General features: G+C 37.6%; 3 protein-coding genes across 8 annotated transcripts; 1 reads left to right on the top strand and 2 right to left on the bottom strand.

Moving 5' to 3' along the window:
• Nucleotides 1–1263: 1263 nt before the first annotated feature.
• Nucleotides 1264–117742, top strand: RIMBP2 (RIMS binding protein 2). Of its 5 annotated transcripts, XM_075168123.1 has the most exons (24): nt 1264–1395; nt 46841–46930; nt 52270–52392; nt 58891–58995; nt 63113–63163; nt 69120–69324; nt 75091–75242; nt 78375–78451; nt 79393–79502; nt 80508–81317; nt 85560–85711; nt 86086–86553; nt 88688–88837; nt 92584–92742; nt 95784–96515; nt 98205–98322; nt 101437–101589; nt 104536–104720; nt 106963–107131; nt 109224–109289; nt 110677–110780; nt 112366–112437; nt 113594–113728; nt 114325–115412. In XM_075168123.1, the coding sequence occupies exons 4-24, from the start codon at nt 58894–58896 to the stop codon at nt 114349–114351; spliced, it is 4197 nt and encodes a 1398-aa protein (XP_075024224.1). In that variant the 5' UTR covers nt 1264–1395; nt 46841–46930; nt 52270–52392; nt 58891–58893; the 3' UTR covers nt 114352–115412. The 5 variants fall into 5 exon arrangements, with proteins under 5 accessions (XP_075024224.1, XP_075024225.1, XP_075024226.1 ...); XM_075168124.1 differs by lacking the exons at nt 1264–1395; nt 46841–46930; nt 52270–52392; nt 109224–109289; nt 114325–115412 and adding an exon at nt 116145–117742; XM_075168125.1 differs by lacking the exons at nt 1264–1395; nt 46841–46930; nt 52270–52392; nt 101437–101589; nt 109224–109289 and having other exon boundaries at nt 58894–58995.
• Nucleotides 117743–119834: 2092 nt separating this feature from the next.
• Nucleotides 119835–139879, bottom strand: PIWIL1 (piwi like RNA-mediated gene silencing 1). Of its 2 annotated transcripts, none has more exons than XM_075168129.1 (20): nt 139808–139879; nt 136786–136883; nt 135880–136034; nt 134086–134300; nt 132866–132987; nt 132118–132198; nt 130981–131178; nt 130512–130623; nt 128108–128228; nt 127358–127475; nt 127079–127193; nt 125905–126092; nt 125231–125303; nt 124691–124891; nt 124288–124391; nt 123704–123774; nt 123018–123171; nt 121975–122100; nt 120707–120854; nt 119835–119951 (listed from the first exon to the last, which is right to left on the bottom strand). In XM_075168129.1, the coding sequence occupies exons 1-20, from the start codon at nt 139877–139879 to the stop codon at nt 119835–119837; spliced, it is 2589 nt and encodes an 862-aa protein (XP_075024230.1). The 2 variants fall into 2 exon arrangements, with proteins under 2 accessions (XP_075024230.1, XP_075024229.1); XM_075168128.1 differs by having other exon boundaries at nt 135880–136016; nt 136771–136892; nt 139799–139879.
• Nucleotides 139880–223136: 83257 nt separating this feature from the next.
• Nucleotides 223137–227870, bottom strand: FZD10 (frizzled class receptor 10). Its single transcript, XM_075167112.1, has one exon. The coding sequence runs from the start codon at nt 225175–225177 to the stop codon at nt 223420–223422; it is 1758 nt and encodes a 585-aa protein (XP_075023213.1). The 5' UTR covers nt 225178–227870; the 3' UTR covers nt 223137–223419.
• Between the last annotated feature and the right edge of the window lie 49495 nt (nt 227871–277365).

A 277365-nucleotide genomic window follows, 5' to 3' on the forward strand; every position in this document is an offset into this window, starting at 1 on the left:
GTCCATGAAGTGGACAATCACATAGGTATCTTTATATGTAATCATCTTACTGATTTGCTAAGCTGCTTCTGGGAATAGGAAGAACGAGTTAATTGCATTTCATACTAGACTTTACAGCAAACTGATTCATTTTCAACTGTCACAATGCTGATGCTATGTTACATTATTTTTTAAATCCTTTTTAATTTTTAAAAAACTTTTTCATAATTTTTCAGGTTTCCTGAAGAAGCAGCTTAAAATGCATAGGATTCTTACTTGCTGTAGGTGGTATTAAAATTGATTGACTTATGGTGTAAGGAAGAGAAGCTGATTTTGCCCGAGGGGAGAACTGCTTTATTGGATCTTTTCTTGGGTTATGAAACTAAACTATAAACAATTAGGAGCTTACCCAAAGATCAGTGTGAGTTTTTCCATTGCTTTCAGTGACTTTGGGTTGTGCCTATCTCAATAATGTATGGTCTTTATTGAGTCATTTTGCAAAAGGTGTTTGATTGTTGGCCAGAACAGAAAATGCTAAGCAAAGAATTAAGTGGTTTTAACTATCCCAAAATCAGGATCTTCTAAGGTTCCTCAGAAACATGTGCATTTCAAATTATATTTACATGAAAATATAGTGTATTTGAGGTGGTTGTTCCCAAACCTTCTTTAAAAAGGAATTTGAGAATGTTGCTGACTCCATCCAAAAAAATTTGAAGTATCAAACCTAATGATCCCTCTTAAGCTAGGGAACACTGTGAGTTGTGTGAGTGAGCTGGCAAAACCCCCCAGGATTTCTAATGGTACTTTGTATAAGCTTTGCTGGAACTTTGTTGTTAATATAAAGAGATATTCTGACAAACTTGCAGACTCTAATGATAAATATTAGTCAGAATTTTTCTGCTTAGTTCTGTGTCCTTACATTTTATAGAGAAAATATTGAAACTGAATTTTTTTGTTTACCCTCTGAAATTAATTTCCTGCAAGGGACCAATGACCATACTATTTAAGTCTTGTTTTGGAGGTTTGTTGGACTTCAGTCTTGTTGCCTGCCCTGACAAAATGTTTATTCAGCCAGGCTGAATTTATTAGTTTAGATTGGCTTCTATTGTATGTAATGTATATTTAACCATCACTTCAAAGCAGCTTTGTGGGGCACATGCAATGAAAAACATGTTAGTGAAACATGCTGTGTTATAGGAAGAGCAAGTGCTAGTCAGCTAGTACAAATGCAGTTTTAACAAACTGGTCGCTTGACTTGTTTTGTATTATTCTACACAGTTTGGAAATGCTCCATCAAGTCTGCAGCCTGCAGCATCACAGAAAATATTTGATCAGACCCGGTTTTTAGAAGAGACCCAGATTTCTAAGTCTCATGTCACCACCTTAAATCAAGAGCATCATCACTGGCAGTTTTTAGTAAGTCCTGTCTTTGTTTTTACTATTGTACGGCAACTGATGAATTTAAAGATAAGTCTAGTTTTGCAGTCCATGCTGCTTCTTTTGTTTGTTTGGTTGGTTTGTTTGGGTTTTTTTGTTTGCATGTGCATTAACATCAGGCAGTTGGGGTTTTCTGAGGGGGAGTATTTGGGACAAGGAGGGTCTAGCTCCACAATCTTTATAGCAGTAGATTTTGTATCGATTTCTTTGAATCTTATAGAATGGTAGTAGTACTTAAATAATATATATATGTACTTGGGACATAATTTAAGCATGAAATGAGAGTTTATTAAACAAAAATGTGATGTAAATAGTAATTCCAATGCTTTGTTCTGGATGCATGAATACAAAAGCGCAGGATCCAGTGCTTAATGGTTATGATCAGCACATTCCAATCTGTTTTGGTGTATACATCCTGGCACTTGATTCTGAACGTTAGCAGATTTTTTCCAGTTGGATTTCTGTGTGTTTGCATGCGTTCTGATTTTCAGGCACCTTTTGCAGTCACAGAAGAACCTTTTAGAAGGGTCCTTTGAATATAAAAGCTAACACAGGATAATATTAGTGTACCTGAAAACGACTTCCAGAGAGGAATATGTATGCCAATGAGGTGCCTTGAATTCTTACTTTTAGATAAAGTACTTTCACTCAAGTACAAAGACATTTGAATACATAAATGGACAAATTTCTGTTTCTTTTTAGAATCAGAGTTGCAGATGGAACACTACATTTTGTTTCCTATAATTAATAGCTGTTTTATCTGCTTTTGCTTTCATTACACCAAGGAATTTACTTCTTTTTGGACTGTGAAATTATAATAGGTGTGATTTATTTTCTTTTTTGTTTTTGTTTTTTTTTAAACTTGGCAATGAAAACAAAAATATTGTGAAGAAGGACGACAAGCTTTTGGAAGTTTTTGGAGAAACTAGATTGAACTAGTTGTCTTGAGTTGAATTTTGGAGTCAATTTTCAGCAGTAAAAGCAGTTCAATGAGTAGAGGAGGAGATCTACTGTGTACAGGGTTATCCTCTAAAAACTTGCCAGTTGCCCGAGATAGCTAAGCCATAATTTCACGGTTTTCCTTTTCATAGAAGTGCCTGCTTAATCAAGCTACTTCTCCCCCTGCCCACCCCAGCATTATTTTTAGCACAGATCAGTTCCTCATGCAATTCCTTCTACAGCTGCAGAAGCACTTGTAATGGCACATTTAGAAAGTGTAGCATGCCTATGGGGAGTGAGCGATGGCCAGGTGACTGGTGCTCGTGCTACTGCCAGCAGAAACAAATCCTAGCACTTAATAGTGCATAATAATACCGGGTCATGAGAATCCTTGTATGAACTTCTAGAACTGCAGAAACTGTCTATATTTTATCATTTCAGAAACACTGAAAAAAACACAACTGACTGACTCGATTCAATAATGATAGTGAAGCAAGTAATATTGATAAGTTTGGAACTCTCCATTGCCTTTATTTGTTGCTTATTATTTAGTCCTAGTAGAAGGAGAACAGTTGCTTCTGAATGTAAAAAAAAAGTCAAAACTTCATGGCTTGGCAAGGGAACATCTGTCTATCATCTGTTAGCAGTGAACCAAATTGTGTTAAAAACTTGTTCTTTCCTTATCAAGAGGAAAGCATCCGAAATTGTGTTTAGACTTACTAGTTCAAGATGAAGTAGCATAAGCCATTTCTGTTGTCTGAGTTCAGAATTACCTGAAACAGAGTAAACTACAAGTTCCAGAGCTTCCATTTAGATACCAACTTCAGGGCTTTGTTTCTCAACCTAGTGCTGTTTTACAGGGAAATATTATTTTCAAATGAGATAGAATAACATTACTCTCCAGTGCTAAAACAATTATATTTTTAAAAATTCCGTTTATAAAGCAAAACCTCAAAGTTGAAATGTGCTCCCTAGACCTCTTTATGTCCCATCATTTGCAGCTATTGCTCTGAATTCTCCTTGCCAAAGATACAGATGATTTTATCAGTCTTAAGGTACTCTTTATTTTAGCAAATATGTTTACTACGGTGGTACTTCTTTGAGTGATGTGTAAGTATTAGATCTAAGGGAAAAAAAAATCTTTAAAATTAGGGTGGTCAAACACCAGCGCATTTTGCAGAGAGGTTGTAGAATTTCCTTCCTTGGAGAGATGGAAATCTCAACTGGTGAAAGCCCTGAGCAAACTGATCCAGCTCTGAAGTTGGCCCTGCTTTGAGCAGGAAGTTGGACTAAGTGACCTCCAGAGTCCTCCAACCTAAATTATCCTATGATTATTTAAATACGAATGGATGCTTGCTTACATGCATAAATTTTCCTTATTCATGATTATTGATTATATATACCTGTCCTTACAAAATGGCCCCATTACATTTTTAGTGAGTTCAAACAATAGATTCTTGAAAAGTATACAGCAGGGAATACTAAAATCATGTTTGGTATTGTGTGGTATCCTTCTGTAGATTATCTTAATGATTGTAGGTGATGTTCTTAAATTCTATGGAGAACGTACTGTATTACTTTTAACGTATAAGGAGTTGCTAATAAAGGTTTGTTCTATAAGCATGCTTTATAGCATAGAGTTGACTGCAATTCATTATTGCATAATTGAAGCTATACCTGTATTTAAACAAGACCTGATCTTATAACTAGACCTGCACATATGAATATTTGCTACTACTGTATACTCTCCCATTTAAAAAATGAGCTATTGTGCCATCCTAAAAGCATGTATGTCCACATCTGTGTGAAGAATATGTGCATACTGTAAGTCCTTTAGACCCTTCAGGACTGGCAGGTGTTATGAAAAATAAGATACTGATTTATTTTCCAATGCTAATGTGTTCTGAGGATGTTGGTCAGTTGCTTGACCCACATCTCTTGGTGACTGAGTTACAAGATGTAGTTCATATTTCATTTTGATCTTCAAAGCACTTTGCAACCAATAACTAACAGAATAATTTAAAGAAAATTCATAAAAAGGTACCATTTTTAAACCTAATGTTCTCACTATTCTTACGTTGTACCTCACTGAATTGAGAGTAAAGGCTTAAAACTTTGCTTTAAGAGCCTGATATTTGAAGACTGAGGTTCTAAATTTGGTGCTGGATTTATCCATTTGAAGGATATGAGTTTGATTGCATCAGAAGTAATTATATTTAATATGACAAGAGAAAAGTGCATAAATGTGATATTTTGAACGGCTGTTAATGCCTTCTTTGCATCTCTGCTTTTGAAAAGAATAATTACATAGCTGTGATGTGAACTGAATGTTAAGGTCTCGTGAAAGACATTTCTGGTAAAAAAGTGAAGTCAATCTTCTAACGTTGTGTGTAGAAGTTCCCTTAACAGAAGGCATTTGAGAAGTTAGGTAGTTGTTTGTAGACCCAGACCCAGAACACTTAAAAAAGACCAACTTGAGGCAAAAATGGGATGCCATTGAAATTAGTGGGAATTTTGCTGTTAATTTCATTCACACAAATAATTCATGCTTTCAAGAAGCATGAAGTTGTGCTGTAAAATAAAAAGCAGTAGTTCGGATTAGGGTCTTGAGAATAGAATAGGGAAATGATTATTTGCAGCAGCTCGTTTCAGTCCAGTGTAGACTGTGTCTTTGAGTCCGTTCAGAGTCTGTTCTCACTGCTCGGTTTGTCAATATTTAAGGGGATCTAAGTGGTTGCTGGGCAGTAGCAGCCTTATTATAAAGGGTGAACTTTGGACACCCAATCCAGCCTCTATTTAAAACACTATTGTTTACATAGTGTTGTAGTACGGATAATGAGAGAGCTAGATACTCTGATGCCAGGATGAAAATTTCATAACAAAATATTAAATAATGTTTCTTTCATACTGTAGTTACAGTACTTTGGGGCTAAATTTTAACATACTGTTCACTCCTATTTAATTTTTAATGAATTGCCGCAGCTATATCAGTAACAATAACTTTTAATCATTTACACTGAGGATCAGAAGAAATAAATGCATTTTTTCATTCTGGTACTGTATGTTTCAGCAGTGGTTTTACTGCAAGAGGAAATCCTGTTTTTTAGTAAACAGGGACCAAATTTTTTATCTACAGACAAATGTTCCCTTCGTCTTCTGTCATTAGCTTTCTGTGTATGTAAATATAACAGACTCGCACCAGTTACCTGTTAGTTACCAGGCAACGGCAGCATTTGACACTGCCTGCAGCTGCAGTGAATGACGTGCAGCTCCCTGATTGTAAATTAAAGTGCTCTGAATTCTGAACTGAGGTTGATAAAAAGGACATTAGTGTGAGTATAATGCCACTTTCACCATAGTAGCAACATGTCAGCAGAATGTCTATAACAGCAGTTTGCTGAGATATAGCCCTCTATCACATGTTCATGATGGAAAAATTGTAATTGCTTTAGTCTTTTGCAATACGTGGTTTTCTCTAAAATACACACTGTACACATTTAAGCCTTTTTGCCTCTGTGCAAAACAGGAATCTGTCATGCTTCCCAAACATTCGCTTAGATTCATTGTTTACTGAAGTCAGAGTACTCAATGTTTATAATAATAGGCAAAAACTGGGCCGAAAGGAAAAAAAAATATTTTTTAATTCGTAAGTATTTTGAGTATTGCTTGCTATTCAGAGATGGTTTGCAGTCTCTTAATGATGGCAGAACAATGAGGCTGGACATTAGTGTAATAATCAAGAACATGAATGCTTCTGATACAATACTTAGTACTGTGTTTAGCCTAGATAGCTAGCTCTATGAAAGGAACTTTTTAAGGTGAGCTATCTTTCCTGTGCTCTGTACGTGTATGGGATTTTTAGCAGTGAAAGCAACAATATCTATGGCCAAAACCAGTATCTGGATTTTGATAAATGCTGAAGTTAATCATAATGGATTTGAATTTTTATCATTTTGGGTCTCTTTTGAGCATTTTTAAACATAAAGCACTGAGTGCCAATGAGCTGTTTTAATAGTTTATTTCCTTTTACTATTCCATCATCGATTTTCTTCTCCATATCAATGGAATGACTTATATATCCTTCCATTTCTGATTATATTGTCTAGATTAACTATTGCCTGTGCAAAATGTAGAGTTCTGTTTTGATTTTGTTGATACAGTGCCAGCATAATAAGTGTCTTTCCTATCTGCAGGCTGTGAAAGAACTTTCATCAAAAATAGATATTAATGTGTTTTTAAAAAACATTTTTTTCTAATCAGAGTTCAAGCAGGTTGTTACATTCCTGAATGAGTGAAAGCAGTAAAAGATATTTAAAGCCCCAAACCATGAAACATGTCCAGTATAAGATTGGATTAAATTAATAGCCATGAAAGCAGGCTGACCTTTTTTCTTTCTTCCCTAGAACATAATATTCTTGCTCCCTCCATTTAAAAAGATTGTTGACTTAAAAATGACTTTTAATAAAAACACTCTTGTAACATAGTTTCCATCTTTTTTGTGGACTATTCAGGGCCATAGTCAGGATAGACCAGGAGGGGCACCAGCTAGGAGCAGGTACACTCAAGCACTGTTGCTGTTGCTGCCTGGGGTTGAGTGGTTTACGCGCATGGTGGTGGCTGTTAAGGGAGTTCTGGAGAGATGAGGCATGCTCAGATGTTCAAAAGAGCATAGGTGAGTCAGGCCTTTAGCAGACTCAGGGCAGTTTTGCCTGTGCTGGATGCAATGCTGCCTTGTTATGATTCTGGAAAAAAATGCTATGTATTTTTCAAGTGTTATAGGTCTATAGTTTTGACTTCTCTCATGAATACATCCATTAATCCTGCTGGATTATAAAATTCAAATGTAAGGCCTTCTGATAACCTTTATTGTATATGATATATTCAAACCATGCAGATTCTTACATTAAAAACTAAACTTTCGTTTTTTGTGACTGCAGGTTTAGGAGGCATCCCAAAATGATCTCAGTATAACTGAGGTAACTAAGCAGTGAATCCGATCTAAACAGACAAGAGCAATGAAACATTCTTATCTCTGTTCCTCTATAAGGAACAGAACAAATGAGCTAATTAATGTCTAAAGAAACTCAAAGATAGATTCAGGAACTGAATGCAGATTTTCTTACTCCCAGGTAGTGCTTGCAGGGCATGGTTTTTCTTTTTGGATTTTGTACTCTGCCATTTAAATTCATCTAACCAACAAACAACCAGTGACGCAAACCTTCAAAGGTTCCACCTCCCCTGAAACAATTATTTTCTGAACCTGGGATGTGAGTTGGGATTCTGTTCATGAGACAGTATATATATATTTTTAAATCTTGATTTTGTGTTTATGGATGTAGTCTAGATTTTCATAAATCTCACTACCCGGTGTTCTGTTCATTGCTCTGTGAAAGGACGCCATCTGCATAAGCCTAACTGTGTATATTATCTTTCTCCTAAATGTACTGTCCATTGGCACAGTCCCAGTTTCCTTCTAAATTGCCTCAACAAATGTAATACTTGTATCTGACTAGAAAGCTAAAGAATCGCAGTGTGTTATCAGTAACAGCAAAACAAAAGGCTTACGGAGCAAGGTGATTTATTACTTCATTTTTCTGAAACACATGATAAGATTAAATTTTTTGCTTATACTTTTTCCTATTGTAATTACATTTGCTTCTTGTTCAATCATCTTTAAGACAAAATCGTAGGTCTGAGGAGAGAACGTGATTTAATTAACTTTTGTCCTAATGGATCAGACTGCAGAATTTTGTAGTAGCTTCATTTGCAAGGCTTTTTGTCCAGTAAATTGGTTGGTGACAGACTATTCAGGTGATATGAAAAAATACAGGCCTTAAACTTAAACCCCATACTAAAATCTCTAGGCTCAGTGGTGTTACTACTGAATTCAGAGGTGAATTAGGTGATGGCTATCTGATTTTGGCTTGAGATTTAATTTACAAAGAATTTAGGGGACTGATGATAGACTTTTTATAGGATGCATGAGAATTTATATTTTACCTTCAAATAGTTATTACAACAAACCCAGATGATGAAAATGATAGTGCATATCAAAGCTTTCTCCTGTAGCAACAGCAGTAACAGCTCTGTTGTTGGTTGTTTCATATTCAGGTCTAGAGCTATCTCAGCCTCTCTGCTGAGGCTTCCAAAAAACTAACCATTTAATACTAATTTTGCTCCTGGCTTTAATGTCATGAAACAACTGGTTCTTCAACTTGCAGTTGTCTTCTAGTTCTCGAACTGAACTAGGCTGAATCCTCTAATGCATGTTTAAGAGACTCGTTAGCAGCCTTCATCTGTCCAAAGATTGCAATCACTACTCCAATGAGTGACTGGGTGGCAAAAGAATCTCTGTTCTGTTAAAACTGATGACCTAAAGCCAGAAGGGTCTGTATTACATTTCTAAATATCTGCAAGTCTTTTTGCTAGCGTTGGTGTTCTTCTTTTTTTCACATAATACAGGCCAAATTATGATTACCAGTAGTACCACTGAAGTCAGCAGGGCTAATAATATGAGTAGTGCAAGCAAAATGCAGCCTTACCTCTATATATAATCAAATTGTTCTCTAACAGCATATAAATGTAGACTAGATCATTATTTGACCAAACTTTTCACTCTGTTTCCTGGAGAGGAACTAGTGATTAGATCTGCAGCAAGAAGGCTGCTCAAAGCTACCAGACTTGTAACTGGCTAAAAAACACTGGAAGTGTTGGATCAAAAATCCAGTTTATATAAATGCTGTACAAAGCGTACAGCACTTTGTAAAGGCAGCACAGCTGGGAGAAAGATATTTTAAATGAAATCCCTTTCTGAATATGGTTATTAGAGCCTATGATGAGCCCATGGCTCTGTGGTGTACATCAGAGATAAAAGACGTATTGGCGAAAAGTGTATTGAATGTCAAAAAGATATAGAAAACTGTATTTCTGAGCTGTCCTCTTTCATCAGACATAACCAGAAAACTGAGATGTGTGAACAGGAGCATATTATTGTGTGCTGAAGTTTACAAATTCCTGTCTTAACCTGTGCTTAGTGCTCATGCATGTTTTATATGCACAGATTCTGTATTTGCATCTATGTTTGGGGATCTTAGTACAGATTCCAAATGCAAAGGCGCTTTACTGACAAATGTTTTTTTTTTTTTTTTTAAAAAAAAGTCCCTCTATGAAGAGTTTAAAACTGACAAGATAAGTCATGCAGAATGTTTGTGTTTAGATTAGGAGTAACTACATAACTACAAACTACAGTTCCAGAGTTTTTAATTCTTATGGTAAATTAACCTGAAGTTAAAATTGAAAGTGCTGGAGTCCTCAGCATTGTCCTTCAGCAAACATTCCTGCAACCTGGAATATTCGCTTTATATTGGGGAAATAGTGGAAGTTACTTTCTCAGCATGAAGTACCATGATGAGAATAGAATGAATTTGGGAGTTGAACAAGACCGGTTTACTAAAGGCATAGAAACTTCTGCTTGTCTGTTTAAATGGTTTTGCGACTGCATCTCTGATTTGAAGCAGCAGTTGTGATTCTGTCCTCCAAAGGAGCATTCCGGTTCTGTTTCTAATTGATTAAGATTGGGTGTATGAAGCTCCGAGTGTCTTCAAACACTTGAAAACATCCAGTGCGCATTGGCAGCATGCAAGATTGCAGTTATATAGTGAGGTGTGTGAAAGTATATGCAATACTTAGTTATTATTTTACCACTGTAAGTAATTGGCACAAGCGATTCCACTGATGTTGCAGATAGCTCACAATATACTTCAATAAGCATAAGATTTTGCAGAACAGGGCTCTCAAATTGTGTGTACAGTTGTAGCTAACCTGTGTAAATACCTATTCTGTGTAAAGACATGCTAACTAGCATGGAAGTGTGCCCATCAGCCTTACCATTTTCTGTCATGTTGGGAGAGGGTCAACCACCAGCTATATGCTGGACTGCAAGCTCAGTAACATTTGGCAGCGTGCTCTGTGTAAATGGCCACTTTTTCTCTCATTGGCGAATATATACCAGTATTGGTACACCATTTGGGGCCTTGGTATGGTTTATTTTATTTTGGAGGGCCAGAAATTAACTACATTGGTTAAAACAAACAGTTTTGAAGCAATCATCACTTGGGATGTTCTCTCTTTCCTTATGCAAACAGCTGTCTATAAGGTACCTGCATTGCTCTTGAAGAAACCTTGATAGGTGATTTTCTGTATTTGGGGGAAAGTTGCAATGTAAGTACCTTGCTTCTCAAATCTACTGACAGTGAGATCTCATTTTTGGATTTCACTGAATGTTCCTCCAAAGCAGCTGCACTGGTTAATTTTTTTCCTCCTTAAAAAAAGTAATAGTTTCAGACACATTCAAACCATTAGTTCATCGTTACCTGAGAGGCAGTGGGTGGACGACGGAAATGAGTCGTGCTTAGCATAGCAAGGAGATCATGAGCAATATAAATAATTAGCAACACGTTTTAAAAATACGCTTATATAGAGCCAAAAGTATCTTGGCCTGAATGCATGGTCTCAAAGACGTAATTGAGACTATTCGTTTCAGCAAGGCAAATATGATTTAACTCTTTCTCTATGTGGGTTTTTAGAATTCATAAAATGTGAAATGTAGTCATAAAGGAACAGAGCAAAGCAAAGCACACTATATTAAGACCACTCGTGAATAGATTTTGAAACTTCCTGGTTCCTTCTTTAACAGGAGATGGCATGTTTTGTGTAGTTGCCGTGAAAATTTGCAGATCATTTCTTGTAGTTGAAATTCCAGAAAAAAATGGCATAAGCATCTTCACCTGGAGAAAAATGAATGCAAACACTTGAAATGTACTTTACCAGCTGCATCATTTCAGTTAACAGAAGACAAAATGCAATTCTAGGCACAGCCAGTGCTTCCAAAGAAGACTAGAGAATTCCTTTCAATGGGATTTTATCTTTTACAAAAATCCAAGGCTAATATTATTTATGAAATTTTATTGAGATAAGAAAACAGCTATATCACTGGGTATCTATTAAGAAGGGATGACCCATTATCTCTTTACTAACAGTTTCCTAGTTCCCTGTGGGCAGGCAGGATCTTACTTAGGATCTTACTTGCAGTGGTAGGAGGGTGTCTGAGGAAGCTGTTAGACTCACAGCTATCATCGCACAATGAAACGCTCCTGTTTCTGGCCGCATCACTCTGTTGTATTCATGTAGCCATATGACTAAGCCATGTAGCTCTGTTTTAAGTATTCTGGCTGAGCTACTTTTGGTATTTTAAAATCCTGTGGTTTTATTTGTTTATTAATTTCTATGCTAGCATATTCTCCCTTAATTGCTGACATATTTGTGTGTCATTAAAAAAGGGCCTTTGTTCTTTAAATTTCTAGTTCAGTTTTATAGATTAGGAGTTAGCAGGTGGTTTAGACAAGTGTCTAGGCCTTGTCTTTCAGATGTGACGCTTGCTGCTATACCCTGTATGGTAGATAAGTAAAATCCAAAATAATATTTTCCAATATTTTGGCCACATTGCTAATAAAATATATATTCATTTTCATAAATAATAGTGACAAAATTGGGAGTTACATACATCTATTTTGGGTAGGTTTGTCCTTATCATAGCAACCTGCTGAAGAAAATATCTGTCATTCCTGATGGGACACCCAGCAGATGAGAACCTCTTGCTTTCAGAAGAATGCTGAAGCCAAGTAAGACCCAGTAACTTTACCTCAATGCTTTATTAGATAAATTCATGTAGTCTTTTAACTACAAGCTGAAGATGCGTGTGCTGGCGCTGCTAGATTTAAGGTGTGCTGTGAAGCAGCTCATGGGCAGCAGTCCAATCCCAGAAATGCATTGCTTTCTTTGGTTACTTTCTCTGCTAGTAAAAATAAGAAGCAAGGCCAAGGATATGAGCAGGGAGAGTCAGACTGTGACTTAGAGATGCGATATGTATGTTGGTTTTTTTTCTTTTTCTCTTACGGATTTAAATGGAGATGTACTGGAGGGAAGCTGGCCCAGCTACTGCCCTGACAGTGCCTTGTTTTCTTTGTGGATTAACAGGGAACTCCAATCTGCAAGGCCGTCAGTCTGGCCCCTTTCATCAGCGCTGAATCACTTTAAGAAGAAAAACAGTGCATGTGATTATCAAAAGCATTTCCATTTATAACACACCGTGGCAGTTCAGCTCAGTCACCAGAAAATAAGAACATTATATATTAAAAGGATGTTGAATGTGGAAAATTATGAAAAATATAAATGTGGCAATAAAAGATACATGTGGCTGTCACTTTATGGAGCTGTGAATACCTATTGACACTTTAAATGACAGTGTTCCCTTTACTTAGCTTGCCTGTGATATGTACACATCAGCAAAGACATTAGAGACTGGAGTCCGAAGAAACAGTGATTAGCATATTTTAAAGTTTCCTGCACTGACTGCTTAAATACATTTGCATTAATAGAAAGATGAGACTCTTCATGATGTTCTCTGCGTAACAAAGGCTAAAAATAGTTTTATTAGAACTCTGGCTGCAGTTCTGCTAAATTTTAACAGTTTGGGGGAAAGGAAAACACTTTTGAAAGGTTATAATTAATGTTATGTGTTGTTGTTTTTTTTTAAAGTATACCAAAATAACATGAAGAAATTGGGACAAGCTTGCTGTTTTGTGCCTTTGGCATTTTGATGGTTTGCAGCCTAGCTTCCCACTTGAGATGGGGGCGGGCTTTGCTGTTGCCTGCTCTTAACAGCAAGCCCTCTGCAGCTGTTTAGAAAGGAATTCAGTGTGTAAATTTGAAGATGATTGCACAGAAAGAAAATTCTGTTCTGAATTTACAAAGCAAAGCATTATGCCTACCACTTTCTCATGTTGAAAGGAAATCCAGCATGCTTAACTTTATTTGAGAGAGCGTAACTTGTATTTGAATAGTTGACAGTTTAAAAATTTAGGTCAAGGTCCAGAAAAATTTAAGTTTGAAAACATCCAGTTTGCTGTTGTGATGGGATCAAAAAAAATCACCTGTGGCAATACAGCATGCATATAATGCTAGGCATACTACTGTGGAGAGAAGAGAAACAATCCAGGCTGCAGATGTGTAAGTGAAGAAACCAAGGTTAGATCAGGCACTAAAGTTGTGATGTGTGGAGTGAATTTTTAGGCCTGCTAGTTCCATTAAGTGCTGTCTGGGATGAGAAAAGGGAGTTTAGAAAGTAGCAGTTGCTGTTTTCAATTCACTGCTGTAATTGTAAACGGTATTGTAATGAGCAGGGAAATGATTATTAGAACAATTGTAACAACTGGAGCCCACTAGTATTGTCATTGCCATCATTGCTGCATGCTCTAAGATCTGTACATGTGCTCTGGTAATGTGCAGTTTCTGGATGAGCATAACCATCCTAGCACACACATTGTGTTGACAGAGGAAAGATATAATGCTGTAAAAGAGATTTTAGCATATTTTTTATGAATGAGCATCCTGCTTTTCTGATGAAGTATACACTTATTTGTTAAGATGCTGAGGAGTTTAACAGCCAGTATTCTCAGCCTTTGGAGGCAGGCCCGTACTTAAAGTTCAGAGAATAAATGCCATAATATTTCATAACATGTCCTTGTAACACATGACCTATAGAATTTAAAACAGAATGTGCAGAAACCCTTTAGAAATGGAGTAAAAAAGTAGAGTTTTCTTGCTTCTGAAGAAGTTTTCATGGTATGAGAAACATGTCATTGCAGATGACTAAACAAAGCAGTGTTGTAGAATATATGGGAACAATGCATTTGTTAAGAAAATGATGTATCAGAAGTCCAGTGATCTATACACATGTTAAGGAAATGATTATTAGCTGGTAACTCAGTTGAGTGGATGTGAGGCTAGAGGATTAAAGCTCAGTCTTACAAATAAAACCTAATTAGCCTTTTTAATTAAGGTACAGACAGAGTAATTTTCTCATAACTTTCTGCTTTTAGAATGGATGTGGTCAAATGCTTAATGAGACATTTCTGGATGTCTGACTCCATGTTGCAGTACTCTCAACATGCTCATTAAAGGACTTACTGTCAATTTATATATTGTATGTAAACTCAGCTAAGAAATACTACAGGAAGGACTTACTAGGAATGACAAACTATGATTTAAGACTTTGGCTTTTCTTTCTTTATGGAGATGCATTCTTCAGCTTACCTCCTGTATTTAAACAATTACATTATACAAGTGATCACTACTCAAACATCCACAGTATTACGTTTAACATGCAGTTCATCATGTCTGTGCATTTTGGGTTTTTTTGGGGGGTTGGTTTGGTGTTTCAGAATTCTATTGTTTTACCTTTGGTGCATGCTTGAGTTCTGACAACAGCATCTTCGCTAACCTAAATACTATTACAAGAGTTTGCTATTAGCTAAGATTTTTTTCTTGATACAAGCGATTCAATGAACTTAAGCTTGGTATTTTTTAGACTTGCACTAGATCTTCCCTTAGATGTAAGTTTCATCATTTTTAACCCATGAGTTTCATTTAACCATAAATAGGGAGCGTACTCTTCCGCCACCTGTGCAATATCAGCTTTTGGTGAAGGTGTAGGACTGCATAATGGTCCTGTCTGTACAATTGTGAATGTATCCATGTTCATTTTCATACTTAGGTGTTAAGAACCAAAACTTCTGCATCCATGTTTCTCAAATTCAGTATATAAAGTATCATTCCACATAGTGATGTAGTGCTTCTTTAGAGGTATTGTGTATTATTCTGTTTTGAGATAAATGAGGGGGAAAAGCTTTGAGGTTATTTTTAAAAAAGAAAAAAAAAAAAAAAGAAAAAATGGAAAAAAAAAAAGAAATAAATGGGAAAAAAAGAAAAAAAAAAGCAGTCCTCAGTGCTGCAAGAAGAAGCATTTGGATGTACTAGTAGCATTGTGCCAGATGTGATGTAAATATGGATGGGTGACAGAATGGGAGACATAAGGATTATTCATAATCTTAGAAGGGAAAAAGTAGTAAAATAGGTAAGCTGCTATGATGGTATGGTGTTCAAAGCACTTCTAGGAATTTCCCCCAGGATATTTTGACAACCGATGATAATTTGCAGAGAGTTTGCAATATTTCAGCCCAGCTAAACACCCCATGTGAGAAGCTTATTCATATTTTTTGAAAAGTTTCAGCCTCTGAGATCATTAAAATCTGGCCTTGAAAGCTCAAGAGAATAGTTTTTATCCCCCTATTTCTGGCATAACATTTTCTATTTCAGCACTTAAGCTTTTATTATTCTATCAGTTGGCTTCTAGCAGAAAAAGTGGATTGATTTTATTTTTAAAGATAATCAAGATCTTTTAATTTAAAAATTTTAACAAACAAAATGCTCAGTTCATAGCTAATTTTATCTCAACTGTGATTTTCAAAGTCTTAATCTCTTATTTCCATCTTCATCTGTGCTCCTATGGAAAGAACTGTAATCGTACTGCCCACTGTAAGGAGAATTCTGAATAGAGCTAGAAGAAGCATTTGTGTGTTAAAACCTTTTGTCTTTTTTTATTAACAGTTTTCTATATTTGTGTTATGATTTGAAAAGACAAGAGAGAATGTGTTAGTCACGCACTGGCCTGTATTTACACGCTAATCTTGGTATTCATGCAAATACAGGTCCTTTGGGAGATTTAGCTGGAAGAGAAGGAGATAGTCAAATGTATGCACTGAACTTCAAATCCATGAGCTATAACTTTGTAATGTGAGTAGTAAGCTTGCTAGAGGCAGTTCCTGATTATATGAGAGAGATCTTGGATTTGCTGGATGATGATTACATTATGGATCTCTGAAACCTGTCTTTAGATGCAGCAGGCTCTGGGGCAATATTAGGCTCCAGAGCTCCCTACCAATTTCATAGCAAACTTGATTAAGCCATTAAATTGCAGATCATTGCTGACAGTAAATTAATTTTTAATCCAAGTCCTATTCTGCACTGCATTGGGAGACTTTTGCCAGGAGGCCAGTGGCTTGAAAATGGGTAATTAAATTCTGCTGTAAATACATTTTTATCTGCCCTTCTGCTTGCAGGAGCTGGCAAACAGCGAGAGCCATTAATTAATACCTGTAATTTGGTTTAGTGGAATAATCCCTGCTCCTGTTAGATTCTGAAATGTAAACCAAGGCTGTGAAGTGGGGAGTAAGTAAAAGATAAAGAAAGCTGACAAAAATGTATTCATAAGAGAATCTGTTCTTATTTCTCTGTATATAAAATGTTGGCTAGTTTGAAAATTTGGCAATACTTTGGTCTGAAGTCAATGTAGAAAAGTTAAAAAACCCCTAAATATAGGAAAAGTAACAATAGTGGCAAGATGTATTCTGGGCATTTCTCAATTATGTAATTAATCCCTTATGACCCACCTTTACAACTTCAGGAGGTAATTTTAGCAGGTTGATCATCTCTGGTCCACATGGAGTTGTGCTTTCGTTGTCACACAAGGGTTTTTTTATTGTTTGGATTTGAAGCAAGAAGTATTGTTTGTAGGTTGTATTCAGAAGTATCGGAAGTAAACTAGAACCTTGTTTGCTAGCACTGTATTAACATTATTCTCTTTCCATTCCTCTGAAACAAACTCAGTTTTCCTACTTTCTTGCATAGTTTTTCCATTTCCTTAAAGTCCTGAAAGTTGGACAACTAGGACTCACTCCTTTGTTAAGGAAAGATGCCTCTTAATTCTCATTAAAGAGAGAAGCAAGCTTCTCCACATTATTTGCCTATGATAAATAGCTTCTTATATCTTAAAGAGTTATGAGGTACTTCCAGCTCTCCAAACTGGTTTAAGTTCTTCATAGAGAGTCTGGCTTTCATTTACGGACTCGTAAGGTTCCTATCAGAGGATTGAGGCTCATCCAGGGCTCAAACGGAACGTGATATAGCAAGAGGGAGGTCAAAATTGTGACACATCCTTTTGAAAGGATGGTGTGAGTGACCAAGGGGGAAAGATTCCTAGAGAAGGGATTGCGCATGAGCAGTTGGGTGTGTCCATATCTGAATAGTAGAGGGAACTATCTTCATTGCTTTCTAGTACTCTTAAGATTTTCAACTATTTTGTAGTTGTGTGAATGATTTTCTAGAAAAGAAGGAACAAGAAGCCTGTGGGGATGTTTTAACAGTATTACTGGTGGCTGTCTTCAGCTATGAGTCAATCTGAATTATATTCAAGGTGTCTCTTGGCAACCAAATGACATTAGCCTTAGCAGTGTTGTGGCTAATTTACTCTTTTGTGGTTAACATTGCAGACAGAGCTGAGTTTTTGAAAACAGGTGTTTGGAAACTTCAGAAGGTAAAAGGTTTGCTTGGCAGCAAACATGTCTATCAACTTTATCTGAAATGAGTAGGTCATATAAAATGGAAGATATCTGATAGTGACACCACCAGGAAAATTTCAGTTTTCTGGCAAAAATCATAAGAGAAAGAACCGTAGTACAATAAAAAATAAAGTTGCTATACTTAACCTACTTCTGCTTTCTAAGGTTAATAAACCCAGAACAAGGGTAGAATTAATTTGAAGATCTGGCATATAAAGTTGGGTAAGTTGTTAAAATACAAGTTGGGGAAAAGTCCTAAGAGAGAGCCACAGAGAGACAAGGAGAGAACATAGGTGCAGCTTATCTGTTTTGGGCAATAAATGTTGTATTTAATGATCTCCAGTGCCAATTAAAATTGTAGAATTACAAGGTATTTAACATTTGAGGGAGTAGTAAAAAAAAAAAAAAGGCAAACTAGCTGTTTGGAGAGAAATGCTTTTAAATGGACAAGGTTATTGATAGCTGGCTTTGTACATGAATAAAATAATTCACTTCATGTGAGGTTTTTTGTAATGAGTGCTTTCCATTAGAACTATTAAATATGTAGTGAGCAAGCCTGTTACACCACGATTTCTAGTAGCCTCACCATTCTCCTAACTGACAAAATTCCACAAATTAAAGATGTGATAAGATAGGCTTTTTTAGGGGTCTGTGCAGTTGTTTTTGTTCAAGCCTGTGGAGCCCAAAAGCCTTCTGAGCTTAATCTCTTTTTTACCTTCCGAAAAGCACGATCATGAGATTTTGTTAAGGATATATGCATGAAAACATATGTGTGTATATATATGTTTATATATTTGAGAGAGAGAGAGGATTTCATACATATTTATATAACTAATGTTATATATAAAAACACATATGCATGTAATATTGTGTATGTTTAAAATCCACAGTCTGAGATGATTGCTTTGCTTTCCAGTCTTATTAAAAATTTAACCATATCTCCAGCTGAGACACTTTGTCATTTTGAGAGCAATGTAAGTGTTAATAATTAAAAGCAATTAAAAAATGTGTTAAAAGTCGTGTAATTTTTATAGGCTGGCTGACTGAATAATGGATGTCTCCTAGATTTTCTAGAGTGCCAAAGTGTTATTAAACAAAGCCTTCTCCCATCCTAGAAGTCCTGTAGAAATGAAATAACCTATCTTGTTTATTTGGGAATCCTGCTGAGGTTTTGGACTGAAATTATAAATTGTGATCCCTGATGAGTCACCATGAATCACCATGCTGTGGACTACTCTGAAGGAGCTCTTTCTTTCCATGAATCCAGATACACAGGATTCCAAGCGACAGGTCAAATAAAAGGAATACATGTAAAAAACCATCCTGAATATGTTATGTATTCTGTAGTGACCATAAAGCCTACACTGTAACCACATTTTACAGGGCTCGGTGCTCAGAAGCAAATAGTACATTTCTAGCAAAGAGAAAGTTTGATCTCTTTCTGAAAGAATGATGAAAGAGCTAAGAAAACAAAATGCCTTCTCCCTTCTCTTTTTCTAAAAATAAATCAATAAGTAAATAAAAAAGCCATAGCTGCATGATTGGGTCAAGAGAATTTTACACAAGAATAACAGAATTATTGCGTGGGTCAGGATAGTTGTAGCAGACAGCAGTCCAGCCAGAAGTTTGAAGTCAGTATTTTTTGACTGCACTGGTGTTTTTTAGGGCTAAGCCTTTCAGCATATAGTTTAAGCATAGGCCTTGTGTGAGCCTTAGGTATGTAATCTTTTTACATTTCCTTGAAATCACTGTATGAAGGATACAATATAGGATATAAGTGCTTCTTACTGCTTGTTGCATCATTGTCTGGCACCACTGTCTCTTACAATGAATCTGTGCCCAAGAAACATTGAGTTAAGCCATGTTCCAAAGAGAAGCTCTTAGCTGTCACAACAGGTTCTTCCCTAAAACCTTCCTGTCTCACAGTACTGCATATTTATTACAGTTGCTTCGTGCAAAGAACTGAATAGGACAGCAGGCTGCAATACCACCCATATTAAGGTTAGCACTTTAATCCTGGATTTCCTGTAGTGTAAACATTCTCCAAGCACATTGACATCAGTTCCAGAATCAACATGCAGACTGCCACTGCACTAGGTCCAAAGTTTTATAAAAACGTGAATTTTACTTTATTTACTACTGCAGATATTTTCTAAAATTTCAGATTCTTGAAGCTGTTTTTGAGTAAGAGTGAGACAACTTCTCTAGGACGGAAGTAAATTGGGCTTCTTTGATAAGGAAGAACAGGTGACCTGATGTGTGGCTTATGCATTTCTGTTGCTTGCGAGTTCATATAGCTGTGGAAAAGTCTTCCTCAGATTAGGTTTGTAAGCAGGAATGTTGTCGCAAGTGTCAGTGGCAAAGCACTGACTCTTTAACAATTTCCAGAAAGTGATGTTAAATAGCAGCCCTGATCAATCAGTAAGAGCAGTTTCATTGAGCGTACAGATGGATTATTTACCATGTTCTTGGTTTACATGACCACTGTCTTATGAAGTATCACTGGAGTTGGATTGTTTCAGGCTGTAATTGCTTCTGTTATTTCAAATGAATAAAAAAATCACTTGGTAGTCACCAGTTGTGGAAGGCAATTGGAAAAGAAAGGGTGTTCACTCTGATTTTCTGAACAGAATTGTTGAGTTCTGTGGCCCATTCTCTTCCACTGCTCCTACAGAGTCTTTGGTGTTAGAGGTTGCACACTGGGGAAGGGCCTTTTGGCACATACATTTTGTGTACTTTCTTTGCGATGGTGGGAGAGGACTCGAAGATCTCTGTTGGTCTAGGCAGCATTTTGAAAAAACAGAGTTAATATAAAGGAAAAAGTTGTTTCTTTCTGAATTATTATTCAGGCCTCTGAACCAACCACATTATTATTCTATTGAAACCTCATCGCGTTCATTTGGTAGGATCATTTATATTTTGCAATGCAGCTAAGTGTTACCTTGAAAGAGGAAAGTGTTCTCTTAGCCCTTTACTTACCAAAGGCAAATGACGGAAATTAGTTCAGAAATCTGGCTGGATTTCTTCATGTCCTTGCAATGTCTGCACGCCATGTAAATGCTATCTGTTTTTATGGCTGCAGTGAAACTATTGCCAGCCTCAGAGCTAGAGACTTGTAAATCATGATTTAGGGAACAGAAAAAATTGGTGAATCAAATGCTTGACTTTGCTACTTATTTTTCTGTGAACTGCAATTTATCTTCTGAAGTGTGTTTCTCCTTGGCAGAGAACTGAGGGGAAAAAACTACTTTTGCAAAACATCACCAATATAGAAAATGACTATGAGTTTTCCCCACCCCACTCCCCTTTGCTGCTGTATCAGTGGGGTTTTTTTGTTTGTTTTGTGAGCTTTTTTAACCTTAATTTTGGAATTTAATTTCGGTTCTGTTTCTTGGATTCTAGCCTTGTGAGTGCAGCTTCTTGTCACATGAACCGAGTTACATTGACAGATTAGCTGGGACATACCCTTTACAAGATCTCAACTATTCAGATTCTGGAAATAATTTTCCTGAAATAGGACTGCTATAAAATGAATAAGACTGCAGTCCTCCCATGTAACAGCATTTTTAGCACATTACCATATAATTAAGTTTAAAATCAAGACAACCCCTCAAGTGTGATTGGGAAATCTCTACCTCTGGGAAAAAGTAGACCATATTTAGTAAACTAAAAAAAAATAATAAGGAAGGCACTGTAAAAATTTTGTTAAACCAGGTTTAAGTAGCTGAACACCATGGGGTGTTAGCTAGGTGTGGTATTTATCTAATGTTATAGGGAGTGAAGCCCTTTTTCTTCAGGGTCAATATTAACCATTTGAAACCACTCAGGATTTTAATCTTGCTGTCTTGGGTGGTGCATAAGAAAGTCATCTGTGCTTTAGCACACCAGATATTTTTGGACTGCAGTTCCTCTTACGGAAAGCACAGATTTGGTAATGTCAGAATTTTCTGTGAATTCTTGTCAGAAGGAGGAGTTTGATAGAGCTAACAACTAAAAAAATTCCAAAAACATGTTTAGTCATTGCAAGTTGACAGTGTTTAGTGAAATTTGATGATGTTTGAGTTCAGTGCCAAATTTCATTTGCAGATACTGATTTATACACTTCTGATTTATTTAAAGTAATAGACGTACAATGGTGAATACTGAAGAAAAATATGATGATGACTTTGAAGAAAAGCAGAAGTTCTCTCAAATTTTCATTTTGGCAAATTCAAAATAACTTCTAACTGTTTCGATAATAATTAGAAAAAAAATTTAAAAAAATATTCTGAGTTATCTGAAAATGTATTTAAAGGGCTTAATTTTGGTTGTATACTGCAAATAATACACATGATGTTTTGGGAATCCTGTATTAATGGATACTTGGTACAAAAATTAAATTTAAAAAAAAAAAGCTCCACTGTTCTAAAATACTGATGGAATAAGAAGTCCTGTAATAATGTGTTTATTATAATTTTCCAAGGCCAGGTTGCCAACTGTGATCTGTGAATCATTGTAAGTCCTGTGGGCATGTTGGTGATTTCTCCATCTGGTTTCCATCAGTCATGTCCTTCTCCAAACTTCATAGTTCTAAGAGCGTCTGTCAATGAAGGAGAAGGGAGCTTGTGTCCCGGTCAGCAGTTGCAGAGATCTGATCCAACAGTGAATTGGATGATCACGAAGAAGCTGGGAGGTAGGGGTGGGGTGTTCCATGCAATGGCAGGTGAAACCACTTCAAGTGGTGCCTTAGAAGAAATGTAGAGTGTTCAAACATCAAGTCAGTGAATAAAAGTGAGATGGTTATTTCTTCTAGTGGACAATAGCTTTAATATTTTTCTTTCCCATTTTCTTACCCCAAGGTTCTTATTTTGAATCTTTTCTTTAGAATATGGCAATAAAAGTTCTCAAGCAGGTTTGATTCAAGTGACATTAATGTCTCCCACCCTGCAAATGCCCCTCCTGGTTCCTAAGCAGGCTGGAAAGTCAGAGCCTGAGTTGAGCTGTTAGAACACATGTAGACATCTGTGAAGAAAAATTAGCCTTCCTCACAGACTGCAAGAATAGCGAAAAGAAGAATAATGACGAAAGCTATTGCTGAACAAAACGAATTATTTTTAGAAGCCCTGTTCTCTTAGCTCGCCCAGTTGAAAAGAGAAGCCATTCTGTGCCTATGTATCTGCCTGTCACTGTATAGTGTAGACACACTGAGTATGTGTAACAAAGCTTTTTCAGAATCCCTGTACTACTCTTATACTGTCTGTTCTTTCAAAGAGTCACTGATTAAGGAGCAGTGAATTTTATGTCACAGTAGCCTGCCCTTCTTCACAGATTTAGAAATGGTTGTTCCTGTATTACAACACTGTACCAGCACTTTGTTTCTTTGTTCATGTTTTTGAAAATATAAGAGATTTTGTATCTTATTTAATTTGGAAGCTGGGGCCATATTTAAAATGTAACCTCTTTTTTTGCATAGTCTTCAAAAATCGATCACCATCCTCATCTTTAGATTTTTAGAATACAGGAGCTTTTAAAGATCATAAAGATTCTTATTTCTGAGGATTCAGATAAAGTCTCGTGAAAAAATTTCCAAGAACAAAGATGGATGTTTCATTTTTTCTTTCAATACTGAATTCCTGTGTAGTTTCACTTGTGGACTCCTCTGCAGTGTCACAATATTGCAGTATGTCAGAAAGACAGAGTTCCAGTGCCATAGAAATTAAGTTATTAGATCCCAGGCTATCAGAGATTATTGAGAGCAATAGTGAGACTTGAAGCTCCGAATTAAACCTTATGGGAGCTATGCGGTGTACCTTGTCTTGCTGGCAAACCAAGAAGTTATACCAAATCATGCTGAGAATCCATCTCAATGACAACTTCAGTCTGTAGGAGGAATCTGCTTTGAATCAGAGAAAGCTTGTCTCATGGATGATTAAGGTGCAGTCAGTTCCCTGTATGATAGCAATGACCTCTGGTTAGCTGCCGCTTCGATCAAGAATTACTAAATCTGCAAATGCTTTTGTCACCTTAATCCTTTGTGTGTTGCCTCTCAAACACTTTGTATGGAGTAAGAGCTTTCTGATTCTGCTGCTTTTGTGATTATTTATCCTGTGTGAGGCAATATTTGTTATTCTATGATTCTTTCCCCTTTTCTCTTTCTCTCTATTTTAGAGTGAATTTCAGTCAGATAAGATTAGAGCCATCCCCCAAAATTGAGGAAGAAAAGAAGAGATTGCATTCATCTGGTGGGAAGTTTCAGGCACATACTAATGACCCAATTAAAGATCTTAACTTTTCAGAATTTACTATTTGTAATGGACTGGTGTTAATGCAGATGAATGACACTTGAACGGTCCTTAGGTAGATCCTAATAGAAAAACTTTTTAGTATAGTTAAAAGAAACTCAGGAGCTCAAAACAAAAACAAACAAACAAACAAAGCCAAACCCCATAAGTCCAGCAGATCCTAAACCAAAATGGTCTAATACAGCTCTGACGACTTTATTTATCACAGGATTTTCATATCTAAAAATAACCCTTTCTATATCCCAGCACTGAACAGGAATTCGACAGATTAACAGTTTTGTATATCTATTACAGTTACGGTGGGCACAACGTGATTATGTGGCCTTGGGTTGTTTGTACATACTGATCCTGTAGTCTACAGTCAGATAACAATATTGGTAAATTTTGAAAACAGTGAGGACTAAAGGAAAGAGCTTACTTTAAGTTACACCAGTATTATCTATTTTTTAAACTGAGAAAAAGAGAAAGATTCAGAGGCAGAGTGTTAGGGGTTTTTGTCAAGTTAGTGGCCTGAAGTTTGCAGTGTACTGAATGATTTCCACTTTCTCTTCTCTACCAAAATGTATGAAAAAAAGTGGCTAGTTTGGCAAATGAGATGAAATCAACTGCATGCTTCTTTTGGGGGTGCTAATGAAGAGAGACATACTCAACATGAAGGTTAAGTGGAGGTGTAATCATATCTCCTTTTGTTGAACATATTTTCTTGTGTTTATTTGTGACATCTGTTGAACTCCCTAACACAAAATTACTGTGAATAGTGGGTTTTATTTTAATTTGTTCTATGGATCATTTTGGTAATACTTACATTTACATTGCTCATGAACTGAAATGGATTTAATTCAAAATGAAAAAAAATTGTAGAATTCTACAAAGGCTTGGTCTGTGGTTTTTCATAGTTCTGTGGTAATTTTATTTAAATGAATGCAGTTTCATGATAAACAGAAAAGATCGAAGAAGAGATTTTTGATCGATACTTGTCATATCCTTGATACTTACGTATGGCAATGTGTTGTCTAGGTTTACAAGATCAGATTGTACATATATAGTGCCACAGACCTACAAGTGATATACTGCAATGTTTAAAGCTCTGGTCCAACATAGTAAGAGTTCTCACTAGAAGTGTAAATACTACTATTCTAATCTGTGGTGACATTTTACTGCCATAGCAGATGATCATCCTTGTAAACAACAGTGAATTTTTGAATCTGCAGGACTCAGTTGTAGACTTGCAGGTTTTCTTCCGTATGTTTGTTAACAGTTTTCCTGTTTTCAATGAGAACGCATCAACACCTCAAAAACAGTAAAAGGCATTTTGCCTTTGAAAACTTGCCCATGTATAAAGCAGTGGCTAGCAAGGTGATTGAATCTGCTGAGCAGGTTTATTGTAGGAGACAGGAACTAGTGTGCATATGCACACCGTTAGGAATAGGACTAAATTTTGACCCCTTCTCCTAACAAGGCAGTAATCAAAGGTGACAAAGTACTTTGGGAGTTTGCTGTGCTTTCCACAGAGGCTTCTGCTTATCACTGGTTGGTGGGACACCTTTCTCTCTCAAATTTGTCTGTGATTTCAGTTCACAGACTGGTGTGTGCAGTTTCATTTGGGTTTCACCTCGATTCTTTTTGAATACTTATGAAAATTTATTGGAAATTTGGTTTGCCTTTTTTTTTTCCCCAGCAGGATTGGTGCCCAGTTCTATGAATTGTAAAACCATAGTTTAAATGTGGGATGCGTCTGTCATTGAATGTTTTATTCTGTATTAATTTGTAGAATATCAAACATATGCGAAGCTAAAACTTGTACATGGTAAATGCATGTAGACCATTGCTGATACTTTCTTAATACCAGGAATGATACCAATTAGCTGGTTAGGGATTTGGCAGTGTATTGGAAACTCACATTGTAGGGCTACTGAAAGAGTAATTTAAATTGGCAGATGGCAAACTATTCTGTGGCCAACTTGTTTGCTTGGTTGTTCACTCTAGTCTCTCTCAGATTTTAGAAGCTAAGAATTCAGTCCTCTGAAATTCCTGAAATCAAAGACTTAGTGCTCCCAAGATTCAAGTTGGCAAGGAACTGCTCTAGGGCAGCAGTGTCAGATAGATTGTATTTAAAACAAGAACCTTTCCTTCCTTTCATTTGCACAAAGAAGTTCGAAATGTCAAGTTTTTGTTCAGAATTCTAATAAAACCACAACTGGGAAAGTCAAAATTCTCCACAAAAAGGAATATTACCCCAGATAATTGTATAGTTTTATTTGCAAAGCACTTTGTAACTATGTGTTGGATGACATCTAAGCACTGAATATCATTATTTTGATGGTGTGGTGATACAGAGCAAGCACCAATGAAAACAGTAAACTGCAACAATGGAATTGTACAGCTTCATTTTTTCCAAAGGTTTGGTATTTGTGTTCACTGAAGTCTGAACTGGTGTTTAAAATGAGGACTTGCCTAGAGGAGATTATTTTTTTAGTGTACATTTCACTGGACAGCAAAGCAATTACTTCCTAAATTTAGAAATTATTCTCTACCACATTATAGCAAGATTAGACACATTTTGGCATTTGAGCAACTTTCAACACGCATATTGCGCATAAGAAGAAATAATGCCATTTGACAATCTGGCAGGAAAAAAATGTTCAAAATTTGGATTGTTTTCCAACCTGTCCAGGGAACAGGACAGGGATTTGCAGGTTTTCTATGGCAGAGATGTGGATTGCTGTAACATTCAGTAAAGCCATTTTTAGTCTGCAGAGGCATATCACTTCATTGTGGGCAATTTGGGACCCTCAGGGAAAAATGCTCTTTCAGTTTCTACATGTGGTTCAGCTAGCAATGGTTGGATTAAGAGACTGAGTTAAGGAGACAGCATTAACTTCAATACAGTCATTCTCAAAGAAAGAATAAAGTGATGGTAAGTCATTTGGTTAATTACGTAGTTAAAACCCATTTAAGGTGATGTAGTCTTGGCAGCACCAAGACTGAATCATGTTGAATTATGCTGAAAACAGTAAAGAAAATGCCCAGATTCCGATCCTCTGAATCAGGCATGAAAACTGAATACAAAACATGCTGCCAGTGAGTTTCATTTCCTCTGGGTAAATAAAGCATCATATGAGTGTTTGAGGGCCACAGTAGTTTGCATTTGGTCAAGCTCCTAATCAAGTGGCAGTTTCCATTTTGGCAAGGACTGAAACAGAATCGTAAGTTTGAAGAAATGGAGTTAACAAGCTTCCTTCAGCTGCTGCCTTTTCAGCAGAAAATAAAAGAAGAAACATAACATGGATTCTCTGACTAATTACAGTGTCAGTAAGAGATGTAACTCAAAATTTCTCCCTTGTAGTTCAATTTCATTACACTTTTTTTTTAAACCACCCTAAGGCTGTATATTTTTTCTCGTGACTCATTTTCTGCTTTGGGAAGAGCTTCGCAGGTCTGTTAAGCATAACTAAACTTTGCATAGCTGCGTGAAATCTGAAATGCCTGAGTGAAAGAAATGGATTAAGCAGATAATCTCCTATCATACTTCAAACAATTTGAAGCATAGGGGTTTAAAAAACAACAATTTTATATGGAGAAATTAAAAAAAGAAAAGGAAGGTTATATTCATGACATACTGCCAATAAATAATAATTTTATTTTCTTAAAAATTTTAAAACAGTAAGGGAATGTCTTTACATGTAGGGTTGGCCATAATGAGAAGAATTTATTCTACATCTAATTCAAATGAATGATACTGATTTATTTCTAGTTCTTCTGTCATTCTCCACCATTTGCTAGTATTATTTGTGAAAGAAGGAAATATGTGAGGACTTCGTGCCTTCTGCCACACGCTGGGTGTAGTGCTGTAAAGGGGAAGTAGAAGGGAAAAGAAATCGTCTTTTGTGTAAATATCACTTTTGGCCTTTACAGGTTGTTCCAGATCAAATCTTTTCTTTGAGAATTAGCCAAAGATAGACAGGAAGAATAATCCTCTGAACTATAATAAGCATAATCATCAGAAATTGATCTTAAAAATAATTTCCACCATTAAATGTAGCGTAAATTAAAGGAGAAGAAAATGTCATTAAATCAGGCATGGGAGAGAAAGCCTGTAACATCTTTTTCTATGGAATTCAATTTAGTGTTAATTTGCTGGAAGCTTACAAAATAGATCAACAGTAAAACACTAATGGAGGGAAAGGATTGTGAATGAGATGATGTGCAAAATTAGGAGAAAGTTAAAACACTGTCATTGCTGTTGAGGTAAATGATAAATTAAATGCCAGGTCCTGTATTCACATCCTGCACTCTAGAAGGTTTCATGGAGGGAGAAAGAAAGCGTATGTGTTTCATCTTGCAGGTAGAGACAGGTGTTTGAATTTTGCCTGTGACGTATTTTACAACATAATTGTTGTTAGTTTTTCACAGAATTGCTTTAATTGCAAATTCAATTATTTGCTTTAAGCTGGTAGATACATGACAATTTTTTTCCTTTGTTTACCACTTGCTCTTTCCCTAGCTCTGCCATGAAGAGGTCCTCTTTCCAGTGTTATTTTGCTACTGGGTATGTTGCGTCCTTTAAAGACCCATAGTTTTATGTTGCCGAGGTTCACCTGATTTTAAATACATGACTGTGACTGTCCTGCGACCATATATGCAAGGGAAGATCTTCAAATTGATAAAAAGCTCTTTTTGGTATTATCTTCAGAGACCTGCCATCTCAGATAATGTTTTTCTTGTCGCCTTTATTGTTTTTTAAGGGAAGTCAGGAGAACATATGCAAAAAGGCAATTCATCTGTTTCTAGCTTCTGCAAAAATAAATTATATGACTGACTCGTAAAATGCTTTCACAAGATTTTTACACTCACATAAATGGTGCTAGTCTTTGCAAGTAGGAAAATAGTAATTTATTATGAAAACTGAGTTTGCATTCCTAAAAGCAGATTTTATCCCTGATGTCTATGAGATATGCTTCGCACCAAACTGGCAATAGAGGAGGGAAAGAATTAGCAGGAGTGTCCAAAGTTACCCTTTTATGAGGTGACGGGTAGACTGACTGTCATCGTAACAGAAACTTGTAAAGAAACAGCAAAATTGTGGTTTCCTTTGGATAGGAAGGATAGGTGGTTTCAGAGCTGATCAGCTGTCTGGGCTGTTTTGGCAGTCAAAAGGTAACACGTGTAACAATTCTTTGTCTAGAGTTTTCTTTTTGATTGGCCCAGCAGCAATCTTTAATCTATAAAAACTCTGGAATTGGCAGGTTGATGACTTTCATTGTAGCTGATTTTTGGTTTTCTGAGTGGAGCACATGTGTGTATGGGTGTAGTTTGGCACGGGTATGCAAACGCAAACATACATACTGCCCTCTCCATAACTCACTTTTCTCGGGGTAGGGACTGCTAGTCAGAACATTAAAAAGAGGTCTGTTCAGATTGTAAATGGTACTTTCTGTTACCACCCGATGAACTGTGCTATAGTGGGACAAACTGTGCCCTAAATTACAGTGTGAAATAAACCTGGAATGAGTGAAGATCACAGAGAAGAGTAGAGTAGTGCAGACTTTGGTTTTGTGTGTTGAAATTGCCTCCTGTCATGGGTTCTTTCTTTTGTATATAGATTAAAAAAATCACATCAACATTGTGGAAGAACTTTTCTTTTTAGCAACTGAAAATGCTAAGAAGTTTTCTTACATGCATGTAAACTGAACAAATGAAACTCTACCTTCCCTTTTGCTTGTGTTTATGGTATTTTAGGCTCATTCTTAAGGCCCACGCATGCAGGGAGATAAATAACGTGTTTGTGAGGGCCTCTGTTCGAGAGAGTGGAGCTGAAATAAGTAGTTTACCTATGAAGGGTTGGAGTGTTAAATCAAAACTGAATATATATGATGAAATGTAAAACATTTAATCAAAAGCAGCATGGTTAGCCACTGCTTTTCCTTCAACAGATCATGAGAGTAAGCCCATGATTTTCACATATTTACATCAGATTTTCCACAGCCATGGTTCTTCCATTTTAAAATGCACATCAGTGCTGAAATGATAGTTCACCAAAAGGCAGCCTCCTCGCAAGCGTAGATATCATTTGCAATGAGGTGCTAAGAAATGGTTCTGATAGATGTACGTTCTTGTCAAAATGTTTTTGTGAAAATAGAAGTTAGTTTAGTGCTACAGGCAGTGGAAATACTTTAAATAGCAGTTCCGGGGCTATATATCCTGCATTAGGAAACGTAGGAGAAATATTAATCTTTTATGTGCTATTATGCCTATTAGAATGACAGACATTTTGATTGTCACTGGAGCAGGGGGATCTGTCAAGACACCTCATCTCTGGTACCTCAATGATCTCTAGTAATCATTTTTTTGCAGGCGGGTGTCATTCTTCAGTAGATAGTTGGAAAAAAGTATCAGTGATATGAAATTTATGTCTTAGAAAACTTCATAAATGTGCAGCCATCTGAGGCTATCTTTAATTTTCAGTTTCATTCTTCACTTTGCTGATAGCCATATCAGAGAGAATTCAGTGATGCTCAACTTCATTTAAACCTAGCATCAGTATGATGAGATTTCATCTAGATCTCAAGAAGTGAAAAAGCTTGGCATCATTTGCATTTGACATCCCTACACTACAACATTTAACATGCATGCATAACTATTATCACAGTCTATTTTAAAAATGCAGAGGATAGCTAGCTGCCTTTACTTCTGTGTTAAAGTGACAGATGAAACACCATGCAGCATCCCTTGGAAGCACAGGGGCAGAGTTGATCTTCAGCTAATATTATTGACACTTTTGAATTAATATGTTCAGAAATGCAGCTAAACTATATTCTTTTGAATATTCCCTGCTATTTTGTGGTTTACTTTTATTTTTCCTGAAGTTTCCTGATAGCCATCATATGAACACATACATTCTCACTGTCTTTTTCAGTTCTTCATGTGCCTCATTTCAAAATGTTAATTCATAATGGTAGATAAATTGAACCTCCTCTTTGATTAACCTTCTGTTTTGAAATTCAGCCCTTTGTGATTCAGAAGCATCACTTAAATTTGTTATCTGTTAATATGTAACCAAAACTAATTTATTTTGGCTTTATTAGAGCTAGTTAGTTTGCTTGAGGACTGAAGATCTCTCAGCGTTCCTTGTTACAAATAAATACATCAGGAAAAAGAAACAATAATTGAAAATTACTTCAATAGGAATAAAAAAAAGTTAATTATATTCATAATAGACAGGTAGAAATACAGTTGACAGTATCAGGTCTCAAGTGTCTAAAGTGTTGGAAATTTTAGTGTAGTTTTTAAATGTTCTCCAAGGATTTGTTTTGCACAAAGAATTATAATTACCTTGCGATAAATCCATTTCTTACTTCATGAATAGGTTTTCAGCTGTAGGTTCGTTTTTAATTGATGAGTTGGGAGAGTTCAGAAATTACGCTGATATTGTCTGTGTATGGCTTAGGAGGTTGCTATACGAAGATGAAACATGAGGCTTATTTTAATCAAATATAATCTTTATTTTTTTCTGTTATTTTTCTGTTGATGATTCATGAGGAAACATAATTTTGATAGTTTTAAGAAACACGTGGCAAACAAATTTTATCTTTAATAAATGAAGAGAAATTATTTCTGTTCATTGTTTTCCTCAATTGCACTGATAATGCACAGCATGTGAGGATCAGAAATTGTGAAGTGAAAATAGGTTCAGGTGAAATGAAATGGAACTAATCTACATCTTCCCAGAATTTAAACTGAATTCATTCTTTTTCAGGTTTTGGGATGGTGTATATTACTGTAAGTGTTTTTAAAAACGGGCTTGTCCCTTTCTATGTCTGTGAATGGAAAAAGAAGAAAATTGGTGAAGTAGACAGTACAATGAGTTGGTCTTACTATTTCTGGTATTGATTGCAATCCTAACACATTAAGTTTTATACCAAATCATATCCTTTATTAAACAGAGTAATGATTTCATTAATATATTTCTCAAACTGGTCTTGTACTTGCTTAAAACTTGAAATAAACATGGATACCGGCCTTTTGGCCCAAGCTGTACAGTCTTTGAATTATTTTAAAAGCTCTTCAGTGGCTCAAACCAGATCAGAGGGATGCACTTTATCCGTTATTTACAATTTTAAATTATTTTTTAAAAAATATTATCAATTAAACTTTGTTTGATCAGTTGGTTAATGTTGATACAGTCTCCTGAAAAAACTTGGTCATTTTGAGGTTTCTAGACCAAAGCAGAATGATACCTGAATGGTAGCTGAATGAAGGTATTGTTCAGGTGAAGAGCCATTCAAATGCAGGTATGGAGAATGCTACCATTAAAAGCATCCTAATTTCTGTCACAAAAGAAAGCCCAGAAGCTAGCATTTGAACTGTATTTGTTAGCATATACTAGTTGGCAGTATCTTTCAGTTAGGTTACTGGGAGATTAAAGTCATAATTCATTTAGAAGTAAGTTTTTAAATGCGTAAGTATAGGATCAATTTTTTTGCATTGTTGTGGTGAGTAGCAATTTGAAATAGAGAAAATAAGACATTCTTTGTGACTAGTGCATTGTGTTTTTCAGTATTTCTTCCTCCCACCCCCATCCTCAAAGCCTTTCCTGGGAACTTCCACAAAGCTTTAAATTTGTAGCTGCCACAACAATTGATTTTTATGAACTGAAAAAATTAAATATGCCAAGCCCTAAAGCTAAATATTATTAGCACTGGAGTTATTTTCTTTTTTATCTTTAATTCAACATGAGACATTTTCAACACTTCATTTTGTAAAGTGGGATACTATACTCCAGTAGTAGTAGTAGTAGTAGTAATCCTTTACATTGTCCCACCATTTTCAGAGATTTCCTTGAGTAGGGTTATTTCCACTGTCCAGAGTTGTGTTTGGTTTTTTTTTTTCCCTTTATATGTCATTTGAGTCAAGATTTATTTTCAGTCAGTTCACAAGTCAGAAATATTTTGCATCATTATTCCTCTCCTTTCCATTTCTCTCCTTAAGTAAGATTATTTCCTAATCAACGGGTATTTTATATAGAAGATGAATTCTGTGCTCTGGTTAGACTCTTCTTGGTTGGTTGCCCTAATGGTCTTCAGACTTATGAGCTGTTTTCAGGTTATTTATATTTTAAATATAAAACTTTGATTAAATATCAGCAAATTACAAATCACAACGACAAAGATTGTATATGTTTTTAAGGAGGACATAAAATAATGTGAATTTTATACAAAGTGAGAGCAAGCAAGAGATTTTAAAAGCTATATTCAGGATATGAGTAATGCATGCTTATATTAAAAAGGTTTTATGGGCAAAGAGAAATTGAATTTCCTAGTGCTCAGATTGTTTTGAGTGGCAGAAGGCAAAATTCTTTTGCAGTCTCTAACTATTTTACACATCTCGTTTAATAAATGAGCAAGTAGCAAAAACATAAACTCTGTGGTTCCCTAATGTGTCAAGGTTTTATCTTGGAAATAACTATGAATAAACTTTGGTTATTTAAATGAATACAAATGTCTTAAGTCCCACAATGTCCTAGTCTAGTTCAGGGATATAGTAATAGCAAGCTGGATACAGAAACTGAGTGAAAGCTTACAGAATCTTTCTGTTCAGCCTCAAGCAGTTAATTATCGACTTTTAAAGAATAAATCAAAATGTAAATATTTACTGATGTTACAGATCACAAAAAGCTTCCCTGTTTCAGGTACTTAAGGAAGCAAGCAGCTGAGCATGGCTTTCCAGCCTTCCTTGTATAAATAATATTAATCATACCTTACCAAATTACCCATTTTAATGTGCTTTTGCCTCATCTCATCTGATGGCTGAGAGGTGTCAGGCGCAAGAAGGCCCTCCCCTTGAACAGCCCTCAGGGGAGTGATGTTCTCTTTCCAGGCAGTGGCTAAAAGGTCAGCTTCAGCTAGTAAAGAAGATTAATTTTAATTTAACAGTGATGCGGTACAGCTTGAATGAGCAGAAAGAAACTCTGACTCTTTCTCTTTGCCTGTGTCATTAAGGAGGGAAGATGGATGCAATTGCATATATACAGGACTGCTTTCTGAGTAAGTGGGGGTGAAATACATTTCATTGCTACCACATGTAACTCTTAAGTAATGAAATAATCAATGGTTTAAGACTCAGGGTAATATAAAGCTAATTAGTCACATTGAAGCAAATTTAAGATTAATTGGAGATGCCAAATAATACGTTTGCTAAGACTTGGAACTAGCAAAGAAATAAGTCTGATTGCAACTTTAATGCAGATTTCTAGGTGATGATTTTCTACCCTGTTGAAAGCAGTCAGGACTCTGGGTTCGTGTCAGTTTAATGAAGGGAAGAATACTAGGGGGTTCGGATAAACTGCTCTTAAGCAGTTAGTTCCTTGCCTGAGTTGGGGCCTTGATGATTTAGTTTTCTTTTGATTTTATACTAAGCAGAATAATATATAAATATCTTCCTGGCAGCATTAATTCGATTTAGGAAAGATAAGGAAAAGTAACATGGCAAATACATTGTTTAGATTTTGTGTTGCTTCTTATGATACATTAACACGAAGTATTTTGTCTATGTTCTGCTCTCCTCAAAAATGCCTGGAAAATTGTTCTTACAGACTACAGAGATGTAGAGCAGATTTATGACAGCAAAATAAGAAATTGTGGAAGTTCGTAAAGGCTTAAAGCCTTGTATGTTTTTGTAGTGTGTGATGTACAGGAGGATTTTTGTGTTAGTATCTGTCTCTGACTCTGCTTTCATATTGCTGTTCAGTGCCAGTCAAATCATCTAAGCCCACATTTCCAAAGTGTTCATTGCTGGTGACTGCCCCAGTTTTTCAGGGATGTCTACCATCAGCAGAGGAATCCAACAAACATTTTTCGGTCTTAATTACTGAGTTTCTCTTTGTGAAAAACAGGTATCATGTATTTCTCCCAGGTTTACTGTACAAACTATTGACATCCTCAGCATGTACGTATATCAATATATATAAGTATTATTCTCATGGAGATACTGCTCTCATCCTCTTCATTTGCGCTCTGTCAAATAACCTTTCCAAATGTCATTTTTGTAACTCCAGGCTGCAAAGTGTGTTCAAGCAGCCACTGTTTAAAAACTGTAAAGCTACTTTCCTTTTTCCATATGCAGAGGATTTCTTGCCTCCAAAATTATATATTACTTAGACTTGATTCAAGCCCCTAGTTTGTCTTACGCTTTAAAAAATAAAACATAATATATTTAAGCAGGGACTTTCTTCTAATTGGGTAGTGCCTAATGTGAAGTTTGGTACATTACTGACGTTCAAGGTTGAAATAAAGTTCAAGTAATAAAATAATAATATATTATTTGAAAAAAATAATCATTTTTGTGAATTCTGGTATTTGCTAGCTATTGTATTTCTCCTTGATGTTCTTGCGACAGGACTTTAGATGATATTGAGTAGAAGGATAAGAAACAGCATTGCTTTAGTTAGATGATAGAGCCATCTTCTCTTTTTTGGTACTGAGGAAGGATGAATGCACAGTTCATTCATTGCTTGCCCGAAGACTGTGAGAAATGAATAAATTTCAAATTCTGACTGGCAGACTGTTTAAACTCATTGTTTTGTGATGTATTTTTCCTGAGAATCCTTAGAAAAATAGTACATGTAAGTTTTTCACACCTGTAAATACGCACATAGTAAAACTATTAAGCTTTGTTAAAGTTCTTAGATTTTGCTAAATGGATGGAGAAAATATCTGTATTGTTTACAACAAACGATGTAGATTTAATGTTGTATTATGTAAGAAATCACGTAAAGTTCCATTTTTTTCTAGTTTTCAAATTGTGTTGAAAATGGTTTGAAAACAGCTTTGATTAATAGACTATGATACATCGTGATTTCCCATTGTTTGAGAGCCCTGCAGATGAAAAGGCGGCTTCGTGACTTACCTGCATGTTTGTTCTACCTAAGGAAGGAATGCAAAGTGTTGTTCCGATCTCTGTAAATGGGAGTGAAGTGTGTTGAGTTGGGCGCTTACTTGTAGATAATCTTAGTTAGGGAAGATTTGGTTGGACCATAGAAGGACCAGCATTCAGTTTTGTACAGCTTTTCTTAAAATTCACGTAGGGAAAGCAATGGCCCATAATATTTTAGTTAACTCATAAGTTTGTTTGATGTTTATATATAACATCTTAGCTTAACAGAAGATGAAAAATTGATTGTATAGTCTTACTTGAAGGCTGTAATATTTTCTGTTCTGAAAACAGAACTTTTGGAGCATGAGGAGCTGTTTTTGCATGATGCTTCTGGCATCTAATCCTTAAAATTATTCGGCATATTTTTCTCTTATCTGTCTTGCAATGAAAAATTATCTTCTGTTTTCAAGTCCTTTTTAATTTTTAAAAATTGTGCTAAACTTTGCATAGAGATTTCCAAAATTATGCAACATATCAATATAAATTCTGCCTAATAAAATTACTCTGAGACAACTGAATAATTACTAATGTCACCAGAGTTCACACTTTTTTTTTAACATTTGCCTCTCTAAATGTGTTGCTTAAAAAGATGCCAATCTATGAAAAAACATTTCGCTTGTTCAGCTTTAGTTGATGTTATGCTTAGGTTCAGTACATTTCATCCTTCTTTTTTAGTGCCACAGGACTGAGTTTTTCACCTGCTGGGGCATGATGTTACCATGACAACAGTTGATCTTGTTTGCTATTCTCTCCTCTTTGTGCATGACAAAAAAGAAAGCTTTTTGAGAAATATTTGTGAAAGCTGATCTAACTAATTGCATTTTAATTATCAGTGAAATAGAACAAGAAAGGGCTTGCTCTATTTCAGTAAGAATAAGAAATTTCTGTTAAAAGAAATAGCACAATGAACTTGACAATTTAATCAACGTTGACAAAGTCTCTCCATGAGCTATTCCTATATAAAAGCATCTGCAACTGGTGTGTTAGCAGAATACTAACATAACGTCGTCTTTAGAAGATCCTATAAAGTATTCTACTGAGAAATCTCCAAGTTCACATTGCTGCTCACCCGTCTTGTCTATATGTTCTGTTGATCAGCAAATGGAAACCTTAATGCCTTAGTAGATAATTGAATAGAGGCTTTCTGTTGCAGCCTTATCCCTAATGATCAGAACAACTGGTGATCAGAACAACTTTGTTCATGTTTTTTAGCTGATGGATTTTGTTTGTTCTGCCACAAGTGAAATCCAAGTAAGTGGAAAATGTCGATAGCAAGTTCCTTAGGAATTATCACAAAGTGTGAGTGGAAATTCATGCATGTGCAGAAACCCCTAAAATCACACTATGCATTTTAATTATTTTTAAATATTTGGTGGCATTTGGTTTGACCTACAAAAATAAGGTATATCTTTGGCGCATCCACTGGACTCAAGGCAAAAGAACAATTTACTACCAATTGGAGATGTGAAACAAAAAATACACAGTATGATGGTAAAATAAAAATAAAATATTTGTTAGGGGGAAGTAGGGAATGTCCCCTTCGGACAGTGCCAACTTGATACAAGCATTCAAATGGAGTTAATGTTTAACCCACACTGTGTTTCCTTTGTGCCTTTATACAAGACCAGGGACCTTGTTCACTTCTTTCTCCCTTAGCAGTGGATAATTTAACATTTTTTTTCTTTCCCTTGGGTGTAAGTTGTCCCTGAAGGAACTAGAACTGTGCCATGGTAAATGAGAATTAGACCCTCTGTCTCTCAGATTAATTTATTGTGTTGAGAAGTGAGTGTAAAAATAATTGAAAGAAAAACCCCTGAATAAATATTGATTTTGCTTCAGCCCACAAATCAAATTGATTAACTTTCTAATACTGTCTGAGGGAAAACACTGCTGTAATACTAAGTTTAAGATTAATTCACTACTAAAGGCTGCAGAAATGTATTTTTACTATATCTTTGGCTATGTTTATGTTCCCAGCAGCTGGATGTTATTTGAAAGGTGGAACACAAACGTGCTTCTTTTTTAAGGAAATACTAAATAGTAGTTTGGCTAACCTGAGGTGAGGGGATATCTTCAGGAGGGTAGAATAGAATAGAATAGGATAGAATATTTCAGTTGGAAGGGACCTACAACAATCATCTAGTCCAACTGCCTGACCAATTCAGGGCTGACCAAGTTAAAGCATGTCATCAAGGGCATTGTCCAAATGCCTCTTAAACACTGACAGGCATGCGGCAGTAGCCTGAACAAAAGCTAAAGCACATTGTATCCGTGCTCTGGGTGGCTAAATTAGGAACAGCTGTGTTGGCGGTGGTCAAATTACTTTGGTACGAAGTTTGTTTTAAAACTGATGCCTATCAAAATAATTTTTATATGCTCACTGATGAAAGCAGCTTCAATGTTGCATAATTTTAATTATTGGAACAGCCTTAGACTGAAAGTATTACAGTGTTAACATACATAAATAACTCATTATTGATGAGAATTGACCTCTCCCTTACCCCTTATTTTTCTTTTGAAGTTGATAGGCCTAAAATTACCTTGAATTGATTCTTCAGTTATGAGCTATACATTTGTATACTGCTTTTCCACAACAAGATTATGGATGATTTTGTCATTAAGCAGCTATCCAATAATAACATTTCATTGCAAATGCTGAGAAGGTTTTAAAAGATGATACGGAAACATAAGTTATACAATTGCTGTCTTTGCCTGTTGGAATAGTGTTGTTTGTTTGATACTTTACAAGAAAAAAAGTAATGCCACCTACTGCCAGTGAGAGACTTCATTCTGTCTGTGTTGCGAACGGGAAGTGTGCAAAGACATTTGGTCTTTTGCTTTTGAGTATAGAGTCTATTTGATGCATTCCACATACCTCATGGACGAAGCAAAGCATCATAAAATACAAACATAATAGCAAATACTAAATAATGCTATCATGGGGAATGTCTGCTTTTTTACTGTCTTAATGATTACTTCCTTCAGCCACAGTAGGTATAAAGTCCAAAAGTAATGTCTTGAAGAGATCTTGCATATTTGGTAATTCATTATGAACAGCTGCAGATAGAATGTCTGCCATGTTATTTATTCATGAGTATGGATGCTATAATAAAACCATTGCACTTAGATATATCTAAAGTTATCACTTTATCCATTTTCATTACTAAAAGAGACGAGAGGGTCTTGTCATGTTCATACTGTGCGCCATAGGTGAAGAAAATAAGATGGAGAGTATGATGAACAATTTTCAGTGATGGCCATAGTCTGAGCAGCAGCAAATCAAATATGGTTACATGTGATTCTAAAATAGGGGAGTCTTCCAGAAGTTCAGGTGAACCTGATGTTTGTCTGTCCTTTTCCTCTCTGATCCTGCAAAACATGGCAATGAGTACCTTATCGTGTAAATCAGTGTTATGGGAGTGATGGATTTGAGGTGCTAGAAAAGATTGTATGGACAAGTTATGAGAAACAGTTGCATGAAAAGCTAATACTCCAAAGGGCAAGACAAAAAGAATGTGAATGAAATTAGTTGGTAGCGCAAAGCTTGTTATCTTAAGTCTTACGAAGAGAAAAATAATACCATGCATTAATTGTTTGTGCTTCCTCCATAACATCTGGTCCTGGTCACTGTAGTGCCAAGACACTGATGATTTCCAAGTCTAATAAACTGCTACAGTTCCTGCTTTCCTTATTTAGTAGTGCTTTTTAGGAAGTGCTATTTTTATATAGTGATTCTTATGCTAAATTCAGCCTACTGATTAGAGGAGTAAAGCTGCATTTGTTTTCCTTTATTAGAAGAAAGTACAATTTGCATGGAAAAGTTCCTATTTTTAAAATGAAGAAAATAGAATTGTGAAGTGATTTTGTTTAAAATGCAAGCATTTCTGAGTAGATCATCTTTTGTCTTGATGGTAGTGGAAAAAACTTATGTATGCCTATTAATATTCTCTGTAGAAATTCCTTAGTTTTTAAATGTTAACATAATAAAATGTCAGACTACTTTCCTGTACTACTTGCTAACATACTTCATCATGACAATTGAGAGGAAGAATCAAATGGAAATAGTAAAACACCTCAAAAAAAAAGTCTTTGGTTTGATCATTTTTCACTGCATTTAATAGTTTTCCACTAACTTACATGTTGTTTACTAAAAGTGCAACTTTCTAACTATCAAAGTTGATAAGTGTGGAAGCCAGTACTGGATAGAACTGTACCCTTCATGGGACAGGGAGGGGACATTCAGCGTATTTCAGTGCTTCCTTTGATCCTACTTCTATCTTACTGGTATGCATCCAAAGCTGTCCAATATAATGGAAGTGGTGTCAGAACATTAACTAACGGTAACAGAAAAACAGCATCTCTTGTGAATGCCATTTTTCTCTGCTTGCTTCTGGTTCCACTTTGCTCAGTGCTATATTATAGTGGTTAGAATTATGCAGGACAGCCTGTATTTTTTTTGCATCATCCACGTGCTAATTACAAAGAGAAAATCAGAAAGGTTTTAATGGCAGTTTGTTGTATAGGCTGTGCCTCTCAGCCTAGCTCTGTTAGCTTGTCCGTGTTGAGGTTCTTAAATAGTTCTACTGTGTATTATTCAGGATGAGTCAGCTTTGCCTTTAAAATCTAGCTCTTATAAGAAGAAAAAAATGAATTGGTGGTGATGAACCTGACCTTAGAAGTGAGTCATTTACAGGGCAAAAATACATGAGAAAAGATCAGAAGCTTCTTCATTTTTCTTTTTTCTTTAAGTACCTGTAGACTAGAGGTTTTCACTTTTCTCTTGGATTAATTCTATTCATGTATCATCAAAATAGAGAACTATCACAGGGGATTATAATCAGAGTGTTCTAATACAGTCATTCCAGGTTACTGGCAAAAACAAGTCTCAAAGAAAAAGAGCTACAAATAAACGAATAGTGTATAACATTTTTTTAAACAAAAATAATTGATGGATGAGCAAACTAGCACGCAAGGCAACAGATGCCTTTCTCCAGGCAATGTAGAACCTTGTTACCCAGACAGTGGTGTCAGATTGTATTAAATCTACAGAAGTCATCCTCCTACCGTGAATTTTTAGTCAGTCCTCATATTCATAGGAGAATTTCTACTTTTGCTCTGTTACGAACACAAATTTTTGCCTTCATTTCTGCACTTAAAAAGATGCAACTTATATATAAGGTAACACAATTTATTTTTAATGTCTTTCATTTTTAATTTTTCATGGATGTTCCTTTATTAATCATCTCATGTTTTGTGAAGTATGTACTGGTGTGTGAGCCTTTAAATCTGTGTAGTGCTCTGGACACCCCTTAAAAAATGGCACACCGCAGGACTGCTTGTGTTTATATACGTTCGAGAGGGCTGTCAATTTTCCGATTCAGTTTACTTAGCAGATTCTGCTAAGATCATCCTTAGTATTGTTTTCTTAAATCAAAATGCCTGTCTGAGCTGAGAAGCATTCCTTGCATCCAGCAGGAAATATCCTTGCTGTTTGGAATTTTGTCTGACATGCTAAAGACATTTCAGCTTCTTTTTGCAAATTACGCTACTTATGGTCCTGACATGAATACAGCTCGATTGACATACCACCACATATGTAATATACGTAAGTATGATTTATGCTTCTTGTATTTAACTTGGTAAAAAAGCTTAAGCACGAGCAATCTAAGCTCTGTGCAACTTCTGCTGTCATACATTAGAAAAAGTTTGGGTTTGGTTTGTTGATGCTAATCTGTGACAATACTTTCAATTTTTTCTGGGGGAAGGTGAAATAGTTCTACATACAGCTTCTCTTGTTTCTTTCCGTATCATTAATTTTCCACATTCATTTCTCTGTTTGTAAAATTTTTGGATGCATGCTAGACTAGTAATTAAATTGCTTCAAGTCCTTGATTGTTTTAAATGGGTATTGTGTAGCAACATCATTAGAAAAGGGGTGACAGACTGTTCAACTAATAATTGAAACCCAGTGTCAAGACTCTGGAGACTGGTGAGCTTTTTTGGAAGTATGAAGTACTGCTTCCTTTTTACTTGCATATTAGTCTGCGAACATTTAGTCAGCATTTGCCTTTTAAGTGTGTCTTGGACTAACTGGCTTGATGAGTTCTTAGTCTTCATGCTACTTGTCTTTATTAACAGCTGCAGTGGATTGATTTGCATAGGTTAAATGGTAGACCTCATTTGACTCGAGTAAAATGTTTCTTCTTAGGCACAATTAAATTGTCAGAATTGTTACATGCAGTGAATAAATGAAGAACAGAGGAGAGGGCAGCAGGGGAAAAAAGGACAAAGCTCATTAAATTTGTAAAAAGAAGTCAAAAGCTATTTGTATAAAAAATAGAAAGGGTGAGGGAAGAGTGCATAGTAATGCTTTCCACGGGTTTGTTTTTCGGACTGGTACTGGTTTATTGTCAAGAAGTTTAAAAATCTGAGTCATGTCAAGCTTCGAAATAAATTGCGAAATCCCACAAAATTTTCTTTTAGGTCCAAGCAATTACAGAGTGATGCCTCTTTGGCCTCTTTGCATGTTCCCTTTAGAATTTGGTAGAGTTATTAAACTGAGAGTGGGGAACGCTGTAGCAGAGAACCCCGAGCATTCACAGGCAAGCTGGAGGCAAGAAGTACATATCCAGCCTACTGCCAGTAAGTCTGTCATTTGTGATGGCTGCCCTATGTATTTGCTGACCTCTTCTTTCTGTTCACTTGGAGGTTCTGTTTGGAATTGGCAGTTGTAAGAGCTAAAGTGAGAAGTGTTGCCCTGTTGTTAATGCATTCAGTGCAAGCTGCCAAGTAGAGGAGAGAGAATAGAAAAATACTCTATTTATTTCAGTATAGCATCTTAAAGAAGTGTAGCCTTCCTGTGCGAGAAGAAACATAGCTGGGATTTTCAAAAGGCATCTGTCTCCCTTAAGATGTGTTTGGAGTTTCAAAGCTCTTCCAGGATCCAACCATAAAATCCTAATGAAAACAACTCACAACATAGTAAAATGATAATCAAATGTGTTGGATTCCCTGCCAGATGAAAAACACCCTTTTGTGTGCCACTCTGGCCCCAGTCAAATGGTGGTATGACAGCATTTTTGAAAAGAGCAGCCATGAACTGGCAACTTTCAGAGACTGATTGTGGACCAATAAGAATTTATACTAGAAATTTGAGTTTTCTGGTTTGTACATGGAAGATAACAGTAAATGTCATTTTCCTCTACATGACTTCCGTTCTCTTTTTTGGTATATTAATTGCCTATTCGGTGGAGTTTAGTTGTGGGGTAGCTGGGATTAACTTTGATCTTTTTTGTGGAAGGTTTAGATTTAACTAATCTGAAAAATATTGAGGTGGATATTGTTAGGGACCAAATCACTGAAGTCAATACATTAGACAGAAAATCACAAACTGCAATGATGCGTAACTCATTTGCAAAAATCCAGCTGGTATTTCACAGCCACAAGAGAAGAGGAGATGGTGAGAAGAGGAGATGTATAATGAGTACTGTAAGTGTGTTTCTCCAAGTAAAAGTTAGCATCTGGAAACATTCAACACTGGAGAAACTGGTCATGAGGAATTTTTAGAGAGAACATGACTGTTTGTTGAAGTACTATTCATGTATGCTACACAAGAAACTAGCTCGTGTTCCCCTTTGGGCAGTAGTATGTGCTGCCTCAGTTAACCACATCCCAGGTTACTTTCAGGGACATGACTGATAATACCATGCAGTAGCTAAACTATTGCAGCTGAATCTACCACAATTCTTCTGTCAGAGCCCTTGTTGTAAAGGTTCATTGTTGTTGAGAGATGACTCAAGTCAACAAATGAGTGAAACTAATATTGTGGAAATTTCTGAGTTGACAGTAATTATGATTTGGACCATTTGCAGAAGACATAGCCCAATGAAGGAACTTGGCTAAAATTTACAAGACACTGGTTCGGTTCCTGGCTTTTACTACGTTATTGCTCTGAGACCTTTGATGAGTCATTTATTCTTTGTTCTTTAATGCATTTTCTGAGAGCAAGCAATCTAAATATTTTAAGAGTACATGTATTTATGTCACTTGCAAACACACTGATAATATATACAAATACATTATATACTTATTGCAAGTACTGCAAGTGGAAACTTTGCACCTGAGTTTTAGTTGCTGGGTCTCTACCTGTGTATTTTTTAGGCTAGAAGTGTGCCAGTAATTCCTGCTACTGTTTCAAGTGATTCTTGATCCTTATGAATTTAGTTAGGATGGGGAACATAGGTGATGCTTTATCCTGGCAAATGCGAAAGAATACTGAAAGAAATGGCCATTATGATGAACAGAGATATAAGTGAAAAGAAATAGGCTTATAGCTAAGGACCAATGAAACTGGGATAGTTACTGCCTTATTTCTATTCATCCTTGCAAATAACATGATAAAAGTCTGTTTTTCTTCAGGCAGGACTAACACCCAGCCCAGTTGCTGTGCCATCTTTCATAAACTCTTTTCCATTCTGGAGAATTTAAGTAGGGTGTGAACGATGCTAGCCTAGATTGCCATCAATTACTCCTCCTCTCCTTCCCTGCCCCCACCCCATTTCTGCTTGAATTCCTTTTAATAACATTATTAAAACCTGGTAACTCATTGTCATTTGTTCCCCATTACAGTCAGCTGAGCAATATTGATTTGTAACAAATGCAAATTGATCCATTAAAGTCAATGTCAAATCTGGCTTGACAAAAGCCTGCAGTTGTAAGGGTTTCAGAGCAGGTAGCGTAGCTTATTTTTACCTTGTAAAGTGCAGAATGGACACAGAATGCTTTACAAGTGACTTTAAACAATTAATAGGATGCAATGATTTATTTGCATATCCAAGGAACTGTCCTGTACCGTTTGTTGATATTACAAAAGTATTTACTGATTTAATTCACGCCTTTGAAAATGCAACGTCAGCTACAAAATTCTTCTCATTTTGGCCCTCAGAACTGTCTAGCATCTCACAGAGCCTGACTGCCACTTTTAATTGCACCCTGAACAACAGATTTAACAGACTTGAGAAGTTATAATTGCTGAGCTCCTTATGTGTGAGATGATAGGTATATCTGCAATCAGGAGACTGAATATTCTGCAGTTTGTCGTCTTAGTTTAGTTCAGTGCAGTAGCACTTAGCACTTAGTCAAGAGAACGGCTTCCCACAGATGATGAGATATTCTGGTATTGTACGATGATGGTGCTGCAACATGTCATTACTTACGCTGAACTAGTTTTCACTATCCTTTGTTTATGTTCAAATTTAACTATCAGACTGGCATTCTAGGTGTGGGCAGAAATGCAGTATCTTCTGCGGAATTAATTGATATGTTAAAATCATTGCTACTCAGAATGGCCTTTTCTGTGTGAAATGTTTTATAAAACTGACATTGTATTCTCATTTTCTATGGAAAAAGTTATTCACGTAATCGTACCATCTATTTAGCTGACCCTATAAATTTTGAACCCAGTGGTTAATTTCAATCAGATTTGGATGTCACACCTTCTTAGATATCAATCAAGTAGCCAAGGCAGAAATCTGTAAGCTTCATTAGTGCTGAAGCTCAGGTAATGAAGCTTAGGAAACAATTTAGATAAACAGTTTAACAATTTTTGTTCATTGAAAATGCTAGGTTTTTATTCAAAACATGGATCTTCTGTGCAGAGAGTTTTGAATTTGATTTCAGAAAAGTATGCCTAAAATAGCAAGTTTTTTGCTTCAAGTAGTATGAAAAACATTTAAATATCAGAATCTTTAAATTCCTTTTTTAGGGCTTACATTGGTAAATAAAAAATTGGCAATTTAATTTTTTTTTCATATTGAGAATTTTAAAGAGAAATTGTGATAAAGCATTACTTGAACAATTTTTCTTAAGACCTCAGCAGAATTAGTAGAGAAATCTGCTGATAGTGTGGATTTTAGTGATGCAAAATCATAAATTATTTCAAATCACTCAAAAGTGGGCCCAGTTTTGCCCACCTTAGTATAGTTTTTGGCAAATATAACTGATATTTTCAGAAGATAATGTATAATGCACACTATAGGACAGGAAGATTACAAATTGCCCAGCATGACTGATTGCAACTTTCATAAGGAATTGAATTTAAGATTTGATCTTAGACAACTACCTTTGTGAACTTGTGCAAAAAAGAAATTGTCAGAAATACCAGAGGATGCTGCTGCATTTTCCTACGCTGCATGTATTTTGATTTGTGTGACCTGATAAAGCATTTCTACCTTTCTAGTTTGACCTTTGACCGTATATTTGAGTTTTATTTACTTTTCCTTTTTTCCTCCTTATAGTGCTGTCTAAATAAATAAAAATACATTCCTGAGGCTGTAGTTAATACCTTGATCTTTAGGCATAGATTACTTACCTTTTGACTTCCATCTGCATTCTGATTTGCCTGCCACTGTAGTACATAGACGCTCTACCGGGATTCTAAAAATGTTTGTGTTAGAATGTGTATATATACATATATTATAAGTAGATATACATTATAAGTAAAGTGAAATATGTTAATATAAAAATGACTATACGTTCTGGTTGTTGGCTTTATCCCTCAAAATGCTTTCTGAAGACCTAAGTTTGATAGCATTACTTCTTTTTCCGGGAGCCAAGTCTCTTTTTCTTCCCAGCTCTAAGTGAGGCAGCCGGGTTTGAGTTCTTTGTTACGTCCCCAGGGAAATTTTTTTCATTATTATTTTTATAGGCACCAGGCCTGTGAAGTCAGGTCATCTGTCTTTGCCTCACTTCTTTAATCAGATCATCTACTGAAAACATGTGGGTTTACGGTAGAGCCAACTGTAATTGCAAGCTAATCTGCTGCTTCTGCACCTTCAGTGCCTTTGGCTCTGTGCCTGATATTACTCTTAATAGTTTGTTAATACCAAATAATGCAAAAATATTGCTTCCTTAAGCACTTAATAGGATGTACTGTAATGGAGATAAATGGCCTGTTAACACTCTTTACTTGTGTTTTAGGAAAATGAACTGAAGGATGCTGTGCAAGAAAAGAATCGCCTGAGCCTTCAGTATGCAAGTGTGTCCCACAGAGCACTGCAATATGACCAGGTAACATCATGAGCACAAAACTCATACATTCGTTACAGAAATCAGGCTGCAGAGTGGATAAAAGTGGATTGTATAGTAATTTTTTCTGATTTGCTTGCTTCTACTTGAGAACGTAAAATATTTTAATTAAAAATAAATGTCAAAAATTTATTTTATGAACAAATGTTATTTTCAGGTGAAACTTTAAGACACACTCATAGACTCTAGAGAGGAACAATTCCTCTGATGCATATTTTCTTAGTATTGTAAATTGGTATTAGGTAAAAAGACTTTTTCGGTGATTTTGGTGAGACTTGATTAAAAAATTCTCTTCTTTTTCTGAAAAATACTGATAGAAATAATTGCTCTCTAGTAGGTTTTTTCCCCTATCCTTCTGCATTTTTTCTTTGAATTTTTAAATTTCTCAATAAAATGTTGAAAAGCTCTTGTCCAGCAGCAAATGTCCAAAACTCTATTTAGCAGTTGTTATTTCTCCTGTAGCATGACACATGGCATAATCTCAGCTATTCCAGGTCCTGATATAAAAGCTGTTTTAATAGTAATTATTTTTCTTCAATTCTTTTTTGTGCCTGTTATGGTGCCTTACCTCACCACATATGCATTCAGTGGAAGAAACATCATGAACCAGCCACTTTACAGGGCTACATTTAGCTAAAAATAAAACTCCAATCTGGGATTTCTACAGGGCTTAAGTGAGTTGCTCGGCAACCTCATTCATACCAGAAGAGCTGTAACTCACATAGGCTCCGATGAAAGCCCATCCTCAAAGCTTGCAAAACAGTGGTAGCTGCATGCTTTGATATCTCTGATGTGCATGTGTCACAGAGTAGCCCACTGCTGAATTTCCAAACCAAAGGAGGTCTGATTAAGTCCCTGAGACAATGCAAATTTACTAAAATTCAGAGATGCATGTACTCCACATTTTATATGTAGCACCTGGTATCGAAGCAGACCTGAAATTTCCTGTTGCTGAGGAATTTAAATAGTTTTTATATAAAAAGGCAGTGTAATAATACTTTATGATAGGAGGAAGCCATGTGTATCATAGCATCACTTCATTTTATTCATCCATCTGTCTAGAATTTCTCCCTTTCCTAACGTTTTTCTCTTCTCTTTATTGTTGTTTACACATTGCCTTTACTCTTTACTTCACGAGGCACATAAAGATAAAGTCTTACTTAGGCAGTTTTATATTCTAGCTGGCACAGGAATAGCATGCAGCATTAATGCAGCGAAGGCTCAGTACATTGGTGACACTAAAAGTGCTAGCCCTCTTACTATGAGAAAGTGAAGAACTATGCGGTTAATAATGCTTTATTATAGTGCATGTTAATAATAGTGCATATAATAATCCTTTATTATAATGCATATTATAATGTTTGTCTCTTACAATAGTGAAGAGCTTGCGGTACATTGAAAAACCTAGTAAAAGCAGTTTAAAATATAAAGGTAAAATGTCAACCTTTGACACGTTAGCCACTAAGTTAGTAATAAAATTACCTTTTACTATTGTAGTGTCAGAATTTGTCATCCTATGGGTGTTTGTTTCTTCAAATATATTAAATACTGTGAAAGGCACAATGCAACAATACTAATTTAATAGCACGGTCTCAATAGGATCAAAGACTTGCTTTAAGTGTACCATCTCACTTTTAACAATACGCAATCTTTGCAGTATTCCTTGAATGTTAACAAACCTGGCATTTTCCTTCTTGCGTAACAGGTTTTCTGAGGGAATTACTTGGGTTTTTCTGTTCGGGTTTTTTGTTTGGGTTTTTTTTACCACACACAATGAGGTTGAGGATATATTGTGCAATTTAGATTACATTTTACTGTTCAGAAAGTGTGAAACTATACAACTTTGGATGTGGAGGTTGGAGCAGAATTCTAACAGAGTTAGGGCTCAGCCCTGAGGGAGAAAACCTGCGTAAAATAATTTATTCTTTCTCACCCTTGAGAGCTGGCCTGAAAAACAGGCCAACTTTATACAAGCAAGTGGGGCTGGAGGAATGCTTATGCATTCTGTTATGTAGCACAGATAGAACTACTGCTCATTTTTGCACAGTGCAGTTGCTGAAATTTGACTCTAGAAAGGAGTAGGTACGAGGCTGGCTACCTTTAAATCCCCAAAATAAAGCTAAATTGTACATAACTTACATGTTTGAGCTTTGGTACTCTGTGTAAGAGAAACAAAGTTGCATTCCTGGAGTACTTGTGGAAAGATCTTGTGTCCTTAGGAGTGCTATGACACTGGGCTCTAGCTTGTTTTCGGGCTCATCTGAATACATGTGAGCTAGTGTTTTTATGTAAAAATAGAATAGGCATTATACATTCAGAATTTATTTCCACAATACCTGAAATCATACCATTTTTGTGGTAGTTTCTGAATAATGTTTTCTGAACAATGTAAGTCGTTTAAGAAATTGGCAGGTCACTAAAGTCTAGAATTAAGGCAAATGATGAGTTATAAGGCTGATGGAGCTTTTCACCAGTGAAATAAACTGCTGGTTCATTTTGGTGTGCTGGTTTTCAATAACTAGTTTCTCTTTAAGTGTTCAGGAAGAGGAAGACACTTTAGCCGTATTCTGGCCTTCATAACTGACTCAAATGAGGGCGCATTTAGTTCAGTGTGAAGATATGGGATGAAAATTGGTTGATGTATTGAACAGAGAAACATCATAGACGAAAATGTTTCCTGTTTCTGTCATGAAATTAGAACTGTTTATGATGGCACTCTATTTAGGTCAACTGTTTTTGCCACTGGGAACATTGATGTTTTGATGTGCTCTGTGTGTAATTCAAGTTCATGTATATCCCTTATGTTCTTAAACAGCCTGCTTGGAGAGAGCATTAAATTCACATTTAAGAACAAATGTTGTCTAAACAAAAAAAAAAAGGCAAATAATAGACTCATCAAGTTTTATGCTGCCTTATGGGTTATATAAATGTGTATATCACAGTATTCTGTGTGATACACAATCTTCAGAGGAGAAAGTCCTGGCAAGAATGCCCTCTAGAAATATTAAGTTATCAGTGTTGCTGGAAGTAACAAGAGTAATTATCAGAAGGTGGTTGGTAGATTTGGTTGTGTTCTTTCCAGCCTGCAAAATGAAAATATACGCAGAACTTTGTTCGAAAGCTGATCTGCCAAAAGAGAAAGTAGAGAAATTATCAGAACCATTTGTGTATTCCTGAACTTTAACTAATTTTGGTATGCGCTTTGAGATCCTAAATGAAACATCCTGAGATGTGTAAAATAGCGACAGTTCTACCTGTCTCTAATTCATCTCTTTCCAAAATCACATTTGCAGCCCGATAGGTACCGTGTGTTCTGATAGCCCCTTCACTGCCAGCAGGGAAAAACACACAGCAGAAAGGTACTGGGCTCACTAGTTCCCCAAAATTATTCAGACTATGATGACTAGTAAGTTTTAGAAAATTCTTTACAAAGGTAGTCAGTTGGTATCAATTGTTTTAGAGACAGGGAAAACTAAAGCCTGAGGAAAATAACCTTTTCTTGAAACTTGTTCAAAATATTGTACTTCCATTCATCCTGAGTAAATTAATTGAGAATCACAGACAATAATAAAATCGCATCGTTGATGGTGATACCTCGTTGCTTCCTTTTTCCACTCCATTATTCTTCAACAATATACATTGACTGATCTGAACAATGAAATACAATACAAAGGATGCAGGGAGTTAATAGATTCTGAAAATCCATTGTTTAATAGTTTCCTTAGTTATAAAGAAATGAGGGAAGAGGAAAAGAAAAATCTGTGCACAGAAAAAAAATCCTGAGGTTGACAATAATTGCATCAGTTCTTGTGGAAAACATGATTTGTTCCATTTTCCTCTTTCTTTTTTCTAGTCCACTGCACTCTAAAGAGCCCTCTTACAAAGATGAATACGAGGGTTGGCTGCAACCATTTAGATTGTTTGGTCCATGGCAAAATTTGCAATTTAACAAACTGGAGCCAGAAGGCAAATAGAAAGGCTGAATCAGTTTCCAAAACATCGCTTTAGAAAACGTCCAGGAGATATTCGTGTCAGAGATTGCTTAATGCCATTCATTCTTTAAAAACCCCAAGAAATTACCATAATTAAATTGAAAAAAAAAAAATACTTGTCACTTCCTTAACTGAAGTTAGAAGGAAACATGAGCTGCACCAAGATTAAAGCCTACGCCTTATCCCAATACTTTGTACTGCTTTGCCTTTCCTTAGTCAGTAATCCTGCCAGCATTGTTTGTGCTTCTGTGCTGTGTTGCAGTTAACAAAGGAAAACAGATGCTTCTTGGAACACTGTTCACTGAAAATATTATGGCTCTTTCTTTTGCGTTCTTACCTTCTATCAACATTGCAGGGAAGTGGAAATAGTATGTGAACATTATTTATTTTTTTACCCAGGTGTTTATTGCTGGTGGGTTTTTATTCGTTATGTAAAAATTGTGGTTTCTGATATGATATATGCTGTAACAATCCTATTGTTATACATCAATACAGGACATAAAGTCATAAAATTATCAGCGATAAGAAATCAAATTTTCAGCTGATCTGAATTGAAGAAAGAACTTTTCCATGGCAGGATAAAGTAGTTTAATATTATATTTTCTTATTTTCTATGTGTGTTTATGAAGTAGTCACTATCGCTGATGATTCACAAAATCCTGTATAAGAAGACTTAGTCATACTGAAATGGTTAAGCTAGCACCAAGTAAATTAAATCGGAAAACAAATCCTACTTGATGGGTATGTGATCCTTTAAAAACCTTCTGTATGCAAATATTTTAAGGGAGAGCAAGGGTTTTGTTGCAGAAGAATACCTATTTTTGAATTGTAGAGACATTGATTTCAAATGCTAGCACAGACTAATATTTGAGTTTATTCTGAAGTCAATTTACACTAAAGAATAGTCCAGAAAAATGTACATGTGAGTTTTATACACTGACGTGTATATACGTTAGTTCTCTGTTTCTTTATATAGCACACCCATCTCTAATGCCTCTGAGATCCAGAGAAATTAGGAGTTTTTTGACTGTCATTTATTTTGTACGTTATATAGTATATTTATTTAATTTTGCATAACTTATGCATAACTACAGTTCGGTTGCCAGATTGTAGTCCTTGTTGAAAGAAAATGTGTTTCATGCATGCATGTATATGAAACACACACAATTTCCTCACTGAACATTCCCTTCTGTTTTTTACGCTTCTTTCCTATTTTCTTTGAACTTTTTTTCCTTTTTCCATTTTAACATGCAGAAATGTTTCTGTCAGATACAGTTTTCCCTTCATTAATTAGCTGTTTGGGCAATAATCACGTTTTATTTTTTCTAGGTAAAATCAGACTATGACCACCTTAGAGAAACCCTTCTCAGAGTGACCAAAGAACGAGATTTGGCTGTAAAGGGAAAACACCAGCTCCAAGCCAAGCTGGAGAACTTAGAGCAGGTCCTAAAGGTATGTATAATGCCGTGAAGCCTAATGATCCAGTACTTCTATTGCTTGTTTAATATTCCTGATGCTCATTCAGTGAGTCACAGAAGCATTGCAAACTAGGGGATTGAATGCCCCTGTTAGTTATGATAGAAGGTATGGAATGCAGTAGACCAAGTACCTACAAGGGATCTCAAGCTATCGGAGGAGAGACATCTTTAGAGATCTTTATCTGATACTTTATAAATAATTGGATGTAGGTTCTCACTATAGAGTTATTGGAGGTAAGTCAAGATGAGAAGAAAAGGATGAGAATTGACTATGGTGATGAACGAAATTTGAACAACTGCCAAGATATTTTACTTTAAAGAGGGCTATGTCTGCCAGTCTAACTTGATGCAAAATGTTATTGTGGCCTGTTGGTACCAGCTTGTATTGCCTGTGCAGAATGCATCCCATTGTCAGGACAGGGTTGCAAAAGCTGTTATTGTTTCATTAGCGAGGTCTTATTTAGAAAGAGTTATAGTGCCTGGTACATAACCACCTTTCTTTTAACGTGCTTCTAGAGGAGCTTAGTACGTTGGTGTCTAGCCATGCTTGTTTTCTAGATACACAGTTGTTTTCACATCATCAGTTTGCTGCTTCCTTTTCAACTTAGAAAAATTCAGTAATGCATTTTGAATCATAAGTGTAATCTTCAGTAGAGGTTTCACTGTTTAATTGAAGATGCTGTCCTGCTTCTGTTTTTCTGGTTATCGTGCATAATGCCATGGGACAAACTGATTCTATGAAATAGTGGAATTCACCGGGTGAATCTAACAGAGATGAGATCTAGCTGAGATGATGGGGTAGAGTAAGAGTAAAATTCAGTTGGAAAATGGAATCAACCAAGAGATTATTACTTCCCAGCTAACGCAAGGGGGCAATGATTTATATATGTTGAAACAAAGTGCAAAAAAAGATTCTAGTGGTGGGAAGGAAATAGTGCTTTGCTAGGCAACAGCCAAATTCCTGAAGTGTCATTGATTAAATAAAGATGGAAGTCAGTAACTTGATAAGCTAAACCTGATAGATGAATCAGGAGTAATGGAGAAGGGTCTGAAAGGTCACTTACAGACAATGAGCTGGTGTCCAGTGTGATGGGTAGAGGGAGCCAATGGAAGGAAGCATACGATGTGGTAGAAACACAAAGTGGTTTGAATGGACCACTGTTCCCAGGTTTTCTTAGTTGTAGAAAATATGGAAGTTGTGATGTGGAAAACTGCCACCAAAACATGCCTTCAAGAGGGTTAAGCAGCTAACGTTATTTAAAAAAAAAAAAAAAAAAGAAAAAAGAAAAAAAGAAAAAAAGTCATGCAGTTACAGCTGAATTCTTGAGAGAGAAAACACTTGTAAACACTTGTCTGTACTTCAGATCATTCAGGAAAATGAAGGATGTGCTTGTCTGGTTAGAATGGAGCATTGATCCAATGCTGAAACTTTTTTGACAGACTGCCAAAGAGCTGCTTATTTTTCATCTTCGCAAGTCCAAGGTTTTCCTTTTTCAAACCACTGAAGTGGCTAGTAAAGGAGGGATGGATGCTGTGAGAGTAGGAGGAGATAGAAATGAAAATAAGTGGTCTGAGATCTTAAATTTCGAGCAAGATTTTTCTTTGCAGAATGTTTTAATAATGCTAAGTGGCTTCAGCCAATGCTTTTCATAAGTACAATCACTTATTTGAAATTGGATTTATTAAAGATTTTGACTTGCATCAGACTCAATCTAAAAGGGGAAAAATAGTTTTGTTGTTGGCTAGCCCAAGAACAGATCTGGGCTTTTGGAGATGATCGTAGTGATGAAAATGGCTACCTGTCTGAATTTTGAGAAGGAGAGATTTTACTTTTGGCTTGTTACACTGGTAAATACATTGTTGAAACCCTCTCTCAAGCTTTATTTGATATTGCTCAAGAGGTGAGGAGGTTTTCCAGCTACAGATGGAAATAAAAGGTGGTTATAAGTTATGTCCTTCTTGCTGAGCCTCCGAAAGACTGTGGGGTTATCAAAAGTAAGCTCACTGCTCCGTAAACCAACTTATTCCAGCAGCTTCTGGAAACATGAGCTGTTGAAATCACATACTAGGCAATGCCAAGAGGAGTTAACTGTTACGTGTATTATTATGCAGTGAATTATCAATGTCGTGTTTACCAGTCAGTAGGTAGCACTGATGCAGTAAATCTAGAATTATGTGTAAATAAGAAATACACGTACTGGGAAAGGAAAATTAAACTGCTTAATTGAATAGAAGAGTTATACACTGTTACCTGTCTTTAGACCAATACAACTTTCTCCAGGAACAAGTAGGAAGATTTTCTCTAACGATGGAACATAATTTACTTTTTCTGTTATTTCCTTCCTTTTTTTCTGGGAAATACAGAACTAACAGTTCCACAGACCTTTATCGCTAATTTGCTATTTTACTGCGAGCCATGTGCTAGTACCTATAGAGAGTAGAATCAACACCTAGAAGCTATTTCAACACATATGGCTTGCCTGTGCTCTCTATAGAATGATCATGGGATTCCAGCTTGATAGCTGCAGAAATTCACTTCTTCAAGGACCGCATAGCAGAAAGATAAGAGGAAAAAAGTCTAGAAAAGAAATGAACTGTGAATTCGTGGCTTATAAATCAGCTGAGGATTAGACTTTGCTCTAAGTAAATTGGCATTAATTCTCATTTCATCAAATCAAAATACAAATTATTATTGACTCCTATGCTGCTAAAAAAAAACCACTTTCATGAGCAATAAAAATCCTTGTTCAAATACTGGTTTTGCTAGGCTTGTATGTTTTTGGACACTTGAAAGTCCTCTAATGACGGACTGTGTTTCATTTTCTTAAAACAAATTAAAAAACGTACTTTGGCCATACCAAACAATGTTCATTTCTCCACTGTTTAATTAGGATACCTACTGGCATTTGACATAATGATTCCTCCAAATTTCTTCTGTAGAAGAGCCGAATCTGGTTATTTGACTGATTTTGTTTAACTTCTACTGAAATAATACTTCTAATGCATGTGGGAGAAACATTCTGTAAATCTCACTGTTCTGCTTAAGAACTCCTTCAAAAGTTTTCCTTCACAGAAACAAAAATTACCTGGTGGATATAGAGACCCTGGTTTTTCATGTTCAGTAGTTCTCTCCCTTGAGCAGAACCTTTCTGAGCTGGCAGAGTACCTTGAACAGACTTGAAACCCTAAATCTCCTTTTTAGCATTAAAATATGCCCAAGCAGATGCAGTTAATTGTATATTTCATGTGTGTCCTCATATGCTTGGGAAATTAGTAGCTTGAAGAAATGGTTTGCAGCTTTCCAACCATTGGAAAGTTTTGAGAAATATTTAGCCTAGTTTCCCTGTCAAAAGAGAAATTCAGTTACACTTTCTGTTATCTCAGGATGTATCAACAAAGCAGAAAAGGGAAGATGAAGAACTGCTGAATTAGCTAACTTCTGAGAATCTTCACAGTGCCTCTCACATGGAACAGTTCTGATTTTCTGATGTGTTCAGCCAGCTTTTCCCATTCATTCCACAGTAATGGTGCCTACCCATCTGCAAGCACAGATGACAAGTCCTTTGATCAGAGTACTTGGGTGAGAATTATATTTGCTCCCCATTCAGCATCATGTATGAGTTCTGTCTTATAAACAAGACTTTAGTACTTGAAAGCCATTTGAGTTTGTTCTCGCATTAACCAGTTGCACATTTTAGAACTGTAAAAGTCACTGCTATAAGAAAGAAAGGGTTTCTTTGTTTTATTTGCAGCTGTAGGTAATACAGTGCAACCACTGAAATGGTTGGAGCGAGGATGGGCTATTCATTGTCAAATCCCCCTGCTGCCCATGAGGAAGCTGGAAAAACAAGAACTGTTTGAGCAGGTCCCTTAAGTGCTATTTCAGAAACAGTTTATACTATACAGCTGTCTAGCTCTATAATTTGAAAGAAAACTGAGATATCCACAATGTCCCCAGTTTATTCTCTGCTGCATAGCAGGATTCTTGCCTTTGATCTGAAAGAGACACTGAAAAGGTTCCTTCTTCACACTTTCTTTGAAGGATAGAGCATTATTTGCCAATGGTTTTGAAATATGAAGTCCTTACTGTATTTTTTCTGTGCTCTTTTAGAAGTGGATTTGCTCTCTGATATTAGAGTAACATTATTAGGACCTAGAAAGGGTGCAAAAAGGGAAGTGCAAATTTACATGTTCAGAAAGTTCTGACCTGCCTCACATTGAGGACAGGGATAGCATGGACAAATGGATTGCCGCCACCTACACAAACCATGGCAATGTGATCATTGTGGAAGTCAATCCTGAAGGAAGATGCAGAAAGAATTCAGCAGCTCAGAGCTTTCTCTCTGCTGTTCTTCTAGTGATCTCCGCAGTGCTCCTCCACTGCCCTAACCTATTCCCCTCAGGCGTGGAAGAAGAAATGACAGCAGCTGCTGTGCAGATAGGAAGCACAAGACAGATTTGCAGACAGAACCAATTTGTGAGCAGAGCGGGAGGGTAGGAATTGCTTCTGGTTTGGGGGAGATTTAATTGCTGTGCTAGGGGAGGGACTGATGCTGGGGTGAAGAGATCCTTGCTGCTTTAAATACTAAGTAGATCATGACAATACTAAAATGACTGAGAGATACTTTTAGGTTAATATAGATGACCAAATCTATGAACTGCAGATCATTAAATACATATTTTAGGAAACAGGGAAATTAAAAGCTGTGGAGAATCATAGATCATATATCACAATCTGTTTCTTCATTACATTTTATAGATTCGCTGTATGGTCATGGTATTAATTATTTATTGATCTCTGCAAAGGACTAGAAATGTTCTGTAGTAGCTTTTGTAAAAGGAGTAAGAACTTAACAGTACCAAAATATGCTGTACCAAATCTGGTACTAAATCTTGAGAGAATGAAGTGAGACCTTTGGTTTTTTCTGATAAATAAAGGTTTTAATTAAAGGTGTGAGAATGACTTGATTGCCTCACCATTTCTTGAATATAAGAAATGTGCTGATGCTCCATTGGTGTCAAGTTCTACATAAGACTTGATGGAAGCTGCTGAACTCAGTAAATGTAGCTTCATGCTAATTTAAATCATGAGTAATACTAGTTAGCAAAATAGGTTATGTTCATTCAGATGAGATGAGAATTGGAACCATTATTTTTGGTCATTATTAAATACTGACAATAGATATTACCCACGAACAGATCCATTTAACTTCTGTACAATATGCACAGTTCAGAAATGTCTACAGTCAAAATACTGAATCCTCACGAAACTCCTAGAAAACAAGCTATAGTTGAGGGTCAAAACTGATGAATTGGAAAAATCTTTGATTTTTTTTTTGTTGTTGTTTTTAATCAACACATCAAATGAAAATAAATAAATCCCAAGCAGAGGCCAAACAGAGTATTGGAGACATTTCTGCTTCCTTTGCAAACATACCCGGATTGGGAGAAGTCAGCCTCACTGTGCTGTCCCTCTTTGTTGTGAGTAACATGTAGTAGAGAATAACAGCTCGTTAAAGGTTAGCAATATGCTTGATAAAATTTTCTCTTGTACACAGTAAGAGATATTTTGGCCTGTTCTTGTCAATTGCAGCCACGTATTTCTGTTTCCAAGTGCTGATTCCTAATAGGTTTGTGTGTAATAACTCATGGTGCTGCAGATAAGACATTGCTTTGAGAGTATTATGGGAATATATGTAATTTGGAAAATAAAAATCTTTAATATCAGTTTCACCAGAGAAGAGATCAGAATCTATAAAGAGATCTTTCTTAACTCCCATTTATTAACAGGGTGTTTGAAAGTTATGATGATATTGGGAGAATAATATTAACCTGTAATGAAAAAGATTTCTATCTTGATATTGTTCAGCTTGTGGTCTTCCCAAAAACCTTTCTCATATTGCTTTGAATCATTAGTAGCAACTGTCCTTTAAAAGTTGTTTTTGAGTACTGTATAGTCTTTTTTGTCACAAACCCACCTGTGTTAGTTTTGCTCTGTCTAGTTTGCTATAAATAATAGGCAGAGATTAGCAAAGGTAAGCTATTTCTTCTGGGTCATCATTTGCAAAACAAATCGCAAAACCATATCCTAGATAAAGAGGCATTTAGGGAATTGTCAAGCTAATTTTTTTCCAAGCTTTAATTTTTCAGCACAATGTCACATATAAACATGTGCCTGATGGATAAAATGGATACTGTTCACTTGTGCATCACAGAGGCCACATTGCTGGCAATGACAGAGTTGTGTATCCTAAAAGAGACCGCTGTCAAAATGCCTGAGTTCAGCATTGGCAATATGCCCCTAGGTACTGACCAAATTAAAATCCTATCCAGTTTCCTGCTTGCCTATCAGTGATACCAGCGAGCTTTTATGTTGAGATGAACATCTGCATGCCTGGGAATGGCAGCATGTTTGGCTGCAGGTAGAATATGTTGAAGTCTCCTGACAGTTTTTCTGCTTCCTTTGAAACAGCATATGCGAGAGGCTGCTGAACGGCGGCAACAGCTGGAGTTGGAGCATGAGCAAGCCTTGGCTGTTCTCAACGCCAAACAGCAGGAAATTGAACTCCTGCAGAAGGTAAGTGGAGAAAGGGAAAGTCAGGTGGAAGAGCAAATTGCAGTGACAGAGCACAGGTCATGAAATAGATCTCCCGGTTTAAAGGAATTTAAACCACACCCACTAAACTGGTTCCTGTTCTGGACTGTTCTGCATGATTGCTGATGCAGGTGTAACAAGTGGATGCTTACTGTTGGATTTACATGACTATATTAATCAATTTTTATAAATGTTCATGCCAGTGAAGATTAACCTGAGCAGTATATGCAAGTCCTTGTATTTCCCAATAGGGAGAAAAGTGATAAAAATACATGTATTTCCTTTGTATTTCCATTGCTTCCCTCTATATTTGGCTCAGCAATATTTGTGCATTCCTTAAATGTCAGGAAGGAATCTGGTCTTAATTTCATGATAATCAAAATATAAGGAATCCACCATTTCCTTGTCAGTTTGCTGGAACAGTTAATCATTTTCACGGACATATTAATGTTTTGTTAGGATTTCTTTGGCTTCCTCTTCCAGGCACTGGCAATTCTTACTACCTTTTTCCACTAAATTAGATTAAAGTAAGTTCTTGTGAAGGTACTTAGACATCACAGTTGATCTTCTTTTCCATAAACTAAACGGTTGTTTAAATACCTCATTTCCAAGCTCTTTCTCTACTTCACAAATCACTTTAAGACTTTTTTTTTTTCCACTCTGCAACTTCTCAGTATTCATTATAATATAAAAAACATGGTATTGAGTTTCAGTCTTACCAAAGTCACTTAAAGCTGCATTGTCTCAATACTAATGTTAATTTTTACAATTGCTTGACTAGATCAAAACACAGAAATAATAATGCTGATTATAATTTGGTAGAGAATTGGCATGGAGGGACATTCTCAGCGGAATAAAAAGATGTATCTAAATATAGTTTGCTTGAAATAGAAAGCTTCACTTGACCAAATGAAATCTTCCAGTTAATTTTCTGTTAGCCTTTTGCAATTAATCTATTTAGGCATATTTCAAAATGCCATTTCTAGTTATATTCAGCTGTTACTATTTGAACTTCCACATAAATTTTGGACTTAAATTTCTTGGCAAAGCAAAGAAACCAAAGAAAGGTACAGCTTTTCTTCTTGCTAATTTTTGTTACATTCTTCTAATAAATCCACATTACATGGGTCTTGTTACAGATTGGCAACAGGAGACAAATCTCTGTATTCTCCAGTCATTTTTGCTAAGCTATAGCATGATAGACTTCAAGCACAAATGAGGTTGTATTGTATTTGTTATTTTACTCAATGAGACTAGCTCAGCATCTGTAGCCAGTGATTAAATTCTTGTTCAGTGGACCTGAAGTAGCATGGAATACAAGATCATTTATGTTAAAAATTATTATCTAATAATCATTTACCACTAAGTTTCACTAGAATTTTAGCTTAGAATTCCTATACTGAAATCCACCATAACAATTCATCTATGCATTACTTAGTAGAAGCATTTAAGAAATAATTCATCCTTCTTACTGGTTTCATTCATTAGCCTGAAATACTCCTCCTAGGACGTTGCACAGACAGTCATTTTCACCCTGAAACACCTAATTCTTTATGTGATTAAGTTGCTATTGTGTATTTTTAAATTGTTATTGCCTTTCATGATAAGGATCTGTGACAACTTAAATGAGCATTCTACCCATCACATCTCTTGACAAAATCTGCATGTGATATTCATTCTAGATACTGCTCAAAAGGAAAGAGGACTTTTGTTTTTTAAATTTTGATTTTCAGCCTTTCCAAGCTCAGATTCTTTCCATTGTAACATGTTGGGATCCCAGCTTGGTTGAGATGCTTAGTTGCTTCTGTAATGCTATTATTAATGCTATTGAATAAAAATGAAGACCAGATTAGTACACTGTATGGGTAGAAGAGGTAAAGTGTTCAAAACTTCGAAAGATTTTGGGGGGATGTCTATACTGTGCACTGTTCTACCTTGTAGAGAGATACCCAAGCTGCCTGTAGTTCTCTAGGCATAGTAGTGGAGATAAGCACAGACTAATTTGTCCTGCTTTTAGCCTCTAGATTGCTGGTATCCAACAGATCTCCTTTTCAACATTATAATGCAGTGTATATTGTCAGAAAAACAATTTAAATAAATCTGTTACCTAAGTAACGATAATACTTTGCTTCCATCGTTAAACAGGAATCACTGGCTCACATTTCCTCCAGAGCTGACTTCCCAATGTGCCTAGTACATGTGTGTTAAATTCTTTCTTCCTTTTTTTATTAGTGTTATCTAATTATTTGAAAAAGTACTGTGAAATGAAAGTAGTAACTCCAGGCAGTAACAGTATGACATTTCACAGAATATCTTGTTACTGTTGTAAAGTTGCTGTTAAACCACAGAAATGTGCAGTTTAAAACAAAGCAAGTTACTGGTACAGTCTGATGCATTTGCTGTCACATTTTGATATTATAAATAAAAATTGTCTTTTTAATATATGTACAGATTGATCAGATTTTCAGCCTAAAAGGAAGAATATAATATTGTTCATCAAGGTTTTGTGTTGATAGGGAATCCGATGGTCGTCGTCTCCAAGAAAGCCTTACTACAAGACAGTTCGATGTAAAAGAGAGATAGCTATTGATGCAGGTTTTCTAATCATTTATCAAGAACTCATATTCTGGGTAGATTTTATTAAACTTGTAATGATGGATAACACAAGGCTTTCTATTACCTGTCATCATATGTTTGCTAATGCTCCTGCAGCCAATATTTTATCAGGTGCTAGCAATAAGACTTATTACTGTAGTACAGGAAGAAATATGACTGTGCTTACAGAACCAAAGGAGGTTTTATTACCATGCATGGCAGAGAAGTGTAGTTTGGGTATATGTTTTTGGTTGTGACTTTATGGCCTGTCCCAGCTTCCATTGAAACCGATAAGGGAGTAGAGTAGCCCTCATAGATGAGGAAAATGAAGTTAACATAGCTGTGTCCAGTGTCCATCATGGGAATATCTGGCCCACTAAATTAGAAAGTCTGTGGGGTGTTGCCCTCTGCTAAACTGGAAGGTTTTAAGACTTTTCTCTGATGAGGAATGTGCCGAATGTGGTCTTCGGGTTACAGTAATAAGGAGCTAAGAGGCAAAGTTAGCGCATCACGCTATCAGCCTGATACAATGGTTAATAAAAAGTTTTGCTTATCTTGGGCAAGCTTCAATAAAGAAGATAGTGAAAACTTAGATGGAAATAAAGTGAGGATAACACAAAGTTAGTGAGTACTGGCTTTTTTGCTTTTAAGGTTTAGACTTTTCCCAAGCAAAATTTGATAACTGAATTTCTGAGCTACATAAAATACACTTTTCTGCTCTCATCTCTTTTCTTCTTTGACTCAGTTGATTGGACCCTAAATTGCACTCCTGTTTAGAGACAACCTTTCTTGTGGTTGCCTTGAAGTGTTTTGTGAGCTATTTACTTAGATGATAAATACTGTTGCTGCATGTAAAGAATGAGCTTAATTTTTGTTGCTTTCTCCTAGCTGGTATGTTAGTTTTCTACACTATGAACCTCCTGCAATGTAGAATAACAAGCTCATTTTTCAGTTTTAATTTGGAAGGTTTCAGAGATACTTCTGATGTGTTCTTGCAGTGTGTTGATCATGTTCTTTGTGCTCCAAAATACTGATGCTATTAGGCTTCACTGAGATTCGATCTCCTAAAAATAAGCAGTTATTTCAGTGGTTTGGAACCAAAGCAGTATAGTAATATTGATGGAGTCATCCCTTCAAGACTGTAATTGGCTTTGGATTTGAGTATACAGTATGCCACTTGATGTGGTTAGAGCATACTATGTGTGGCATGACTAATTGATTTTTTTCTTTTCTTTTCTTTCCTTTTTTCTTTTCTTTCCTTTTTTCTTTTCTTTCCTTTTTTCTTTTCTTTCCTTTTTTCTTTTCTTTCCTTTTTTCTTTTCTTTCCTTTTTTCTTTTCTTTCCTTTTTTCTTTTCTTTCCTTTTTTCTTTTCTTTCCTTTTTTCTTTTCTTTCCTTTTTTCTTTTCTTTCCTTTTTTCTTTTCTTTCCTTTTTTCTTTTCTTTCCTTTTTTCTTTTCTTTTCTTTTTTCTTTTCTTTTCTCTTTTCTTAATTATAAAAACAAGGCTCAGGTTGAAGCTAAGAAGGAACATGAAGGAGCGGTTCAATTGCTAGAGGTAAGAAGATATCTTCTGTGTTACCTTTGCTTGTGGAGGTTCCATTCTGAATGTGATAACTTTATATGGTATCATCACTTTTGAAAGTTTCAAGTAATATGTAGGCGAATAGGGTTTTTTTTCTCTTTTAATCTAATTGCATCCTTTAACGATTATAATTCAGTTAGGAGTGCATTAAACTGAGCTGTTGGAAGGGATGTGTGTACCTCAGTTTTTCTTTGTGTAGAATGGAAATTTTAGTACCCTTTTTTTTGTAAAATACTATCATACATAGAAAGAAAGTGATTACTTGTAAGAATTATTATCGTTTAGGCTGGATATACAGCTGCAAATACCAATTACCTAAGGTTCATAATTAAGTACTGTCTAGGAAACATAAAGCAACATGTTAAAGAACCAAAATTTTTAAACCTAATGAAAGAATTTGAATACTTCGAAAAACCTTCAAAGGACGTGGTGGAGAGAGAGAACACTTCATTCTTTTTATTGGAAAACTAGGATCTTTTCAAGGTAATCTGAACTGGGCATTTGAAAATCAAGGGCACCAGAAACACATTCAAATTTTTAATTAGAAACAGAGAATAATTCTGTTTGGAAGGGGCCTCTGGCTATTTGATCCAACTCCCTGCTCAAAGAAGGGCCCTCTTTAAAAAATTACTGTAGGCTGCTCAAGGCTTTGCCCCGTCCATTTTTAAATATCTCTGGGAATGGAGATATGACAACCTCCATGGGCAGCCTCTTTCAGACTTTGAGCGCTTTCATTATAAAGAATATTATTCTTGTATCCTGTCAGAATTTTTCTCTGGATGCTACCCATGTCCGTTGCCTCTAATCCTACTGCTGTGTATCACCAGCAGGGGCCTTTCTTAGCGTTTCCCAACTATGCTGCAGTATGTTTTTAGAATTTGCCAGTGACTATTGTATTTAGTTAAGTAAACACTGTTAAATAAATTAAGTTTAGAGAGGTGATTCAGATGATCAGATTTACTAACTTTTAAGGCACTAAATACCTGCACATACTGACATCATCCATAAAAATACATCAAAAAATCTTAGTATTTTCCTTAGCAATTGCTCAGTTATAAACTTGGCGTGGGGTATTTCCTGTAAATTTGTTAGTAGTTGTGTTTATGGACTTCGCATCGCATTTCAAGCCTTCCTTCAAGTCACCAATCCTAAAGAAAACTCTAGTAATTTAGTCTTCTGTGCCTAAGGATACAGAATTGCTTGTGTCTGTATAGAAGTGACATGAAGAATAGGAGCAAATTCTTACTCCCGTTCGAAAACAGTGAGCTTTGCTGTCGGTTTTAGTTGGAGTAGGGCAAGGTTTGCAAAACCTCTTTGTCTTAAGCTGGAGTGAAATTTTTAGAGATTTTAAACTGGGTCTCTTATAAGAACATGCCTTTGCAGTGGGTACATACAGTCATGGTTAAATTACATATGAAAACACAAAAAATCAAAGGGGTGCTGACAAAACCTTTTATTCCCTTTGCTGTCTGCTGTTTAGAAATGCAGGCTGACCCACAATGTTGTGCAAGATAGGACAAATGACGACAACATGTAGCAGAAATTAAACTCCTATAAGAAGGTTCCTAAAGCAAAAAATTCCTCGCCAGTTTTTCAAAACGAGGCTTAACAGATTCTTTAAGTTCCAATCATATTGTTTGATGTACTTGGATAAGGTAAAGTGTCAGAAAATACAGATGCACAAGTAAATAGCGCGCTAACTGCATCCCGATTTCTTTTTGTTCTTTTTTGTTCTTCATTTTTTCATGCAAAATAGGTTTCCGCTAATAACTACCAAACCAGTTTTTCTGTCTGAGGAAAAGGCATTAAATGGTTATTAAGTCTTAATATACCATACATATCATAAAGAACATGCGATACCATAGATTGATTATAGCAAGTGCATTGTCGACATTTCACTTAGAAATCTGTTTTTAGCAGCAGGTAATTTCTAGTCTTTTTACCTTCTCACAGTAGTTCTGTCTGTGTACTTACTGGTCATGCATTGATGGAAGGTGGCTTTTCTGGTGCATTGATCATCTTAAAAAAATTTTTTTAAATTGCTTATTTATGTCTGTAATATTCCCACAGAAAGTGTTTTACTCATATGCTTTCATTATCATCAGATATATTAAGTTTGGTTTGCCTTTAAGAACATAAGATTAAATTATTTAATGCCTGGTGGAAAGTATATGATGCAGGAACACTTAAGTAGAAACAAAGCAGGCAAGTGATTATTTACCCCCCTCAAGCTAATCAAAATTCCTGTTCAGCTGATTTGTCTACCACCTCTGATTTGCATAACCCCATCAAGGTTTACTAAGCTTTTGTTTTTATTGCCATAAGCCCATTAGTTTTTAGCATTTTATTTAATCTGCTGTTTGCAATTTAAGACCAGCAGTGGTATTAATTTCTGAAACATTCAGGTTTGTTTTAATGCATGTTTTTACACGTGTTAACTGTTCTAATATATTTTGCTTTGAAATGTAAAAAAAGTGTTCAAAACTGGTTTATTTCTTTGTTTATTTCACATCTCTTTGTTTACTGTGTCTTGTTTGGAATTTATTGCTTTGCACTTCATCCAGAACACCTTGGACAGCATGCAGGTATTTTAGGGCATAAATTCTCCTTTCCCTGTTCTGAATCCTGCACTTTTCCCTTCAAAATGAGTACGATAGTCCTGCCTAACCTTGCATGGGATGCGTGCTAGAACCATTGTTATGCAAGCATGCTTGGCATTTATTGGCCTAATACCAAATCACCAAAATCAGAATTTTTTTCTACAAGAGATTAATCTTCAAATATGGCATGATTTAATGAGAACTCAGATACTGTTCTTGAAAGTGAATTTCTTATGAGCATGCCCAATAAGAATGGTTTGGTAGTTTATTCAAGATTGTAGCTTTCTGACAGTGTGGATTTTGTCTGAATTCAGATTTTTTCTTTATTAATACAAAGATAATTTTATGTGGTATTTTCGCCTGAGGTTGATTTATTGAGCCACTGAAAGCCATCACTGCTACGTAAACAATTAAACTATGAAACGGTATCTCTGTAGCAGAATATGTGAGCTAATTACTAGTCTGAATTCAAGCCTGTCCACCTGGAAAGTTGCTCATCATTTTATCTGTCTTGTGCGAACAGTATCTGTCTTGTAATGGGTGAAGTCTACTTCATTTTCAATTTAAGAAGCTGTTTGAGTTTTAGAAATAGCACTATGTATTGTATGAGAAACTTGGCAAGTCCTAAGTGAAATACCTTCAATATGGTCTGCAGTAGAGAATGTCTCTTCATACAATCACTGCTATAGGCAGATCCAGTTTTAGGAAGATCTGGTAGACTTGGCACTTTTGTGCCATTGTTATTAGGATAGGCTCTATGGGCAGAACCATGACACAGAATAAAAATTCAGTACTTCTGAGAGTGTAAGCACATGCCTTACTCTGCAGTGACATATGTGAATATGTAGATTTTCTACAGTGAGGTGCATCTGGCTGGCTAACAATGAACCAAGCACCTGCCTGAAGTCAAGAAACAAAGATGGGTATGGGGATGCCTCCTGTTAGTACTATTGTGGATCTTACAGCAAGTTTTTCTTTATATAGTACCAGCTTTGTGTTCACTTCTAACTCATAACCTTGATTAAAAAAAAGTAGTAAAGGCATTTTTCTTCCAGGCTTCATACTGTCATGAGAGAACAACTTGAAAATGAAGATTCTAGATACTCGAAAGAAAAGTCAAAAGCGGCATATACTGAAATGCAAATAAGTTTTAAATTAATAAATAATAATAATACATTAATTTTTTTTTCAAAAATATTTTTTAAGGCAGACTTAGCATCTTGTTGGGTTCTGGATGATGATGTTTTTATTTTTTATTTTATGCTAGTTTCCATAACTGCATGTGGAAAGGTCAGTATATATTCTTAGAGAGTTGAATAGCTCATCCTTAAACTTTCCATTGGAAAGAGGGGATCTAAAATCCCAAACCACTTTACTACTTTGTTTGTTTAATGTTCTTTTAAAATTGTACATAGATGCCTTATTCATGCAGCAAAGTAACAAGTAGCAAAGGCTCACATTTCGTTTGCTCAAAACCACAGTGCAAAGATGAAAGACAAAAACAAAAATCAAAGCATTTAATGTTTGTGTAAAACTCCCACAATGTCTCTGTGTCTTATTGTTTTCTGTTTCATAATCAGTCAGATAGATACCCTGAGACTTCTTTAGCAGAACTAAATTAATTTGTGTTTTATGAATACAAAGAAATTATATCCTGAAAATTCACTGTAGCTTTAAAAATGTACGTTACAAAAAAGGAACAAACAGTACTGCTTTCTGTAGTAGGAAATTTGGATTTTTGTGTTCTTCTGGGGACTATGAGTGTTTCATTTATCTTTAGCTGTGCTAAGATCTTTGTATAGGTGGAATGTAATATATGTTGTTTTCTTGATATGTAATATGTGCAGTTTTTCTTCTATGAACTGAGAACATCTTTCTCTTTCAAGAAAAAGAAACCTTTAGTACAGTTAAATGAATTTCATTGATATCCAGACTTCCTTTGTTAGTACAGTTAACTAGGCATATACTATAAAGGGGTTTTTAATGAAGGAAAGTTACGTTTGTTCATCATAAAGCATCAGATCAGGGTATAATGCATTAGCTTTTCATATAAGGAGCCTATTACTGCCTCTGTTGAGCTACGTCTGCGTGCAGTGTGTGGGTCACAGCGCGAGGCACGAGTGCTTCCCAGGTCTCAAATGGCAGTGTCTCTCTGGCACATTTCCAGAGTAGAGACCAACTGTTGGCCCCTACGTGAAAATCAGACCTCACAAATGAAATTCTCAGGAACTTTGCTGATTCGTCAGTCGTTGCAACAGGTGTTAATATGCTCTTTCCTAACTCTCTGGGCACTCTAGATTTGTGGTTTTTCTCTTCAGGAATATATGACAGTGTATGCAAACATATACAGGCTGTTTATAAATGCAGATTGAAATTTAAATGCGTTATATTGAAAACATTATTATATCCTTAATTTAGCTGGTACAATGAATGTACAGATTTGGATACAAGGTTTTTTTCATGCTTTAGTGTCTTCGCTACTCTTATATACTTTTTGAGTTAGAGTTGAAGAAGAAATCCTGAATTCCCATGGCCTTTGTCATTTCTTTCAGCCAGGGAATCTTTCCTTTCCATCACCTCATCCATTTTTTTCACATCAAGAATTCATACTGTATGTAGGCAAATTTCTCAAGTCAGCACAGAAGCTTATCTTTTAAGTTCTGTTTTGTTAAAGCCTGATACTTCAAAATTAAAACAAAAATGTTTGCCAACAATGACATTTTGATACTTCTCACAAGCTTACAAACAATCTCCTCTTGGCTGGTGTCTGGGTTACTTCTGTGTGGTTTGGCACCTATAGTGAGGAGCATTATTTTTGAAAGGGAATTGAGCCAGTAGTTAGGCCCACGTTCTGCATGAACCATGGTGGGTTTTTTTTTTTTTGGTGGTGTTTTTTAATACACCAATGTTAATCTAACAATTCAGGAGGCTTCAACTTAATAGCCGAGGATGGGCAAACCTCAGAAATAATCTGAGTTCTGGAAAAAGTTGGAAAAGCACACAAAAGTGACATTCAGATGTGTGTAGAAGTAGGGTCTGTTTGCAGGTGTTCTTGGCAGTGGTTTTTTCAGCACTGCCAAAAAATATGATGACGAATTTCCACTTTGGAAATTGGGAATGAAAGGAGTACTTACCTCAATATTAGAGGGTTACTAAAAAGTTTCGTTCTAAATATGGGTGAGAATTTAGGGGGAGAAAAGTGTGATTGTGGGCCTGTTTATCCCAAATAGTTTGCCTATCCTGGCTTCCTGGTACTTAAGAAAAATCTGACGCAGTCATAGCTCACTCTGATCTCAGTCAAATGTCTGTGTTATGTCTTGCGTGTGCAGGCCAAGGTCCGAGAGCTAGAGGAGAAATGCCGGACACAGAGCGAACAATTTAATCTCTTGTCCAGAGAACTAGAGAAGTTTCGACAGCAAGCAGGAAAGATTGATCTCCTGAGCAGTAACTCAGTGGCATCCTCAGATATCCCTGGTTCTCCTGGTAAATCTCTAGCCCAGTTAATGAATGGAATAGCCACTTCTATAGGCAAAGGTAAGGACTGGAATTTTATTTGAAGATATCTGTTCTGCCCTGTAGGTTTTAAGATGCAACTCAATGATGTAAATAGAGTTTGATTGTACAAATGGAGGATAGAATTTGCTCCTGTTCCTGTTTTGTGACTTGTTTACATTTCAGAGTATCTCTTAAGCCTTCACTGAGGTTGTTTCAGTTTTATTTGGGCACTGCTGTGAGCAGAATTCTCTGTAATTGTTATTGGGTGTAGTGATGAGAAACCTGTTCAGTGTTAAAATGATGTCTTCCTTAAGTAGATACCTACTTCTGTTGGAAGAAGAAAGTCTGTCTGTATATACAGGCTTTGCTGTAAAACCTTCACTGTTTCAGGGGCAGGAGTTGGTCTGCTATCTTGTTGAAGTAGCAGTTCATGGGGAAAGAAAGCATAGAGACCCCCACACTGCATTAGTCATTACAGAAAAGAAACTTGTAAGTAGACCTGGATAGAAAATGGGAAGACTGAATGGAATATTTTGACAAATATGAAAATGTTTTTGGTTTAGTTGTATTTGTTCAACAGAAAATATGCACTTCTCTGTAAAAACTTGAAAGTAAAACATTAAAAAAAAATTTCAGTTGAAGCAAACACTGTCTACAAAAACACAAATTCTGTCACAAAGTGATTTTGGTTGGAAAGAAGTTTCATGGGATATATTTTAACACATCCCTGAATAGGGATAAAATCTACAGTTGCTTACTAAACTGTGCAAAGGTGTGTTTAAATTTTTAACTATGTTTAAAATAGTATTTGAACAGGTAACTCCCAGGTGTTTTAGAAACAGAAAAGTCACAAGAAAAATATTATTGATTTGAGTTCTAAAAGAAGTGGAGACTAAAAAAAAATTGATTTACATCTGTATTGGTGTTCTTACACTTATAGTGCCTTGAATCTTCAGCACAGTATGTGTTTTTCCAAGATCTGTGTTGAACTTTTGCCAGGTCATCTCCTGTTGCCAGCGGCAACTGCTCCTCCTAAGTACACAACTTTGTTAATGATTCATTATTCATACGAAAATTTAAAAGATCAAGGCAAGACGTTACCTGAGGACACTTGAAAGTAACTTGCATGGAAATCGCATGCTAGACTGTGTATTGTAACTATGTTATTATCAAGGCTCAGTTATCACCCATGCTAGAATGACTTTAACTACTTGTTCTGCAAAGAAACACTTGTCAGGTAATTTCTATTACTTACAAATTCCCCCAAAGTTGTTTTAAAATACGTATGAAGAGGAACTGGAAAAATGAAATAGTCTTGACTTGTTTTATTTCATCTTCCTAAGCTTCTAGAAAAATTCTGAGGCATAGGGCCTAGAAATCACAAATCATTTCCCTATCGTTACAGATGAGCAGTTATTTTCAGTGAAGGGTGCTAAACTCAATGTGAAACCAAGTCAAAAGGAACCAAGGTGACATCCTCCTTTCGTTTCACTTCAGTAACTTTGTACTTTGTATGCCTTGGGTTTTTTTGAATACAAAATTCGAGCTGTTTGCAGTCTTGCGCACTGTGGTGCATATTAGTGTATAGGCTTTTCTGGAGCTGCAAGTCTTACCTAAGTGGATATTAAGGTGCACTAAATGGAGAATTCAGAAGGCATTACCTGATAGCCATAAGAATTTAGTAGAAATTTCCTTAATATCACCAGAATTAGCTCCTCATGTCTCTAAGGACAGGATTTTCAAACCAACAATTAATTTTAAAGGAAAGGTAATTAGGTATTGAAACATCCTTTAGGCAGCTAATGAAGGTCCAGTCTGTATTTCTGGAATTGATCTAAATAGGTCCCAATCCTCAAATAAAAATCAAATACACTTTTTGAGGTCTTCAGCCAAACTCTCCAAACCAGCATTTATTCTTTAAATACTAATGGAAACAGCTTTTAAAAAAAACTTCAAAACATAGCAAACAGAAATCTTCCAAAAACTCCTTGACTAAAAACACAGAAAACACAGCTAGGTCTGTACTGAAGTCATTTAAGGGCCTTGCTCTGTAAACATTTTCTCATAACCTATTGATTTTTATGCGACTTAGAATTCAGGGCCTGCAGCACTGATATATAAACATCAGAAACCCTTGGACAATATTCATTCTCAGTATGAATGCACTGATAGCAATAAAGCAATGTTTAAGCAAGTGAGCAGGATTTATAATTATTGAAATCAACCATTTCACAATAATGATGGTAATAATACAGCAAGTTCTTCAAACGAGAAGTGTAATTATTTTTATTATGTGTGAGGAAGAAAGAACACAAGAGGGAACACAAGGACAGCTTTCAAAGCAAAGCAAATGACGGAAATGAGATCAGTTTATGACCAGCTGCTTTGCCTTAATTGGTGATGTTTGAATGTATCAGGAAATGAAATAAACCTAGCCAGAATAGATTAGAACGTAAAAAGTTCACTCCAAACATATAATAATGTCACGATCAGGTACAGAAACCTTAAGATTTATTATTCATCAGATAAAAGCTCGTTTAAATGGCCTTTCTGGATAGTTTAGGTAGTCCATAATGAATCAGCAGTTCCAATAAATAAAATGGAGAGTCTAATTGTACTATAAGTACGGCCAGCTTTAATTCTGGCATTTAAATTAAGTCCGGTGCTCTTCCTTGCCTCTTTCCTTGAAAGGGTGTTCTTCAGACTTCCTTAACAGATGCTGACCAGTCATGGGAAAATAAAGGCCATTTTGAGTGTATATGGATTTTACAAGACTTTACAGACAAAAACCCTATGGCTTTATAAGGTTCTTCTCTAGTATTTAGAGGAAAAAAAGAGACATTTCTAGAAGCTGCTGCATGTTCTTATGAACTGACCTCTTGTATTTTTCATTTTTAACTCTTAGTTTTTTCCAGAGTGCAAATATAAAAGGAAAGGTGCGGTTTTTTTTTCTTAGTTTCCTATTAACAAGTTTTAAAACAGTCTTTATAGTTCTCATTCCTCCACTTTCTGTTGTTCAAGCCAAGGGACATCAGTGAAATTGCCTTGGATGAACAAGAGAACCTAGTTTGAAACTGTTTCTTATTTGGAGGTAAAGTTAGGCCAGTTTTTAAATGCAGCCATTTTTGTCTGTACTCATGTATTTACAATCCACAAAAGTAGACATCTTCTATAGAAATGATCAGGAGATTACAGAGATTCAGGAGGTTTCAGGAGGAGTGTGCTTCATGCACAGTGAATCTCAGTTTTGCTTTTTGTAAAGGCATTGCTTGATGATGCTTGTGTTATTTATTTTTAATCCAACTGTGGCTCTGCATACATAGAAGCAGCATGAATTTACATATATTGTTTAAGCATCTGATGACCTTTGAAAAAAGTCTCCTGTACAGAATACACAGGAACTAACTGCTAATGTTGTATGATAAAGCTTGCCCAAAAACCTGTTCTTTCCAATTTATTGCAGATATTAGAATAACTTGAAAATGCAGTAATTTTTAAGCTGCTTTAAGAAATAGATCACATTGTGATCCCAGATAAAAGCAGTCCCACAGCATGGGAAAGAGCCTTAGAGGATCAGCTTCTGTTACTTCACGCACTTTTTCATAAAGAGACAGGAGTTAATGGCACCTAGTGCAGATTTTATTGAGCAGGAAGATACTACATTGCACAAGTAGCCAAATGAATAGAGAAACAGAGGACACTGAAGGCGGCAATAAGTCCAGTTAGGAAGACAGATCCATTTTGCATAGCTAGATTTGGGGCAGAAGCTGTATTTGCACATACATTGATGGATATGGGTATAGAACTACTGTGATGGGAAGTGAGGTATCTAAGTAGGCTGTGTCTAGTTATTAGCACCATCTGGAGCCGTAGATGTGTCCAGTCACATGATGCAATTGCAAATACCACACAGTTTTCTCTCCTATTTATTAAGGACTCAAGGTAAATTCTATGCACCCTGTTTTACAAGTGGAAAAAATAAGACAGTTGAGTATCTCCCAGCATCTTGATATTCCTGGAGTTGTTGATAATGTGTGTTCCTATCCTGGTTATCATCCTATATGTGTGCAAAGCAAGGGCTGTATTGTCCAAGAATCTTTCTCCACATTTTGTATGTAGTGCAACTAATTTAATAACAAAGCCTGAAAAATGCAGGAGGTATGAGACCAAACAGCAGTTTCCTTTGAATGAATAATCACAGTTGGACCAATTATTTATAGGCTTGGCGCTGACAGGCTGATATGGCAAGCACATTAACAGCAAACAGAAGGAGCTAAATTGGCTAAAGGTTTCTGAACAGGGATGACTTTTCTGTTATGTATGTGAGAAAGGTTCCAAGAATAAAAAATGTGCCCTTTTCCAGCCTGGGGATTGCTGTAAGCAGGCTGGTTGTAATTAATCTTTTGTATGATGACTTGTATATTTTCCTGCTGTCAATGTGCTTAAGCTGTCCTGTTGTAAATTACAGCGATGCAGAGAAAATTAATCACATTGGACTAAGGAGCACACCAGAAAAACCCTCTGATTATATGTTTTGGAGCTTATTCTCCTCTGCGATATGAATAAAGAGGTTCCACTGATAACTCCTGGTGATGTGTGTCAGGGAAGCTTGCAATTCAGTAGCAAAACATTGCTGTCCAGACTTCTGGCAGAACTGGAGAGGAAATGCTGAACCTACACATATCCAGGGTCTGAAAAATTAGAGCATAGGCTCATTATGTTAATGAGAGAGAGAGAAAGGAGAAGGCACTCTGGATATCTGATTGTGTCAGCAACGCCCTAGACTCTGTGTTTTGCTATAACTTCTGCTGATGCTGCAAGTATAATTAGACTCAGTTTACAATTTCCTGCTTGTTTTCATGTGGTTTGGGGACTAAACTAACAGAAAAGGGAAAAAATATACAAGTATTTTATATTACACTTTATTAGTCTCTCTTGCAACCCTGATGAAGTTGTTCTTTTTACTTGTATCCCCTCACCGTTAGACCTGGTTTTCACTTGAGTCAATAGGAGATTAGAGTGTTCAGCCTCTTGTAAGGCTGCCTCCTTAGGTCCTTTAAATGTGCAGTATAAACTGTCTTTTCCTTTTTATTTTTAAGTGCTTTAAAAAAGCACAATAAAAATTTTCAAACAGCATTTCTGGAGATTTTTCCTTTTTCATGGTCTATGTCTTCTGTTTTTTAGAAACTGGAGAGATGGCACTGTGATCAAATTATGTGTTTTAGTACTGGTGTTAACAAGGAGCTCTTGAATAGGAAGCAGGTGCTCTTGGAACCTACTGCCCTGCAAAAAGTCAAACCACTTCCCTTCATTTCAGAATGAATATCCTGTCAACTAAATCTGTAGCATTTCAGTCGCTTTCTTAGAAGATAAATGCATGACTTGATTCTACTTTCCAGTATATGACAGAGTCCCTGAAAGAAATAGAAGGGTTCCAACAGCAGCTTTTTAGTGCTGGGCATGTTAAATAACATGTCAGATACCTTCTTCAGAGATACCAAGGTGCTCAGAACAAAGGTGGACTTTTTTTTCATTAGGGGAAACTTCAACTGTGTGGGTTTTTTTAATTAAAATACCTTCATTTTCTACTTTGTGTTCCATTACATATTGCTGATTTATGTAATTTACCGAAAGGCTGGGAACTAGTAGGCTTAGCTACTCCTATGCTGTGCAGTCTACCTACCTTAGTCTTTTCTCGAATGATTTTTAACAGGAGGAGAAAATAACTCTCTGCTGCTTATTAGTTGGCAGTGTTTCTGCTTGAGAGCAATTACTTATTCTCATATGTGTTTTGTTCACTGTCAGGTCATGAAAGTCCTTCTGGAAGTCGTTGTGTGATTTCAGAGTTTATACGACCCCTTCAAATATCTGGAGACAAACCAGAACAATTGTCTGTCAAACCTACATTCCTGTCCAAGTCAAGATCTGGTACCCCAAGATGCAGATTTGATTCAGACGTGAGTCTTTTTAAATGTGTTACTGAAAATGTATGTTACGGGGCCAAGACTTCTCCAGGGGAGCGATGCAGGTTGATCCACCTGCTTTTAAAAAGTCAAGACAGGAATGTTCTCATTTTCTGAGACAACTTAGGAACATGGCCAGTGGGAATTTAACTGAGATTTTCAAAGAAGTCTCAGCTGATATCCCAGTTACACAGCATAAAAAAAAGGACGTGTGAGAACCTCAAGCTTCTATGAAAACCTCAGCCTTCAGTAATGCATTCAGAGTGTTGTACTGCTTCTGTGCATAAGAGGTGTAAGTCAGCATTTCTGTCTGTGTCTGGTTTGGCATATGTCTATGTTATGCAGGTTTATTATTATTTTATTATATCTACCAAAATGTGTGACTTTGAATACAGCCTGGGCAAATGGAAGAGAAAATCCATGCAGTGCCCTGTCCAGGCACATACGCTCTGACAAAGAAGTAGCTCATTCTGTAGGACTTGTTCTTTGCCTGGTTTTCACGACATGTGAATCTTCTCACTACAATTAGGCTGATACCACTCGCTAACAGCAGTTTCCAGCACACTCTCCTAAACTGATTTTGAGCCTATAACCTGGAAGTGAAAGTTGCAGGATGTTGTCACTAAACTCTTCCACCATTCAACTTTACAGCTTGTATTTAACTGTACTTTTGAAAGGTTCTGTTCTTCCTTTCTTAGAAAGGTTTTCTGGTTTTCAGTAGAATTCTAGTGGAAAGCCAATGGGAAGCTCAGAAGAGCTTTACAAAGGTGCCATAGCAAGTTGGTTGTTGATATCTAGGACAAATGTTAAATATAAGGAGCTATGGGACACTTTTTGAAAACTTTATAGAAGGGTATTATTTTCTAGTAAATACTGTAAGCCTGTTTTATATGGGCAAACAGCGATGAGGAAAGGATCTTTAGATTTTACCCCTCACCTTACAGTCCTGAATCCCGTTCTTAATCTTACAGAAGTAAATAAATTGAAACTGTGTGCATATTTTCTATCTATTTTATATTCATTGCTACTGAACCTGTGAAAGTTGATAGACTCGGAATGTTTTCAAATGGATCATAAACCTAAGTATGGTGTAGGATATTCAACAAAATATTAGGTTCTTGTATAGTAGGAATTCCATTGGCATATCTAAGGATTATCCACAAGTAAATATATGTGTATATTTACGTGTAGCAGCATTACTGAAAAGTGGGAACATTTACTGCTTTTTCAAGAGGCCACAGAAAAAGCAGCCTGAAGTAGTCAAACCAGAAAAAGCAGCTTAGCAACAAGAGTTAGGGAAGCAGAACTAACAGCAAGGAACAGAAGAAGTGCACATCGGATTTAATTCCCCTTTTCTATTATTTTTGAGTTATCTCTCACTGAGAATGTCAAGCCCTCTTTTGCAGAATTGTTCGTTGTATGCCTTCTAGAGTCTAATTATGTGATACGTACTTACATTATGCAAGCTCACAGAAATTAAACTCCATTCTTTTTTAGAGGTATCCAGACCCAGGGGGAGTATGAATACGATCTAAAAATGGAGCATAATGCTGTGAAGTTTGAAATAAAAAATTGATACTCTGCAAAAATATATATATGCAACTTCCCTGATTGTTACTAGTAACAAAATCTTCTAGAATAAGCATTATTGGGTTAGTTGTGAGCTTTGTGACATGCCCATAAAAAGGTATCAGGATGATAACCCTTGAAAATATGCCTGCGTCCCCAAATGCTACACAGGGGAGAATAGCTGTTAGCTGACTACTATTGTCCTCCTCACTGGAAGTGGAGCGTTGGCAGAATAGTGTGTGTTGTGCTAACTCAACAAGCTAACCCACGTCTTAACAGTTAATTCAGACGAAAAGTGACATGACTCAATATTTTTCTGGTGCACTTTTGTTCCATACAGGGAACCAAGCAGGGACTAGTTTAGGCCTGAAAGTTGCAGTTCAATATTCACTCAGTCCAGATTGTAAAATTTCGGTCAATTTTTGGACACCTTAGCTTATTTGATTCCCCTGTTAAACCTAATTAAAGTTCTCTCAAGCTAAGGGGAAAAGTTGTTCATCCTTCCTAAAACGGTTCACAGCAAACTGTAAAATAAGTGGAGGAAAGAAGTGCATCTCTCACTTTAAAAACCCTACTAGCCTCGAAGCATAACAGAAAGAATTACAATTTACCAGTGAGATACCTAGTGCAGAGCTAAAATAGGTGGAGTCTGTGTTGATTCAGCACAGTCTGTGTTGATTCACACAATTTAATTTCCAGGTTTTGTAGATCAGATTTGTAATGAAATAAATATGTGGCTTTGCAGAATTGAATTAAATATGATGGTAAATTCAGAGTAAATATATTGTTTCTTTCAGTTAGTGGAAAGAGTGGTATTCAACAGATGCTGCTGCTGTGGATTGGATTGGCAAGGGGGTATATTTTATGTGATACTCATTGTTTCCAAGTGTTTGGAAGTTGACACTTGGACCAGCTCTAAAACTCAGCATTTGTCTTAAGTACTTAGTCACTGGTATCAGGTTTCTACTATTGTTTTCTGATTAAAATATTAGGATATAACCCTAGATTGTCTGTGTGATTGTATAGTGTACTATGTCCAGAAACACTAGGCATATCACTTTACAACAGGTCACCTTGGAGTAACTGAGTTTATTGTACTTTAATGCAGACTTTAGTAAAAGCTTAGTCAGGAGGGTGAGGTGGTCAGTGAGACGGGTATGGTTAAGTCATGCCTATTTCTTTAGACAGCAGCATGAAAGGGAATGATGTGGTCAATGTCACATCTCCGTCAGCCATCTCCACTGACCAAATGACAACGCACCAGTTTACTGGTGCTTTGTCAGTTTTGCAAGCTTTTGAGAAAAACTGACATCCAGTTTCAGACAGGTGATCTGAATCTCTAGCAAGATGTCAAGGAATTAACTCAATTTCTTTGCCCTGTTAGAAGCTGAATTGCAATTGTTTTTTAGCCTAAACCATTCTAAGTAAAATTAACCAGTTCTGTTCCAAGTTAGAATTTAATTTTTTTTTTTTAAGTGTTGCATGTTCACTGTCTGATTTATATCGCCTGTCAGTGCATCTTTTTAAAATACATTGTCCTTTTTGTTTCCTCTACAGATGGATAATGATCAGAATTCCAATACCTCAAAGCAGAGATATTCTGGGAAAGTCCATCTTTGCATTGCCCGTTATAGGTAACAAAACCAGCTCATTCCATATATTGTATATACTTGTAATAGTCAACATTTGGTTTTGCTTCACTTTTATTCATGCACTGAATTATTGCCTGGAACCAATGTTATGGATATCAGACCCCTTTCCTGTTTGCACTGGTTGCAAAATAATGCCATTTCCATGTGCTTTAATTGTCAGAGAAAGTTTAACATGGCATGGCTCTTTTACCCACCACTGTATTTCTAGCCTTCAGTGTTAAATGAGATGAGAATATGTACCTCCTACTTTATAGAGGATGTCTCAGTCTGTTCTTATAAATTACTTTTTCATCAATGCAAGAAAGATTTAAAAGTTCCTTACATCTTTATTTTGCACATTAAAATTTCAGATATAACGTACTATCACGATAAAAATTTCCGTGGCTAACAATTTCTTTCAGGATGGATCTGGATTTAAATACTTCACAAAAAATTTTTGTCTACGAGTAGCGTGTTTTAGTTGTAACTTACTGGTTTTGTCTTTATTTAACTTGCCTCTGTTGAAGTTAATAAACTTCAACATATAAAATAAATTGAATATGGGGACTGGAAAAGACCCCTACAAGTGAGTTTTCTTTAAATGACTAAAAAATGAAGACGATTTTGGCCAGTGTATTCAAAGAGACCTAAGTGAGAAAAGTGTAAGTAAATTCTACAGAACAGGTTGTGGTTTTAAGCATATAGCACTTAAGTGAATAGGTTGCGTTTCATGGCAGCTTCAGTGATACAGTTGGTGATACAGTTCACAACAAACTCACCTAGACTCCACTCAGAATTTATGTTTCAGAAGGTAAGCAAAAAGACTGAACTGAGGAATTACCTTCCTGTGCAGCCTTAGAACTGTACACCTTTTTCTGATTAGTATTCAGTTGTGTGGGGGTTGTAAGTGAACACACATGTTTTCCACCTGTACTCCATTGCAGTTACAACCCTTTTGATGGACCAAATGAAAATCCAGAAGCAGAGCTCCCCCTTACGGCAGGAAAGTACCTTTATGTGTATGGAGATATGGATGAAGATGGCTTTTATGAAGGTATTTTTTTAATCTATGAATTCATGCTAATTCATGCAGATTCAAATCAGTTCATCTGTCAAACATGCTCCCAATTCTTTCCTTCATCTACTACCAAATCAGTTGCTAAAATTATCCCTATCATCATTGTGTTAATTAACAGAGTTTCTGCACCAGCAAAGCTGCTCCTTGCAGGCATAGCTAATTATAGAATCATAGAATGGTTTACGTTGGAAGGGACCTTAAAGATCATCTAGTTCCAACCCCCTTGCCATGGGCAGGGACACCTTCCAGTAGACCAGGTTGCTCAAAGCCCTTGAACACTTCCAGGGATGGGGCATCCACAGCTTCTCTGGGTAACCTGCTCCAGTGCCTCACCACCCTCACGGTGAAGAATTTCTTCCTTGTATCTAATCTAAATCTACCCTCTTCAGTTTAAAGCCATTACCCCTTGGCTTATCACTACACGCCCTTGTAAAAAGTCCCTCTCCAGCTTTCTTGTAGGCCCCTTTCAGGTATTGGAAGGCTGCAATAAGGTCTCCCCGGAGCCTTCTCTTCTCCAGGCTGAACATCCCCAACTCTCTCAGCCTGTCTTTGTAGGAGAGGTGCTCCAGCCCTCTGATCATCTTTGTGGCCCTCCTCTGGACTGACTCCAACAGGGCCATGTCCTTCCTATGTTGGGAGCCCCAGAGGTGAACACAGTACTCCAGGTGGGGTCTCACAAGAGCGGAGTAGAGGGGGAGAATCACCTCCCTCGACCTGCTGGACACGCTAGTCACACTTCTTTTGATGCAGCAGATATTTTATATTGTCAGCTTTTCCTACTGGCAAGATTTAAGTTGACAAGAAAGCTTACTGGCAGTTCTGGTTTTTGCCTCACTGAACCTTTACATTCTCAAACTGTGATTGTTGTTTATATACAGTTTTCACTTATATCTTCTTCCTTATCTTGTCCACTTATCGGGCATTGACATGCAAGAGGTATGCTCCTTGAAGGATTTTAATGGCATTGTTCTTTCTCACCAGGGGAACTTCTAGATGGACAAAGAGGACTAGTCCCTTCAAATTTTGTGGATTTTGTTCAAGACAATGATACCCGGTTATCAAGCACATTAAGCAGTGAACAAGATCAGAATTTTATCAACCATTCGGGTCCTACTTTGGAAGGAGATCTCTTGGAGATAAGTCCACCAACTCACATAGACTCTAGTGTAATCAGCAACGGCGCGGGGACTCTGGATGTGAACATTGATGAAATTGGAGAAGACATTGTGCCTTATCCTAGAAAAATCACCCTTATTAAACAACTAGCCAAAAGTGTCATTGTGGGCTGGGAGCCACCGGTAGTGCCACCCGGATGGGGAACCATTAGCAGCTACAATGTTCTGGTTGACAAAGAAGTACGGATGAACATAGCCTTGGGAAGCAGAACGAAAGCTCTTATAGAAAAGCTTAACATTTCTACTTGTACATACCGAATATCAATTCAGAGCATTACAAACAAGGGTAACTCAGATGAACTGCAGTGCACTTTGTTAGTTGGGAAGGATGTCATAGTAGCCCCCTCTAATCTTAAAGTGGACAATATAACCCAGATTTCTGCTGAGCTGTCCTGGCTCCCTACAAATAGTAATTACAGTCATGTGATCTTTCTTAATGAAGAAGAATTTGACATTGTCAAGGCTGCTAGCTACAAGTACCATTTTTTTAATTTGAAGCCCAATATGGCCTACAAAGTGAAGGTCATGGCAAAGCCCCATCAGATGCCCTGGCAGCTTCCCCTGGAACAACGAGAAAAAAAGGAGGCCTTTGTGGAATTTTCTACGTTGCCAGCAGGTTTGATATTTTTCTCCCTATTCCAAAACCCTCCAGTTAAGTTTCACTGAAAATTCTAGATAAATTAATCTAACCTATAGCTTTATGCTGTAATCCCTGTCACATTCATGAGCAGACTGGGGATTATTAGATTGCTTTATGATACCTAAAATTAATTCCTCTCCTGTGTTATTCTCTTCTTTGTTCCTGGGTAAGGACTGAAACATTTTTGGGAGATAAACAAGGGAGAGCCATGCTTATCATCATCACAGATCACACACTATGTGTTTTATCAGATTAATCTCCATTTGTATTTAATATGTCCAGTTATAGTATTTCAGGTAGTAATTTATTTTTGTTGGTGTGAACAACACTGGTTAAAAACCAGTTATTACTTCTGGCATGTTATTTGTATGTAATTTGTGTGTTTTAAAGCACTTTTTACAGGGATGATCCAGCCCTTTTCTGTGATGACACAGACATCTTAGAGGACCACACAGTCATTTAGGGGATGTAAATGCATTTTGGTTGTGAAGTTGTAATTACATTGTACCATTTGAATTTGTAAAGGTAACAAATTGGTCGTGTTTTGGAAAGTCTGAGTTTTTTTCTCACCTTGCTTTTACATTAGGAATGTTGGTAAGTGTTACCAGTCATTTCCCAGTATTTAAGAACAGTGAAGTAATGTTGAAAAGTAGAGCTGAAATAATGTAGTGCATTTAAAGGATAATCTCATAATTTTGGGGGTGTATGGAAGTACCTGAAAAACTTGAAGATCTCTTCTTATAGATCCATCTAACCAAGGTCATCTAATCAAGGACAAATAGAAGATCCTTATATATTCAGACTTTCAGAGCACTGAATGCTCTGAAGCAGGGACAGTCAAGCACAAGTCGCTCCTGGCGAGTGACATTTCAATAGCATGTACTGTGCTATGGCTTAATTGACTCCCTGCTGGGATTTGATTCTAGCAAGAGGGCAGGAATTAGTTCTGGTCTCTTCCTTGGCTTGCGTGACTTACATGTAAGGAGACGTGCAGGACAGTAATGCCTGTTGAGTAGAGAGGGAGTTAAGCTTATATGTCTACTGCTTTTGATGCTGTTGATTTATAGTTTCAGTAAAAATGTCCTCAGCTGAGGCATTTACTCTTTTGCCTTAAACCATTTCAGAGACATAAGTGGTAGTACTATTATAGAATCTGCTAGGAGGGGGGGCATTTTAAACTTGGTGTATGTTCTGTGGGAGTCAGGAGATACTGCCTAGATGGTGGCTTGAACTTATTAGGTATGTTGACTTCTTTGTTATTCGGGAAAGGCGGTTTGAATGAGGTTTCTTCAGGCCAAACACTTAACGTGCTGTATCTCCATCTAGTTGCTGAAGTATGCTAAAGCAATGAATGAGCTGTTCTCTGTTGAGGAGCTAAAATGCAGCGAAGCCTCTGCTTTTAGATCCAGAGATCCCAGAATCTTTCCCACCACTTCATTTCACAGAGAGCATTTTTACAAAAGCACGTCAACTTTTCACTGTTATATAGCAAAATAAAATAGCAACTGTTGAAGTGATTAGAGGCTGACGCTTGTATTTCAAAAGTCATTGAAACAAAGGGAAAAGGATGCCCATGAAATCAGACTCAGCAGCGGGAGTTAACCTCAGTGTGTGTCATGTTTTTCTCTTGCAAATATTACCTGCTTTGAGAAATCACACCTCTCTTCTTCCAAACTACAGTTAAAAGAAAGAAGTTAAAAGAAAAAAAATAGAGAAAGTGTCTTTAATGTGACTAATACTAGTTTTTCTCTCAGACTCTGGATTATTTTTCCACCTTAAATACCTTGATCTACATAGTAAGGGACATGTTTCAAAGATGATTTTAGAGTATGCTGAGAGAGCAGTACAGATATTCCATATGAAGGGAATCTTTTGTTACTGTGCTTCTCTAGATGATGTGTGTGGGTGAGTGTCACATAAACCTTTAGTTACAGTGAATGTCAGGTTTAGCAGACAGTGCAGCATGAACTGCAACGTAACTGGCCATAGGCAGCTGCTAATGTTTGTACTGACGTTTTTCTAAGGGCTTCAGAAATGTTTACATATAAATACATGTGCTTGCTTTATTTGAAGCCGAGAAGCTCTGCTCTTTACTGGTGGGTTGAGTGATACTCTTTTTGAAAAGGATGCCATCAACCACTTATACCAGAAAGGGAGTGGGGATCAGTGAATATTATAAAATTTTCACACTGTATCAATCTCAGGGTTTTTTTAGGAATACATTAAGCAAAAATGAACTTGAGATAACTGCTCACATTTCAAAGCTAGAGAGAGCAGTTGCATGGTAGGTACAGGACAATTAGAGGTCATCTTTTCATTTTTTTCGTTGCATAGATATATCATGTTTTGCTTGATTTATACTTGAAAACACATTATTTCCTGTCGGACCAAAGCTGGGTGATAGCTCTTTAGTAGCTGAGCAATTGAACTCCTCTTCTTGATTCATCAAAGCATTAGAATTGCTTAAGTTAAAATAGAAATAGTTCTCTTTTCAGTGCGCAGATCTAAAAATAGACATAAGTATGCACAGGATCGGGACAATGGGACTGTTATGGTTTTTGAGCTAATTTAGGTAATAAATTCATGAAGACCAAACTGTAGCAGAATTCTGAAACAAACATTTATGTTGATGACCAAGACCATCAAGAGTCATCAAGAGTAATTTCCCATTTAATGATTGAGGAAAATAGAAACCATATTAAGCTTTGGGCATTACAGTTTATTAAACCTTTCTGTGTTACAGCCTGTGAACGTCGAGATAGGCTCTCTGAGGATTGTTTGGTTTTGGGAGAATGGAGGGAAGGTGACTTCTCCTGCAGGAGCAGGTTAATGTAATTGTCATAGACAAGATACTGGACTAGATCAGATGCATTCTTTCTTGTAAGCTGAGAAGCTTTGCTGGATTGGGAGTGCTGGGTGTCAATAAAATATGATGGTCAGGGAAGCTGAAATTCAATCCTAAATCAAAATCTACATCCTGACCAAGAATAATATTAGGTCAGTTTGCATACTTTGGCCTTGCAAGTTAAAAATATGTTATAGGTGCAAGGGATGGTATAAAAATTTCATGTTGTGCCTGTAGTGTCCTGAGCATGACCATAATTTCATTTCTATGCCCACTAGAGGATGAAATTCAGTGACAGGGGACTACTGAATTGCATTGACAGTTTGCCAGCATATCTGGATGCTGAGGCTTGTGTGATATTTACACTTGTATCATGATCTGTTTGGTAGCAATGAATACACACAGTTAAAATATTTGTAGCTTTTTTGGTAGATGAACAGAAATTGGTTGTGCTTAGTTCACTGGCAAAAGCAAACTCACAGCAACCAAGGTTTGTATTCTCCCAGCTATTACCCAGAGAAGGCTACAGCTGAACCCTGCTTCTGAAATGTTTTAGCATGAAACACTTCTTAGGTTTGACTGTTAAGTTAACACAACAGGATGCCTGAAATATTCATGAACTAATAATCTCTATGATATTTTTACTTTGGCTTTCTGTCCAAAGTAGAGCTATTTATAGTAGGGTAATAACGTCTCTTAATTAAGGATGTACTTGGTGTGCTATTACACTAACATACTGTAAATGCCTTAAAAGGTTAGTAGGCGTATTTTTTTTTCAGTGCAGAGGAGGACTTTGAGTCCTTTAAACCAGTGTGCTGCTGGTTAAAAACATTGAAGTTTTGGCTTGCAGTCTGCATTGCACCTTAGTGTCAATGTGCTTCTGGCCCATAAATCGTGACTTGGAACCATTGATAGTCCACAGAGGCAGAATTTGAAAGTGATTTCTGAGTATGTAGTGTGCATTAAGTGCAGAGATGTATACAAAAAAGTCACTTGCTGTCACTTCAGCAGTTTTCCACTAAGTGCCACTCCTGGGCCTTTTTCTCCTTGCATTTTTCTGTTAACATCTTCTGCATTCAAAGTAAATAGCAGTTATGCAACCTGGAGGGATAAAAATAGGTCTAGAGTAACGTGCAAGTACAGACCATCTTGCAAAGAAATATAGCTTACTTACTGACTGTAAGCTGAGGGTCAGATCCTGGCTCCATGACCTGCTGAGTGTATGCTTCTGTTTTTACATAATAACTGCAATAAGGTTACTTTGTCTTAAAAAAAATGCTTTGAGATCTGTATTTTCCAACTTGCAGGTATATCAGTTGACCCTACATACTTCTGATGTAAGGCTCAATAGTGACCAGTCTTGTCTGTCTTAGGTCCTCCAGCTCCACCTCAAGATGTTACTGTACGGGCTGGGTCCAGCCCAGCCACCATACAGGTGTCTTGGAAACCACCAACTCTGACAGCAACAGGGACCTCCCATGGCGCCAATGTCACAGGCTATGGTGTTTATGCGAAAGGTCAACGGGTGAGTTCTCCTTCCAGCGTTACAGTGACCGTCTACATTAGGTGAATTTCAGCTGACAGGTAAAGGCAACAATAAACGTGTGACAGCACTTGAATGTGTGCAGGGTTTTCTCAGTAGAACCTGCTCTTTTGTTTGTGCATAACTTGCTCATTAGCTTCCTTTCTATAAGCACTTAAGATTTTGGACAAATGGGTTGAAAGGATTAAAGACAACTGGTGCTAACTGGTATGGAGCCCTAATGTGGGCTTTTGCAGCCCACTCTGTGTGGGCAATAATTGACTCCATGTTAAGACTTTGAAGGTTGTACTTTAGTGGGGTTGAGAGGAGGGAAACAGATGTCTTCATGCGAGTAAGTTGCTTGTTTGTGTACTCAGGTGGCGGAGGTGATCTTTCCAACAGCAGAGAACACATTGGTGGAGCTAATGAGACTAAGGAGTTTGGAAGCAAAGGAAGTTACAGTTCGAACCCTCTCTGCACAAGGGGAATCAGTGGACTCTTCTGTTGCTGCCATTCCATCTGACCTACTGGTGCCTCCAACCCCTCACCCCAGAACTGCTCCCAAATCTAAGCCATTAGCAAGTGCCGGAGCCCCAGAAACCAAAGAAGAACATTTAGGTCCACATTTAAAAATGGATGAGTCATGGGAGCAGACTCGTTCGGCATCCCCTGTTCATGGACACACGCTTGAGCCACCTGCCCCTAATTTTCACAGCCCACTTCAAGGGAGGAGGTCTCCATCGCCTAACCGAATACTCCCTCAACCTCAAGGCACACCTGTCCCAAATACTGTCGCAAAAGCCATGGCAAGAGAAGCTGCACAACGAGTTGCAGAGAGCAATAGGGTAAAAGCAAACCTTTTCTTAAGGCTTTTTTGGGCTGGCTTTATTTACTGTGGCACTTTCCATCAAAGAATTTTTTCATCATATGTTTAAGGAGCAGCTAATCATTCCTGAACCCTGAAAATCTAGAGTTTGAGAAGCAGCAGCATGCTAAAATTCTGTGCTGTCTTCCACAAATACTCTTGTAACCATAAAGAGCATTTATGAGCCTTTGATCAGCCTAGAAATCCCATAACATCACTAGAAATGTTCTCTCCAAAAATGCAGAGCCTTACTTCTGAGGAAAAAAAAAGTAATCATCAAAGTTTGTGCTTGGATCCTGCAGGATTCAAAAGGGAGGCTTGTGCCTATGTGAGAAAAGTCAACCAAGTACTGAAGTACTTTGAAAGAGACCAAAACAATAAAGAGCAGTTTAAAAATGGGTCCGGAAATAGGCAGATAGGCAAAAGTCCTGAGCAGACTTACTGGGAGAGCTAATCATTTTGACAGTTTACAAAATGAGGACAGAGTCTCATTTCTATAAGGGAATCTAACCAGCAGCCAGATAAGAGACATGTGTGTATTCTAAAGCCATCTGCTTTTTCAAAATAGCAAATAGCAGTTTAGATGCAAGTAAAGCATTATTTTGTATGCTGTCATGGATCCACAGGCAATTTTACATATTTGCTCTTCAAGAGTGCCCCTTTCTCAGTGCTACACCTTCACGGATGTTTACAAATGCTTCAATGTAGCTGCCACGTGAAAGCTTTTCATTACAGCTCCCTTTGTAGCTGCTGGAGGAATCACTGCGCAAAGGAGACTGCCTGGTTTTGAAACCATTATGACCCATGGCTGCTGTAGTGACTCAGATGTTTGCTAGTTAATTTAAATCCCGTATTTGAGGCTCTTGGGTCAGCATAGGTGATGTGTATGCATCCTGACAACATGCTCTGTTTTTCCTACCCAAGCATACAATATTTAAATACTCCCAGTGCCCTGGGCAGTTACTTTCTCATCACAAGCTGCTCACAACTGTCCATTACTTGTTTCAAGCTCTGGTGTCACTTTTTTCATACATTCTCTTGGTCCTTCATCCGGCAGTCATCAGTTGTTATGTCCAGTCTTTCGTCTCCCATTGTATCTCCAAAATAACTCCATTAATTTTGACAGTTTACACATGTCTTAACATCCCCAACTTATTGACTGTCCCTGTTTTGGGACAGAATTGAGCCAGTGGGTGATGATACAGCTTTTGGGAAGCTGAATAATTTTGGATCAATAAGGTCTGGTTAAATACATATATATGCATATGTATATTTCTTCCTTTTCTTTATAAATAAAGCAAATTGGAATAAATGTAATAGAGGGAGAAAAGGCAATTAGTTTCTTTGGCACTCTGAGGTGAAAGTTGATTAACAACCATATAGGGAAAGAGAACTGAAATACTTTTTCTGTTTTTGAAAATTGCTGACATAACATATGCTCTGAACCATGTTTAATTACATTATTTTAGTGATGCTTGAAATGTTTAATTCAGGGATCTGGACAGAAGGTTACAGCTAGATTCACTCTAAATAAAATAAAAATCTGCCAATGACATTTGTCATGTTCAGTCCCCAGTAGTAGAAATTCTTCCCTTGTAGTAGGCTGCTGCAGAAGAAGCTGTGTCTTCTCCCTGCCCTTCATCCAGCCTGTTAGATGGTTGATAGTTATTGTCATGAGAGTAAGCAGCAGGGCAGCTGAGGGTAAGAGTCATCTCAGAGCAGAGGAAGAGCATGAAGTCTCATTCCATAGCTTTTTTTGTACTGAGGTCAAAAATGCTGTAGTGGCTAGCTCTTCTGCTAACCCTCTGCCAAGGGGAAATTAGTGTCTTTGTTAGCAGCCTCTGACTGTGGAATACTGAGAATTTTGACATGAGTGGTACCAGGAAGAAAGCTAGCAGCAGCTGAGTTGATGGTCACATAAAAGCATATAATTGTTTATAAGCAAGAGTAATACAACAAGCAAAAAATTCTTGAAAACTCCTAAAAGGTTATAGTCAGGGGAAACTAACATTGCTTTAAACCATGAGTATATTTAAATGTTGTGTTCTTGAGTCCTTATGTCTTACAGTTGCCAAGTCTGCTTCACAATTTTCCATTTTTTGTTGCTTTGTTAGATGGAGAGGAGGAGTGTTTTTAGCGAAAGGAGTAATGCAGCCCAGTACGCTAACTCAGATGATGAGGAAGATGGCTATGATTCCCCTAATGTCAAAAGAAGGGGGGCTTCAGTTGATGATTTCCTGAAAGGGTCAGAACTTGGAAAGCAAGTAAGTAGCCTGGTCTTGTTACTGTGTCAGGTGTCCGACATGAAACAAGTATTTTACGAAGCTCAGCAGACTATCCAGGTCACCATCTGATTATTGTAGCCATATTGGTAAACTATACAGACAAGCAGCTAAATTGTGGGGAGGTAGATGAATGTCCTGCTACTGGAGCATAACACTGTCTAATGGGAACTGAATGCTTGGCACCATGCATCCGTAGATCATTATCCCAAGCAACAGTCTTAAGCACTGGAAACTGAGAAAATGGAAGCTGAAAAAATTGAAATAGAAAATGTAACTGGAATGTCATGTTTGGGCTCTGGGCTTTTTCTGTATGATGTGTTACTACTGCATATGAAAATGTGCTGTGAAAAAAGGGAAAAGGGGAAGGATTTTTGTGTTCCATAAAAGCCATAACCTGTAATCCTAGTTAGCAGAAAACCAACACCGTATGTACTTGGCATGCTGTAATGAATAGAAAGATGTTGCCAGAAGAATTTTGCACGTCTGCGCAGCTTTTAGTCTGATCTCACTGAAAACAAATATAAAGTAATCTATTACATTACTTTCAAGAGAGATGTAAATTCTAGCAAAGAGATATTTTCTTATGTCTTACCATGCTTGATTAATCTTGTTAGCCAAACATCTGACCTCCCATGCTGAAGGGTCCAAGCAACGGCATTCCTTCTCGTACCAGTTCTGAGACTTTCTGGAATTTTGGTTCCATTTATTATAGAAGTTCAAGCATTTATAAATGTATGAATATAGGTCCAAATTTCCGCTGTTCTAAATATGTGGCTTCAGAATTTTATTTGGTTCCATCTTTACATATGGTGGTTCCCATTTTTAGAATACATGCAATCATGCTGTGCTTACAAAATGTGCTTGTGGGTGAGATGCATCTGTACCTCTGTATGCAATTAAAATTATTCTGGACACAAAGAGGCCAAGATTTTCTAACAGGACCAGTGATCTTATTAAGAAGGCCCAGTGTAAAAAGTTTAGAGTGTTTCTAAGGGACCAAGGTCAACTTCATTTTTTCTGATAACCATACTTCGTATTTAACCTTGGGAAATAAACTTGGGGGTATCTACCATGTAAGTACAACGTTGCTGCTCCATGTGGACTTGCTGCCTCAGATCATGAAAGGGTGGTTTGGAGTGTGTCTGCTTTACCAAGCTCTACAAAATAGAAGGTTTGGATATGAACATTGGAAGGCTGGGAACTCTTAAAAGTTACATTCCTTGAATGTAACTAAAAAGATTAAGCTTTGCTATCTACTAGGAACATCCTCAAAGCTAAATTTGAAATCTCTCTGGCTACAAGTATTCTCAGATATGATTAGGTTTCAAATTTAATTTTCATGGAAGGCTGAAGGAATTCTTCATTGCTTTAAAACACTATGTCAAAAATGCACTTTCAGAAATAGTGGTTAAATTATGTCTGGCAAAACAGCTGCAGTGTGTTAAGTGTAAATTGATTACTAAATGTTTATTTTATAGCTTCAGAGATATACCTATTTGTAGTTTAATTGTTCATTTGCATTGTTTATGAAAGATGATCGCTTTTACCGCTTGGTTTGTTAGTGAAGAAATAATTGGAGAAAATTGGAGAAACCTAATCTGTGGTGGTTTTCTCCATAAGAAATTATTAGTTTGCCAATTTCATTATAATGCTCACGTGCTGCTGGTATCTTCCAGAAGCAAGTGCTATTCTGTATGCTGATTCCCTATCAAAGGTCTTTGGCTTTCTATCAGTTGACTTGCCTTACTCCATAGATAAGAGTAAAATAACTGCAAGCAAATGCAAGTAACGTTAATGTTTTTTCAGCAAGTTTTTTATTAGCATTAGACATGGCTACTAATGGAAATCCTTCATGTCTGTCACATTGTATTTTTAGGAAGATATATTGATTTTAAACTCCCCAGTTTAAACTGTCCCACAGGGAAGGGTGGCATGGATCACAATTCGGAAACAGTGGTACAATATCAGACTGTCACAGACTCTCTGTGAACTTAGGCTTAGAAAGTTAGTCTTTCTTGCCCAGATCCTCACAAGTATTTATGCATCTAAATATCTCAATACCTCTGAGGATCTGGGTCAGTGGGCCTGTCAACCAAGACTAAAATGGGAATAAGAATTCTTTCTTTTGTCACAAAAATGTATGAAGATACTGTTTTCTGCAAGCTGTTGATTTGCTCTGTAAATAGATAACAAGGACAAGGGAGGTACGCATCGGAGACAGGCTTGAAATTCAGAGGCAACTTGGGACATTTGCAGGAAAGGCAGTGCTAGAAAACGCATGAAATAATAACCACAGGTGCAGGGAATATATGGCCATAGAGGTTTGACTGGATGTGTAAATGCACCCAGTTATTGAACATAGGGTATGCTTGCTCTATTACATTCAGAGTTAATAGATTGCAAGCAGAATTGCGTAATTATTGCGTATATAATATCTCCTAGTTATGTTTTATACCTCAATTAATGCAGTGCTTGAATTGGAAGATTTATTTCAATAATTGAGTGGCTGTTTCGCAAGGCATTCCTGTTATTAGAACCACAATGGATAAACCTTGGAGACAGTTTGCTAGGTCTCTGTAGTCTGATTGCCCAAGCAACCAGGGCTTTATTCCAGCCATATTGGCCTTTGATAATCTACAGGGCATCGTGCACTTAGTTGGGGAAGTTTTGTAGTACTGTGCCAGCACAGCCCCCAAGTCTATTTAAATACAGCTGAGAACAGGAGTGCAGAGTGAGTTTCTATGAAAAACAGGACCAAGATTCTGCTGGAATGGAACTGATGAAATAATAAAATTTAGTATAAGAGCCACAAAGTTTAGATGTGAAAAATAAAGCATTAGAATGTAGTCTGATCTTTTGACTTCAAAAAGAAACCAAGAACTTTGTGAAACTGCAGTGGCTTTTTTTCTAAGATGTCCTTGCAGAAATGCAGTAATTTTTAGCATTCTGCTACTTTTAAAATATTTGATTCTTCAAATATTCTACTGCAATCTGACAGTTAGATGACTCCATTGAAAATTTGTCCTTGGAAATACAATGAGTTTGGTTGATGATCTGATTTGTTAGATGTAATGTCTAACAGAGGCCACTCCTATTTAACATTAGCGATTCAGTAGGACATACTTTTTCCTCCTTAACTTCCAACTAACTGGAAACTTAAAGGAACTTGAAATATTTGGACTAATTTTAAAAGACAATTGAGGTTTTAGCCAGTCTATTCCTACAATGTTTAAGAGAATGAAAGCTTGAAATTCCATCAGCTAGCTATATCATACAATGATGGTAACATCCTGCAAGAATTAAATGTTGATCACTTTTAAATTACAATGTGATGTAACAAACAGCTGTGAAGAACAGATGATATGTGAATTATTCTAGGGCTTTTACAATTTGGTCAGCAAGTCCACTGATGCATGAAGGACCTCTTTAAATAAAGGGAATTTAATCAAGACTAAAACTAGATTTGGTGCTGTGAATGCAGACATCCTTTTTTGTATCATCTATGGATTAAGATTGGATTTCTTGAATTGGGAGCATAAATGGGCAAAAAAAAATTATATATGATCTCTCCACTAGAACAGAGCAGCAAGCCACATGATGTAATATATGTGTGGTTATTAGTGTGATATTCAAACCTAGGAAATGCTCTAGTACTCATTGGTGTTATACAAGGATTTTCAGCTTTAGAATCAGTAAAGATTTTTTTCTCTCACCCTATCAATTAGCCTCATTATTGCCATGGTGAAGAGTACCATACAGAGAGCAGCAGAGGTTCTGACTTGTCTGATATTATGGAAGAAGATGAGGAAGAGCTGTACTCCGAAATGCAGCTCGAGGATGGAGGAAGGCGACGAGTCAGCGTGACTTCACACAATGCACTTAAGGTAAGTGTGATGGCAGAAAAATACCTCCGTATTTTGATTCTTCCTTCAAAGCATTTCTTTTAGTCAATTATGGATTTTGCAGACCATTAAAACTCACACTGTCGTATAGACCTAGAACTGGGGTGAACATTGTTTATGATGTCAAGGTCACTTCAATATATTTATTACTTTTTTTTTTTTTGTGTTATTTCATAGCTAATCTTTTAACTAATTGACTATTTTCCTATGTGTAATTGTTGAAATTGCAATTTCTGTTCTATATCTGGGGATTTTTCCCATGTCTATACGACAATATACTACTATATGTGCTACCCAGACAGTGAGTTGTTTCTGAGCAAGAAGATCTATATAAACAAACATACATACAGAAAAAAACAACTTAGGTTTTTCATGTCTGAGTAATTTGTCCCTGTTTCCAGTGCTAGTCCCATCTTTTCCACAGGCTTTAAAGCATGCTTGTAAGAAAGGGGGTGGGTCAACTTTGTTTGATAAATGCATTATCAGAAATCCTCATGCTCTGATTATTAAGGAATCGCAGAGACAGTAGGAAATACCTATCAGAAATATTGCTTGTAACACTATACAGGAATACTCATCATGAAAGACAACTTTAGTATAACAATTAAAGCATAGGTAGAATGTTGAACCTAACCAGTACAGAATATGTATTTCCCATAGTATATTTGTACATGTAAATTGTATTTGCTTTTTATGTGTCTAGCAATTATACTAAATGGTGTTTTCTTACAAAGTTGGATAACTTGAACAATAAGGAAACCCACACGTTGATTTTTCTTCCAATATGCTGTTATTTAACTAAAAACCAATACTATTTTCTCATGCATACAAGAATTTTGACCATTCTTGTAACTGCTTTCATGTACTATAGATTCAGTCCTTTTATTCTGATACTATTTGGAATGAGACAGGTACTTTTTCAAAAGAAAAAATGATCGGTGTTTCTATTACTCTGCTAACATAAAGGTTGAAACTGAAATCCTTCTGCATGCTGCTTCTGTCCCTTTCCTCTGGGAAAAAGTGAAATATCCCTAGACTGTTTGTGTTCTTTATGCATCAGAAAGTATATTTACTTCTTGGTTTTAAATTAGTATTGCCAATGTTGATATTTAAAAAGAAAGGTCCAGACCCTTATTTGGTGTAGTAAATCATTTTAGACCTGTTAAAATTTGCAGGCATACTTCTCTTGATATAGTAGTGTATGTGAAGGGTGTGGTTGGTTGACTCATTCTGCAGAAGTGGCATTCAGTATATGAGTACTTCCTGGGGAAGGACTCATGGATGTCTGAGTCTCACTTGGAGAATATGGCCCACCATTGCTGATAAGTTTTCTGATATAAAATGCAGGTCAGATTCTGATCCCAAAGAATCTCGATAATTTCCCTCTCTTTCACTAGATCCAGTTTCACTTTGCAACATCAGTAATTAATAAAAAAATGAAAAACATGTTTACTGAATTTTCGATAATGTAATCAGATTCCTGTTCCACTTGCATCTGAAGGTATGCCAACCATGCCCTTGCAGCTGTAATTGAGTATTCTCTCCCAAGTTAATAGATGCCCCCAAGAAACAAGAAAACACTTTGCATGCAGATATATATTTGCTTTATTGGGAGATTATTATTCCCTCCAGTGGTTCCCTAAAACAAAGGCTGACATGGGTGATCAAGGGAAGATTCAACTCACTCACCTGATCTGAACATTCTGAAATGTGGGATATGTGAGCTCTAATCAAAACTATCCTTGTTCATATTTGCTGACTTCTTTCCACTTTTATGGCAGTTTGTCTCAAAAGTTTCACAAGTATGATACACATTTTAAAAATGAATGAAAATAGGTGAAACAAATACAGTCATAAAGTAACTTAGAAAGTTCCTAATGTCTGAAAGGGGAAGACATCCAAAACCCAGTCAAGTTTAACATGTTCAGAGAGAGGTATTGCTGAAGTCTCCAAGATGATCCTGTCATTATTTATCGGTGCTGTTGTGTCCAGAGACCTGCCTGACCTGGACATTAAGTAAAGCACAAGGAGAGGTGACCTCCATGATGTGGAATCTATAAACCATGTCAATCAAAACCAACACCTCCTGCATCATTATTCTCTTGTTACTTCTCAGAGTCCAACAAAGATACTGCGTAGGATTCTTCTGTTACACCAACCCGTGTTTTGTGTAAACGTAATAGAAAAATTACAAAATGTACTATCATGTTCAGAATGCTTATTTTATCCAGGCTGGGATAGTTTTTACCTACTTCTGGTATAAACAGAGACTTTTACTTACTTCTGCTAATAGGCTGATTTTCAAATATTGGTTTTATCAAGCAGGTACGAGATTATGATGAGAGAGTTGATGACAGTGCATCAAGTGCACCAAGTGACATCAGAGAGCAGCCTGCTTCTCAGGGTTCTTTCTGTGGAAGCCAAGCTTTAAAAATGGTGCCGTTTTTTTACAATTTTACAAAGGAAACTAGAACTCCTTTAATGATGTCTGCAGAATAGCTCTCCTCTGGCAGGAGATTTAGGATTATTTGCTACAATATAGGAGGCTTTAATAGATGCAAAGCAAGAAAGCTTGCTAGAACAGTATTTTCATTCTCAGATACGGGTTCTGGTCACAAAAATAATTAAATAGCAATTTGGCATGGGGCAAGGAACATACTAAGCATTAGTGCTGTGTTTTAATGCCATTCTCATTCATCATGCTGGAACCTGTATGCAGCTTTTATTGCTTTGTTTTAAATGCATGGGTTTATTCTTGTTAAGACCATCACTCAGTTGTTTGTACTGACCTCTCATGTTGTATCTGACACCCAGCAACTTCTTAATCATGTCTGTCTTTTTCACAGATTCTCATTCAAAGCATGACATCCTTTTCACTAAATAAGCTGCATGTCTTATGTTTGCCATTGCTCTAAAACTAATTCTGTCTTTATTTTTCTTTTCTTCTCCCTTTTCCCTCCCATTTTATTTTTGTCACACACTATTTGTTCCCTGTCTGTTTTTTAACATTACATAATCTTAAGGAGTGCGATAAGAATAAGACCACTGAAGCCACTTTTTTGGAACAGCCTGACTTTTCACAGCAGATACATCACAGTAAAAAGCTTTTCAGTATTCCAGAAGTAGCTGAAGAGGATGGTGAATACTCTGAACTGTTGTACAAGCAGGGTTTAGGTATGCCCTATAAAAAGAACCCCACAGTAGCTAGAGACACTAGACCACCTAGGCCCTACAATCAAGACCAGCAGCACAACTTCTGGTACCCAGCCAAGCACAGAATTTCAGGCATGGAGGATTTTGCTGCAGACGACAAAGGATGTAAATATAGCCGATCCTTATCGAGAAGCCCAGACAGTGGACTAGACTGTGGAAGTGAAGAAGAAGAATCTCGTTTTAATTTCAGATATACTTGTGATTCAGTTTCTGCCAACGTTGCATCTAGCTGTTGTGCAGAGACTGCTAACTGTTCCTGCAGGAAAAGCATGAGGCCATTGCTCGCTCACAGGAAAACTTTAACCAGACAAACCAGCATCGAAGAAGATTTTGGTGACCTGGGTCCTTCCTGTGTAGAGCCCAGGAGTGAACAGGTCAAGCCCAGTTACGAGAAAAAGTATGAGACTCAGAAATGTAATAGAACAGATAATTTGTCTAATGAAGATGATCAGGGAGGCTGGAAGACCGACTTAAAAATGGCTGACTCTAGGGCAGCTGGTCTACTTGCAAAGCCATCCCACAGAGATGCAGAAGACTCTCTGGTGTGTGAAATAAATCTTCCTTCTAACATCTGCTTGCCAAATCAGTCTGTCTTCTTTCTTTTGTTCTTTTTTTTTTTCTTTTTCTTTTCTTTCTGTATTAATTTTTAGAGTCCGTCCTTTGGACCTATCTGCTACATTTTTCCCCCTTTTTTTTCCCTCCCCATTCATTTTTGTTTATTATTCTGCATTTTCCTTTACAGTCCTCTTTTGTGTCATGCTGAAATCAGTTTAATTTGCTTTACAATGATTTTCCCACAGAATAAATTACAATAATGGCTGCTTTTATTAAAGGACAACTGAATCTAAATTTTAATTAAGGGTTAGCTGAACTATAATTTTTCCAAAAGATTGTTTTTCTTTATTTTGCCCATCTAAATGTTGCTTTAAAAAAAAGCTGCATTTTAACTGGAAAAATATTTCATCAGTAATGTTGTTGTTTTTTTAAATGTAGAATCCATTTCATCATGTTGTTTTTCTTCACCTCATTCCCAGAATTTTCAGGATACGGTCTTTATCATGAAACATCTCCGGACAAGAATCAAGATTCTCCCCCAGTGTGACAGTGACTCAGATTTATGGAGTCACAGGTTTCATCATATTTCCATTTTCTACCTTATCTCTGCACTGTCACTACTTTGCCTTCCTTTTTAGACCATCTCTTCTTGCCTTTGAAGTTGCAGACTGCATCTCTGCATGAGAATGCAGGCAAACAGCTTCTTCCAAAGGGAGAGGCCAGGGCCATTCCATGTCTTTCAAGGATACCTCTGCGTGATCTTGCCTATTTGCATGTCTGTCCATTAATCTATAGCCGTCTCCACGCTTTGATAGACGCATCCGTAGGCTTCCCTGCTCCCTACAGACCAAAGCAAGTTCTTTACCCTCTCAGTCTGCAACAGTCCAGAGTGGAAACCTCAAATCTAATGTGTTTCATGTAAAAGTAGAAATCAGCTGCCTGCTTTTCTAGCCTAGCAGTTAATGCTGAGATGATCCTTAAAAATTTCTCCCATTAAAATTGGTGCCCAAGCTGTATTAATCTCAGTGACTGCATGATAAACTCCGGAGAGCATTAAAATAGTACCACTTAGTTATTAAAATAGCAACATTTTCTGCAGGGGTAGCGAGCAGAAAGAGACAGCTATGACGTGAGACAAAGTGTGTCTACATTCCCTTCAACACGTTTCAATGACCTTTAAAAGGCTTTGACAACCGAAGGCCATTATAGGAAAGCAGTCTGCTCAAAGACAGAAGGATGTACACTTGTTCACATGCTGCAAACTGGACAAAGCTATGTAGCTGAATACAAAAAAGGCTTGCCTTTTCAGTGCAGTCCAATCTCCACAGCTATCATGACTGGTTGTACTACTCTTCAGGAGATTATAACGTCATCTTAGCAGCAACAACAAAGGCAAAAGAATATTTCAAAAATTATTCTTTTCTTTTCTTTTTGTTCTGATGTGTGACTACTGGTTACAAAACTCTGCCATAAATCAGGGAACCATTTTTTCTTTTGCAGGTTTGCCAGGCAACAGTATTTACTTTTCAGCTAACCTTTCAGTTAAAAACTAAGTTTAGTTGCCTTTAGAGCTTATGCTTCCAAATGTGATTGACCTGATTAATGTCCAGCCATATAACCATAATGTTACCATGCATGTAACTTACAAACCTGTTTTTTCTGTTGTTGTTTTTTAGCTTTTAGGTAATCCATCATCTGCAGGACGGCCTGAAAGGGCGGAGCATGCAGGGCGAAGGTCCTCTCATGGCAGTGCAGTGCCACAAAGGTCTCGACCAATGTTGGTCCCGTCCATTGGTTAGTTGGACAGATTGGTGCATTTCTGTTCTTTGCAGCCTCAGAGTTGGGAAGGCGGTCCTTAAAAAAGAAACAACAGATACTTGTTTTGAACCATGGTTACTCTTAGTTTAAATGGGATGAAATGGAAATAAAAACATCTCCATCTAAATATGAGTGTACTGGGGTCTCCCAGGGGGCTGAATCAGTAGTCATTGACATCACTGGGAGTCTTTCCATTGAATTTAGTGGGTGTTGGAGCTTTTCTAAGCTTGGTTAAGATTAGATGCTGTCAGATCTTACCTAAGACGAAATTGTAATACAGGCAGGCTAATATATGATCAGTAAAATAAATGTACGCATTCAGCCATCCATTCAGCCATCCATCTTTCCATTCATCAACCATCATTTTGCATTAACTTTCCATTTTCTTGACTACTTTTTGGAATTTAACAGGAAAAATGGAAGCTGTTAAATGTAACAAGTTAAATGTAACAAGCAGAACTTGCATATATTTACTAGAGTTGATATTTCTTACAGAATCATCCCTATTCTGGTTTACTTATGACTTAAACTATATGCTGGTATATACCAGAAAATCCAAAAAGTAGTGCAGAAAAGATAATGGAATCAAGACACTATGGACAAATACATATCTGTTAAAACTTGCACTCTATACTGACAAATAAGAAACATTAACACTGAAAATCAGCAAACACATGCAAAACAAATGCAGAAAGAGTTCTGGGAGCTATTAGCAGAACTTTACTCCATGAAGATGTACAGGTCGGTCCAGTTCCTGTCCCAAACCTGGACTTTAATTTGTGAATATGTAGGCATCATCAGGAGGAGAAGGAAGCATTGTCAGGCAATTCTCACCTGACATTTATGTGAATAAGAGACCTCACAAATGGGGATTATCAGAAAGAGAGAGACTGATCATTAAGGAATGCTTTTATTTTTAAATATTAAATATTTTTCCCTTTTCATAGAATCACACTAAAATTCCTGTACTGTAAATTAAAAGCAAAATCCCCCTAATGGGCACAATTATTTTGATATCTAGTAGATAGTAATTATTATTCTTCAAACCATAGATCAGTACACACATACAGCTGTAATGCGTGAAACTTTCTTACTGTCTTCAATATAGCATGGCTGTTCAGAGGCCTGATTGCCGTCCCACGTCCTGGTGTAAACCAGGGTAGTCTTCACAGATGTCAATGGAATTACACTGGTATGAAAATGGTATGGGGGAGAATCAGCTCCAGGGAGGCTCTTGTGCTTCTATTGACAGGTTATTGTTAGCTGCACCAAATAGCTTTCAGATGGTGTTGTTAGATTTTCATGTCCTTTTTCTTCTTCTCTGAAAGCAGCCTTTTTTTCTCAGGAGTAAAGATTTCTGGTTTATGTTTGGACTACTTAAAGAAAGTTTTGTATCTAAGTTCTTTCTATTACATTATCAGCTAAAACATTTTTTTATGAATAGCAAGAGAGTAGACAGGTTTGTTTGAATTAATCCTTTGAGTTTCCTTTTAATTTTCATTTTAATTAAAAAATAAGGGAAGTGATTAAATTTATCAGAGCTCACTTTCCGTCCACAAAGTTAGGGCGCAGAAACCACTAAGTAATGACTTCACTGTTTAATAGTTCAATAGCAACAGCTTAGGAATCAGATAAAGAAGTTAATTTGTGATAGTCAATCTGTGCTCAAATAGATAATTAAACAGAAAATAAAATCTCAGATTTTATTTCTTTCAGCGTAACTTAAAGAATGAATTAGTGTATTTTGTATTATGTACAATCCACAGATGCTTTTTGGGGAAGTTCCATTAGGAATAAATTACAATATTGTCTAATGCTGGTAACAAGCAAACTACTGAGCGTTATGTACAGTATCTAACAAAAAAAAATTTTTTGCTGTGAAGCTGTTGAAAGGCCCTATGTGGCTTAGAGTTCAAGAGTTCTAATTTCTGACTAAAAGACTAGTGATTAAAATTGCTGAAAGATATGTATGCATTATTTCTCTCTTTCAGCATCATACTGTAATAAATCACGTTGAGGATAAGTGAAGCAAATATAAACACTTGATAAAACTCTGCACAAAAGTTGCTTCCTGTAAGCCTGCTGGAAAAAAATCTAGACGATATGAAATGTATCAAGAGTTCAGATAAATAAAATGTGGCAGAAATAGGGCATCCAAAAGCATATAGTAGGGCATTGTATAAACTTGAACTCACTGTTCAGAACTCCCACTGACAGGGGAAGTTTCCCATGAATAAGGGCTGCAAGCATGGTTTTTGAAGAAGGAAGTTATTATAGTTGAGTATTATAATATGTAGTCCCACAAAGTGAAAAGCAGAGTAAAATAAAAGGGAAGAAGAAAGTAAATACGATTGAGCCAAAGTTTAGACTGCTTAAATACATGAAACTGTTGTTGGCCTCAGCATATAGCTCAAAAGTGTGGATTCCAAATTTCTTGGCAGCAGCTTATTCTTTACGTGTATGCCTGGAGTTTTTACTGAGTTATTCAGCTAAAGGGTCACTTTAGTAATGGAAAGTTCTTAAGGCAGCTCTGGGAGGTTAAATTAGTGGGAAAGACCTTCAAAATTGTAATGTTCTTAGGATTCCAATGATAAAACCTTTCTCCAAAACATTCCAGAATTTAAATTCTTTGAGGTTTTTTTCTCCATTAATCTATAAATACTTTGGATTAGTATCTTCTTGCAGGTAGGATTTAAGTAAATTAATTAATTTTTGTTTTTAGGTTGATACTTTAGAAGGTGAAACACAGTTTACAGTGCTCTTGACCTTGCAGATCTGGCAGGTAGGATTGTTTAAACCTCATAATAAAAGATGATTCCTATCCAAAGATCTAACAAACAATATTTACACTGTATGAATTTTAAAAAGCACAAAATTCAGATGCTTTAAAAAAAGGAGATACACATTTCTGTGATTCCTCTGCTCAGGAAGGATTTCTAGAGGCTGAGACATCTGGCAAAGCTTATGCAGTGTTTAGCCTTCCTACTATATGCAAGTCAGAAAAAAAGATAGGCAAAGCCTGCCCGCAGGAGCCTCCGCAAAGGCAACTGTACAATATGTTTTAATAGATCATTCCCTTTTTCTCCATAGAAATTACAATGGACAGTAACAGTGAAGGCGGTCGGTCTCGGTCAGGTAGTGAGGGAAATATTTCACCTGTAAAAGAAGAAGCTTATTATCGCAGCATTGGTGGACACAAGAAATGGCCTCAGCAGCGTACCATGGCCTCTGAATATAGATACGGTATGCCGAACATTATTCATCCTTTATGACAGACACATTTTAGAGCTGCGTGTTAACAAGTGCGGTTTCTGTATGACAACATTGCATGCAATGCAGAATGCCAGGGGAACTAGCTCTTAAGTCCTGTCTGCGCTCAGGTAAGTTTCTCCAGCTCAGCTGTAAGGGACAAGCAGCCCTTAGTCCTCTGTCCTGAAACTGCTGTGCAGCCACCTTTCCATACTCGACTGAGTCCAAGCACACTGCATTGCATGAACCTCTGTGAAGCTATGCTGCTACTAATGCCAGTCAGTATTTACTGTATACACCTGAACAACCATTCATCAAAATGACCACATTTCCACTTGATTCATATAGACTGGTCAGGGACAAACAGTAGCTGGTATATCACAACCCAACGTCCTGTAACAGGCAGCAGTTACCAAAGGTTATTCTGATTTACAGCTTGGGCTAAACGAAGATTTGGGGTCTTTTCAGTGACCACACAGGACTTTGGCCGTGTCACTTGGTGAAGACAAAAATTATTTTTAGGAACAATTACATCATGATGACAAACTTGTATTACATGAGTAAGGCAATTATGCCCACTACTGATAGTATTTGTTGCTTCATCAACATAGAAATCATTACATGATCAACAACTCAGTTTTCATAGTTCATAACACAGTAAATTGAAGTGTCTAATACTTAACCCATAAAAGCAGCGCAGGCCATAAATAGAGCTAAGAAACACATTAGGGTTTTGTTGATATCTGAAGTGAAACAAAAGGGGCCCTGAAAGTTTAGGTAAATCATCATTTAATATTGAGTTTCAAAGCAAACATGTCTGACTGACTTACAACCAGATTATCAGCTTGTGTATATTGGTGTATATTTTAGTGAATTCAATGCAACCGTGGTTGCAACTATGCATCAGTTGGGAATCTGGCTGGCTGCATCCAAAGACTAAGATTTTACATACACCGTTATCTGTGTGTGTATATGTATGATATACATATATACCTCTTTAAGATAAGTGGCTAATGAGCTAATCAAGAGATTATTTGCTTTGTGGTTCACTGAAGCAAACATGACTATTCCGAGTCAGATTGTTACAGGCCAGTGCTTTTAACAGAGATACATTCGGCTATAATTCATGTTTGCACCTAACCCCCATTAACTGCAGTTGGAGTTGGATGCAAAAATCGATATTTTTAATTTAAAAAACAACAAAACACCCCTTAACCCACCTGTTTTACATTGCCTGGTGGGCCTGAGTATGAACCACAGAATGACTGCAACCTGACTGTGGGAGGAGAACAGAACAGAGAAGAATCCCATCCTTTGTGTCCCATTGCTTTCTGTCCCACATGCGCCCTTCTCCCACACTTCCTTTCTGTGCTTTGTGCCTGCCTAAAGCTTCTTGGCTGGAATTTTTCCCTGCCCTTTTGCTGTTCTGCATTTTTCACTATTCACATTCTTTCTTGCGCTCTGGACCCAAGAGTTAGTAGCTGTTCCCTTAAAGCTGTGACCCTCTGAAAATTTTTTTTGGTAGTTTAAGAATACCAAATGTTGAATAAAATGCATCTGATGTTGAGGCAAAAAGAGGAATTTTATCTAAAATGTTCCATATTGAACGTTCAAACTATTACCAAAAATGGGAGTCATTAATTTGTAAGAGATTATTACAGCAAAAATTGTCCTAATTTGAAAATTCTTTGGAAAAATTTTGATATAGTTGAACTACACTTTCATCGTAATTCATGACATTGCTTTCTCAATTTATTCATTGTGAAGGATCTTGTAAACTGGATGATAAGTGTTGATTCAGCAAAGAACAAAAGTATGTGACTCCCTCTGAAGTTAGCGGGACCTGCACAATAAGCCAAATTTTTCAGAAGTGACTTGTCATTTTGAGGGCTTTATTTTTTGGGACTTCGTATGTCTTGAAAGAGACTATTTTTTGGGAAAGTGCTGCCACATGCTCTTTCAAAACAAATTCTTAAAAGCCTTTGAAACCTGTGAATCAAAACACTCATTGTTAGCCATTTTGGCCTAATTTTCTAATTCAGTTTTACAGAAGTCCATCCTTGAGTATGCTGTTGAATCATGGACTAAATGCATTCTCCAGGTCATTTGAAAAGTCTGAAAGATGTATGAGACAAAACGTCAGTTCTCATTTTTTATGTCCTAATTGATTTGGTACCCTGCAGTGGACAGAGTTCAGTGCAGTGTCAAGTGTTGTGATGTTCATGGATGATTTTTCCTAATGAGCTTATGGTTAAATGCAGTCATAGCTAACCATTCCTCCTGGATTTTAACACATCTTGTTAGTGTTCGGGTTGGTTTGGGGCACTGCTGGCTATGTTAACTACTGACTGTGTTTAAACAAAATCATAGGCAGTGTGGTTCCAACCCTGGCATAACTGACACTACTGAAATATATTTCTTCTTGCCTGTCTGGAGAGAAGAGGTTATAACCATGTTTTAAACCTGGTACCTAGAACATGGTATGTCAACACAGCTGGGATGTGCTTTCTTGTGTCCATGAAGAGCAGAAGCAGCTGTGCTGGAAAACAGGTGGATCCAAAGCATGGTTATTTTTGTAGTAATGATAAAACCTATCAGACTCATCATTATATCACTCTTAACATGCTTCATTGATTTATGGCAAACTCTAGTAAAGCTAACAAAAATTGCTTTCTTACCTGAGCTGTATTCACATGTGTAAATGTTAGTGTGGTGTAGGAGATCAGCACCACATTCAGTGCATGCAGATTGTATATGCTTTTTAAAAAAATACCAAATTGCTAATTAAAAAAAAAACCACCAAGCTTAATAGGACATGCATTAAGTTATTGGGTTTTTTTAACTGAAATGCCAAACATTTTTCAAATATTAACTGGAATAGTTGAAAGATGAGGCCAACTTGTATTACTGAATTGTTCTTTTCTGAATTTATTTTCATAGATGGCTATGGTGGTCATGACCATCTTTCTCCAGATATTTATGAAGAATCAGAAACAGATCCTGGCACAGAGGATATTTCTACTCGAATATTTGTTGCACTCTTTGACTACGATCCGCTGACAATGTCCCCAAATCCTGATGCTGCAGAAGAAGAGCTGCCATTTAAAGAAGGACAGATCATTAAGGTGGGATCTAAAAAGAAAGCAAACGAAGGAACCAGTTTTACAAACAGGGTCTCCTTTGTTCCCTGTGGAGAAAGCAACTTGTGTGACTAGGGTCCAAGGTTTTTTCCCTCCAGAGGTTCAGGCTGTAAATCTCACTGGATCTGGAACCTAGTATCTAGTGCTAATGGCTTAAAAATAATTAAGTAATGGGGAAAAATCTCAAAGTCGCTATAGATAGTTAGGGCCAGACTCAATTAGAGATTTAGGTTCTAAGACCAAAATTGTGACTCCTGTGTTCATTGCCACAAACCCTGCAGGAAAAACTGCTTCAGAGGGTGCCACGAAAGTGCTTAGTGTTGTACCTTCATAGATACCAGAGCTGCTGTATTTTTTTAAAATGCTGAACACTCCTAACTAGCATTAAGATTAATTAAAGTCCAAAAATTAGGTGTTCTCTTCCAGAGTCATCCTCTTCCGAAACTGGGAAACCCACTCCCTTTTCTGGCTGTTTGGTATAAAAATACCTAAGCTGCCTTTAAACAGGGTGCAGAAGACAAATCCGCCCTGTTTCAGGTGACAGGGACGGTGTTGGGCTCTGTCAACGTTTTTAGCCAGCCCTCTATTCCAGCTTGCCTCATCTTATGATTGTGCAGCTGCAAGGCAAATTTGTTCACTTTGCTGATCTGATTTTAAAAAGCTAGCAGATTTTTCTGTTGAATCAGCAAATGTAAGCATTCTCCTCCTGCCGCTTTGTATCTTACCAATCTGGTGCAAAATGGGCAGAAGTGAGAGAGGCGGAAGGAACAGCTGCTGGTAGTCCAAGGGTAACTGGGATTTAAGTATGACCTGAAATGGAATCTGAAAAAATGCAGACTCATTTGTTACACTACCCATTTCAAAGATAAAACTGTAACTTAAGCTATTAAAATACTGACTGCCTTCCACTGTGTTGGATTGGATCCTAACACAAATGTCCGTATCCTAAATCACGTTTGAGTGTTAAATACTTTGTTAGATACTTTGCATATCTCCTTACATGATGGTAAAAATATGGAACTTGTTCAAGAGCTTATTTTTCTTTGCAAGAATGTTCATTTCACTCAGGTATTTTAATTATTTCTTCACAAATATGTACCTGTTTGGCACTGAAAACTCTAGAGAGATCCCACATCAGATATTCATTCTCAGTGATGCTTGTTTTATATTTGGAACCATGTGATCTGCTGCTTTGAATTTCTCATCAAATTGTTGTGAAGGTGGATTGGTTTGCATTTTCAAAATACTTTCCGTACATTATCTGAGCAGTGGGATGGTGGAGGGTCAGTTCCACCAGGAGCTGTATGAAGTCGGTCCCGTACATGTGTTACGGTCACATATGCTGTGCTGTGTGAGGCAGTAGTGGTGCCAGGTAAGTCATGGATATATAGTGATTAAAACTGGAAAACGTTCCTGGTCTAGAAAGTTTAGGCTATTCATCGGTCATTTTTAATGAACTCTGATTTGAACTGAAGGGATTAGTTTGGGGTTTTTGTTTGTTCTTAGAAAAGAAAAGAAAAGACAATTGATTGAGCCTAAACAAAGAACAATCTAAACTCAGTCATCAGTTTGGCCTTAAGAACATTATTTTTGTTTAGTACAGTCCTCAATCTAGGCCTTTGTGTCATTAGTAGCCTTTATGAATTGACTGCATTTTTAGAATTTAAGAGAAATTCTGGATTTGTTCTCATTGATGAAAATTCATGCTATTTTTATACCTTAATTCATGTTTTCTGGAAAGACAATAGCAGAGCTTGAGTGTATATATCAAGTATAGTAAGTATCAGATAGGCATTTTTGATCATATACAAGTTGTTCTATTCAAAGTAACAACACTTGGCACAGTTTTGCAAATGCTTCATTTTGAATATCATTCATATGGCACTAAAAATGGTGCCATGTGAATAACTCCATAAACACGAGTGTAAACCATTAAGTATACTTTTGGCTTAGCACAGGGAGAAGCTGACGACTTTTAATGGTGTCTTTCACTTTTTGTGCATTTCACTGCTAACAAAAAAAGTCCAAATTCCGCTTATGTATCTGAAGTCATATATCAAATTAACATAACGATTCCAGTTTTGTAACATAAGAGTAGTCAAAAACTAATACAATTCCACATCCAAATTGTAGTCATCTGTCTATGCTTTAGTAACCATTTACCCTGTATTAAAATTCCTAAATGCTAAACCTGTATTGACCAACATTACCGCTCTTTGAATAACAGGTTTATGGGGACAAAGATGCTGATGGATTCTATCGTGGAGAAACCTGTACAAGAATTGGCCTTATCCCATGTAATATGGTCTCGGAGATCCAAGCAGATGATGAAGAGATGATGGATCAGCTTCTAAAACAAGGCTTTCTTCCTTTGAACACACCAGTTGAGAAAATTGGTAAGGAAAAATATATATGGTTCACTTCTCCTAACTTTTGGGTGCTGTTAACTTGGCTGGATCTGCTTTGCCTTTTGTTTTTACTATATGCAGATGCATCTAAATTTTACAGCAATTTACTACACCATGGGATACATTCTGTGTCAGTATCTGGATGACTTTATTCAACTAATATTTAATCTTGGTCACATCTTTTGCTGCAAATGAAGACTTGTATCTTCACCACTCCACTCATTACTTTCTTTTCTTATTTAAAAAAATGGGGTTTGTCACCGGAAAGATTTCTAGACACAGAACAGGATCCCTGTGCTTTGGAGTGTGCTGTGCTGAGGTGCTTTGTGATACGCTCACTGCTGCAAAGCATAAAAAGAATCACTTATTTGTTGTTATTTTTACTCTTCTACATTTTCCTACTTTACCAATAATTTAAAGGGATGGTGGCAAAGGGTTATGTGGAATCTCATTTGGGATAGCACTACATATTTTGAGATTTTATGAATATTGCAGTAACAAACCCTTTAAAAAGCAGAGTTTGGCCAAACAATTCTGTGTTATGAACCACTTGTGTTACATCATTGGTTCAATGTTGTACACAGATACACAATGCAAGTATCTTAACTTAGATTTCTTTCTAAAAATAAATTTCATACAATTATCTCAATATGTTTTAAAATTTTCAACATGATTCAGAGAGTATAAAGGGCTGGAATTGGTTCAGTCCTGTTTAAAAGTGAACTGTAAAAGTGGTTGCTAAAAAAACCAAAGAAATCTTCCACAATTGTTTTCTTAGATTGAATAAAACCTTATCGTTTCCAAAATCATATTAGTAAATGTGAGACAAATTATTTTTTGTTGTTTTTTTAAGATATTGAGATATTTTAAAATTCTCCATTGTCCATGAAAGGGAGGGATGATTGAAATTCTTAATTGCTTAATTGAGTTCTTAGTTCAAATCTGTGTATTTATTTGCTTATGCCACATAAATACAACAAACACTCCCACCCACAGGCACTTTTAAGCCCCACTGCCCATCTGCTCCTCTAGGTACAGCGCATCCACCTACATGCACGTTTGTAGGACAAAAACCTGGGAGAGGCACAAGTGGGACCACAGAGGTGCCTGAATAGGTTGGCTGCCTACAGCATTATTCCGCACAAGCAGTGGTTCTAGCATGGGTCTGCACCATTTGAAGTCTGTTAGAATGAGATACCTAACCTGCTTAGGGACATCTGTAAACACAACCGGCGGCCTGATGGGATTAAGAAGTGTCTAAATACATTTCTACTTCTACAGTGAGGTCACACGTGGGTACAGAAAACATCTTCCTAAACAGCTACGACTGAAACTTAGGTCCTGCTCAGTGCTCTCAGTTCTTATCAAAGTCAGCAAGTTGATGATACAGAACACTTGTGAAAATGAAACCGCTAGTCTGCATAGCTCCCCATAATTTGAATATTTTGGCTAAGGGTCATATTTTGCAAATACAATTGGATTTTTTTGTTGTACTCAACTGACAGCGTCTCCCGAAATAGCTGAGAAATCAGAAAGTCTTTATGTTGGAAAGAGGGAGAGGCCATTTGTGACAGAAATGTTGCCCTGCCTTACATTTTTAAGCAATTCTTTTTATTCTGGGATGTTTCTGAGAAAGCTGTTAGCAACCTACCCCCAGCAGTTCACCTTTAAATATTTTAGCACTTTAAAAGCATCACGTATTTTCTCTTTAATACGGATTTAAATTGTTAGCCGTTTAAAAACCAAAAAACAACAAACGCTCTTACTATGGATTTGGAGAGAATAGTTAGTTTGGCTTAATTTTAAACTAAATACAAATTCTGAATAGCAGATATCCACGTGCTCAGACCCTCGCTGTCACAGAGGCTGCCCACGTGGATTTTTAGCAGAAGCCAGCTCTCATTGCCAGTCTGTCTCGTATTGTTACTCATATTTTTAATGTCATATCAGACACTTTACATGCTGTGTTCATATGACTATATTTTTCTTAATCCTTTGCCCACATTAAATCCTTAAAAACAGAACTTTGAACAGCTTCATATCTTTTCTTCTTTTATTTGTATGCATTCCTTTCCTGAAGTCAACTGTGACCGTTTCAAAGAGAGCACACGCTCTGTACACCGCAGATCCAGAAAGTCTAAAAGAGGTCTGTGCTAAGAACCAATAATTTGATTCAAGCTGTAAATTAGCTGAAATGGTTTGAGCTGTCTAGATTTACTTTTTTATGCCTCTGAACTTTTGGAAACCAGAAGTTGGAAAATATTGTCACGTAGCAATTACATATAGGGTCCCTTTTGGATTCTTTTCTTGGTCGTAGAGGGGCCCTTGACCGGAACAGTGGGCAGTATCTTGCCCGAGAGAAGTACCTCAAAATGGCAAGTGCGACTCTGAGAGAATCATTTAGGTATGGGTTGATCCAGGCTTTGGGGAATCAGGGGGATCGGGTCCCACGTCTGTTACAGCCCGTGCCTTCATTCTGGATCTCTCCTTGTGTTCTGTGTAAATCCCTTGCATTGGTAGCTGGGAAAATAACTGCAAACCACCCACTGCAAAAGTAAGTGATCTCCTCCGACTGAGTGCTTCGGTGTCAGCTGGTGGGTGATGGGACAGCTGTGAGTGCATGCTCCTACATTAGCCGAACCTTTAATGTTCCCCCTCCTGCCGGAACAACCATGGGGTGCCTCCTAACCCAGGTGTCCCTTGTCACACTGCATAACGCTCATCAGACTGCCCTCAATGCCTGTCTGTACGTAGCACTAACAAGCATGTTTCTCTTGCTACAGCAATCATCCGCAAGAATCATGCTAGTATCATTCAAATTTAAAATGAAGCCCATTTTGGACTTCTCTGTAAATGTTTAATACCAATCAATAAACATTTCATGTGGTTCCTGGAAACTACAAATTTTACTTCTTTCCTTCTGTTCCCCACAAAGGAAACGTAAAATTAAACAGTACTTGAGAGTGTGTTTTTGTGGTCAGAGTCTTGAAAATACTGCAGACCACTTACATGATGGGAGCCTCTTTTGTCGTGGGACAGCTGAGAGTCTCCGTTTCTCCTTCCAGCCTCCCAGCAGAAAGTTGAAGAATAATCCCAGGCACAAAATCCCTCGTGATTAGGAGGGAGGAAGGGAATAGACAGTAAATGTGGAAGTTTGAATAAAACGAAACAAACATGAGTCTTGAATGTTTGGCTTTGTATACCCTGGTAACCTCTGATTCTTCCAACCAAGAATGGCTGAAAATTTCAGAACGTTAGTTTTGCAGATAAATACTGTTCAGAGGAGTCAGTGGCTTAGAATAAAGAGGGCAGGCCAACTGTTAAGTTATTTCTGAAATGTACATGCTGTTTTGAAACCTTTATCTGTGTTAGTAGGTTTGGTAATCTGCGACCTTTTATCACTGTGCTAGGGAAATAGCAACGTTGTTACTGCACTGTTGTGAAAATGACGTGCGGGAAAATTGCACCTCGTTTTTCTTTTCAAAATGACTTTGATAGCTTTCCTTCCCTTCCTCTCCTTGTGATCGCAACAGAAAGAAACAGACGGAGTGGCAGGCAACATTCAGTGTCTACACGAAGGATGGTGGCGCTGTATGATTATGACCCAAGAGAAAGTTCTCCTAACGTTGATGTAGAGGTATTGGCAGAACTGTTTACTGTGCTTAGCATTTATGGAGCCATAATTTAATTAAAACATTAATGGAGCCATAATTTAATTAAAACCTAGTTGGTATTAATAAGCACTGTTATACATTTACAGTGGATATTAAAAAAAAAAATAGTTCAGAATTACAAACATTGGTCAAGTGTTTTTGGACAGATGTATGTGACAAGCTTACGACTTCTGAACAGGTAGATTTATGGTTCTTGTTCAAACAAAATCAAGGAATATCCTTTGTAGGATTTATATTATATAAACATTATATAGTTATATTATATTATATATTATATTATATTATGACATTATATAGTCAGTTATGGATATATGGTTGTGCAATATATGTGTATACATATATATATATAAAAACCAAAAGTCTATATGGAAAAAAGCATGGAGTTATAAACAACAAATGAGCATTAGCTAGATCTTCATTTAAAAAACAGCTGTTAGCTACCTCTTCATTATGGGTTTATCTTCATTTACCCACATGCAGTCTTCCATCTCTTCGTATTTGTCATATCCTTTTTACGTTGTCTTTCATGTTACATGGTAAGTCCCTCAATCAAGATTTGATGCAATTTTCATTTATATATGCATTGTGATAAGAATGTCAGGGTACACTAAAATGCTAAAAAAATACTGCATACCTAGGAACTTCCTCAGTTATCCTTTAAAGTGTGGGTTTTTTTAATTGGTGAATTGTAGAACAATTTGGAATTTTTTAAAGAAGAAAGTGAATTTTGAAATATGTGGGACTTGATGGTTTAATGAGTTTTAAACCCTCGAGTCCCACATATTTCAAAACTCACTTTCAGACTTGTCTTATATTTCTCAAGTTGGAGAATCTGGTTCTAAATTCTGGTGCTTCAAAGTAGTTTGGGCAACAAATCAAATAAATTGCACTGATATATTGCAAACATTTTATTTGTTCTCTCTCTTTCCCATGGCCAAAGGAAATTAAAAATAAGTTAAAAAAAAAACCTAATTAAATTACATTTAAACCGCAGGCAATTAAAAAGAGCCCAGCAGACTGCTCATCAGAGACTGGAGATGCCTGTTACGAAGCCTTTCTTGAACAGAATCCATTATAGCTCCACAATTTTAGTTCAGAACTTTGTGTTTCAGGAAAGCAGTCTCAGCTGTTCTTGTACCCGTTAGTCCTAGCGCTCAGCTCAGTACAGGGCGTGGACCTGAACCGTGTCCCTCCCCTCCTCACAGGAGGATTGACTTTAAGGGACCTTTGAAGTCATGTAGTTCAAAGTTCGTTCAGGTTGTTCAAGGCTTCACGCAGACGAGTTCTGAGTATCTCCAAGGTCTGGTTGCACTCAGCTCATTTGTCGCAGGTAGTCCTCGGGGTGTTCAGAACCTAGTGGGAGTGGTGCCAGATTCAGCAAGCTAAAAAAAAAAAGATAAAGTTTTGCTCTCAAAGTTCAATTCAGTCTCACTAACTGTGTCGTAACATAAAGGCGAGGGGAAAATATTAATGTATTTAGTATTAATAAAGCCAATGTTAAGCTTTGCCTAACAAAACACGCACTATCACATGTTCCTTTTTCTGCAGGCTGAGCTGACGTTCTGCACAGGGGACATTATCACTGTCTTTGGTGAAATTGATGAAGATGGATTTTACTATGTAAGTTGGCTTCTGTTTGGTCACTTCAGACTGCTACAACCTGTTAGAGCAATCTTCACTAGCATGAATTATTAAATGACAGCCTGGGGGGATTTCAGCGATTCCAGCTCGTTGTGTTGTGGGAATAGCCGTGACCCTGACAAAAACGTCAACCCAAATGGCACACCTGGAAGCACTGTCAAAACGGGGTGAGCATCACCACTCCCGTTCTGTACCTGGGAGACGGAGCTCACAGACAGCCCCGTTAGAGAGCCGGCCTTGCAGCGCCTGCTGCTGCACGGACTGCAGCAGAACCCGAGACGCTCCCTCAGCTGGAGGAGATCACACGGCACAGAAGAAGGTTCAGTCTTGCCCCTTCAGCACGTGTTTTTAGGGATTGTTCACGCAGCTCAGAGCTGCCTTGGCATTTTATAATATTTGCCTCCTTTAGTTTACTGGAAGATGCGTATTTTGATCATACAGGTATCTATGCAAATGTGTGAATGACTTGTAATGGGTAAGGCATTTCATGTGCGAGAAAAACCTGTCCCTACGATAAACAGTTATTTGATTAAAATAAATGAATAAAATAGTTCAGTAGTCTTTTAAGTACTAGTTAACTGATCATACTACTTTGTCATTCATTTAAGAGGAGTATAATCAGGGGAGACAGTATTCCAGCATTGCTTGCCCAGCTGAACTGTCTTCACGTTGACGGTAGCTGCCAATCTGCATCTTGAACTTGCGTTTTCCATTTCCACAGTGTCTTGCCAACAGAAAACAAGCTGTCTCTTTCAGATAGATTGTAGAAGTGGCCCCTGTTGAGACCCAAAGGAATAATTTGATCATCTCAGAATTGCCTTGAGGTTGTGCAGCCCAGCACCACACATACGCGTGGCGTTGCAGTCCTAAGGACCCAAGTCTAGAAACCGGGTGGGAATTCAGTTCCCGCTTCTCCATTGCGCATAAAGAACACAGGGGTTCATTTGCTCTCCACTACACACGATATCTCTTGTGATCTTCAAAAGCGTGTAAGCTATTAAGGTCCCAAGTGACCTTAGATGGATATTTCCTCTTCCTCATTGGCTTTGAAATAGTCAAAAGTATTTCCTTACCTTCTTGGGAACCTACGTTTGCTTTAATTAAAACATTCACTGAAATTTTCATCATGTTGCAGGGTGAACTTAATGGACAAAAGGGGCTGGTTCCTTCCAACTTTCTTGAAGAAGTGCCTGATGATGTTGAAGTCTATCTATCTGATGCACCCTCGCGATATGTTCACGATACACCGATGCGTACAAAAGCAAAAAGGGTAAGCAACCGAATAAGAAAAACTTAAATTTTTATTTTCCATTCCATTCTGTCTCTCATATAATTTAGACATTACTTTTAACATTTTAAATCCATTTGCCTATTTAAATTTAACTTTCAAATATATAAAACAAAACATAAAGAAAAATGACTTTACTTAGCCTTCCACTAGCTCGTTGCATTTGTAAATGAAGAAACTAAATTTACCATTTGATTGCAGTCATTACAGTACCTTCAATTATACTTTGAGTTTAAACAGCTTTTCCCTGGTGAACGTAGTTACTTCCTAATGCTTCTAAACTACTCTTACTACATGCAATGCCTAGATGAAAGCAAAAGTTCTTGTGGACGAAAGACTGGTACACGCATCCTTTAAATACAAATTGCCAATGCAGCTGATGGACAGTGTTCATCTCTTAATCCTTATGACTTCCTATTCCAACTGGCATTAGTTAATTGCCCAGAGACTTCTAGTTTATGAAAGACTAATCATGTTTAGAGTATCTCATTTTTTGTTTTGTTTCATCACTGCAATACTTTTATATATTATATATTTTATATATATTTTTATTTCTTTGCTCATCTGCTTGGAAACAGAAGAAGAGTGTTCATTTCACACCTTAATAAGGCAATGTAGCCTTCACGTAAGTGAGCAACTGAAGATACCAATAGAGATTTCAATTAAAGCTACATGGCTATCTAATGCAAGTCTTGAAACTTAATTGTGGGGGAAAAAAAAAAAAAAGAAATATGTCTCCAAAATCCTTGGCCGCAGAAGAAAAGGCTGTATGCTTTTACTGTATCTCGTAAGTCAATTTAGCTTGTTTAGGAGACAAATCCTTTAAAAAGGAATCCTTAGAAATAAGTCAATTAGACCTCACTTTATGAAGGTCATCGTTTGGAACATATTTCTTCATGAGCTAAATGTTTATGTTTACATAGAAAGGCAAGTTTGATGTTTAACTACCCTACAAACAAAAGCTGCATATTGCATTGTTAGCCAACCCAGAATGTAAAAATTCCAAGCTCCTGTATCAAGAGAAAAGCACAACACCCCCAACACTTAAAGAACATACAAATGAAACGTAAGCTGATGCGTACGGTAGTTTACAAGGGTATAGTTGGTTTTGAAACTCATTACACTCAAATATAGCTACAAATTGTCTGCCTTAAAATGTGTTTTCCATAATCGATTATACCCCAGTTTGCCTAAGACCAACTATTCACCAATTCTGAAAAAATCCATTCATATGGTACAATTTACTCAGCTTTTCCTAGAAAGTGCACATTTGAAATATTAGCAACTGTTTGGTTTACCAATGCAATAAAAGTCTCACTATGAAACATGCAGCTCACTGAATGAATGCATTAGACTAAACATATGGTATCTTCAGGTGTACGTTGGGGTGCTTTACCAAGTTGTTTTTTTTTCATTAGAATTAGACCTTGATTTAAAATCAAAGTAGGCTTGAAGCCCCTTTGCTCAACTCACTGTTGCACAATGAGCCAGTAAATTGCTAATTTTTTAACTTGAACTACACGATAACAACAGGGGCCCCCTAAGGCATGGATTCTACTATGAAAATATCATCTTAATTGATAGTATCACATTTTGTCAACTGGGCACTGTAGTTAGGATAGGCTGAGTATAAGTAGTTTTAGCATTTTCATTCAAGTGCTTTTGACAATTGAGAAAAAAAAAAATAGCTGTTTAATATACTTAGGAATGCTGTCATCTAACTATCGTACAAGTATTCACCTTCATTCAGCAACCTCATAGCTGCAGCATACACATCAAGCAGTCAGGGTCTTTAAGCTTTCTTTGATTGCAATTAAGGTTCATTTTAGCTTTTTCTTTCTCCTTTTTTTTTTTTTAAGCCAGTGTGCCATCTTCTTAAATATGTACATAAAGTTTGCTAGCCAATTTTAAAAATAAAGGCATTTAAAAGACATTAAAAAAATAAGTGATCATGTAACATTTTAAGTAATTTCTTCTGAAAAGAGTTTGGCTTCTATAGATTGCTAATCTGTAATAATTAACACATTTATTTTTCTTATATCTATAGCTAAAAGTATATCCCTTCATTTTTGTACTATCAGAGTACTGAAATGCAACACCAAAACCAGTTTTGTGGCTTTTGTGGCCAGAACTATGGCAAAACAAGTGTATCCAACTCTTTCTTTAAAAAAGTATAACCAAAACAGGGCTCTATTGGAGTGTTTTCTATTGTCTGTACTTTTTCCTCAAAATTTATGTATTTTCCATAAGCCCATATGGTATTTTAAGCCACAAAGAAGAAAGGAACCAGCCCTTTTGTTTAAGTGGGTAATGGGACAGGTGATGTTACCAACTTTCTTGATGATAATAGCTTTTAAGCTTTCAAACATTCAATAAATTATAACAATGTACCTAATAGGTTCCTCCTGAGAATACAGGTACATCACGGAGAGCACCATCCCCCACAGTTCATCTCCATTCTGGGTCACCTACGTCACCTATGGGTTCTGGTAGTCCCGGGAGAGGCAGGGATATGTCCTCGAAAAAGAAAAAGGGGCTGCTTTCCAAAGGCAAGAAACTGCTGAAAAAGCTTGGTGCAGTGAAATGATTCATGTACTCCTGGACAACTTGTAAAGCTTCCAGTCTGTGTATTATTTTTTTTTTTAAACGTCAAAACTAGGGCTTTCATGACTATGCAGTACAACTTTACTAAACCTTTACATTTTTAACGCTGACATCAATAGAATCATGTGACTTGCTTAATCAAAACAGCAAGGAGAAAGGAAGTGGATTTGTTGTTGCAAGTATTTTTTTCTTTTTAAAAAAAAAAATATTTGTGGGATTAAGGCCAGAAGAACATGGTTTTATTTGACGTCAACTCAACACCTGCAACTCCATTGGATAAATCTCAGCCTTTAGTCTCCTTTAACCATGAGTGGGGGGAAGAAAACTGTGTTCGTTGATTCCTGGTTCAGGGAGATCACCCCACTGTATCTAATCTTTATCATAAACAAAAATGGTCTTGAAACTCCTAGTTTAATCAGCCTTGATGTTTTGCCTTATTAATGCACAATGATTTGTACTGTCTAATAAATATACAGCGTATACTTTGTATGTACTGTGTATTCAACTGTCTTCATCTTCCCTAAAACATGGTAATTTAAGATCAAGTACTATGTTACTGACTCCATTCAATGTCTGATGTAACTCCTGGGAGTTTGAAAGTGCTGTGCAAATTGCTTTTTTTTTGGTTTTTTTTTTGCTTCTTTTTTTTTTTTTTCCCAAACCAAAACCCTTGTATTGATTTCTTATGTCAACATTTTCACTAAACTGAAATCAGATACAGTGTAAAAGTCAGTTATTCAGAGACTCACCCAGTTTCAACCATACAACCTCCAGTTTTGGAGTTCCTGGTTCACTGTTCTAAATTACCAGGAAAACAAACAAACCAACCAACCAACCAACCAAAAACTCCGCAACAAAAAACCTTTACTCCCCAACTTTTTTTCCTGTGGAGGTACAGTCCTAAGTTAAAAAGCATTTTCATATTGCTGATGTCAGACACAAGATAAAATGCATGTCTAAAGTAAAAAGTGAAAAACTGTGTTACATACACAAGCCGTAGCCAGTAAAAAGGCTGCAACAAGTGATAATCAAATATTAATTGCAATATTGGCATCTCAAGAAAAACAATCTTACACATTGATGGCAGTCATTGGCTGTTACTATTTTGTAATTCTTGTCCATTTGTAAATTGTTTTTACTGTTTATACATACTTTTCAGACTGCCTTTCTTTTTTGTAATTTATGGAAGGTTTATAAATGAATGATCAAAGCTTCCCCATTGTGTCTTCAGATAATAATGTAAATTACTGTAAGATACCGTGTGCTAGATTATAACATTTAATTAAAGAAAATAACTGGCCTAAATTTGTGGTAAAGTACTGTGTGGGTGTGTGCATGTGTACAACTGTTGTGTATTATATTTTATATAAATAAATAATTTGATATTTTGTAGAGTGCAGTATGTTTCATGAATCTACTGTATCAGTTGCTTGATTATTGTGTTAGCCTTCCCAAAGGATTGGACACAAAGGCTAAGACCCATGCCCAGGGAGCGATGATTAAGCATGCAGCAATGGTGCAAGCTACACGTTCAAACGCGGTGCCCACGTGGAGAAGGAACAGTCTGCAGTGATCATTTCCTACCTTTCCGTAGCTAAGGAAGCAGCTGCACTAGCTCCTTTTCTATTGACCTCAAATGATGGAAACCAGAACAGAACAAACACCCGTGACAGGTGTACGTAAGTTATACATAACCAGGAAGAAATACAAAATACTAAGTAGTGAATAGGGAAAGCTACCACTGTATGACACCACAAAGACCAAAATATTTGCCAAAAACCCCTCTGCCTCTCTTCATTACAAGTTTCACATGGAAGAAGTTGGTACAGTTCTCTCAGCCTAGGAAAGAAAAAAACCTGAACTGAACACAAGTTATAGCGCTCCCTCATTTTTCAGAGCTGTCAGCTGCTGAAATTTCCTGTAGAATAAAGGCTCATCTAAATGCAAGATGCCAGGAGCTTTCCAGAGGTAAAGAATGGTTAGTTACGCTAGCATATGTCACATAGTATGCCCAAAGCCCAGTCTTCAAGTATGTACGCAAATACATCTAACACGATCAAACAAGCAAGGATTACGGCAACAACTTTATTTAAATCTCGCAAAGAAAAGGAACAAGGTTCACAACGAGCTAGTTAAAAAAAAACTAGCGCCAATCCAAATGCTTCCATAATGCACTAGTTCGACTGTGCCTGGTAATGCAAAGATCTGAAATCAACGTCCATCAACACAACTGATATTTGCTTTACAAATTAAGCTACTCCCGCTGAATAGTTACCAATTAAATTCTCAGAAGTACGATACAAACCAAGGCCTAAGCATTCACATTACTTAGAACCGCACAACCAAAAAAACCCATGAATAGTAAAACTATCTACTTTTTTTGCACATCAGTGCACTGATACTCTTTGTTAGAAATTATTTTTCTCATTTGACGAGCACGCAGTTAAACAATGACAACCAAGAAATTTAGCTCATTCCAGTTATGAATTTGCAGTTGTCTAAAACAACGATTTAGTCACACTATGTAGTAAATATGAAGTTACAAGACTAAGAAAAAGCATGTCAATAGGATAGTCCATTGTAAGTCACACAGCCCCAACACAGCATTCAAGCTTAGACAAAGCCATCACTTTTGTGGAGGGAATACTGTAGCCTTAGATAATAAAGGTGTTTCTATAGCTGTGGTAAGATACAATTCTGCCTCTGGCACTCATTCCTGACACTATGGTATACACAGACCTTCCTCCTCAGCTACGCCCGTTTGAAGGAGTCCCACTTCACTTCCCTCTACTCCTATGGCGACACACGTGAGCACAGGACAGTTTCTAGTTGGTCTGCAAATCACTTGCAAGGGCACATGTTAAAAACCCTTCCACAGCTTTTGCAGCACTATGCAATCCTAAAACAAAGCGTGATAACCGAGAATAGCTGATAGCCTCCTTTTAAGATACGAAATAGTTTAGGAGGCAAAACTTTGCCCTCATTTTAACAGCCAAGAAAAACAAGGAAGCAACAACTGCATTTTGAAAATTAAAAGTGTAATGTGCTAACTGAAGAAGTTTGGGTTTTGGTCTGCGTAACTATGTATCTTGTATGCTAAAAATAATTCTCTGTAAGACTTCCACAAAACATAAATAAAAATAAGAACAACTGATAATCTTTTGTGAAGAATCCCAGAAACACTTCTTTCTTTAGTAAATAAGTATTAAAAAATAATAAAATATTATATAGTTTTTATAGCAATCAGAAACCTGTTCAAAATGCAGATCTGCTATCTCAAGCTTTTCCCTGCTGCAATGAAAATAAAGTCCCACAACTGCACATACTCATTGTCCCATGCACATGTCTCAAGAAAAACAAACAAACAAACAAACCACCCCAAGACACCCCCCAATAAACCCAACAAAAGACCACAGAAAAACCCAGACAATTCTACATGCTCTAGAAAGGAACTACACTATTTTTTTTAGCTGGTAACTCAACTTCAAAGATAGTAAAGTCTGTCTGAAAGCAACAGGTTTGGTTCTCTGTGAATACTCTGACCAACAAGGAAAGCCAGTTTATGAGCATATTGACAAGGAGCAGGTACTCTGATAACACCCTGCAGAAGGAAAAAAAAAGGAATTATTTTCAAGTCATTTAAATAAGCATGCATTCACTGTAACAGAGTCCTAGAATTCAAAAGTTCGGATACATGTAAAATTTATATTCCCTGTAGTTTACGCAGGATTTGTGAAAACAACATTAGATACACGGAACACATCATTAAAAAAAACATGCTTTATAGAAGAATAGATGCAAAAAACCTTGCCAACTCTGTTCCCCTCCTCACTCCAAAAAAGCCTCTTATGCAGGTTTACATCTGATGCTGGATCTCACAGCATCAAGGTGGGACATGACATGGGTAAGTCACGTGAAATACTGACAATTACTAAACTGACAAATCTAAAGCACACCTCAGGGATCAGCTGACTGTGTGCTGATCTTGGTATGCAACAGAAGAAGCCTCAAGGGAAATGGAGGAACACGGTTCCATCTCCACACAAAGAAGTAAGTATTTTCTGCAGGTAAGAATCATTTCAGTTTTGCTTTTGACACAGAATTTGGGAACAATATTCAAAACAAGAAGTATTTTCTAGTGAGAATAAAGATTAAAGTAATCTTCAGACTGATCACATAATTATAAAATGTCTAGTTCTCAAACCACCACTCTAGGTCAAGAGGCATAATTTCAGGCTTTTTGGATCTGCATGGGTGTTTTAAGGATACCACCTTCTACCTTCTTGTGGGTTTACTGCATAGAGATGCACAACCTTAGAAAAAAAAGTATTGTCATTTCCCAGAGGAAATACTCACCGACCAGTTATAGTACATGTGGCAAAGTTTGTAGGTTAAACGTTGTATATGATCTGGTTTCAGTTTGCTAGTGTCATAAATTACATTATAATGAGTGGGTGCAACACAACCATTTCTCACTGCCTGACTCACAATAAAGAAATCATACCTGTAATAGAAAAAACAAAACCCCAGAAAGTCTGATACAGAAAGGGCTGCTTTTCTTAGAAAAATGCAAATCCCCACAAATTTGTCTTACTTATTTTCTTCAAGTCACTTTATGCATATTGAGTAAACCCCAGAAGTATGCCTATGCTTTGGTCACAAAATAATCAGTTTCCTCTATTTCTGAAAGGCCAAGAGATCTAGAAGTATGTAAATAATCTTATTATATGGAACAGGTCTTAAGACCATGTTCCTGATAACCACCCTGCACACATACTTAGCTTATGCTCCTCATTTACTCTAGCACCCTGAGCCACATGTGGATGTTTGTCACTTATCACAACAACACTTGGAACACCTGCAGCGAATTGATAAAATACAAAAAAAGAAAGGCAAAACTACCTGTTGGAAGGAACTGTGCGCTGCCACAGCAGAGTGCATTGTTCCCTACACACTCCAGCGTCCCTGGACCAAAGTCAAACCTTTCACCATGTACTCAACAAGCTTTGCATTTCCCACATACCTGACCTGAGTTTCATGGAGAGTGACTTGCAAAAAGGTATGATACTAACAGCGTGCGAGTGAAGTCAATGAGATCTGGGTGCATGTTTTACCTACACACATAACTGTACAATCCTGAGTGGCCTTCTAGTGACTTCCCAACCACCAAAGAATACTTTCAACAGTTGCTCATAAAATGCACCCTTACAAAGTAACAAAATTCATGTGCAATGCCAAAACTACAGCCAGACAGAATTTAATTTCAGTTAGGGACCGGTGGGCTATCCTATCAATAGGCACTCATTCGGTACTAAACCTTTAAAAATCAAAAAAAGAAACACCAAGAAGTGAAACACGCAGACACTTACTTAAAGCATATACAATACTCTGATGTATACAAATACTACATATTGGAAACCATTAAATAATTGCATAATGAATTCATACAATTTAAGCTTCTCCATTTCTTTCATCTACACGTTCACTATGATTTCTTTTCAAAAGGACAAAAGTGTGGAAAGTATTCTGCTACTTGATCCCACAGTCAATTTAATATCGGATATATTTCCTTTATTATCAGGTTGCCAGCAAACAGAAGAAATGTTACTTCTATACTAACTTACCATTCTGGTCTGGTAACCTCCACATCAACAACAGTACCAGGGGGTGGGTTTTTAAGTGCTCCACCACAATGTGCAAAGAATCTGGTATTCACTCGTTTCTTCACAACTATCACAGTAAGTCTTGGACTAAAATAAATGAAAATAAAAGAAAAAAAACAAAACTATCCTGAAAGACTGCACTGAGAGTATTTCAGGAACAGATTCTCTAGAGCTTCAAATTAAAAGCAATTTTAGAGTTCTCCAGGGCATTAGTTTCACATGTAAGTCTTCAATGATTCATTAATTTAGATTAAATAGGATGTTGTTCATTAGTTTCAGGTGCAACTTTGATACTATTTCTCACCAATCCAGCTTATATTTAACTTCACAAAACAGACCAAAAAGGAATCTTCAAAATACAGATTTGATTTCTACTCTCTACCTCATCTTTTCATATAGAAAACACTGTGTTTTAACAGTATTTTTGGTAAAGAGCAAGCCATTAACAGAAGCTAAACAGAAGCAGCAAGCACTTCAATTCCTACTATCTGTAACTTGTTTTGTGCTCCGCTTGCCTGCAATGTCAGGAAATATTTTCATTTTTCAGAGCAGATTAAAAAACCAAGTCACTGCAGTTGATAAGTTTTAAAGCAGAACGTTGAAAACTGCATAACATAAGTGACTGGACAACAGCTAGTCCTTTCAGAAGTGGAAAGAAAAAAAAATGGAACTACCAGACACATGTGATAGTAATCAGGCTATGATCAACCAGTGGAAGCAAGTATTAATCAATGCATCAAGAATGCCTGAAGAGTATATGCACACATGTGTATACATGTGTATTGAATACTCGTGTGGTGCGTGTACTAAAGACTTTTCCTATTATATTACAAGTTAGGTATCTCAAATCACATAAACAATCATCAGAAAAGCAGTTATCTGAGTTCAAGTAAAAACAAATAAGGATGAAAAGACGACACAATCTTAATCTATAACCACTTTTTGTATCCCAGTGTATATTTCTCTTATGATATTAAAAAAGGGGTTGGTGGAAACAGACTTACTTGTAGTCTTTACCAACACTCTTCAAGCAATCCAGAAATTGAGGCACTTCATAATTAACCAAAGTATTTAGTTGTCCATCTCCTACACCATCACGGTACACAATAATACGAGAAGGCAAATACTTATTCCACTTGAACCAGTCTCTTAGAGCAGCTTAAAAAAAATAAAAAGAGTAAAAGCTGTTAGCTATAATGACAATTCATTCCAAAACAAAAATTGATTTTTATTACTGGAAAAACAGCAGTAAGTTTTGAAACCTAAGGTCTTCAATCTTTCAGTAACCTGAAACAGGTATGCATTATGATACACAAATGTTACCTGCAAAAAGAATTCTGGTTTATCTGTGTACCGACACAAAAAGAAGGAACCTAAGGAGATTACCTACTCCGCTGGCCTCTCTCACAGCAAAGAGCTGTCATCCTTTAAATCTGCCTCCTTTAAAGCATTCTTTGAATGCACATTGAAAAGTAGTTTTTAATCATTGTTAAGAAATATGGGAATCAATGAAAGGATGTACAAAAAATGCTATTAATTTTCATCAATATTTACACCTGTATTTTTAATCTGTTTTTATCTAAGTGCAAGTTGGTAATGCCTCCCCTCAAGGCAGCTGAGGTGTGTTCTGAGGAAACTAAATTGTCATTCCTTAGATCTGACTCAACAAGAGCAGAAAGGTTTCCCTTACTTTGCAAGCAGGCTTTGAGCCCATCCACAAGTTCTTGCCCACGCCCTTGAACAACACAGCGGGAGAACCACCTGTGAAGAACAAAATAAAAGATGATCTTCAAAGCATTTCCCAGGCTTATTTCAATGAAGTTATTTTTTAAATGGCTATGACCACTTAGTCTTTATGGCTATTGTGGGTCAAGGCACTCAAGCAAGAGTTACCGTACTGTATTTCCCTCGCAAAGCCCCTGTGGTAGACAAATACCTTACCACCACCTGCAATTCCTCTCAATCAAAAAACTTTCACACAAGTCAACTCAAAAGGGAGAAGAGCCTATCACCTTGATGCCCTCTATTCATCCCAGCCCTTGCCCCACCATTTGCCCCATCTCCCAAGCACTGTGGAAGAAAAGGGCAAGGCTATTCCTTAAGGGATGCAGTGGAAAAATAATTCACAATATATAGTTCTTATTAACAATGTACAGTAAATTAATTTGGACACTTTCATGATGGCCCACCACATTCAAGTTTCTTCTCAGTTAAGGGAAAGATGAAGATTTTTTTTTTGGCATTCAAATTTTTTTTTTGGCATTCAAATCTTACCGTGTCATTGTTTGATTCAGGCTAGCAACAAATCCTGCAATTGACTGCTTTCCAGATAAAGTGTCATGGTAACAATCAATTCCCACAACCATTACCTGTTTCAGCTTAAAAGGAATCAATACAGAACATGTATTAGTACATAAAAACATGCACTTATCTCCATCCTATAGTGTAACAAAATCACGACATAAGCTGTGTGGTTTCAGGACACTTCAGTAAACCATGGGCACTGAGTTCTTGAATTAAATGTCTCCTTATGTCGTATTTAACTTCATGCCTCTTCTCACAGACACAAACCAAACTACACAAAGAATACTCAATTTTCTTTTTTGGGGAAAAAGGCTTGCTTTTCAAATAAAGCTCAATAAAGAAAACTATTACCATTTTAAAAAAAATTACTTACTGGGATCTCAACACTCCAAAGTTCTCCACCCATTTTACAGTTCATTTGTAAGGCAATTTTTGTTGCTATGGCCATAGCAGTCTGAGGCTTGCTTAAAGTGCGAGCAATCACGCATTGACTTGGAATGGGACAATCGGTACATAAGTATTTCTTGATAGCATCATACTTATCCTTTCGGGAACTAGACAAAACACAAACCGCCTTTAAAGAGAAAAAAATGTTTTTAAGCAGCCGCATTCTCAGATTTGTGTAACAGTTGTAATTCTTTAGGAAAACTTTCCTATGCTCAAGAGAAATATTCAAGTGTTCACAGTGGAAGACATACCCAGAAAGTTTCAGTGTCTATTCTTCAGGGCCAAATACAAAGGCTCTTTTCCAGAAGGATACTCATGGTTAGTCTGGGATTTGAACAGGAGTACGAATAGGCATCTAGTAGATACTCAGGAGCCAAGAGTTTTATTTCTGAGAATGAATCCCACTAGTCTTAAAACACCAATTAAGAGATTAACATGATTTGAAATTATGGATTCAAATACATACTATGTTTGTGTCAGGGGTAATACTTTGCTGTAAAACCCTTAAATAAGCTTCTGTTCTATCATCTACTTCAATCCTGAAAAGGAAGAGAAAAAATGCTTACAGAAAAAAACAACTAACAGCTATTGAAACTTCAGCAAAAACATAAATGCTCATTATGCATCAGTACTGTATGAAGTGTCACATTTATAGCTATTAATAAACGTACAATATTCACACATTTTGAAGATTACGAGGAATCATCCCCAACTAAGCTTCCAAGAGCAACTAAATTCAAAGTTAAAAGCAAGCACAGGTACCCAAAGGAAGATATTTGCAATGAGAACAAATCAGAATACGTCCAAAGACAGCAAGAAAATATATATTCCTTCCTGTATTACATATAGCCCCACTTGAGAAGGTTTTGCCAAATGCTATATGTCTAATACTGTTTGGTTTCGGCATGCTTTAACGCCCAGTGAAACATCTCACAAATAAAAGTATGAGTAAGAAAATCAGTCACTAGAGAAAACTGAACAATTAGCATACTGAAAGCAACTTTGTTTTATTAAAAATCTCACAGAAGTCAGTAGTGTGACATACTATACTATCTCCTCATTTAACAGCCTAAGCATACTAACAGATATACCTTAGTAAGTATAAAATGATTTTTCCATCAGCTTTCTAAATACACTTACATGGTTGCCTTGTTCATTCTGATTCCCATAGAAGGTGTGACTTTAAACAGATTTTGAAGTAATGTATTAGCAATGTCGTAGTTGCGCCGTGTGTATATTAATAACCAGTTGTCCAGAGGCTTTGCACAAATTAAGGGAGCTCCCCTAGTTTCCTTTGACCAATCAGCAAACTGAGGATTGTAATCAAACTGTAAATAAGAGATGGGAGAGAAAGAAAATCAACACCATGCCAAACAAGCTATACCACAACTACTTCCTGATACACTTCAAGAACAGACTGTAACACTTCTGCCTAGAACAAGTGACTTGATTTTTATCTGGTTTTACTGCTATCGTCACTAATTTAAAATAAGCTTTTATCTAGCCCTTTCAAGAAATCCTAAACTCTTCAAATGTTTCATTCATAATTATGCAAAGATACATATGATTTTTAGCCCAGATAAGTTATTACTATTTGCTGCACAGTTTTTGTGCTACAAAGACAAAGCTGTTTATGTATTGACTTATTTTTCTCCCATTTTTAATAAGGTAACTGCTTAAGAAAAAGAAAAGTATTATTATAAAGAAGATATCAGATCTTTTCAACAAGAATAAAAAAAGCTTTACTAAATACACACATATACAGATCAAAATACTGTAAAATGCCCTTTTCCATCTAGCATCCATTCAAAAAAAACCGAAAGACCTCTACTACAGAGCAAATATATAATGTTTTATGGCAATCTACGACTTATTTGAAATCTAAGTTATTCATACTGAAGACTCACTCCACATTTGAGTGAACAGATACTGTATGTGTTCTATCACATACAGTTCTTATCTACTGAACTGATTAGTGGCATTTCATTTGAAAGCCTTGGTATTTTAATAAATGGAAACTAGTTAGAAACATCTCTAGTCTCCTAGTTTGTGTATCTAAAGTGACTTTGTTTAGACAGAGGGACTGTTTTGCAAGGAAGACACTATTGTAATGCAAGCCAGAAAAATCTACAGGTGTTTCTAAACAGAACTTGTAAACAACTTCAGTTTAGAAGTCTCCTGTTTGGACAAAGACTTGTGTATAATGTTTTCACTCATAATCCTTCATTTATAAACAAACAAGTAGTTTTTCCTTCCTTAAGAACTCGCTTCATCAATGAGAGATCCAGAAGATTTTAGAAGCTGTTTTATTTACCACATTTCCTGATTGAAGGATCTTTTCTCCTTGAACAACTCTTCCCGAAAAGGATAATAAATTATAATCAAAGCTTAAACCCCAGTCTCTGAGTTCCTTCTGAACATTGTCATCTCTGTTTAAAAAACAAGATTTAAATTAAAACATAAAGAAATTTGTTCTTGCTGAGACATTTCTTTTCTTCAACCCAGCAAGATTTCCGAAGTTTGTTGCAAAAAAGAAGTTTATCATACAAATTTTTCATGAGAAAGGAGTACAGAAGATATTAAGGTAGCATACTTTCGGATGTAGTCAGTAAGTCTTCCAATTTCACGTTGCCTTTGCTCAGGCGGCAGTCGTGTATGAACAGCCAAGTCTTTCATCATATTAAAATCATTACGCATCTTCTCAGTTAATCCTGTTAACAGCAAAATCTTTTTCTGAGCAAATGTTAGACTAAGGACTAAGAAATGTAAACATGCAAGTCATGCAGATTAACTATGCATGTACCGCAGACACGTAAAGTGGTGTCAGTAGTAATCAAGGTTTTCAGTTGCTCCCTGTACATACATTCCCATCTGCATAGAAAAGAAAAAATTCCGGATTTTTGCACCTGAGAGGAAACCACACATGACATGCAGCTCTTTATTTACATTTCCAAAGCAAAACAAAACAGTGCTGAGATGGACAGGTACTCCTAGTGCAAAGTGAGTATCTCGGAGGAAAATACATATTTATGCATCTTACAAAATTATCAATTTATAGTAAATTTCTCTTTTTCAACAGAAGTTCTACCGCCAAAAAACTCTACAAGTTATCAATGGGCCAATGTTGAACACCGTACATAAAGACTATGCAACATCAAAACCTCTCAGACTTTTCAGCCTCATTTAAATATCTAATCTTTTAGGTACAAAACTTGTTTCTAAACTCACATTTATACAAACAAAACATTTCTACTTAACTTGGCAAGAGGCTGGTATCAAAATACCAGTTTCAGTAGGCATTGTGGTTTGACAGATGCTTTGATATGGAAAAATGCTACAGTACCTGTTAGGAAGCACAGTTCTGGAATTAGAACCACAGGTCCTGGCATCATGCTTCCTCTCTTCCTCCTCGACTGACTGATCAAGACAGGCTGGTTCAAGTCAGTAATTTCTTGATTATATTGCTGTATTAGAAATATATATTGTATGTTAGTTTATTCATAACAAACACTCGGTTTTCTTAATAATAATGCTCACTTTAGAAAATTAGTATTTTTCCTAAAACAAACAAAACCAAAACAAAAGCAACCAGCAACTTTTTTCAGTTAGCACATCTAACTTGAGAGAAACTGGTTTTGTCAGAAAAGGCCAAACAGGGAAGTACTATTCTCGCTATTGGTGCCATCAAATTACTGACTTGTAAGAGACAACAGAAACAACGCTTCTGCCTTGCTTGAGGCAGTATCACCCAGAGTATCTAACTTAAGATTAGAATGCTTATTCCAGTTCAGTAATGGACAAGGTTCCTGCCCTATAGAGCAATTTAATTCAAGACATCACAAGTTTCAAACAAGATTCCAAGTGAGGTTTCTGAAATTCAACACTCCTGCAATGTCTCCTTGCACCAGGAAGAGTTGGTCTGTCTAGCAGTCACTAATTCAGTTTAGGGGGAAGAAAAAAAAAGAAAAAAAAAAAACACCACACCAAAAAAAAACCCCAACCAACCAAAACCTGCACAACCACAAAAAGGCAACACAAGTTGACAGTCAACAAACATACTTCATAGTTTAACTTTTTCTTAAAGAGAACCACACCTCAGAAACCATCCAAAGGATAGCATTTAAAAACAAAAAAATTGAGATCACAGCAAAGGCGAGAAGGCAGAGAAAATTTATCCGTTATAAACTCCATCCTGACCTAGAATGGGTAATATAAATTTTGCTTCTAGTTTAATAAGTCCATTCTGTTTTACAATTGAAACTGACGTGCAGAAAGATTTCACAATTACAGTGGTAGGCCTCAATGGTAGAGGAGGTTAAACTATGAAAGACATACATAAACTTTGTTTCAAAGAACCAGGAGTATCAAACAGTAATTTCTCTTAAGATGGCTGTCCATGTATTCTACCTCCACTAGATTATCAGCAAAACTTGCTGAGGGTACATTCTGCCCCATCATCCAGATCATTAATAAAGACATTAAACAGGACTAGACCCAGTATTGACCCCTGGGGTACATCACTAGTTACTGGACTCCAACTACACATCGTGCCACCAATCACCACCCTCTGGACCTTGCCCTTCAGCCAGCTTTCCATCCACTTCATTGTCTGGTCATTCAGCCCACACTTCATTAGCTTCTCTACAAGGAGCTTACAGGAGATAGCGTCAAAAGCCCTACTGAAGTCCAAGTAGACAACATCCACTGCTCTCCCCTCATCTACTAAGCCAGTCATTTCACCATAGCAGTTTATCAAGTTGGTCAAGCATGACTTCCTTTGGTGAAGCCATGCTGACTACTCCTGATGACTTTCTTGTCGTTCTCACACCTGGAAGCGGTTTCCAGGATTCGCTGCTCCATCGCCTTCCTAGGGTTCAATGTGAAGCTGACTGGCCTGTAGTTCCCTGTGGCATCCAGTGTCATCCTCCCATCTTCAAGATAGGAGTGACATTTTATTTCCTCCAGTCCTTCGGCACTTTTTCCCATCATCACCATCATCCAAAGATTACCAACAGTGGCCTCACTGCCAGCGAGCCAGCTGCCTCAGTTACTTGTAGGTGCAACCCATCACCCATGGACTTGGTATGCCTAATTTACTTAAGTATTCCTGGACCCGATTCTCTTCCACCAACGGTACGTCTTCCTTGCTCCAGACTTTTCCCTGGTCTCTGGGGCCTGGGAATCCTGAATGGCGGTCTTGCTAGTAAAGGCTGAGGTAAAGGCGGCATTCAGTACCTCACCTTTTTCCACATCCTGTGTCACCAGGGACCCTGCCTCATTCACAGCAGTGGGGTCAAATTTTCCCTAGTTTTCCTTTTGTCGCTTATGTACTTATAGAAGTCCTTCCTGTTGCCTTTAACATTCCTGGCCAGACTCAATTCCAGTTGGGCTTTGGCTTTCCATTCCTGCATGCTGGGTCAATATCTCCATATTCCTCCCAGATTACCTGTCCCTGCTTCCACCTTCTGTATGCTTCCTTTCTGAGTTTTCCCAGGAGCTTCTTGTTCATCCATGCAGGCCTCCTGGGATTTTTGCCTGACAGACTACTCACTGGGATGGACTAGTCATGCCGAATCATGCTGCGCAGGTTACTTACTGCTCTCAGATTACACAGTATCCGTTAAAAATAAAATTCTATTAAAGAAAATTATTAATTACAAATCCATGCATCATAAGTAAACCTTTAAAAATACTCTAACGTTTCAAGTTAAAGTATAACGCACACATTGACAGTTAAGTTTCCATACCCTTTTGTAGTAGTCCACGTAGCTGATCTCAGAACCATCTGCTTTTCTAAAGGTACACTGTGGATTGGCATCCCAGTCGATGTCATCGACTCTGTATGTTCTGTTATTGTACCTAAATAAACAATTTCATCATTTTTTTTTTAAATCTTAACTCAAATAGAAAAGAAATAGAACTGCGGGACAAAAAAGTTAATAGCAATACTCATGTAAGTTGAAAGTTTTGCTCCTATCAGAAGCAGTAACTTCAAGTTTTCAATTCTACTAAAAGCTAAATTGTAATAAAACCAAATGAAAACAGAACTAATCCAGTAGGTACTTCCTGCTTTTGTAAATGCTGTCACCTCGATTAGTTTGCTAGCTTGACGATATCATTTTCATGCTTTCTGATGCTTCATTGTGTACTTCAGGACATGGAACATCCAAAAAAATAAATGGATCTCTAAGACGACAAGAGTCCAAAGAGACTTACTTTGTAAGAACAATTAAACCTATCAGCTCTTTAGCACAGGCATCTCTAAATTTTTGCTCTTCAACCTGGTAATACAGACTGTACATAAAATCCAACACTGTTTCACTGCGAAGAACCTTATGGCTCACATCTGTACATAACATAATGCTTTCCTCATACTGGAGGATAGAACTTGTGAAGCCCGGCCAAACCATCAACCTGTCAAAAGAGAACATACAGAATCTTAATGGGCTTTAAAGTATCTCTATTCTCACCCCTTGAGTTATTTCTGTCCACTTTCCCAGACACTAGAAAGCAATCAAGACACAAAGAAACCATTATCTAAATATAAACAAGTTCCTGAAAGTTAACAAAACAAAAATTATTTTAAATGCAGGTATCTTCAGTCAACTTAAGATAAAAAAAGATTTATTTAATGATGTAGCAATATAACTGAAGTGAAAGAAAGGATGCCTCAAAACCTAAGAAATCCATTTCATGCTATTAGTCTTAAATATCTTAAATACAAAGTGTATGGGTATTCAAGACACTTTAAAGAGAAAAAGACCAACAGTTTATCTAGTAGAACACTGTCCAGCTTCTTCCATCAACCAGGTTATGTAGGCTAGGTTAATGGCAAGGAGTATACCACAGCCATATGATGGGGCCCCAGTCAAACTCAAGCTGACCAACTTGTACAATAGGCCTGGGGCTAGCCAGAAGCATCAGTCACATTGTAGGGGATCCTGGCAGGGAACGGGGACAAGACTTGACAGCTAGCAATAGGTGAGTTCCAGAACTACCCATCCAGCAGGGTATGGCCAGATATGAACTTACATGGCAGATTAAACGGCCATCAGAGTGAAGGCTGGACATTCCTGAGCTTTAGAATTGAAGTATTCAGAGATCTCAGCCTTACAGCCATTTAAGCAAGTTTCTGACATTGGAGTAAAATGTAATAGCGGAACACACACTGGTAACGAGTAATGAGATCTTACACATACAAGAAACGAAGTTAGGCAAACAAGGTCTCATGCTTCCCAGGAATACCAATTTTAAGTCCATGGTTTTATTACAAGATAAACCACCAGAGCGGTATCAAAATATCATCCTTTCTCCCTGCACCCCTCCTAAACCCGAGTATCCTTTTTGCCAAACCTGTGATTAGGGATGCTGATTGGGTCACTGGGGTTGTAATAATTACGTCCAATCTGCTGCAAATTCAACATCTTCAAAAGCCTAGAAGTTGAAATATGGATGTCATTTACCATTATTATTCAGTTTATCAAACTATGCATGGTCCCATCCCTCTGCACAACCCCATTTTTTGTTCATCTGGCTAGATGAAACAGTCACGAATGTGAACTTTTCATTAAACTCAATTTAAAAAGGCCATGGACACTTATTAATGACAATTAATCAGCTGAGAATAAGTTAGCATACAACCCAACCCTTCACCAACCAGTTGAAGGTAGCAGTCTAAACAAGCTACATTTCAGATGAACCAGGTGGTCCAGGTACCAAGGTTAAGTGCACAGACTACAGCAAAAAACGTAATTTGCCAGTTCAAGGTCCTGCACTACTATTTGCTTTAAGAGGCAAATCCACAGACACAAAAGGAGGGCAGAGATAGGACTAACTGCCTATAACAATTAGCACTCCAATGTGAATCTGCTTGCTCAGGGAAGAGGTATAAACTCATTTCACACTAACATGTGCCAGAAACATGCATATAACTGCACATTAAAATGTTGCGAGATGTGGTTGGCCACATAGTAACGGTAGCTACAAAGGCTTAAAAATTTACATTTGTAATATTGATTTGTAGTCCATTCTTCAGAAAGGAAACACTTAAGTCAGATATTTTTAGAATGACTTCTTATAAAACATAACTTGAACAGCAAACCTTCTAAAAATGATGTTGTAAAACTGCAGACATGTAGGTGAAGTAGGTGGCAACTCATTAGTCAACGTGATTGTTATCTTCACATCCTCTCCATTTCGAGTCCTACTAAACACTTCAGTAACCTGAGAAAGTGAAGTTAGCTTAACAAAACTAGAGGCAAACAGGGCTATATCTGGACTTTGCTCCATTAATATCGAATTGGACTTGTACATTAAGATTCTAAGTAGTAATTCAAGGCTTAGCTGAAACAGGAATTTGATTTCCTACTATGACTGTAAACTACAACCTAAAATGCTTCCTTCATTCATGTGGGTGAAGACAACTAATGGAGTAGAATGGAGGCTATCCCCAAAGCAGCTGAATTCAAGATGAAGACTTACCAATTACCACCACGGGAAAAAGACTCAACTTGAGGAAATAATATATTGCCAATTAACATACATTTAATTGCTAATTCAGGTACTGGGAGGCAAAAAGGCAAACATTAAAACACATAGTGAAAACAGCTTCCCGCTCTCCCTTTTCCAGGCTCAACTTCACTCTGGACACCTCTGCCCCGTTCTGTTACCACCACTGGTTACACTCAGTCCCTCCAGTGAGGCAATGAGGGGCACAAGGGCGGGGGGAAGCAGGGTTACCATCAGTACATGGCATTTTCCCTCTGCCACTACTTGCTTCTCAGATTTTTCTTCTGCTCTGGCATTTTTTCCCCCTTTTTAAATACACAGAGGTGCCATCAACTTTGCTGATGGCCTCAGCTTTGGTCTGTGGTGGGTCCATTGTGAAGCCAGCTGGAAATGGCTGCATACAGCACAGGGCAGCCCCTAACTCTTCCCATAGGGGCCATCCCAGACCCACCCACTATCAAAACCTTGCCACATACACCCAATACACCCATACCTTTTCAATGATGTTGGATGTTAAAACACGGAAGTTATCAAAAGCTCTAAGCAGAAAGAAAACTAAATGAAAAATACTGTCTGTACTATACACTTCTGTGCAGAGGATTATTCTAGCCTGCAGAACCTAAGCATTAGAACCAGAAGTTTATTGCCAGATTTCTCCACACAAGCAAATTAGCTTGTACTAATATATTCAATCCAACTAATTGTTGCTCATGGGACATCAATTCTCTAACTTCACCCAGACCAGTAAGAAACAAGAAGCATCACAAAATGCAAGTCAAAAAAAAAAAAAAAATTCGCATTCTCATATCACACCTTATTCCCTAGTTTTTTTGGCAAGAATAATATTGATCCATCAAAGGCATGTGTCTTTCCAATTAGCTCTTCATGCTGAAAGAGCAAAGCTGATCGAAGACGACGTGCTTCCATCTCAGGACTATAGCCAACATGGTACTGATATAAAGCCCACTGGGGTCGAGACGTCAAACGAAAGTAATTTGTGGTTAATTTTATCACAATACCTGAAGAACCTAAAATGAGAGGCAAACATCTTAGTAGTTACAAAATTTTACCAATTTATAGTAATTCAACAACTTTGAGAAATTTTAAAAACCTAAGGCATTCACTCAAGATTAGAGGTCAGTTGTGTTCTGCAACTGTTCTAGCTCAGTAAGCTATAGGAAGTACTCACATAGGCATGGTGTTATCATAGCCACTCACACGCTTATTAGAGCTTTTCATAATTCCTTCACTTATCAGGAAAACTCTCACATCAAATGAGCTAAGCATTTAGATCAGTAACTGTCTCCCAAAGGATCAGTACCAGGTACTAGAGAGATGAATTTCCACCAAAACATAAACCTCCTTTGTGGACAAATTAATCTTTCTTTACATGAATCATAAACATAGAACAAAAACTAACAGAGTATCAATCATTGGAGATATCCATATTCCATTCACATGTGACAAGATGACATTTCTTATGGTATTTCAAGATTTTTCAAACAGACAAGCAAACAAACAAACAAAAAACCCACAACAGTAAGAACTAGCTCCAGATCACTTCCTTATTTAAAGTATTTCTTCCTATTTTTTCATGTCTCATTTCAATTTCTTCTATACTTAAAGACACAAGTCTAATACAAAAAATACATTGCAGACAATTATGGATCATTCATTTCACTTGGTTTTCATTACACGTTTTTTCCTATCTGAAATACAACACCCCAGATGAAAACAAAAAAATCCTACCACATACAAAGCGTGTATATTATACTTGAAAACTGTACAAAGCTATAAAGAGAAAACAAAAGGCCAGCAATACAACTGCTGACTAAGTGCAGCAATCCATGATCTAGCATCAGCATAGCTCTAGATAGACAATCTAGGCGAGAAAGAAAACAACCATACTGCCTCTGGCCCAAAGTGACTCAAGCAGAACTAAGCCTTACCATTCCTGGGCCCATGGCACCCTCCATTTATCACTCAATTAAGCAAAAGTGGACTACAGTTGCTATTATAGTGTTGTGATGTCTCAGAGAGTCACTTGCAATACAAAACTATTATCAGCAGAGAATCTGCACTGTTGAACATTAAAAACGATTGCATTCTAGCAAGAAGGCAGGACCATCATGGCAGTCTGCTTCTACTTCTTTTCATATGCATGATTTCATCTCAAGGAAAGAAGTATATCACCTTTTATTTAAACTAAAAAGTTTCTTCAGAAGAGGTTCAAATTCCACATTTATTAGGAGATCTTTACGAATTTGGCTAGGTCAATGTGTTCCAAAGCAGAATTTCTAGAAGCAAACCTACAGAGTCCTGAAGAGTCCTGCTTGAAAAAGTGGACATCAGGAACACACAAGGATCATCACTTATGTCTAAATAGTTGCAATTTAAAATGCTACACAACTTCTGCCTGAAGCACTTTGCTATCAGACATGTCATCTTACTGTTCCTCTTCAGATATCGGTAGCAACTTGTAACTTCTTCTATTTCACGATGAAGATTTTTTTATTTGGCTCTCTAAGGGATACTAAAAGCAGAAACAAAGCAAAACTATTTCTCAATTCAACTTGCTTATATGTCTGTAGTCTAATCTGAACATACCAGTTTTTGATTCTTGAACATGTTCTATGGCTTGCCGAGTATTTACCCCGAGGTCATGGAAATCTCTACGACGTCCACCCCTGTCTGCTAAGGACAATTCCTGAAATCCTGCCGAAATCTGTAATCCTATTGTTTTGAAATTTGAGGAAGAGGAAGAATTACAATCAAGTTTTATATACAAATAAAATTAAATACAATTCAATTTTGGAAGTCATATATATATATAAAATTAAGAGAAATCATGAAATGTTAAGTTTTGGATTTTGCTATGTAGTAAATTCATTTTAAAATTATTTTCAGGTAACACATAATAGCTTCCTAAGATTTACACACAGTTAACTAGTAAGCAAATAGAACAGTTCACTAGCCAGATGAAAAAAGATGTAAACCCTCCAAATCAATAATCTCTTCTGCAAATACAGGGAGGACAAACCTTTCATTTCAGCTCTAGCTGGCACCAAAATGTTTAAATACACTGTGATGCAAAACAGGTAAGAAAGTTTAATTTCCTTACTAAGATTCAAGAAAAACAATGAAATATCAAAATGAAATTTACTATTGGTATTCATGCAGTTAATTGGGCCAACTGCTTTCTTATTTATTTTTTTAAACTATTTTGATAGAGGAGATGGTACAGAGTACAGCACACTTAAGGTAGTTTTCAAAATTCCTGGTTCAGTCATACTGCACCTTAGAATGACAATACTATCACCACAAGGTATGTACTGTGAAGTTTTCCAACCTTAGTAATAAATCTCATTTTGAAAAGAAAAATTAGAAATACAGTCTAAAGAATGTCTTAATTGCATTCTCTTCAAAACACTTGCTTTTGTGGACAATGAACTTTTTCACCCTTTCTGACCTTCCGGCCTTCTCCCGTTCTGGCCCTGTGGAACACTCTGAGGGCCCCTCTGTCGTCCACGGCCACCAGGCTGTTCTGATACTGATGGAGGAGCACGTGGCTGCTCAGGTTGCCGAAGGCCGGGTGGCTGACTTGGCAAAATCTGTTGAACCTGCAATAGTTGCGAACAACTCTTCCTACTGCAACTGAGGAAACAGCGTACTTCCAAGAGTACGGCAAAACAAAGTCACTGACCAAGTACAGAATACTCCAGTACCCAAGTGTAACAGTTACATAAGGTTAAATCTTTCTTCCTATATTAAATAGCAGAGTCATTACTCCATACTTCAAACATCAAAATAATGGGGTTCAGGAAATTTTTTTTGTAAGTTAATATTCATTTAACTAGTAGCAAATGCAAATGTTCTTTCCAAGCTCTAACTAAAATTTCTGGACTTTTCATTTTTAACAATCCCTCTGAAACTTCAAGTAGCTGACTACTTATTTTATAAAAACAGCTTTTGTAATTTTAGTGCCTTGTGAATAAATAATATTAAAAAGTGTCATGCCTGGAAGGACTGCAACACACAACCTTTGGCCATGAGCAATCCCACAATTCAGAGCTTCATGTTACCAGATTGCAGTCTGCCCCACAAGTTAGTCCCTCCAGGAGTAATCAAGTTCTCTACTTTAAGTGTAAGCAAGCAAGAGGCCAACATCAAGGATGATCATGAAACCTGAGCTACAGAGCCAGGCTGGCTCTGTCTTGTCCTACAGCATAGCAGTAGGAACCGCCTAAACCAGTGTCACACAACCTGCCAGCAATCCATTCCTGGAGTTCCTTTGCTCTCAGAGCTCTTAGATGTCTTGTGATTCCCATATGCGTCTTCTGACACTGAATACAAGATCGGTAACTAAGCAGGCCTCTCTGTTCTTATACTCTCCACCTTATTTTTACACATTATAAAGTCTGTCAAAAGTATACCCTCTAAGAAATCTGTAGCACTACTGCAAAGATCAAATGTACACAACTCTAAAGAGTACACGTGAAAATTATCAGTCCAGTACTATCACAGTAACAGCATATTATCACAAGTTTTGTGCTCCCTGTAGTATTCATAAAAGTAGTTCAGGAAAGATGAGTTCTGTTTCGCCCCTCTCGCCTATATTCCATCCTTGCTCCTGAAGGAAGCTGCAATGTCACCTACACAGATTCTGTAGTCCAACAGCTAGGCACTGAGCCCCGCTATCCTGAACTGACTGTATTCCTTTCCCATCCATTAAAGGAGCAGAGCAGAGCTCCATGTCAAGTCATAAACTGAAGGAAGAGATTATGCTGGGAGAGGGTTCACTGTATGGGTGTGGGGAAGGGGGTTTTCAACAATCCTATCCTTCACAGAACCACAAGATAATTCAGGCTCTAAGAAATCTCTAGTCCAACCTCCTGCTCAAAGCAAGGTCAATCACGAGGTCTGATCGGGGTGCTCAGAGATTTAGCCCATCTCCAAGGATGCAGACTGCACAATCTCAGTGGGCGGCCTGTTCCAGTGCTTGACTGTCCTCACCATGAAAACTTTCTTCTTTATGTCCAGACAAAGCAACTCTTGCTTCAATTTGTGCCCACTGTGTCTCGTCCTCCCACCATGCACCATTACAAAGAGCCAAGCTCCATCTTCTTGGTATCCTCCTTGGAGGCTGCAGTCTCCACATTGGGAAGGACTTCCCAGGGACTGACCTATCTATCCTCTTTCCTACTCCTGCAGCAGGAAAGATCACAAGGTTGTCAGGACATTAGCAAGGAAAGGCAGGCCCCCGACCTCCTTAAATCTCCACTAACGCTTTTTGATAAAAACCTCAGTATTAAGCGCTTGGTATATTATGATACCTCTGTATCAGTCCAGTGTAAAAGTCAAATGGTATGGTTCACAACACATGGCCACTTGTTCCCATTTTCCCCTGCGATCAGCACAGAGTATGCTCTCACTTAAACTGAGACAGAATGCATGCCTAAGCCTTCATTTTCCAAACCTCTAATATAAACCCTCTTATTCATTCCACAATCTCTTTTCAACATGTCTTTGGAAACACTTCTGGAACTAACCGTCTTGGAGGGAGATACACGCAGTCTACATGGTAGAACAGTGGCAGCCTATATAGAAAAAAAAGCCAAAACAGACTTTTCTTCACTTGGATTGCATCAATACTCATAGTCCATGTAAAGTACCCAAGCCTCACCATTTCCTTTACTTCCCTCTTCACCCACAGCAGAACACTGATACCACCTCCTGACTTCTGCTAACAATTCTATTCAAGTCAAAGAGACCAAGTTTGAAGTAATCAGGTCTCTTAGGTTTATATATTCTGCTCCAGGTTCAAGAGGTGCATCAATGCTACTGCTAATGCAGGACACATTTCATTATTTGAGAAACAGAACAGAAAACTACCTTCTATCATGATTTAAACTCATCTGACACTGCCAAGAAATAGACTAGGAACACTCCTCCAGTCTAATCACATTCTCAAATGAAAGATGATTATTAATAACTGACAAATTTGAGGAACTGCTTTAAAAATCGCCAGGTATGTGGCAATGGCTGCAAATAAAGAAGTATCAGCCATTTTCAAGCTACAGTTTTAACAGGGCATATAAGCACAAAACAAGCCCTAAACACTAGTTCAAATGCAGAGACAGAAAGTCCTTGATATTAAAAACAACAGGAACAGGTCAGAACACCTGCCAGATCCAGGTTTTGCCCAAATATGCACCAACAGCAGCAGCAGCCCAACACGTTCTGCTTCTCTGCAGAGTATCACAGTGGACAAAGCAGACTATGCAAATGGCTATCTATTTCCACTAGCTCTATTATGACAACTGTATTACAACAGAGTACTTGTTTGTAAGCATACAAAAATTTCCTTAATAAGAAGGAGTTAATATAACTATACACCTGACATAATATATACACACACATATATATATCTATCATCTAACATATATACCTGATCTCAAAATAGGAAGTAGTTGAGCTATGATATTTCAAAGCCTAGCTGTGCTAATTAAAAAGAGAACCAACTTACAGATGCAGCTCCTACAGAAGGAATAGCAGTCTCCTGTCCTGGAGGTCTTCCTCTTGCTCTGGCTCTAGCCCTTCCTGTCATCTTCTCTTCTAAGACAAACCACCTTCAGCATTAGTGTTCAATCTTCTGCTTCCCCATCCTTATTCCAATAAATATTATGAGCAACACTATTGCATTTGCCCTTGTTTAATTTCAACTGGTTCAGTAAAATATATCCTCCTCTGCAAACTTCCCTGCTCTTGGATCTCCACAGTAACACAGCCACAACAGGTAGTCTGGGGAAGTTACAGCTTCTTATAGTCAAGTTTGAACCGACTGGCACAGCCCACCACAAATTCTGAAGCTGTGAAGAAAGTCAACTGGATTGGAGAGCATGGCAGGATCTGCAATCTCAGCCAAGTGTAACTCGGGGCCTACTGATGTGACTTTCAAGTTACACGTGAAACTCAACTCAGACTAATTGGTTACGTTATTCTAGGAGCAGTGCACACTTCACCCAAAGCACACACCAACCCTTACCACCCGGTCAGCTCCCCGATGATGCAAACCGGCCCCAGGGACCTCTCCGTCCTCTCCCCCCACAGCGACCCTTCCCTTCCGTGTCGGCTCGGCCCTAACTTCTCCGTCAGCCTCAAGCAGTTTGCGGGGCCAAAATCCGCGCCCCGAGGCGCTCCCCCTCCACCGCCGCCAGCCCTGCCGGGCCCTCGGCGTTACCTCAGCCTGCCCCCGGGCCGCGAAGGGACTCTCCTCCCACCCCAGCGATACACAGCAGGCCGTCTTCTTCACGACGCCACACGACTTTGTTCCCGCGAAGGTCAACAGCCGCTCTCGCAGCCGAAGGTGCCCGCAGGCCGGTTCCCCGGGCACAAGAACCGCGGCACCGCCCGCCTCGCAGCGACCGACCACCCCCCCACACTCCCCGCCCCTCAGGCCTCGCGGCGCGCAGGCGCACACCTCCTGGCCGGCACGCTCTAGCGGTGCGAGGCGGGAACGCACGCTCTCCCCCGATTGGCTCCCGAGGCCGAAGGGCGCGGCCGGCCACGACGGGCGGAGCCGAAGGGGGCCGAAGCGCAGCGCCGTTTCCCGCTCGCCAGCGCGTGCGGGGGTGTGTGCTCCGCGCTCCCTCTGCGGGCGGCAAATGACGCTGCTGCTGGGCGCCTCACCTGAGGGTGCTGACGGGCTGTTCTCCACACGGTGAGGTGCGGGCGTCCCCCCGGCCACCCCTGGCAGCCTGTGGCGCGGAGCCCCCGGCAGAAGGGGCCCCTCGGACAGTGCCGCCGCCGCCGCCCGCAGGTGCCCGTGCCCTGGGGTCGCGCCCGTTGGCAGCAGCGGGCTTTTGACTGATGTCTGTCACCTCTGCGGGAGGAGAGTTTTCCGGCTAAAAATTACTTCCTCCTCATCCCACTTCTTGCTTGAAAAGTAAATTAGTTAACCAGAAGGTGGAGCAATAAAACAAGAAATAAAACTTGTCAGTGAAGGACTGCATTTGTCAGCAACATTTACAACGATGCCGCTTAAACTTCCTGCTCTTTTCCAGAGACGTACAGAATACAGGCGGGAATTGTTGGCAATGGACACACCGTGCATAGCGTGGAAACTGTCGGCAGGAATGACTTGACACAATCCAGTTAAGCACCAACAGTTCAAACACATGAGCAACCTTCCTTCCACTGAGATAAGTTCTTCAGCGGACTAGCGATCAAATAGAACTAAAAAAAGCGTCTTTTTCTAAGCACCAAGGCTGATTCAATTGCTATGATTGTAACAGAGAATCACAATTTGTATTTTAGATACTTCACAACTGAACTAGCAAATCTTATGACTTGGAAGTAAGCGGCCTTAAGTGGGAATTTACTCTGTATGCAAGGTTTTCCATGCTTCTGGGAAAAGACAGGACGTCTACACAGCACAAAGGCTCAAATGCAGGTTTCTGTCGTTAAGTGTGCCTATGCTTAAAGGTTAGATGGCTGTGATGCATCTGGAGACACTGATTTCAAGGGACAAGAGATAACATTATCGAATTAAAACCTCACCTTTATAAAAGACCAGTCTGATCTCATGAGGTTATTTACAGTTTTTCAGGTACTGCAGTGAATAGAGGACAAGGTTCCTTTTCCTTGTTCTCTGTTATTCCACGTAGAAATGGGTGCCAGTGTTAACACAAATACTTAACTTAAATAATACAAACATCTCTTTTTGTTTGATTTAGATTGTCAGTTTGTCCCTAAAGCCAGTTTTGTTGTGCTTCTCATTGATGTCAGCATAGCAACCCACCTAGGAAGCCAGATTCTCTTTTACAAGTTAAAAAGAAGAGCTTTCGAACTATGAAAGTGTGGAGATTGCTGCTTAAAGATAGCTGAAGTATTTTCAGCATGTGATTTTTGTTATTCACATATAAATCTGGATAAATATTTAACAAACTCAATACATACACTTAGATGGGGCATGTTTAGTGCTTTTAAGAGCACTGATCACTGCTTGCCAACTTTTATTGCTCTATAGCCTGCAGAACTCTCCAGTGGGTCAGAGGGTTAAAGCTGCAGAAACACAATATGCAGATTTTCTTGGCTCAGCAGTATTTAAAGATAAACAGAATATAAAGATGTTGTCAAAGTCATTTACGTTATGTAAATCATGAGAAAGCAGAATGTGTGTGTGTTGGAAATAGTTATGTTTGTTTATTCATTTAAAATATCAGCTGTACTTAATGTTTATTTTTTTATGCCAAATTCCTTACATTTCACTGCAGAATTTAATTATCTTTAGAAGGGAGTTGTTAAAAGTACTTAATCAGGCTGGCTACCTACAGCAGTTCCTTATAAAGTGAAAATAAACATCAACAATAAGCACCCTCATTTTTATATGTGGGTTGTCAGACAGTTAATTAGTACTTAATGAAAGATAGGTTCCAATTTGGTTTTCACTGCCTTTCAGACTTGCTTTTTTTTTTTTAGCAATTCAAGCCCACTTAAAACTGTGACTCTACAGGTAGGCTTAGTGAATTTTCACAGTCAGAGGGAATGTGGAAATGGCAATGCACCAACAGGTGCATCGGGTCTTTAAACCTGGCTGGTTTCTCAGAAACACTGAGAAAAACAAGATTTTGAAAATGGTAATTGTTTGCATTTTATTTTTTCTGTGTCGCCAAAAAACCTACCAATGCTGGACTTCTACATGTCGAAATATCACATATGAAATATTTTTTTCACAGCTACTTGGCTTGCACTTTGCTTTGATGTTTGCTTTACCCATGATGCAATTGTTTTTGCCTTCTGTCTCCTGTTGCTACAATAAGCCATTTCCCATACATGTCATCTGCAAAGGGGAAAAGACCGCATGGAAACAGAACAAAGAAAACAGAACAAAAGAAAATCAGGGATTTTTCCAAAGGCCCATTTGATGTACAAGTATAAACAGGAAAAAGATGCCTGAGGAGGTAGGAGCCAGGAACTGTACTAGCAGACAGCTGTTAACTTGTGTAGTTAGCAGCACTTTGGGATTCTGAATGGTAAATAAATAAGTGATTCCAACGCACACAGTGAAGAAAATGCTCACTTCAGTATCTTTAGTGTAACGTTTAAGTGTATTGCAAACTCCTAGCAATGTAAGTTGAACTCTTACCTTCATGTCTGTCTTGTAACACCAAGTCCAGGTATCAATAGCTCTTTTGGTTCTAGCCCCAGAAAACGCAATACCTCAAGATATCAGAATAAAAAGTATTGTCTGCTGTGATGAAGCAAGAAAAAATAAGGAACACTTCACAACAGAACTCAGCAATTCATATATAAGGCTAGATTTTTAAATGCCCAACATGTTGCTCCTGAATCTTATTAAATATTTGTTAAAAAATTTCAAATGGGAATTGCTCAAAAATAAACTTTAAAATTCAGGTTCCTGTGGTAGGTATTAAGTATTCACGAATCTGGACCACAGTGTTTTTACATTCCTAATTACATTCTTAATTTTTTCTAAAGAGAGAGAGGCAAGGTTTTAAAGACTGATTTACTATCCAAAATAATATCTCATGAGTTAACAGTCTTGCTTCTTCCCAATGCAAGTTTTTAATGTCACATTTAATTTATTATAAGTATGCTTGGGATCGAGGAACTGATCTGCCTACACAGTGGAGCCTGGTTTACTTACTACCTTGGGTAGAGTATGGGGAGCAGGGAAACTGGTATTTACATACCAAAACAGAAAGCAAAAGGCATGTTATGGAAAAAAATTGCGACTAAGGAGATAATACCCAACTCACTGCATAACAAATATAATGCAAGCATTTCTTCTCAGGAAGAGGGAAAATATATTTTTCAATTTTGTTTTCCCTCTGCTGTTCTCTAGTTTATTTTTTTCATCCCTAATTTCTGTTTTTCCTTCAGATCCTTACTTCTTTTGTCAGAGCCCTTATTCTTTGTAACTCTTCTCTTAAAACATCACTCACTCTATTCTTGGAATCTGTGTAGGACTCTCTCCAGTCCCTGTTGACAATAATGTGTTTTGCTTCAACAGAAGCAAACTGTTTTTCTGTTTCATATGTCCCTGTTTACCAGGGTATCTAATCACTGTAGTTATCATCACTGCTCACTCCAAGCCCTGTTTTGTCAGACTGTGCCCTGAGCCCTCTTTTCCTGAAGAGAAAATGGCCTCTTATTTACAAACCATCATATCCCTGCCAAAATTTCCTGTGCTGTATCAACTTCACTCTATTTTCTGTTAATTTCTGCCCATTACAAATTCACATCAGTCCTAGTTGACATTTAATTTGTATCCAAATCCTGAGTGAAGCGAGCAAGAAGTGATTTGATGTAAGTTCTCAATAAATAGCCACATTAAATGGAGAGGCCACATTAAATAGACAGGAGCAAGGTCTCCAGAAGTTAATATTATAATTGGATTTGTAAAGCATATTGTATAAATAAGTACGAAATTCTGTAAAATACGGTTCTATCCTTTATATTTTTTAAGTAGTAAGAGGAGATGACGAATTAGTGTACAGAGTATGTTAGAATCGAACCGAAACAGTCTTCTGATTCAGGTATTATATAGTAAAATATTGTATTATTCCAAAAAGCAATGGGACTTATTTCAGGAGAGAGACTAGCAAGAGTTATCAAGTTTAGATAGATTTATTTCAGCTCATTTAGCAACCCAGTTTGATCTAATTGTCTTTTTATTGCTCTGAACATTCCTGAATTATGCAGAGAATTTGGGTTATGTGATTTAGTGTTGGATTAAAAAATGTCACAGCTTAACTTTCTTTAAAACAGCGTACAACTTTCTTCACAGTCAACGAAGTTCATTATTTTTTTGTTCAAAGCCCAGCTGCAGGCCTGGAGCATTTCTCATAAATATCAGGAAGTACCCGAAGCCACAGACAGGATTAAAGAGTTGATCTGAACCTTAGATCTCAGCTTTAAAGCTGTAATGTACAGTGAATTTGGTTTCATGGTAAAGGAAATGGTAATTGCTGAAGTATGTTTTCTTAAGTTGCAAAATCATTTTTGAAATGTTTTCATTGAAACCTCTGTCAGCGCTGTGCATGAGAATGAGTGGTCTTGCAGCACAGCATTTACGCGTGACCGCAGCACTGAATTTGTGTATCGGTGTCACTGACTCAGGGACGGAGGCTAGTGTGGCTACTCCTTTGTGCACAATATCAGATGCACAGTCACAATCTAGAGGACTATCTAAGGAAGTGAATTAACAATTTCAATACGCTATTCCAAGAATTTCTTCTAAAAGATGGGTCAAGTTCTTGGTTATATGGCAAGTATACTCTCATGAGAACCAAGAACACAAATCCACAAGTGATATCCTTAGTTACAAAAGTGCAGGGTAAATTCCTCAGTATAGTAGTAAGGTATTAGAAAAAGCACTTTTCTCCTGGCTCTGCAGGGCTGAAAGGAGGGGAAGAGCACATCTAAGTATGAAACACGTTTCTACATGTCTTCTACACCTGGGTAGCTGCATCAACCAAACCACACACCCATAGCAGTTTATTTAATCTGAACATTTTATTGCAGGAAGGCGACTGTCTTTATTGTATTTACAAGGAAAATAAAATATGAACATTTGGTGCTCCCTGACCTTTTTCAAAGGATGTTGCATTTAAACATGTACTTCTTTTCACAAGTGGCAGTATTTACTCAAGTCTACTGCTTTATTCATGTAAGTGATCCAGATAAAATATAATTCTTAAGACTGACTGCTGTGCTCTTGAAAACTTGCCTTTCTTGGGTGCTTCATATAGCAGGTATAGAAGATATACTTCGTATAGCACTTGCACAAATAGGAAGCACCGGCAAAGTATTACTATTTGCAGTCTACGTAAGCAAAGACACATGCCTGTTTTCACAGTTTCAGTGAATCTATCACAAGCTGCCTATAAAGGCAATAGGTGTTAGTTAGGGTGCTAGTGAACTCAGTGTTGCAATGATATCAAAACATGGATGGACGTTTAAGCCTCTATTGACCCACCCTGAATTCTGTGGGTTTCCTTATAGACAGATGCTTTAAGATCCTGGACAGCAGTTGTAGACTTTCTTCAAGCATTCATAGTTTTCAGAAACTTTACTAGATTATGCCAGACTTTCTTCAAGGATTCAGGGTTTTCAGAAACTTTGCTAGATTACGTCAAAGACATTAATAAGAGTTTCATATCTTTTCCTCCTATATTTGATTGTCAAGACCTGAAGTCACTTTTGTCATCTTTTATTGCACCCTCTCTATGACAACATGAATATTTCAGTGGTGTCTTAGCACTTAACTTCACTCCAGATGCAGTCTAGTAAGTACTAGTAAGTACCTTGGAAATTAAATGCATTGCTCTGTATTTAAGGCTGTCATTTTAAATTATTGAACAGCAAAATAATGAAGGCTTAATCTCAATTTTAAACCTTTTCCTTAAATCTTCTTTTAGCATCTCTCATTTAGAATTAATCAATCACAATGATCTGATATATAATACAGTAAGTTAAAATTAATAGGGCTCAATCTCTACTGCTACATATTTAAAGGAAGCACATTTGTCACTATGGAAAGGTATTTCTCCAACATGTAAAATGAATTAAAAATGAGCACCACATAATAAAGTGATGCAAAGATTGCATGAGAAAGAAAAATGAGTGCGTTGTTTCATTATGAAATGTTTCAGCCTAGCCCCTCCTCTCAGGGCACACAAGTGAGGCAATCTGCTAAACCAGAGCTATTGAGGAACTGGGAGCACAGGGTACAAAAGGTACAGAGGCTGCACTGGTGTGCTGATCCCTCTACAGGAATGGCATCTGTTTTCCTTGGTAGTGATTGTGTTGGGAAGGTAGTGGTGATGAGGGGAATGAGAAAGAATTGGCTTTTTTTTAGGTGCTTCCGAAATATGTATGTAACCTTAGATACCAAAGATGCATTTCAGTTCAGGATCTGACTAAGTTTCTCACTGCTTACTCTATCACTAGTTTGGTTTTCACATTAGTTCAGTCTTTCATTTGTGTACTTGAATTACTGACACAGATGTCGGTAACAGGGGAACTAGCAAGAGTTATTATCTGGACTCTGATGGGAACCAACTCTCACAACTGAACTGATTTTGCTGTAGATATTATGAGCAACTGATTTTAAATTTCCCTACTTTAATAGTTGGGTCATTTTGGTAACCAACAGCAGGCAGGGCTTCATCTAGTGGGACACTGGCAGGTTTCTGCAGAGCTCCTAATTTATTCTAAGCACTCCAGAAATAAACACATTGATTTTAATTACCTAAATCGCTTACGTGACAAACTTTCCATTGAGGTACATGGAGGAACAGACTCTGTGCTTATAGGGTGCAATGTAGAACTTGAATACCAAACTGATACTGGAATCTCCTGCTTAGATGCTGCCTATTCTTGAAGGTGCCTAATTTCATATGCACTGAACTTTTTGATTATAGATTCCCTCAGGCACTCCAAGTTACTCTTTTGTACTTTCCCAGCACAAAAATGTCTTGACAAAACTGATCACGTTCTTTGCACCAAAGAGGCAGCTTAGGAGAAAACAAGTCTCTCCAAGTTAGATGCATGCAGTCTGTGGATTACATCCATGACAGGATGGGCAAGATACTGAAAGGCCCGTAAGAGAGAGAGTAACCAGGAAGGAGCGGCAGCCAGGAATAAGCAGCAGTCACAGTCAGAACATTCACCTACTGACAAGCTAATTTCTGTGTGCTCTCAAATTCAGCCTAAGCAAAAGATATGTGGGCTACATGAATTATTCCCATAGGGGCAGCCTAATCTCAGCCATTCTTCATCTTGGGCATCTTTCGAGCATGCAGTGGCTTATTTGCATGAATTACCTGTGAACTGCATGCACAGTGAGTCCAGTCAAGAAATGAGAAAGCAAGAGAGAAGAGGGGCCACAAGCATCAGCTCTGCCTTTGAAAAATCTACATGACTTGGATGATCAAAAAGGATGGACACCACTATTTGAAGACAAGAGCTGGAGGGCATTCACTTGAGAGAGGGTTCAAGTGGAGTCTAAGTGCATGACAGTACACTCTTGAAGCCCTAAATAAGGCCAGGAAATAATTTTTGAGAGTGGTGGAAAACAGGACTGTAGTCTCCTCCATGGCATGTGCTAGCGCATGCACTTCAGGCAGTGTGGGGGGGATATTACTGTTACTCTGCAGAGCTTTCCTTACTGAATCAAGCCTGCATCCATCTATAAACACGAAGAAGGGGACAGAGGGATTCGAGTCCAGCATGCAGATGTTAGGCTGGCTCAATGTGCTGGCTATTTGGGACTCCTCCTGACTCTTATTTACTGTGCAGGGGAACTCTGGCCAATAGCCAGGCATCTTTATTACATCAAGACCCCCGTTGCTAAACTCAGGTGCAAAGTTTGTAGTAATTTGGTAGTTTCTATTGTAGCTATAAAATGCTTGAAATGGGTCTTTTCAGTGACAGGAGAATTATACAGCAACCAAATCTGCAGGACCATCTCTGAAATGGTCTGGGAACCTCTGTAACTAGCTCTAAAGGGTGTTGGGAATGTACAAATCCCTGCCCAGCGCACAGTGAGAACACAGACAGTGTTATGTACACACAGACAGGCAATAGTCAGCTCCCAAAAATGTAGGCCAGAAATGCCCACTACATTCAGACTTCTGTCAAGGGAAACAAAATCATCCAGAACACAGAAAGATGTTTTGAAAACAGGTTCTCTTTCACATTGCTTTGTTCTGTTTTTCTCATTCTCAAACATAGTTAACTCCTGCCTGACACTGTGCTATGGAAAGGAGACTGGCAGACGCTATAAAAACACAGTGAAATCTTCCAGCCTCCCAGTAAGATAAAAAGCACCACCTTCCAGCCCGTAGAAGTCGTTAAGTACATTCTTAAAGAAGTGATTTTTTTTTAGAAGGACACAAAATTTTTCTAAACTTCAAGAGTTTTTAATGGCTCTCACCAAATCCAGGTTTATGGTCTTATAGTGACAAATAGAACATCTGGTTGTACAAAGCAAGAAATACAAATCAGTCCTAATACCAAAATACAAAAATCTCTGAGCCATTTGTAGTTTTTCTGTACTGCTAGTGGCAAACAGAGAGTGAGGGATAGAGCAGTGATGCTAGAAGATTGATCAGCATTAATTTGAAAACTAATTCTTAAGATTTATCATTTATGATTAATGAAGAAAAATTCATGCTGAATTCTACTTTATATCATTTAACATATCCCTGGTCCAATCAGTGAATCTCGTAAGTGCATTTGCCCCTTTTTCAGCCAAAGATGCCTGTAACAGTAGTCTTAACCACTGTCCTTGTGACAGCTCCCTAATCAGAATCAGGTTTTTGCACTATTTTTTTAGCCTGTGGTTTCCTTATTTCTGACTCACTTCTCTGATAAATGCTACAAATAAAAGTTATTTTAAGCAAAATTTGTCCAGGAAGGATGCTTTTCCTGAAACAAAGATGACCAATCTTGCCTTGGACCCCTCAGCAATAGCCTTCAAGGAAAATTAAAACAACAATCTTGTTTATTACCTGATCTCCATCAACTGCTGTTGTTGCATTCAGGACTTCTGTATTGCAAATTTGCTCTACTCAGTTAGACTGTGTTGTTATTTCATCATTGTCACTACTAACCTTTTAATTTCCACAGATTTTAATCTCTAAGTATCTTAATTAAGCAGAAATAATGAGCTAGTGAATTCACTTGATAGCACCTCCTGAACTAAATACAAGATGGGTGATGCTAAAACGGCTTACTCTGCATTTTAGATAGGAATCATGAGTTAAATTTCATTGCTACTGTTCAGGGAAGTAAAAAAGAAAAAAATATATATACATTGATTCATTTCCCTTTTTCCTTTCCCCCTGGCTTTGTTTTTACCCTTCTTTCCACTGGAGGAATTGTCTGGACCATTGCTTTTGGACCAGATAACCACCTAGATGCTACCTAGATAATTAAAACTGTAGCTGTTTTTTTCCTTAAATCTGTTTAGCAGATTCATTATGATGGCTATATCGATATTGCCTGACAACCTGTTTTATTATAGCCTAAACAAATGCTAATCCTTTATTTAATTAAGAAGATATATAGATTAAGGCAGATGCAATGTCTTTTTGTAACAAAAAGTTGCCCAGTGTTTTTGGAAGCAGACAAAAAATAAGACCTGTCACATTTCAGCCAAATAAAAAAATGCAAGTAGGGCATTAGTCCAATGCTTTTGTATTGTGCATTTCAAAGTTTGCACCCAGTGGGTGGGGCAAAAATAAATCAGGGCCTCCTATGGTGAAAATGTATTTGGGATTCAAGCATCTAGAATCTGACCCTATCTTCTGCTCCCTGGGATTGTCAGCTGCTTCAGGGGTCGTCTGATATATACCTCCTTTTCTCACTTCTGAGAATTTTTTGCTTGGAGTGTGTTTGAAAACACTTCAGAAAAAGGGTGGAAAACACAGAGTGCCTTCTTTGAAATACACTCCTTTGTTAAATTCCTTTCCCAAGGGTAAAGAGACTCTCAAACACCTGAGGGCAACAAATGACTCTATTCAACGCTCTCACAAATGACCTAATAAACTCCCAAAGGGTTACAATAGCTTATTTGTCATCATTTCTTGTCAGCTATTTATAGCACCAATGTAAATTGAAGCAAAACAATAAATACCTGAGTTATTTTCTTTATTTTGAAGATTCGTTAAAGCCCAAATGGCGCTTTACAATTTAAAACCCCCAATAATTAATTTTGCAATTGAATTTAAATAATTCTCACACATTTTATGCTATGTTAAACTAATTATGTTACTTTGTATCTACCTACATGCAAAACATCTGTCACCATTTCACTCACTTCCCTTGGAATATTTGCAGACAGTGACTTTATAAAATTCTGTTTTGGTTAACTTTCAAAATGTCAAATCATAGCCTGATGGACCATGTTACAAATGATCCTGCTGAATGGATTTCCACATGGGCTTCAGTGAGAAAGCATGGTGATCAATATGGTAGTAAAGATCTTGATCTCAGTAACAGTAATTTGAAGAGGTAGTAACTCCATTGTATTTAAAATCTGTTCTGGACTGAATTCTGATCCATGGTGCTACCCATTGCATTGCTCTCGCATGTATCAAATATAGATGTACTATCAAATGTATTTGATAATATATGTATCCTATCAAGCAGATGATGTACTTATGTATGTGGCTTCACTGACTTGAGTTGGGCACGTGTTAAATGAGTCTAGTACAAATGGCTTTACCACTATCACTAACGCTTTGTAAGCAATACTTGTGAAGTATCACCATGCCTCTAGACACAACTGAATAAAATGACTGAGGGCTCATTAGGTTTTCTTTTGGTGTCTCCTTTGTTGCAATTTATTTGCCCAAATCAATTCAAGTCAGTGAGCTGTGCCAATTTACACTATCCTGCTGAAGTGGCCCTAAGAAATCTAGCCACATAGTATATTCTCTGAGTTCTCTCTAGAGTATTTTATGTGGACCGCGTCATTTGTAATGCAGCACGGTATGTAAAGTATGTCTTTCCATCTCTTGCAACATTTTTTGCAATATCCTTTGACTTATCAGCTTCATTGTCACCCCCACCTCCTTCATATATTTCTTTTGATGTCTGTGATGAAAACTCCTGGCTGCAGGAGTCAAACATCTTGGTTACTAGTTTCACTGATCCATATCCATATGCATATATGTATACATATCTATGTATGTATTTAAATTTTTGTAGTTATTACATGGATTCCTCCTGGAAAAAAGAAGAAAGAGACAGAATTCACATGAGGCAATCCTGAATGATACTCAGATATTGCTGTGGTCATGGTTGCTGCAGACACAAAATTGAGAAGAGTAAGGAAGCATTAATGGCTGTCAAAAGAAACATTCATGTGCCCCAAACAAGTTTTAGAGAGATTTAGGCACCTAAATCCTCAACTTCAGTTTGCATAATTTCTTTAGCATAGGATAGGCCTGAAATCATTCTTTGACCACTTAGTTTTCAGATCCTCAGAGTTCTGTCTTCTGGACATAGGTGGTTGAGCAGCTGGGTACAACTCCTGCCTGAGCCCTCCTGGAATACAGGACCTAGAGGGAGTATCAAAGTACCAATTCCCAGAGGAGCATGACAGATATATATCAATCGCCCTGAGCTTGGCACAATGTGCAGTAGTTGTGGCCATTCATATTTTAAAATAACACATCTGACTTTTACATGCAGTGGTTTCATGGTGAGAGAGCTCAGCCAGGAGGTATAGGTTCAAAACCAAAAAATAAGGTAACAATGAGAGAAAATGTATCATAAGTTTATATTCACTAGGAAGGGGGAACTGTGGGTGCCCATGTGGGTGTAAAGAAGTTCTTGTTTTCAAAGTCTGCATAGTGCTATGCTGTGTCTCTTACTTCTACTAACCTCCTTATAAGCAGATTAAAGATGTCCTGAAGGAGAAATATAGTTCACAAAAATCACCAAGGAAGATAAATCTTTTTCTTCAGAGTTTTCAGGGATGAGAGTAGGAAACAAAAGAGCAAATTCAGCTCATGATAGCTGTTAATTTTAAGAAGAATTAATGATTGTGAGCATTGCACCGAATCATCCTGTGTCTTACTAAGTGTGGATCATCTCACCCAGTCTCTGCTATCTAAAGGAGTTTGATCTGAACTAGTTATCTGGACTTCGTCAGTGGGGACAGTATATGCCATATCTAGAGGATACTCTTTCCCATCATAAGTATTGATAGGATGGTCACATTCTGCAGGTACTGGTTTCTTTCCATCAGTAATAGATTCTTCTAAACTAATCGTCAAGGTTCATGCCTGTTTTAGATGGCTAAAGCTAAAAGAAAGTAATTCTGCCTTTTTGTAGACATTCTAATTTTGTGTGTAGTCACTATGTTCAAGGAAGGATGAATGCCTTTAGGCAGCTAGAGACAAAGGAGCAAAGGAAAATATAAAAACTCACTAATGTCTGGAAAAACTCTTCATGTTGCAGTTGTATTCCTGTATCCATAATGGATCATGGGACTAAGAGACCTCAGGTTTGTAGGGAACTCATCTTTTGTGAGATCAGATGACACAAAAGTGGGCTAGATTTCAGGCACACAAAATTGTCTGCTATTTATTTTTGTTCTGCACAAGGAGAACTCCTTTTCATTGGTTCTGAAGCATTATCTCACTAGGTATCAGTAATAATAACAACCAAATATTACAAACATACACAGGTAGCTAATGTCAAATAATGATTTTGTAAAAGCCTGTTCAGGGCTGGATTGCTAACAGCAATGATGATAAATGTTATTGAAATATTGTTAATACAGACACATCCTAACATATGTCCTTTACATCTTTTCTAACTTAATATATGATAAACAAAACATTGATGAGACCTAAGGAAAAAGAAAAAAAAAGAGATGCTATAATATGGCCATAATATAGTGATAAAATCAAATGCCTCTCCAAGTCTCAATTTATGTATTTAAATGATCTTTGCCTTAAACAATGGTTGTAACCAGACAGACATATGGTAAATACAACCTGATCCATTATGTCCTATTCAGACCAAGAAAGCTGGTTGGGGAGGGGGAGGTTTGGTATTAAAAGTGATCTGGTGTTATGTACACTCAAGTAACCCCTTCATGGGGAAGAAGGGGAAAAAAAAAAACTTTGTGAAAAGGGAAAAAAAATCTTAAAAAGCAAAGCTGAACACTTTGCTGCTGTGCAGTGAAAGTGAGAAACGGTCCCCCCTGCCGGGGAAGTTGATGAATAATCCGCAGATCTCAAGCTGAGCCTTGGGCTCAGAGCGGCTGGTATCCCATACTAACACTAATCAACCAGTATGAAACATCCATTTTAAACGCAAATGAGGGGGGCCTTTTCAAAGGAGACCCAAAGAGGGGAGGGAGGGGGAGTTCAAAGCTCAAAATGGTTCTTTCTTTCTTTCTTTCTCTCTCTCTCTCTCTTTTTTTCCTAAAGAAGACAGAAATATGGTTGGTTATTATCTAAGTTATTGCTACAAAGAATTTTGAAATTAAAAGATAAGCTTTCAGAGGAAGCTCAGTAATTTTCATAAAGAAGTACTTAAAACAGATGTGCCCTCTTTAATCGGGGTGTGCTTGAAAAAATATAAATGCATTTTTAACATAGCAGGGGGAAAAATCATATGGTTACACATTTGTCTCCTGGGCAAAAATAATTTTTAAAAAAGCCTCACTGCATTAAGTATCTCACAAATAGCCACCACTAGAACTTTCTTATCTAGCAAAAAGTGGGGTGAATGATTAGCCAGTGTTTAGAAAGCCGAAAAATATCTTCTGTTGTTTGCTCTATTTTTCCTTTTTTTTCACTCTGGCTTTTTCCTATCCAAATAACCGCTAAAGTGAATTAGCATCTTCATCAGGGTCAGTATGTGACTGCTAGTAAAACTCTAATATTTACTGATATTTTATTGGTTGTCTTTCTTCTCAGTAAACTTTTTCTTATAATTTCTATGTCGAGTAGCATGCTGTGGCAAACAAATTCTCTATCCAAAACTCTGGTCTCTTACCTTTCTTCTGGCAATATGGGACTGCCCTTATAGATTCTTCCCAGAAAAAAAAGGTGCCACTGATACCAGAGAAGATTTCCTTGAATAAAGGCTAGGGACTGAAATGTTAAGGATTCAAGGTTTTCTAAATGTTCTTCCTGAATACTACTAGCTTTGAATGAGATATTTTTGCCTTGTTTTCCTAAGTCTGTGCTGAAGGAGGATGAATTTTCGGTAGGAAGTTATTGCTAGAATATGGAATAGCAAGGAGCTAATTTGATTTTCTGGAATAAAGTAACACAACAATTCTCATAACAATCCTCTCCCCAAGAATACCACATGTCCTGACTGGTTGCTCCACTACAGCTTATAACAAGTCTGACAGCTGCCACGGGAAAGTTTTTGTACAGAACATTACTGACGTGTTTTGTTAAATATACGAAGAGCTAATAATCCTGCAGCATTAAACTTGCGTACCTTTTGGCTGGAGCAGCAAGAAGTTCTAATTTCTTCCTTTTCAAGAATGCCTCTTGAAGAGGGCTATTTCTGAGAACCCACCCCTACCACATCTCAGCCAGGGCTTTCACGGCGTGTAGCAAATGTCCCACTGGTGTCAAAGGGAACAGCAGGTCCTGTATCTATGCTTTCTTCATGTTGCTATCCAGATTGGCTCAGGCTACATGAGAGATGTCTAGAATGATCATCGCTGTGTGCCGCCCCATGCCTGCTTGCGTGGGGGGGGACACAGACCTGTGTCCTTGCGGTACACCTTATGAAGAGTCACCTTGAGTCGGGCAGCTCCTGGTGCAGCCCATGCAACGGCACCACTCTGTCAATAAGCCCTCATTCCCACGAGGTCTCTTCACCCAGGAAATAACTTTGGTACAGCAAGTTTTTCTAGCAAGCACTGAACTGGCGTTGCTACCTGGAGCCTTCAAAGAGGTATGCCAGGATGGGAAGGTCCTCCCTTATTAGTTATCAGACCCAACAGAAGTTTTTTGCCCTTTGAAGTACCACAGGAGTCTATAGGGAGAGTCTGAAAAAGGATGGTAGGATGGTAAAACACCTTTCAAACGGCAGCAAGACAGGCAAGGCATAAATGGCTGTTATATTTTTCCTTGGGCAAATACGAATTGGAGCCCTCTCTCTACACATGCATATGCTCCCAACAACCTTTGCAGTTGCCTTTTTTCTTTTTTACTTGCTTTTTAGCAAGTTGCTAAATTATGTTAGTGGTTTACTGCTCCAAACGTCTACTGTGGTGGCTGGGGACCGGGGGGGTAGTCTTTCCATGGGGCTTCTTTCTCCTTGTCTTGTGCTGTCCAGGACCTGTGTGAGAAGGAAGGGAGCTGGGGCCAGTGCCACCCTGGGGTGATTCCAGGGAAGGGAGAGTTCCTGGCTGGGCAGTGAAGCTGTTTGGTTTTTCTGAAACAACGCAAGGCACACTCATAGCTGAATGGAAGGCCTGATCCTCCTTATTTTGTATGAATATAAATTTTTGATGTTAAATACATGCATTTAACAGTACAGTCACATAGGCTCAGATATTATTTTGCTATGCACAGCTATAGCCTGGAACCTGATACTGCAAATCTGATGGCTGTAAATATGCCATGAATTTTGAAGGGAGTTGTCTATCTATAAGGAATGTGGTCCTTCCATTACCAGTTATGCCAGCTGACAGCTGTACTCACAACTAAGCCACAGCACAATAAAACAGCACCTAATTATTAGAGGGAGTCAGGCACAGCAGGAGACCTGCTTTGACATTTGCCCATTTATGACTTAAATATTATGGCCACCCAGCAGTAGGAGAAAAGCAATGCAACCTTTTGACATAAAAAGCATCTATTATCTAGTTTTCCTTTTGTATAAGCAAAGTAATATTCTCAATACACACTACAACTTTTTTAATGAAAAAGTCAGAGGAAAGAAATTTGCTGAAGAAAAATGAGATGCCAAACGCAAATGTTTCTGTCCTCAGCATACAGAAATCATAGGCTTGAGATATGGCAGTAGCCTCAAGAACTATGTTCACTTTTCTGTAAACATGAATATTTCGATTTGGAATTCTCACTTTAATTTAATAGTAGCATAGTTTGAACATAACAGAAATATAATGTTCCTCCTGCTCCTGTATTCAAGAGCCCGCTTTCAAGGCTGAATGATGACTTCTAATCTCTGTACTAACACTTCACATGTTTACACAAAAACAGCTGCTTCCCATAAATTATTTGTGGATCATAAAGTCAGTCTTCTTTATGTCCCACATTAGACCTCATTCATGACCAGTAGCCTAGGAACAGACCAAAATAAAGAAGTCCTGAACATAAATAGCAAGTGGTTGATCATGATCACCCTTTGGGTAAGCCAGGCAAAGAGGGGGACAAAAACTAGAGTGCCCACAAAATGGACTGTTGTCACCTCTCAAATCACTGATTCTCTACCCTAGTCTGTAGCAAACTAAGTTCTATCATTCTTTAATAATAAAATTTTAAAATGCTTTGAAATGCTGATGATAAATGCAAACTCACTGTTTTTTGGATTTGTTTTTGATTCAGGAGTCTTCCAAGTGGTTCTTTGACCTTTATACAGTATTTTACTTAATACCTTGCCTAGCTGATGAAATTTTGCTGGTATACCAGTGCTATTACAATGGTACTTACTCAATATATATACAGTATGTCAATCAAGCATGATTTACAACTAAACACAGGAACTTAAAAGAGTTGGTGTTACTGATGTACCTCAATATTAAGGATTATAATGATGTAATGTGCTTATTTTAGTTATACAAATTTCTCTGATATAGACAGGAATTTACTACAGCTTTGCACTTGTAGCCCAGTGCAATATTTACTTTTTACAATTCTGGAAAAAAGGCGAAATCTTGTTTGCCATACTCCCATGAGATGTCTCATTGAGTGAGAAAGTAGAACAGCATTTGGACCAAAATCCAACATATTTCAAAACAATCTGCTGTTCTGTGTACCTCTCAAATGTCTTTGGAATTCTTTTAATTCAAAATTCTTTTGGCTTCTTCAGCTTCAGCACAAGTTAATCCTATAATAGAACAACACTCATTAAAATTAAGAAAATGTTAGTTACACTGCAGCTGTAATTAAACCAGTCCTTGATGTTATAAGAGCGGTACACTATTTTCAAGATATAATTGATACCCATGATGATTTATTCAATCTATGCACACATTTTGCTAAATCTTTTAAACACTTTACATTTTCTTTTTAGGGAACAGATCATTAAAATGGAGTGATTTCTGCAGTTTAGATTATACACATTTTACAGTCAACTTCATTTCAAGTTCTATTATGTAGCATATTAAATGTCTCTTGATTCTGTTTATGCATTGGTTTTAGTTGATATAAGCTGTATAGTTCTTAAGTGCCATTGATTGCCTCCACAGAACAGTAGTCTATTACTTGGATGTCCTACGTTTGTAAAATAAATCAGTGCATTTAAGCTATATTTGATTTCTAATCAGTACAGTATTTGTAGCATTAACATTTTTGATCTGTCGTATCAGTTGTAAAAGAAAACAAGTGTGAAGTCTCCTTCATGAATTGCTTTTAAAATATAATTGAATTCTACAGCCAATAGATGTAGATGATCTATATGGCTAATTATTTAATAGAAGTTTTTGAATTTGTGAAGTACTTTTTGAAGTTAATGTTACCACCCTGTTTTTCTTAAGAATGATTATTTACAGCCAGTTTGGATGGGGCTACAAAGCAGTGGGGTTTTATCCTCAAGCTAGAGAGAAGTGGGTCATCTGGTCTCTTGATTTCTGTAGCATTTCTCTGACATGCAGTCCCTAGAGAATCCAAGTCAGATCAGAACTCACAATTCTTGCTGAAATGAATATATTCATTAGAGTTAAAGTTTGCTTTCATACAGTATTTTGCAATATCTCTGCATGCAGGCACATCCTTTGGTATTTTTCCCATACACAAATGATGCTACTGTAAAATCAAGTTTAGACAAAGTACTTTCTTATTTTTTGTATTTCAGCACTCAAGAAGGACCTCCTGCTCCTGAATCCAGACTCATCTTTTCCCCTTTCTGACTCCACTTCATGCTGGAGATGTCACTATTTCTGTGGTTTTAACTCCTTCCCCAGATGAAAAACTCCCTCCTGGGTTAAGATTTAGCTGCAGAGAGGAAGTATGAACTGAAGGAACTGAGGAAAGGAATAGCAGCTTCATTTTGGTTGCAAAAAAGGCTGAGACATACCTATCTCTCACATCAAGCGGAGATTAAACAGAAAAGGCAACACAAAATAGGGATGAAATAATTTTCTCACAGAGTGCTCTCTCAGCATAAAGGATTTTAAAGGAAATTATGTCTGTAGGATTCCATGGAACAGTGGCAGAGCTGTGCAGCAGTGGGTTCAGAGCAAATTTTGGTGAGTGCATGGCCTGTACGGAGACAGCCTCTTCTTCATTTGAAGAATCTGGTGGGTTCATGTTCAGATTTCACAAACTCTTTCATGAAAAGATAAACTTTGTATTCAGAGAAAAAACTCATAGAAGCTCAGTGAGAAGATACTTTCAGTGTTTTTCCTCTGATTTTTTCCTCCCCCCCAAATTTCTGGTGACCTAAGCGGTGATCCAGTCCTGAGGCAACTGGGAGAGGTGAGTTTCCATGTAACCTACAAACATCCTCATTCTGTTCTCATCTGTGCTTTGTCTATGTTAGCACAACTGGTGGCTCTTTTTTTGTTTGCCTTGCACTGGAGCCAAAGGAAATATTCACTCTTATCTAAGGCAGTGGTACGGAGCAAAAGGAAAAAGAAGCATTTGAATAACCAGAATAATGGCCAAATATATATGGATTGATCAGTGTGGTAGAGATCTGTAGAACTGGGGAAGGGAAGGATAGTCTGCAAAATCATCAGCTTCAGCTCTCTCTTTCCAATAATGGAACTATTTATTACTAGAAAATGCATTTTAATCTCTTGCATCAGTATTAATTTTATTCAAAGAAACAAAACTTGCTCAACAAGCTTATAAATGTGGGTAGGAATAATGATCATTTTCAAAAATATGCCTATATTGTCAGTTTTCAAGATCTGAGTCCCCTAGTGCCAAAAATGTGTATTGCTTGTGCCTGTGGCTATAATTCTTTATGTATGAGAAGGTAATGGATTGTGCTTCTAATGGGAAAAAATGAAACAATATTAAATGATTCTCCAGCTTAATTAAAAGCATAATTATTAAAGGGACTTACATACAACTAGATTGAGAATCCAGATTGTCTGAGAAGAAAAGTTCATAGAAGTTTTGCATGTCCTATCCTCCGTTCAGACATCAGATCCTCACTGAGCAGCAATGGTACTACACTGGAACCTGTGCCAGGTTACAGCAGTAATTGCAAGCTCCCCAGGATCCAAGCTCAGAAATTTTTGTATGTTCTCAGGAGACAAAGATGAGTGATCATCAAAGGCAGAGGAACACAGCATGACTGTCATAAGCCTGAAGTTACAACTTAGACATGCAATAGAAAATATCATTGGTACCTCTCCAGTGCATAGCCTGTAGTAATTAAAAACTTGATCCCTGCTGTTTTATCATCTCATTAGCAATGGGGGCACAAGACTTTTATCCTTGTTTGTCAAGAATCAAACATACCAGAGGAACTCTGATTATAAATTGATGAAAGTAAAGTTAAACTTTTAAATAAGAGCAGTTTCAGTTCACAATGTTTTTAAAGCTGATTAAAGAGATCTCATTTCAGTAAAAAATAATACCTAAGTCCAGCACAGGACGAGGTCATCACTGGGAATATGACGTGAAACAGCATTTGAAAAAGTGCACCTACTTTTAAAATGTACTGGTTGAGAAGTAAATACAAGCCCTTTCTGATAGTTTTAATACAACAGGTTTCAAACTTTTGATGAATTTTAACTCTTCAAACATTTCAAAAAACTCAAGTTCATGATGGTTTTCATTGCATAAAGTTATTGGACAGAGAGGTATTGTTACAATGTCAGTGAATACAGTGTGATATTTTGTTTCTATTAATATAAATTCTGTTAGTAACAGAGTAGTGGCTTCCCCTCAAAAACCTTGCCAACAACCAATTCAGCATTTGTTTCAACAATGCAGGATTATGGTGTAATTGAAAGCCTCCTGAAGTCAACGCAAATGATTCTATTTACTTTTGTGGGGTTTGGATCAGTCCCTTTAAGAAGAATTCTTCAAGTAGTTCCAGGATGGTTCTAGGTTTCCAGAAATATTGTCACTTTATAGAGTTTTAATAAATCTCTGACCTGAGCAGTGCTACCAGCATTGAACTGGGCAGAGGCAAATTTGGTGGGAGAGAACTGACGGTAACATTTTTTTTGTTTGATACCATCTGAAATCACATTTTTCCCCCCTTTTTTCCCCCATTAATCTCTGTCTCTCCTTCCTTTTCTTCTTCTTCTTCTTAAGATCTGTGACTTCCTTGTCGGAGGTTTAACAGGCTAACATACCTGAACCACTGTGCTGATTTTATTAACAAGTTTTTTATCCCAATGAAAAAGCTGGACCTATGTCTTTTCATAGGGAGTAGGAAACCACTCTTGATGTTTCGGGTCATTATAAGAAAGGATACCATTCATTATTTCAGAGCGATGGTGAATCAAAAGTAAGGAATCTGAATAATTTTTTTCTTTCAACCTGGCAAAAGACAAGTCCTTTAAGCCAAGAAGACTAATCAAGAACTCAAGGACTTTTTTCAAGTGAAAAAGGCAGGCAATGAGAAACAAAGCAAAAATGATGATACAGTAACTCATTATTTTACTGTGATTACTTTTTGAGAAATAAAGTTATCAGATTCAGCAGAATTCATTATGTCTGAGCAAATGATCCATCAAAGACACAAGAGAATTACATGTTGAACTAGCTTCTTTCACAGAAAATTGCGCCTTTAAAATATTGTTTCTACAGCAGACTAGTGAGATGGTTGCTTAAAGAACTAGATAGGCTATTTTCTGAAAAGTTACGATGAAGGATTTATTTTTCAAGATGGAAAAAATATACTTTAAATTTTGACCATTTAATTAAATTGAAATGGATCAAACAGAAAAGTGACAGAAAGGAAATCTATTTCATAACTGAGCATAATTGGCTTATTGAACTCATTGTCACCGTACAAACCGTGGAGGCAAGAACTTAATGGGACTTTATGAAGAAATAGATACTTCACAAGAAGTTTTGTGAAATTATGACAGCTATTTTTCAAAACTGCAGTTTTTGAAAGGATATAAAACTTTATACTTCAGGGCATAACTCAGTCTCAAAGTGTTGTGGCTTAGGGAGAAATCTTTCCCCACAGGCAGGTTACCCCTGGGTTACTAACTGAAGCATTCCTTTCCCCTTCCTATGCAGCATCTGTTACTAGCTTCTCTTAAAGACAGGATACTGGGCTAACTATACCACTAGTCTGATCAAGTATGGAATTTTGACTATGCGTCTAAATGAAAACAGAACTCAGCAAAGTAAAAAATTTTTGAGCAGTGGGATATTCTTTCTCTACAGGGATGTTTAGTCAGAATTGTGTAGCTCCCAAATGGAGAAAGGAATAAGAGGAAACATATTACCAAAAAAAAGATATTTACACTGATTACTGAAAACCTAGTTAAGAACATATGTTAAAAGCTTGAAGAAAATGAGCCTAGATGGTTGGATAGATAATAATATATGCCTGACATTTCTATTACAAAAGCAAAAGCCAAAATAATCTTTCTAAAATCTTAACTATCTGGATACAGATATATTCCCGTGGCACATGGCAAATCTGAGATCTGCATGATTTCTTCTTAGCACAATTTAACATTATTCCTAATGAAATACAAATTACAGTGTTCTTACACTATAAAATCTCCCAAACAGAAAACATTTTATTTTCTATCTACACACATCTAAAAACTCCTCATTTTTTATGATCTAAGGTATGAATTCTTTTTCATAATACTGCTAATAATCTGCTGCACAAAATATTAAATCTTGGTCCTCTTGATTTTCAGATTAAAGAGAAATAGTAGAGAGAAAAAAGCAAATGAGAGTCTTCCACCAAGTCACTTTGAATCCTCAAAGTGAAAACGCAGATACCTCAGACTAAGTTAACCCACATGGACAGCATGACATTTCCAGAATCTCCTTTTTTCAGCCTCAATCCCTTTAAATTAACAACAGTTGAGGAATGCATCATGGTATGTATGCTGCAACTAAGGAAAGAAATTGGTCTGATAAGATTGCCATTCAATTCTACATTTAACCTTTCTTAATGTTCAGTATTAGCATGATGTTTCATTACACTGAATTTGGTCTCAGGTCTATGTGAGGGGAGCATTGTTAGAAGAAAGAACAGGAAGCCTGTTTATTCATGTATGTCATTCTTTTCAGGGTGGCTAGTAATCTTCATATTAGGCTGAGTGGTTTGCTTCATTAACTTTCTATTTGTTTTCCCAGGTTGATAAGGATGTGTACATGTGTTAGGGGTTTCTTAAACAAAATATCAAAAGATAAACTATTTTTACTTCTTCCATTCCTTTCTTTAACCCATTCATCCATTAAACGTTATTCGAAAACAGCTATGAGGAAGAGTCTTATTTTCTATGCATACATTCTCTGTTCAGGGCTATGTGCTTCTGTAAGCAGATTTGAACACGGGATGGTCTAATGAAAAGAGAGCACAAAAAAGAGACATCAGCTAAATAGTCCAGATCCTATCTGAGACCACTCTAATGCCCAAGAGACAAGGGCAGAAGAATCAATTCTCAAATCTGTAGTCTTTTTTTCCCCATCAGTTTCACTAGAAATTGCATGATACACAGGTTATTATTTAGTCATGCTAGTCCTTCCACTTCTAAATGAACCCTGTTTCCTCCCATACTCCATTCACATGTATGTAGCTTGACAGCTAGCACTCCAGGAGAGTAGGGAAATGGATCTTCTGCAGAAGTCATGGAGCAACAGGATCTGAGAGAAAATAATCTTGAAGCGGTATAGCGAGTGGCTGGCTTCCATGACGCTTTCAGAAATACAAAATCACTGCCAAGTTTACAAGAGACTGGAGTACAAGGTAGCGGCAATTGGATCAACAACCTTTTCAACACCTGACAAGTCAGAGTGGAACCACTCAGCACAGACAGTAAAAAGCAGTGCTATTGCAAGGTAAAGCTATACTTGCTAGCATCATACTCTTTTAATTTATTTTTTTTAATCAGTACTGTGTCATTTCCTGTCCCTTTGTCCAAATTTCCTATCCAAGGAGAATTAGGAATTTTGCAAGTAGCAGCTACTATGGTCACCCTTTGACTTCAGCCTCGATAATGTTCCCTGTGCCAGCACTGATCTCCGCTGCATGCTTTTCTTATCTTGAAACTGAGGTTAGTGCACGTGGGAAAACATGCAAAGAGTTTCCATTAAATTAGTAAAACTAATTGTTTAGTTAGGCAACATTCTGTGTGAAGGCAGGAGAAGTGGTCTATTAGAGTGATTCTCTGAACTGGTGTAAATTGCAACAGTTCAATGGAAATAAATGAAACGCCAGCAGTTAGCATCTGCTGAATATCCAGCCTTCTGTATTTAGCCATTAATGTCCGTACTGATGTAGTTTTAAACAATTTTAAATAGTAGTATTTCTATTACAAGCCAAAAAGCACTATGATCACCATTTTAATATGATGTTTTTAGGATATGTTTTTTTTTTCCAAGTGACATAAATGATTGATCACCTCAGCAAATCAATACATTTTTAGTGACCATAAAAACAAGTTATAATTATATACTGTTAGTGCAAAAACATTCATCTAGCTAATTCAAGTTTGGGTGGATATACCACATATCTGCATTCAGCCCCAAGTTTTTCAGAAGTGGACCTACTTAAATCAAGCTATCAACCCAGTATGTCTTCCTACTACAATTCTAGTTAAATGATACTCCATTACGGGACAGAATAGGTATTTATATCCAATTTTACAAGTATCAATTTATGAATTCTTTAAAGAAAAAAACTTGTAAGAATTTGTACACTTTAGATATTCCAGTAATGCAGGTCCTGTGTATCATTACTGCTTGCACAGAATAATAGGTTTGCATGTACAAAAGCCTTTCCCCATGGTTGCATACATAGGAGTTACTTGTCCACTACTCCCTTTTTTTGTGCAGCCTAATTCTTCCCCATGGGTTCATTTTCCAAAAGGATCATCCAGTGAAAAGGAATATCATAATGGCATTGGAGTGAATATATGTTGCAGAAATGTAGTAATTGCAACACTGCAACTGGGATTTGCAATAAAGAAATCAAAAGATTCCCTCCAAGAATTACTAGAACTTCCTAATTCCCTGATCTACCCAGATGCAACTGGGTATGCAATGGTAACAGAAAAAGCAAGTTCCACTTCCAAACTGAACACAATGCAACAATAATACTGAGTTCTCCAGTCTGCCACAAGTACATTTGAATTGTTTTGTTGTGTGTCGCGTAATTCAGAGTAATCTGAAACTGCATATCCAATCTTCTTGTTTGTGTTTGTAGAACGAGCAGGGTACTCTCAGAGATGTTGAGCACCCACAGCTACTGTTGACTTCATTTGAAATTGCAGTGATCTACAGCCTTGGAGTTTGGTTTCTCACTCAATAAATTAGGCAAAAAATTCAAAGTGCAGAATACAGTTTGCCCTTAATCACATCATCATTTGGTCTGAACAAAATTAAGGTAACAAAGATCTCAAGGGTCTTAAAAAACAAACTATAAAGAAAATGATTACTGGAAGGACACACCCAATTATATTGCGTAAGTACAATCTCATTACTGCTAAATATATTGTAGCCTGCTTATAGTGACTGCATCTTCTGATCTATAACTGAGTAAGGAAAGAGGAAAATGTTATTTCTATTCTGAATGGTGGATTCTTCCCAGGTAGTATTCTATATTGCTATTTTGATTGTACAAGATTCAAAGAGCAACTGCACATGGATGTTACAGACCACTGCTTATATTCTCCATCTGCTCCAAGACCCTCTTGTTTCAAATTGTGCATTTTGTTAAAATAAGCTCACAGCAGTGTTTCTGAAGTATACTTAACTTGAAATTTGTTCTTTCTAGTTTAGCCATACTATGGTCTAAGAAAAAATGGATAGTTCAAATACTAAAGAAAGATGAAGCAAATACTGCTTGCTCTGAGATTCAGAATGTTACGAGTTTCTTACCAGAGACTACCATATACACCATGCGAGATCCTATATAAGAGGGCCTGGCATTGGCGATACAGGCATACTTACAGTCCAGTTACTATGGGTACAGCAACGGAAGACCACAGAAGCCAAGAATATCACAAAGACTCTTGTCAGGATGTCTAATACTCACAAGGAACTATAGCCAAGAATAGCATATGCTTGCTCCTAACTATGCATAGGCCTCTGAACAGATAGGCAGCTGCACTGATGGCATGTACTCCTGCCCAAGGGCATATAAGCTATGAGGACAAAAGAATTCAGAATCTTGAAGACCGTGGAGATACCTGTTAGAGTCTGAGAAAGAACATGTTTCCAGGGTTTTCAGGCTTCTAAGCAGTTTTGTTTCCACCAAAACTGCAGAAGGAAGCAGGAAAAGGATGTACAGATCAAACCATGCAAAATCTCAGTTTATTCTTGATACACATTCACATTGTGATGAGCACTGCATTTGGTTTTTCCCTTGGGGCATCAACAACAAAGCCTCATTGGCCCATCTTAAACTGGGGATTTCAAAGCTGCCTATAGCATTTGCAGGCCTGCTGAACTCTCCCTAAAACCTACGTACAGTTTTTCAAGAGGATTGCTCCCTGAATTGTTTTTTTCCTTTCACTACCCGACAAGTGGTCCAGATTAAGGCTTGAGTGCTTCCTGCAACTATGGAATGCCTGCAAAAATAAAACACATCTTAAACAGGGTGAGTACTAGGTCAAGTCTATCTGCTGTAACAACTGTCTGAGCTGAGCAGAGTTTAGAACAAAATCTGGAGTACAGATCTCTTTCTATAAACAAACTATAAACATTGCCATGGAGAAACTAAAGAAGTCTCTTAAAATCATATATGTACTAGAAACATATAAATCAGGCCTACTATATAGCAGGTCAAACAAACAGCTATTATTACCTTTTCTTCTTTTTTTTTGGCGCTGCTATTATTTAAAATATGTCTCTTTCTTCTGAGATGAGGAGAAACACTTCATTCCCAGGCACAGAAGGAGAACTTCAGAGATAAATATGTTTCTGACTCACCCAAATCAAAGCTGACCCTGTGGCTGAAGTTGGTGATAAAAAAAAAAAAAAAGTAAAAGAAAACTGTTCCCCTTCACTATAAGCGGAAAAGAAACTTCAGCAAAGATAGTGTAAAAAAAGGAAAGAAAAAGATTGCTCACCCCCAACCAGCTCTTTTAGGATCTTATCATTAATATAACATTTAACAGACAGCCGTCTCAAGCATGGACCAGCCATTCCCCCTCTTGAAAAGTCTTTTTGCTTAGCCAAGCTTAAAAAACCTTCTTTTCAAGATAAACACTACACAAAGTGGAGGATAAATTCAGTAAAAGTCACAAAGACGCAGCATGCAGCCAGACTATATAGGATGTTAAAATACAATCTTTCCTTATGCTTACGTCTGTGACTCATGCCCAAGGCCTGATCCAAAGTCCATCGAAGTCAAGCGAGTGCACCAGATGTCCGTCTGCAAGAGGGAAGTTTGCTGACAAAAAATCAGCTGATGGGATTGCACAGATCCATGGCCAGGAAGGACACCCAGGTGATGTTCTTGTTTATGCATCCCTCCTCAGGTTCTGGCAGAGACACTTCTGTAGAATTTATTCCCTGTCCTGTTCAACTGGGAACCCCACCAGAAAATTTGAGAGATGGAGAAAATTGATTTTTCAGAGAAAGAATCCCTTTTGTATGTAGGAGCCATTCTACCCAAAATAGATGCAATTCATACAGTTGTTCCGATGAAATAATTGCATTTTGGATTGTTTGCATTAGTCTCTATTATTTATTACACACACAAAGAAACAAGTTAAATGAAAATTATTCAGGTCAAACCCAAGCACTTAAAAATAAGAAAATGCCAGGAGTTGAGATGCTTGTGGAGCCGTATTAAACTCCTGCTGTTTATACATTATGGCAGAGTTCTTAATTACATAATTACATTTTTTTTCCAGAGAACCCTTGCCTCATTCAGCACATGGAGACAGATTGGTGCAGTTCAATGCTTCCCTTTATCTCCAGTGTTTGGTGTGTACCTCCCTATCTTACGTACAGCACACTAAATGGCTTTGAGACAGAATTATTAATTTCCTAATGGACCTTTCTGTAGCACTTATCACTGAAGTATCAGTATTTTAAAAACATAACATATGCTTTCGGGCTCTGTGAAGACAAATAACAGCATTATTGCCACTTTGTTTGCCAGAATTTTTTAACACAAAAACACCACAGCTTTAACCTTCATCTTACTGCCAGAAATGACTGAGGCAGTAAATTGAGATCACACGCTTCAGGACAAACATACATTTTGGTAGAACTATGAGCAATTGAAAGGTGTCTCGTAATAGGAAGCATCGGGCAACCTGCCTCAGAAACACTGCAAATGGCTCCATTTGCTATTTTGTGCAGGAAATGTATGCTTCCTCTTGAAAAAGACTGAAAAGGATAATGGTCATGCCCTTTCCTCCTGCCCCAAAGAATTTATGGGCTAACTCAGACAAATAAAATACATAGTTTATTAGAAGTCAGGGAGACATTATTCATCATAGCAACAGTATAATAGACTTTCCCTGAAAAGGGTTTTAAAGAAGGAATTTAAGATATCTGTCATATTTGGCATATGCAAGAATGTATATACGCCTTATGCAAACACTGTTGGATTAAATGTAAGTTTTTTGATGAATATTGAATCTGGCCCAGAGGGAATAGTTAGAAGAGATAATGGATACAAGCATGACAGGGAGATGTTGGGTGAAATACACTTTGGGGAAAGTAGCCAAATTTATTTGCAGTTGTTATGCATTAATAGCCTGGTGTAAGTAGAAAAAGAACTTCACAGGCACAAATGGGATGTATCTGCTTTATTCGGTAATATGGATTCGAAAGGGCAGATCCAGTAGTGCTGCCTTAGGGGAATGAATGACAACAGATCAAATGAGATAGATACTTCCAATTACCCTATGTTTACATAGTTTGTATTTTTAAAATACCTACTCCCTTTATATGCAGAATATTTCGATAAACTGCACTGAAATTCTCAGCTGGTGCTTTCTCATCCCATTTTATACCCAAGACAGTTACGGCAGGTAAGCAGAAGTCTGGAGTCCAGTGCCCGTATGTTAGAAGTTAGCATCATAGGCATTACTAGCAAGACCTGATCAGCACTGAAAGTGCTTTGCCTTTACAGGAATGGAACACTTTCAGCTACTACAGGACTGGCCATTTGCAAATTTTAACTCCAAGGTTTGGCTTTTCCATTTGTGTAGAAGCACATGTGGGTTTTTTTGTCTTCCCAGTTGTGCACAGCCACTAAGCCTGGTTGCTACATTGGCAAGTAGAGCCAAGCTTCTACAGATCCCTGCACCCTGCACCAGGAGGGTAATCTTGTCTGCTTTCAGCTCACCAACCTGACATCACCGCTTACACACGCAGTGTCTGGCACAGCAGCTATTTTGTGTGGATGTAGGAAGGTTCCTTGGGCCTTCCAATTACTCTGCCCAAGACGAGGTGCACTGAAACCCAGGGAATTAAGGTTCTCAAATCCCCAGGAGATCTCACTTCGCATGGTCATGCCTGTATTTTCTCACTATCCACTTAAGGAAAAAGGCTGAAGGCTGACCGTGCAATGGAGACTGAGCTAATTCTTTATCTGAAAAAGAGAGCAAAATATATTGAATGTTTTCTCCCTTTGCCACACACACACACAAAGCAACATGGATTTACATGAGCCTGCACCGCACAACTCAGCCAAGCACATTAAGCTATCAGCACATCATCAAACCATCACAAACACTTCCTGCCTTCCTTTTCCCTGCTTCTTGTTATTTACCCTTTGCCAGGCAGCGGCAACCACAATCTGCAGCTTAACAGCTTGCACTACACTGAAAAGAAACCCCTGCACAAAGAAATGTAACCACAAAATTATGTCACTCAGTAGCAATTAGCTTTGTTTTCAATATACACAAACTTTGGGGCTGGGGAGGAATTAAAATGTAATAGCAATTGTGCGGGGAAGCAGGTGAGTGACTTTGTGGCTTATGGGGGATCTATTACTTCTCTTGGGATGAATAAAGTCCATATTTCACTGAAGCTATTGCAAGTCCAAACACTCTGGCATACAGGGAAAACTAGTGATTTGTATCTGATCTGAAACCACAGAACAAACAGGAGCAACGTTACAGACTTTTGCCCTCATGCAGTGACTGACACGATTTTTTGAACAGCTATTACATGTCTGAAAATTGACATATTACTGGTAGCAGCACAAAGGCACCCTCTTTCAATAGCTGTTACTCAGCAATCAGTGTCCAACCCTTAATGTTTTCTTTTGTTGAAAAAAAAATCAGAAAAACTAAAGTAAACCACAATCTGGTTCTGTGCCAACAATATTAACCAGCTTCTTTTAGAGCCTTTGAAGTTAGCAGGGGGCATCCAATCTTGTGGTGCAAGTAAAGAATGATACTTTAAGTGATTCCTTTTCATCCCTTTAACTTAATGAAAGATTAATAGCCTTGTTATTTTTGTTTCTGCTTTATTTTTTATATTCAGGTGGGGGGGGGAATTTTTGGCACTTGTTGAAACTGAAATGCTGTCTATAATGATTTTATGGATCAGTGAAGCACTGAGTTGTTTGGGTGCTGGATTTTTTTTTTCCCTGTCTGTGAATCCTGTTTAACAATGCAAGGCACAAACAAAGTTATGTTCTCTAAGTCCAAAAAAATGGCCATGCATATACTTTTGGGAAGTAGGTGGAAGAAGGTGGAAGGAAGCTTTCAGAGCGCACAGACCTAAAAGAAAAAGTAGTGAGGGGGTGCTTAGCAAATCTTTTCAGTCAAAGAGTTGCGGATTAGTTATAAAAATGTAATCCACTTTCTAGCTGAAGAAAGCAGATTTATGTCGCTGCTGGCTGTGAAGATACAATGTGGGGTTTATAACCACCATTTATTTATATATTTTCAACCAAAGCCAACAAGGCAGCATGCCTGGCTTGTCATTGCCATTCAGGGTGTAGGAGATAGGTAGCTTTTATTTTGTCCTTCTGTTTTCATTGCATATCCCTTTTTGGGGATGAAGGGTGACCGTAGCTCTCACAAAGATCTCCTAAAAATATTATCGCAGCCATCTATTCCCTCTGCTTCTGCATTCATATTTTCTGGGCTACATTGTGTAGTTATGTGTTACCATGTGTGCAACCCCATATAAAAAAGGTAGTGAACCAGAGGAGAAGCAAGGTGTAATATCGTGTGACCCGCAAGAGTTTCATTTTGCCAGCTGAGGATCTGGCCAGGCATCTCCCCTGAGCTTGCACAGCAATTGTATATGGAAGCGTAGTTGCTATTTTTAGTATTATACCTCAGACATTTGATTGTGAGCATGGGTAGGATGAATGCGATGTGGCCCATGACAATTGACACCTGATAGCACTCTAAATAAACCCATCATACTCACTACTTACAATGTGTTTATTAACTTTGGATCTTGTGTTCAAAAGCTCTTTACACATAATAAACCTAGGGTAGAGTGTGCACATTTACTCCAGCTTAAGCAAACCAGGAGAAGAATATATATTTTTACTTTCATTTTATGAAAACAAAGTCATTAGTGTTTCACTTCCACCAAGAGTGAGGCAGCTTTACCCTGAGTAGACTTTTACTATAATATATTTATATATTTTATATATAGTAACTATAGTAATATAATTATAGTATAATTCATATATATGTATAATATATTAAATTATTATATTAAATAAATTACTCTCTCAGAATCATACAGAGATTTGTGATGGAGCCAGGACCCGATTCCAGATTTCTCATCTCCTAAACCAGGGTTTTATCCGTTTATCCAGCATAAAGTTTCATTCAGAATTTCACATTAGCATTACAGTTAATGAGATCCCTGCAGGATCTTATGGCCAATATTTACAACATTGCTAAATTTTGTTATAATTCTTTTTGGTGGTCTGTTTTTCCTCAAATTTCCTGTTTAAGCTGGTACTAAAATTTGCATCTGATGTCCACTTTAATTCTTCAGGTAATTGCAAAAAAAAGTGAATCAAATACATTAAGACAATTACTACAAGCAGTGAGTGAACTCCTTTCATCATGAATTGTCCCTCAGTGTCTGACAGAGAAAAAGGATGGGATCCATGTTTCGAAGGAGAAGAAGTGCTAAGCATTGTGATGTACATTAGCAAAGAGATTGCAGAAACGCAGCAGTGGATGTCATGTGCACAACTTAACTAAGCTTGCAATCCAGGTTCTTTCTATGAGCTAGCCTTAAGGTTGTCAATTCCACTGAGCCAGCCTACCTCCCTGACATGTAACTGTCCTGACAGGCAGAGTATTACATGCTTTAAAAGTTGTCTTCATCAGAATTCAGAGGAAAGATGGTCCCAATGTACAAAATAAAACACATCACTGCTCTTGATAACTAGTCTGTTTCAAATGAGAAATCACAGTAGTGTAATACTGTAAAAATTAAACAGAATTTTTCTGCTATTATACCAAACAGCCTACTTAATAAATGGGTAATGAAAAAGAATAATTTATTACAGCTTGTGAATTTTGACAGTTCTAAAAAGATGTTCTTAGAGTTTCCCCAAAGGGAGAAGAAGGATGTTTCTTCCTTAACACACTGGCGTTAGATGTAATTTCTCTGTCTGTAGAATTTTGCTCCTGCCTGGTAGAAGGGATTAGATTTTTTTTTCTTACATCATAACCTATTTTAAGCAATTATAATCTATGAGTAATAAATCATTTTCATTCACCTCTCATGGGGAGAGAAAAGATGTGAGAGAGCGTTCTGGAGTTTTAATTTATATCAATGTTTGCATTACTATTAAATGAATTAAATGGGTTCTACAAATGTTCTTTCATAGATCTGCAATAAATTATGGAGCATCTCAACCTAAGACATTTAATTGTCTCTTTTACCAGCTTTTGGTTTTGTTTTGTTTATTTTTTAAATGCGATAGCACAAACAGTTATAAAACACACTGAAAAGCTCAAAAGACTCTTGGGTATTGCAATATAGGACATAACTTCAACCATTATAAACATGGCATATCCATTTGAATTGCAGGAATTTGCAGAGACCCAGGTTCTGCCTCTGAAACAGTATAACCTCTGCAAGTACTGACACAGGTATAGGCAGTTCCAAGGGAGACCGTTCCTAAAACAAAACACTGACCCCGACAAAATCAATGGGGGTTTTTCATCCATGGTTTATTCCTAGCTTATCTTCTGATGGCATGGCATAATTATTATGAAGGTGTATCTTTTAAATGGCAAGAGAGAATAACTAAACTAATCTGACTAGACATATGAAGGTAGAGCTGGGGTAAAACATACATTAAGGGGAATAAATATTTGAATTTACATTTCACACTTTCTTGTTGGGCTTTTGAAGGAAACTAGAATACATGTACTGGGATTCCATAAGAGCTCCAAAATTTTTCTTAGAACACACTGAAGACGATGGGACTCTCCTTATCAGACAGATCATCTGTGCTGTCTTCTGCTTCTGACTAAGGCCAAGGGCAGATGTTTTCTAGGAAATTACAAGAAATCACATGCTGAACAAAACTGGTATTATCTGCTGATAGAAGATTTCCACTTCATGCATATATCAGGAAGCAAACCCTTTTTAAGATTTTTATTTCAACTTATTTAACAGAATATTAGAGATTTTTGTTCATTTCCCCTTACTCCCTCGAAGTTTTTAGTGTCATTTATGTACCTATTCCATGGGATAATTCTTCTTCCAGTATAACGAAGTATTTTACTTCCCTTCATTTGCTCTCTTTCCAATATAGTAGAAATTCTATTTTGCCCTCACCAAACCATGTAATACAAATCTAATATTTTTACATTATCATTACCAAAAAAATCAATTAACATGTTTTAAGGACTGAAAACCTAGCACATAAGTCTTCATACTCAAAAAAAAAGACATCCTATTTATGTCCATTTTTACCCTTTGAAATGATTCATCTTTGAAGAAGGAACAATTTGACAGCGAATGAAACTGCTAACCTCAGAAATATTTCCTTAGTTCCATTTGCAGTCTCTGTCCAAAACATTCTATTTCTTCAGGTTTTCAGAACTGCTTTGCACCGAACTGTAGTCACTGTGTAACATGATTACTTTTGAACAGCTGAACAGTTTCTCTTCAAGTCTTTCTTAGCATATGACTTTACTGAAGGTTTTACTTTGCTTGTTTATTGGATTTTCTTTATCTGCCACTGCAACACAAATCTTTATACTGAACACGTTTTGTACAGGAAAATAAAATCATTCGATTTCAGAACAACCATTTTAAATGGTTGGTCTGATGTAGAAGAGCTACTTAATCATTACAGAATTTACATGTACACTAACATAAAGCAAATCCCATTGTAAAGCTCATCACACTTAATTACACCAAAATTCACAATTTTCCATTTCAGTTCTAAGTTTATAAAGTATCAAGATGAATTAGCAAAGTAAAAAAAATAAAACTGAGAGCAAATGACTGAATTTTCACTATTTTGCAACAGGAAACATTAGCCTAGGTGGAGTTCGGTGCTGCTGAAGCTAGTCAACTTCCAGTATCCGAGCAAATTTTTCAAAATTGCTTAGATATTTCTACCATACATTTCAGTGTGCAATGTTTTCTGAGTGACTTGAGTGAAAGGCTGAATAGAAAACCCTTAGGAAGATCCAGATGTTCAAGGAAGCCCTCCTATTAAAGAACTCGTGCAATTGAGACTTAATTGAACACTGGTTCCAGTTTTTTCATGTTGCACTGGTTTGGGATCTGCACATTGCTATTTATAGGATAAGCACTTAAAAAAACCCCACTTTTTTCATGGATCAGCAGGGGGGCTACTTTAATCAGAATGAAGCACAGGTAGAAACGAACTATTCGTCATTCATTATTGCAGCTTATTATGTCCCTGATATGCAAAAGCAAAGCCTTTATGAAGAAAAGTTCTGCAGAAATACTGCTGTGGAGGTTAAGTAGGCAACTGCCCTTCAAAACTGTCTTTGTTTCAGAAATTTTCATTCTGTTATTGATAAGTCCTATATAGCTGTTCTTCCACAAATAAGCTAAACAAAATTCCTCTGATCCTAAGTAATAATAGTCAACAGAGCCTAAGCAGATAATGTACTTTATAGTATTATGTGAATCTGTGCAGAACACGATATTTGGATTGTAGAGCTGTTGACAAAAGACTGATATTGTTCAGGCAACCATGGCCCACATGTCAGGCTTTTGTAGTTCCACTCCATCAGAATAAGCATCTGGGAAAGCTGATAGAGGAAAGTCGATTGCTCCCTCTACACAGATAAATAATTCTTATTTCCTGAATTTGAAAATCAAGCAAGTGTATCTTGTTTTGGGATGCATTCACAAACACTACTGCAAGTACTGTAACAACATTTTCTCCATGCTGGCCAGAATTTATTGTTGCGTTCAATTTTCAACAGTTGATTCTATAAACCCTGAATGTAAAAATACTATCATAATAGTAAGCAGGACTTATACCAAATTTTGCAAGATTAAAATGATTTTCAGACATTGAGTTGGCACGGTCCTGATGTAAATGATTTACCAGATTTACAGATTTACCTGCTGAAAGCCTGGGCACAGCTTTAATTCATGACACAGCCTCATGAAACCTGGGCATGGGGGAATGCAAGGAGGAGCCATCTCTGCTAGCCCTCCTGCCCCTTCAGGCCAGAACTCCTCCTATTTTTTGGTCTCCTTCTAGCAGAGGTCACATTTAACACTGCAATTTCTTTCTGCAGTGTTTTTTGTCATTAGTGCCCTGTGTAAAGATATGGTTAGTTTAGACCAGTAAACCCCATTAATGAAATTTGCCTGGTATGCCTTTTCAACATTAATATCCTCATTTTATAGGTGGGCAAACAGAGGCAGAGAGGTTAAATGATTTCCATAAAGCCTGAGCCAATGTCTGTCTGGAATTAGAAAATTTGCTAGTACCTGTAGTTATCTCATTCTGTGAATGAAATATCCACCAGTGCTGATGTGTGATATCTTTATGGACTTACTGTTAGGATGAATTTTACCCAACACATGCAATGCATTTAAAAACACACTTGATTTTATTTGAAAATTCAGTATTTGTTTGGCACTTTGCTGAATCTGGCCCCAAATGAATAAAGACGGATTACATTCTAAACATCTCTTCCATTCATTCTTAATGTACAAGTGCAATGCATTATTCTTCCTGTTCCAGAGTAAAGGATATACTCATTTGCTGAGTTTGTATACAGCAAACATCTATAAATGGAAAAGCCAGAGAACTAGTGGGTTGTGGGTTTTTTTGCTTGTTAGTTTAACCAAACGTGGGGCTGCCTTGTAGATATACATTCCCAAAGCTGGCAGTGGCATTTGGTTCCATTTCAATGTAACATTAGTCTGGATATACCTCTTCAGTGGGTTATTTTTTACTGTCAAATTGAGGGGGGAGGGAAGGAGACCTAAGGATTTTGAAGGAAGCAAGTAACAACATAAGATATCAGAAAAAAATAGTGATACCAAGGACATAAGAACATAACTATGTAGCATATGATTGAATTAGGAGCAGCTGATCTACATCCAGGCAGATTCATGGAGCCGTCATGAATGTTCTTAATAACGCAATTCCACCCAGACTGTGTTATTAGTTCAGTAGAGATTTTACCCCCAGAGCATCTGCAGACTTTGATTTGGATCCAGGGAATTGCTTAACAGCTGGAAAATTTTAAAAGCTGAATGGGAATTTTGTGTTATGTAATTTTCTCATCTTGATGAATGGGGGAGTTAGACATGTGACTTTCGTTAGCAGTGATGGAGGTTAGTATGTATGGAAAGGAGAATGCACCCTCAAGATCTTGATATGTGCTAGCTTGAGTCTATTATCTATGTTTATGCTACAAAGAACAGTAATGAGTTCAGTATTGGTATGAAGTCTCATGAAATAGTCTAAGATTTTTAAGCATGCATTTAATTTAGGCATCAACAGAATTAAACAGAATCTGTTTATTGCAGTCAATATAGGTAGTAACATTTAACAAAGCTGCCTTAACTGCCTCTTTTGCTAACTGTTAATTGTTCGAGCTGAAGTCTTCATTGCTGAGTATCTGCTTATGGCCATTATGTGAGATGAAATATTTCAGTCTTTTATAAGGATGGACTTAGGGAAAAAAGGATGTTTTGCTCAAAAAAAAAAGTTGGTTTTATTTTTTTTCTGAAAAGCTCATATTACTTCAGGTTTTATATAAAAAATTGAAGGAGGAATATATGTTTTTGAAAGAACAGCAGCCTTTTTCATTAAGAATACAAATTTGACAGATCAATGGAAATTTTGCTGAGTGCTAACTGTCCAAAAAGCCTGTATGTACACATATTTAATTTGGAAATTAAGATCTCCACAGAGCTTATGGATACCTACATATATTGTCAAAGAAACTGAGAAGAATTTTTTGGGACTAATCTCTCCTAGTTAGTAGGACCACTGTGGTGGCAGGCACTAGGAATCAGTATGGAGACAATACTTTCTATAACCTCAGTGCTTCTTCAGAGGCCTGCCTGAATTCCATGTAACAGGACAGGGGAGAAAAGATGAAAATTGCTAAGGTAATAAGAAATTACGACCTTAATTCTGACACTTTCTAACTTCTGAAGGTTTAACTTTTCAACCAGAACATTCTTTTAATTTGTTAGCTTATTATTATAGGTAACTCTGGTTGGGAGGCTGTATTGCACAGCAGGGGTGTTCATCTATTGCTTGTTCAAAAGTGGACACATCCCTGTCAACCTTAACTTCTTTTGAGATTTTTGCCTAATGTTGATCAATTAACTTTACTGTGAGATGAACCATTTTTATAAGATGTTGGCAGTGAAAAAGTTTATCTGGAGAAAAAAGCCCTTCTGTATTCAATCTAAGTTATGAACAAAAGCATGCATGGTTTTTTTGATAGCTCCATCTTTATCGCACACAGGCTGCAGCTGTAAGTTTTAAGTCCCACAACATCTCCAGCTCTAACCCACCCATTTAAGATAATCACCCGTTTGTCACTGTGTCTTTGCCAGAGATAACTGACCCCTCCACTGAGCTGACCAAGTAGTTCCCTACGCAGCTTCAGGCCAATTATCCAAGAGTGTTTAGGCAGTTTAAATAGCGGGCTGAGGTTATCTGCCTAGAACAGATATTGCCTGTAGAATGAGTAGCCCCACAAAACATTGGCAGCATAATGGTAGGATTCAGCTTACGCTACGTAAGATTTTGAACTGGTGCAGTGCTGGGAAACTACTTAGGAGGACTATGTATGACTAGAGGACCACTTATGACTTGTAGGTCTTGCATGTGACATGAGGATCCTTGAAAAGGACAACTGCAGATCTTAATTAGTTTCTCTGTAGTATTGATAGGAAAAACCCTGTGCATTCTATATCCTGTCCCGCTGTATAAATTTCTGACATGGGTCTTCAATTAGCACTACTTATGTATTCAAAGGAAGAGTAAGGTTGTTCCTGTTTTTCTAGAGGGGGTGAAAAATCATGTTTCTCTGAGCTTAGCTTTAATATCTCTGCATCCTCATTCTCTATTTCAAAAGCAAAGCTGATGCCATGAGGCACTGCAGGAATTTGGAAAATATGCTTTGCTTTTGAAACAGAAGCTTCAAATCCACTTTAAATCCCTTATAAAAGTTAGTCCAAGAAAGTCAATGAATGGATCATGATCAAAGTCTCTTTATTGAATTTTCTAACAGCTTCCAACAAAATATATTTTAAAAGGAACTGACTGCATCAAGTGCTTTCCAGAAAGCTGAAATGATAACTCTCAGTTCATGATAGTTGAGAGAAGTAAGAGATGAAACCTCAGTGCCTACATAGCATATGGGTTGTTCTATATGAGTTGCCAAACAGTTCTGAATTCCAAAATATTCTGTGGAAATTTATCATTTCAACTTTCAACAAAGAAATGGAAACATTATGTTTCTTAAGGACTACTGCCAAACAAAAATACTCACAATGCACGGTACTGTATTCTGGGAGTACCTTTGACTTACCTCTGCTGTGCTATCACTAAGCAACGCTTCGCTTATGAACAAAGGTACTGGTCCTTAAATTTATTGACTCTAATTTCTCATTTTAAACATTTTACATGCGATCCCTCATTGCTTCTTTCCTTCTGCACGGCAGGACACAGTTAATACAAAATGCTTAGAATGATCAGGATGGAAGTATCTAACAACTAGTTTGCTCCACGCTGATTGCTCAAGGTACAAAGAAAAGAGAATCAACTGTGATGCTACAAGTAGCCAAATGGTTACTGAACAACTGTTTTAGTCTAAAATCTTGTTGAAAAACCTTAGGATAAAATACTTCTGTGGTATGTGGACTTTGTAAGCCATTCGACAGGGTTCTGTACCTTTTACAGAACTCTACAGGACAGCTGAAAAAAAGCCCAAACAAATAAAAAGCCCAGATAAAAAGTTTCACCTGTTGAATTTTGCAGATTCAAGTCCAATGATAGAATATCGGTTTCATGCATTTTTTTTCAGGACTTGTTAACTGCAAAGAATAAAGGATTTATTCCTGAAAGTTTCCATGCAGACAACTATCAGTTTAAATTGGAATTAGGTTCATGAAAGGCTTGTGGAGTCAGATACATTTAGTTTAATAATTGTAGTTTCATGAGGTTTATTTATTTAGTAGGAGACTTGCACATGGCTGATTATACTAAAGTTTCTTTTTTGTTGCCTTTGTATTGACGTGGGAAGGGGCAAATTTTTGTATTTTGTAGACAACTTTGAGCCTGTGAGTAGTAAGGCAAAACACTGTAGTCTACTAAAGAGGTTGTGGTTATCAATAAGCCTCAGGAAACAATTCCAAAAACTGCTGTCATGACAGGGCACACAAGCATTGCTAACATCATTACAACCTAAACCACCTCAGAAGATAGAGCAAAGGTTAAAGCAATGGTGTGGAATACATAGACGTCACTGTCGAACGACAGATACTTATATTTACCTGTACAGAAACTGAAAATGGTAAGATCATTGAGAAGGTTGAGATTGTCCTTATAAGTCCCCTCCTAAGGTATTGGGTTGAGAAATTCAAGGGCCAGGTATGGTTTCCCAGTATCTGGAACCTGGCTGTGGGTCACTATAAAGTGGATAATGCTCCACAGCTCCCACTGAGACATAAATCTGTGAGTTGCCTGTCAAATGAGTTTTCAAGGACTTTTTGTACTGTAACTATGAACACAAATATTGATACCTTTCTTCATATAGAGTTGTACTACCTTGAATAATGTTTTTGTAGCATTCAACAGGACTCTTCATAATGCTAACCAATAACAGCAAGGGTGCCAGGATCCAGCCTTTAATCTTTTGCTAACTGAGTCATTGCTGAGGTGAATAATTTACTACGAGGACAGAAAGTTGAGCAGTGATAGAAGGAATTTGCTGAATTATGATTTCTGGTTCCTTTCTACAAGTCTCTGCCAATAAAAATTCTAAATGCTGAGTTAGACGAAGTTAGGTTCAATTTATTGTTGCAAGCCTGTTGTGCCCACAGCATTTTCCTGCTTTTAAATCCCAATCTAGGAATTGTACTGCACAACAAATCTCGTAATAAGCATTCACAAAAAAATTCACCTTCAGAAGGTATGGCCCCATGTACGTGAAAGTATCCCTGTGTTTAAATCGTGTCTGTGGCTTCATAGGGAATTGAAAATACTCCTCGCCTCTTAACTGGCACTTAACATTTCTTGGTGTTTAACAGCAATGCCTCAGTTTCTCTGAATGTTGTCTATCTGTTCCCTAAAGATATCAGAAAACAGATAATTCTATTTGTGAAGTGCAATATTGTGCTAAAATGGAAGATGTTGTGGAAACGTGAAACGTTTTTAGTACTAGATTCAGGGACAAGCTATTTATCTGCGAGGCTTGGATGCACCTCCGTTGTTTTGTCTTGGGCAGTCTGGGCCTCCTTGTAGGACATAACGCCTAGAGTAAAGGTATGAGAGGAGGGGCAGCTGGATACCAGTGAGGAAGACAGAGGTATGTCAGGGGAGAAAGGCTGGTTAAGGGAAAATGTTTATGCAAAATTCATGAGAGATTGGTATTGGTGCACTAGCAGGAGAACATGTGGGGGAACAGAAAAAATAGAGAAAGAGAGGGAGAGAGAAAGATTGGGCAGGCAGGAATGATCTTCCAGTAGAAATTCCAACCAGTATGGATATTCTTGACCACACTTCAAACAAAGTTTAATTTCAGATTTTTTCAGCAATTGAGTTTATGTCCCATTTAATTTTCTGTTGTCCCTAGATTTATATCCTGTCCTGTGTACAATCATCTGTTCCTTGGTTTTTGGAACTCTAATAAAATTTGATATAAAAAATAATGTTTACCTTTAAATCATTTTCCATGTAGCCCTCTTTTCTTCTGTGTATTTTGTGTTAACTTCAATAGTTGAGCGCCCTGTGTTTTTAGCTACCACCTCATAGCCCTGACCTATAGCATTCCCCATATTGTATATAACCACAGAAAGGACTGTGATGTTAAATACAAAAGAGAAATAGGAGTGTTGTAAGGTCATATGCTTCTTGCATAAGGGATTTCAAAGGAAGCAATTGTTTAAAGGACTGGAAGATGACAGAAAATAATCTGTGTAATCCAACAATCAAAACCTGTATTCATTAGCACAGGGAACTTTGTTGGGTGCCTCAGAAAATGGAAAGGTGAGTAGTCAAACTGAGAGCAGCTCTTTAATTTCCCACATTTCAAGGCGCAAAGAATAGGCTCTGTGTGTTTGGACTATTGTAGTTTTGACTTTCATATTTCTAAACCTCAGGATTTAGATCTGAATCTTGAAAGCGATTCAGACTTTCGCCAGTTCTCCTGTCCTCAGCTGAAATACAATGTCGACTTTTTTTGAAATAATTGTGCAGCTATGACCATTCCTTCAATAAGGCATTTTCTACATGAGCAGAATTCTTTGAAGTGTGGAGCCATGAAGATGGTGAGGGCCAAAGGTGAAAGCTGTGCAATAGAAGTTTACATTCCAGTCAGAGAACGGGTTGGAGGGGTGAAGGAATTAGTCTATTGATATTCAGTGCTTTGACCTGCTAACAATAACTGTGGCACAGGGGTTATAACAGCGGCACATCCTTACATTGTGTATCAGTAGAGAGAGACAGACCTTATCTGCTTTAGTTCGCTTCGGAGGAAAAATCAGCAGGGCTTTTGCCATGTGGTCACCAGCCGCTGCTACTGGGGAGAATGGGGAAAAAATTGTTCATAATTCCTCCATCATTGCATTGGGTCTAATAATAAGTCACCTACAGATCTGCAATATGACGGGCATTTTTCAAAATGTGATGCTGGGAAACAGAAAATAAATTAATAGGGTATTCTGTGCTGGATTTTAAAGGGCATATAGACTAAGGAAAGCAACTCCCTGCTGTTTTTTTCCCCTGTAAGATAAAAAAAAATCCTCTTTTTCACTTTGAAAGTATTTTTTCTAAAAAATAATCAAAGCAACACCAACAATTTTTTGGCACCAGAGAATACTTTTCCCTTGGTATACAGCACATTTGTAACACAGCTCAGCTAGACCTGCGGGTAAAATTTTGTGCTGGGGATCTGCAATTTTACTAATACAAACCCAACAAGATTTAGCCCATACAGTGGAAAAGGCCCTAGCCAGTCAACATGTAGCTAGCAAGGCACGCTGGGCTCTGGTTCTGCCTCCAACCTCTAACTCTAGCAATCACTTCCCAAATCCCTGGTTTTGCTTTGTCTCCTGCCATTTGTCACTATCTTGGCAAGCATAGCTTATCAGCTATACACTAGCATAATGCATATAATGAAAAAGTAAAATATTACATAACATGAGGCACAAATCAGTGAACAGTTTAGATTCTGTTTGTTCTTAGGATTGCAAAATTTAGACATGTAGGTAACCTGATTACATCACCTACTTCATTTTTTTGGTGAGTGTAGGACTGTTTTCAGGCTCTGGTCTGGCTTCTTTTTTATGAATTCAGACTGGAAACTTTTTTTTTCCCCCCATATAAAATAAATCTTGTGCTTAGTATTCTACCTTACCTAATAAACCCTCCTCCATCGCTGCCAGCCCGCAGAAGTCACAGGCCTAAGATCAATGGGCTGTCTGGACTGCTCTCTCCTCAGAGGCAGAAATGTAACTGGCCAGGGATCCCAGGTGTGGCAGTTAAATAACCTGCCATTTTATTAACGGGCAGACAGACTGCAGCCATAGCGCTATAAGAAATGGTCTGGTGAATGAAAATTATACTCATTCCCAAGGATTTTGAAAAGAAGATGAAAAAGGGCTTTTCACTTGGCAACAAGATGCCAACATTTTGGAAAAAAGTTTTAGCTCTGTGGCAGAGCTCCCAAGGCACGGTGGAGAGATGAAGTCCTGTTATTTCTTAAGGATAAATAGTATCCTTTATCTCCAGAAGCTGGTCAGAGATGAAGCAGTGACTCAGAGACCTGGTCACTACTTTATCTGTTGAGTCAATCTGCACTTTATTATTATGGTCATCTCCAAATGCCTTAGCTTGCTTCTCAAAAAATGTTTGAAAACCCCGGGCCAGAAGACTGTGTAGTGTCTTTTGTTTAACGTATTCAAGAAGCAGCTTCATAATGCAGACCCAAAGGACACAGAGATCACCTTTAATTTTATATGTGCTTATTCAAAGGCTGCTTCAGTCAGAAGGAAAGGTGTTTGAGTAAGAATAGCATTCAGTGTGGTTGTAATTGCAGGTGAGGTGCCATCTGGGCAGTAACCAGCCTAATCTCTAACGCAAAGCCAACTGCAATGCTGACTGCAAAGCTACTGTAAAAGCCTACTCCCAAGCAAATAAGAACCAATAACAGGTTTTCATTCCAAACGGAGATTTTAATCCTGCCAGTGTTGACCTGAATCATACATTAAAATAAAGCAAGCTTTACAAGCCCCTTATTAATAATTCCTAAACATAACACTGAGTGAATTAATACGCTGAACTAGCAAACTGTGAGCTGTTTGAATGGCTGGTGTGGAGCATTCAGCCCAGCCTGTACAAGTAGTTTTCTTCAGAAGATCATAAAACCAATTATTTCAATAATCATTTTGATATATTGCTGCAACCACATGTCTCTTTGCAGGGCCACTGACAGAATGGAAGTTAGCTACAGGCACTGGTGGCTCTTCAGCATGCCAGGCTGTGGGAGTACTCACAAAAAATCACAGGCTTTGCCCAATGTAGCATTTTGTTACTTTACCCGGAGGTGAACTTCAGAGAGGTAATTTAGGAGAATCACAGAATCATTAAGGTTGGAAAAGACCTCTAAGATCATCGAGTCCAACCGTCAACCCAACACCACCATGCCCACTACACCATGTCCCTAAGGGCCTCATCTACACGTCTTTTAAATACTTCCAGGGATGGGGACTCCACCACTTCCCTGGGCAGCCTGTTCCAAGGCTTGACCACTCTTTCAGTAAAGAAATTTTTCCTAATGTCCAATCTAAACCTCCCTTGGCGCAGCTTGAAGCCATTTCCTCTCGTCCTATCGCTTGTTACTTGGGAGAAGAAATACTCCTGAACTGTTTGAGTAGGGCTCTATCATGCCAAACGCTATCTCCAGTTAGTTAGGTAGACCCTGCTTTACAAAAGACTAGAGTTGATTCAATTCTTGTTAGCATTTTAAATTTCAAGCCTAATTACAGATTTTGAATAGCTTTAATTTTTGTTTTGGTTTGGTTTGGTTTTTTTTGGTTTTTGTAAAAACGAAGTTGACGCAGTGGTCAATATATTAGCCCTCGACTTGTAAAAGCTATATTCAAATTCCTACTCTGCCCAGACCTTTTGTGTGACTCTGGGTAAGTCATTTCACACCTCCTTGCCTCTGTTTCCCATTTGTGTAATGGAGATAAAATTATTTGCCTAACTCCTAGGGACATAGTGAACATGATGGTCTGACAAATCTCAGTCTATTTGGATTATTGTCTTTTGCGTTACTGTAGTGATGAGGATGTGTCATCAGGATTCCATGAAGGAAGGTCTTATGCAAAACATAAGAAAACGAGGGACTTTGTCTCAGAGAGCTGCCCTTTGAAATAAGAAATGGATACAGACAGATGGGAGAGTCCAGCAAAATAATGAAAAAATATTAATCATTATGACAGGTTGTGATCTTCAAAAACCAGCAGCCAAGTAGTTAAAAATGAAAGTTTTCAGTGGTGTAATGTAAGGCTGTACCATGAATATTTAAGAGATGCCTCTCTCAAGAATGAGGGCCAGCGTGGGACATAACACAAAGGTGTTTGTTTGAAATTGAACAATTAGGTCGATTAGTTAAAGCTTAGATATTTTTCTACATATGCAGAATAAACAACTAGCACACCAGTGGGAGACAGTGAACAGAACACATCAGTTAAATGTGGCTTATAGTACAGTCATGTTTTCAGCTCTGCTATTATCCTTTCATTAAAGTTATTAACAGAGATTTGTTACGAAACTACTGTTGTGAGCACCGTCCAGCACAGCCTGCTGGGCTAGTGGTCAGCTAATGGTGTGAATGAAGTGTGAGAGAAGCAGCCACATCTTTTTCTCAGCTGCCTCTGTTTTACTTCCCCCTCCCAACCCTGTACTGAATTTCTAGTGGTTTTCTTTAATTTCACATGTTGAAAAGACTGAGTGATCCTTTTCCTCAGATGGTCTTTCTAGAACCCCCAACAGAGTGTGAATAATTATTCCCACTCTGTTGGGGCTTTGATAAGACTCTTATGGCTGCCTTTTGCTCAGCCTCTCAGCCTTTGTTCCTGCTAAAGTTATTTTCTTTCTTAGGAAATGAAAAAAAAAGGTAAAAACTGTAACACGATCAAGCAAAACTGTAATTTTAATAATAGTAATAACAATAAAAATATTGACTTAAAAACTGTAAATGCTTGGTCAAATCCCTCTGGTAAGTGGATAATCATCATATGTTTACTTCTGTTTTTAAAGAGAGCACATTTTAGAAAAAGAATTGGCTAGAAAGGCTTTTGAGAGGTGTCTGAATGTGAACTTTGACTTCTGTCCTGGCCATCCAGTTTAGACTGAATACAATCTGTAATATTTAATGGATGCCACAGGTTTGAAAGTTTTTATAGCTTTGTTGCGAGTATTGAGAAACAAGCATATTTAGAAACACATGCGAATGTATTGGGAGGCCCTATGATATAGGAACCAAAGCACATAGCTGCCTTCTCTTCCCCATTGAAAAAGGCATAGAAGGTATTACTGTTGACTAAACAAAAAGCTTTGTCTGAATGTATGTATGCTCTGATGCTCACGGGACTTGGGAAAGAGGTTAATCCTAAATTCAAACATCCCTTCAAACACTGATTAGCTATCTTAATACAAAGGACCACACATTACAAAGGAGACCATTTTAACCTTTCTACCTCAGTTCATGTTCCACCAAGCAAACAGGCCAACTCTGTTCACTGTTACTGTAACTGCAATCTGAGGTAATTCAATACGGCTTATCCAGGTGTAACTGTAGGCACATTGCGGCCTAATGCACACACACAGTGACAGAAGGATAAAAGGAGGAATAGCTTCAAGTAAGTAGGTTATTCCAGACTTTTCAAAAGCAACCTGTAGTTGATGTTTGGGTCTATTATTAAAATTAAATATACCTGAAGCCTATAGGTTTCCACAGCCATCTTATTTTAGGCATTGCAGTGCTGTGTAGCGGCATGAGATCAAAGTAATAGTGCATACAGATATATTGGTGGTTTGAGATTGGAAGATAAATAATTCATACATTGAAAACAGAGTTGGGTTGGGGATATTGTAGATTAATTCCATCTCACACTTTTTTCCCTCTCTCTCCTCCCCCCCTTTTTTTTTTTTTGCTAGTGGGAGACCTACTGCCCTTGTCCCTTTCTTCTGATTTCTGAATCTGCCACAGGCACTGTTAGAATTACAGCAGTGATAAGAAAAAATCAGGCGTGGGATTTGAATTAATGCTTTTAGACAAATCTCCATTCCATCTCTAATTCTAATGCTAATTACATTTGCAGATCAAAGCCTGTTCGTTAAAGTTTTGCTTTTGAATACATGTACAGATTTTACTTTTTTGTTTGATTTTTTTTCCATTTTTGGAGAAATGCTTCTTCCAGTAGAGACCAGATGTTCCTAAAATATCCCTTTGGAACAGCACAGCTTTGGTTCTCTGTTTTCCTTTCTTTGAATCTTTTGTATGCATTGGGTACAGCATTGTTCTGTTACTGTATAGGCAATCCATCTTTCTGACTTATTTGGTTTCTGTTTAGAAAAAGCTAGTGATAACTTAATAAGTGAGTACAAATAATTGCAAATATGTTTAACTGCATGCTCAGCATTGCCAACTGCAGGCATTCGAAATTTGTATCAGCTTCAATAAAATTTTGAGATTACAATGAACAGATTTAAAATAGATATATATTGACAACTGAGTTATTTTTATTTTCCCTCTGACTCTCAGGTTTATATGATTTATACTTGCCATCTGCTTCTACAACTAGGAGGACTAGAAGTTATTTCTTCTCTTCCTTTTTTTTTTCCCTAGCAGAACCTTTCTAAATGGACTCCTTATATTTGGGCTTTCAGAAACAGAAACATAAATATCATGCAACCCGTGATAAAACCATAAAAGCTGGCAACACAGGCACAAGTCTCATTGCACTCAAATTTAAGTTTGGCATGTCCATACATGTTTGTAGGATCAGAGTCTATTTTGCAAGTGTCAGATAATGAAAGTCAGGGAAAGTCAGAAATTTTTAACACCACAACATAAGTCAGAGATTTTTAACACCAGAGCCTCAGGGGCTGTAGCAAAAGAGTACGAGCTCATTTCAGGAGGAAATAAAAAGAAGGAAAAAGAGAATGGTGGAATCGAAGTGTGAAAAGAGGGGATTAGGTGCTGAAAGGGGCTGGGTTGCATGCAGGAGGAAGCAGAAAAGGTTCAGAGGGTGAAAAAGCCAATTAGTGGAGTATAAATCTAAAAAAGCCAATTTCTGAAATAAAGAGGTGTTAACTTAAGGCAGCTAGAGAGAGGATTAGTCAAGGAAGTGACAGGCTGCAGTTAGGAAAGAGTGGGATTCTCAAAGCTGATCAGGGCTGAAAACAACTACACTATATTACATATATTTATAAGGTATTTGAACTGTATAATGAAAGCTGGTCCCTTTTCTAGGCACGATGCAGGCTCCTTCCATCACGTCCCCTGCAAGAGGTATACTGTAGATAGCCAAATTCTGGCTCGTGTCTTCTATCTGCAGGCAGCAGCAAAGGGCCTGCTGACTCAGGCGAATTGCTTGTGGAATCTCCTTAGATGTCAGGCACAGTGTGACTCTTCCTATCTTTGCAGCAACAGGAAAACAGTCAACAAGAATCATTACCTCAGCTACGACAGAGCTGTTCAGTGACTTCCATTCCGTCAGATCTGACAGTCACAGAGTACAAAAGGTCCCTGCTCAGCATGGGGCAGCCTTTCTGTACCTTTCCCCAAACACCTAGGGGTATTTCAGACTCGATCCTGGTACAGTAGCTAAAATCCTCCTGCATACATGATAGTAATAGCATTATAAATGCCTATTGCCCCTCCAAAAAGCTTTGGGTTCCCATTCACCAAGAATCCTTTCCTTGGATTTTTTTCTCCAACATGTGTATTAAGTTAAAGCATCTTGGTTTTCTCCCATAGCAGAGTCTGTTACTATCTCCCTGCCACTACTGCAAAAACCTGCAGCTCAGCTACTCGGGCAGGCATGATGTTATTCATACCTGTGTAAAGAAAAAGAAGAGTAACAGACATTGCTTCTTGTCCATTTGATATGGACATTTTTTTTTGCAACCTGAAAAGTCTGGAGGGGAAAAATCAAACCAGAATCAAATTCTGCTCACATGCATCCACATGTATTTGCAATCAAGTCATTATTTCCAATTTTAGTCAATACATGCAGAGACTTTTGGATGTAAATTGGGAACCCTGAAAAATCTCTCCCAAAAGACTGTGTATTTGGCAGGAAGCATGCAATTACCTGGGTGTTAAGAGATCATGTAAAGCGTTGCCAGAAAAAGCTGCCTGCAATATACAACTAGTTCGTCTGATATACAATCCCCAGGAATTACAGTATTTATTTTTTAATAGCATTTGCTGCTCTTTCATCTATTCCCTAGAAGTTTACATACATAGACATAGAGGTCACACTTGCAACTATAGGGATTTCCCATTGACACAAGATTACTAGAAAATATCTAACGAGAAGAAATCCTCTTTCCTTCATTGTCTTCTACAATGCTGCAGGATGGAAGAAGACATGTTAGCTAGATTCAATCTGCCATCCAAAAGCTTATGGTTAGGAAACATCTGCATACAGTTGGAAGATACAGTTCCATATGGAGAAAGAATAAAAAACATGAAATCTAACAGGCCAAGCTTTCAGCTGGGTAAATCAGTATTTCTCCCTTAAACTTACTGGAACCATGCCTATTTATATCATTTAAGAATCTAGACAGTTATCTGGGCTTGCCAGCTCACTGTAGGGATAAACATAGCTTTAACCAATTAAATGTTCATTAGGGGCAAGACGGAAAGGATAGCAGAAGCCAAAACTCAGAACTCAGTCAGCACTTACACTCTTGTTCTTTTATCAAATGAAACATTAACATTTTGTGGAACATCTTTTTCTGCATGAGTAAGCATAAGCCTACTGTAAATACTGGTTTAGATCTGCTGGGGAGTTATTTTATCTATAAGTTTGGGGGCTTTTTTTGGTTTACTGGTATGTCAGCCTTCTTAGCATAGCAGTTATCTCAGTATAAAAGTACCACTTATCACTAAACTTTCAGGAGTCATAGATGTGATATGGATACCTTAATCTGTAAAACTGCTTGATAATAGTTTCAAACTACCATACTGTGATACAAAATCACATGTATACAAGACCTAACCTGCAACCTACCTCTAACATTAATCTGACAGTGAACACCTGGAAATCAGAAAAGGACAGCAGCAGTTAGCCCAAAATGTAATTTCCACGTTACGCCTAGGAGACTGAAATTTACCTTAGTATAAAGAAATAGCAAAAAGATTCATACACCATGGATGTCTCATTTAAATCACAGTCAGATTCAGTACCATCTGGCCCTCCACAGTCACCCTTGATTCATGCCCTGCAACTTAATGGTGGATTCTAGCCACAAGGAATATAAACCAATCTATGCATGAAGTGTCAGCAATCCCTGACATTTACCCTTTTGTTGGTTTTATCACTTGAGGTAGCCTCCCCTTGTGTTGGAGTACTGCCAGGATGACTCACACACAATCGTATTTGCAAACTTGGACATGCATATGTTACAAGCTGTTCTTTAAATGAGTGTAAGAAGCATCTCATAGTCCTGAAGCAAAACTCTTTCAAAAGGTACACAGCCAGAATGTGTTGGCTGTTTTTTTCAAAGGTTTTAGAAAAGATGAGAGAAAGTAATAAGAGCTGATAATGCAAAATAATCAGAAAAAGAAAAGAACTAGGCAAATATCTTAAAAACAGACCCTTTTTTAAGGTTAGTACTCTCTTTTACCCAGATAATGTCTGTTTAGAACTGTGGCTCTAAAGCTTTTTTTTACTATGACCATCTAGCCTTCTCTCCCGTGAGGATGGTTATGGCAGGCTGCTCATAACTCTGTGACACTTAATTGTAGTCATCACTCTTAGGCCATGGCTCTCACATTTACAATGTCTGTTCTAATAAATTTCTCACTTTTCTGGTTCAAAGTTCTACTTCCAGACTTTCAAATATTTTGGGGTTGGAGGAGGACAGGGAGATTGTTTTTGTGAGCATCATGCTTCTGAAGTAATGAAGAAACTCAGCCAATAAAGAAAGTATCACAGCTTTTCCTGAAGATGGGTGAACCAAGAAGAATCTCTCTCTGGCTGAGGAATGAAGAAGGAAACCTAAGAGGACCTGTCAAGTCTTTAAGTCATTAATTTCTGTGGTTTCTCAACTAATAATGAAGTCTTATTATCAGCATATTTTGATCCAGTTATGCAGTCTCTGAAATGTTGACACAGTATTATGGACCATTGCTATAGCAATGGCTATCCCGCTCTTGAGCAATAGTACATAGAAGACGTAAAAGTAGTACAGCAGGAACCAGCAGTACTGCCTCCAACACTACACATCAGGGTGTGTCTGCAGGTGTGTTCTCTTCTATTACAACAGGATCAAACAGCAAAGTAGCAGCACCACTACTGAAGGAAAAGGGGCTTTTATAGAGCCCTCACTGCACCATTAATAGCAGTTGTTACAATGTGAGGTCTATTTTTCCTTGCATATCTTATTTTTTCCTATGGTCTTTGTCATTCAATACATAGGATGAATTATTTTTACAATACGTCATTGAGATGAGAGAATCCTTTTTAACAGATGGAGAATTGCACAGAGATATTAAGTCTGGAAGTATTCATTAATTTAAGCTTTGAGACATGGAAGGCCTGATTTTTTTCAGAGTAGTTTTATTATGAAGTGTAAATTACTCTGCACTTCCACAAATCAGACTTAAGAGTCTCTGGTTAGATGTGGACTGGGGACGACATAAATTAATTACCTTTTCTGAGAAATATGGTTTAAATGTTTGCACTGGCATTACATTCTGCAGCTGAATTCAGTTCCCCAGGACAGCTTCCTTAACTAAGAAACCATCTTCCCTCTTTCTGCAAGCTTGTGATTAAACACACTTTAAATTCTTCATTAATCCTTCTTCAATTCTTGCTCCCATTCACTCCAAGTGCCAGTCTCCTTACCCTGATAATTCCAGTCTTATCAAGACCTTTATGCAATTAAAATTCTCCAGGGTCTTCAGGTCTCCCTCTCACCTTTACACTTCTGCTTTCTCCTTACACTCTGTACCTACTTCCTCCTCTAGTTTTCAGTATTCTCTTTGTCCAGTCAGTCTTAGGGATGGAACAGGTGAAAGGATAGTTCAATCAATCCAGACTCGGTGAGAGATTCAGGTATTCATACTGCTCATAAATCTTTAGAGGCTTTGGATGATAAACTCCAGCAAGTTTCTGCTGCATGTATGTGAACTGCAATAGCTCCAGTGCTTTTATCTTCTATAACTTAATGTGAGTTTTCAAAGGAAAAGCAAAAAGCCCATACACAATGCAAAGAACATCCTCCTGCCAAATTTCAAGTCCTCGCTCCACAGTATAAAGTCTCTAGAGTGTTTCAAAGTAAATCTTATCAGATTTCTTAGCACAGGACCATATTATGGCGAATGTTGGTCACCTTTAATAATACGTTGCAATACCAGCTCTGCCTATGATGCAAGCCTTTGAATCCATAGACTAAGTTATATTCCTGGAGGCATATCTGCAGCTTTTATCTACATCTGTGGCTGCCACATGTATGCATCTAAAGACAATTTTTTTTCTTTCAAATTGAAGTCAGGATTCCCGTTTGCTTTCACTTAACTTTGTAATCTGGCTCTAACATCCCCAAATGATATTTCCCCACATTATCAATGAGGTCTGATCAGCTCATGGCGGTTGCAATATAATTGGGACAGAGAAAACCTTTGTCTTTTGAAGTGTCCGTCCTTTTTGCTTTGCTCATTTTCCGCTTGCAGTAATTTCCTCCACCGTTCAAGCACCACGGAAGTTGTAATTGACGAATAGGAAAACGAATCTGGTTATTAGCTGAAGCACAGGCTTTTCAGCAGCTTCCCAGGGCGAGCTGTACAGAGAGCTTTCTTACTGGGGAAAATACTGACCTGGGTGTTGTCAAATCTCTTGCAGAGACAGGTCAGGTGAGTCTCTGATCACATATTAAACAAAAGTAATTATTTTAATCCAAAGTAGTTTAAAAGAGAGAGAAAAAAAGACTTCCTACTGAAGATTTAATAGCGGAATTCATATTAAGGGCTTTAAATACGGACTTAAGCTCACTAAGATGGAAAATTATTACATGAAACATGCATGAAAATTGAAGTTGCTCACAAACAAGGGCAGTTTACTGTTAACTTTTCCACTCTAGGCAGTTAAGGAACAGTTGAAATGTCTGGGATTTCAGGAAAGGTGCCAGTTTATAAAGAGTAGAAAAACAGGCCAAGTTCTGTTCTCAGGGTGAAATTCACATCTGTAAAACGTCTATGTATCTCCTAAAATAAAGCTAGGTTGACATATGCAGGCTTGGCTTGGACGCTACATAATGACCAACTTCTCTTTCAATGGGGCTTGGAAGCAAAATCTGCAGCAGAATAAATGCCAGTATATTTTTCTGTAGGTTTCCTGTATATGTATTTTAATGCAACCTTCCAACTTGCTAGTGGTCCAAATATACTGCAAAATCCAGAATGAAGTATAAGTACATCAGTTTATAAAGTCATTACAAATGGACTGATTTCTGCAGTATAAATAATAACTACTGATCTCTAATATCTTTTAACCTAAATCTTAGTTTCCTCATTGACTATTCTAATTCATAAAGTTCAGTGCTGCAAATACAAGTATCACTCAATAGCCAAGTGCCTTGTTGTCTATCGTAACAACCAGCAATGACATTTTGAATCTGGACTTGACATACCAGGTTTCATCTCAATCCCTGTATCACTACAGGAGAAGTAACAAAATTATTTTCAAGGAGAAAAAGGCATTGTTTAAAGTTGATAAATATGTACATAATGAAAGGCAGCTGAGCTTGCTGACCCAAAGAAAGGATGCTTCCAGCAAACTGACAGGCCTGCATAGGTCCCGTTAGTGTTGCAAGTTATGCACATGTAGAGTGAGGAAAATGGACTCCAGTTAATGTGTTTATAGAAGAAAATGCTGCTTCCAGTATACTGTTCCCCAGCTGACCTGAGAGTGACTTCCCAAGATAAGACCCTGCTGTTACTCAGCTTCTAAATAAGGTAAGAGAAGATTGGGCGATGGGAGGTTCAGATGGCAAAGTGAATTTGCCTTGGTGAATTTGAAGTGCTTACACTGCAGTCTGCAGTTCAGCTGTTTACCTGGTTTCTGGGTGCTTTTTTATTTACTGTCAATTTAACAAACCTTGTCCTCTGTTGATAAGGAGTCTTAGTGCTCAGCTTAGTCCACCAATTCCCCTCTGCCGCCCCAAGCTTTTTATAATGTCACGTTTATTTTGGTGACTACAATATATTTGTTTGTAAGCCCTCATGCTGGGCAGCAGTGCATGTTAATTCATTAAGCCTGACATAATGTAAAATTACAACACAACAATAAGAATGTTGTCCCTGTACGGATGTATAATTAAATCATGTCATCCAGGGAAACTTGAGTTCCCTTCTTCAGGGAAACCTTTTGTAATTCAGAGCAGTTAAAACCACTAGTTATTCAAGTAGGTTAATTCTCTCTCCAGTATCTTCTCTTAGATAGGTATCTTGTGAAGGATCTCTGATGTGGGCAAATAGTATGATCTGCATCTATTCCACCTCGGGCTCTGATTTCACAAGTTTAACAAAGCTGTATTGACTCCATACTGGATTAACAGACTTCTAGCAAAACCAACTTGCGCTACAGGAAATGTGGTGACATAACAAGTTCAACTTGGTCCTGATCACATACGGTCATCAGAGGATTCGTTGGCACTTTCAGTAGGAACAGAAGTGCTGTGCAGTCTTTTCTGACTGAATCTTTTTGGATTCTCTTCATCAAAATGGATGAAGTTACACTGCTTAAAGCTTCCTTGTAGCTTCACTTAGATAAACTGTTCTTTCTCATTTCCTATCCTGGGTTGCTATGGCTGGCTGAACTTAAATAGCTGTCATGCCTTATCTAAAGTATAGATTAAGAAGTATATGAAATGATCTATAATAGATAAATAAGAGAAGTATAAGAACAAATTTAAATTTGGCTCCTTCTCTATTTCTAAAAGCAAATCACATCATTCAAAAGAAATCAAAATAAATATGAATGGGATAGGCCCCTTCTTTCAGAATGATGGTATGAGTTGGTGGTAAAGGTGTAGGCTTTTGTAGCTAAAAGCACATTTTGTTACATCTCACTTCCACTGCAGGGTTGTTGAAAGCGTGAGGCCAACAGTCAGAAGGGTAAAGTCCCACTGAGTATATATAGATGATTTCAGCAGTAGCAGCATAGAGTTTGCAGCCACCTCACCTTCTAGCAAGGGACTGTGCTCATTTATGAAATTCACTTCATGTGCACATGAAGCACAAAGGATACATACTATTTAAATTCCAACATCCACGATGTATATTAGGGCTTGTCCCAGCATGCTGCAAAAGAGGTAAAAGTCTGCAGGAGTACTTTGCTGACATGGGCTAGGAATTCACAGAGTGATTAGAAAGGGCTAAATTTTTTTTCAGCAACACAAACTCAGTGGTAATCTTATGGCAACAGAATCCCACTGTATAAGGAATCTGCTGCTCCCAGCCTTTACTCGTCACCATTTTGACCCATTTTCTTGGAGGCCTGTGTTTGCTGACCATAATTACTTTGCCTGCACAAGCCCATGCAAAGCTGTGGAAGCAGACAGAAGAGGCTGCATGAAGCAGAGGTGCAAGGCCACATATCCTCCCTTGTGATATGCCTGGAGATTGGGGCGACAAATGTTCCAAGGGAAAAATAGCCCCTTCCTTCCATTTTTTTTATAGCTTAGTGTTCCCTTTCCTTTAATTGTACAGTAATCTGGCTAAAGATTTTACCTGGTATGAATACAGTGACTTTGATTTACACTGGTGGAGCACCAGGTTGTAACAGTGAAGTTGCACGGAGTAAAGAATGAGGAGAAAATAGAAGTACTTCATGGGGTATCACATATTTTAGAAAAACAGAAACTTCCAAGAGTGTCAGAACTGTTCCTCTTTCTTTGCTCTGACTCTTCAAATTTTTTCTGTTGCACCAAAACAGACTATTTGTTTATTACAGCAGGAACTAATATTTTCCCTGTAGCCAGTTAAAAGAAATACATCCTCTTTGTGGCTCTGAAAATCCCTACAGGATTATGAATGAATACTTCAAGAGTGTATTATAAATTCAGACATGTCTATTGGGCTTTCAAGTATCACAGCAGGAGCTTCTTACTGAGGCAACCTGAGGGTAAAGGCTTTCCCACCTTTCCAAAGTGACTCCTCCCACAAAATTTTCTTAGGTTGAAGTTAAAAAAAAAACCACCACTCTACCTAGTTGAGCTTCTTAGAGCTGCTTCATTCTAAGCAGAACTGAATATAGATATAATTTAGTACAATCACATACCCAGACATTGCTTTGGAGCCTGCTCAGTTTTCCTGCCACATGCAATATCTTGCACACTCTTTAATGGTATGCTGTTGTTTGAAACCAATGTGCTTTTTATTTTAAAGTCTAAGCAGGTTAGTTAAAAAACTTGTTTTCCAGCACGTGCTGTCCTAGTTGCACTATGAGCACCTGTCATTATCTCCTCCAAATTCCGCTGTTACTCCTACTTGCCAACTGGCAGCGTCACAGCATTGTGACAGCAATTACAAAGTAGGATTAGACATAGCCCATTTCTCCCATCCCCTGCTGCGAGTGCTGAACCAGCAACTTTGCCATGTTTTGATCAGATGCACTTAGCACTGACATATAATTCAGGGACAGTACTAAAGGGAGAGGGGAGGAATCAGCAACAAAGAGGCAAAATCAGGGCAACTTGGAAGGAAAAAATGGGACTAAAGAGAGTTTAAAAAGCACATAGCTTTGAATCTATATGTACTTACTTCTAAAGGGGATGAGGGGTGTTGCTACTTTCAAAGGAATTCATGCATTTTCAGGTTTTTGAATGCACATTGCCCCAGTAAAAACCTCCAGTGGGCTGAGTCTCAGAATGAACTGCAAGATGAAAATGAGTTTTCGCTGGAAATTGAAGGGCAGTTGTTAAGAAGTCCTGTCAGACAGTCTTTGAAATTTAAGAACGACCTGCAGCAACTGGTGTAGGTGGTACTTGTAACACTGCATGGTGCTGACTTAATGGCTCAGCAGATGTTGTGCATGGGTGTAACTTCTTCATAAAGATTAGCAGAAAGGCTTAAAGACATAAATACATTATCTTTATGGATGTCAGCTTAAAATACAAGACAGTATCAAGAAAAAAGTCAAAGAGGATGGTGAACTGAGGATTTTTCTTGATCTGTTAGGTATCAGAAAAGAAAAGCTGGTGTCAAGGTGCTCCAACATTGTAGCAATGGAGGAAGATTTGGGATTGGCAACTATCCTTACAACATACAGGATACAGAGCATGAAGATGAGGAAGTATGTTGTTTTTGATCATGTCTAGTGCCTAAGTGTGTATTCCCAACACTTCGCTAGCCCTTTTGTGAAAGTAGCTGCCATTGAAGAAGTTAGCTTTCAAAAGAAACATTTGGAGTAAGAGGCATGAAGAAAACTTCCAAAACAAGACATACTCATTCTTGCACTATATTGCTATGCCATTTGCCATACTGCAGCTGTAGTTAAATCTAAGTATCTGTAGAAATTTGTCTACCTAAGCCCTCACTTTACAATGCAAAATCCCATGGATGCAGAAGAAAAACATGCATATGACAACTAATACACACACACACTTTGAAATTCTTGCACATATACTCAACTTTACACATGTACAAAATTTCTCTCATGTCTCTTGAAGAACTATTTAAATCTTAAATATATAATATATACAGGCACTTTTGCAGGGCAGTGGTCTAAGACACAGCCACTCCTCAAATACTTTACAGTACAATCCATGACTAAACTTTGGAAAGGTGTCAGAAAGGAACCATGCATATCATCTGACGTGGGTCTATATGATTTAAAATCAGCACAGTGAAATGGCAACAAAACCCTCTGATTTCATCCAAGCTCAACTAGTAAGCAAAAGCCTTCTCTTAGTTATTCCATTTTGTAGTGAACTCCTTGGTCTGAATGCAAGAATTCTACATTTCCACTGGTGAAACTGAAGACCAGCTTTGTCCTTTGCTCTCTGTCTGGCTTATTAAGCCTGCTAATTTGTATTTATAACTATAAATACAGAGATCATACCCCAGGTCAAGCATTTTCTAAAATTCTCTGGTGTAGACTCACCCAGTACAATATATCCCTTAGTTTTAGTTAGCAAATATAACAGAACAAGAATGAAAGCAATAAGATCTTACACACTTGAAAAAACAAGATTGTTATCTCCATTTTTCAATTGCTATTAGTGAGAAAAGTAGCCAGCAATATGTAGGTCACCATCAGTAGCTGCTTTGGTAGTCTGAGAACAGTTTAAAGGAAGGAAGAGGTTTCTCTTTGTGGTTGAATAAGTTACTCTATATCCATGAAGTAGCTGTGTCTCACGCCCAAAGGGAGAAGCATTATCAGCAAATGAATGAATAGGACATTCTGTGTTATGCCAGTAGCACTATCTCTGAAAACAAGGGAGACAAGAAAAGTAGATTCAGTGTGGCTTTTATTTTCCTGTCTACCATTGTAATGGAGCTCCTCCATTAACTCATTCTTGTCAGGTTGAATTGGAAGTGACAGTTAATAACTTACACCAGCATCTGCTTGTACTCGATGCAATAGCAATAGAGCTCTGCAGTGTTCTCACAGTGTGTGGAGAGACCTGGTTCGTGGGAAGAGGTAGTATCTAATACTATTAGAGTATTAGATATAGCTGGAGGAAAAATATGGATGTGCTCTTGGGCCAAGCAGCTCTCCTTTAGGTCACCTGGAAGCTCCAGCTCTTACTGATGTACTGGTAAATCTGCTGAATATAAATAATTCTGCTTCAACTATCAGAATTTCAGTTCCTTACTAATGCCACCCCACTAACTTAATTAAGCTGCACTGAGTTTTCCCAGCAGACAGGAACGGGATCTGAGCTAGAAAAATAATGACTATTTTTATTTTACAGCCATATGCAATGACTGATCCAGATAATAGCCTCCTGCAATATGGGAGGCAACTCAGATCGGTGACAGGGAAAACTCCACTTCAGCCCATGTGGTGGTACTATTACTACAGCGTGACTGTGCCGAACAGTGATCCAGCAGGTGGAGACCTGCATTACACTCTCATAACAGTTTGTGAAGGACTGGGTCCTGGGCAGGCATGTCATCTGGCAGTGTTTCGATCTTGTCCTAATTATCTTTCTAATCCATTAGACAATTTATATCATTACCACTGTATATTATACTATCTCCTTGAATGTGTTCTAACCTAGAAAAAAATTACATTAGCCAATACATTGCTCTACCTGACCTAGCTGTGCAAGCAAAACTTTTGCATTGCTCTAAAATTTGCACTGGGGCTTTTCCATGAGACCTTTTAGTGCTCAAGTCAAAGTAACAGATCTGTAATTGGTTTCAAAGCATGCTTGGATTAAGTCATTACCTACCATTGCATAATGAGATATATCACACCTCTCAGTCAAATTGTTTAGGCGTTCCTTAACATTTGCTCTTATCATTACACTTTCAGTAATTTTCAAACGTCAGAGACTGTTGGTGCCAAATTTTGTTTTGTCCTTCCATCAGTGTGTAGGACAGTAGGTTTTGGTACACTCACTTTATTCCCTCTGTGAGGTAGGACAAATTCTACCTTTAATTATACCCTACTCCAAATGAACACTTATGGCCTGAGTGCTGACGTCTCCCAGTATTGCTACAGTGATTGTCTCACAAACCATTTGGCTGTGTTTTTTCACATTGTCATGTTGCCATTTTTTGTGATGTGATTTATAGTATTTCCCTTTCATCTTCACCTGTGCCCTTTTCTGAATGGAGTACATGGAAAAAAAAAAACTCAAAAGTGGGACATATTTTCCCAGTGATAATCTTTACTGTTTCACTTTCTTTCCTTCCTTTTCCATCCCTCCCCTTATTTCACTAGATTCTTTTGCAGTGGCCTAGATTTAACATCCTTTTACAGCTGATTCTTGTAGCTGCAAAGCCCTGCTAATATCATATTGTACTAGTTGGAAAAAGTTATTTAGGGCAGGGACAGTCTTTTTGGTCTATGTTAGCACACAGGTGTCTTGAGCCAGAACTGAAACTCAGAGGTACTGCTACAATATGAATGGTAGCAGGAGAGCTAAATATATATATATATCTGTATATCTGTAACTGTATAGAGAAAGGGGAAGGTAAATGTATCTAAAATTTGAATGAAAGCTATTATGTTTACTCACTTTATTTTTGATCCATAATGACCCTCTCCCCTTTATTTTTTCAGAGGTCATCTACTTCCTTACTTGCCCTTCTACAAGCCCTATCCTGAACCTTTTTATTTCCTTAAGATTCTTGCTCCTGAATTATTGGCGTATTGTTCACAGCTACTCACTGTAGCAGAAGGTAACAATGGTAATGATCCATTGAAACAACTCTTCAAATGGTTAGCTAAAGATTCTAATGTACCAAAGTAACCTAAAGGGGACAATTCACAAACATGGCAGCATAAGGCCATGCATGAGTCTGTATTACTATTTCACTAGCCACAAGTCCAGCAAAAGAGATTCCTGGTTTCCCTTCCAACAGCCGCTCATTTCTGCATGTTCGTCACAGATTACCATCTGTTCCATTTTGCTGATTCAGTGTTTGGATGGTTGTGCTCTATACCAGACCTTGTATCAGTTCTGAAAGCAAAACCAACAAAAAACGAACCTTGCTTCTACTTTTTCCTCAGTTACTATTTTTAAACCAGAAAATGTCACAGTTCTGATTTGGGACACAACCAAAATAAAGCACGGGCTCCGGAGAAAAGAATAAAGGGGCCAAGAATAAGCAGGAATGAGAATTTCTTCGATTTGTTCTAACAGGACACCGAACCACAGGCTACAGTATGCGGAGGCGAAAAAAAAAGAAAGCCTTGTTTGAAGAACTTGCAAGTAACTCAAGAGCTGCTGTTCCCTTCCCCTCAATCAAGTGACTGTATCATCAAAGGACTTTTTGCATCCATAGCATCCAACAAAGTAACTTGAAACTCTCAGGAATTTAGATAGCATCCTCTTCTTAGATTTTGAATGGGGCCTGTTGGATGTGATACTAAGCTTTGTTCCCTGTTAAGCTAAAGATCTTTTTCTCTGTGTAAGTGCGTGTGCGTGAGACAGAGTGGCTGTGTCAGAACGGATGATCTCAGCTTCTTGAGTGGCTTTAATTGTATAGGCTAATCATCCCATACAGGCTGATTTAATTTATTCTGTCTGTGACACAGTAAGCCTCTATGTAGCTCAAACAATACAAGAATAAATAAACCCAAATATTAATCATTCCTAGCATTGTAACTGTTGAGTGTTGCAGGGGAGCTACGTGAAAATGCTGACGAGCAATGCAGGGAGGGTTGGAAAGAGACGTATGTCACTTCTCTGTGCTAAATTATTTTGGACAAAGGAACATTTAATCTTTAGAGCTCATATATCTGAAAAGCATCTGATTCATATTTGAAATGGGATGGACTGGACAGGCGCTCAGTACTTTCAGAATATTTTCCAAGGAGAGAATAATCCTGTCCCGGTTTCAGAGTATGATCAGAAAACCTAAGATTAATTCCCCTGGGGACTCAGACTTCCTGTATCAGAGTGGGTAAGTCATTAATTACTTTCCAAGTACTTTACAGTGTTACAAGCAGAAAACCTTTTGAACCTCTGCTCTCAGAACGGTCCATTCACTTATTCTTTCACCCAGGCTTCATGTGTGAAATACATGTTTGTGCATGACAGCAAGGACTTTTTGGCAGGTATATAACACATACCTTAATATGTAACTTGCTGACTATTATTAGAATGATTTAGGAAACAGATTAATCAAAACAGTTTAAAGTGATGTTTGCCAATAAGGATCAGAAGCCTGTTAAACAATCCATACAAACACAACCATTTTGAGCCTCTGCCATTTACCGCCTGGCTCCACCTCCAGACTCCCCTCCTCTCCAAACACTCGTAGAAACTTGATCTCCCTCCTCTCAGGCGTAACCCATATGTGCAGCTTCTCTTCCTGGGCAGCAGGAGGAGGTAGGGTTCAAATACATTTGTCTTCAGTGGTATCCCACTGTACTTATGGTTTGCTTGCTTGCACTTGTCTCTCTAGACGTACGGCTGAGCAAAGACTGTTCTACCTTGGTGCAGGCAGTGGAGGTTAATACAACTTCTTCCACAAACACAAACATATTTTACCTGTAAATACTTGTAACTCCCCTGTCTCCAGCAGAATTGCATGAAAAGAGAGCGATCTCAAAAGCAAAGCTTGAGAGTTCATATTGTGGTAACTCTAGGATTTTCTAACTTTTTCTGATTTTAACTCAGAGGTTGAATTAATAGAATTTCTTTGCATTAATAACCTCATTTTAACTAAAGGAAAAATTGAAATGAAATCACATGTGCTTAATCATGTTAGTATTTAAATTGTTTTAATTAGATTTTGAAGTTCATGTATAACTTAGGTGAAAGGGATAAAAAGATGGCCATGTCTCCATTTTTTGTGGGTTTGCTTCTTCTAATTCTTTAACTTAGACCATGGTGAGGCTAGCACAGAAGCAGGTGTGTTTACATTGTAACAGCTGGTCTTTAGTAATAATGCTGACTTCAGAGTTAATAAGAGCTTGGAATTTAATGAATATTGAGAAGTACAGATAAATTATCAAACTACTGTAGACATCTACAATATCTGTCCCTTACTTTTTTGTTTGTTATCCTTCTTGATTTTTTTCTCCTGATGTTAATGCTCTCATAGGAAAAAAAGGCAAAAACAAAACCCCAAAACTTACAGTTTTCTGTCTTGCGTTTTGCTCTTTTTTTCCAGAATGAATTAAAAGCAAGCCCTGTGCCTGTCTCCACATTGCCTCCCACGGTCACCAGGGACAATACCTCTAGGTAAAAACAACTTCAACCCTTGCAATACCTCCAGCAATCCTCCCACTACCTAACCAAGCCATGCCTTAAATCCTTTTCCATAATACACCTTATTTTCTCTCATTGCCTTTATGATTCCCCACAACAGCTTTCTCCCACATTCCTCAGCTACCTTTGTTTGCCCTCTTGGATGAGCAAGAAATAGGAAAAGCTTTGACAAGCATGAATCTACATTTGCACTGGTTAACCAACTGGTACGTATGTACTGCTAGGCCATGAGATATGCCTGCACTACCAGGCTGCCTAAACCGAGCGTACGAGAGCAGAGCCTTCCCTGCCTTCTGCTCTCTGCTGAACTCCTCAAACATACAGGAATTTAAGTTCTTCAGATCTCCACCCTTCTTTTAAGTTTAATGAAAATTAGCTGATAGGATGAACAGTATAACTTAGTATAATGAGTTAAAAATGGGTCTGAAACCCCATCTCCAGTTTTGTCTACCCTTTAACACTTACAATTAGAATGGCCGACTTCTTCCCATATAATAGCTTTTCTGTCTCTTCGATGTACTTACACGGTCTTCACTACCATAGTAATAGGATCCTCATGTCCTTTAATGAATGTGATTCCCCCTGTCTTCCTCCAATGAAGATGAACAGTACTGTCATCCCAATTTTAAATGCAGGAATTGGGCCAGAGAGAGACTACAGCCTTAGCTTAAAAAGTAAGGTCTAAGCAAAGGGGCATATGGATTGCAACACACAGCACTATAGCATTTCATTGTGTGTAAAACCTTAAAAACCTGTCTTGTGCTGCAGTTCCCCTCAGCAACCACCATCTCAAAAAGAACATCACTTTCTGCTGCGCCAAATTCATGCTGAAGAGCAAATGCAGAGCAAAACTCTAAAGGTAATCAGATCAGGTCCTGGTTTTGGTTTCTTGCTCCCCTTCTCACTCTCTTTTCTTTCCTGTTCCATTTCTGTATTTTTCTGCTCTTTTCTCTATTTTTCCCCTTCTCTTATTAAACCAGTCATTAAAAAGAGGCATTTCCCATCCATAGCACTTGAGAAAGAGCTTGTTTCAATAGAGGTTGACTCAGAGCTTTCCAGCCCACATGTGTGGCTCCACAAAGGCAGGAAATACTTCCTATTAGTTGTTTTCTTAAATTGTTTTACGCTCATAGTGGCTCACCCTTGACTATGGAGTTCTTTATTCAGAATGCTTAGCCTTCCACCTTAAAAGGCTGTTATTGACCATGCTCTGTAAAAAGTTTATACCTTGAAAAACAAAAAAGGCATCCAATTTTGATTAAGTAAGTGAAGGCTTTCATTGTACTCCACAAGCTTCTGATGCACCTGACTGTTATTACAGATATAGATAAGTAAACAAAATATCTTTCTTCTGTTAAAGAGGTTTAGCTGTGTAATCAAAAGTAATTCATTACCTGTTTAGCCTTGGTACTGGCTAACAAGAGGCAGATTCCACGCCCTAGTGGAAGAAAGATCAAAGGCTCTTTTGGCATTAATGAATGCTAAGCAAAAACCCCAAATATTTAATCAAGAGGGAACAATACCTTAAGACTCATGCAGCTGTGAGCATTTTTACAAATTTTCATAGTTTATACTTGAATCATATCTAAGGGCTTATTACCATATAGATGAACAGGATTAAAGTCAGGTGACAAAGGGTGGGATTTTCAAAGTGTTTTTAAAACTGCCATAGAGTTGAATGGGGCCTAGGTTGGGACAATAGGGGAAGAGCTATTACAGGCTGTCACTTCTGAAAAAGCATTTAATGTGATGGAGTGTGATTATGACTCAGAAACACAACAAATGCTTTAGAGGGAGGCAAAAAGAAAAGAATGCACCTGACTGGTTTTGTAAGGTTGCTTAAAAGTGATACAATAATTCTTTCCCAACCAAACTGGCAATCAGCTGATATCCTGAAGCAGAAGATTTGATTACCCAGCTTACCAAACACAATGCCAGTTGTCACACAATTACCCTAAATAATTATAATAATATATTATTTTTATTGCAGTTATGCTAGGGAGCTTTGGTGATGGATCAGAATCCACTTTGCAATGCCCCGACACATACAAAAGAACAGGGGGTTCTTTCCCCAGAGAGTGTATGGAAGATGATGGGCAGGAAAAACATGTGGAATCTGGCCACTGATATTGGTCAGCATAACAGGAAGCAATCATGTTACACCAGATGTTTAACCAATGCTATTTTTGTATAGACATCACAGCAGAGTAGACATTTTAAAAGGTATTACAGGGATTACAATGCAATTACTTAGGAGATGTGTGAGAGGTGCTCCACCTATACGCAGAGGTAATACAAAAAAAGCAAAGGGGCTTAACTGAAAAATAATAATTAAGTGATAAAGGTGACATCAAAAGGAGTAGTTGTGGATATGACACCTAGCTAGTGTGTGAAACATGTTAGGTAATGAAATCCACAAAAAGCCTGGTAAGTATTTGAAGTGGTGGAGAAGGGGCATCTTGTAAAGGCAAGCCACAAACAGCTCATGCCACAACACAATCCAACCAAGAAATCAGGAAGATAATCTCTGCAGTAATGTGTTGATGATAAAAATGAGATAAGATGGAATTCATTGGTATGGGCAGAAAGAGGTTGTACCTACTAAGATACAAGATGAGGAATCTGCATTTCATGTATATAGGGAAGAAAAGAAGGATTTTAGATGTGTTTTGCAAGCAGGAAATTAAGCCTTTCCACACAGCTTGGATCTGATGATCTACGGAGAAAAAAACAAGGCGAAAATAGAGTTCAGGTTGTACACCCAAATGTTGGTGAGGATGACAAAAAGAAAGGAAGCACCAAAGTTTATAGGCAAACTGTTGTCAGAAAGCAGTGTTGAGATTTTAACTTGGATAGGAGGGGAGTTTCCTTTGTAAGAGCTAAAAAGAAAAACAAACCAGAAATTAGCATTCCGATTTAAAAAAAAAAAAACACCAAAACAAAACAAAATGAAGCCAATACTCCAGTTTAAAAAAAAAAAAAAGGAGGAAATTAAATCAGTTAACTCATAATTTCTGTTTTGGCCACCCTGCCTAAGTAATGTCAGAGTTGTGATCTTTTTGTCCATCACAGGACAATTGTTTACGCCTGTGCAAAATCATTAATTGCAAAAGAACCTTTCAAGTGTTGATGAGATCAGTGTAATACAGGGCTGTTACTAAAAGTATGATCTTGCATATGAGGCTTTAATTACAGTGATGATGTACAAAATGGAGAGAATCCTGCTTAGCTCTTACAGTCCAAGTTGAATGTGGAGGACTGGCAGTTCAAAAAGCATTATTTAACTGTGCAACTGATGCATTTACTGTGGAAATCAACGAGCCAGAAAAAAAGCAGAAGATTCTATGCAATTTGTAAGTGTCTACTTTCAAAGTAAACCACATGAAAAATTCATTTAAATATTTTGGTGTAAAATGTTCAGGTGATGAAAATTGGGGAATCTCCTACAAAATCAATGAAGCTTTGCATCAGTTGAATATGCTTTGGTTCCTCTTTAACTTTTTTTTTTTTAAAATAACTTTTTGTTTTTATTTTTGAAAACCAGTATTATTTATGTGGACTATATAATGCTACATTAATTGAGAAATCATCTGGCAGATGAAATTTTAATGTGGATAAAACCAACAAAAAGTGAACTGCTAGAAGAATCTCATTTACCAAATACTTATGTGAAGTACTCAGCTTCTTAGAACAGAACATAGATGATGTTGAGTATTTTTATTATTCGTTATTAAGAATGAAGAGACATTGCTCTCAATCCATCCAAGCCCAAAAGGAATCTATGTCGTACAGAAAGTGAATAGAAAAAAATAAGTGATATTGCCTAGAATGAGGTCAATGTTCATTCGTGGAGATCCAGAAAATGCACTTTGCAGCACATAATTCTGTGCAGGAAATGATCTATAAAATTGCAGAAGCAGAAAAAAATCTCACAGAAGACAGAACATGTGCCAAGGTTTCACCAGTACTTTCAGTATCTGTAGGATTGTACACAGAGTTCAAAATTTTCAAAGAAAAGAAATGTAAACATTCTTTTTGCATCTACAAATGCTTGCATCGGAATTCGTAATTGGGGCAATTACCAACTAAATTACCTGCCTGCATATGTAACTAGGTAAGCTGCGTACTTCAATTTGCATTTTTGTGGTACCAACAGCCTTCAGCCTTTGTAATTGTGTCCTGTACTTTCACTGAGATCTAGTAATTAAATCAAAGGACAGAAGGCCTAGAGGTTTCTGGATCCTTATATAGGCTGAATCACCTGTTGATTCTGTTGTGTTACATGGTAACCCGAGTAGGCAGTTAAATGGAATTAGTCATTCTCACTTGGGAACTAGTCATCTGCAGAAACAGATATTGCCATGTTTACATATATCAGAAAGGATGGAATTCTGAAGATTTCTACTGTAGGACAAAACTTAGTACTGACCCGGGATCTCTGCCCCTCTCTATTAAATTCTAGATCATCTGAGTTTAAAAACAACAGATTATACCTGCAAAATACCTCTTTTTAATCCAAAGATAAACAGATCAATTGTTTAGTTTCATAGTGGTAAAAATATCAGTATTTGTTTCCAACAGTTTTTTCTTTCTCATAGGAGCTTGTTACTAGAAAAGAGCATCTGAATCACCAAGTCCAGGATCCCTCAGTCAGAGACAACCATTCAATAGATGCTTATCCAAAAGGGTCCACAAAATTGCTTCTCCCTACCTTTCACAGACACTTCCCACCATCACATACTGAAGTTTAGGCCTGAAGTAAAAGACTGAGGGACACAGTAATAATTACTATTAGAAAGAGGATAGAAAACATGAAGTATATTACCAGTGATTTATGCCTCTGCTAAGCACTGTGTTTGTTAGATGACTCCAGTAAGTGTGTGTTGCACACTACAGAAGAGAAAAACAATCTAAAAAACTCAGTGATCTCTGCCAGTCTGACCTGAGAGAAAATTCCTTCTTTCCTGACCCCAAATCAGGCAATCAGCCTAACTCTGGGTGTGTGAGCAAGACTCATGAGCCAGGCATTTGTAAGAGTTTAATACCACTTGCCAAATCCACCCTCAAGCTGTGGCCAACCTCCAGTGCTTCAGAGAAAGATAGAAAAGGGGGTTTAGAAGCACGATGCAAAAAGAAATTTTGGGCTTTCCATAGAGCTCTGTTGTGGTGAACCAGAGAGAAAAAAAAAAGTAAAAAATAGAGTTCACATTGTACACCCTGAGGATGACAATATTTCCACTCCATTCCGTTTTCAGAAAAAGAAAGAAAGGAACAGAGCTTTTAGGCAAACTGTTATCAGAAAGACGTGATGAGATTTTAGTTTGGATAGAAGGGGAATTTCTTTTGTAAGAGCTAAGCCCCCACCCCCCACCCCCAATTAGCAAAACAACAAAATTTAACAACAGCCCAAATTAAAAAGTAGTAATAACCAAATAATGTGTTTTTTATTGAGTTTTGATTACCCCTGAGGAAAAAAAGTAGTCAAATTATGCATCAAAATGGAAAACATCCCTTCTGTCTCTTACAGTTAGCTAGTGAGAATCCATACACCATGGTGTTTGTAAAAAATAAACATGAAATGAAGCAAAGTTCAAGCAGCTTTTCAAATCCATTGGGGATAGCTGTAAATCAAATACTCATGACTTAAAACACCGGGTAAAATACCTCCCTCAAGATTCCCTCCTAAACTATGATCTCTTCCACGCACTTACTGAGCTCATTTCATTTTACCTCTTCTTTAGCTTCAGAGCTTCACAAAACAATGCCTGCTTTTTAACAGCATCTAACTAGGAAAAGAAGTTAAGAGAAAAGTCACATACATAGTTTATGAGAGTACTTTCAAAGGCCATTCTCAGCTATCATAGAATGCATCTATGTACCTTGTTGAAGCTGATGGGACTACTTCTCAATGATACTGCTATCAGAATCTGTCCCATCAAGTTGAAAATGTATGATCATTCTGCATGGTCCATTATTGATTAAAGCTTTGCCAAGAGCTGACTGGCCTTGATTTACTCAAGCTGATATATTTAATCTCAAAAACTGGGTATTCAAAGTAGAAATCTGCACTCACTTCTGATAAATGATACGGCCCACCTAAAACTGGAATTGCTCTTTTAAAGCCTGTAGCTCACCAGAGGAACCCTTTAGCAGTTGAGTTCCTAGTTTAGCTAGGAATCCAGCCTTGTGTCTTCTGTGGCACTCTCCTTTTTTTTAACGTGTTCATTTTTTAGTAAGGCACAATGTACTGGAAAAAGAAAAGGCAGACAAGTGGAGTGTTACTGAACAAATGCTGATTCCACAGGAATTGATTTCAATGGCTTCAAGTCACATATTCTTCTGAGCACGATGTAACAGGATCGGCATGAACGTCAACTCAGCATAGGAGATAGACCAGCTGAAGCCCATGTTTCTTCAGCAATAATATGCCTATTTCTTTTGGTTTTGCTCATCTTGTATCATGTACTTGTAGCCTGGCTTTTATCCTACCTGCATATATATTATGGTCAGTTGTTAATAGATAAGAATATTGATTACGGCTGATACTGATTTAATCAGTGTTTGGTAACTTCACGAATTTGGTCATTATGTATACAGCAGTGCAATGATGAACAGACCAGTTATTATTCTGGAGGAAAGGCAACAGAAAGTGGGAGGCTGTTTCAGCCAGCATGGAAAGATAGCACAGAAGTCGTGAGTGGGTGAAGGAAACCAAAGCTTGGGTGGAGCAAAAAGAAAGGGGTAGGGTGTGAATTGAGATGATGGTGAAGCTGCAGGCAAGGGTGACACATTCTGTACAGTTATTACAATGCTTTTAATTATCTCTCATGCCTAACATTCCATTAGCACCATGCTGCCATGGGTGGAGACTGATGGGTGGAAAGGGGCATCGTTCCCCTCCTACCCTTATGCAATTCAAACCACAGTGATAACCGGTAAATCCCTAGAGATAGGGTCCTTTTACTTATTCATTCCTCCTAAATATAAGTTGAGCATTCTCTAGGTGTTCTACATTTCCTGTGTCCGTGAATGTTATTCATCTGCTGAAGCCAAAGTATAATAGACATACCGATTTTTGCAGTTATTAAGATCACTGAGGCCAGTCTTTCTTGTCCATACTATGCTCTCCGAGGGTGTGTGGCCTAATTAATAGGTGGAGCAGTTTAAAGGAAAAATAGAAACATAGGCCATTTTTTCCTTTTCCTCACTGACAAAATTCCTAACTGACAGGAAAAGATGCTTTTCCAGTAATTGCATCACCCCTGTTTCTGATTGGCACAAAGCATAGTGACCAATCCCAGACTGTGCCAGGATCATGAACAAAGAAAACTTAGTTTAAAAGAAACCTTCAAATAACCTACAGCATTTTTACAGGCACTGCAATAAAATAAACTGTGGTCACATAATTTTCAACATGTTTTAAAGATTCCTATTTGGGGAACATGAGCTAGAATAGAATTTATAAACTTGTTTTATAACTTATTCTTTTCTTTACGAGAATGATTCACTGTGCTGATGGGGTCAGCTGCATCAAATCTCTTTTGTAGTTACCTGACTTTTTGGAGCTGGACAGAGCATAGACTCTATTGCAGCAGATCTCAGCTACTATCTTCACTGCCTGTGAAATGGCTCTGAAAAGAAGATGTCCTCTTCTTTAGATGAAGACTACTTGTTTTTCACCACTTTTTCTGTGAAAATTTCAGAGAATGCTTGATTCCTGTCTGTGGTGACAACCATGATAGGTCCAGCCTTCTCCAATATTTTGGAAATAATCCTACATCTTTTCTTTCACACCCTTTTTCAGAAATGTTCTACAACCTTTTTCCGAAGGGAGGGCGGGATACTTTGCCTGTCTTTTTGCAGTTCTGAACTTGGTTCTAGAGGTACTGTCATACCTATATATACAAAATGAACTAATGAAAACTGTAAGTCTTAAATTCCTGAGGGAGATTTCTGAGATAATCTGTGGAAAATGCAGATGAATCAAACTTCTCCAGCAAAAAGGAGTGACTGTAATGAAGAAGCTCTTGACTATACAGGAACTATACACTAGCAGAATAAATCATCAATAATCAAAGGTTATAATGCAACATCTAAAGCTGAGGTGCAATAATTATTCCACGAAGTGCTAACCTGGGGATGCTAATGCAGTACGTTGCAATCATATTGTGACAGGAAGAACTATTTGCTATCTCTATTGCCCATGATACAAAGTTTTGATTGCTCCCAGAACCTCATCATAGATATTATTTTATGAACGATTATAAAATAAGAAAATAAAATTTTAGACACCCAGTAACATATTTTATAAAATATGAGAATTCAGTAAGTCACAGGCATTCACATACCTTCAATATACCAAGCTCCACTCTTTTCCAACCTTCTACCATTCAAACTCCCCTTCAAAAGCCATATCCCTTCTCTTGCTCTGCCTTAGCTTCCCTCCTACATTTTAGACTGGTAATTCAAGGTTTTGTTCTCACTGAATTTATGAAGATGAAAGAGCCAGCACAGAGGCAAGATATCAGTCTTGCCCTTATACAAAAAAGCTGGTTCTTCATTACCCACAGGAATCCAGGAGGATATGGGAGCCCCGCCAAGATATCAGCTTGCCCCATGAGAGACAACAAGTCTAGTGGCTTCATGAATTTTCTGGAACCAGGAGCACACTGGCCAGATATCATCAGTCAGCTCTAACTTGTTCCTGAAAGGCAGGGACACTCTGCTCCTGCTGTGTTCCCAAAGCACCTCTTCCACAGCACCTGTGGGAACCACTGCTTCATGCAGATGTAAGATATTATTGATGCTGTATCTAAAAACTGTGGCTCCCAGCTCAGCTGGCTGGGGGTAATTTACCCCTCCATCCCTGTGTGAGTCAGCTGCTCTGCAGTGCCTGCAGCGATTCAGCTGTGCCTCCCTTCTAACATGTTCGTACCTTGCTACCTGGGAACGACTTGTCTACACTCTGTTGCGTTTCAGCTCACTATCTGTAATAGGATGATATAGCTTTGGTGTTAATATTTATATTAACAAACATTATAGTTTGAGGTGATCAGATATTACAGTAACTGAAGCCATACAAAGATCTAAGGTAGCAGACTCAAATTCATGAAATCCTGAGCATTTATTTTAGTTACTGCTTTATGGTTTTGGGCCCTAGTCAAGGGCCCAGCTTGTTATGTTCTGCACTATAGAGTGCCACAATATATTTTAGGGGATTACTTTACTGTCACTTTTACTGTACTAGCATTTATTTTTCATCAGAGGTCTGAGATATACCAGTAACACATTAATCATGTGTCACTCATCCCATGGGAAACACAGAAAACAAGTAGAAACCAACCATTCCTTTCCTAACATGAACTGCTCTCATTAACTTGGGAATTTGCTTTGCTGATTGCTTTTGTTGTTTTCAGAAATTACTTCTGCAAATAATCAGAGTGAAAAGGAGATAATTTAGGGAGGTCGTCTTTGTGAAAAAAGGAAAAGAAAAAACTCACTACATAGTTTCTTGAAGTGCTGCTTGTACATTTAAAGTACAATTCCAAAAAACTTAAACCTGCCTTAAAATATGATTTTCTGATTTGAAATATCAACATACTCAATATTCTCATGGTGAGAATTTTATGTATTGTCAGATTGCGATGATAGAAAGGGATATTTTGTCATACACATTTACTAAACTACTCACAGACTACAACTATTTGAGAACCATATGTTTTTGAACGGATATAATGAAAAAAACAAGTCATGAATCACTCATTGTAGTGACCTAGGGTTATTAGCAAAACCGTATCATGAATTGTAGTCTTCTACATCAGTCACAAGCTGATTCTGTACTTGTTAAAATCAGTTGCAAAGCTTGCACTGGATCAGTGCTTTAAAAAGACTACTTTAGGAAAAATATACAATGGTAGAGCCCCTGCAGTTTTGGTTTGGTTTTGTTTTGTTTGTTGTTTTTTTTTTTCAGTGCCCTGGCATGTGGAAGGAATAGATTTCATTTACTGAAATTTTGCCTTTTGGTGTGTGTATGAAACAAGAGGTTGAGCTCCAGACTAGACAGATCCCTCTCCCATCAGTGACAGAAACAAATGTGCATTTCAAAGGAACCTCCCTGCAAGTCCAAGAAACTTTTTGTTATGTAAATGAAACTAACTTGTTTGTTTTTGTTGATGTTTTTAAATGCCAAGTTGTAGATATGTCTGTTGTGTTAAACACATCAAACAAGGAACCAGAACGTCAGTCTCCTGCATTCTGAGTTCTGCTGTAGACATGGATAGTTTGCTTAAGGTTGCATTTCAAACAGCAGCTCTTTGATGCTTTAAATACCCAGATGAACAGTGATCATTAACACAAGAAGGTGGGAACATGCAGTCAAATGGAGATTACTTGCAGGAGAGGGACATTAACAGGGGCTGCCAAACTGAAACAGCTTCTACCTCAAAATTACTTCAAACTAGTACAGAAGTATACACAAAACCAAAAACTGTCACTGCCAGTGTTGATACTTAAAACCTCCACTGCTACTGTGAGTGATAAACGGGAAAAAAAAAGTTCTGGTTCTTTTCAATCTGGAAACAGGAATTCTTCCATGGACATAGACTGTGGATTAGGTACTATAGGATTCACCATAGGATCGGAAATCACAGGACGTGAGCTGTGTTCCTGACTGGCGTTAAGGTGAGTCTGGGCATGTCTACGTTGCACAATGGAGATCTTCAATCTCAAGGTTGCAGTGCAGAGATGAAAGCTGCAAACCCATGTCACAACATTTCAACAAGTTTCACAAAAAGGTCACTATGACATTTTCAGCTCTTTTTTGAGCCTTATGACTCCCAAGTTCAAAAGAAAACCATTAGTTTGCCTTCTGGGCTCCAGAGACACATGGAAGTTTCCTCAGGCAGAGATCTGAGTGCAGAATTTGTACAATGGAAATAGAAGCTTGAATTCTCAAAATAACTTCTCAATTATTGCTTTCAGAATTTTGTTTTTCTAGGAAACACATAACATTTATAGATAAATTGAATCTGCTTTTTTATCAGAGAGTATATGATCCACCAAGTACTCACTCTGGCTGTGATTCTGCTTTGGTGTTATTTCTGTCATGCCTGAAACCCTGTGGATGATGGCAGTCTGAGGAAGGGAAAATAAACTCACAATTGTTCCATTTCATCATATTTCTAATATGTGCATACACAGAAGAGGGCGGCTTCTGATTATCAAGGGCTGAAATAAACAAACACTTGGACCCAGTCCAGTCATTCTTAGGTTGATCTCCACTTTATTCTTTAAATGTGGCAATCCCCCAATCTCATTGGTGTTTCCTGTACTACTTAATAAAAGCAGAATCTGGTTCATTAAGTACCTTCTTCAGAGGTCACTAACCATCAACAGTCCATCTGAAGCCAAATTTGGATGTTAAAAAAAGGAGTAAAGAACATATCTTTTTCTGCCTTTAAAATTTTGGTTTTATCATATCCTGCAAATGAAGGGCTTTGAGTAATTTTCAAAACTGATCAAAGAGCTGCATAATACACTCCTTCACAGTCCAAACTATGTGGGCTCTAAGGGTGCAAATTTCAAAGCAACATGCAGGAGAACCTGTTGCCCCAGATAAATTAATTAACAAAACCAGTAATGGCTGGAGTTCTGAATTTGATTATTCTTCAAACCTTCTCTTGTCACTGCATTGTAATTTATTTCAAAAAACCATATATAGGCAACTTCAGTTCATCAAAATATGTAACACTGTAATACTTTCCCTTCTAATTGTGTAAAATACTGTGCATAAAATTAGATAATCAGATTCCACTGTAAAGAGTGCTACACTTGTACACAATATACTTGTACAGGGAATCATGGAATCAAAATCCGTGAATGTCATTTCTGTATCTGTGAGGAGGGTAGTGGTTCAGAGCAGTACAATGGAAACCAAAGCTCCTGGGAACCAGATTATATTAACGCGCAAAAACCAAGCAGTTGAGTTTGTGTATCTCTAGCTTTAGGACTTACATAATGACAACTCCCCTGAGGCAGTTTGTGCCTTCCTTCCTCCTCTCCCATGGTTCCATTCTCAGTATCTTTAGCCTACTTACTACCTATGCTCAATTTTCTTTCTCCTTTCTTTTTTGGAGAAATTCACAATTTGCAAAGTTTTAACTCACTCCATATAGATACACTCAGTCAGTGTTTACTTTATTGTGAAATTTGCTATCAAAGACAACCCTACAGCATTCAAGATTCAGAAGTCTCTTTCACACAATTCTCCTTCTTAGGTATACAAAGGAGGTTCTTGAAGAGCTATTACAGAGTGTGAAAAGAAACATAAAATTTGTTCCTACCTCAGCTGCAAGACTGAAACAAAGCAAAAAATACTGCCCAGGACTGCAACTACGTCTTTGTAAGACACTTCCCAAATATTGTGTGGCAATATAGTTTGCACTATCTATGGATGGTGTTATAAGTAGCAGTCAGCACATTCAAAAGTTTTGGATATGTGTTTCAGTGAAGATTTCAAGCACTTCAGTACTGCTCCAGGCTAGCTAAGCTGAAAGTCAGCTGAAACACAGGCTCACCCTTGCTAATTAAATTTTCTGGATGATTCTTTGGTTATGATTGGCCTAGAACTTACAAAATATATCTACTGCTCTGTCCCATGCCACCTGGAATTCAGAAGAGCTGAGATGTACAGATATAAAAGAGCACAGAGGAAAGGGCAAGCTACGTTTCAGATAGTCCCCAAAAAACACTGGCTTGAGCTGACTTTAAGTTGTAGGAGAAGGTTTTTGTCTGTCCCTTCTTAGCCATGACAGTGTTTGTAGCAGCCACTCTTGTGCAAATTAACTTTACTGTTATCATAAAGAAGGCATACGCTTAGATAATTTGGGAGCTGTGTTTGTGAATAAAAATCCAAACTCGGCAGTAGTGCTGTTGCATAAAGGGGCTGTACCTATTACCTTAAATTGTCATAAAGATACCGTAGAATGGTACTATTGCATTATGCTTATGGTCCTCACATTATGCTTCAATTCAATTGCCAAAATTTCTAAGAGGGAGATTACTAAAAACACCTTAAACGTTTTGCAAGCTCAAAACTATCTAAAGTGAGACTTGATCTTCCAAACCCCACGATTCAGATTTACCCTACTTGGTCCAGTGCGCTGTCCTTAAAATTACCTTTATACTTATCACCATGCCTACACTGGGAATTGCATCAACTTAATTAAATAGTTTTTTTAATCTGGTTTCAAATTGATCAAGTTAAGTTAGCATAAAAATCATATGTAGACATGTAGCTTAGTTTTTATTCTCTACTAATTGTCAGTGAATAACTTATGAAAATGTTATCAACATGTCTTATGTCAAACACGAAAGGCTTATTGAAGAAACTAAAAGGCTGCATTAAGATTTATGCAAAAGGATGTGAAGTCTAGGGAAACTGTCATATCTCATTACTAAAATCAGTACCCTAAAGAACAAAAAAGGTTCTTTTATGTAATTTAAAAAAGAAAAAAGATGACAGAATTCAAAAAAACCCCAATACCTACATTAATTAAAAAGCCTAAAACCTCAGTAGAAATCTGTCCTTTCTTTAAAAATCAATTTACAAGACAAAATGCTGACAATATGAAATAAAAATATTTTGACGAGATTCACTAAACTCTTAAAAAGAAGAAAAATGGTATAACTTAAAGAATATCAAAAGGTCCAGATTTCAATACCATGACTTCTAATGTTATCAAATTATTGTAGTGATCATAGTCCAGCTTTGAAGTTTGTTTAAAGTTAAAGAACCATGAAGGTCAAAATCAGCCTCATCATTGCTATTTGTAATGTAGTTGTAAGTGCTATAGCTGTGAGAAACTAAGAATATAAGAAAGATAGCTGAAGGCAGATATAATGTTTCTATTAGACCAGCTGGGTATAACTGGGAAAAACTTGCAAGTTTTGAGACATACAAACCTCTCCTCAGGCTAAAAGCTTTTGAGTGCAAGGTGGGGTTTTTTTTTCCTGTTTTATCAATTGATCAAATGTTCTTTCTCCCTTTCCTGTTTACTATTTCACACAGATAGATATTAGTCTCAGATAAAGGAAATATAAAATAACAAATATACAAGAGAGAATCAAACAATGTTTGTCTTCAACAAAAGAATGTTTTCAAGTTTAAGGCACCTGCTCAGAACTGGCAGTCTTTTCTTAACAGTCTCCTGTGTTCATCAGCACCTTTGGTAGCTCAGAACTTTGAACCTCTGTTTCTTACCACAGTCCTTATCCAAAAAGAAAGATAAAACACAAGTTTTTGAAATATCTTTTCGTTTATGTTGAACAAAAAAGCTCAAAGCAGTCATAGCTACTGGCCAGAAAAGCTGTGTGTGGGCAGATTAGAGACTAAAAGGATGGGATCACTTGAGAGGAGGGTAAGAAAAGCAAGTCACATGCAGATGATGAAAGACTGACCAGCAGTGGAAGAGAGGGGAAGGGGAACAGAAGTGCTGATCAGTGAAGAAAGGAAAGAAGGAGCACATTGTGGGCTCAACTCAAAATGTTGCTGTACATCATTAGCTCCCATGGATACTATAGGTCTAAGGCCCTTGGAAAAGGTAGACTCATGAACAAAGATGTAAATCGACTGAAGAATTTTTGATGGGCTATCTTGCCAGCAGGAAATACACATTTATTAATATTGAGCATTTTGTGATAAATATAAGTGCAGTGTTCTCAAAAAGCCTAAATAAACTAAAAAAAAAAAAAAAAAAAAAGAATTTCCACTCCATTCCAACATTATCAACATCCAATATTTCTGAATTTCATTTTGAAATGACACTTGGTTTTGCAACATACTATACTTTGTCCATTCTAACATAGTAGCACATTTTGAAAATAATTTCACTCACTGATTTTTTTTTTCCATATCATGAATTTGTCATATCAGGACTTCCAAAAAAATGCTCTGATGTGGGGAAAAAAAAAGTAAAAAATAATTACTTTTCCTGTAGCACATGCTTTCCCTGAGATAGGAAGTCTGATTCAAAGCATACACTGAAATTAGTTGGACACCCATTGATTTCAGTGGAACAGATCTATGAGGAGATCTTGAAGAATAGAAGGAAGAAACTAGTGACAACAAATTGAAGGAATTCCTTTTTAAACAATGCCTTACAAATATACACAATGATCACTCAGTCCTGCCTTTGATGTACAACTCCCCAAAGCTTTAACTTTGCTACTACAGGAAAAGCAGAATTGAGCTCCCAAACCAGAATCACATCTGTTCTCAGACACACTGGACTTAACTAAAGAGATACCGCTGACTGCAGTGTGTATTTGCATATAGATTGGCAAGTCCATACCAAGGTCCTGCATATACAATATTAAATAATCAGTGGAGACTCATTTCTGTGATTTGTCATGTGGCCCTTCCTGAAGTCAAAGCCTTGTTTTGTGCTATTTTCTAGAAATATCCATTACATTTCACAAGCAAGAAAAAGCTTTTTGGAACAGTATTTATTAAGCTAAAATCTGATCTACCAAACCAGGACCTGTTTGTATCACAAACCTGATCATATGTCTTTTCTGGATAAAGATGTAAAGATACAGAAAGCTCAAGCTGAACAGATTCATGGCAATACATACTACTGTTTGGACAGAAAAATGAAACCAGGTTAATATTGGCACCCAGGCTGATTTTAACTTGTAGCTCATTGAAAATAAAGCTTTTGTAATGGGAATGTTGATACAACCTTAACTGTAACAGCACAAACACTGCTACTGAAATACAGTTTTGAGTAAGCTCCATCAAGGAGTGTTTTGTAAATGAATAATGACTTTGCTTAAAGCCAATCAACATCAAGTGTGTTAAAAAAGATGAAATAGTGCTGGAAGGCAGTGGGAGGTAGAGGAGCCTCAAAGTGCAAACAGGTGCTGATCTCCCTTCAGGGGGGATTGAGTGGCACAGACCTTACAGGCCTGTCACTTCTGATCAAAGCAAGCTCCAAGACCACATAATCACCATCACCCACCTTTTAAAGGATGCCCTGATTTATCATCTGTCAGTGTTAATAACTTGGCTACTCTATCTAAAATACTTAAGAACATTACACAAGGATAACATTTCAAATTTTTTTAAAGAAATGTGTAAATGTTTTAAACTAAAATACACTGAAGTTCCTCCTTTGAGGCCATCTGTTGTTGGAGACCACCTGTCATCAAAAGACCACCTGAGCACATAATATCCCATCATTACAGAACTATCCCCTTGAAGCCATGGATTTTAAGTGTTAGAATAAGAAGGGTGTATGTTACAGACATTGTTGTTACTGGGCTTTTCATATCGTCTGAAGCCATGGGATGACAGCCATATGTGAATAATGGCTTCATAATAACATACATATGAAATGCTACTTTGGGAAAAATCTGATAAGAGATCTGAACATTCCTTGACTGAGCTCCTCACATCCTTTTAACCATGGTGCTTGCACTGTACTGTTCAAAGGTACGTCATATCTAAAACTAAACCTTGAAACTACTGAGTTTAATTTTATTTCTATTTATAATAAGCATTGGCGCATCTCACTAAGAAACAAGACCAGTATTATTGTAAATAGAATTTTGTCGGTTTTTTTTCTGAATCCCATTTTTCCCTGCTGATCTCATACTCTTACCTCATTAATCTCTCTTTCGTAAACAGACGTACTCTACCAAGCTACCCTTGCCAAAAAAAAGAAACTTTCTGCCTTTCTTCTACCTGGCCCTAAAATACGAATCTCTACCTGAATGTTGAGACATAATCTGCATCGTCACAACTTACGCAGTTTGAGATATGGATACTCTCATGGATAATCTACAGCTCCGATGCGAGTGAACAGAGCACTTGTACACAAGCCTGGCAAACATCTGATTCCTGATTTACAGTGTATGTATACACTAACAGAATGAATTTTTTGGAGATATTTTTATCTGATAAATGCCACTGGACTGTGATAAAATATCCTTTCCAGAAGGACATTCTGGACTTGCATTCCTTCCTCAACAAGTTTGCTATGGAGTGACTGCATTGTTACCATATCCACATATAGATACTTTTCTTAAAAACCTACTGATAAGCAAATACCCAATAGGTCTTGACAGTACCTAGAGAAAAATCCTATAAAATTCAACACATAAAAATACGAACATGATTTTACTAAAATATAAAATTACTGTGAAAAGAAAAGAAGTTTAATGTAGAATATTTTTGTGATTTTTCTTAAATACTTTTTGGTATAATAATAATAATAATGTGCAGACTTCTTAGACAAGAATAAAATCCTCTGTTAAATTATTCATAATGTTATATTAAATCACTGAAATGTTGTGAAAATAAGTATATCACTTTCCCTTAACAGTTGTAAGCTTCCAATTCCTTAAGTAGCAACTCAACTTCAATATTAAACTGTTAAGATTGTTAGGAGTTATGGGACAGTAAGAAGTACAATTTCTGAATTAATTAATTTTTAAGATGTCCTTAAAGACAATTTTTATACTTTGCTGCATTTACAGTACATTAGTCCTGATGCAATGAAATCAGCCTTATTATATACTTGAAGAATCTAGTTTGTTTACCAGTAAAAAAAAATTAAAAAATAAAAAAAATCCTGAATAACTGCAAAGCTGAAATAAAATCTAAATTCTTAGTTTACAGTTTAGCAAGAATCTATCTGTAACATGATGCATCTAGCCAAGCATTCAAATTTGGCATTTTCATAGAAGAACTTGCAGTTCTGCTCTGGTGACAAGGAACAGCCTAAGCTGACAACTGATTAAACTCAGAATGGCAGCAGGAATTCAGCCACTGCTGAACATCTATCTTCATTTTTTTTCTCTTCCGGAATCCTAGTAGCAGGCTGTAAAATACACGATTAACAATGAAAGCAAGTAATTTTCTATAGTCTACAAAAATAGTGAGATGTTTATTTGAGTGGCTAATGTATTTTAGAGTGAAGCCTGAAACCATTCTCTAAGCAAATCTGTGTCTAGTAAAACCAGCACTAACCTTCACGTCAGAGATGAAATTTGAGTGAAGCAGATACGTTACTCGCAAGGTGACACGCATAATAACAAAACACACATTTGAAGGATTCCTGTGGCAATTTGTCATACACAGAGTATTTAAAAACTTTGTATTTCTTGGGATCTAATGTAATTGATCTTAACTAGAACATATACAGATGCAAAGACATTTATTCAGTAGTTTCAGAAGTGGATTTGTTTAGTGCAAAGTCCTACTTTGGCTCCAGCAGAATTAACTTCCAGGGCGTCTAAAAGCTGTGTATCAAACAGTGGCACATAGGCACAAAGGAGGAAAAATATATTTCCTCTTCCCCAAAAGATAAATTGTGTACTGAAAGCTGCTTTGCATATGTGCATTTTAGTCATGAAGATTATTAATAATACCTGCAATATCATTTTTGTCATTCCAGTTCCTAGTCATTGCTAGAAACATTTTAAAAGACTACACGAAGACAAAAATTCACCTGTAGTACTGCACAGATAAATTGAAAAACCAGGCCACTAAAAAAGATCCTTTTGCTATAAAGTTCCTAGCCACAAGATGACTGTCACAGGGATCCTCACTCTACCGAAGTCCATTAAGACCTCTCTTCTTTCTATGATGAGATACCTGATAAAGGGTTTTCTAGAACAGCCTGTGTGAGAAAGTGAGGTTATGTTACTATTGCACCAGGTTATGTTACTATTGCACACAGCCTGTTAGTTAACTGCATGGAAAACTTCAGGTTCATACAAAATCATGCTCCACTAAAAACTTCTAAAAAAGTATTTACAATTTTAACTTTACCAGATAGCTTTCCTAAAGCAGTATTCAAATTCTGTATTTATATTTCCCCTCTTCTTTCTCCTGATCTTCCCGAGGTCTCTTCCCAAATAATAGATACTTTCAGCAGTGTTAGAAAGGAAGAAAAATCCCTGAAGCGACTGAATTGTATTCAAACTGTGCTGAAGTGGGCCAGCTATCTTTAACATGCTGAACATAGCCTATGCAAATTTTAAAGGGGTGTTAACCAAGGATCATTGTTGTAATCTCAGTGCTTTGTAAACATGGTATTACTCTACATCACTGCAGCTTTTTTACATCACTAAAGCTTCTTCCCATTCAGTTTTCTCAGTTGCAGAGGTTCACAGATGCAACTTCAAAATCCACTTATTTAACTCCAACTTGCAATTTCTTTTGAGTAAATTATTGTTCTATCTGCTTATACTTGCAGGCGAGTATAACAACAACTATTACATTCAAAGTGTGCTTTTATCAAATAATTGAAAGAACAAGTTTATTAACCACAAAGCACATCAGAGAAAGTTTAGAACACACAAAATTATCAAACTAAAGAACATATTTTATTTTTAATAAAATAGTGGAGCATGAAAAATAATTGTATATTACAAATATATACAGCACAAAACTGTGCACCCCCAGCACAGTAAAGAGCATCACTCTATACAAAGCTTCCCTTTGCAGAATCTAGTGCTTCTTGATCTATTCAGTGAGAATTTGTTTAACAATGGAAAGAGTCAATAAGCCCTTTGGGTCTCTTTGAATTGATCCCCCCCCCCTTTTTTTTTGCACAAATCAGTCCAAACGTGTATAACATTGGCTTGATTTCCATTAAAAAGCCACAAAATGTAACACTAAAGGGTTTCTGAGGACTAGACCTCTTAGTTCTTTTGTTAAGAGATTTCTTTTGTTGTCTTTATGTACAGCAAAATACTTGTTTCTCTTTTCATGTCATGGTAAGAAAAAAAATGTATTGCACATTATTCTTATTCACAAAGTTTGTGTCTGGTGCAGGAAGTTTCTCTTTTAGTGAAAGAATATTGGTGAGCATTATAGATTGAACCTATTTTTAGGCACTCCAAACCCACTAGGCTGAGATGAGTTGTAAAGGATTTCTCTCTTTTTTTTTCTTTTTTTCTTTTTTTTTAAAGTTAGCACGGAAGTTCCTTTCACAGATAGCATACTTACTGAGGATAGGGCTCTTTGGGACCTTAGTTTCCCTAAAGAGACAATGCTCACTTGGGCACTTTCAAAATAAAATAATTGCTCCATAAAACTTGACTATACCTTATTACTCAGAAACTTGCAGGAAATCCAGCTCAGCTACATGAAAAACTTAAATAGAGTGTTGGGTTTTTTAAAAAAAAAAAAAAAAAAAAAAATCTGAGGGCTGGATGAAGTACTTAACTACAAATTAGTAACAGAAGAGACTGTTTTAATTCACAATATTTCTTTCACTGAAAACTTTTCCATAAGTACATTTACCTTCAGTTTTTCACCAGGTCCTGAATTCAGCGTGATACATTTTTTACCTTGAGATATTAAACTGTTCTCTGACAAAAAAAAGCACCATTTTTTAATTTCTGACTGCTACTGTGGACATTTTTAAGTCTGTAAGGTGAGATATAGTCTTTTCTAAAACCTGGTCACACACAAGTGGGTGGTTGTAATGTCGATTCATATTTTGCAAGGTGAGTTTTCTGTGGATGTTGAGGTTTTTTGTAGATTCCGCTACTTGTAATAACACTTGCAGGTTTTCTCCTACTTCTCTTCTTTAATCTTCGACTACAAACATTTTGCCAGGACTGAAGAGTCTTGGAAGTCCAGATCCACATACCACTAGTAATGCCCACAACTAATAACATAAAAATTTTGACCATAAAAATTTCTACTGCTGGAATAGAGTTATTCATCATGCAGTCTAAATTTTTAGTCTGATTGTTCATCTTGCATTTCTGTTGAGTTGCCACAATTTTCCAATAATCCATATTAAGTCTTTCATAAAAATAGCAAGCTATCACACAAGTTGCAGGCACTGTATACAAGACTGAGAAGACACCAATCCTGACCATAAGTTTCTCCAACTTGTCAGTATTTTCTCCACCTGTTTTCATCACCCTTCTGATATGAAAAAGGGCCACAAAACCAGAAAGAATAAAAGAAGTGCCAATGATTAGATAACAAGCCAAAGGAATGAGTACAAACCCCGTCAAGGCATTCACATCCATGCTTCCAACATAGCACAACCCTGTCAGCTCATCTCCAGCCACCCTTCTCATAACTAGGATCATTATGGTCTTCACAGCTGGAATGGCCCATGCTGCCAAATGAAAGTAGCTACTGTTTGCTTCAATTGCTTCATGCCCCCATTTTTTTCCAGCTGCTAGAAACCAAGTTAAAGTCAAGATTACCCACCACAAGGAACTTGCCATACCAAAGTAATACAGAACCAGGAACACAATGGTGCAGCCAGTGCTCTCCAGTCCTTCCTGGATGACATAGAGTTGGCCGCTGTCCCTATCACAGGCAATACTTTCAGCACCTGAAAAGAGGCGAATAATGTACCCCACTGAGTAGACACAGTAGCACATGGAGAGGAAGATAATGGGCCTCTCGGGGTACTTGAAACGCTGAGGATCTATCAGAAAAGTGAGTACAGTAAAAGCACTGGAGAAGAAGCACAGAATGGACCAGATGGCAATCCAAATGACAGCAAATTGTTTGTCATCCTTGCTCCAGTAAACATCAACCCCCGGAGTGCAGAGCGGCGCGCAGGAAGCACTCTTTTCCACGTGGTGGAACTTGCCAGGATTTTCACAGGAGGTTCTGCTGAGGCTGTCCTTATGCTGCTGCAGATCGTGGCCACTGCTGGGCCTCTGTGGACGGAACATGGGTGGCAGCATGCTGGATCCTCTGGGTGGCTCATCCGATCCGTTGTTGGGGGCTTCCATGCACAGGTAATTGGGGTCATTCTTGTTGGGCAGTTTACTGCAGTCTAAGGAGTCTGGCCATTTAAAATTGAACTGCTCCATAATAGGAGAGCATTTCAGCCTCGCCTGCTCGCACATAACCCTGCAGGCTGGGATTGGTGTAGAAACCTGCTCCGTGCACATAGGGGCATAGAGGGAGCAAAGGAAAAATTTCAGATGGCTGTGGCAACCGTACTCCACCAAGGGGGCAAACTCGTGCAGCTGAATGGCAGCTTCCCTTTGGTTTTCATGTCCCATCAGGTTAGGCATCCTCGTCATATTGTACCCGATATCCTTGCACATGGGGATTTCTATCGGCTGGCACCTCCCGTCACCGGGGCGGTCAATGTCTATGGAGCTTATCCCCGTGCAGCAGCGGGTCAGCCAGCAGAGCACCAGGAGAGCCTGCATCAAGTTCCTCGTCGCTGGCCCCATTGTGGCGGCCGCAGCGGCGCAGGCAGCCACGCGTGCGGCCGGAGCGCGGCTCCCTCCCGCGGGCGCCTGGCGCCGGGGCGTGCGGGGCGGGGAGCGAGGGGGAGGCGGCAGTCACTTCAGCGGCCGCACGGCTCCTGCCTGCGACAGCATCGCCCCCGACCTTCGCGAGGGAGCTCGGCGGCGGGAGACGGCGGCACGCAGGTCAGCATAGCCCGGGCCGCGGCCGCGGGCAGCGCCCGCGCCGCTCAGCGCCCCGCGCCGCTCAGCATCGGCCCCGCCGGCCTTGCAGGGAGGTGGGCCGGCAACTCCGCAAACAACCAGGGAAAGAAGAAGTACCCCCAATCCACAGATGCGCAGAACTTACTGCGGGGAGCCCGGCAACTTTCTTTTCCCCGGGCTTCCACTTTTGCGATCCGTCTTCCCACCACCCTTCCTCCTCCCCGCTGCCGCTTCCTCGAAGCGCAGGCAGAGCGATGCCGGAATAGTTTGGGTCTGGGCAGATCCGAGCGGTCACTGCTTCAACTTGCACATGTCCCGGGCGGCGGGTTCCTCCAGGGATTTTCCTCTTCCTAGAACGGGTCACAGCTCCGTACTTTCTTGCCGAGAGGTGGGGATTGGTTTATCCGAGTGTAGAATAAAGAAGGAGGAGGAGGAAATATCTAAGCCATTGAAGAGGGGGGCCTGAAAAATCCCCCCCCACCCCTCGCCGCCCTCTGGTCTGGGTTTGCAATAGGTCGGCTCTTCTGCGCTTTGCAGAGCAGGGCTGGCTCGTGTGTGTGTGTTGTCTGTGTGCCTGCTCCGCTCCCCCCGCATTAGCAGGAACTCCTGGGGCTGGAGCAGCTGGGGTTTTTAGGGGGCGGTTGAGTCCAAGGATAAAATAAAAAAAAAAAAACAAAAAAACAACAAAAACCTGTGCAGGATCCGCCTTGCATACGACATCCACTTTGCATGAGAAAGGTGAAGCTGACACGGTGATTACTTTCCAATCACTCGGAACGCCTTGAAACCTCCTTAAGGACCCCTACAGGTTTTCCTTGATCAGCACAGATTAGAAAAAGCCCCATTTGTTTCTCTCTCCTTCTGTCTTTCCTTCCTTTCTCCTTTCCCTCCCGTTGCCCTCCCTTGAAAGTTTAACAAGATCTTTTCTCTAGAAGGCGTCAGCCTAACCTCCCTCGCTCAGGTAGGAAGCCAGGGAGAGCGAGTGCTTCAGACTTCGTGTCTTCTAATCAGAGGGTTGAAGGTGGTGCCTCCTTGACTGCCTTTATTGGAGGGGGGGCAATGCTTTAGCAGGGAGGATGTGGGGAGGAGGATGCATTTTATGGCGAGTGCTATAAACTCTTCGCTGCCAGGGTCATAAAATATGGTTGCTTTCAGCCTGGAATCTCAGCTGTTTTCAAATGTTGTGCTTTGTCTCGAATTCCTAAATGAACAGGACAGGCAGGATTGCTGAAAAAGTACCTGATTATGTTTTTAATCACAGTATGGCATCACTCGAAAAGTAGCTTGCTTTTTTTTTTTTTTTCTCTTCTTTTTTCTTTTCCTTAAATAAGAAACCTAAGAGGACTAGAAACATACCCTTGGGAAAGTTACTTCCATCCACTATAGAAAAGATACTTACAGATTTTGGAGACGGAGATCATTCTAAAGTGAGTTGTGTTTACTTTTTAAGTTAAGCTTTGAGATTTATTTTGCTTATTGGTCTATCAGAGCTAGAAGGAGGAAGTTAAATCCCAAGCCAAACTATAATTCACAATTTTACAGACTGAAAAGGAGCACTGTGATCAGAAGTCAAAAGATTAGCTCTACTTTTTTTTCCCCCTCCTTTGAGCTTAGTTTTAACAAACATTAATGAAGAAGGAAAATCTCTCTTTCTCTTCATTCATGCTCACCCACACAAACCAGGCTCCTCTCCATTAGTGCCTGTTTCTTATCGAAATGAACACGGATTCTCCTGAAAACTACCAAATCCCGCAGGGTCAGAGTTAATACCCCACCAGGCTCTAGAAAGGAAACTGTTGGCTTCCTCAATTGTGATAAGGGTGAAATGGATCCAAGCAAGGACAACAAACCAGGGCTAATGTTTGTCTTTGAAAACCCTGAAGATGTGGCTAGTTTTTGCCTAGAAGTAAAAGCCATCACAAAAACGTTTTAAAACAATAGTCCTTCTTCTTGTGGCTTTCCAGTGGATCGAGGGGATTATACTTATAAAGTGTTGGTCTTAGGGACCAACCTTTCCTTGGGCACTTTTAGATTCCTTAGGGAATGTTACAAAAGCAGCCAGTATTATATGCAAAAAAAGCTTTATTTATTTTAGTGTGTCTCTGTGCATGTATGTGTGTGAGAGAGAGTGTGTGTTGGGTATTTCCATTCTTCATTAATCTAAGCCTGTTTTCTTAGTATTTGTATGCATCCTGATTCTTCTTCTAGAGAGCTCAGCTGGGGGTAGTAGGGAAGTGTGGGGAAAGCTTTCACAAGGGACAAGTAAATTCTACTTTAAAAAGTAGAATTTAAATAATAATAAAAAGTAGAATTTAAATAATGTGTAAGATGAACATATTCAATATTTGTTTTGTTCAACTTGACTGTTTGGGAGCTTGTGTTTATTTTTTTTTTTCAACACGTATTTTTGAAAAGCATATTATATCACCATTCACATTAATCTAGAAAAAATACATGAAATAAAACATGGCCTATTTTCTTCTATAGCACTGATAGCAACCTTTTTCTCCTAAGAGGTAAAAAGAAATACAAATGAAAGTGAGAAAAAAAAGGGGGGGAACCCGCAACCTTTGCAGTTGTGTCTCTCTTAATTGATCTTTTATGTGCCAATTTAAATCAGCCTTGTTTTTCTAGCCATTATTTTAGCCAATTCATCCCGCTTTAGATCATTGATTTTACTTTCTATATTTTTAAAGAATTATCTAGGGGTATCTCCCATTCAACGAGCTTGAGTCAGTGAAACTAACAAATAGAACATTATTATAGAAAAATGAGAGCGCTGAGAAATCAGCAACTGGAAGATACCTCTGTAACTAATAAATGAAAAGAGCCTTTTGATGGCTCCAGCTGAAAAGATATTTTATTTTATTTTTTTCTCCTGTGTGTGGGATTTGAGATGTGTGATTCTATGGAGCAGCCAGGCACCCCTGCTGCTAGGCCCTGGCTAGGAGTTGGCCCCCCTCTGGCAAATGTTATGGAGAATTGGGAGGAATTTTATGGCTGTCTTTTCCCTCAGCTCTTTTTTCTTTTGTCTTCTTTGAAGAATGACTTTAGACATTTTATTTACATATTTAACCATGGATGAAAGAGGAAAAAGAAAGCATTTGGGCCGTTGTGGGAATAGTGATATGTTTAAATTAATGGAAATCTTATTAGGCTTCTAAAATTTTAAGCAAAAGATTTTTAATGAAACTTTATAATTAAACATGATTTCAAATAATGTGCCAACTCACAGGAAAGAGGCATTTTTCCCTCTAGCTATCCATCTCCCCACCTCCCAAAAATGTGCAGAGGAATCATCTGTATCTTAAAGTCCATCTCTTCTTCTGTCCCGTAAGCAAAAGATTAAAAAACCTGAATATTTAATAAGGCATGTCATAATTCAAACCATAACTAAATATTTTGTAGGTAAAGCAAACCATAAACAAGACAAGAAAAAAGACACCATCACCCCTCATCCCTGCAATGGCAAAGTTTAATGCTGTGTAATCTATTGCAGTGACAGTGTAATAAAATACTTTGATATGGGTAATGGTGAAAATCAAAGTTGCATCTATTCTATACATGTTAGAGTCAATGGAAATTACAGTGCTAGGCAAGGTTTTCCGAAATGGGATTAAAGAGAACCCAAATAATCCGTTTGAGATAAAATGTTCTGACACTTCAGCCGTAAAGAGAAATGAAATGGCAGGCTTGGGGAGTTGAAGAGTTAATTAATACATTAAAGATTTTTAGTAAAATAGTCTAAATTACTTATGAGTAACAATACTGTATTATGACAGAACATGAACTGATATTGACAGTCTGATGTTTAAGAAGTCTGTAGCTATAACTGTTTTTCAGGTTTAATATTTTTGGCCAGCTGTGTATTACACAAAAAATAGAGACCAGTTTAATGTTAGTCCTACTCAATAATCCTATCCTCGTCTATATTTGTATTCATTCAGACACTTTTTAACTGCTTCCGTCTGATACATGTTTCATTCTGGTAACAAACTCTAACATACATATTTTTAAAAAATGTTAGCCATACAGAAGGCAGCAACTGTAAAAAAAAAAAAGATCATGCACGAAAAAAGAAAGCTGATAACTATTTTAGCAATTTTATAAGCCTGCCTTTCTTACTGAATTTCCACTAGATATTCGTAAAATTAAATGGCATGCAGAAAAATGTTTACTTTTTAAACAAAATGGGCTTATTTCTTCTTAGCTACAGAATCTTTGTAGTGGTTTTCCTCTAATATTTAAATAAACATGTCTGCCTAATAGGACAGGCATACTGAGAAATATTCCCATGCAAGTGTGAATATTCACAATGCACAAAAGTTTTAATTACCTTAGAAAGCCACCACCACCAACAGTTAAAAGAATTAAAAACAAAAACAAATCATAAATGGATGAGTGGGTTGTATAGTATTGCTCTAATACAATTTAGCTGGCTATTTTAAGGGCACTTCCCTTGAAATGTGGTTTGAAATATTACCAAAGGTTCGACGGGGTGCATTAGTGTGAATTGCAAATCAGAACATTTCTTTAATCCCCTTTTCATGGCCTGGCTTCGGATCAGTGGCATCTAAGGGACTCCCCACTGATTCTGGCTCAGGAGGAACCATTCACTGGGGCAGCTTCCCTCCTCTATTCCCACAGTCCAGAAAACAACACCACAGACAGACACCCTCCAACTAAATTAGATTAAACTCCTTCTCTTCCACAGCACATTAGCCTTTTCACTGCCCAAGATTCATTATTCAGCTACTCCTAATTTAAAGATACAGTATTTTTCTCCTCTTAGGAACAAAAACAACAAACAAAACTAAAGCCAAGCAGAATAAAAAAGATTCCTGGTCAGAAATAAACTCAATAGTTCTAAAATTACATAAAGGCAGGAGAATATCCTTTTCACTTATACTCTAATATTACAGGGATATCATTTTAAGGCACAGGCCACAGCAGAAATTTCTATAGAGACTAAAAACAGGGACAGGCCTAGTAAAAAAGAAAATGCACAGAGATTTTCTTTTCTTCTATACACCATTCGATAAACTTCATTCATGGTTCTTTTTGCATGCACTGTTTGAATATCTTGCAGCCAAATCTAGACTCGTAAAAGCATAAACGTAGTGAAAACTGCATATGATAGCAAGGATTAATTAGTTCTCTTCTAGTCACTTCCTCCTTTATTTTCCACCCATAACTTCTTCCCTCTTACTTTTCAAGATAAAAACAATCTTTTAAAAACTCTCTCATTCAGGTATGAGTATGTACCTCTTCACAAATACAAATGCAAGCAGCTAACAATAGACAGGAGTAGTAAGATCCCAAGCAAGCTGTCTCTGGGGTCTCAAGGGTCTATCGCTGCACTCGCGGCATCAGGCATTGCAGGCACATGAACCAGTTCCTAGAACTCCCAATTCTGGGCACTATTTTATATAACCTACATTACTTGTGTACCACCTGGATGGTGCAAAAGGAGAAAAGTGATAATCTCTGGCCCTTAATCTTCTGTGGTTTAAGAAAAAATGAACCGCCCTGCTACAGAAGAACCTTTGCTCCTCATGCTGTTTTGTAAAGCATCACTAAAGTATCTTTCCAATAAAATTCCAATACAAATATTTGCAGCATCTAGCTTGCAGAGAACAGGTAAAATAATTTTAGTTTTGTTCTTCTGGAAGATCCTGAAAGACAATCTCAGTGCCTGCAGCTCCCAGTTGTAGTTTCAGTGCCTCTCTAAATTAGCATCTAGATTATGGAAAGATGATGGGGTAGTTGAAAGCCATCTGAAGTATATGGCAGTATTTCTGACATACGGATGTTATCCTATTTTAATTGAGCTTGCAGCAGATGAAAGATGTTGTGTCTGGCTTTCCTCAGTCCACTGAGAGCCTTCATACCTAGGCAATAATCTTGTGGATATCTCCCTTCTCTGCTAGTAAACTTTTGCAATACTGTAGTCTTCCTGCTGGCCATGCATCTGATCTCCTGAATATCATTCAGTTCAGGTTTCTCACTAATATTGTAGCTTTTAATTGCCTATGCAATGCCTTAAGCATTTTGGCACCTCTGGTGCAGGCGGGGACTTTCAGGAGTAAAATGATGGTAATACATACATTTATTACTGCTATAGTAGAGCACAGCAAGTTCTATTTCCCTAATACTAAGTATCTATCATTCATGAACTTCCAAAGAAATATACAGAAGTCCATTTGAGAGTTACTCTACTTTGCTCATGTGAAAACTTGATGAGAAATGTTGTGATTTTAGGCTTTCTTGTGAAGGTTGCAGGACAAACATACTTTTCAGGCCTAAAATCTCTAAATAAAAGGGTAACGTAGCTACAGGACAGGTCTGAGGATTGACTTTGTTGGAGGCTTAGTCTTTTTTGTTTTCATACTTGTTCACTACTTGTTTTGGTGGTGGAAGAAATGGCCTTGGGCATTGATGTAAAAGATAATTTCCAACTGCCTATAATTGTTGAAGGAGTCACATCCCAGTTTCTGTACCCATCCTATAATATTCAGAACAGACTGGGGACAGGCCAGCAGTAAAGATTTAGAATATGCAATTAGAAAGGGAATTATGTTTATCAGAGAGCTGCCAGGGTAAGCAAACGTGAGCTGGAGATCCCTGCTGCTTTGACACGAAGAGTTGTTTTCATCCTCAACCCCAGGATTTAAGAGCCTCAAAGACGCCACAAAATGTCATTCTGTGTCCACCATTCATGTCCTATTTACCTAAGTAATCTTTTTTCAGTATCTTAATTCTTAATTTTTTGATACTTTTACAACACTTTCTACATCAAAGTGTTGTTTAAACCTTTGTAAAAGTCACCAAACTTGTGTAGGTAAAAGGCAATAAATAGGATTACATATTCTTTTGATACTTCTGTAACTGGCCAGATTCAAGAAATCATGAAGATTTATCCAGAAACAAAGAAAAAATCTGAAAATCAGTATATTTTCAGACTTCTACACTTCTCGGACTTGGTATAATAATTTAAAAAAAAAACCCTTATCCAGAAACAAAGAAAAAATCTGAAAATCAGTATATTTTCAGACTTCTACACTTCTCGGACTTGGTATAATAATTTAAAAAAAAAACCCTAGAAGCTTTGACCTACAAAACTTGAAAAATCTCTCTCATTGAAGATCAGTGACAGCTACACTCTTTAATTCTCGTACATGCTTTTTGAATATCCCTATTCCATAAGAAGATGGCATTGTCTTTCATCAACTGTTCAGCAGCAGAGAGTTGGGACACTTGTAATAGACAAGTCCGTTCTCTTTATCCTATATCTTCCAAAACTATTCATTATTCTGGTATTATTTCTATGGTCTTTTTCACTTCAGAAGACTAATTTGTACTTTTACAGTGCCTCACTTCATAATGCCTATATGTTTGTCCCATACAAGAAGAAGGGAACAATTTTAGAGTTTTATCAGTAGTCTCTAAACTGCCATGCAAGGAAAACTAACATAGTGGTGAACTTGTGTTAGCAATCTATTTAATGCGTTTAAGATCATTTTCTAGTTTGGGAGGTAGGCTAAAATTCCAGGCCTCCCTATGTGAACCCTCATGTCTTTTCACCATCTCTAATTTATATTGTTGTCTTAAGGTAAATTTTATTTGTATGATTTAATAGCAGTATCAATTTTAACCTTTAACAGTCCTTGACCCAGTTTTATCTACCTACCAAAATGTCAAATTAATAGTAGTAATCCTCGGAGGAGGGACAAAAGCATCTGGAAGAGAGTTGGAAAGTGATTTACAACCTAATGCAAGGGCCCTTCTGGCCCAACTTCAGCCCCTGGGAGTGTTACAACAGCTGAAATGCAATAGCTTTCTGACGTATCCTCCCTTTGTCCTTGTCTTTGACGCTTCACTATGTGAGCCAGAGAGGCCTAGGCCCGCTCCTTTGCCCGCTGCAGAGGATACCAGGATTCTTACATGTTCATTAAGTAAATGGTAAAGATCTCTCAGGCCCTTTTATCCAACAGAGTTCCTTTACAGCACCGCATGTTATATTGTATTGTTACTTTCCAGTAACACCCTTTTCTGAAGTTCTGAATAAAGGTTTTCAAATCATTTTTCAGAAGTCGGGTAAGAGGCATTTACTTTCCTAATACTAGACTGATTTATCACATTATTTCTTCAGGAAGTTTTTACTCTAACATTATTTAAAAAAAAATCTGAAAAAAATCAGTTTGGAAACCTGCAATGTACCTTCTCTCATGCTTGATATAGACCACTGTAATAAAAACATAGCCTGATATATCAGCCTTCTTAGCATGTAGAAAACAATCCTAGCATAAGCAAACCTGTCTCAAGTTCAATTCTCTTCATAAGAGCCTTTTAAAATTGACTGTAACAGAGACCCGTGTCTCTCTGTGTTTTTCAAGTGTGAATTAATTAATGCTTTTAAAATCCTTGTGTGGTATTGTAGGTAAGTCCTTTTATAATCAATATAAAGAAGGAAAAAATGTGATACAAAATACGTACTGCATCGGAAACTGAAAGAAGAGCACAGTAAGAAATTAAATTCTGCATTATAATTCAAACCCTGCTCCTTCTCCTAGATTAATTTTTTTCTTTCTCAGATGTTTACCAAGACCTGTCATTCACTGGACAACACTCCAAAGCCAGGTCTGAAAGGCACATATGGTGTGCGTGGTACATATAGAATTGACTACCTTGTCTCTTTGCAACAGTGGATTCTTTGCTGATGATGCCAAAATGGAAAGTATACCCCAGTAACTGCACATTAATTTAGTGCTGGACAGTTGCTAGTGTGCTGCCTGTGTCTTGCTAAGCAAAGTGAAGAAAGCAGTGTGCTGCTGAAAGTTGCTGAATGTCAACTTCAGGGAACAGCTTTTTACAGACAATCAAGGATTTCTCCAACTACTGCAGCCACACAGCAAATTCACGTGCATTCTGCATCAGTGGAGTACAGCTGTGTACCAAGCAAGTCTCCTAATTTACTATGGCTTACTCCTCTTTGCAAACTCAGCCTTCAGCATATAGAACAAAATTCAGCTATTTTGGTTAAACATGCTTAAAAAGAATCAAGTGTAAATGGGGAGCTGCCTGAGCACACTAAAGTTTTGCATCAGTGGAGCTGTAAAAGTGCAGGTCTTCAAGGGTGACATTGTGAACCTTGCTGGCCACTGTCAGGTGAATTGGCCAGTGTAATGCAGGCCAGAGCACATACACTGTTGCAGTGTGAAATGGCGTGATGTTTTCTTTTTCAGGTGGACAACCACCACTGTAAGGGCCAAATCCTGGTATTATTGGAAGCAAAGATTTTGCTGTGCTGTTCAGTGGAAGCAGTCATTGTCTTTCCAATTACATAATTCCTCAAAACTATAGCTATTGCAGTCCATTCCTGTCATGGCACTGGCCCACACTAGGACGGGTTTGTCTGTGCTTTGCTCCTGCTTCTTGTTTTATGTAAATTCTATTTTCAACTATATTTTTCCTTGTTTTTCACCTCTAGTGTATGTGATAATTCTTCAGAATATGAGCAGAGAATTCAAGAGAATTACTGTGTAAATGATCTGGAGCCTAAATTTTATCCTCATCTATACCAAAATAAATGAATATCTACTTGAATTTCTAGTGCTAGAAGGAGTATCCAGCAGTTTGGGTGAAAAGAAATCTGACTTCCATGATGCAGTTATGCCTCTGTGATGGATCTGAACTAAAATCTAGTAATTCAAAGTTTCCCATACGTACATGATAGGTATATGATATTCCCCATAGGTATACATTATTCCCCAATATATAGTATGATATATTGAGGAAGTACCAATTCCACAATAGCTTTGTTTTACCCATTCTTACACTCTTCCATGGGCATCTGCTAGAGGGCACTGTCACAGACAGGATATCATGCTAGATGGACTTTTGGCCTGACCTGCATATCCATTCTACATTCTTATATTCTTAGAAACCATGAATGGATGATATGGGTTTAATCACTGCTGTATGTTGCTCTTGGACATTCTCCATCTGGCATTTTGATTTTAAGGGTGTGATGGCAATCGCACGTTCTCTGAAGCAAGCACGAAAAGTGAGAAATTTAAATACCATTGTTTGGAATGCTATTTATTATTTCCAGATCACAAAAAAAGAGATGCTTTGTGTATCTCGCAAGCAAGAGGCACAAGAGAGACTGATCTAGTAGTTAAGGCAGGCATGTCAAATTTCATAAAATGAGCATAAAGGTCACATATAAAAATTGGTTCTGCCCAAAGGCCACAGCTGGTGTGTTTGTAGTACAGTCTTTCTCTCATCTGATGACATTAAAAACTAATTGTAGCTGGTTGGCAGAATCTCTAATCTAGGATGTCAGACTGCAGGACAAGAGAGACCTGGTTAGGCTGTGTTTTGGGCCAGAGTGTGTATTAGCCATTTGAGCCCCACATTCACTCACAGCCTAAACCACAGTCCATCCTCGCATCACAAAATCCAATCTCTTCTTTTGTCCTGGACCCTAACTCATCATACATAATCTGACAAGGCTGTATTTCCCATGTCAAAGCAGGAATTTGGTAGAAATTGTATTGGACTGAGAATCAATCTGGCACAAATCCACAAACTGCCAGCATGGTACAGAATAAGACACATAAAACTCTCCTATACAGTGAAGTATACCAGTATGAAATACGGTGAGAAAGTGTTACATTTAGATCACTCTCAGATGTTCAGATTTTTTTTTTCCTATTTAGTTTTATAATAATAATAATTAGGAAATGATTAAAACAAGGTGGGAGAAAAGACCCGCTTAGTCTGCAATACTTTTATCTGCATAGGGAAGTGCACAGACAACAGCATGGTTTAAGTATAATGATACAGTATTACTGGAAAATGCCTCCGTGTACATAAGCCCATTGTCTAACTTTGTGTTTCCCCTGTCTTTAAACGAAGAATATTCTGCTTGATGTGAGTGAATGGGAAGTGCTCAGACACTGCAGTGTTGGAATATACTATTACTTCATGAGAGAGTGATCAGAAAATTCAGACATTTGGGAAGATACAGATAGACCTTTTTAGATCGATTGCAAGTTCAGTACACATAATATTCCAGTTTTGGCAATCTCATGTTCAAAAGCACAGAAACAGTGTTACATGTTGCACACATTAGGCAACCAAGTATACAGAATCAATGCAAAGCAGCTGTTGAAGATCAGAAATTTTAGGGGAGCTATAGGGTGAATTCTTCCATCTATACATCTTTTTTTGGAAGGGGGAATGCAAAGGAGGAGGGAATGAAAAATTGATACTGCTCTGTGCTCCAGATGAAAGAACAAACATAATTTTATTTTCTTTAATGACTGCACTGGATTCTGAAATTAAACCCAGCGGGTAAAAAGATCCTGTGCAGATTTCAAAAGAGATCATGTAGTCTGTCCATGTGCTAAGGCAGGCACATTTTTTTTAAGCCCTGCCATGTTCTGCAAAACTGAAAAAGGGTTATCCCTGTAAGCATTCTGCTTTTCAAAGCCATCTATCTCTCTCCACCTACCGCAAGTCAGTGGATATTCCAAAAGAAATGTCATCCTAGCTTTCCATGTCATTTTGTGGTTCCTCCCTCTAATTTTAGAAGGAGAATTCCTGTATACTCTGCATTAAATATTAGTAGAGCTCAACATGCAGACAGCACTCCTTTTTTTTTAACCTCTCAGCAGAGCCAGACAAAAAAAAAAGCCAAGAAACAACAAAAAACCCAGCCATATAAATAACTGAATATAATCCCCAGTACAGATTTTAAACCAATTGAACTGAGAATAGCTAACCTTCACTCTGAACTCACTCCAGCTGCAGGTTAATGCAGTTAATTGCAGAGCACCTGGTCTAAGCCTCAGGTATATGAATCATCCCCACAGCACACCTTTCAATCTTTTATTCTTATGTAATGCCCTGGGGCAGCTGACAGTGCCTGTTTAAGCTTTGTTCCTAGTGGGTGTGCCAATACGCTGTCAGAATTCCCTTATTATATGCAAAAGAAAGGTTGTACTTTAAAGCATGTGTATGCATCTCCAAGGCTGTGGTTCGAGGATACACTGTCTCCAGTAGCAATACTGACTTAACACGTACCTACCTTCCCTCCAAAGGAGCCTCTGCTGCGTGTTGCTGCTCCCAGGCTAGGTGCGCATTCCACCAGTTTCGCTAACACAGCTGTTTGTGGGGTCATGCTGTGAACTGGATCAGGAAATTGAGTCGTCTTAAAAATCAACCCTAACAATATTTACAGATTTTTAACACCAAAACAGTGCATAACATTAAGCTAGTATTGCTTCTGGAATCAGCACATTCTCAAATGGTGGCCTGTGAGTGTGGAGACATAAAGCAATGTGTATATATATGTCTGTGTGTATACATGTGTGCTATTATTTGTGTTTGTAAGGCAAAAATATTTTTCAGTATCTGTGTACATACACATTACTTCAGACTCTCATAAAACACATCCTTTTAAAACCAAGGCTAGTCCTCTTTAGTTTGATAAGTTCTTTTTTAACTCCGTAAGTGAATTGCAGAGCCTTTATCCATAGAAAGCCTGTTCTTGGACATAGATTTATTTATAACATCAATAGTAAAAAGGCAAACTGAATTAACTGTTTACCTAAATACTATAATGTATGTGCATATAACTTATCTACAACCATGTGTGTTTTATAAATAAATACCTATGTGCACATGTATCGGGCACTGAAATGCCTACAGGGACTTTTGGTATGGGTGAACTACTTGTAGATACTTGTAAGTTCTTGCTAGTCTGGGATTGATTATGTCCTGCTTATTAAAGTGGTTTGCAGCTTTAAACTGGTAAATATCATTTAAAAAGGGCAGGACAATGTTTTGAAAATAGTTGGTCACTGCCTTATCTTGCACAGACATAACTATGAAAGTACAATCTTATTTATCTTACCATATATTAACTGAATTACATTTCTTTACATAGGTTTTATGCAATTGTGTCACATGACATCCTTCAACTATAGGTGATACACAGATAAAGAGCATGAAACTGAGGGATATAAAGGTGGTTAGTGGAGAAAAAGTTGTGAAGAGAAGGCAAGTGAGCTGCATTGAACATGTACTTTATACACAAAATTAATGATAGCTTGTACAAGAATTGTATTATAAGAATGACAGTCTGGAAATTATAAAACTGACCTCTCTTTGGCAATACTGATTTCTTGCTTCTTTGATGTGTGTTAGCACAGAAGATTAGGTTACTCCTTAAATTACACACAAATAACAATCAGACATTGTCACAACAATCTTGATGATGTCATCTTTTCCATTATGCCATTCCACTACACTGGTTGGCAAACTACCACTCAAATATCAAAGTACACACTCATAATGATTATGATTCCAAGCTACTTATTTTCAGTCTGCCTGATACTAATTTTTTTGCCTCTTACTTCATTAAAAGTCCCCATGTATAATGAGTATGTTGTGAGTGTAAAATACTAAATTTCTGATTTCATAGCATTTGATGTTTGCTTTGCCCAAGTATAATAAAGGAGCAAATCCAAGGGAAGTGTTTAGCTATGTACTGTAAGCCTCCACAAGTAGGAGCCTTCTGAGAAACTGGGTTGTTAGCCTTTCAGAAAAAAAAAGGCCAAATCATGGAAATCAACATCAAAACTCCTGCTGACTTACATGGAGTCAGGACTTCGTAGCTGGTGAGGTCATGTTCAAATGCAACTTTGGAGCCTACAGTGAGACCACACCTCAAGGGTGAGTGACAGATCCAAAAGAGCAGACCATTCAGTTACCCTTACAGGCTACAGATGAGTTCCATTATATAGAAACAAGAATTTCTATCTATGATGCCTGGTTTAGGATAGATAGTTATATTTGATGACCCGTAGGAAGATTGGTGACTTTATCTTAATATTTAGACAATCTGAGGTCATTACAGCATATCTTCCCCCTTTGTAATCAGCATTGACTCCTTCAGTTGGGTGGGATACTTCATCATATATTCTAATGACACAGATGTGCATCTACCCGGATGTGACAGGAGAACCCAAATAATGCAATTTATTATCTAAAATAGTCTACTTGAGTTCAGGCATAACTCATCTACTATAAATTAAGATCATCTTTCTGTAAGGGCCTGAACAAGGTCTGAGCATCACTTAAGCTCTTTAAGTAATGCCAAAGTGATGCACAGTGGAGAATTTCACCATGAGAAATGGGGTCCCTCTTATATTCTGTCTCTAAACCAGAATATATTAAAAAGTCAGCAGTCATTCAAAGTCCATGACATAAGTGGGAAGTTGCTCCAGCAACCCTAATTTTGTTCAGTTACAGACCCTAGAATTTAGTCTAATGCTTTTAATGTTTTCACTGTACTCGGCTTTAGCTTTATTAAAAATTCAACTTGAAATTCAATTAGATGATACGTTATGTCATTGGAGTAAATATAGTTTTATCATCAGTTTGGTTATTTACTTCCCATTTTGCTTTTCCATGCCGAAACAGTGAAATAATGTAGTTACCGTAATATCCCTATTTCTACTGGTCCCAGGTATTCCTGCAGAATCTTTCTTCCAATTCTAGAACAAGTGTTCATAAAAATGCTCTGTCAAAGGTAAAGAAGAGAATAGACACATCCCTTCTTATGATGAATGCTTGCTGACACAGGTCATAGACTTTATAGCATTTATTCCAAACAAAAGCCTGCTATTATGTAATGGAAGTTATCTGTAACGGGAAAGAAAAGAGGAATGCTTGCTCTGGTTTCTATAGTTCAGGTTGATTTTATTACTATTTAGCTGATATTACAGTTGGGTTTTTTTAAAAAGGGGGAAAGAAAAAAGTGTGGACTTCATTTTGTTTAGCTTCTAATCTCTTGCCAAATGAATTAGCTAGAAGCATTTTATACTGGCAAAATATAGTCTAAGCTGTAATAGTTCTGAGTCATCTGTTGCTGTCCAGTCTTCCTTGAGAATTAGCTTACTGTAGCCAAGGAGAGTTTTGGTCCACATCTATTAATCTTCGTCGAGATACTTCTTTGAGCCTGGGGTCTCACTGCCTTAAGAAATGGTAGCACAGGAGAAACCCACCCAAGTTTATGGGCTAAGGCAAGTAATCAATCAATGCAAACAACAGTGCCATGCAGACAAGATTTAATAAGAAGAATGAATGGAACCAGCTAAGCCCCCAGGGACAGATGAACCTACTTCTCATTTTCTGTTTATTAAAACCATTCATATCAATTTGTCATGTGGAAGCATTTAGTTCATTCAAGCACAAGTGTAATTTTAAAATCCTATTAATAATACTTTAAAATACAGACTGTCAAATTCTTTACACACAGGTGATAAGGGAACAGGAGTGGCAGCTTAAGATATCTAATTCTAATCTCAGTGCAAGATTTACTAAACAACGGGTCAAACTCACTTTTTCTGTAAGTTCTCTGAAGCTAATGTAGTTACAGAAGTCATGAATTTAGGAAAACACGTCCATTCACTGCCCTCCAAAGGCCAGATACAAACTTCTCCGGAGTTGCTAAATTTTTTTTTCATCAATTTTCTGAGATTTATCTTTCCATTTGCTCTAACTGGCTGTGAACGGAATTCAAGAAGCTTGTAAGAGTTCCTGCAAAACTCAAAAAGCTTCTTTTTCTCAGGAGTAAGATGCATCTTGCAAGATCTTCCATTACTGAGACCAAAGGATACTCATTCTGGCTAACAGGCACTTGGTATATTTTGCATACTCACTGCAGGCCTCCTTTTGTATGCTACCAAAAGGAGCCAAAACACGGACCTGCTTCACTGGGCAGAACTAAGTCAGGCCATTAACAGTTGTGGTTATTGCTTTTGGGAGAATGTTCTTTGCAAGACATTTAATGGGAAAATTTATACAAAAAAGGTAAACTGCTAGGGAGCTAGCCCTGTCATCCTGTTTCTCTGCGTCAGTCCTTATGCAAATGTATATATTTTTATTAATTAGAAAGATCACACTTGACTTGGTGTTCTACCTGTCTCTGCAGTGAGTTGTGCTTCTGGGCTTGATCCAAAGCCTGCTGAAATGATAGTCACTTCATTTACTTGAACTACCTATAATTCAGACCCTATATATGTCAGTTTAAGAATATGACAAATGCCTGTTTGTGGACTTTGGGAGTGTAATTGCCAAAGAGCAAGTTGAGATGCAAAACAGAAGTTTTCCTGGTGTGGCCTTGCCTTTGCCTTAACCTCTTACATTCATCGCCAATAAGCCAGACGTTTAGTCCTAGCATAACATCCATCTTCACATAGATAATTAGTATCACACCTACAGGCTCTGTTTCTTTTAAATAATCCTTTGATGAATGCTAGAGATATTAAGCATATTATTAGAAGGAGATGGTGCTTAGAAGAAGCAAAAAATGCTATGCTTCCTCACCGCTTTGTTCTTTTGAATTATTGCATGGTAAAAAAAGAAAAAAAAAAACCTTTTTTCTCTTCCAAAAGAATATACAAAATGCTGCTACAGATTTGGCGAAACTGTTTCAGGTTCAAGTAGTTACTAATAATCTAAGGCAGGAAGGAGAGGAAAGGCAACCTCAAACCCTCAAAATATTCAATAAACTCATGGTTCAGGAATAGCTCAACACATGACAGCCTATAAACCTCAAGGCTAGGAATCGAAACAACAGCTTGGTATGAAGTGACCAGACCAGACCTCCCTCCTTAAACTAAGAGACTACAGTACCTGGTAAAGTTTTATAGCCCTAACAAGATCTTTAACAAATTAAAGGCACTGGAACTATGACTTTGTTCTTTCTTTTCAAGCTGCCCACCTTCCCATTCCTATCCAGCAATGCTACTGCCCAACGGATGGTTTTAATTCAGGGCCCAGAACGGTTCAAAGCTTGGTATTCATACAATAAACCTTTCAAAGAAGGATTTAGGTTTATTGGAGTTGTTTAATTGTTGTAGAAGCTCCGCTATAATAAATAAAGACTTTTGTCATTTTTGTCTCTTTGTTATAATTGACTAAATCTATTAGAATATATTCATGGCTGAGGGAAGACTGGGATCCCTGTGACTGCACTTGTATTTGCATTATTTATGTAGCAGCAAGAACTAAGTAAGGCAAAGAAATATGATCCTTGATCATCATCTCCTTTGATAATCTCCCCCTTTCCCCACCACTTATGCAGTGCATACCATAGAGGTATTTTGGTTCATAACTGGAGTACCACCTATCAGTTCCAGGAACCTACACCAAAATGTACCCAACATTTGAAGGTACATGGGGTTGCTATGTTCTGAGGCTTTACTGTAGCAATACTAGTACTCTATATAATGGCCTGTGAATTGCTGAGCATACACACCTGCAGTATAAGCTATCCTGTGTTGCCTTCCTGCCCAGTTAAACAGGTAGTCAATACGCAGTACAAGCATGAGAAGGAAACACAAATGATGCAAATACTTCTTCACCAGAAATCAATCTAAACCGTTCACGTAGAAAAGATCTGAACCAGCAGCAGTTCAGTTTACCCTCAAAGATGCACCAGCTCTCAGCACGGAATCCAGCTTCTATCTGCTTTTGCTCTCCCAGCGAGGCAGATGTGCCTCAGCAGTACTTCCATAGTGCTGTGGATGTTCAGTAATTTTATTTCTTTCCTTCCTCTAAGAACCTTCTGTTTTCTGTGGACTTTCACTGTTTAAATTCCCAGCCAAAGAAAGATGCCCATCAGAACACAGGCAATGGTCCAAGGAAGTCTCTTTGCATACAAATACGAGACAGACACAGCAAGCATTTTCCTTCACTTTCACTTAAAGTTCCAGCTTTAAATCACATTCCATAACTGTCTTTCCATCCTATTCAGGATAGCTCTTGTGTTTAGTATGAGGCTACCAGAGAGTAGCAAATTGGTACCAAGACTTTGCATACTTAAAGGAAAGGGAAAGCACATTCATACACATAACAGGATGTAAACCATGTCAGTAAGCAGAAAGAAAATGATAGGAAAATCCTTTCCTATTACATGTATGGAGATTTGCGTTTAGTTCTAGATGGTTTGCATTTTGAATTCATCATCAGGTTAGGCATGTGCCCTTCTATTGCTTACACAGGAGCCTAAGAATCAAACTGAAATCCTGAGGATGTTGCACTTGAAATCAGATCTGCATTTGTTAGGGAGCTTTCATGGTCCAGGTGTAAAATCTCCAATAAACATTAGACATAATTCAAACAAAGAAAACCACCCCCTAGTTTGACAAGCTGCTAACTATAAGGCCACAAAGCACAAAGAAGCAGCTTCTCATATCAAGGTGCATGGTATTCTTAACTGACACCCATAAAACTAAAATTAGTCAAAACACATTCTTTACCAGGGCTTGGAGCTCTGTTTACTGCACACTGAATAAAAATCCCCACAAAAGAAAAAGTTCCAGTTGCTGAGACTAAACTTGGAAATTATATTCCCAAAATATCCTCACTGCAGGTTTAAATCTTATTTAATGCACTTTGGAAGGCTCTTCACTGACTTTAGTGATTATTCTCAAAAAAGTAAAACAAGCTTTTACCCCCCAAAAACCATAGAAAATAACAGTATTCAGGACAAAGAAAATAGGAAGTCTTTAGGATGTTGCTGCTTATTAAAACTGAAGGACTGACAAATAAGCTTACTAGAATATGTAGTGAAAATCTATACTAATACTAGGCCACTTCCACTTAGCTGAACATTTCTTCATGATGACTAGGAAAACTCACTTTCCAATGACAAGTTGTTTTCACGTTTTCCGTAATACATCCCAACCATAAATGATATTTTGTTATGAGATGCTAAATCTCATATGTAATGCTTTTTTTACACTATAGCTGATTTCCTAGAGTGTAATGTTTTGCATTTCATGGCTTGTAAATTTAGCAGACTTTCTTTTCTAGGAGAAATTAATATAAACATTATGGAATCTTTTACCTCCTATTGTCTCTAATTCCTTCTACAAAACGGTGTGTTGCTTTGATGACTGCATTAGTGAAGGAATATGTCTGCCAAGCCAAATGTTTATATTTCCACTGAAACTTGTGTTATGATGCTGGAAAAGTGCAATAGAAAACCAAAGCTTAAAAAGGCAAAAAATGAGAAGCCAGGAGAACCTGGGAAGGAAAAGAGTGAGGACTCCCAACTAACATTGTTGCACAGTGCAGACAAGTGTAGTGATTGACTCCTCTTTACTACCTGACGGCCCCTTCTAAAATCCATCTCATTGACTTTACTGGGCTTTGGATCAAGCTGTTAGCAGAAAGTAAATGCCTCTTTGTCAAAAAATCTTGACAGCACGATGGTGGGTAATACAATATTCTGATGTTCTTGAAGATAATAACTGTCATAATTAGTGACTTCTTCTCTGGCTAGTCTGAAATTCTGTTTCTGTACTGTGAGTCGCTAACACCCAAAATGGAGCAGGCAACGTGCACGCAGCAGACTGCATTGTGGAAAGGTATACACTGTTTTACATTCAAGTTCAAATTACAAGCAGTTAATGAACAATGTGTTAATGCATGGCAGTTACGGATTACCGAATTTAAGAGTTCAGTCTGGTGGTTTATAACCATAGCTTATTAATGTCTATAGGGAATCTATTTATTTGTTGGCTCTCCCTTACAATTTCCAAGCTCTGAAACAGAAGTGCTGTGCAGTGGACTGTCTTGACGACTCACAGTGAGAATAAAGTCTTATTACTTGAACTTTCATTAGGAGAACCACAACGGAATTAAATTCCTTTCCATCCATATAACAATATCGACACAGATAAGACTTCAAAAACCATTAACCATGTCTCCAGATCCAAAATGATGGTTTTTCTTTTCCTGTAACTTACCAAGTTGTTTAATTTCATTGCAACAGATGAATTTTCATTTCATGATTCTACTGTACTTTATTACACTAGTCCAAAGGAAGAGAGGAGAGAGAATACCTAGAAGTCAACTGTGATAAAACAGTGATGGTGAGAAATATGGAAACAATGTTATCTGCAAATAGCAACATTATTACATTTGTAGAATTAGTTGTATATATACAAAAATAAACTTATGAACACACTCCTTGAATTGCATCCTTTTGCATTTATGTTATTTGAAGTTTGCATATGCTTTTTTCTGTGTTGGATATTTTATGCTATCTGAATGGTAGCCCATGAACCTTTTTTCACTTGTTCAGTTGGTTGAGCTTGAGTGTTTGTTCTATCTACTCTAATAAGATCATCCATTATATTCCACTTTAAACAAATGGTTAATCTCCTATTACCCTATAACAGTGGTTTTATCTGTGGTTGTCCATAAGCAGCACAGTGCCATAAGCACCCAAAAAGAGTGTTTCCACTTACAGGGTTTCATCAACAGGTGTAGCTGACCAAACACTGTTTTAGGAGATCCAGATACATGTGACCTATTAAAAGTAGTCCAGAAATCATGGATAGCGGTGGTCATATACACAAAGGCAACAGTTTTGCTGGGGCACAAGTTAATGCAGTCAGTGAGACGATTTACATGTTTTCAGAAGCTGACTCGGTTTCTGCAAGTCACGGAACCAAGGAAACACACTGCCCACTGTCAGCCCTTGCACCTACTTGGCACCAATAGGGGGAAGAAGGGAACACAAAATATGCATAACAGTGGGGGAAACCATGACTTCAGAATTATATTGAATTCATCCCCAGCTTTTAGTGTCTGTACCTCTCTGTCATAAGGCACAGACAGAATCTTGTAAAATAATTTCGTATAGGTACTTGGGCTTGGTTCTTTTTACACCTGTATAGCTCTGATTTTACAGAAAAATCCTCGTAAATATAGGGTCCTATATCAGGGATTGAATACCTGTTGACCGTTAAGCCTCAGACTGTCACAAAGCAGAAAAATCACATCAGTCCTGCGATGTCTTCCTCACTTGAATAACCTCAAGGCTTTACTGGAGGTACATGCATGGGCTATAAAACCATAACTTTCCAAGGTATAGCAGCATGCCAGAAGTTTGGACTTGGTTCCTAGCAAATGCTGTGCAAGGTCCAAGATGTGCTCAGCTTCCACTGAGTAGGTGACAATGCAAAGGCCCATGGTCTATATTCAAACAGAAGACTACTGCAGTTCAGACCCTCATATTAATATCTTGCCATCATTAAGCTAAATTCAAATGTTGTGATAACAGTATAAGGTTTTATAACGCTTAGAAAAAAGTATTAATTTTCTCACAAGCTCCCCTGATACCAAATTTGGTAAGGTAAAAGCTGGAAGGGTGAAGCAGTGTGCCAGTAAAAGTTTGTTTTCTTCTGCCAAGGAAACTGCTCTTTTCAAGGCAGATTCAATTAAAGGCAATGGATGTTACCTTGAGGAGCTACTTTGTTTACATTTCAAAGGCCTAGCCCTCTTCTTAGACTGTTAGATACTGTTTCATGCAGCTCCTTAATGAAAAGCATTTGTTTGGTATTATACCTCAACAGCAAATTAGATTCTCCCTAGACAGTTTGACTATGTGAGAAAGCCTTTGTGGCTGCCCAGACTTCTGTGGTGTCATTAAGATAACGACCCTTATGTTTGCTCTTTCAAACGCTGTTCTCAAGGAAAACATAAAAATTATTCAGATCTATTACAAATTTAGAGGGTTTATCACCCCAAACAGATTTAGATAATTTATTTTCCCCCTAAATTGCTGAACTCAACTTGAAATAAATTCCAATTGTGAACATTTTGAAAGTTTTTCTTACCCACTAACTTTAACCAACATCCATTTCAGACTCTGACAGTGTTTGATTATAGCAAGCAGCAGTGGCAACTTTTTTCAGAGGGTTTTGGAAGGGTTCTCACTATACCAAGAAATGAAAATGATGGAAAAGTGGCAAGGAAAATGACTGCAACCATGTTAGATATTTCCTGCCTCTTGCTTCTCTTGTATTGACAGTAAAAAACCAAAAAGGGCACGCTCTGCCTCTACTGAGTATTTCCACTACCGATGGCTAGAAATGAAAGTAAAAGTCTACCGGTAAGTTCCATTCAAAGAATCTTTGTGATAAGATCCAGAAAAAGCTACAAGAACTCCACTTAGTTTGAGGAGCAAACTCTGCTGTAATGTAAAACAGCTATAAAATGGTTATATATATATGGAAGCTAGTGAGGAAATGTTTTAATACCCATCACTTTAGTGGCTAGCACATGCTAGAAAATAACTATAATTTACATGGTGAGAGATCTATGCAGTGAATACTGTTCTGGAGTACATGCCAATCAAAAATCCCTTCAGCTAAACAATCAGCTAAAATCTAAAAGGCGTGTTATCTTTTCTTCTATTCCTTGTATGCTATTGCAGTCAAGTTTGGAGTGCTCCCTGAATGAAGTGTGGAAGATTCATCCCAATACTACAAATATATTTAGAAGAAAACACCATGATTAAGATTTATTTATAGTCACACCTCAAAATCACTTCAGTAATATTTGTCACGCACAGAAACTGAGCACACGCGAGTCACTTGCCAACTTTACATTCAGTCACTGGGCCTGCTAAACAAGGTAATTTTCACTTTGCCAAAGAAAGCTAGAAACACTGTATCCTCAACCAGAAGAGCTTGAATGACAAGTGACTCATATTAGGAATTCCTTGTGTTCAATCAGCTACCCTTGATGTGAGATAAAGAGAGTTGATGAAAACAGACAGAACCCAGTTTCAGTATTCTCTTGGGAAAAGTGAAGACCTTTTTTACATAGGGACAAATTCCTGGCATAAGGCTTTTTACTTTATTGGAATTATACCAAGGATGAAAACAGGTCATCTTGTTTTGTACTACATGCTTTACATCAATGATGAAGTAAACTGGGTCTCAAAGGAGAGGTGATAAAAAGTCAGTACTCATGCTTTGTTGTGATTTCTTTTAAACTATAAATCTTTCTAACGATTAGTTTTTAAAATATATTAGTTTGATTTATCATTGACTTACGCAACACTCGGTGCAATGACAACTAAAAACTTTTCATGGAAAATAAAATACTAATTTCTGAAATCATCCAGATCCAGCAAAGCATATGTATCATAGCCCTCAGAAAGAAATCGGAAATCACCTGCCTTAAGTATCAAACTGCAAGGAGGGGAAAAAAAAAAAAGAACAAAGGCTTTCTAATTATTCTGGATATCTCAATTTTTGTATGCTTGATTTGTGATGCTTTAATGAATCCTGATTCTCAAAAAAATGCTGGGTACCTGTTTACTGAGAATTAGGCATATCATACTAGGCCTCCAAAGATAGTTTATGGGAAGATTCAAGGAGAGTAAGCATAGCTGAATATTAACTTTGTTTTATGATTCTGTTCTGCTCTGAACTATAGTTTTTGTAACCTGAACATCTCTTTTGTACTATTCTGAATATATTTATGGTACCCTATAGTAATGGTTGAAAATGCTGCAGTCACACTATCATGCAGAGCCGGCTATATTGCTTTGATCATCCTATTATTTGGGTTATTTTATGACAGTTTTAAATGGCTGAGAACCGCAGAGAGATGACTCAGTTGTATTATTAACCATGAACAGCAACTACATGTTAACAATCTGTAACTACCCCTGAACAATGTAAACAGGAAGCCTGGTGCTGGAAATTCATTTTGAGGATTTCCACTGTTTTTGCAGATAATGTTTCAATGATCCCAGGTCACAAATAGAGTCACAAATTAAAAAATGTCTTCACGAAGTGCCAGCTAGGAGTTTTAGCTGCTGCTGGACCAAAAGAATAGACATTTTCAGCAGTTCTTAAAGAGATTTATGTTACTATCTTCAACAGAATTATATGAAAAGTGTCACAGCATCTTAATTTAGTTGTATCGTAAAAAACTCCCAGCAATATGTCTAACATAATGTGTATGATACCTGTGATGCATTTTTATGATTAGAAAGATAATCTCTACTAAATATTAATAAGAGAATTATGTACATTAAAATGAACATTAGACCTCAAAAATGATCCTCTCCAAATCAAGACAGTCATGAGCTATTCTTGTAATGACCATACATCTGCTAGAAAGTTTTCATTCCACTGTGGGGATTGGCCAGAAATTTGGCCACTGAGCCAGTCAGAATTTTAAAATGTGAAGAGAAATGGAGATAACTAGGGCTTACATGACATATCTTCAGAATAAGTTGAAAGTTTTATTGGATGGGAAAGTAGTTTCAAATCCAATCCAAAGCATGTGGATTTGATCATGGTTCCTTTGTCCATATACAAAACACACTCTAAAGTGCGTCCTCGTTTCTTGATCATCCAGAACTAAGGAGCACATACCACAGCTTCCTCCCAGCATTTGCACCTGGGTTCCTAATTCATGGAAACTGGGTCATGGGGTGATGGGACAGCAAGTGCTGTGTGCTGAGGAGCTGGGGCACGGCTGGAATGCCCCCTTTGTGACAAACTGCTCATTAAATTAATTCAAATTAATTTACAGGAAATAAAAATCAGTTAATAGTAAAAAAAAAAAAAAAGTGTGCAAAATACTTCAAAATCTTAAGTACTTTCTTGAATGTGATTATAAATGTAAAAATGTTGGTTCTATATTTTCATGACTTCAGATTGAAGTGACTGTGTGACTGAAATGCTGCCAGGAGAATCCTCTCCACTACCCAGTTTATGCAGCAGACTAAGAACATGCCCTAAACTTTTCTATAATAAGGATATTCTGGAAAAAAAAAAGAAAAAGAAAATTCTAAACCTCAAATTCTGAATATTTATGCAATGTTGTAAAATGCTATGAGTTTGCAGGTTTTGGGGGTTTGGTTAATTTCGGGGTTTTTTTTTTTGTTTCTTTTGTTGCTGTTTTGTTTTATCCCAAAAATTTTCACAATCTGTTCCTGGGAACAGAGCTATTAAAAGTAATCTTCAGAAACTCCCATGACATCATCTAAGATCAAACATTTCTACTTGGTTAAGGAGTATTTGAAACCCACAGCAGAAGAGTACAAATTTATAACTGCAGATTCCAGCCAGTGCATTTTGTGGAATATGGAAGGGGACAAGGACACACGTCATACTGATGACAGCAAGGAAGATGTCACTGCAGAATTAATTATAAGAAAAAATCAACCACCCTGTAATTCAAGAATCCCTCTAAAAAGGTACTATATTTTCAATACACTGTCAAAATATCGCGTTTAATGGTTTGGAAATTGGTCTTCAAATACATATAAACATTATTACTTTAGGATATCTTTGCATTTTTCTACGTCTAGTGAAATTTCCAGACTCTTAGTGCCTCAGAAGACAGCAGTCCAAAAAGGAATCAATATCAACGTCAGACCAACAGAAGAGCTTTGACCAGTGCTCCGGCTCTCAGAGGCTTTTCCATATTGGGAAGAGGAAGTCTCCCACTCCTGTAATAGATCACAGACTGCCAGGGTTACTGTTGCTGAAGGCTTTTTCATAGGGGTTCCTTCGGGTATCAGAGAGCAACTGTCAGCCCTGCCCTTATCTGGCAAGTTCCATTGATCTCTCTCTGTTCAAACTCCTGCAGACCCCTATCCTCCCCAAAATCTGCCTGATTCCACCCACAGAAATCTTTCCTCAAACCTACTGATCCCTCAGGGCTCCCACCTAACTTATTCTTGGAGATCACCCGCACCCCCTTCAGCTCCCTCAGCTCCCTACCAACCTTTTCTAGCTTCCTTGCCTGACCCCTCCCAGACCTCCCTTCTTTCTGTCCCCTACAATGTAATTTGCCACTGCCACAAAATAGAATTGCATTTATTTTGCTGAGAAGCCTCGAGCCAGTTAAGTACATTTAGATCCATTTCCAAATTCTGCATTTGGAGGTTCTGTAATCACAGTGAGACCTCTGTTTAAAGGCCTTGGTATGCCTATTGACTTAACTGACTTTGAACAGGAGTTTTAGTGACCTAAAGCAACTAAGAGAACCAATTTTCTACTGTATGTTCCAGCCAGTTTGATATAATCTATAGAGCAGAACAAATTGTGTCAATAATTATATTGGATTTTACTGAAAAGCAAGCTCTATATAAACAACAGAACAAATCAAATGAAAACACAGTAATCTGAACAAATGTTTTCAGTACTAGAAAGTGTAAGGTGAGCAAATTGCTGCCCTAAGGACAAGGTGAAAATCCCTAGCCCCCCTTTCCAAAGCAAACAAATAGTAGTGAAATGTAATTTGATGCTCATTTCCACCAAGGGAAAACATTTTGTCAGCCACCTTTTTCTTGAGGTTGCCTTAACATTGTTTTCTTGTAATCTGATACTAACAAGCGCTCTCAGTAACTATCTCAATGACTCTCAGGGGAAGGCAGTTGATCAGCAAGTGTACTAACAAGGCTGAATTATGCTGTACACTTCAGTGCTCACCTTGCTCAAAGATTCTCAAACAACTTCATAAATATTGAGTTATACATTTTACTGCTCTTTGGCCACACCACCACACAACATTTTACATATGGATCAAATGTGGTATTTTTCAAAAGCATCAGTTTCAAAACCAGCAAAATGTTCAGTCTTTAAGAACTCTGTGGAAGCTACAGGTTTTCAGTGACTGAAGATGTTTCTCCCCAGGACCTCACACGTTAAAGCACCAAAAATTGAGGACTTTTAAAAAAGCTGGACACAACTGATTTCTTGAAAATCACATACAAATCAATAACATAACTAGAAGTAGAATCCAGAAATTTTAAAATTTAGTACTTTGTACCACCCAGGTTATTAATGACCAACTGAGACAGACTGCAAATTTGTGTGTTGAGGACTGACTATGATATGGATTTATTTTTAAGTAGGCTTACAAACAAAGCAAAGCACCACGAAAGCTTGGACCAAAGTTATATTTTTTTAATGGTTTGATGAAGAAACTATTTCACTTTGATTTCAGAGTTTCTTTATAGCTTTTGAGTGACAGGCAGCCCTTTACATTATTAATAAATGTTTTGAATTTAAAGTCTTTAAACTAAAAAGTTTTTTGGGAGGAGCTTTGAAAAACCTAGAAATAAAGCAACTCATCATAACACTTATAAGACAAAGCTTTTTTTTCTCCCTGAACTTTGGTTTAATGTTTCAGAGTCATGATTTTAATCACAAATTCTATCTAATGTTGAAATAAATGCCGAGGATGATGACTAGAGGAGCTCTGTCTTTATAAATCTCCCATGAAATAAAATGGGAAGGTGAAATTCACAAGCGTGTGCCAGGAGGGATCACTTCATCGTCTCAGAACAAAATTCAGTCCTGTACAGAGGGTAAGTCCAGAGCTTGTGCACTGAGCAGTGGAGAGGAATAGCAAACTTCAGCCTAAGAAGCTCCTGCTCTGATTCATTGCTGAAAGCAGCGTGTTTTTCACCAGTGAAGGAATGGAGGAATTCCAATCTTCCAAGCTCATACTAGCCTTTGAAAAAAAAGCCACTTAAGAACCTGGTACAGTGTCCAGAACCAGCGGAAAAGCTCTTTTTGAACTGCACAGAAGCAAATTACTGTACAAGGACTGAGTGATGATGCATTTGGCCCTAGGGAATTCCTCTAGATCTGCTGCTATTTTCTTTTATTGATCTGAATTCCTCTACTCATTAAGTAGACAGGCTTAGTGCAGGGAAGAGTTTTCTTTTCCCCCTAAGTCACAAAGCAGCAATAGATCTACTTCTGCTGCAGCCTCTGAACACAGCACAAAATCCAAGCAGCTATCCAAGCTATCCAAGGTCCCCCTGCTGTCCCTGCTGAGGGACCTGGACAGGCTGGATCGATGGGCCAAGGCCAACTGTATGAGGTTCAACAAGGCCAAGTGCCGGGTCCTGCACTTCGGCCACAACAACCCCATGCAATGCTACAGGCTTGGGGAAGAGTGGCTGGAAAGCTGCCCGGAGGAAAAGGACCTGGGGGTGCTGGTTGACAGCCGGCTGAACATGAGCCGGCAGTGTGCCCAGGTGGCCAAGAAGGCCAATGGCATCCTGGCCTGTGTCAGAAATAGTGTGGCCAGGGGGAGCAGGGAGGTGATTGTCCCCCTGTACTCAGCACTGGTGAGGCCGCACCTCGAATACTGTGTTCAGTTTTGGGCCCCTCACTACAAGAAAGACATTGAGGTGTTGGAGCGTGTCCAGAAAAGGGCAACAAAGCTGGTGAAGGGCCTGGAGCACAAGTGCTATGAGGAGCGGCTGAGGGAACTGGGGTGTTTAGTCTGGAGAAGAGGAAGCTGAGGGGAGACCTCATCGCGCTCTACAGCTACCTGAAAGGAGGTTGTAGCGAGCGGGGTGTTGGTCTCTTCTCCCAAGTAACTTGCGATAGGACGAGAGGAAATGGCCTCAAGTTGCGCCAAGGGAGGTTTAGACTGGACATTAGGAGAAATTTCTTTACTGAAAGAGTGCTCAGGCCTTGGAACAGGCTGCCCAGAGAAGTGGTTGAGTCACCATCCCTGGAAGTATTTAAAAGACGTGTGGATGAGGCGCTTAGGGACACGGTGTAGTGGGCATGGTGGTGTTGGGTTGACGGTTGGACTCGATGATCTTAGAGGTCTTTTCCAACCTTAATGATTCTATGATTCTATACTGGTTCAGAATTAAGATCCATCTAGTCCAGTATCCCCTTCAGCTCTGTGTTAAGTGACTGTCCCTAGGCACAGCCAAGAGCATATACAGAGACTGATCTGCAAGTAAAGCAGATCAGATTAAGCAAATGAAACAGAATTCTGTGGTCCAGAGATAAAGAACATCGCATTATTAATGAAGCAACACACAGTTACAGTAGAAAAGTCTTTAGGAGGGTAGAAAAGTGGGGAAGGTTAGCCAGCTAACTAACCAGCTGAAGGCTGGAGAAAGGGGGATAGGAGGCAGCTCTATTAAGTCAAATGAGAGAACAGGGGCAGAAAATTAAAGCCAGGGGTGGGAAGTGGAGTTTTGGAAAAGTTAAGTAAGAAGGCTCAAGGGCCAAGTGTCTTTCAAATGGGTTTGTATAGGTGAATGGAGAGATAACTGAAGTTGACCTCAAAGCAGCCCCCGCTCTTTCTTTCATACTCTTGGCTGCTGCCATCTAATGCCTTCCTGGGAAAGAAAGAGAAAGGAAGGGGATGAGCTCGCTTCTGTCTCAAGGAGGAAGAGGGTGTGAGGTGGAACCAAAAGCCCTTACTAGTGGCGTTTTTACTCCTGCAGCTGCTAAAGGATGGGGCTAACAAGTGCTACTGCAGCTGCAGAGATGGCCTCCTGATCACTCTCCTCCACAAACATTATCAACTCCTCTATATACACCTAACTTAACAGCTGCTTTGGTTGCAGCAAAAGTAATAGAAAGGAGGAAACAAATGGTGCTCGAGCAGCTGGTGTCCTCTTGCCCAAGGGAGACAACCTGCCACTTTGTGTTCTGCATATGCCTAAAGTACCCTCCTGCATTCAGACACTGATTCACGGGAAGGCATGCTTGATACAAGCATGCACATAAATATACATGTAAAATGAACAGAGGTGTCTTAAGAGTCATGAAGAAGAGATTTTAAATAACTGTATGACATAAAATACAGAGATTATGTCATCCATTAAACCAGCAATGAACTTTGGAAGAGGACCCACATTTCCCAAATACTCCAGTCTCACAGTTAAGGGAGGCATTACAAATCACCCTTGCTTATCACCCAAAGCATGATCATTCAGTATGATACTCCATCAGTAAAGTTCACATATATTTTCTGTTTTCAGAGGAGGTTTCTACTTGAAATACAACTGCAGGCTGTCATTCTCATTTATGGTTTCACCCTGAAACTTCTTATGTATGTGCAGCAAAGTTTGTAAGTCATCTGCACACCAGCAGAAGTGTGAGTAGCAACCAAATATCACAATCCACTGCAGAGTCCTTCGCAATGATTATCAGTAAAAGTCAAGTTTCTTGATTTCAATTAAGCAATACATAACACCAACAGCATCATTCCTGTTAAAACCATAGCTTATTTAGATACAGGGTTGTCATTTGACATACAGGAAGTTTACATTTTGGTAACATAAAATCTTAACATATGGTAATAAATATACTGGAAAGGATTTCATCATATGTTTTGTTTCATCATAAATTGACAGGAACCAGTGAATTAAACAGACCTCTCTAACTCTCTTCACATGATAACTCTCTTAATACTTACAGTGTATTTCACCTTCCACAACATAAGGGTTTTTTAAAGTACATTTTGGCTTAAAAGAGCTTAAGTGTTTATGCAGGGTTTATACAGATTGATCTGCAGTAATCTATCTAGAGTTCTTTACCTTGATGAGAGATATTTGAAGTGGTCCTTGCTGTATTCTGATGCTTCACCCATTGCATAAAGAGCTACTTCTGAAAAAGCCCATGATGTACTGGGTAAAACATCAAGAGCAATTAGATTTAGAAAAATTATTCAGAAGAGGCCCAAGATCAAATAAACATTGCTTTTCCACAGCAGAGGGGAACACTCTTTTACTTTTTGCCTAACAACAAGGTACTGACAGAGGTGTTTCAAGCGGGATGGGGCCAGACTTTGATCTCAGCAGGGGGGCTTGTGTTAACCACAACTGCAAGCTGTCTTAAAACCCACAGGTCAAGCAGGTAATTTTAGTTCTATTTTGAAGACGTAGAAAGATACTTTCTCTCATTTCAACAGCAGGACTATTTATTTTGGGGCAGGGAGGGAGGGGAACTGCAGGCAGATATATTGTTGAGATGAATCAAAATAAAAGAGACATTCAGTATTTATCCATTAAGAAAAAATAGAATACTTCCTGTGTGACAGAATCCCTCCCACCCATTTAGCAGCTATATCCCTCATAAAAATTAATAGGTAAGAATTAAAGAACAACGTTCCATAGCAGCAGTCTAAACATTACAGTAACACTTTAAATTGTAGCATTTTGGACAATTGTGGCAGATCATTTCAGCAGTCATTGAAAGAAATTAGTCAGTTCAATTCAAAATTTGAAATACTGCCAGGGTGAGAGCAAGCTATTGTTTAATCTAACAAAAAAAGGTAAAGAAAAAATGTGAATGGAAACACAATCGATTCTTGGAAGTATCAGGCTTTTACTGTAGATAAGTATGACTCAGGTTTATTAAGGCAGCCCCTAATGACCAAGCAAGAATTGATCCCACTGCCCTAAGCAATGGTCGGCAGCTTCTGTTCTTCCAATCTTTTAGTAAAAATAGACACAACACATAGATTATGACAAGACAATGAAGGAGAAGAGGTGGGCTGAGGATAGCACAAACAGACAGTCACCGCCAGACAGACGAAATCCTGCCATGACAGCAGAAATCTTTCAGAATATTCAAAGGTCCCTGCAGCATGGACTGGCTGGACTATATGCTTGTCTTCTCTTCGTACTTTTACCCCAAGGCCAAACAGCAGTGGGAGACAGAGAGGCACCACCTGTTTCCTCAGTTTCTCCCTTGCAAAGGTCTAAATGCAAAGGATTCTGGTGAAAGCTGTACTGGAAATAGCCTGCATGTGGTTATGGCCCCGAGCCTGCAAAACTTGCACACATGAGATTCCCACCGACTTGGATGGGAATTTTGTGCATAATCATTTCAGTGTCTGACCACAAAAGCCATAATTGGAATTAAAACATCAACTGAATTGTTAAATATCCAGAACCTTGGCACCAAGATAATATGGTTTAACTTTAGACTGAATACATGACATTTACATCTATATATTATCTTATGCGATCCTGGGCATTTTAGTAGTTTTTCATTTACTGCACAGAAAGAATAAATTAAAAGTTGCCCTATATGGTGGTAGTAAGGATATTACAAAAACATATTTTAAATCAAAGCAATTTGCCCCCCCAACACCCATTCACCCATGAAAATTATTTTTAAAAGTACTGTGCAAACCACAACTTTTTCTTTGTATTTATTATAAAAGCTTTCTTCCCTTAATGTTTGATCTATCTATAAAAGGCAAAAATGTTTTGTTAGTAAGCCTCAACCTTTGGCAGCCAACAAAGTGACTAAATTTCCTACAAATAATCTCAGTTACTCTTTTGTTTACCAATGTGCTTGTTTCCCATAATCCCCCTGGGAAGATATAATGTCCCTGTGCAGATGTTCAATGTTATAATTGGGCAGCATTCAGCAGAAATGTCATCAGTGACACAACACTTTAACAATAAAAGAAAATGAAATAGACATCACAGGGGACTCCCATTTCAAAGCAAACCTTCAAGGATCTGAATGGGAAGCATATTTTCCATATTACAAGCTCTCATTTAAATTACAAAAGTACATTGACATTTATTTCCTGAACAGATGAGTTTATCACTAGTTTAGTAATGAGTATCAATGGCAACTGAAATTACAGTTCTTTTCATACTGAGCTTCTTCTGATAAGTGCCTTTCCTTTACTTACATCCTCATACAGATTTCTTTTATTCTGACTATAACATCCAACATTTTGTATAAATATAAATTTTCATTTTATTAAAAATAGATGTTGCAATAACACATGTTTTTGCAGGACAGCATGAACAACCCCGTTTCAGCCTGGACTTGTGCCAAACACTGGTTTCCAGTCAGTCCAGCTGCAGTTGAGTACCTGATCTCATGGTCTAAGATACCAAAGGGAAATAGCAGTAGTGGCTGCACTATTCCCATGTTTGCTATTGGCTACAGAAGCTGACATGCTAACAAGTGCAGCAGCCCAGACTCAGGGGAACTGTGCTGAAATGTCTTTCTGTACTTGAACAATTATGTTCACGTAAGTGGAAACATGCCAGCAGGACATACAGGTAATTGTTGGTTTCTTCTGGCTATTGTGAGACCACCCACTCAGAAATCCCGGGCTCCCCAGGGATCTTCTCCACGAACCACCATCTCACTAATAACCAGCCACATGGAGACCTAATGTGAAGAGCACTGCATAAGATGGTAAAAGCAATCCCACAAACTAATATCAAGGGAAAAGACCTAGAGGTATGTCTAAAAAGTTATGAATCCAAATTCTGTTCTCAGGTACACACAGAGTAAACCCTACTACCTTTATACAGATCAGAATTCAGAGAAATTCAGAAACAGAGCAAAATTCATCTATATTTCATCAGCTTCATCCAGAAGACAAGTAAAACTGGCTTTTCTACATTCTCTCCCAGAACTTATACCAATGGTGATCCCTGCCCAAGTCACTAGCAGATTAGCCAGAAGTGTATTTAAGTAGTTACCACAGGCATTCTACAGGGAAGCTTTGGGGCACATCAAGGTAGATGCTGCAACCGAGGATACTCAAGCCATGCACACCATAATCCTTTGCCATTTGAGACTGACAGGATACAGTGATTAAATAATGCAATATTGAATAAAATAATACCCAATTTCTGTCGGATGCCAAGCAAAAACAGTATATAACAATCTTTTGTGCTGTCTCACCTCTTATTCCCCATGTACAGAAGTGCACAATTTCAGAATCTCAGCGGAAGGTTCAGGAGGATGATCCTCAGTTAAACTCGCCTCAGCTGAAGAAGGTTTTGCATTTGGCTGCAGAACAAAAAAACAAACAAGTCTGGTGCAGTGCACAAAAGAAAACTTTGAAGTAACTGTCTGATGCAGTCTGAGGTATAATGTGCTAAAGAAGTTTTAAATGAAGAAAAGCAGGAGTCCATACCTGGCGGGGGGGGAGGGAGTATAAATTGGAGCAAGGAATTCACACAGTACATTTTCCTTCAAAGTATCATGTACGTTTGCAAGCCTTGAAGCTATAATTTGCAGTTTTGTCATAAACATTTTGGTAATGTAGTGGAAAAAATACCAGTATCCAGTCTATATCACAGCTACCATGATTTGCTGTCTTGACTGAACTGCTGCTATGAAGTCTGTTACCCTAGAAGAAGCCTCCAGCATGACAAAAAGGTTTCCATAGAATATTCTTAGATAACACAATACACCCCACAATTACCACTACCTCAATGGTACTTCATAGCTGCTATAACAATTTTCTCCAGAATTAGAAGAATTTCCTTAGAATTTCTGTAACTTCTTTTGGCCCTATCTATGTTTTGCGTTTCTGGAAGTGGACAACCAAGCAAAATGCTCATAAAAATTACATATTTATCAGATGAAGCAGCATACATAGGAGGAAGAATTTTTTTCATCTCCAGAATTTCAGTCACCAAACTAACACCCTTTATGCTGCTGCACTCCTACAGAGTAACAACAGAACAAAAAAACCTAAACCAAACTTCTATCCTGTCTTTCCCCAGCAGAGTTTTGACCCTTCCAAAGGAGATATTCCTGAGATTTTATGAAGTCCAGCAGGAACTTGTTTTTGTTATTGATCTTATGTGGAAGTCATACAAATGCTACTAGCCAAGGTTTGAAAAAGCTCTAAGAGAAATGACGTTACATGCACACACATGACCTTTAATGACAGGGAAGGAATAAATGTGGTATACTGTAGCCACCAGCTCTGCCCTCCTCAACTCAAGCCACCTTGAGGTTTTGTTGCTTTCTTAAGCTCCTGCTGTTCTGATTGTGTCTTTTCCCACCTTCTCCAATCCTTTCATTCAAATGCATTTTCCTCTGAACTAAAATCAAATACTTGTTCAAGGCTCTGTGTAGGTGAGTGCAAAATTACATCTCTTACTTCATTTTTTCTTCCCCTCCGCCCCAATCCCTCTCCTGAAGGTTCCCTTAATCTCAACTCAGTCTCCATGCCTTCTCGCCTGCTAAGTTCTTATGCTTACAATAAGGTCAGAGTTTTGCCATCTCCCATTCCTCTTTCCTGTACAAGACAATCTACAGACTCTGCACTGATCTCCATATCCAGTGACCATATTTTCCCCTCCTTTTAACTATTAGCATAATTGTCATAAACTATATTTTTAGTGACACAAGCCTATGTCAACACAAACAACTGTATGCTTCCGATTACTCCATTTGGGACTAGAAACCGCTAGTTCAGCCATATTGGTGTGTGACATTTGTGTGACCGTGGGTCAGAGCTGGTTGCTGAGGAGGAAATTATTCCATATGGAACCAAAATGAATCATACAAATCCAGAATGCTGAGAGGAAAGGAAAGAAAAACAGGAAAATGGCAGTGGGAAAAGGTGAAAAATTATAAATAGGAGAAACGAATCAATTTTGTATGGAGGTTCTGATAATGAGCAGATCCTACATCCATTACCTACTCCTAACTAAAAGAGCTGACCTTGACACTGAAAATCTTTAAATTTTGAAATAAAAAGTGATGGAAAGGGGGAAATGGGACAACACTTTCAGGAAAGCAGTTATAAAAATGTGTTTTTCCCAGGTAACACTTACATCTGTAAGATACTGAGCTATTACTCTGAATTTAACAGTGGAATTTCCAAAATCAGTGAACACTTTTTAGAAGTTACATTGCATTGCCTATTTTGTAATGAATCAGATCTCTGTTTGTTCATGTACCTTGGTATCTCAACAGGAACAGCAGCTGGAAATAAGGAATTCAAGACTCCCCATTGATTTTTCTGCCATAATCCACGAACTCAGATTCTGCATTTAGATGCTTTAAAATAAACTATCAAGGGCAGGGGAAGGTGTTGAAAACAGCTTCAGAAAGTTACCTTAAATCCTCTAACATACTACAATATACGTACATCTGTGCTGGCTCAAGCAGATGTTGGAAGATTTGCTTTTTTTTTTTTTTTAAGTGAAAAAGTGACAACCAGGCCTCTAACAGACCCTCTTTGATCTCACCTGGGAGGAAAGTTATAATCTGTCCCTGAGATTCTCTACAGTTCAGGCTTAAAAGACAAAAGAGAGGAGAATGTGAAAAGAACAGGAAGCAGCACATAAAATAAAGCAAACGGGCTTTGAAACGCAGCCTGGTTCCCGGGAATGGCACTGTGTCTAGTTATGTCCCTGGAAAGTTGTTTTTTTTCAGAGATGTGCCAAACCACTTGCTTTTGATTTGAGTGGCAGCAAATGGGACACGACAAATAGAGCAGAGCATAGTTGTTGCACTGCCCACGGTAAAGAAAGTACCACTTAGAGCATAGCAAGAAAATCAAAGGTGATAACCCCTGAAATTGCCCACCCACAAGAGAGGGTTTAAGGAAAACAATGCCTGGAAAGCTGTATTTTAGAAAATAAAGCTTATCGGAACACATGCAATATAAAAAATCAGCGTCTCTCTAACTGTATATTTTGTTTTCCTGCAAACACAAGAAAAATCTGTACCTAGTTATCGTGATTAATAGTCCTTAAATTACAGCCAAAGGAAAGTGTAAGAGGTTAAAAGGTACTGAAAATCTGTAATAGGAAATTAACAGTAGCTGCTACACATCAGAATCTGTCCCTTAACGCCACTTGGCATAAGCTGCTATTGTAGCTGTCTCATTACCACCCTAACAAATTGCACTGTTCCATGCTATGGATTTTGTAGTGCAAACAATTATATTTCATTATTGCAAATCAGTATTATTTCCGGGTTTTATTTTAATCTTCAACTTTTTCTAATACTTGCAACAATACGAGCGTATGGAAGTAAATGCTGGCTACTTTACTGCAGAACATAGGTGCTGTGTCGAGTTACAGAAATATAAATTTTATCTGCAGAATACTGTGCATCATAGGGCAATGATTGTCATGGAGCTCTATACGCTACACTAAACTACTTATGGGGCCTTAGTCAATGGCTAGCACAATTTGAAGTCATGGTCTCTGCTATTAGTCTGCTGTGGAATTTCACAGAAATCCTATATCCTTCTCAGTTTGTCCATTTAAAAGCATACATAATTAACTATTATGTACAGATTGCAAAACAAGCAAAAGATGGTCTGAAATTTCCCATGAAGACAGTTAGAAATAGCTCCCAAAAAATGTTTCTGATTTCCTTGTCAGTTATTGAAATGTATTTCTATATCACTCTTGTATAATTTAATAACAGAGTTAAGCTGGTATAGTTGCAGTCTATCTCACTCCCCGGTGAGAGAAACTGGCAGTGAAAATATCCTTTTAGCATCTCTATTCCTTCTCAAAAATGGGGAGAGTAATGTGCCTCATACCTCCTGCAGAATAAGAAACAGTTCTGGAGAATGGGAAGAATTTAGAGGTGCTACTGGAATGAGGAGGATAGATAACCAACATCTCCAGTAGCTCCAAGTTCAGTTACAATAATGGATTTTACACATATCTGTCTGTTGCTATTTCATCTCCATGTGTAGTCTGCAATTTTCTTCGACTTCAGTGAAGTACATGAATTCCATAGTCTGTGGAGGAGAGGAATGAGGCACAGATAAAGTACTGTTATTTGTTTCAGGTGGGAAGGAGAGGCTCTCACTTTTTTCTTTTTTTTTTTTTTTTTTTTTTTTTTTTTTTTAAGATTTCATTCCATGATTTCCATTAAAGCATTCCTATATTTTGTTCTGTGACTTTGACTTTCCTCTTAGGCTGTTTGGTTTAAATTCTGTCAGTTTTAGACCGCGGATGAATATGAAGGAGGCAAAGCATCTGCAGACTTAATGTGAACCAAGTCCTTGTTAAATGGATGAACTATATGTTTATAAAGAATAAAACAATACTTAACTAAATGGAAAGGCTACTACAAGAATGAAAGAAGGATTGATGGCCTGAGTTCTTGCTGTTTTATCAATGGGGAGCAGTTATGTATTTTTATTACAAGAACCTCTATCTTAAGCAAAATTTGAGCTCTAAAAGGAGGTGTATAGAGCCCCTTGAAGCCCAGACCATAATGATCAGGATATAGTACAAAATAAAGCAAATAGAAAGTAGTACAACGTGGGAGAAAAATTTTGATCTGGTGCAGTGAATAGTGAATTACTTGGATTAAATATCTGCTGTATCCTCTCAATAGTCAAGTAAAGCTGAACTACAGCAATTCAGAAGAATGTATTTAATTTTATTTTTCTAATCCTGGTGTCTGTGTTGGACTCTCATGGTCCTTCTTTCCCAAGGTATTAGAAATAGCAATGCTGTCCTAATGATTATTTCAATTTCAGCAGAAAAAGGCAGTCGCAGAAACCCCACAGGTAAACCTACATATTCTTAGCAAAGATTGTGCCTCCTCTCTCAGCCACAGATAGGAAAGGAAGGTTTGATACTCCACAGTGTTAGGATGGAGAATTTGTGGCCTTAAAAGAGCTCCACAGTCAAGAAATTACCATTTCTGTGTTTGCAGTGAGACCAAAACTTTTCCAAATTAGCCTAGCTCTATCGATTAGATTAGAGTATCCAGCAACTGTATGGGCACACAAACTCCTCTTGAGAGAAAAAGGCAACACTTTCTTGGATACTTCTTTTATCTTCACATTTCTAAAATCTAGAGACCCTTGAGAACAGAAAATAACTTACATTACAACAATTTAAAAATAAACTAATAAATTGTACCTGTACATCATGGAACATACACTTTCCTATGATCTTAAGTGTCCATGCTTTAATTTACTCTTACTCTGTTGGTCGACTAGGGTCCATTCATAAACCCCAATGTGTGCCCGTTCTTTCACTGTTTCACACCCTACTGGCTGTCCTCAGAACACAGATATACCTGTTGGTTTTGCTTCAAAAAGCAGTTTCCCCTTTTGCTCATCAGGTAGAGCATCGTGCATGCCACCACATGCCTAACTATTGCATCCATGGTTTTGCTGGATTGAGACATCCAGTTTGTACTTGCACCCTTTACGAATGTCACTCAACCTGTCTGAAGATAATACACACCCACTTATATCAACACACAGAATCAAACCTGTGTTTTTGGCTTACGTTAAAAATAAATCAAGGGAAGACCTCTTACATCATTTTCTGTGTCCTTCTGGTGTTAGATTGTTCTGTATAGAATTTCATCAACAGAACTTGTATTTGATGAATGAAATATGGAGTGATAGGGACTGTTGTTATAACAAAGGAACCATTCAGTTACCACGAGTTTCCAAGTATTTACTTTTCAATTTTCCTAAGCATCTCTTGATTTACCATGTTCACTAACAGACTGGCAGACAATTTTCCACTTGGCCAGCAGTTTATCCATACTAACCAATGGGTGATGTATTTGCCTTTCTTTTCACTGTATTTCTCTACAACAAAACATTTCCTGCTGTCAATATTCAATACTACTTGATATTTTTCACTATTTGTATATAAAATAAGATTCTCTCCTCTCTAGCTTGTACAATAAAACCTGTCCCTATAGGCCCCTTAGGTAAGCAGGTAGTCCTCTTGCAGTTCAAATACATCAGCAATCACTTCAGTGTCTATTACTAGTGTACAGAATCAAATCCTTAGCTGGTGCAAACTGTCTTAGCTCCACTGACTTCAAAGCTGCAGCAACCTACTCTCATTGAAGATCCAGCTCATATACTAGAAACAACTTATATCTGACTCACAGAGACCTCTGCTTAACAGAATGCATGCAGTATCCAAGGCAAAGTTATTTCATCAGATTAAACCTTTTTCATTATGCTTTAAAGGCAATTCTCAGGAAAGGACAGTGATATTTAAATGAGGTTATGGTCTGTGTACTGGGGCACAATTTACAGCAATAACTAAATATTAAAGCCTGTACAGTCCAAACGAGAAATGCCAATCCTGTGCATTCTCAGCAGCCTTCATTGATGACATGGTACTGATGTATCTCATATATTGCTCCATCACAGCGCTCACAAGGCTGCACGTTTGCTCTTTCTTCACTGTAAAGAGTTGTTCTTCTCAGTTCATGGTAACAGGGAAGGAACTCTACCAAGTTATGTTTTTTGAAGTCTTTATAGTTCTTTCTTCTAGCTTCATTAATGAGCTGATGGCCATGGTACAGCAGTAAATTACTCCACCTTTCGAAAGTAGGTTAGCAACCTGAATAAGAGTGATTCCACTCCAGCAATTCTACCTCCTCCCCTCCATCACACACCCTTTTTAATTGCACATTTTCTAAAATAGTCTGAGATCTGGATCAGCAAATGGTCTTTTTGGTGCCAGCATAGAAAATATTAATGTGTCAAAATGTCCTGCGCAAACTCGCATATCTCTGTGTATCGCAAATGTGATATTTATATGCTTGGTTTTAAACAAATGCATTCCCAAGCACACTTTTTCGTGGCAGAACGTGCTGCTAAAGTTTTTACCACACAATATTTTCTTCTTTCTTGTTTTTGGGTGTTTTTTTTGTTTGGGTTTTTGGTTTTGGTTTGGTTTTTTTTTTACTCCTTATTAACAAGGCAAATCCTGTTTTACTTGTTTACCCTCAAGGAATTCTGTTATTACAATTATTTTCATAATTTTAATTGTAGTGCAAATATATGAAAAACATCTTTCTAAAATACTAGCTGGATCACAATAGCACAGTGGCCCATTGCATATTCGGGACCTGTTCCATTACTATATTATTATGCACTGCCAGAATATACAGTAAGTCTCGCTCCAGAGGAGTCTACAATCTAAATAAAACATACTCTCCATATTCAGAGAAATGAGTGCCTATAATATTCCAGAGAAATGAGTGCCTAAGATATTCCAGGTAATGGAAATATCAGTACTGCTTCCAGATGCCAGTAAGTTCTCAAAAGGTCAGTCTGTGTGTTGTACACAGCCCCCCAGTATAGCTGTTTCCAGGAAAGTTTACAAGCTTGGGAATAGTGCCATGCAAATGCACAAAGCCAGCTCAGATATATCTACAACAACCTTCCCAAAGCTTCTGGTTTGAGATACATGGCACAGGCGCACCTAAACTGTCTTAATATCTGAGTAGATTTATTAGCTTGGGCCCAGCCTCACATGAATGGAGATCTAAGCTGACAGCCAAATCAGTGCATCTGCATATCACACACATCTGAGCTAACAAGCCCTTCTAGGGTTGAATCTGTTCAGAGCTGGTTTGAGCAGTTCGATACTTGTGATTCCATTTACCTGCAAGCTGGACAATCAGGCTGCAGATGTAGAACTGAAGGCAGAGAGTATGGATGAATGGCATATGAAGATACAGAGAAGAGGTACAACAGCTTGCCAAGATCTCCACAGCTTGCTTGTGGAAATTTCTGCCACTTTTTCAATTCACAATCTAGATCCTTAAGCTTATGACTAGCCTTTCTCTTATTAAAAAAAAGTATTAATTATAATATCAGTCTTAAAATTTTGCTTCTGGCTACATGGATTTAAGAAGTTATGAAGTCATTAATTAAAGAAAGACATATCAGACACATCAACAAACGTATTTTTCTCACTACAGGGAAAAGTTTTGTCATAAAAATATAAATCTTATGGTTTCACATAGTGAAGCAGAACGGAAATTAAACTAATAATGCATAGAAGATTCGCTATAAGTATGAACTGACAGGCATTAAATAAACACACTCTTCTTAGGCAAAATCTTGTTCCAGTTTGTAGGATGTCAACATACACATTAGTAATACCTCTGAAATTGTCACTCCGTAGACAGGAAGAGAAATCTAATTTGCATTAGGATAGTAAACATTAAACCAATCTTGATTTCCACAGCTCAAATTTATATTTTTATTTTGATTTACTGGATATCAAGTGTCAATTTAAAGTGAATGTCAAAGAACATTAATTTTCAAACCCCTGAAAAGAAGAAGAAATCCCCCAGAGCAGTTAGCAAAACAGATCATGTTTCCTATTCCAAGAGCGTCTAGTTATAGAACTTTGATGGTAAAATAAAACTCTTTAATCTGTGGCATAATCCTGAAGATAGCATGCTAAAACTTGAAGGACACCAGCATGCAGATGTTCTGAGAGACATCTTTTTAACCCCTGGGCTACCTTGCTTGCCAAGAAAATTTAATCTTCTAACATGTACATTCATGAATAGTCTACTGCTAATAGTGTCTATGGGACAGCAATGTTTCCTGCTGACAAGATTCTGATCCTGAAGCTACTGCATCTGGTATTTAGATATGGTGGAAAATAGATTATTTTGAATTTAACAGGAGTTTTTGCAAAGCTTGGAACCTGGTTTGTGGATGTTTTCTTAAAAACCTTTATTGCAAAAACCCCAATCCCTCACACAATCATTCAATAAAAAAGTTAAAACCATTTCAGATTTGTGCACCTGACATATATTGAACTTTACTGATGGGGGTAATCATCTTGAAATCAAGAGATTACACTTGCAAGTGAAACGAAGCACACGTACGAGGCTTTATAGACCTGAAGCCTATTAATGAAACACATTTACTTTTACAAAAAATTCACAGGCTGTATATAATCCTTCCTGTACTTTCTCTTTAAAAAAAAGTAAAAAATGTAAAAATTGACTGTTAAGCAAAAAGCACATTATCATATAATTACCACTTTTTAGAGTGATCAAAACAAAAATCTTGATATGTAATCTCTTGAAATATTACAGCCAATGCTGAGTGAAGCATGCACTCTCAAAATCCCACAAGGGGTGTGAATTGGGAAAGGATTTGTGCTAGCTGCTGTGCTGAAGGTAGAAATAAATGTTCATGGTTCAAATTTGTTAAGAACCACTTGGCCCTGCTTTTTGTAAAGTTCACTGAATCTTCCCATTGTGGAATGGATGGAGAGTCACAGGCTACCAAGGTGTACATCTGCACTGTCATTTAGTGTCGAGATCATTGTAGCCAGGATGCAAAGAATGAGGAGATACTTTGCAGTGCTGCTTTCAGGTGCTTGTAAGATCTGAACAATTACTGCTCATTTCACAAGAACGTAGAGAAGATGGAGAATCAAAAGAAAGAGAAGGAAGTAATCCTATAAAACGTACTAGTAAACAGTGCATTTAATTAAGCTCTCAGTTGAACAAATGCAGTTTCCAGCATAAACCATAAATCCATACATAGAGATTTTAAAAACCCAAGATATTTGAGAAAAAGAAAACAACGCTAAGAAAGCCTTTTATTCTTTTCTAAAACTTTGAAAGATGGCCATAGGATTGAATTTTGATCTCACCCACTAGAATCTCTACAGAATTTCAGACTCCACCGAAGTATTTCATGTGAAAGCCTAACTTTCAAAATTTCACCATTTTCTAGTGGGGAGTTTTACACTGTTCATTAGTAATTTTTTTAAAAGGGCACATTTCAGGTTATTCCATCTAGCATACAGACTGATAAAGACATGGACTTTCTATGGATTTACTAAGGTAAATCTTACAATGATTACATATCACAGCTGCAACAATGAAATCTGTCAGAAAGCTGACTGCTGGAGATACTCAAATTCCTCTGTAATTAGCACATTGGTAAAATCCAAATGCCAAACCCTAGCAACCTCAAGGAGTGTGCAAAGAAGCTAAGTAACACAGCAAAGAAGTGACATCTACATGACCCTGGCTTTTTTTACACAATATCAGGCAGCTGGAAGACTGCTGCTCCTGGAGGAAGAGGAATGTGGGAGGGGGAGCAAGAATAACTCAAGTTATTGCTTTGAAAATTTAGTACTTTTATAATTGGGACTTTAGCCCTGAGTAATTTTCCAGAATCTTTTTTGTTACAGGAACTAGGAAGTAAAATAGGAAGCATTTTTATCTTATCTTGTTTTGATTAGTTAGTATGAAGATACCAATACAAAACCAGGATTGTACTGAACTGAAGATCTATTATGACCTGAAATTGCTTGGAATTTTAGTTTTATCTCTTGATTTTTTTAAAGATGATCTTCTCAAAGTGGATACAACTTTGCAATAATCTTTGAAAATGCCTGTTGGTATAGAACTGTGTCAATTTTTAAAAAAAGAATGCATAAGCTGGGATTCTACACCTGCTATTGCTGATCCAAGGTTAGGTTTTGTATAATATATGTGTTCATGACGACAGACCTGCACCTATTAAATGCCATAGATGCACGAAATTCCCATTAGTTTGATAAGCAGCAAAAACTCATTTCACATATCCCTCTATTCTTCAAACTCCTATTAAAGGGAGTCATCCAAGGAATATTGGTTCCAGTTGGAGATTCATGTATGGAAAATAACACTGAAGAGGAGTGAAGAGTATGTTTCTTTATAAGCGTAAATCCCCCAAAACCCAGACTACCTCAAGACAGAGATTGTACCTACATACCTTCATACAAGATCCTGTCTTAGAATCATGGACTGTAGGTCTACTTATATTGTGGGGACAGAGTAAGTCAGCTGGGAAAGGTTAAAATTTAAAAAAAAGCCTCTAGCCTTTTTTTTTTTTACTGTCATGTTCACCTCTTTCTCAATGGCCAGTACAGGTCAGCCAGCATGTGTGTGTTAAGTGCTGTAATCTGTCATTAGCACAGACCAGCAGGAAAATTGCTATGTCCTAAGAGCAGCAGAAAAGCAGGGAGAGAATTGTGACTCAGAGGGACATGTTTGAATCATGGGGCCTTCTGAGGGAGGGGGATGCAGTTTGTGCAATTCTTGCTGAGGGCTGTGCTTTGAGCACTAGTCTTTCAGATCACAATGGAATGGAAATAGCAATATATGGGCTTCTAGCAAATATCACAAATGAGCATCTCATGACAGCTCAAGATAGTAAATGTTTATTACATGTTATGCAATTTATATAGCATAAAGAATTATATCCTTGTTTATCTAATCTGACTCATTGCTATTGAAATAAATGGCTTATTTAAAGGAGAAAGGAAAGCATGATTTGATGGGGTGTGTAACAAACTATATTGAAGATATTTTTCAAAGCAGACTAGGAGACTTAGATGCTCAGTCTCTTTTAATAGAGACTTTGAACCCCAGCCTTGAATTTTTCCCACATATATTAGTAAACATGAAACATTACAGAAGTCATATGCTTCTGGGGTAGGAACTTCAAATTTTCCTTTGTATATGTGCACTACAGAATCTAGTATGTAATAGCTGATCTCCCCAAGCAATGGGTTAACTGAGGATCTATAGCAAAACAATAACTGTTTTGGAACTGAGACTGAGTATGGTACATTGAAGACTTCAATACTTTATTTTGTACGAGGCCTCATAATAGCACCAGAATTCAGATACACTTAGACATGAGTTTCCTTTATTTCTGGTCATTGGGCAATTGGCTGCACAAATACAGTTGGTATAAATAAAGGAATGTATATTTCAAAGTAGAGGAAAGCTGATTCAGAGTTCCTCCAGCAGCAGATCCTAGGCATGTCCTACCAATTCTATTTCATTCTCAAAATTAATCTGAAACTCAGAAAAATGGTAAAGGGAAAACCAGCCTGTTTCCTCTGGCTTACATTTTGGGGTGTGATAAAAAATACAGAAGTGATAGTTTTCAGGCTTGTCAGAAAAACATGAATTATAAAAGCCTCTAGTTATGGTTTGGAATAAATCCACTTTAGACTTAAAGTTTAGCTTGGGAAACAGAAGTGGTTCCAATTCAGCTACAGTTCAGGTGCAAAATTAAAGCTGCCAGGTCAGCAAAGATTCTAGCAGCTCCCTCCATCCAGCCACTGTTTGTAACCTCCTGTATACTCTGGCTATACTTCTGAGAGACTCTTGCAGCCCACATATAACGCTGAAGCAGGAAAAGGCAGTTAAGAACCTTTTTGTGCTTGTTTGTCACAGTGCCTCAGAGCTGTCTAGCATGTTGTAAGGCTGTAACTTGTAGAAGATTTTGTTGTTCCTTAACAGTACACACTGTGTCCTTGTTTCTAGATGAGCAGAGCAGCAAAAGGCCTCTCCTAGACTGGCATGGTTATTTTACACTACACATTTAAGTCTGTTTAGAGTCATCACCTAGATTGGCAAAATCAATTTGATCTGTATTAAAGTTGTAGGATTCATGTATGGACTTGTAACCATGTCCAAATACAGTGGTATTCTACTTGAAAGAGCAAAATAATGCACCAAGGAACCTCCACTGATTTCATTAAGGCTTTCTTGGATGCAACTATAATCCTTAAATGGCAATTGATGTCGTGAACATTTGCTTCTTCGGATTTCTTTCAGTGCTTTAGATTACCATTCTGAAGAAGTTTAAGATTTCAAGTTTTCATCCTGCTTCATGGAGGGAAAATTTTAGATCTACTCTAGACACTTTAGCATGGAGCTAGAGAAAAGCAAGAGAGTTACTCCAAGAACAGAAAAATTAAATACTGAATTTCATGCTACTTCTTATCTGGATTTCAAAATAAAGCCAAAGGAAAGTTATGCTGAATACACTGAAGTAGTTACTTAAATTTACACATTAAATTTACAGTTAAACATATTTTAGCAAGTTTCTATTTTTTTTTCTTTTTCTACTTTTATCCTCTTTGTCCTTCCTTTATTTCAAAATTTGGACTACAGCTCACATTTCCAAAGATTTAACCTTCACTGGAAAAAGGAATACAAAATACCCCATCTTCCACTAGTGTTTTACAGCAGAACAGACAGTTATGCTCACTTTCCCTTCATTTCTTCCATTCTCTCAATCATGCACCCTTCCTTCGGCAATGACAACAAAGTTTGAAGCAACTGGGGTTGTAACATTCAAATATTCCCAAACACCTTTGGTAATCTTTTTTATAATATTTTGTATTTTTAAGTAAGTTCAGGCAAAAATCGTCATGGTTCAGTTTGGTTTCAACTGAAACACAAATTAGCTCTTTGCAATATCACTGCTTTTTCCAACACATTATTTTCATTCCTAAAGACACTTTTATGAACCAATGCGAAAAGCAAGACTATCTCTACATAAACTGCCAAAGCAGATACAATTGTGAATGGTCAGTGATTAAGCACTATGCCTTGAGCTCCTTAGCTGAAGCTGAAGTTACTTTACAGACCAGTGCAAAGCCTGATGTATCATTAAGCCTCTAACAAAAGCCTTTATTCCACTATATTTGCACGCAGCAAGTTATCATGCCAGCTGAAACACTTCTATTAATTTTTAATGTGTAACATTATGCAAAAGTTTCTGAAGTCTACTTGCAGCCCAACATTAGCCATCTTTTCAATAATACTTTTGCATGCTTTACATTGTATGTTATGTCATATTATGGAAGACCACTGCTACCTCTCAGAAGTACGGCTTTAGTATAAAATCAGTCAGAATTTCAGGGCTGGACACTCAGCTGTCATGCCAATACAAACCACTCAGAAAAACTTGGAAATTAAACAACTCCATCCCTGCTTTATTTTCCCAGCTATAAAATGGGGATAATTATCAGCTACTTATCAGGTGTGATTTACAGTTTAATTGATATTTATCACATCCTTTGGTATTCTCAGATAAAAGGTGTTAAGTAGTCTTTACATATTTTAATGAACAACATTTAGTAAGTAGAGAATGAAGGAAGCCAAAAGCCAGTAGTTTCTCTAGAGGACCAAGTAAATCTGTCATATTATACCATTATGTATTATTAGTAACACAGAATCTGACCCGAAGTAGCTCGGTAGTCCAGCAGAAAACACATTTATGAGCAGCTGATGAAGATGGGGAAACAAAAATCCTTATTGCCACTGACTTGCTATGAGCCTTGAAGTAGACTCCTTTATTCGTCTACTTCCACTACATTCCCTTTTGGGTATCTATTTAGACTGAAATTGTTCTGAGACAGAAACTGTCACAGCTTTAATTATAGTCAGTAACCAGCCTCTCTAATAATTCTTGAAAATGTCTTTCTGAAGCTATTACATTCTAGAAAATAGCATGCTTACTCTGTGATAATTATTTCTAGCATAGCGCGACCTCCCTCTTACCACCTTCTTTAATCTACATAGCAGACAAACATTTGGAAGTACAGAAGCAGAAAGAGATAGTGATTTGCACAAGATTACTTAGCAGGTCAGTGACTGAATCAGGAATAGAAATCCTGGTTCCTGACATCCACCAGAGGCTGTACCTGCTGGACCACATCATCGCTCTAAGGATCCCAATACTTGGGTCTTCTACAATTGCGCCATTCATCCAGGAAGTTACAGGCACTGCATTCTACTCTGCAGAACCCTTGTGAAGCAGATAAGGATCATATACTGTGCATTTTGAAAACATGGAAGAAACCACCTCTGTTTAGAATGATTGTATTTAGTACAAACAGCCAGTTGGAATGACTAAATCCAGGTAAGACTGCTAAGAAGTTAAGCGTGTGCTCAGCTCTCCAAAGGTTTAAGAAAAACGTTAAGAGAAGCTATTTTCATATATGTTTTAGAGAACAGCTCAATAGTTTGCAGGAAGGTTAGAAATAAATACAACTCTGTGCCAGGAATATTTTAACAGAGCTTTTCCTGCAAAATGGCTATATCCCATCTAAAGCCAAGATGATGTGAAAGTATTTCCTAGTATACTGTCTGTGCTGATGTATAGCTTTCCCATATATGATAATATCAGAACTTCTTAAAGTCTCTTTAAAAGAGAGATATCAGGTGACAAAATTATGTAAATACTAGGACAAGGAAGAGAGAGAGAGAGTTGTCTCATCAGTGCTAAAATTCTGACCATCCTAGGCATCTTTAGCAATGGGGCCAGCCATTTAGAAACAAGTCACACAGAAACTACCAATTGATAACAGAATCAAATAAAAGCTTCCAGCTTCATTTTCACTTCTGTTTTTCCTTAATTATCCTTGAAGATGGACAGTAATTGAAACAGAAATCCTACATTTCACCACAAAATTACAGCAATATCAGCTTCCCATACCAATCCATAAATATCCTCTCTCTCTCACAAGACAGTAACACTCTCTTTCTCAGGATATTCTCACCTTTCGTTTATTCTACACTCTAATATAAACTGGGCTTAAAATGCACCCAATTGAGCAACTTTATTATCTTAGCCTACTTTCTGCTTCTATGTTGTTGTTCTAGGAAATTTAAAAGCAAGGACTACTTACACTGCACAACATCCTTATGGCATGTTATATTATAGAGAATAATAAATACAAGAAGGATGACATACTTAAAATTAAAAAAATCAAGAAAGTAGTAAAGTTGAGGTCAAGAATATAGTTGTCCTGATTCTCATCACAGATTTTTTTTGTTGTCTCTTGCCCTTCCACAACTGAGCTGCAATAATTTAGCCCTTTATTTGGCTCTGTAAAGCACTAAGGAATGCTCAGTAAATCAAACAGTAGCGAAGTGGGTGCAATAAGCCTAACCCTTCCTTTCCCCATACAGAGATTTTGTACAAAGGAACTGTGTCTGGAAAGAAATGTAGGTTTTTAAAATTAGATTTATTTTATATACTGAAGGTAAAAAAATTTAAAGGATGTGAAGTGCTTTCTACTAAGTCTAGATGTCACTGTAAGATTTCTCTGAATTAGAGGATTTCTTGAGGAATGTAGATACTGCCGTATGTGTGAAGAAAAACTAAACATGTTTCTATATACAATATCTACACTATTCACAAGGCAGCTTCTGATTCCAATCAAAGTAACCTAGGACTAACATAAATAGATGGCATATAACAAATGGAGAAATCAAAAGGCGGCAAAGCTTCTTGCTCCTTTCACTGGTTCTGTGCCGCTTACCACAGGCATTGTGACACCTTAATGCCATTCAGCAGCTAGAGGTAAGTGATCTTCCTTTCCTTCAGGCTCAGTATGCACTATAGTTCTGTAGTTTCTTCTCCATCTCTCACATATTATTGCAGTGTATTTAAAAAAAAAAGTATTTGATTTCTCTTTTGATTGATCTCATATCAAATTAAATTCTGAAAATGTACTTTAAAAAACATATATTCCAACGTGTCTAATCAGCATTGTCTCCTGATCTCTAACTGAGGGTCCTAGGAGCTGCTAATATTAATATCAATACTATAAATTGACAGTGATCATTGAGCTAGTGCCATGGAGGCTGGATTTAATCCATGAGCATTTTGAACTACAGTCTTATCAGTGGTAACTGGATACAGCTCAATGACTTCAATACAGCTTTGCTAATCAGAACCATAATTGAGGTTCTGATACATTGTACTACTAAGTCTGGAATTATTTCCATTTTAATTTCCTGTTTTCAGTTGTTCCTAGGTTTCTAAAAGATAATTTAAATGGAAACTTTTCTTTCTAAGGGTGAGCAGGGTGATTGCTCTGTGATTGATATGATAGGATATAATTCTTAAATATAGGAAATACATCACTTCTATTTTATAAGGAGAGAATACTTACTTGTGCCTGGCTGAAATTGTTATTACATATTATTAGTATTCAGTGAAGCACAGTTGCTGGATGGATGTGGAAGAAGACACAGAGGATGTTCTTATTAAAAGTGGTTTCATATGCACCCACCACAATAACTCCAGCTCTCCTCCTTATGTTCTATATTGTTTGCCCTTTTTTTTATTATATCACTAGCACAGTATCCGTTTCTGTAGATTCCCTGCATGCCCTTTTCACTAGAGGGTTAGTGGAAGCATGGGCTCTTGTTGTGGGTGTGCTGACTGGTTAGCCTACACCAGAAGGCTTCCTGGTTGAAAAGTAGGGCAAACAAGAGAACTGTTGATATTATAGCTAATATTAACATATAAACAAACATTAAAATACATAATACTAAAAAAAAGCATATAAATTGATACTTCTCAATATGCAGTCATGTAACATTGCTTTCTCACAGGGAAGTTTTTGTTGACTTGTTCACAATTCTGCCCGAATTGTAAACACCATAAAACAGCACTGAACACAAGGTTTGCAGGGAGAAGTAGTATCATTTACTGGATCTGCTGACTAGAAAATGTGTATGGGCCCATGGTCCTTTTATCAGTTCTGACAACAAAGCAGCTAAAACAGGTTTAAGCTAATTATGTTAATCCACTAGAAATTTAAAAGAAAAAAGTAAGTTAGTCAGTGTGGAACAAAGAAAGAGGTGAAAGTTCCTGAAACAAACTTAAAAATCTGTCTAATAAAGTCAAACCATATGAAGTTCCTGGGCTCCTGTGAATACCTGCCAACCTTTCCACTAATTAAGTTAGTTCGTTTTGTCATACCATATCTTCAGTGGAGGTTAAAAAACCCCAACATCAACAAAAAACCCCAAACCTCTCTACTATTTGTGTTTCTGCCTTTGTCTTTAAACTCATTGATAAGAGCAGGTGAAAAAAAAAAAAGTGCTACGATTTGCAGAATCCCCCTCTTTCTGCTTATTTACAGCTAATTTTGTGGTGGAACCAAAAAAAAAAATATTGCCCTATCTTTTTTAACGAGGCCAATGGAAAATAACCCTTGATCTAAAATAATCATCACTGAATGAACATTTGGCATATAGTCTGTATGACAACAAAATGAGCTACATCAAAGAAAGGACAGCAGGAAAAGGAATGTGGGATAAGGGCAGGGAGCATCATTATAAATACAATGACACTAAACTCAATAGTTTAGGGCAGAAGGGGCGATACAGCCCTGAGAACGCCATCTGAGCAAGATAAGAACTTACCTTGTTAAAAGGACCATGTTATTAGTTTCTAAAAAGATAAGAAGATGAGCTCCTAATCTAAGGAATCTGTGAACTAGGCTATCAACACAAAATATGGATTAAGGGTATGTTTAGCTGGATTATTAGCTATCTAATTTACATCGACTTTATCTGAAATCATGTCACTAACACCCCACAAGAGAGTACAGTATTTGCAAATTCACTGATAGGCAATCGATCTTTCATTTAATTTATACTCTACATTTTTATTTAATGGAAGTCTGCTTGGCATTTATATCTCTAACTGCAATGGCATTTGTATGCTTGAGTGTTGTTAGACGGAATTCTCCAAGGTATATTTAGCTCCTATGGACGGTAAGAAATTTAAGAAAGGAAAAATATTACATACATCTTTTTATTCTTATTTTTAAATTAATCTTGTAAAAATCATTCATGTGTCAGTATCCACCGTGGGATGTATACTTCAGCTTTAGAGAATGTTAGACTGGTAACACTGCCCCTGTGTGGCCACAATTACATAACAATAAAAAGCAATATGTATTTAACATGACTTTCCTAGCTCTCTTCATTTAGTGAAAGGTAACATTTAGTGAAATTCATCTTAGGTGAGTTACAGCAGATGCTTACTGGAAGCTTAAGAGTAGTGTGAACACTTAAATACATTCCTGTATCTCTTCCAAAAACATCTTGGGCATTTTTAAAAATCCTACTTATCTGTTGAAACACTGAATGAATCAAGGAAATACAGTCTTGGGACAAATTTCTG

The sequence above is a fragment of the Calonectris borealis genome, chromosome 18, assembly GCF_964195595.1.
Source record: "Calonectris borealis chromosome 18, bCalBor7.hap1.2, whole genome shotgun sequence".
In the NCBI taxonomy this organism is placed as follows: domain Eukaryota; kingdom Metazoa; phylum Chordata; class Aves; order Procellariiformes; family Procellariidae; genus Calonectris; species Calonectris borealis.

What these genes read in the sequence shown, in the direction of transcription:
- RIMBP2 (XM_075168124.1), top strand. Translation starts at nt 58,894, where the DNA reads ATGCGAGAGGCTGCTGAACGGCGGCAACAGCTGGAGTTGGAGCATGAG. An exon ending in GGCCTCTGAATATAGATACG is followed by an intron (nt 101,590 to 104,535) that starts GTATGCCGAACA and finishes TTATTTTCATAG; the next exon opens with ATGGCTATGGTGGTCATGAC. An exon ending in TGCGTACAAAAGCAAAAAGG is followed by an intron (nt 113,729 to 116,144) that starts GTAAGCAACCGA and finishes TGTACCTAATAG; the next exon opens with GTTCCTCCTGAGAATACAGG.
- PIWIL1 (XM_075168128.1), bottom strand. Translation starts at nt 139,879, where the DNA reads ATGACAGGAAGGGCTAGAGCCAGAGCAAGAGGAAGACCTCCAGGACAG. An exon ending in AGAACTGTGCTTCCTAACAG is followed by an intron (nt 127,476 to 128,107) that starts GTACTGTAGCAT and finishes TGCTGTTAACAG; the next exon opens with GATTAACTGAGAAGATGCGT. An exon ending in CTTACTGACTACATCCGAAA is followed by an intron (nt 127,194 to 127,357) that starts GTATGCTACCTT and finishes TTTTTTAAACAG; the next exon opens with AGATGACAATGTTCAGAAGG.
- FZD10 (XM_075167112.1), bottom strand. Translation starts at nt 225,177, where the DNA reads ATGGGGCCAGCGACGAGGAACTTGATGCAGGCTCTCCTGGTGCTCTGC.